This window comes from Condylura cristata, unplaced genomic scaffold, assembly GCF_000260355.1.
Source record: "Condylura cristata isolate star-nosed mole 26May11 unplaced genomic scaffold, ConCri1.0 scaffold00019, whole genome shotgun sequence".
Taxonomy (NCBI): domain Eukaryota; kingdom Metazoa; phylum Chordata; class Mammalia; order Eulipotyphla; family Talpidae; genus Condylura; species Condylura cristata.
This window is the reverse complement of record NW_004567120.1, coordinates 21981387-22269744: the sequence shown is the minus strand read 5'-3', so window position 1 is coordinate 22269744 and position 288358 is coordinate 21981387.

The window sequence follows — 288358 nt, the reverse complement described above, 5'->3', positions numbered from 1 at the left end:
TATGTAAATAATATATAGGATAAAGTTAACAAAACAATAGCCATGTCTACTTTAGAGCAAGGCAGGAATGGTATTTGGAAAGATGAATACTGCCTGAGCCTTTTTTTTTTTTTTTTAAGGATGTTTTAGCCCTCAGTGAAATTGGAAAGGGGCTTTTCTGATGTGTGAACCCACGTAGTGCTGTCAACTAGTGTTGCCGCAACAAGGACATGATACATTTTTAACAAAAGAGAATTCTTCAGGTGTTACCAAAGACTGCCATCAAAATTTATAAGCCTGGTCTTTTTGAAGATTTTCGTGATTTTGCTAACATTTATCCCATTTGGCTTGCTAATTTAGAGAATAAGTGTATTCAGGTTAACATGAATATTTTCACTTGGTGTTCTATAAAGTTAGTATGTATTACAAAGAGGAAATAGTTACCAAAGCCTCTCATTAATGCTGCAGAACTGTCCAGAAAGCACAATTTCTGGTATTTTCCTGAGGGGTAGTGAAAATTATAGATTAAGAGAGTTCACCTGGGTGTGTATATGATAAATTTAATTCATTAACTTAATCTGTGCAGAAACTGATCCACAAAACAGTGGCAAGTTTATCTTAAAGTTTATCTTCCAAGTGGAAGGTACTGGTGTTGTTTCACCTCAGATATGTTTTCTGTGTGATTTCCCTCCTGTCCACACACTTGGTGCTTCTTTCAGCATCTCCTCTGCTGGATTATAAGAGTCATGAGGGCAGGACTGGCTGTGATTTTCATTTATCCTGACTTTTATTAACCAGCTGTTGACTGAAGTTTGTTGCTTGGAGAGAGAAAAGGAAAGATTAATCAAATAGACTCATACTGAAGAGATAATAGATAAAAGAATCTGGAAGACTGAAAACTGATTAAGAGAAACCACAGGAATAGAAGCATTGAAGGGACACTTAACTGGGTTAAATAAAATGCTACTCTTGTAAACTGGATGGTAAATCCTGGTCTGAAAGTTGACTAAATATTACCAAGAAGTACCTAACTTTATACAAGACATATTCATCAGAATCACATGGCTGAAGCTCACTCCATATTCTCTAGGGAAGACTCCTTTCCTTTATGCATTGCACTTTTGGGTCAGGGAGCAATTTTTCATGTGCCCTGGATGTGTCACTGAATTCTGAGAGACAGCATTTGAGTCCCCATAGAAATTCCTTGTCAACTAGAAATGCTTGCATTTCAATTTTAACATGTCCAGACTTGCTCTTTCTCTTTACTCGGTGAGGCCCTTTCTATTAATACTCTATGAAGAGACACGTGTGTGGTGTTGATTCTATGTAGGTACTCCTTTGTTCCTTCATTCAGTTTTCATGCAGTGTCCATGAGTTGCCAGGCGCTGTGTCTCTGCCCCTATTGTGCTTATACAACTTGAAGCTGAAAGTGACTTCACGGAGCTGCTGATTCTCTGTCCATTCTGTAGTTTGGTAAATGATAGCAGGAAAGAGGATGGGACTTGTCTAGATCACGGAGCTACTTCGGCATAGGGCTCAGGTTGATGTAGGACTCAGCTTATCTGGTATATCCAGTGACCTTCCTGTTGATGCTGGAATTGGAGAACTGGTCCATTACTTCCCATTATACTGATTTGGTTTTTAGTCACTTATTTTGGGTACGAAGTGGTCTTTCAGATAGAAGGAAAAACTTGTCATTTGTTTCCCAGAGGGCACTGATGACTCAAGTCAGTGCTGACAAACTACTGGACAGGTCGGATTCAAGATGAGTCAGTGTGAAATTATAAGAGGATCTTAGGAAATAAATTTGGTTGGATTAGATGGCATTTCTGGAAGTTATTTTCCTAGTCAGAATTTAAACAAGAAGCTTGGACTGATGAAATTATGCAGATGAATGTACAATTTATATGAAAGTGTATGATAAGAGTATAATATAAACACAACGTCCTCATTATGTCACCAAGAATTCTGTTAGTAAAAGGTTTATTCTTTTACTCCTTTCTACTAAGTACTTATGGCCCACCTACCACGAATTGGACATAATGAGGAAATAATGGCGGATAAGATGAGCTACTGCTTATTAAGCAACTTAGAATAAAAAATTTCAGGATAGGATCTGAGGGAAGGCGCAGGCTTTGGTTCATAATACGTGAGGTGCCAAGGAAAGGTGGCAGGGAGCATACTGTGCATATGTAGGCCAAATTGACAGCCTTTCTTTATTCCTCTTGGAAACTCAAAGCTATTTCAGCTAGAGTTGCAAATGAGGAGGTCACCCTGTGCCTTTACTGGTTAAAGAATCATGGAAACTATTAGGGCAGAATGTTATTGTTAATAAAGGAAATAATATTTTATCCTATCCAGAAATCATTGTTCTCCCCCAAAATTTGAGGCTTAGCTAGAAACAGAGGGTCAGGCTTCTTACAGCTTTGGTGAGTTTTTTCCTGCCATATTGTGCTATATTATGACTTGGCTACTTGGGCCTCTGCCTACTGTTATGTTCACCTGAAAGTGATTTAGTTTTTTATTGGGAGTGCTTGCTTACCACGGGGTAGGCCCCTTATTGTAGGCCTTAACCTCTGCTGGTTAGCTGTTAACATATTTTACTCTGACATTGAATTCTACAATCACTACTGAGCTCATCCCCAATGGCCTCCCATAGCCCAGGATGTCTACATATAGTCTTAGGATCCTGGCTTTCCTGAAACGGGCCAGTCTCACTGCCGAGTTGCCCCTGTCCACCACCAGGGGACCTCCAGTTGTGATTCTGGCAGCAATCACATCAACTACCAAGTGATCCGCAAATATTTGGCATGTTTTGGTTAATTGTTGGGTTTTTGAATAATGTACCCTACCCTATCTCCAAATTAAACAACAATCCCATTAGCACTACCTTAAAATAATATCAAATTTAATTTATCCTTAACTGCCTTTGACATTGCCGCCCTGAGTAATCCATCATCTCATCCTGAAGCATAGCATGAGATCTATTCTTAGATCTATTCTCCAACCAATGTCCAGAATGATCCTTTATAAACGTTAATCAGACCATGACATTCCCTTACTCAAAAGTGTTCAATGACTTCCGTCACCTTTCAATAAATCTGTTCTCTACATGGCTGTGAAAGTTTGTCCCTGTCTCTCTCTATTGTCTTATCTGTTACTATTCTTCCTCTTGCTTACTCAATTTTAGCCACACTGGCCTCTCTGCCCTTCTTCAAACAACTCAAGCACAATTCATCCTCAGGGACAGCAGGTCATTGTTTCCTCTGCGAGGAATGTTCTGTAGCTAGATGTTCACTTGCATTACTCTTGTTCTGCTTCACGTATCTTTGTCACCCACGATTGTATCTGAAACAGCGCCCCGTCCTGATTTTGCTTGTTTCTTACTTTTGCTATGTTTTATTTCGTTCTCCTCCACCCTGACATCTTATATTTATCTCCTCCAATAAGCCACAGACTTCTTCATGATAGAGGCTTTGTCTTGTTTATTGTTTAAACAATAAACAGTGTTTTACGCATGGTAGGTGTTCAGTAAACATTAAATAAGAATGTTGAAAAATATGTACATTTATTTTATATTTAGTATATGAGTTTTTAAGCTTCAGGAGACTTTTCTATGTCTAAATAATACTGCTACATGTGATTAATTTTGTTTTCGTATTTGAATATTCTCTAATAGTGGCTGATCCTATCTTCTGCAAGCATTTGCTGAATTTGTCTGAGAAACACAAGAAAAGTTTAGAGGTGGCATCTTGCCTTCAAACTGATATCAGAAAATAAAGTGATTATAAAATAATTAGATGGTCTTTCTCGTACATCAGAAAGTAGTTTCTAAAAGAGATTCCAAGCAGGCCTTGAGCAATGAAGTAAGTATGTAGACCCTTAAAGCAAGTCATTTGAAGGAAAAACATTCATTATAAGGAAAACAGTATGTAGTATGTTAGTTTAAAATAGTCCTGTTACTTTCTAATCACACTTCTTGTAAACAAGAGATGATACTAAAGGTAAAAGAAAACTTGACAGCTACTCAAATGGTATATTGTCAGCATGTGACAGATGCCAACAGTAAAAGCCTGAGTAACTTGTTGATGTTCTTTCACTTAATAATTCAGTTTTCGATCATTTTTCTACTTTTGTTCTGAAATATTTTTATGACTTATGCCCTTCTAACTCCAGAAGGTGGGCTACATACATCATTTTATATATTATTTGCTTCTTGCTGTCAGATTTTAGAAGCCCAAGAGATTGTGAGCAACATGCATCTTTTATTCTCTGTTTGAGTCAGTGTGGAAACTTTGAAGAAAGTTTCTATGCTGTAACCAAAGAAGTCTTAAAAGGAAATCTTCCTGTTGAATAAAATCCAGTCAAGGAGTTAGTGTGTGCCCAGAGTCTTGCCTTAACAAAAGTTGCCCATCTTTTGGAGGCTGTGTTGTTTTTGATGTATTGTGCAATCTACTAACCTTACCATCAGGCTTTTCAGCAGACCCAAACACTTAGTGCATTTCAATGAAATTTCAAAGTCCGTTTTTATAAGGAATCTCATAATGTTAATATGCTGCAGCACTGTAGCTTAAGGAAGCCAATGTTTACATTATATTCCTAGTAGTAGTTTCTCATACTCTTTAAACACGAGCTATAAGCATCTGCTTTTCTTTATCTTTCACAGGAATAGATATATGCATAACCTCATCCTCCAACTTATGTTACTTTGGAATTGTTGTATGGTTTAGTTCAATTTCAAGTTCATGTCTGCATCATAGGAATGTTTCCAGTACAATTTTCTTACTCTTTTTATGGTTCTTGTTTTGTTATAAGAGCACGCTAAGTTCATTATAGGAACACTGGAAAGATCTATTATTAAGCCCAAAATGTACCTGAATCTAGATATTGTCCATGGAAGGGAATTTGTAATTTGTGGAACCAATTTATGCTTCAGAAAAAAGAAACTAGGTCTCTCAGATTTTGATTAGGTACTGGGCATATACTTTTCTATTTTTAAATTGGTTATGTTGCATACATTTGAAAATATAGACAATGTAACAATGTTTAGGGAAAAAGGATAATAACTTCATAATGCCACTCACCATATATGTAATTTGTTAACACTTTTTTCCAGTTAACATTACATTATAAGCATTTTCTATATTATCAAATATTCTTAAATATAATCTTTAGAGAAAGCATATTTTTATGGAAGTGCCATAATTAACCATGCTTCAATAACATTTAGGTTTAGAAAATTGATGACCATTGTAGCTGACTGTGCAATAAATCTTTTCACATAAAAAGTTTGAAAAAAACAGAAAAGTACAAAGAATAAAAATCACCTGTAATAAACACCATAAATTTAATGTTTCTTTATAGTATCATAGATTTCCTCTCCCATTTTATACAATTTGTAACCATCATTGTTTATATATGTGTGTGTGTATGTAAATATATATAAAGTTGTTTCTCAGTATTCATGAATTCCATATTCATCATTTTACCTACTGGTGAACATATATTTATAACCATAAATCAACACTCATAATGCTTTCACAGTCACTCATGGACATTCCAGAGCAGTAAAATATTTGATTTACCCCAACATACACATTGCCCGCTGAGACTGAACAAAGGGACATTTTTGCCTTGCTTCAGCTCTTACACTATAAACAATTGTCCATTATACAGCCTACCTAGTGCTGTGCTTTTTTTGAAATTTTGTAAATTTTTGAATATGTATGTGTACAATACACACATCATTGTATGTGGACACTCTATCCACTCTCATTTTTTATTTTAAGTTCTCATTTTCTTGTACTATTAAATATTTTCAGAACTTGGAGAGTTGGGGGTAACATAGACTGTGGCCAGAGTTGTGGGTCAGGCAGTGCAAACACCAGAACTCAAGACGCCTGTCCCAGGTGGGATGCCCTTGGAAACTCAGGCCACCCTGGCCTCCTGAATTTGAGTTTCCTTCTGTCTAAGCATGCAAGTCTAAACAGCCTAAACATTTAGTCCAGCCACCTCAAAGCCCTTGGAATTTCAGGGTGATGCTTCTGAATCTGTTGCAAACTTTAGTGAGATATTTGTCAGTAGGTACACAAAAGATGACCAAGAGTGCTATCCTGACTTTCACCCCCTGCCCCCAGTTGACAAGTAGAATAGCAAGCCTGGTGAGAACTGAAGAAAGAAGTAATTGGTGCAGGGTAAAAAGCAGATTAGACCTAGGGGATGGTAGACAGGAGTGGTCAAGTGACAATAGAGCCAATCAATAGCATAGATGACCATGGGGTAACCATGAACCTGGGCCACACAAGAACCTTACTACCCACACAGCAGTGTGGGTACAATGGTTACAACCAATGGCCTCCTTATGGTTACTACTAATAGAAACGTCCCAGCTTTTATTAAAACCACTAACTCTGTCAACATGACATAATTGCGTGTGTATTCTTTTGGTCATAGTTTATATCTGAATTTAGGTGGATAATTAATATCCTGGAGAGATGTTATGGTTGCTAGAATACTAATACGGCAAGTGCATTAAAAACAAAAATAATTGGTTTTACCTCAAATTGAAAAGTTCTATATAGCAAAAGAAAATAAAAGACGATTAAATAGACACCCTGTTGAGTGGAACATATTTAGACATTATGTAACAGGAGGAATTAATATCCAAGACATCTAAAAGCTCAATCCAACAACAAAAATCACTGTTAGAATAAAAAGAAAGGCACAGATTGAGGGGCAAGCTTTGCTCACCGTCAGTTTGACGGTGCCTAAACCTAATCCTTTGTGTAGGTAGAATATACAAAGAACTCTTAAAACTCAACAATAATAAAAAAAAAAAACCACTACTCAAAAAAATGGATAAAAGATCTGTGTAGACACATTGCCAAAGAAGACGGACAGAAGGCAAATAAGTACATGAAAAATGCCCAACATCCTATGTCACAATGGAACTTCAAGTGAAATGAGATTGTAGAATACACTTGCTGGAATAGCTAAAATGCAAACATCGACAATACCAGATGTTGGTAAGAATGGGAGGGACATGAAGAACTGCCATATATTGCTGGTATCAAGCAAAGGGGAACAGCAACTTTGGCAGCCTGTCAATTTCTTATAAAATGACTGGTGGAGGATTATGGGTGCTGTTGGTGTGGAATCAGGCACAGCTCAGCCAGCCAATGTTACCTCAGCAAAAACAAAAAACATACCCCCACCGTAAGATCCAGAAATGTAATCCATGATATTCACCCAAGGGGACTGAAAACTTCAATCCACACCAAAATCTACACATAGGTGTTTGTAGCAGCTTTTTTGATATTTGCCAAAACTTAAGCAACCAAGATGTCCTTCACTAAATGAATGAGTAAATTGTGGCACATTTATAAAATGGATTTAACATTGATAAAAAGCAATGAACTATTATGCTATCAAAAGACATGCAGCGACCTTAAATGCATATTGCTGTGTGAAAGCCAATTTGAGAAGGCTATGTACTCTTATTCCAAGAACGTGACATTCTGGAAAAAGCAAAACTATGGCGACAATAGAAGGATCAGTGGCTTAAGGAGAGGGTGTGATTACCAAGTGGAGTACAAGGGATAGCGCAGTAAAACCTTCTGTATATTGTAAGGTGACACCTGGCCTTATGAGGTAGCCAATACCCACAGTGACTTCTAATGTAAAGGATGATATATCAGTACTGGCATATCAGTTGCAATAAATGTCCCACACTAATGCAAGATTTTAATAATATGGAAAACAATGTGTGTTTGTGGGGAAAGTTAAGGTGAGGGCTTGAGAGTATAAAGAAACTCTCTGAATGTTCCATTCAATTTTTCTGTAAATCTAAACTCTAAAATAGAGACAATTATGAAAAATTGTTGCTGAAATATCAGACAACCCTGTCACTTTGAAGTTCTGCTTTTGTTATTCATACAGCAAATGGGGCATCACTTATATAAGGAATAGCCTTATGTATTTTAATATGTTTATAAATGTCTCAACCAAGCTGTATGTGCATTTTGCTAAAATATTCTGGGTATGCAAAGGTCACTTTTCAAGTTCTCCTGAAGTGTTTGAGGTGGTGTGTGAATACAAGTGGGGTCGAAATACCTCCTCCTGCTCTAGCCTTTGAAGAAGCAGAAGCAGCGATCTCAGGCTTTCTGGAAGCAGGTAATCAAAGGCACACATGGCCTCAGGGACTTTGAGCTTTCTAAAGGGCAAAAGCTTTCCAAGATGCAGCACTTGAGCTTTAATCAAACAGCCACAAGTGTGAGCGCAGTTTCTTATTCTCCAGGGCTGAGTGGGTTTTGGTGTTGAAATTACTTTGGCACCTTAAGCAGCGAGGGACTTGGTATGCAGAGCTTTGTCTGTTGGTTTAAATAGAGGAACACAAGGAATCATAAAGTCTTTGGTGGGTTAGTTTTGTTCTGGGTCACCTGACGTCCCAAAGGTATTCCAACTGCTTGCAGCTGTGAATGACAGTTTCTTTTCCCCACTTTCCTACCTCTCTCAGACAAGGGTGGTGAAATAAAGGTTCCCTGATTGGTGCCCCTTGGTGTTTTGAAATGGTGTTTATAGCAAATAATCTGGGAGAAGTAATTAAAAGTCCTCAGTCACTCAAAGATGTGAGAGAATGCAAGGTTTCTCTTCATCGCCCCTCAAAGGCAAAAAGTAGCTGTATGTTAAGGATAACATTTGGCTGGTACAGGTAAAACAAACCAAGAAGCAGGAGCCATTTCTGTATTTGTCTTTGGAGATTGCAAGGCTGTGGTTAACAGGTGATAACCCACCAACAAGAAGTAAACAGAAATCTAGCTCAGAGATGTGGGCTGGCTGAGACCAAGTTCCAGCTCATTTTAGCAAATGAGTCTTGGGCACCTAGTCAGTATTCTCTTCTGGAGATGGTGGATGACACGCTCCCTGACCTCGCCTGGCAATCATTCTGGAGTTCTGAGGGCTCTATTTTGTGTTCTTTAGTAAACACCCAGAATGTGACTTAGGCAAAATGTTCATGTAAGTAGTTTGTTTTCATTTTTCTCCTTCCACCGGGTTTCCATAATACCTTTCTGTAACTCTTTTGGCTTTCTCAGACTCCAAATCCCCTGGGCCTGAAGGTGTTCTTGTAGGATCTTCCCTGTAACTTGCTCATGAACTCAATTCACGCTTCCTGCCTCCCTTGACTCATACAAGCGTGGTTCTCATATTCTGAAGACCAGACTCTGTACCTTCTCAGAGTTGACACTTGCTAACTCAGGGGTGAAGGTGTGGCAATCTTGTCATGGTAGAATTTTGAAGAGAAATGAGGAAAGAGTCCCCTCTATACCCCTGGTAATACGAAAGAGGTCTTTCCCCTTTTTTCTCTTTCATTCCTTTTTTTCCTTTCTGAATAAGAGGGTTAACTCTGATGTTGAGAATGCATGGCAGTAGAGGGGGCAATGGTCAGCACTGTAACAGGTCTGTGAGGAGACTGAGTGTTGGGAGGCTCCTCTCATCCCACAAGTCTGTTGCCATGTGGAGTCTTGTCTCCAAGACAGAGTGACCAGGAGTAAGGTTAGAGAAATTCAGGTGGGAACGACAGCAAATAGTACCCACGGCTAATCCTGGTAAATGTGACATGTTTAGTCAAATGATTACAAGAAGACTATAGAGAAGTGCAATTTTGAAACCAGAAGGCATAATTGTCATTATTCTTTTATTGACTGAATTTTGTTCATATTCTCAATGCATATTTGGAAACCTGAATACCCAGTGTATTTGAATATGGGGAATTTTTTTTATCATTAGGGATATGTGAGGTTATAAGGAAGGAGCCCTAATCTGATGGAACTCCTCCTCATAAAAGGAGGAGGGATTCCTCGGTGTGGTGCAAGGGTTTGCTAAAGTGCAGCACTATGAAGCTATTCACAGCCACTACAGCAAGAGTTCGATCCCCAGTCAGGGAGCTGACCCATATGGTGCAGCAGGTCTCTTGTCTCACCTACTTCCTTCAGCACTGTATTTCAGTCAATCTGCCTGTTCTGTTCCCCACTCCTCTCTGGTGAATTCTCTCACCCCCATCCCCCACAGCTCTGGCCTACACCCCAGTTCTTTTATGCATTAATAAATCATTAGAAAAATAACAGAAAGAGGATATAGGAAGGAAAGGGGCTGTCTGTGAGCCAGATTCTCTTAACCTTGTCCAAAATCAAATTTGCTGGCACCTTGGTCCTGAATTAGTGACTTCCAGAGCAGTGAGAAAATACATGTCAGTGGTTTAAGCCACCAAATAGGTAGGTTGTGTCACAATAGCCCTAGCTGGCTAAAAGAATACATGCCCAACTGACATTTCATGTTGTGGAATTTGTATAGACGCCCCCAGGTTGGGTCAGGTATCTTCGATGTTCCCTTCCGTCCAACAAGTATTAACAAAAGCAAGATGCCACACATCGATAATTGTCTAGAGTTAAAAAGTCTCCCTTTGGATTAGCAGTTGTCAAAGCCCCACGCAGACCTGGCTGATACAAGCAAGCTAGACCTAGGCCAAAGGCCTTGCTTTGTCTACACTCTGGCAGGGGCTGAGTGTGGCAAAAATATTCACCCAGCACTCTCACAAGTCCTCCACAGTTCTGATGCCCACCACTGTCTGGACATTTAGGAGTTCATTTTTACAATCTAGAGAGTCTTTAAAAGCATATACCACTTCTCTGGGCGGTTGATGGGCCTGAGAAAAACATCCTGATGTAGAGGGAAACAGATACCTATTGAGTTCAACTGTGTCTGGACATGCTTTAGTACCTAGTAAGGCAACCATCCAAAAGGAAAATTCTGTCAAACATATACAGTAGTCACCAAATGTGAATAGGAAAATCTATAAATAAATACCAGTTTCGTTTTTAAATACCTGTTTTTTTTTTTTTTTTTTTTTTTTGAAGAACTTGGTTTTAGTTGTGAAACCTTTCGGTAACAATGTATTCCAAAGAGCTTTAATTTATAAAATGGATATAAATGAAACACATTAATTGGAAATAGAGGTGGGATACCTGAGCAACCATGACTTTGAGACACCCAGGGGGAGCATTAAGGGTCTGAAAAATCACGCTTATTTACAGTAAGTTGTTCTTTGTAAGAATCAATTCTTTGAGAAAAGATTAAAGAATGGTTACATAGAAAGATGATGTAAAAGGTACTCAACTGTTACCAAGGTGTTGCTAAGAGATATGTGGTATTATTTATAAAGTAGAAGTTGTAACTAGGAAAAGAGATGCTAAAGGTTTCTGGAATCCAAGGTTGTATATTTACCCACAGCACACAATGTTTCAAGGAAGAAGGATCAAACAGTTCATTATCTATTTATTTATTTGTGCATACAGAACTGGGTTACAGGCCAGGGGCTCAGGGGCGGTGAGAGGCTTCACCAGAGACAGAGTGGGGAGCAGAACAGGCAGATCGACGAAGTACACTGCTGAGGGGAGCAGCGGGTGGGTCAGGAGAGGTCTGCCGCGCCATGTGGTCACCTCCAGGGCAGGTGGGAATCGAACTCATGCGGAAGTGGCTTTAGCTTCTCAATGCCGTGCTTTAACCCGCTGTGCAACCAGGGAGGGCCACAGTTCATTATCTTTAATGACACATGATTTAAAATAGAATTTTTGTCCCTTTTCAAGGACAACATAAGGGAATATCCAAATCCAACAATTTTAGACTTTAGGGCTAGACTACCTGACCAGGAAAGTGTTGGAATCTCAGATGACAGTATCAGCAGATCCACAGTTTTATGCATAACATTAAAAGTAGTTTTATACACATGCTCGTGGTTGTCACATGAGTAGTGTTGCTTCCTTTCCCCTACTCATGTTTTAAGTAGGAACTAGGGAGTCTTTAGATACTCCAAATAGAAACTATATTTAGTCCTAATTGGAAGGGTAGCAGTTGAATTCATTCCTGTTCTGTTCACTTACCAAATCAGTTTCCCTGCTTGGGTTTGGAAAATTGTTGGTAAGTTGAGTCCAATGCAAATCATCACTACATCCTGCCCCTCACATGCAAAGGAAGAGCAAGGCCTGAATTTGGGCAGTGGAGCAGGAGGGAGGTTTGGTAGTAACCAGTGAATTTCAGAGTAGATTGTACGGGCCCTTCAAGTCTCTAACCCACCTAGGGTTGTGTCCCCAGTTCTGATAATGGAATGAAAATGAGAGAAATGATAGAAACCTTCCTGAAAATGATATTGCTTCTATTCTTTAACAAGGATGTATTTAGCTTTCAGATGGCTTCTCTGTTGTGCAAAGGTTAGATGCAAAAGCCTCCAGGAGGCTTTTCTCCAGGAGAGAAATAACATCATAACCAGTTGATATTTGGGGGAAAGAGAGCCAGCTGAGAATAAAGGTTAGCAAGGGGAAATTGTATTGGCACATGAGTAGAAAAGTGGAGCATTGATAGAATTGAGGGGATAGCTCTGTTTCTCTCTGTCTTGGAAAGCATGGAATTAGAAATGGAAGTGAATTCCTGAGGAATTTGTTAAAATACTATAGAGGGTATAAGTTTACCTTGTCCTGAATTGATTTACTAAATTATTAAGTCATTGTTTAGCAAATTATTCTTTGAAAACTCAAAGATTTAAGGACTGGTTGGAGCTATATTTGAAGACCAGGAAATTACCATTAATTTCCTATGATCAACTGATGATCTTACTCTGTTCTTTATTATTCTCATGACCACCCTGGTGTGTAATTATTATTTTCCCTAGTTTAAGCGTCTAAAATGCCATGCTTATTTATTCTATCAGCCTAGTTGCAAACTTGTCATTAGTATTTTGTGTGTAGAGTCATTTATGTAAATGATGTAATATGAATATAATTTACATTATGTAATGTAAATGTAAACATTTTTGGAAATTACTCCTTGTATTTGGGAATTTTGGGCAATAAGTCGCTGCTTTAAAGAGGTACACATTTTAGTGTATAGCCATCTAAGTCTTGGGTGCCATTTGGGTCTTTTATTCCTCTGTTGGTGCCAACCCTGGGCTTAATATTATTAAGGTGATTCACATTTAGAGTCCCTGTGGCAAGGTGAACCTCATTGTTTCAGCACACAATAGGAAAAACAAAAGATGGCTTTTCTTTCAAGTCAGTCACTAAAATCATACCTTCCTCCAAATGGGTGTGCCCATCTCCATAGATGGATTTTGTAAACCTTAGTATATACAGTCACCGCAGGAATAAATGATTAACTCACAGGGAATGATAACTTCTAAAAATCACTGTTGGTATGAATCCAGTTTCATATTCAATTGAGATGTTTTGCTTCTCCCCCTTGAATGACTTAAATGTAGTTCTACCAAGAGCCGTGGAAACTCAATGAAATCTTGAACAGAATTAGTGATTGTTCTGACCAGGAGCTGTAGTCAGCCTGTAACAAATTTCAAACATTAATCATTGTGAAATTAAATAATCAAATCATAGTTTTTAAAGAACTATTTATGCATACAGAACTGGGGTACAAGCCAGAGGCATGGGAGGGGGGCATGATATGATTCCCCAGAGACAGAGTGGGGAGCAGAACAGGCAGATGGACTGAAATACACTGCTGAGGGGAGTAGCGGCAAGACAGGAGAGGTTCGCCATGCCATGTGGGTCAGCATCCTGGCTGGGGAATCAAACTTGTGCTGCAGTGGCTGCAATAACTTCACGATGCTGTGCTTTATCCTGTTACGCCACCAGGGAGGGCCCTGTAAAGTTTTTTTTTTTTAACCCAGTTTGCAAATGAACCTCACAAAACTGCTGCAACCTGAAAAGTAGCCTATGATATTTTCAAGTCCATGTGGAGGAGCAAGGCAGAAGGAATAGTGGGAAGCATGTTGGTGTGGAGATGACCATGGCTCTCCAAGCCCTATGTCCGAGTGCCTGTGGTTTCCTTATTTCAAAACTGTATTGGATTCGAAGATCTCTGTGGGTAACTCTAAAATTCCAAGAGGTACATGGAGTGGGATTTTTCCCCAAGTATATGAACTTAGTCTTTCTTGGATGAAGGGGAGGCTGCTATAGGCATCTACTCATTCCGCTACCCGTGCTAAAAAATACCATGTCATGTTGATCATTGTTGAGGAGATGAGCAGAACAGTTGAGTATTATTTTCTCCCCCTCCTGTGCTCAGGGAACATACCTGGCTGTCTCAGAGTGCTTTATCATTAGCACCATTGGGAAACATTGCCTCACGAAAGCAGATGGGTAAACAGAAAGAAGAGGAGCAGATGACTTCCAGGAAGACAAGAGTATAGAGGCTTTCCCCTGTTAGAGAATGGAAGAAGCCTGCCGGTGGTGTCGCTTCCTCACAGTGCCCTTGTTAGGACTGGAAGGCTCTGTCATATACAGACTCCCAGCATTTTGCACCAGTCAGTGGGAGGAGTTAATATTTATAGAATGGGATTCCTACAAGTTTTTGAACTACCTTTAAAGACAAAGAAATTAATGATTGTTATCAGATTGTGATTCTACATACGTTTTGCATTTATTATTCTCTCTGACTCTTCCTGAGCACCCTGTTAGGTAGCTGTTTTTTTCTAGTTTGTAGGTGGGAGAATGGTCAAGTGACTGTGCTGAAATTCCCTCACATTTTCAAACATGTACTACTTTCAACCTTTTCTCTCTTCATTCTGAAATTTTGATTTCATTTCAAATCCAACCCCGTCTCTGACCTTTAGGACTCTGTTCAAATTCCCAGTGTTTAACTCTACTCCCTGAAGTATTGGATTGATCCCCCTCTGGCATTTCTAATTACAGATGTCCTGGGTAGTCTGCCAAGTCTCTGGGTCCAGTTCCTCATGCCTTGAGCATACACACAAAGCTAAAAGTCTACTTGGCTGCTGCCATCACCCGCAATCAGGCCCATTCTCTGCCTTTTCCCATGTGGATGAGGCAAACTTCAAATGAAATGCAGCAAGTGTCTCACGAAGACCCTGTAATGGACTTGTCAGCGATCTTGTAACCATAGACAGCAGTCAAAATTCAAATCCAGGTCTGACCCTCCCAAATTGTGTCGCTTCATTCTGTCATCATACCTTCCACTGAAAATCAAAAACACTAGCAAAACCTGCCTGCCCATTTTACTGTGCATTGCCCATTGGTCTGTTAATGCAGTTCCCTACTCCCATGTATATGATCCTGCAGACTCCCAGCCCATACAGAAATGTAGCCAGTTCCGGAGAGTAGGCAGACCTCTTGCTACTTAGGATTCTGGTTTAGAGAGTGTCTTACAACCTGCACTGTCACTATGATCTACTAGAGAGCAGGGAAACTCGGCTGGCCTCTGTATTGCATGTTCTCTGTAACTCCTTTACATTGACTCTTTGAGGTAGTTACTGTTACAAACTTCATCTTATATATAGGAAAGCCAAGGTATGACATATCAAGTGACTTGACCAAGGATAAGTTAGCAGCTTCATGTGCTCTCCTATGTTACCCAAGCCTTCTGCAATTACGCAGGATGATGCAGTTAGGTGTGGTCTCTGGGCTACAAGTAGAGGTGATATTGTCGTGTCTGTACTGAAGCAGTTAAGAGCTGGTGTGCAGTTTCCCAGCTCTTTCCCCTGCCTTGGTCTAGGGGATTCAGTCACAAAATGGTGGCGCTCCTTTAACCTACATCTATGAGTTTCTATGCAGAACAAGACTTAGTCACCTGCGTTGATTTTTGTAGCTTCAGTAAGAAATAAACTTATTTTATATTAAACCACTAAAGTTTGGGAATTAATTTGTTGCTATTGGCATTACCTAGACTATCTTGCCTAATAGAATGCAGGTCTGGGATTTTCACCTAGGGTTGTCTGCCTCCCAAATCTGCACCTGTATTTTCAGGATAAAGACTTAGCCCCTATGCGTATCTAAGTTAAAGTCTGATAACTTGCTTAGAAGGGACTAAGTGTTAGAAGAAACTGGGGACAAACTTATCCCTTCCTGAGAGGAACTATTCATCTAAAACAACTACTAAATTTGCAGATTCCCCACTGAATTATCCATCTCTTCCCACAATGATAGATAGTAGGGGGAAGGATCTGATTCCCTGTCAGCATATTTTCACATTTTAGATTGAAAACAATGTTTTCCAGTCTGAGGCATTTTCCTTTTGCATTGCAAATATGTTTGGACCTCTTTACATTTTCATGTATTTTTAAACGTTTGCTGCAGTATGGGAAAGATTATCCTTAACACCTTTATGAGCCTTCTACTTTATGGGTTTTGCTATTTCCTTTCCACTAGTCCTGACTTAACATATTAATTACTGGGGTGGGTGTTGCTTGTCAAAAAAGGAAAAACAGTATATAGTCTTTAGAAGGCACTTTGGTGTATTTCTAAGTTCTGTTGGGCCTTACTCTGGCTCTGCTGATTGCTTAGACCCTCTCTTAGTACTAATTCATTAGGAGAAAGCACTAGTCTGAGTGAAAGCAAGAGGCGTATTTACATAATAATTGCAGATCTGTGTTTGTTATTCATTCAATTATATGTTGCTTTAATCACAAAGTTGTTAAACTGTTTTCAGGAAGCATTTGAGAACTGTCTTTATGATGTGTAGCTTAATTTTATTTGGAAGAAATTTAGATATACTGACCATTAAGACATAATCCAAAATGGAAGTTTCCGTAGTTGATTGAGAAAACAATCTTGTTTTATTTCTCACTAGTGAGTTGATAATTTGCTGGTCAGCTAACTGAAGTTTCATTAATAGCCTAGTATGGGGATTGCAGTAAAATGTAAGATGCAGTTGTTTCTCCTGAAAAATATTCAACTTATGGAAAACTTTACAAGTTAATAATAATGTTTTAGGCCTGTGGTATTTGCTGTGCTACTCATAGAATTGAAAGACAGTGGACATTTTAAAGACAGGAATTTGATTTGATCATATAAACAGTGCTATTATTTTGCCTTCTATAGTGGAAAGATTTTTGGATCACATCCCCTACCTTTTATTCTTTTTACATATACATACCCTCCAATTGGAACCCCATCAAAATTTTGGTCCTCAAAAAAGTCCAACTGAAATGTGTATTCTCAAGGCAGTCTAGTATAAGAACATAAAATCTTTTAACATCTTTCATCCTCTCACTGTGCATCAACCTTAGGAAAATGTATTCTTGAAAATTAATGTGGTTAGCTTGCTTTACCACATAGCAAGGATTCTCACCTTTCTGATATCTTTAAGACATGTTGAAAGAGAAGGTAATTTAAAGCATAGATTTTTCTTTGTTTTTGGAGGTAACATTGGTCTACAGAACTACATATAATTTAGGTGAATAGGTTCACACCTCTGATATGTCACCACACCAAAGCACACGTTGTCCTTGACTCAGTCCTACTCTGTTCCTCCTGCTCTGGTAGCTTCAATTTTTCTGTTATATTGACAGGGTGTGCTTTGTTGTCATTTTGTCAGTTCCTTTGATTTTTCTATCTTCTAAAATCATATGAGTGAAACAAGCCAGTAATATTTTTCTCCGTAATTATTCCATTTGGTATAATCCCTCCAGTTCCAGCCATATTGTTACAGATGGCAAAATGGTACTTACTTTCCTACCTGAGTAGAAGTCCATGGTGTGCATCGATCTCACATCTTGATCCTTGCATCTGTCCTTGGGTACTTAGGTTGTTTCCAAAACTTGGTTATTGTTTTCACTGTTGCAGTGAACATAGTGTGTGTATCCCTTCACATTAGTAATTTGTGTTCTTCAGATAGATACCTAGGAGTGGAGTTGTCATAGATATACTTTTAATGTTGGAGAACTTCCATACTGCTTTCCACAGGGACTGGGCCATTCTGTATTCCAACCAACAGTCTCAAGGTTTCCTTTCTCTGAACACTCCTGTCAACATTTGTTTCCTTGTTTATTTTTCATAGATCTTTCTTATAGATGTGATGTAGTAGCTCACTGTGACTGTGGTTTGCATTCCCCTGGTAATAAGTGATGTTGCACACTTTTTCATGTGTAAATGTAGATGACCAACTCTATGTAAATTTGAATCAGTGTTAGAACTATTCTTCACTCTTGCTCAGCCACTAACCTGCTATATGACTTGGGCAAATCTTTCTTTTTTGAAAAGCACTATATTTTTCAGTGAAGTTTTGAGTTCATTGCAAAAACTGAGTGGAAAGTACATAGTTCCAATGTAACCATACCCCTGCCTGGGCACAGCCTCCCAGTAGCACTCTTTCACCAAAATGGGACATTTGTTACAATCAAGGAAGCTGCATTGACTCAACAGTTTACATTGGGGGTTGTTCTTTTACTTTGTAGGTCAATGGGTTTTAACAAATGTATAATGGAAATGCCATATAGAATAGGATCAGTGCCCAAATCCCATGTTCTGCCTGTTCACATGCACCCTTCGGACTCCTGTAAATCACTGCTTTTTTCACTTCTTTTCAGGACTCACTTTTTTTTTTTTTTTTTTCATTTGAAACACAAGAGTGTTGAAAGAGATGATCTCTGAGATTGTCGACAGCTCTAAAATGCTGTGATTCTTGGAAACATGAGCAGACTATTACAAATTATAATTTAACAGTCTGTGCACAAATGTGAGGGTTTGTTATATTCAGTTTTAAAAGCTCAACTTGTACATTGGAAACTGGTTATTGGTCATCACATAAATCCATTCTTCTGTTTTCCACAATATTTTATGTGTGTGGTTCTGGTTTTTGTTAGGACTTTCTTCCTAGAGACATGTATTTCTTTATCTTAAAATCATCTCACCAGCGATGTTATATACTTAGATTTATGGCACAAAATGCACAGGTTTTTGAAAAAGAAATGACAGGAAAGGGGAAAGTTTAATGTAACCACAGTTGAAACAGGCACTATTAATAGTTTTGAATTCTACTGGGTCTGCTCTAGGAGTTCATAGCCCAGTGTTTCTGTTAAACCACATCCTTGCAGTGTTCAATGCAAGAAGTAGAACAAAAAGAAAGGAAAAGATGAATGAAGGGTAGATACTTGTGTAAAAATAACAGACAGGATTTGGAAATAAACATAAAAAGAGCTAGAAGGCAATTTATGGCCTCTGGTGAGAAGCCTGTCCTCGCCTCGTCCTCCCTGCCACTTCCCACGTGTCAGGTTAACAATGTCACTATATTTCCACTCTGCCCAAGGACACAAGTGTTTTTTTTTTTGTTGTTTTTAATCTGACAGTAAAAAACTCAAATGAGATGTCTTTTTTCCCAATAGGCTTTAAAAGATAATGAGAAGTTGGCAGCATACACGAAAACTGCTGGGGATTCTCAAACTCTGGCACACGTAGAGGTGCTATCACATACAGGTTATAAAACAGGATCATGATTACCTGAGGAAAAGTTTCTCATGACTTGAGGTTTCCTCTGGGGAAATAGGACTTTATTTTCTAGCTAAATGGTGATCACCAATCTTTCAATCACCATCATTGCTCTTTCAAAATCTTGGATCCAGTTTTGATTTATTAATAAAGCCCAAGGCTGCCAGAGCATTCCCAAATCTCGTACCACATCAATCATTTTCCAAGGTGTTTTTATTGAAACAATTTGGGAGAAGAATGTGATTTTAAAAACATAATAATATTTCCCTTTTGAAATTCGAAGAATTACCTTAAAAACTCAGGAGATAATTAATTTCTTTATATAAATCATGTAATCAGCTACCCATTATATGTCAGACTATGCTAATTGCATCTGCCTCAAATGGACAAATAATTTAAGTCTATATGGAGTCATTTTTAGTCTTCTCAAAATAGACTTCATTTCTCCATATCACTCGAAGGTACATGAGTGGTCTTTTCCCAGCTTCCCCAGCCCATGTAATAAGCCAAAGAAGTATGTTGTCTCTGCAAAGATCTGAAGCGTGTATCTTTGGCAGCAAACCTAGCTTTTCTTACCTTGCCAGGATTGAGTGAATCTGCACTCTTGCCACATGGACCCTAGGGATGCGTGCCATATATCATTCCCCATAAGAATGCACTATACCCAGGAAGATTTTGTTAATAAATGCAACTGTATTCTAAAATAGTGTCAGATTGATGGTAGTTTTTTTTCTTGAAGATTTTATTTATTTATGCATACAGAAATGGGGTACAAGCCAGAGGTCCAGGGGGCAGTGAGAGGATTCACCAGAAACACAGTGGGGAGCAGAGCAGGCAGATAGACAAAGTACACTGCTGAGGGGAGCAGCAGGTGAGACAGGAGAGGGCTGCTGTGCCTTGGAGAGCAACTCTGGGGCAGAGATTGAAGTCGCACTCAAGCGGTCACAGCTTGGCTTAACTTCAAAGTGCAGCAATCCAACCCGTTCGCCACCAGGGAGTGCCCGGATGGTAGTCTTCTTCACCCACTGGGTTCAAATAGGGAGTTCAGCTCCCCTCAACAGAGACTATTAATACTGGAAGTAGGAAGAATGGTCGGAAGAAAACATCTGGAAACTTTACATAGAAATACAATCAGATACCATATGTTTTGTTGACTTAAATTGACTTTGATGAATAGTGTGAAAAATCCAGATGCCATATTCAGGAAGTATAAGTGTCTAAAGTCATAAAGAGGTGTAGAGAAACTAAAACTAAATAAACTTTAGTCCTAATGCTGAAATGACAGGGAGATTGAGTGAGACTAGCCAGAGACTTGATTAGGATAGATTTTGTTACTATATTTGTTGACAGACTGCACCTGATACAGTGAGCCAGCAACAAGGGTGTATAATCAATCAGCTTTGACCTTATTTAGATAATTGGCATTTTCAGATTATAAATTTACGTTATTGATAATGACTCTCTAGTTTGTCTATTGTATTTGGCTTTACAAAGCCCTTTAACATTGATTTCTTCAATTAGTGACTTACGATAGTCATATGATAGCCAGCCTAACTATTTTAGTTCTTGCATAAAGACATGGACAGGGAGGGTTAACTGACTTGATCTGGATAATACCTGTAGGAAGTGATGTAATTCCCATTTATGGAGTGCCAGGGACTTGGTACCCATCTGTTTTCTGAATTCTGATAATAGTCCTGTAAAGTAGATAGGTACTACTTTTTTTTTTTTAAGATTTATTTATCTGTGTATACAGAACTGGGGTACAGGCCAGAGGCTCAGGGGCGGTGACAGGCTTCACCAGAGACAGAGTGGGGAGAAGAACAGGCAGATCAACGAAGTACACTGCTGAGAGGAGCAGCGGGCGGGTCAGGAGAGTTCTGCCACGCCATGTGGTCACCTCCAGGGCAGGCGGGAATCGAACTCATGCGGAAGTGGCTTTAGTTTCTCAGTGCTGCGCTTTAACCCACTGTGCCACCAGGGAGGGCCGATAGGTACTACTTTTATTGGTGAAGAAATGCAAGTTCAGGGAATTGGGATAATTTACCACTGATCACATAAGCGACAGAATTAGCTATTGAACTGTTTGTCTGGTTGTAGAACCTGTATTGTTAACCTCTAGGCTGTTATGTTCTGTTTTCTTTACTACCATTTTCACATTAACACCTGCTTCCAAGACAATTTTGTGTTTCACCTCATTAAAATTACTATAGTATTGTGACCTCCTTTAACTTTGTAACTGCTGGGCTGCTCCTGGCCAGGCTAGTGAAATCAACTTACAGTCTCCATGCCAGGAAACAGGGGGTCCAACTTGCAATACCTACAAGGTTGTAGGCAATGCCGTTACACTGACAGTCCTCATATTTTGCCTCTGGAAAGTTTTTTAGGTGCGATATTTGGGACCTAGAATTTCTTAAAAGGAAGAGTAAAGGAGTATACTATGATTTGAGTATTTTCATCGCATTCCCAGGAAACTGAAACCCAGTTAATAGCCATTAATTCCTTTGGAATGGGAAGGTGCTATGAGGTACAAGAGGCCTTAGTGAAGAGGGGAAAAGAAAAGAGAAAATAAACTTTTCTCACTTCACAATTTTGTATGAGGATAACCCTTTATAGGAAACATTTGGTTTTCACTGTCTCTTATGGGATATATGAAGAGATGAAAGAAACAATAGTCAATGACACTGACGTGACTCAGAAAACATATGGCTCTGAATAATGAGACCCTTTATCTTGGAGAAGGATCTAAAAGGCCCGAGAGAAACACACATATAACTTGCTTAAAAAAAAATAAGGATGTATAATTTCCTTTCTGAGGCCATAATCATTTGGTCTTTTCAGATGTTGTGCCAAGAAATAAAACTGAGGAGTGGGTAGAAATAACATCAATTCATTAGTAACTTCTTGATGGCACAAGTGCTTGCCATTAGCTTTCTGTTTATTTTGCTACTATTGGGTCAAGAATATGAAAGACATTCAATTATTTTTAATTAAATAAGTAAAATCTACTCTGTTCAAAAGTCACTTCACTCAAATGATGTCTGTTAACTAGAATATTGAGAAAATTGATACATTATCATGTAGTGGAAGGTGGGCGAGCAACAGTGAGTGAAAGTTTTTTTTTTTAAAGCATTTATTTATGCATACAGAACTGGGGTATAGGCCAGAGGTATGGAAGGTGAGAGGATTTACCAGAGACAAAATGGGGAGCAGAACAGGCAGATCTACTGAAAAACACTGCTGAGGGGAGCAGAGGGTGGATCAGAGGAGGTCTGCTGTACAATGTGGGTCAGCTCCATGGCCAGGGATGGAACTCACGCTGCAGTGACTGCAGATAGCTTGATATTGCTGTGCTTTAACCCCTTGCATCACCAGGGAGGGCTTGAGGGTGGAAGGTTTCAAAAACTAAGAAACTTTCCAACATGAAGGCTATTGATTAAGCTGTACTGTAGTGGACTTTTAGGTCCTTCTATATAATCAAAGGCAGCTCAGTATTCATCTACTCAGGACTTCACTGTCTAGGCTGCTGGTGACTTTCTGTGGAATTGCATGTGTATGTGGGTCAAGGAAGTCACACTGAAAGACACAGACACAAACCTGGGCAAAGCTAGCATGACAGCGCCTTATTAGGTGGAGAGGGCTATGCTGAACTAACTCTTTGGGCAAGTGTGTGCCCTCATGTTAAGATAAAAGAATAAAAGTGATAGTAACCTTGGAAGCATAAATGGTGACAGGATAGTAAATAAAGGTCAATCGGCCTTGGGTCTCAGCCAGCCTACTTTCCTGAGGCTCCTAATTGCTGTCCTAGAAGAGTGCCTACATGTTGGTGGCCAGCTCCTGTTAACTAGAATATTGAGAAAATTGATACATTATCATGTAGTGGAGGGGAGGGGGGAGGTTAACCCTGCTGAGAACATGCTTCAGGTCCTGTTGTGCAGGCCAGTCTAAGTAACATGTGCTTGTAAGGGATGACCCTGGAGACAACCTCTCTGTGCTAGCCCGTCTCTTCTATATCTCAGAGTAGTCACTCTCTAACTCGTTCTTTAGTTATCCTTTAGGTTAGATGTTAATTTTACACTAAAAGTAGGCAAAAATATTTTGTATGCTATGATCTCTCCTTGGTTTCTACCTCAGCCTTTCTGGTATGGAGTGAATCACTCAGATCTGAAGTCCTCCAAGTTCCACATTATATATATCCTTATAAGCAGAAGGTCAACCTGCAATCTACCAGGTCCTCATTATAGAAGTGGTATTAAAATAAAAGAAACCACATATGTGTGGGCTTATTTTTAGGCTCTATTCTATTTCATTTTTCTACTTATCTGTTTTTGTTTTTTTTTTTTTTTTTTTTTTTTTTTTTGTTATAAATGAAACACTGTTTTGATGACTATAGCTTGGTAATAGAGTATGAAACCAGGAAATGTGATGTCTAACTTTGTTCTGTCTTTCAAGGTTCTTTCCTATTTGGTGCCTTTTGTGATTCCATATACATTTTAGGGTTACTCTACTTCTGTGAGAAATGCCTTTGGTATTTTGATAGGGACTTCATTCAATCTACGGATGACTTTGTGTAATGTGGAGATCTTACCTATTCTGATTCATGATATAGGACTTTCCATTTATGTGTATCTTCAATTTTTTTTTAAAGATTTATGTATATAAGAACTGGGGTCTGGCTAGAGGTACTGGGTGGGGGGTAAGAGTATTCATCATAGAGTGGGGAACAGGTGGATTGACTGAAATATACTGCTGAGAGAAGCAGTACATGAGACAGGCAGGAGAGGTCTGCTGCACCATGTGGGTCACCTCCCTGGCTGTGGATAGAACTTGTGCTGCAGTGCCTGCTGATTGCTTTATAGTGCTGAGCTTTAATCCCTTGCATCATTAGGGAGGGTCCTGTATTTTCAATTACCTTCACCAATATCTTCTAGATTTCAATGTAGAGATTTTTTTCACCTTCTTGGTTATCTTTATCCCCACTCTTGTCTTTACATTTTATGCCAGTGATGTTAGACTTTATATTTTGCCATATTGTGTATTCATTAACAAATCATTGTAGCTATAATTATTTTTAATATTGTCTTAGTATTAGATAGATGTGATTTACATATCACCACTGCAGTATAAGCATATTCTGAATTTGATTACATATTTACTTTTTACCAGTTAGCTTTATATTTTACGTGTTTTCGTTTTGTTACCTAATGTCATTTTGTTTGAACTTGAAGGGTGCCCTTTAGCATGTATTGCAGGCACAGTGGATTATGGTGGAGAACTGTTGGTGTGTTGATGGTGGATATGGTATGACTTACATCAGAGGAGACGTGATCCTTTGTCTCTGAATCACATAAAGTGCCGTAAATTAATGTTAACACAATAAAAAATTATGATCTCTAATTATTCACTTCTTGTGAGTAGAAATTCAGTTTTTTTTTTGTATGTTAACCTTGTATTATGCTGCTGACCTTGCTAAACTAATTTATTCTAGGAGCTATTTTTGTGGATGCTTTGGGAATTTCTAAGTAGAAAACCATGACACTGTTGAATAGGGGCAATTTGATTTCTTCCATTCCAGTCTGTATGTGTTTTGTTTCTTTTTATTGATTATTTGAAGTAATTAGGACTTCCAGCAAGATGCTGAATAGAAATGGTGAGGGAAGAGATACTCAAAGACATTTAGTCCATCATTATTATGTATGAAGCTATCTGTGAGAATTTTGTTTATGTTGACACCTTTTATACAATTGAGTATTCCTTTTTTATTTTGTTGAAAGATTTTATTATGAATGATTAATGAAATTTAGCAAAAAAGCTTACATCTGGTGATATGGTGAATCACACTGATAAAGTGACCATTAGTTTTTACAAAATGAAAAGATGAGTGAATGATAATGAAATAACAATAATTACTGCATTATTGTGTGCTTGCCACAGGCTCAGTATTTTGTAGTGTGGAATGCTTAAGTCCTTTCTCCTACCTGACTCTTTCCATGAAATGCAAATCTTCAAGGATACTAACTGAAGGAAAGAAGTTGGGAAGGGTTAATATAACATGCCTTGGTGAAATATGTAAATCTAATAGAAACTGGATATTAGAATTAGGTAAAACAACGTGCTAAAGTAGAGAGGAAGAGTAGAGCATCCTGGTTAAACACATGTAGATTTGGGGAAGTCCTAGTGGGTATAAAAGCTCCTAGCCTCTTTCCTCATACCTTCCCTCTCTTCTGTGTGACTGTTTGGAATTATATCCTCTTAATAATAAATTGGAGATCTAGTTCCCTAAGAAAGAGCACAGTAAGAAGACACGATGGTGATGACAGTGACAAGGTTGGTGAGTGCCAGACAGAAATTGAGGTATCCAGGAGTGGTGCTTTGTGATGTCGAAGCCCGCACCCCCCAAGGCTACCATTGGCTGGAGGAGGGCCTTGATGACAAAACAATGGGAGAGTCAGGACGTTTGTTGCCCTCAGAGGTATCTATGGGGAGAGCAGGATTCCTAAGGTAGACACTTTGGATATTTCAACAGGCTGAGATGACCACTAACCCACAGGAATTTTTTACAGATAAGAACCAAACTGCCACAAGTACAGAATTACCAGTCCTAAACTGGGAACAGTCAATCCCAAGGGAAGCAGGAAATCAATCCTTGGTGTGGATAAGCCAACCACAAGCACAAAACAGTGGAGAACAACCATCCACAAGTGCTTAAGAATGGAAAGAGAGGATCTCTTCCTCTCTTCTTAGAGACCTACAGTTACCTGCTGTGTCTGCAGAGACCAGAAGATTCGCCAACTATGTAGAGATCAAATGTTATACCAACGGGATATGCATGTGGTGATGATGAGAACAATCAGCAAGGTATGGAGAAGATAAAAGATAGCCAGGGAGGGCAACTCTTGTTTGCTTCTTCGGCACCTGTGTTTACATATTCACTCAGTGGAATTATTTTGAGAACCTCCCTATATACCAAGCTCTGTGCTAGATAATGGGTATAGAAAAATCTGGATATAGACAGGTAAGGCCCTTACTCTTATGAATATTATAATCTAGTGGGAACAGCAATCATGAAATTAAATATCAGAAATGCAACTGTGGTAAATAGGAAAATATCATGGTTCTATATTATGGAGGTCAAAAATAATCTTTGCCCTGAGGGAGAGGAAGAAATCAAGGATAACTTCTACTTTTCTATCTTGCAAAACTGTCTGGTTAGTGGTTCCACTCAAGAAGAAACATACTAGAAGTGGACCATGTTAAGGGTGGGCTTGGGGCTGTTATATATGACTATTCTAGACACATGGAATTTAAGACATGAGATGTCATGTAGGCTGTTGGTTACACAGATTTGGTTAAAAAAATGTTAATAGCATTGATGTTGCCAGGGAAACTGGAGAAAAGAGAATATGAATTGAAAAGCTACTTAGAAGGTAAAATCAATACAGTGTAGATATGGATTAAATATTGTTATGAGGGAGAGGGAAATGTCAAGGGTGACATCAGTTTCTGACTTCTGCAACGAATGCATAACCAAGATGCACTCTCTTCTTGAATGAAAAAGAGTATCTGTTTGGCTTCAGTTTCCTTTAAGCTGTAAGCCCCAAGGAAGCTGAATGGGAAAAGGGGGTGCATGAGGGAGAAGTGTTCCAAGATATGCATATGTGATAGAAATGTGTGCACACTTTTGCTGTTTTTCAGCATTAATTAGGCCCAAGAAGGATTCTCAATTGCTCATTACTTGTTCCCCCACCCTGTTGGTTGAATAAGTAATCATTTCTATGGCAAGCACTTAAAAACTGAAAGTCATCACTTTGCTAGGAGGTGTTTGTATATATCCTTTCAGCATAGAGACATATACTTCAGGGGCAATTATGTGATCTGAATTCATTTTAGTGGGTAATAATTTTTTCTTAGCACTTCCAGGGCTGTGATTCTGTTTTATCAAAAGCACAGGGAAGATAAGTCCTGAAGTCTTGAAAATGACTTTGACTAAACACCTGTTACTGCTTTTGCTTTCTATGCTAGTCTACCATAAGTCTTGAGTTATCCTCATTAATTTTTCATCACTGGCAATTATATAATGATTCTTCCTTCATAATGAAAATCCACTTGGGTTTGCCATGTAGACCATGGAGATAATTAAAGCGGATTAATCAAAGGCCCACATGATTAACAGTTTCTGACATACCCGCAGATCTTCTGTAGGCGTGAGGTGATGACTGCTGGCAGATATTCTGTCTCCAGGACTGTTACCTTTTGAATATTGATGAAACAGGTTAAAAATGATTCTTTGTGAAGGAGCATCTTAAGCAAGTTAGTATATTTAAGTGGAACCATTTCTATGGAATTGTGTAATCCCTTTAAGCCCTCATGTCTCCAACAAATTACAACGTGACTGGTTTCCTTCTGTGTCCTTTTTCAAATGTGGACAGAAGTGTCTGCCAAGATCCTTCAATATGTAACTTTTCAACAAGTTATATCTGGAATGTGAGGGGAGGAAGCGTGGCCATTTTCAAGGGCTTGTTTGAATAGCAGCAGATGGAGCAGCTGAGCAAGGTGACATTCTTTTGTCTCTCTGCCTTTTGCTTGGCAGCCTTCCATGCCTGCAAAAAGCTACTCAGGTCTCACGAATCCATTTTCTTCAGGTAGTGATCCTTTTCTAACACAGGCCTGAGAAATGAGCACTACCTCGGGAGACTTGCACACAGCGGGGTTCACTTACAGTCTCAAATATCATTGAATTTTTGAGATGTTCGCTTGGTGTTCAGTTCTGGTGACTTCCTGAAGAAGTGCGAGTAGAAATAGCATGGTATCCAAGATGTCTGATGTTAGGGCTGGGGCTGGATTGCTTTGATTAGCAACGTGACATTTTGTTTTCAGAAGAAACTGTTATATTTTCATCTTTTACAAAGCAAGAACACTGAGCACAGCATGCCAGAGAGAGCGTGCCTTAGCCTTCGTCTACCCTCCACCTCTTCCGTGCAACCCAGCCTGTCTCATTCTGTTCCATCCCTTTTACTTTGCACCCCTCCCCCATCCCTGATGCCTACCTCCAAATTATCCTTGTCAAAGTGTCCTGCATTATATGATTCTAGCTGTGGCTTATTTGCCTTGACAATTTTTTGGAAAAATGTACTGTCAGGCCTTATCCCCTTTTCTTCTCCTTCACCATCTGTGCTTGTCTGGTCCAGGGGGGAGTTTACCCTTCCCCAAAGCCTGGGGCCAGACAGGCACTTAAAAATGCCTCTATTGATAAGGTAAAATGATAAATTCACATTTATAATTGAAATAATATAAAAGAGTACATGGAAGAAATAAAAACCACCCACAATCCTACCACCCAGAAACAATCACTGTTAACACCTGGCAAGATTTTTCAGTCTAATATTAGATACGATGATGAGTGCAACTTTTTATGCATGGAATTATGCAAACATGCCGTTTTTATAACCTAACTTCACCTAAAAATATTGAGGACGTATTTCCATGTCAATGTATAGAGAACTGTGCAATCACTTAAAGGTTTTGTAGTGGTGCATTGTGTATATTAGCATCACTTATTTAACTGGGTTGGCAATTTGAACAGGGCACACATTTGAAGTTAGACAATGTATGTCTTTACTAGCTTACTGTTTTCTTACTTGCTTCCATTTCTCCTTCTTGTGCCTTCCTTTTATTCCTGCAGCGCCTAAGTCCCTCTAAGCTAATAAAAGCTTATGTGCTTACACCGCAGAAACTGCGTGGCTGTTAGCAGAGGTAGCTTGTAGTCTGAAAAAGCAACAAGACCAAATATGGGAATTTCTAATGATGCCCTTCAGATGGGCAAGACGTTAGTCAGCATTCACTTTTCCTTTCATTATCTTTCCAGAATGACTGATCTGTATTTGTTGTTAATCACTTCCGGTGTCCTCGCAGTCTAAAACTGTATTCTCAAAGGTTACTAGCGATTTTCTGATCACGAGATCCAAAGCTGTCTTTTATTCTTTACCGCTCTGCCATGTCACAAGGATTAGCCTCTCCTCAGAACTCTTTCCTTGTAGATTTGTCCTCCTACATTTCTGACTGCGCATCCTCTGTTCCCTTTGATGGCATTTCTGTTTTATTACCACAGGGAGCCTACAAACTCACTCTTTGGCCTTTTGTTCTTTTATCTTGACTCCCCTTTTTTTGTTTTCTCCTTAAATCATGCTCTCTTCAAACGTCTGTGTGTCTGTCAAAGGTGACACCATGCTTTAAGTCACTCAGACCTGGAAGTTTGATGTTACCTTTGACTGTGTTCCCCTCCTCACCCAGCCAGTCCCCACATCCTGGCAGTTATTTCTTCAAAATAACCCTTAGGCACTTTAATACACTGTAAATTGGAACAACCTCTTTGTAAAGCATTCAGGCACTCCCCCTTCAAATCTAAAATGTATATACTGTGACCTAAGATTAAAAAGAGCAATTTCTCTTGTATAATATGATCTTAATGTTATATATATCCTATACAGACACATACAACCACATGCATGTTGTGATGTTTTGATTTCTTTAAAAAAAAAAAAAGTAGGTACTCATGCTCCATCTTTGTCCGGGTCTTGTTTCTAGCAGAGGTTCTAAAACCCCTGGAATTTCCCATATATGGTGAGTGTTAAAGGTGTGTCTTTTGTTATATTAATGAGGTGACTTTTGTAAGGCCCCCTAAGTCACCTAAAGATGAGGGCTGGTTGCCAGGGAAACCAGCCTTGTGACTGGAGGACTGCAGTTCTGTTTTACCAGTGGTGTCTAGGGACTGGAGAGAGGGGCTGGAGGTTGAATCATCACCAATGGTTAATGATTTAGGTAAACCCCCTAAAGGATGGGTTTGGAGGGGCTTCCCTGATGGCACAAGGGGTTAAGTCTCGCACTGTCAAGCTATCTGCAGCCATGGCAGCATGAGTTTGATCCCTGGCCAGGGAGGTGACCCACATGGTGCAGCAGACCTCTCCTGTCTCACCTGCTGCTCCTATCAGCAGTGTATTTCAGTAGATGTGGCTATTGTGCTCCCCACTCTGTCTCTGATGAATCCTCTCACCCCATACCTCTGACCTGTACCCCAGTTCTTGTATGCATATATAAATAAAATTAAAAATACATAAAAAAATCTTACCGAAAAAAAAAATTTCAGGTGGAGAGCTTCCAGGGTGGCAAACATGGGAAGTGCCAAGGAGTTTCCTGTCTGGAGAGGGACCAGAAGCCACACACTCTCCTCTTTCCCTATACATCTTTCACATAGCTGTTCCTGAATTTGAACCTGTTAAAATAAACCAGTGATCTAGTAAGTAAAATGTTTTCTTGGGTGTTGTGGGGCAGCCTAGCAGATTAACTGACCCCAAGCCAGAGCAAGTCATGAGAGCCTCTGCTTATAAACGCTCTGCAGATGTAGGGAATGGCCAGGATTAGCAAGTGGCCTCTGAAATTCAAGGAGGTGTGGGGGTCACTGGAATGGCCAATCTGTAGCCAATGGTTGAGAAGCATAGGTGAGAACTGGACTTCTGAAATATGAAGTGGGAGTGATACATATTGATGAGATAGGTTCAGTGAGTGGGGTTCTTGGCTTATCTCTGAGAAAAGTTTCAGCCGAGTTCCCTTTTCACTACACACTGAGTTTGCCAGAGAGACAAAGACATAAGGTCATACCAAGAGGGTGAGGTTTATCAGAAGACAGAAAAGGAGAAGGCACTTACAGATTACAGCAGGCAGAAAGCTGTGTTTTATTTTGTCAGTGCATAAATTGTACTGAGACCGTGTTACAGTGTTCTTTTGGGGAGGGGTTTGTTCCTTTGGGAAGTGTTGTCTGTCGGTAGATTAATTACTTCTAGTTTCACGGTGTGATAGCCATAGGAAAGGGAGATTCCAGGTTCTGTGCCTCACCCAAGGAAGGTGGAGCAGAGCAGTAAGGGCAGGCTGGCAAAGGACAGGGACAAGGACTTGGGAAGGAAAAAAGAAAGGAGACTAGGAGGAGGCACATGGAGCAGGGAGATGCGAAGAAGCTGCACTTGCTTCTCGGCCTTGGACTTGTACCAGGGACTTGGGGGACATGGAAAGAGACACTTGAAAGAGACAGATGTGGGGAGAGACCCGTGGGGAAGCTGACCATGGCAGCCTTTATCTGGACTTGGATTTTGATTTTGCTCTTTTCCTTCCAGACTCGTTCGGCCCCTTCTACCTCTTTCCTATGGTTCCCCACCAGAAGGTGCCTTAGACTTGTGGCAGGCATTTGGGCCTCGGTGGCCCTGCTTTGGACCAACTCTGTTTGGTTGGGCATTTACCCACAAGAGGATGGTAACTCTGGGAGTTTCATTGGGAAGTTATTTTAACTATTCTTTTTTTCTCTTTTACATAGTAATTGTATTTAAAATTCTTTTCTCTTGAATACCTTATGCATTAGGAGTGTCTTTGGCTTTTTGTGGTGGATGGCTGAACCCATTTACAGTGTGTAGGTTTGGGAATCCTTGGGTGTCCCTTATCCTGCCCACTTACACTAAAGTGTGACAATGTAGATTTACTAGAACCAGGCAGTTGTTTACAAGGGCCCTCAATCTCCTTGTCCACACGTCTGGGCTGCACCTTGGATACTTTCTAAAGCAGTTAGTACCAAAGGAGTTTTCATTTCTGTGGCTGCTTAACAACTGTGTCCATCATTCCCACTCCCCTCCAGTTTCTGGCTTTGTGACGCTCCACCGTGGAGGTGGGAGTTGTGTAGTGCTGAACTGTTGGGGTCTGGTGGTAGATCTGGGTTGATACTGTTGGGATTAAGTTTGATTCTAAGACTCCCAGCTGATGTCAAAAGGCTTGCTTGCATATGTGGGAAGCAACCCCATCCCAAATCCTAATAGGCACAAACAGCATTGGGTTCAGGAATCCAAAAGATGGGTTAAAAAGAAAAAAGACAAGATATGTACCAAAGTGTTCAACACGACTAGCCATTGAAGAGGGATTTGGTGGAAGGCTGAGGTCTGCTTTTACTTTATAGTTTCTACACTTAAAAATTATTTGGATGGCCAAGAAATATGCATATATATTTTTCTAGTGATTCAAAATCTTCCCTGTCTCCATTTCTTCTGACCCAACCTCAATTGCAACAGTCTTTTAAAGGCCTCCCACTAACTCCAATTATTGTACTCACCCTCTGATCTGATCATGGATTTTGAGAATCTCTTTGAAACGAGACTACTTAGCCTGGCTACATTCCAGTCTTCATATTCAAAGGAAACAATGCATATGGATGAGCTTTGAAAAAACTGTTGAGTATGATGTTAACAAGAGGCTTCACCCATGACACTGACTGACAGCATATCCTGGGGCCTAAGGCCTGGGAGGGGCCTGGGAGAACACACAAATTGCACCACGGAAATAACAAAGCCATTCTTGAGGGTAAAGGGCTGGAACAGCTAAGTTTTCTGAGGAGTTTTTTTCTGCTTTAATGTGTGGGTGCTCCCCAAAAGATTTAATGTTCAAATCACCTTTAGCTAAGGTTTGAGTTTGATCCCAGTTCAGGAAGCTGACCCACACGTGGTGCAGCAGACTGCTCCTATCTCTCCCCCTGCTCCCCTGAGCAGTGTATTTCAGTCGATCTGCCTGTTTTACTCCCCATTCTGTCTCTGCTGAATCCTCTCACTTTTCCCCCCCCACCCCCCACCCCCCACTAATGGCCCACACCCTAGTTCTTCTATGTAAAACAAATCACCTTTAATTTGAAGTACACTGGCTGGAAAAGCACTTCCTAAAACAATCTTTGCAGTCATAGCCAATGCATATAGTTTGCATATACTCAGATATTAAACTCAAACTTATTTGTAAGCTTAATTGGAACCATTAACATTCCAAGGAAAGGAGAACCTCTATAGTAATGTAGGTACAGAGCTAGAAATGTATTCTAAATATTAAGAAGTGCATCAATTTCTCTTTAAATGAGCTACTTTAATAAAACCGTATGGTTGGTCTAATGAAAATTCTCATTACATGCATTGAACTATATCAAGGAAATTGCTTCTAGTATGTATGTGGTATAGGTGGAAAACATGTCTTCTGATTACCCCATCGCTTATCATGTCTATGAAGACATCAAAATATTTGTACTGGTGTTTTTTACTTGCTATGAAGACAAATTGCCTATTACTATTTGGGTCGTTGGGCAACATTGTCAAACTCCCTTGCTGTGAGAATCCATCCACTGGACTCTGCAGCAGGTGTGGTTATTACTGCTGGTGATTAAGACTGTGGACTGTAAATTTAAGGTCAAATAATGGCCTTCAAATTTCTGTCATCTAGTCCCACTCTGAGCTAAGAATTAGAGAAGCATATAAGACACTTTTTGCCTCCTACTGTAAACTTGTAAACGGTAATCATAGTGGCTACAGAAAATGTTCTGAATGTCCCCATACAAGAAACCTGCTAATGTTAGTTGTAGTTGGCTGAAGTCTCCTAAACCGAGGGACAGAAAGGCCCCTAGGGATTCCCATGCTGTTAAATTTTTGATAGTGACGATTAAGGAAGAGTGGGGCTTGTGAAATAGTTTATGGGAGAGGAACATTCTATTTGAAAATTGATAACCCTGGGACTATGACAAGCTCATGGGCATTTCATAATTTGTGCTGTTCTGCTATTGGTGACATAGGAGGGGTATATATAAATTGTAGTACTAGGGTGTCGGCCAGAGGTGTGGGGGAGGTGAGAGTATTCACCAGAGAAAGTGGGGAGCAGAGCAGGCAAATTTACTGAGATAAACTGCTAAGGGGAACAGTGGGTAAGACAGGAGAGATCTGCTACAATACATGTGGTTTGAACCCTGGCCAAGGATCAAACTCAGACAGTCGTGGTGATAGTGCTGAGATGTAACACCTAGGCTACCAGGGAGGCCTAAAGTATTAGTCTCTTAAGACTTCAGATTGCTTGAATTAAAATCTAGAAATGACCCTGTGTATTTAACATTCATAACAAAGCACATATTTTATATGATAGATGTCCTAGTTCTTTTGGACTGCTATAACAAAAACTCCATAGGCTGGGTGGCTTAGATGACAGAAACTTAATTCTCAAAGTTCTGGAAACTGGGAAATCGAAACTCAACATACCAGCAGATTGTGTCTGGAGGGGGGCTGCTGTGTGATGCTTCTGACTGTCTATGCATAGTGGAAGGCAAGTGGGGGTTCTGGGGGGGTCTCCTATAAGGGCACTAATTCTGTTCTCACTGCCTCATCGCCTACTGTGACCCTCCTTACAAAAGTAATCACATTTGGTTTCAACATAGGAATTTTGGAAAGGATACTCCACCTTAAGTTATCAAAGTAGCATAGTTTTTTTTTTCATAATATAATTTATTTTTACATTATTTTGTGCCTTTTTCCATCTCAGTTGTAATCCCCGTGGGCTTCCCATCACCAAATCATCTGTGTGCCATCACCACAGTCCAGTGCACTGCCCGCACCCCCCCATTTCTGATCCCATTCCACCCCCATAAAATGTCTCTGGTATATAGTTTTTATTTTTTCCCCCTAGAAAGTAGGATAGTATTTTAAATCACAGTGAAATCTCATTCATCCCTCTATGCACACACAATCATAATTCTTAGCACAACATTCATAGTGGTCTGTAACTGAATTTTAGTTGGGAATTCCTTTAGTGATTGATTGTAATTCAGTCCAAAAGGATCTTTATTGTTTTCTATGTGCCAAATGTACTACTCCAGGCACTGGTTGAGATTACAGGGGTGAATAAAGCACAGTTCTTTATCTCCCATGGATTATAGTCATGAGATAAATTGGTAGTATAAATGTATGGAGTGGCTGTGTACTCAGATTATTATGCCAGCAGGGGAGAAATATCAGTATTTTTGGAAAATGGGAAAATGGTAGGTCGAAAAGCAATTGGAATGTTGGAGAAACTGAGTGAAGAGGTTCATACAACAAAGGCCAGCTGATGACTACTGGCTTATTTAGCAATCTCTGCAAGTTCAAGCTGATCCATTCAAATAAGATCTCCAACTGTCTTGATTTCTTTGGGTTAAAAAGGCAAAGCTTGCTTGTTTAATTGAAGTGACTTATATGATCCAAGAATATGCATTATAGAAAATAGTAACAATGAAGTACAATGAAGCTGCACTGTAAAGACATCTTATTTATATTTATCACTTTATTATTTCACACAGAGACGTCAATAACCTTTTAAAATAGCAACTGGAAATTGACAGAGCCATTGAATTTGGATCCAACAAATGACGTATTTTAAGGTGGTAGATGAGTTCCATGGCAATAAATTGTCAAGGTGCCCATGGACATTGATGAGATAGTGGGTGATTATACCATAAGAACATATTTCAAAATGTCACCTTTCTTTGTATGTAGTTGAGAGGAATACAAAGTATGCTCAGTGTCGCAGGTGAGGCCGCCAGCTCATGGTACTTCCCAGGGCCACACAGTGCTAACTGCCAGCTTTTAACCTATTGCACCAATGGCACACAAAATCTCTTACACATATGTTTGTTTTATTCTGAGAGGATCTTCAGAGTAGAAAGAAATTGGTGGTGTATTTTAAGATTTATTTCTTTTTATGCGTATAGAACTGGGTACATGCCAGAGGAGCAGGATGGTGAGAGGCTTCACCAGAGACAGTGGGGAGCAGAACAGGCAGATCCACAAAGTGCACTGCTGAGGGGAGCAGCAGGCTGGTCAGGAGAGGTCTGCCGTGCCCTGTGGGTCAGCTCCAGGGCAGGGATCAAAGTGGCACTGAAGCAGCTGCGGCCAGCTTACAATGCTGTGTCCTTATCCTTTGTGCCACCAGGGCGGGCCCTGGTGGCATATTCAGAAATCCTCTGATTGGTTCATTCTGAAAGATAGTTAATAAGGTCATTTATTGTCATTTATTTGTCATTTATTCATGGAATGTTTAATTTTTAGAATGTGGCAAGAACAGAATTGACCTTCAGTGTATAGAATGTTTAGAAGTTGAGGTTTATATTGAATTGTGTAGGTAAACATAGCCAAGATTTTCGAGAAAAGAAGCTTAGTGTCAGAGTTACAAATTATACAACTAATACAACTAAAAGTGGCACTTCTAGAGATCATGCTTACAATAAGATTTTAAGATAGCTTGGTAAATGCAAGAGCAGAAGTATATTTTCCATGCCCTTTCAACCACCTGGAGACAGACAAAGGGTCCAAAAAATACAGTGAAATAAACTGAGTCAAAATGTTTACTATTGGTTTCCTTAGGAAAGTGGTAGAATTATGGGTGATTATTTAACTTTGCATATTTTGATGTCCTTTTCAGAATTCCATAATGAAAATGTGGTTTAACTATAATATGAATGCATGTTACTTGGTAGGACATAGGCAATACAGGAAAGCATAGTGAACAAAATGAAATCCATCCATTATCGTAATCTATAGTTTTGCATATTACTAAACTATATATTTGCATTTTCATCCAACCTCATTGCTTAAGGTTTGACTGTATCACTAAATCTAATTTGCTTCATTCATTTTACCTGCTGTGTTGTATTCTACTTTATGACTTTACCACACCTTACCTGTTCTTTTGATAGTAGACATTTTCTTAGATTATAATTTTTCATCATTGTAAGTGTTGTAGCAGTGTACATCCTCACGCTAGCTCCTTTCTTGTCCTTTGTCTATACATGTGATAGTTTCTCTTAGCCAAGATCAAGAAACTATGCACCATGGGCTAAATCTGACTTGTCCATTTCTAAAATGAAGTTTTATTGGAAATGCACCATGCCCATTTTTATGCATTATCTGTGATGGCTTTCATGTCATCTGGACAGAATTGAGTAGCTGTAATAGAGATTGGACTGCAAAACCAGATGACCTTTGATCCTGCCGTATTGTCTAGGTATAAAATTGCTATAAGACCACATCTCCAACTTCAGACATACAACCAATCACCCTTCAGTGTGTTCTGCAAAATTATGTTCTTTTAACAATGGTATTTCTTTTTATAATTTTTTTGGGAGGACCAGAGATGTGTAGGCCGGAGATGTGGGGAATAAGAGAACTCACCAGAGACAGAGTGGGGAGCAGAACAGGCAGATCTCCTTAAATATACTGCAGAGGGGAGCAGTGGGCAAGACAGGAGAGGTCTGATGCACAATGAGTGTCAGCTTCCTGGCCTGGATGAAATGCAGCCCTAGAGGTGATAAGCACTGAGGCCAGCAGGGAGGCCCTGGGTTTGATTTCTTATGACCCCAGTCTTGTGAACATTTGGCAATGTCAAATTTAAAATTTTACGCAATTCTGCTGACTGACACTGATATGACTGTGTAATTTCCATTTTCAGTTTGCCGACTATTGGTTAGGTCGCAACTTTTCAAGAATTTATTGGTAATTTTTAGGATTTGTGAAGTTCTGTTAATATCCTTTATTTTACTATTGGGCTGTTTTCTATTTTATCTCTTCACATAATAGTTTTAAAATATTGAAGCATAATTTGACAGTGTGCTTGTCATAAGTGTAACATGTAATTGTTTGGCATTTGAATACTGTGCAAAAGCATCACAATAAATCTAACATACACATTTGCTACTGACTTTTTGTGATCTGTGTGACTTATGTGATGTTTTTTTATTGTAGAGAAATGTCTACATTTTAAGGGAATCAGATTTGGTAGCAGTTTATGCTCATTTATGATCTCACTAGACTTTTTTTCCTATCCTGAGATGATTATTCTATTTTCAAAATCTTTAAGACTTTGCTTTTCATATCATGTCATTAATTCACTTGCAATTTATTTTTGTGATACAAGTTAGAGTTTAACTTGCTTTTCCACATAGATCATGAATGTCTTCCCATGTCGTCATCATTATGGTGCCTTCATAATTCATCTAATTTCCTCTTGCTTTATATACTGAGTATCCAAGATTTCCTCACTTCTGAATAATGTTAGAGTGACTATTTTTCTAAAATGAGTAACTTTTTGCACTAAGGAAAACTGAAAGCAAAAAAAAAAAAAAACAGGAACAGCTTTAAAAAAATACTTTCATATTTTTATATTTAATGCATGAATTCATAAACTGATCCTAGTGAGCCAAGAAGTATTTCCAGGTGCTATGGATACATGGAATTCACGGTCCATTCTTATTCAGCATCTACACCATCTTCCTTCAGGTGTGCTTTTTCTGTATTGCCGAGTTTTGACACTTAAAAGGCCGTGTCCGAGTCTTCTGTTAAGTGGGGCTGTGTGTGTCACCACATGGGATTTAGAAGTTGACTCAAGGCAGTGGCTGTTGCACTATCCCAGCTATTGTTGCTCTGAAGCACAGATTTGATGATAGTAGGTATTTCTGAAGCAACCTTATGAGGTTCTGCCACTCAGGGACTGTGGGGAGTAGGGAGTGTTCTTGAGGCAGCTGGTGCTGGCTGTGCATCGTGTCTGGATTGCATGTTGAGGAGTATGTTCTAATTTCAAAGGTGTTCTGAGTCTCCACTTTCCGATGGTGACAAGCGTTCCCTGAGGGAAGCATTCAGAACATTCATGGAGGCCCATCTCAGAACCTGTTTCTCCATCACCACGAGGGATTTTGCTCACTACCTTGCTTTCTGCTTCAAGATGCTGCAGTACTTTTTGTCTCTTATGACTGAATCCTGAATTCAAAATTATCTGTAGGGGGAGACAGAATATAAACAAATAATCCCACGTACATTGGTAGATACTCATCCAGTTATCTGCTAGCTATATGGGCTCACAGAAGAAAGACTATTTTGCCCACCATGTCAGGATAATTTCCATTTCAGAGATTTTTGGCTGAATAATTACAGGTCATACGAACTGAGGAACAGCCTGAGAAAGCCCAGAGACATGTGCTTCTGATATAATTTGGTGTGGCTGATTCATATGGTGTATGTAGACCAGAATTCACTCTGACAATCATGTATACCACAGCTTGGCAGGGAATCCAAATATGTAGGCATGAAGAATATTATGAAAAGACAGGGACAGACATAAAACAATTTTACATGATGTGTGAGAGCCAAGTGCAGGATTCCTAAGTTTTTGTATTGTAATCCTTCCTCCCCTTCCCTCTTTCCTTGCAATGAAAGCTCCCTATATTCAACTGTAAGCTCTTTCTGAGGTATTCTATTTACTCCAGTGTCCCTTGCAATATCTAACAGAGCCTTGCACATGATGTTGCTCAATAAATAATGGTTGAATGTTTGATCTGAGCTACTTGATTGTACCTTTAAGAGTACTTAACAGAGTTAAGAAAATCAATGTGCTATTCTAAGTTGTTGTTGTGAAAAGATTTAAAGCCCTGCAATGTACTACTGAACATTTTGCTTTTTTCTTTATCTTACTTGAACAAAATCTCTTTCCCTATTTATTCCCAAGTTGATCAGAAAAAGCTTACCTTACACCTTCCAATTACTCAAGTAAAATGATCTATGCTTTTCCCTAAATCCTTTGCTGAAACTCACTTTTGCAGCTGAAAAGCTAACTCTTTGTCTTTAATAAATCTCTAATGATAAAAGCATTAATTTTGCTGCTACTGATAATGGAAAAAAAAAAAAAAACACCAGGATACATCCAGCCCCTTTACCTTAGAGCACTTCCATTCTGTTTTGAAGTTTCTACAGTCAGGACAGGTTTCCTTTGATAGGATTGTACATTTAACATTTTGTAGAAGACAAGCCTTTCTGTTCCTGTTCCTGATAAATACAAAGAGACTTGCTAGTTAATTAGAATACTTGTTTTACTTCAGAAATGCCTTGGGTCACAATCAGAAAGACCTTTTTAAAATGTAAAAGCAAAACATAGAGCACATCTTGAACAGACAGTTAAACAAGAGAATTACCAGCTTTCTACAAGGTATTATTGGAGTTCAAAGGAAGAAAAAAGGATCACTAGTTGGAAAAAAATCAGTAAAAACTGGGTTTAGTAAGCATTTGGTTCTGCTATGAAGGAGGGATAAAGTTGGGTAGAATAGAAAGAACTCCCCAGACAGGGGCATCTTGCAAACACAGAGGCAGAAATGGGAATGAGTGAATTCAGAGGCCAGGGAATGGACTATTTTAATTATTTTTTTTAAATGAGGTAACACTGGTTTACAATGTTATTTGTGTTTTACAGGGATAGGATCTCTGTCAGGTGTTACTACCCCACACTCACCAGCAAAACAACCATAGTCCTGCACCGAAATCTTAGAGGAAGAAAGATTTGAATATATCACTGATTGGTGATTGTGTCATGCCAGGCTAAGGACAAGACTGTCCAGATCATAGCCATCACTGGAGCTATACTTTGGATCTATCTTCCCAGTGCTGAGCTATGACAGTGTCAGACCTGGCATTTGTCTATCTTTACAGATCTGGAAACTGGAGTCCAGCAAACACTTGTTCTGGCTCATGAAGGGGGTCAGGCATTTTCAATCCAGATATATAATTGAATCTTAATGGTGAAATGAACCTGCCAAATGCTAAAAAGAGGGACTGTCTGCTGGCTGAGTACCTTACTGTACTTGCAAAAATCCCTAGCATCTGGAAAGGTGCTGTCCTTTTAAAAAATTATCTATTTATGCATACAAGAACTGGGGTATAAGCCAGAAGATGTGTGTGTGTGTGGGGGGGTGAAAGGATTCACTAGAGACAGAATGGGGGGCAGAATAGGCAGATCGACTGAAATACACTGCTGAGGGGAGCAGTGGGTGAGACAGGAAAGGTTTGCCAGGCCATGTGGGTCATCTCTCTGGCTGGAGATCAAACTGAAGCCAAAGTGGTGATAGCACTGAGACTTAACCCCTAGGCCACTAGGGAGACCCTCAACAATTTTTCTGAGAGTGTGTGTTTGTGTATCTGAGGCACAGGGTACTTTCATAGTGCTGTGCTTAAACCTGTTGCACAACCAGGGAGGGCCCTCTTTATCCCTGTTTTTGGGTCAAAGCTGGCTGTTCTCTGATTGTGGATCCTCTTGTTGGCTGAGGAGGAGCCACGCACTCACATAAATTAGAGTTTGTTCTTAAGTGAGGTAAAGAAAAAGTCACTTAGTTTTAAAATGTCTTTATTTTGGAGTAGCAGCGGTTAGATTTTGAGGTGTACTTTATACAAGGCAAGGTGCCCATTGTGTTGGGTTAGTGTGCAAAGAGGAAAAAATGGTTTCAAAACTGAAGCAGTGAAAGATCTTAGAGTTTGGGGGTCTATGTTCCCAAGGACAAGATTTCCTAAGGCCTTTTGCCCAGAATATCTTCCTTTGCTCTTGAAACCTGAAGAATATAACTCATATTGACAGTTAAAACCAGGCAACTATTGGAGTTTCAAGAAAGGGCATGGAGGAAGATGAGTTATGACAGCTCAGTGTGACTCAGAGGGTGGATTATATCAGTGATATCACCAATGAAGTCACCAACCAAATGCCCTCAGGGAAGATGCTTAAAATAATTAAGAAACCCAAGACCCAACTTTAGTGACAGACAGCCAAAGAAAATAATCCTTGAGAGACACTGATGCATAGATGAATACGAGAAGCTAGGGCAGTTTTGCATTACCTGAGTCAGTTACAGTAGGACTCACCTGGTGCATATTAATACAGTATGCCAAGTACAGAGGACTCCAGCGTGATTTGATCTTGCTGATGAGACTGGAAGATGAGTTTTCTCTCAGTGAGGTAAGGGAATATGAATGTGTAAATGGAAAATGACAAGGGGCTGACAGCTAAAAGAAACAGCAGTATACACTTCTTAAAACAATAACAGCCTCAATTTAATAACTCTTATACATTGAGAATGAGATGCAACGTCTTCCTAAAGAGAGCATTCATTTCAACATATTGCCACTGCAAAGAGGCAAGCAGTCTGGAGCCTCATGATTAAAAGCAGGATAAGGCAGAGAGTAGTGAACTTTCTAGACTTTGGTTTTGTCTTTATCAGGCCTCTAGTCTTGTCCTTGTTTTCCTACTTAAGTGTTCTTAGGACAAGTTGTTTCACCTCTCTGGTCTTCACTTTGCTCAATAAAATAGAGGTAATTGGAGAAATCTTTGAGATTGTTCTGGAGATTCCATTAGGATTTTACCTATAATGTATATACCCTGGTACTTAATACATTAAAAAAAAAAAACTGCTATTGTGTTGTTTTACTGACTCCTTACCTTTTATTGCTGTTGATTTTTTAAAAAAAGATGTATTCATTTATGTATACATAAATGAATGTATAAGAAACGAGGTACAGCGGCGATGTGGGGTTTGAGAGGATTCACCAGAGACAGAGTGGGTAGCAGAACAGGCGGATGCACTGAAATACAGTGCTGAGGAGGGAGAGAGGGAGGGAAGGAGGGAGGGGGAGAGAGGGGAGAGAGTCAGTGTGCTGTGCCATGTTGGTCACCTCCTTGGTAGGGGATCTCTATACCCTCTCACAGCGCCCATGTAAGTACTATGTACATTGGTCAAAACTAAGACATTAAACCCTAGTGATGGCACATGGGTAATTCGGTGATGGGAAGCCTACAGGGATTACAATTGAGATAAAGACAAAAAAAAGTGTACAAAATGATGTAAAAATAAACTGTTATTAAAGAAAAAAAAAACTAAACCCTAGACTTTATTTGGTTTTCCATTTAATGTCCTCTTTCTATTCCAGAATCCAGTATAGGATGCCACTGTATTGAATTGCCATGTCTCCTTATTTTGATAAGACAGTTTCTTAGATTTTGTTTTTCATGACTTTGTCATTAAGTTTTTATTTTTTAATTGAAGTAATCTTGCATTGTTTAAGTTTCAAGGGTGCAACATAAATCAACATCTATATATGCTAGATGAAGTTCACCAATCAAAGTCCAAGTCTGTCCGTCACCATGCAGTTGGTAGTTTTACCTGATTGACCCATACCCCGTGCCCTACTGTAACCACTAAGTGATCTTATTGTGTGTAAGTTTATTTTTGTTTTACTTAGTTCATTTGTTTTCTCTTTATGCCACATACTGAGTGAAATCATACAGTGTTTCTCCATAGACTTCCTTCATTATTCTACCCTTTATGATCACTTATGTTATTGCAAATAGCAGGATTTCATCATTTTTGATAGCTGTATCTCACTGTAGTATCTCACTGTGTTATAACTACCACACCCTCTTTATCTAGTCATCTATCCACAGGCCCTTAGGTTGTTTCCAGTTCTTAGCTATTATAAAGAGTGCTGCAGTGAACATCGGTTACATACATCACTACAGATTATTTTTTTCCAGCTAAATAGCCTTTTGTGCTAGATTTTAGATTTCAGTTTTGGGGGAAGCTTTTGATTACTGTTTTAAGTCCCTGACTTGGGGTGGGTCTTCACATTTTCTATTTCTGACTCATTCTTGGAATGTATATTTGAGAATTTGCATAATTTGTTGCCATATAGGTGTTCATAATACACTTATCCTTTAGGTGTTTTTCCCAGTTTGTCTAGCTATAAGCTTAGATTTTTTTGTGATTCTTCTTGTTTTCTGGGGTAAGCCTGTATTGCTATAAACTTCCCACTTAGTACTGTTTTAACTGCGTTTTTTAAGTTCTGGTAAGTCATGTGTGATATTGATATTTTAGTATAGCAATCATCAGATATTTGTAGCCTGTTCTGTTTTATATGAAAATTACCACATAAACTTTGTATTTAGATATCTGCAGCAACAAGATATTACCTTTCTCTGGAAGGGCCTGTTGATTAAGTGAAAGCTACATTTATAATTTTTTTATTAGCCTAGGTCTTGCCTTTTTTCAGCAATTTTTAGCCCTATGTCTACCACATGGTACAGGCTGTCACATATTTGGTAAACTAATCAGTATGTTGATTACTCTGTGTTAATGCAGTATTTCAAAAATTAAGGGCTACCCAAATTAAGAGCTTTCTTAAACATTATAAGCAAGGAGCATATAGGTGAATTTGACTAACTTTCATTTCCGTCTTGTCTGGGTTTGCTACTGTGCATGTACGTACACACAGACACACACACACATACACACACATTATACACAAGCTGTTCCCCAACAGGTATAATGACTGATTTCTGTATTGATCACTGTGATTTATACCTGCCTGACAATTTATTTTTAAAACACTGTGAGAAACTGAATGGAAAATTGGATTACAAAACCAAGAATAAATAATCATAGAACATCAGAAAAATAGGACAAGCATGATCATGTAGATTATGCACATGCAAGTATGTGTGGCTCTCTGCATGTTGGTGTGTTCATGAACATTTCTGAAAGAATACCTGTTCAGCTGTTAGTGCTGATACCTTACTGGTAAGAGTGAGTTTGGGAGCAGCGTGGAACATATTGATGAACATCTTTCTATTTTCCTCCTATTATACTTCCTCCCCACCATAATAATGATAGAAAACATTTCAGAAGGATTTAGGAGAGGTCTTTATAAATAAAAACCCTGACAGAGAGGAAATCAATGATTTTGAAATCTTAGGAAATAATTTAGCATAAATGATGTGTTGGCTGCAATGCAGGAATACATGACTACAGTGTTGCTGAACTTAAATATGTAGGGGACTTAAATATGTCCAGTATATGCAGATGTACACTTGTTATGTTTAGATTATTTAGAGAACTATATAGATTCAAAAGGGAAATGCTAACTAACAGGCAGTCCAAAGTACTTCATCTTTCCTTGTCCTAAATTTGTAAACACTGTCAAAGAAAATGAGAGCAGATAGCTGAGCTGTTTTCCCCCACCCCCTAGAGGTAAGTCTCCTCCCACCCCCCTTACTAAGACCTTTTGGAACTGTTTCTGTGCAATCCCACATAGTGCAAATGGAGTGCACAGCTGGAACATGACTCTGAGGGCATTTGAACCCATTTATGGCTATCTGCATAGACTGTACATGGAAGGAAGCAAAGGAAATTTGGTTTTTATTGCACTCTCAGTGGTGCTGACATGCAGCGTCCAGTCAAAGAGAGCACAGAAAGAGTTATTGTGTGAACTGAAGCCGACAGCAATGGATTTGGAACAATTAGTTCTACTTCAGGGTAATTGCTGCTTTCCCCACTTGCATTTTCTTCCCATTGCTGCTTTCTGCTTTCCCTGCCATTGCTGGACATTTCCCACACAGAAGGCAATTAATAATAGAAGTCATGGCTAATACAAATAGCCTGGTAAATGATAGGCTAGTGGTTTATTTAATCTACTTCTATTTTTGGTTTTCAAGTGGTGATAGCTGGAAGAAATGAGGCAAATAATTTACAAATCTGAGTTTACAGATTCATTGATTCATCAAGCAGGCATCGAGTACCTGTTAGTTTCCCAGGCATTGTGTTAGATGTGGCAGGAAAAGCTAACAAGGTACTGGACATACAGTGTCTCATGCACACTCAGAAGTGAAGGAATTTTCAGCACTGGAACTGCAGGCGATGTCGAACAAATGGAAATAGAAGTCTTTAACTTTCTGTTACATTGAGTTAGATTTCTGAACAAATAATTTGATTTGGGGAAGTAAAAATTGACACATTACTTTCCAACTGTAAATTACAGCATTGTATGATCTGCTTTGCTTAAGTAAAATACTATACAACAGATCCAGAAATTCTGAATCTCAGGGAAGGCAGAGTTTTCATCTAGCCTGTCTTTCTACTCCAGAGTGTTATTTTGTCCATTATAGTTTGCTTATGAGCTGACCTATGTGAATACCTATACTCCTATTTCATTTGAGGTGCTTATTTTTTCAGAGAAACTGCTTATAGCTGCATGGCGCTTGAGGTTTTAGGGCCTCCAGCTGTTGATTTCTGTAATCATACTAAAGGTTTGGAGAGAACAGAAAGCTCTTTGCTTATACACTGGAGCGGGAACCCATTTAGCACTGAGATCCTTTCTGTCTGGCAATTTGAACCATATTGTGGTTATTAACCAAGATTATATTTTAAAAAACACTTTAAAGAGCTCTACTATAGAATAAAATGTAAGGTACATTAAACCCCCTGTGAGGTCATACTTTTATTCTGTAGCCTCCATTTTCTAGAATACTTAGCCTTGATCCCTAAGGTTAGCAAGAAAGAACTATGAAGGTCAGGGCTGCTATTATGAAGCTCATGCATAAAAAGCATGCACTTAACATGAGTGGGTCAAGGGGTCACACTGGTTCTTTTTGCTTCTTTTTAATATAACCTTCTTAATAAGCTTGGTGATCAGGTTGAGATGCAGCTGATATAGAAAGATGGGGAAGAGGACTGTTAGAGGAGGTTGGGTGACAGCAGAAGAATAGACAGTTGACAGTCTGACAGTAAGGAGAAAGGGAAACATGGAAAGAGACATAGCTCTATTAGAGCACAGCACAGTAACCATGGCGCCTGATGATGGGCTCAAGTCATTGAGGAAAGGTTAAATTATGTTCCACATCCTTTGACATGACAGGGAAGTGGATAATACGATCTCCCACCAATGTGGTTTAAATTTCCGAGTTTGAGGTGAAAACTTCAGTTATCTGGAAAGTGTACCAATATGAAGTATTTATTTTCCTGCCAGTGAGAAAAATGAAGTATTGCTATGGAAATGTAATTGTGATTTATACAACACATAAGGATGATGTATGATGTCATCAGTAGCTTACAAATAAATGAATTCCAATGGTTCATAGCCCTGATCTTGGGACACTGCATGTACTTAAGTTCTGTCAAGAGGTATAAGAGGTCCTATGTGTCTTTTGAGAGTTGCTGGTGTTTGACACAGTGCCTGATGCAAAGTAGGCACTCAACTATTTGTTTTGTGGTGTGTGTGTGTGTGTGTGTGTGTGTGTGTGTGTAAAAGCTGGGGCTTAGGCTAGAGGTGCAGAGGGTGAGAGGATTCACCAGGGACAGAGAGACAAAGCTGGGAGCAAAACAGGTGGATCTACTGAAATGTACTGCTGAGGGGAGCAGCTGGTGAGACAGGAGATCTCTGCTGTGCCATGTGGGTCAACTACCTGGCTGGGGATTGAACTTAGGCCAAAGTGGCGATAGGGCTGAGACTTAACCCCGAGGCCACTAGGGAGACTCTCAACAATATTTTTGAGAATGTGTTTGTGTATCTCATAGGACAAAATGGCATGTTGTAAAAATTAAAGCTTTTAGTACACTGTACCTTTTTAAAGATTGATATATAGTCAGGTATTGCTACATATCCAACAACAGCAGAATATAAATGGCATACACCAAACATCATTAATTTTGCTCAGGTGCCTGGAAATTGGGTAGAGGTCAGATGATCTAGGATAGTCTAAACTTGGTGGCCTTTGGCTGCAGATTTTGTCTGAGTCTTCTCTGTGAGTGCTTCTTGACTGTAGAGGTGCTAGATGGGGAGAAAAAATAAGAGAAACAGGAGCTCCCTCTTAAGACTGAGATCTGGAACTGGAATAATGTCTCATGCACCTACATTGCATTGGAAAAGCAAATCACGTGGTCAAGGTCAATGCCATCTGTAGGGGGAGAGAATCTAAATTCACTTGGCAAAGGTGCCAGTCTAGTGTAGAGAGAAGAATCAGGGTCAATACAATTAAACACATTTATCACTGAAAGAGGCTAGATTGAGATCGGGTACTTATGATTACTCCTGTGGGTAAATAATTGGGTCTTTTTCTTTGCTTTCAATAATAACATCACACTGAGATGCAGAGCAACTTGCAAAACCCAACTATTCATATACAATTGAAAAATTTCCTCCCTATTCTTGATTTCTAATTTTCCTGACAAAGGCTCTAGTAGAGCAGTAATAAAATGCCAAGAATGAGTCATCTGCAGCCATATTTTCTCTTTGCCTAATGAATAGCCATAGCAAAATGTTACTGTATCTATGAAAATTAACGGCATTCATATAGTTGCTGTTCATCCTGTGATTACGCCTAATTTAAGTTCAGTGTTCAACAGGAGGTCAATGTGTTCTTTTTAACTGGAAATTTGAATAGCAGAAAACACCTCTGATGGGTGGAAGTGTTGGATGGCATGATGGTATCTTATCTGCCTGACAGTTCCTCATGCTAGGAATGAATCATTATCCTGCTGTTTAACATGGATCATCTAAGATATTACCTGGCACTGGAAGGTGCATTAGTATGAATTGGCACTTGGAGGGTAGTCATAATGTTTCCTAACATGTCGCTTAATTCAATTTAGTTATATAGATAAGTAGTTTAAATCATTTCATAGTTGAATTCCCACCAATTCCTCATTAAAAATACCTAAAAAACATGTACAGTAGTAGTAGTAGTACGCCCACCTCAAACTTAAGATTCTTATCCCTTTGCTACCTTTAAGAGAAAAAGAACTGGCACTGATGTCCAAGTAGATTCTAATGTAAAGATTATTAGAAATGGAACCTTATAAGGTTCTAGACATATCTAGGGTAGGGTTCTTAACATGGGGTCCACTGATGAAATTCAGGGGGTTGTGAAACACCTAATCACTTGCAAATATGCTTACAAATAACTTTAAAGTCTCTTTAATTCTTATTAAAAATAAAATTGTAGACACACTGGTAACTTGTTAATGAGAACAAATCACATCTGATGATAATACATCTTTTTTTTAGCACGCCTTTGCTATTAGAGAATCTTAATCTCTATATTTCTGTGTCAGATTTCTTTCCTTGTCCATGCACATGAATTCCCTATTCCAGTGCAACTCTTGATTTAAAAAAAAAAAAAAGATTTATTTTGCATACAAGAATTGGGGGTGTAAACCAGAAGTGTAGGATAGAGAGGAGATAAGATGATTTACCAGAGACAGAGCCATCTAACTGATCTCGCTAATATGGCCACTTTATCTGCCTGCTGTTTTCAGCAGATACCACCTTCCTGGTATGATCCTCAGACCAGGACTTTTGCCTGGTGAGAGGCCCCCTCCCTGGTTCTCCATCTTTGCTTGACCAGAAGGAACTCTGGGCACCTCCAATTAGATAACAGTCCTGAGAACAAAAAGGGTTTGGAACTCACAGGAATGACAGTGACTCCCCTAGTTAAACAAGAGACAAACCTAATTCATGGTTTTTAATGGAGAGTTTGGGTTTAGGAAAGGGAAAAAAAAAAAAAAGGTTGGCCAATGGGTTTTATTGGCCCTATCAAACTAAGCCATGTAGTTGAAATCTGATGCCAAGAATCAGAGAATCATTTGTTTGTTATGAGGTGGGCTGGAGTACTGCAAAGAAAATCAAATCTTTATTTGACTAAATATGTTACATGAAGCATTAGGTTGTTCTATACATTGAAATGCAAAAGACCATCTAGAGATTTGGGGTGGTGTAGAGGGCAGAATCAGATTGGAGATTTTATGAGACAAATAGCCACTATATTGAACAGAGACTCTTCCTAACAAAAGCTGATCTAATTTTTGAGAAAATACATCTCCAATTTGTTCCATTATTGGATTTTAATCAAGAGAAACAATTGAGCCAAGTCCTTCTAATCTATCACTCTGTGGCAGGATGATTCATTTACAGTTAAGTTTGAAATGGGGAGTTTAGTGAGGAGTACTTCCGAAAGTGAGTTTATCAGAATCACCTGGAGGTTTGTTTAATCACAATTCTCTCTGGGTGCCATCCTCAGCTCTCCCCATGTGTCTAGTGTGGGTCCCAAAAGGTGACATTTCTAATGCAGTCCTAGAGTAATGTTGATGCTGCTGTTTCTTGACCACACTTTGAAAACCACTGTCCTAGGCTGATTTCTCAAAGGACATATTTCAGAATCAACTAGGTGAAGCAAACAACTAAATATTTAGCTGACTGAAATTAACAGTGTGTGGGTCTCCTGAAAGATGTGTCCTCTGCTTAATAAGTTGATAGTAAGTAGCAGAAGCAAGATCATATCATATCAAATATTTTATGAATGTGGTTGGCAAAATGGAAAGGGTACAGGATTCATGGCTCTGGAGTTAGACCATCCTCATTCCAATGCCAACTCTGACTTTTTACTAGACTTACAACTTTGTAAGCATCTCTGAAATCCATTGGCTCTAAAATAGATTTAATAATACAGTTATGTTAGGATCGCTAAAGGGATTAAATACAACCATCTAGGTTAACTCAGATGTCTGCTTTGATAGGTTTGTTATTTGACAAGTGTGTACTTTACTGAAGGATAAGTGCTTTGTTATCGAAATTGTACAGCTTCTTTTGTGCTTTAACTCCTTAAATGTGCATACTTGTTGGTTGCTCAAAATATTGCTCTTTGTATCACTCCCAGGTCTCTCTAATGTCCAAGCAGAATAAGATTGTTTTCCAGTGGGCATCTATGATCCAGGAAATGAGTATTTATGAAATTCTGTTTTTGTGTTGGACTGATTTTGAAGTGCAAGAAAAATTGATGTCATCCAATGCCAAAGGAAGTACCTCTATTCTATCTCTCATTTCTGTCCCTTCCTAGAATAAATTGTAGGAGAACTATCCCTATGAGTCCATGAAGGCCTAAACTCTTGAGGTGTAAAATTTGCTTTTGGTCAGGGGTAAGCAGCTAGGGAAAGAATGATTACAGTTGAATGGATTGGCAAGCTGTAGGCTACCACAGCTGTTGGTTTAGAGCCCGCCATTCCTGGAGTAGTCGTGGTGGAGGTCTTAATAGCTGAGTGTCTTGATAGCTTGGAAGCTGATCTTTTCATGTGCTTTTTGTTAATAGTTGTCACAGTTATTAGTGATGAAATTACAAGTCTGGGTTCATCCCTGAGCCCCTAAAATCTTGCTACTCAAAATATGGTCTGTGGACCAGCAGCAATGACATCACCCAGGAGCTTGTTGGAAATGCAGAGTCCCAGGCCACACTCCATACTGCTGAGTCAGAATGTGCATTTTAATAAAAGTTATTCTCCAGGTGATTACTAAGGCCACTGAATTTGGAAAATTATTGCTGTAGATGATCTCTAAGATCTTTTGTGTTCTAATCTTTAGAATTCTAAGGACATTTATATATAGTCTTATTGTTCTCTTTGAAATGACTTGCTCTTCAGGTCTCCATGTAGATTTTCAATCTCTCCTTACCTAACACCTATGTTTTTTTCAATAACTGGCTCAAATTTCACTTCCTATGTGAACTCCCTTTGTCCTTTTGAGTCTCATAACATTTTTTTTTGTTCTTCTAAAATGGTGCTCTCACACTGTGTTGTACTAGACCAGTGATTTACCAGCATGGCAGTGAATTGAAATCAATGGTACTTAAAACACCCACAGATGTTCAGTCCAGAGCCATGGATTAAGACCTTTGGCAGGAGGGGAGGGATAAAGTGTAGGCATAAACATTTGAAAAAAATCCCTAGGTAAATTTGATAAGCATTGCTGATGGACAACTACCACCAAGATAATGGACTTGGTGCACCAGGAGTCTTTGTTTTTTTTGCTTTTTGTTTTTTTTTTCCGATTCACTTGTCTGAATAAATTTTATAGAAGAATGGGTGATTTACTTGTTTGCCTTTTGTAATAGATTAAGATCAATGAGGACAGCTACTTGTGTATGTCTTTTTACATCCAGAGCCTTTCAGAAGGCCTGACAAATGATAGGTATTATACCCCTTCTGAATGCTTTGGAATCATAAAAACCTTAGTTTAATCCTATGTCCACCATTTTGTGGGTTTGCAACCTCAGCAATTTACATGGTCACTCATCCCCTCAAGTCATTTGATCCATGATTTTTGATATTTATTGATCATTACCTGTGTACCAAGTACTGTGCTGGGTGTTTGGGCTTCATATACATGTCCCATACAGGTAACTTGCTATATATTTTTGAAGTATATGCTCTAATGGAGGAGACAGGAAAAAGAAAACAAGTGCACAGGCCAATTAAAAAACTTAAAATTTGAGGCCCTCCTTGGTGGTGCAACAGGCTAAAGCACAGCACTATGAAGCTATTACAGCCACTGCAGCACGAGTTCCATCCCTGGCCAGGGAGGTGACCCACATGGTGTAGCAGACCTCTCCTGTCTTGCCTGCTGCTCCCACTCAGCAGTGTACTTAAGCCATCTGCTTGTTCTGCTCCTCACTCTCTCTGGTGAATCCTCTCACCTCCCACACCTCTGGCCTGTACCACAGTTCTGTATGTATAAATAAATAAATCTTAAAAAAACCCTTAAAAATTGGAAGAAATGTTTTAAGTGCAACAAGCTAGGGGCTGAGGAAGTGAATCCCAGATGGTGCAGTGAAGGAACTAACATGATGAGCTCAGTGGTAGTGGTGGGATTTAACCTGGATAAACAGAAATTCATAAAAGTTGCTTTTAGTCACCATCTCTGAAAAACAAAGTACACAATTATTTTTTGTTGGGCTACTGCCTGGTAATCTACAAGTTGAATGAAGGGAAGCTGGGATGAAGCTCACAGCATAGCCTCTCAAAAGGCTCTAACTTTCAATAAACTCAGCTCTAATTCTGGGGATCACCTGGCCTCTTGTAAGCCCTGAAAATGGACTTTGAGATGATTCATGTGAGGAAGACAAATAAGAGCAACATGACTGACTTCTGAGGGGATCTTGGTTATCTTTCCATGGCTTAGGAGTGTCACAATGTGTATGTGTGACCTGTTGAAAAATTACCTCACCTCTAAGAAATGTTTCTCACATAGTGTCATGAGTACTGACCAATCAAAATAGCAATGCTTTTGAGGGTTGGGGGGAACAAAGTTTCTGGAGGAGAGTTAGGAGAAACAGCCCCTTCCTACATTACTTTGAACTATTTGACTCTGTTTTCTTTAAGCTAAGGAGACTTTTAGGAGCTATATCAAGTAGTGTGAGCATAAAATAAGATCATGCACGGAGAGCTAGTCATAGTGCCTACCAGCAAGTTAACTATTCTTGTTCCTAGATGATTGTTTTGAATGTAAAGACTGAAAACACTTTAAAAAATCATCACACACAGATACTGTTGTTCCTCCATCCCTGCCAACTGGTTCCAGCACATGCTTGGTGACCACAAACTTTGAGAGCTAAGATATATTTGAAAATTCACTTAATTAGAGTGATAATAAGTGACTACAATTCACAGTCCCCAGTCTGTGAGAAATTTTTAGCTTAAGAAGGGGATAAGGGAGAAGAGCTGTTTTTCCACCCTTTTCTTTTCTACACCCTGTTTTCCCCATCCCTGCCTTAAAGCCTTCACGGTCAGCCTATAGTCTATACTTTTTGTTCCCAGAGACAGGGGTGAAGAGGGTCACCCCTCTTCAAAGTGATGTACTTTGCCTGTAAGTGCAAAAATTCTAAGATTCCAGAGATACAATGAGATCAGAGAGGATAAGTAGTTACAAAAAGTCACGCTGAATTGGTGGAAAACATGGAATATACTCTTGGGTATGTGCGAATGATATGTATGGTTGTGAGTGTGGGTTGCTTATGGTCTTTGTTAAGTGTGTGCTACTATGAGATTCTGTGGTGCTTGTGTGCACTTTAGTCTGTAGGTATGAGTCATGCAAATATTAAGTGGTGCTCTGTGGTATGTGTATGTGAGTCTCTGGAGAGTGTGTGAAGAGAAAGGGGGTGGGGGGGGAAGACAAAGACTCTAGCGTCTTTTTCACCCTTCTCATCCAGACTCTGTTCCTCATTTGCCTTCTAAACCAGGTTGTGGTGGGGTGTGGGCTGTTGTTGAATCAGCCTCTTTGTTGGGTGACATATATTTCTTTTGCCAAGGATAAGTCATTTTTGTTGAACTATAAATTGGGTCATTCATTAGTATGGAAATAAGGTTTTTGAGGACCAAGAACAGCTTATGTATAAATACTCTTTTCCTTCAGCTTTGAACAAAGAAATGATTGTGGCTTCAATCCAGTCATCAGAGTCACCACTAGTTATGCCAAAATGGTTGATGGGCTGTCCTCGTTAGCCTCTGTTGCTGGTGCACATTGGGTTTAAGAGAAGGACTTGACTAGTTGCTGCTTAGACAGGAAATGAAGACCCACATGATCTGTGTTGCTGGCACAGTCATAGGATCTTCTGCTCTCGCTTTTCTGTTGACATTAGATAAAATTTATTCTGCCACTGAACACACATAGATGATTTCAGATACAATTCTTGTTTTGTTTGTACACCTTTTTAAAAATCACTAGAATATCCTGGAATTCTTTCAAGTGGAACTTACTTTTACATCATTTGGATCCATCATAAGTCAATCCAGTGGCATTTGAAAAAAGCTTTTATTGTCACTAAGAGTCTGCCCATCTGGGCCTTCCTGGTGGCACGAGGGGTGGTAAGTTTCAGCATTTTGAAGCTATCTGCAGCCACTGCAGCATGAGTTCGATCCCCAGCCAGGGAGGTGACCCACATGATGCAGCAGACCTCTCCTGTCTTGTCTGCTGCTCCCCTCAATAGTGTATTTCAGTCAGTCCACCTGTTCTGCTTTTCTGCTTCCCACTGTCTCTGGTGAATCCTCTCGCATGCCTCTCCCCCAACCCTGACACTTCTGGCCTACACTCCAGCTCTTGTTTATAAAACTAAACCAAGTCACCTCTCTGAGCACTATATGTCACCACCTGGTTATCAAAAAAAAAAAAATTGCTGCTTGAGTAAAAGAAAATAGAAATATGTGTTCTGTTAACTAAAAATAAAATGGTGGCTTGTAGTAATGGGCTAAAGGTTTGGCATTCCATATATGCTTTTGCTCAGCATGTCCATAAATTGGTAGTTAGCAGTTTTATAGTTTAGAATTATCTGAGTAAAAATCAAGGAACATATCACCCAAAGTAGTTTTCTTTTGTGCTATTCCATAGGAACATGTAACTTTTGCCAGTGCACAAGTATACGAAGCATCAAGGCACTTTGGCAGTGATTTGTTCCGGTTTTCTAAATGACTTCAGGAGCTGAACGATATGGAGAAAGAATGGTCCAGAAGCTGGTGCTACCAGGAGCCAGTTTTAGGCCCTGTAATCTAAGTTTAGTGAACTCATAGGTGGAAAAGTGAAAGTCACTTTTGATTCAATTTTTTTTTCAATGTATTTGTAGAAGAGATATAAACTTTCAGGATTTGCTCCCTTGTAGAAGAGATGTAAACTTACTGAATCCAATTAAACTCTCTGCTAGGGTAGAATGGGAGAAATGCCAAATCGGTAAAAACAATAACAAAAACAAACCAAACTCAGTTCTTAGAGAGGAAGAAATGAGCTCTCCACACTTGAAACGTATCAATACAGTTTTCAGCGTTGTAATTAGCACCATAAAGGTACACATGTGTAGCTGAGAACCGAGGCATCTGGCCAGTCCCCACATTCAAACAATTCCTTTGAAACACTGACTGCTTGGAACTTGGCACCATGGAAGGCCAGTGTTGCTTCCCAATGTGTGTGTGGGCACTAGCGTGCATGTACAGGTGTAGTGTGTGGGGGAGAAAGTGTTTTCAGAGTTTGGGCCCCTAACATTGCATATAATTTGCACCACAGTGGCCTGCTCTGTACCAGAGCCAAGTATCTGAAGGCAGAAATTTGCACACCATCTGCCTTGTGCAAATGAGCGGCTCCTAATTGCCCACTAGGCATCTCCCAGTTTACTATAGCTCTAGAAGAGGCTCACACTTGGACAGGGCCATTTGGGTATTTCCCTTGGGGAGGAGCTAAAAGTGTGGAGAAACTGCCCTTCTGGGGATGGGCTCTGAGAATCAGGTGCAGAGGAAGGAGGAGGTTAGGAGACTGGAGAATGGTTGAGGCACCACACAGTGTGCTTTAGGGTCTGGATGATTGGAGCAGAGCATTTGGAAGCATTTGGTATACATTTTTTTCTGCTTAGAAGGAAGAGAAAGATCCAATTTTAAAGTCTAGCCTCACCAGTTGCTAGCTTGTGTGACCTTAATCAAATCATTTTACTTCTAATCTTCAGCTTTCCTATCTGTAAAATAAAGGTAATCAATAACTGCCATGTAATTATCATATAATGATGAGTTCTAAGAATTGCAAAGTTTGCCCAACTATGTTTTAATCATTCAACACATGGTAATTACGTTAGTATTGACTCATTTACCTTGGACTGGCTTTAACTTTATGTTCATTGTATCTGGAAATGACATAAAGAAGCTATGAATTTGTGGTAGTAGAAGTTGCTGTTATCCCACTCTTGTTAGAAGTTCGATTTCTTATTCTCTTGGTTTTCTGGAACTTCCTCAAAAGTTTCAGGATGTTCATTCCTTGCCCTGCATTTGAGTCTCATGCCATCTGAATATGCCATGGTTTAACCTTTCTTTGTTACTAATAATTGGCCACCTCATATAGTGCTGTGTATGTGAACTAGAAAAAAACTTCTTTCTCAAAGCCCTTTTATTTCCATCATCTGGTAAATTATGAAAAAACATGTGCTATCTTTTGTGCTAGTGTTAGTGTGAGGAATTGTCCTGCACATGGTGACCCACTCTTTCAGTAGTGTTTACCCCACCTTAATTCCACTAAGCTGGGAATACCATTCCGCTTCCACAATAATATACTCCTATGACTTACTCCTAGACTGCAAACTCCTATTTCCTTCATTCATGATATCAGTCACATACTCTTGCTTTTGTAACTTCTCCTCTCCTGAGTGCTTACGTCAGTGTCCTACCATGATGCAACAGATGCCACAATTTAACGGTTTAAATTAACACCCATTCACTATTGCATGGGTTTTTAAATTTTTTATTTATGCATACAAGAACTGGGGTACAGCCCGGGATGTGGGGGTTGAGGGCATTACCAGAGACAGGAGAGGTCTGCCGTGTGATGTGGGTCACCTGGCTGGTTATCTACGTTGTCTAACTCTGGCTGCAGAGGCTGTTGACAGCTTCACAGTGCTGCGCTTTAACGCCTTGTGCCACCAAGGAGGGCCCTATTCCAGTTTTGTAGGTCAGAAGACACAAGGCAACCATCAGACATGACATGGGCTTGGGTCTTATATTGATTCTGGGAAGAATCTGCTTTCAAGCTCATTGCAGGTTTGTGGTAGAATTCAGTCTCTTGAAGCTGTAAGACTATGCTCCCATTTCTTTCTTTGCTATTAACGAGGGACCACTCTCAATGCCTGAAGATTGCCTGTGTTCCTCAGCTTGTGACCTCCCTCTTCAAAACCAACAACCAATCCCCTGTGTGCTCCAATCTCACTGACCTCCTTTTCTGCCACCAGTCTGACAAAAAAATCTCTGCTTTAAAAGGAATTACATGCTTCGATTCATCCCACCAGATAAACTCTCTTTGCCAAGTAAGGTCCCGGGCCTAGCACATAACTGGAGCAACACCAGGGGGTGGAGATTGCATGAATCAAAATCCTTCGTAGGCCATCTCTGGTTCTTCATCCCTCATCTGCTTAGCTATTTTGTAGCCAGGCTGCATTCCATAGTTCCACACTTCAACCATATTTTGCTATCATTCTTTTTTTTGTTGTTGTTCTTCTACTGACCCAATTCTTGAATCTTAACTGTGGGTCAATACTACCCTGCTCATTCCTTCCCTGCAGGCTGCTGTGAGAAGTGGAAATTCATGATAATGTACGTTTGTGACTTTCAGTGCTGTCACTTTCCGTCTAGATTATTGCAGTATTTCTCTGACTGCAAACAATGCCCTCCAGCCCATCTCTCTCACTGATGCTTGAGCTATTTTTCTAAAATGCAACTCTGCTCATGTCAATCTGTTGGAAAGCATATAATGGCTTCCTGTACCTTTCAGGACAGAGTCTTTGAACCTTACTCATACACATGAGCACCTTTGGAGAGGACCTCTACCTATCGCTCTAGCCTCATCGTTTACATTGTCACATAAGAAACCTGTCTCAAACTACTCCAAATTAGTAAGCTCTAGTTTTTTGTTTGTTTGTTTGTTTTTGCCAGGCTTTCCCATGCTTCCATAGCGTATGCTTCCTGACGCTTTCTATACGTAATTTTTGTCATCTTAAGCTTCAGTTCTTAGTTCCAATAACTCCTTGTGAAGACTTCTCTATATCGTTCATTTCTTGTCCTCAAAGTTGATTTTTTTTCTTGTCATCAAATCACGTTGCATTTATGATGATAAGCACTATGAGGGACTAAGTCTATCCATTCTGTTATCTCTTTCCATGTTCCTGGCTTAGATAAGGAGGTTAGCGTGCAACAGATACCCAATGTGTACTTGAATAATTGGATTTTTTTTCTGAGTGAGAAAATACAAGCAAACTAGTTTGGGGCTATTAATCAACAGAACCTTCAAGACTTACTTCAGTTAAAGTTCCGATTGTAATTAAGAGCTAAGGCGACTGCAGTTTTTGCCCTATGAAATTTAAGCTTTTTCCTGAGATTGTTTTCATCCATTCACTATATCTAGAATAGATCAAATGTTTTTGAGAAATGGGAACACAGAAAAAAAAATAATTATGGTATAGTTCTGGCCTACTCTTTGGTCTTTAATCATAGTTAAAACTTTTAACTAGATAATCATTCTAACATCTGGTAATTAAAGTTGTATTGAAGAACAATGAGATAGAATATCTTTTGTGGGCAAATCAATAGAAATTTTTTTAATTCTCTTTGGCCTTTTTTGCTCATGCTATCCCTGTCTCCTGGTATATTTGTTTCACTAATTGAGTTTTTCCAATTTCCTTTATCGGGCCAAGATTGTATCTTTTCATTTGTTTCATATCTAAAAAATAATTGAAAAGTGTATATAGAATCTGAATTTTAATTATCTCTGTTCGCACTAGAAATAACAATAATTCTTTACCTTTCAAGTAGAATGTATAACTTTGATAGAAACCATGAAGCAAGTTGAAGATCGTGTATACGAAGTCCTGGGGATTTTTACCACCATCAATTCGGTGTATTAACTGTGGTTGTTTGGGTTCCTAGACTCATTGCAGTTTGATATGAAGTGTCATATCCCCAGATATAAGTAATACAAAATGCTTGTGTAGTCTAAACACGGGCTTCTAAAAATAAGCATATAGATGTGACTTCTTCTGTACTAGAAACAACTTTGTGTTAGAGAATGTGGTTTTATTATATAAAAATGAAATTAAATCTCAAGTATTGGGTTATGTAGCTAACTCAATTATTCAAATTGTAGAAAAGAACTATGGGTTTTCTCTTGCTCCATTAATTCCCAAAGACTTTCTTAATTTAGAAGGCTTTCTTCCTGTGGATTAATTTCTTTTTTGTATATATGCATAAGAAGCTTCTACTGTTAAATTCTCAGAGGTTTTTGGTGAGTACAGGTGCTCTTGTAACATCTTAACAGCTCATAGTCTGTCTTTATTGAATTCCTTATAAGCTACTATTTCTGGAAAATACACTGTTGACATTATGTCGGGGTTTTGGTTATAAGATGTTACAAATAGCTCTTTGAAAATCACACACTGCTCACCAGTACAGTGCAATTATGCATACTGGTTAGAAAATGGATTACGTAAGGCCACAGAAGCATATGAAGTATTGTACATGAAATTTAAATTTTTTTAAATCTAAAAATATCAAAAGAATACTATGAAATTAGAAAGTAGCCTCCTTTTACCATTGAGCTAGCTTATATTAAAATGAATGATGACATTGAGAGAGAACCTAGAAATTATTTGATCTATCCTCTCACTTTACTTGCACAATGACTTTGACCCAGGGAGGGGAAGAAATTGCCTACCATAGTACAGCTAGTTTTAGCAGACGCAGGACCTTCCTGTTCTTTTCCAGGCCTTGCGTACTTTCTACTACCCTATGCTGAATTTCTGTGTTTGTTTTGCAACTCAAAACATTTTAGCAACAGTAGAGTCCTTTTGAATAAAGGGAAAAGTTAAAAAAAAATCATTGATAAACGGTGGGGGGAGGGAAGTGCACTGCTCTATGGTGATGGCACATGTGTGATTTGGTGCTGGGAAGCCCACGGGGATTACATTACAACTGAGATGGAAAAAGGCACAAACTAATGTAAAAATAAACTATTATACTATTTTTAAAAATCATTGATATTTTTTTCCATCCTACTTGGGTGTACCCCATCTGTAACAGCTGAGGGGATTAGGTAGTAACATGCTTGGCTCTTAAGATAGTCTTGCTACTTTTCAAAAGGAATGATTTGAGAAATGCTTTTTACATGCTTAGTAGAGTGTGCAACTCTGGTATGTGAGAGAAACCTCTTTTGTGCTGTATGAGAGCGCCTTTGTTGGTTTACACTTGTAGACCTTTTTAATGGAAGGCAGGGGGGCAGGAGGCTATTATGCTGGTTTGCATTTACAATTCAGAATTATGTCCTTGGTGTTGCTGAAAGAAATTTCATGATGGGATATTAGGAAGTGTTAGGGCTACTTGGCAATTATTTATCAGTCTACTTCAAGCCTTTCCATGTTTAAAAAAATAATAAAGGGATCAAATAAAAAAATAGAGTACAATGAGTTTGAAATCTTGTAAGTACTGTTGGTTGCTAGGACAACGTCTCCTTTTGTCTCTGTTTAATGTGACTTCCTTCTCTGCAGCTTGACTTCTTGAAAGTAGATATTTATTTTTAAAAAGAAATACAATTCTGGATTTAGGGCACAGGAATATAAGCTACCCTTGCCCCACCCCCAACGTTCTTTTCTTGAGTAAAATTCAGATTCAGAAGAGACATTGTGTTCCTTTTCAGGGATTGCCTGAGACAAATGGTTAATTGTGAAACTTTGGCTTTTGAAGTCTTTGTCCTATTTGGTATCAGCCCTACCTTTCAGTGCCCTTCTGTTGGCTTCTGGATGACCTGTATGATAGCCCAGCACACACCAGGGCAAGGATGCACAAACCAGCCCCCACTTTCCAGTCCAGTCACAGCTCAGCCATTTTCTGCCTGTTCTTTCACACACTGCTCACTATTTTTGAAAGGGACAGAAGCTTACAAGGTTGGTTTTAACCCATGTTTTGTTCCTTAGTTTAGTCATTATAGTACTTAAACTTTATAAGTACTATAGCAACATTTTTATTCCTGAATTTTCAACCTGGGAACCACTGATACTTTAGAAGAGATGGTTCTTCATTTTGGGGGGCTGTCCTATGCATTTCAGGATGTTTAGCAGATGCTAGCAGCAATCCCCTGGTTGTGACCATGGGATAGGTCCCTGGAAATTTCGAAAGGTTACCTGGGGACCCAAATAGACCCCACTTTAGACCCATTGCTTTATCCTAAGGGAGCCACTCTATTTTGGCCATTTTGGTAGCTGTAGATTGGACACTGAGAAGATCCATGTGTGGACACATGAGAAAAAGTTACATATTTTAAAGATATATTTTTGGGGTCTTCTGTGTTCAACTTAGTTGGTTCCTTCCTTTTACATGTGTTGGGTTGGAGTGCTTATACTCATTGTCCAGTAGATTTTGTTCAAAGTTTTATTGAGGTGTAATTTTAAGTGAAGAGCTCAGTGAATTTAAATGTATATCTTTATGTAACCACCATCCAAATGAAGATGGCTAACAATGCCATGATCTCATGAAGTCCCTAACCCAGGTAATCTATTTCCTCCCAAACATTTACTTATTTATGATACAAGAGCTAGGGTGTAGGGCAGATTTGCGGGCTTTAAATGGATTCTACAATCTGTCTTTACCAGAGACAGAGTAGAGAACAGAAAAGGTGAATCTACTGAAGCATACTCCTGAGGGAAGCAGTGGGTGGGACAGGAGAGGTCTTCTGTGTCATGTGGGTCAGCTCCATGGCCAGGGATCGAACTTGTGCAGCAATGGCTGTGGCCAGCTTTGTAGTGCTGAGACTTAAAACCAGGGAGGCCCTACCCAGATAATCTTGCCTAAAGAGGTTACTATAGATTGACATTGTTTTTACTGATATTTATTTATATTCTAGACAAAAAAAAATACAGTACATAACTGTTTGTGTCCTTCTCTGTTTACTCAGCATCCATTTTGAGATGCATCTATATTACTGCATGTGTAACAGAGGGCCATCTCTGCATCAGGAGACATGGGTTTTTACTACTTGAAACTGAGGAAAAATGTTCTAGAAAAGAGCGATCTTAGTAACTTAAAGGACTGAAAGAAAGTATTCAGTACTGGTGTAAGGGCTGAAAGGTAGAGATGAATTAAAAAAGCAAGACAATGAGTAACTCTCAGATTAAGTTTTTGGATTAGCTAGCCTTTTCTGACCTTTCTGAATAATGAAAGAGTACAAAGACACAGATCATGCTATGTGTGTGTTTAAACAAGCTCACTGAGTAACATGAAGCTACTCTCAGAATTTACTAGATGAGGGTGTTATTAACAGGGATTACAATACTAAAGCTGGAAAGACCTTTAGAATTGATAAAAGTACACGCCTATTATTTTATACAAGAGAGCCAAATTAGGAGTTTGCCAGAAAGCATATGGGTACCTGGCAGTCACGAGAGAAAAGAATCTTACTCCTGTCCATCCAGCTATCCTGAAACACACAGTACTGCCTGAGTCCTTATCACTTCTGAGTAGTTTAGTGTACTTGACAAGGTACTGCAGACTTTGGAGCTTGAAGTCTTTGGGGATTTTTAATCAGAAGAACTGATTAGGCTTATAGTTTAGCAAGGTGGTTGATAGTTTAGCTTTTTTCTCTGTTAACATTCTTTGTGAAGCTAAAATTAGGGAATGTGACCAATGTCTCTTTTAACCTAACACCTTTAAGTATACATTTTATTGTCTGAATTTATTTTTGACTTCTTAATCTGTCTAAATATGTAGGCAGAAGCCATAGTGACCTGTCAATGAGGGAAACTGCTATCTTAGTAAATGAAAATCTCCAGATGTTTATCTCTGTTTGTACATAATTCTAAGAGCAAGAAGAAGGGTGTGGAAAGACTCACAGGCTATTAACATTGTTTACCTCACAGTTTTGGAACTGGCAGGCAAGAGAAGATAGATGAAATGATAGCTTTTGCTTTATGAACAAAGTATCAAAATAGAAAGCTAGGGGGTTTTGCCTACTTATGCATGTAAGAATTTTAGAGGTCAGCCTTTCATTATAACAATTATCTGAACAGAATGAAAAATCACCTATTCTTCTTGGATCAATAAGGAGCAGCAAGAAAGATACAAAACAAACCAATGCCCCCAAGATTGGAGAAAAACAAGCAAATACAGGGAGCTATCTAGGCATAACAATAAATAAAAACCATTTTGAAGAGAGTAAGCGTCAAAATCAGACATGGCAGGAATACCAGTATTTCCAGACTGGGAATTTAAAATAGCTATGATTAATGTTCTGGGTTTTAATGGGTAAAGTAGATGGCATGCAGAAGAAGCATGTATGAAAAACAAAAAAAGAAATGAAAGAAATGCTAGAGATCAAAACCACTGCAGTGGAAGCAAAGCATGTTTTACTACATTGGAAAGACACTGAGTTGGAAGATAAAGCATCACAATCCTTATAAAAAGTTTGACAGACAGGTAGTGGGCATACCAGAAGAGCAAGAAATAGGAAAGGAAATATTTGAAACGATGTCACTCAAAACAAAGTTCACTTTATACTTTGTACTACCCCTCTCTGAGGGACTGAATTTCTAGTGTGTGCTGGGGGCAACTGTTTTTTTCCCTCAGGGTTTTTGTACTTTTTCCTAGAATAGCTTAGTGGTGGGTATCTGAAGAAGGGAAGCCTGAGTCTTCACTCTGCTGCCATCTTGCTAGACCTCATTGCATATGTGCCATTAGAATTGGGTGTGTGTGGGGAGGGGGGGAGGGAGAATACTTTGTAAAAGCCTTGAGGATGGTTTATCTTTTGAAAAGCTGGATACTGAGAAATGAACAAGGTTAACTTTAAAAAAAAATGTGTAGGCATACAAGAACTCTAGGGTACAGGCCAGAGGTGCAGAGGGTGAGAGGATTCACCAGAGACAGAGCAGGGGTAGAACAAGCAGATTCACAGAGTACACTGCTGCGGGGAGCAGTGGGCAGGTCAGGAGAGGTCTGCTGTGCCATGTGGATCACCTCCCTGGCAGGGGATCGAACTCCTGCTGCAGTGATTTCAGAGAGCTTCACAGTGCTGTGCTTTATTTAACCTGTTAACGCCACCAGGAAGGATATCAAGGTTAACTTTTTAGTTATAAATTGAGGCATGTTAAAAATGAAAAGCAAAACCATGCATATTTAGCTAATATGCTATTTACCAAATGATTACTGTGAGCTGCTCTATGCAAGTCCCTGTGCTGGGAATGGGAGATACATGGACTCTGACTTAGGAAAGCCAGGCTGGTAGGGCAGATTGACAGATGTGTAAGCCAAATACTACATTGCCGTGTACCAGATGCTGTCATAGATACACAAGGTGCAGAAAGCCCTTGGAGGGCAGGAACACTTTGCCTGGGGGTCATACCAGAGATCAAAGGAGGAATAACAGAATGAGTCAGGTGTCCAAGACCAGGTTTTGGAGGGCTTCATATGTCCTGCCCAGGATTCTGGAACCTTTGGAGGCTTTCAATGAAAAGTAGCTAATGGTGCTCATTGTTGAGCAAAGTAACCATCCTTGAGTTTGGGCTTGAGTCCTCAGGCGATGAGACCAGTTACAAGGAAATGGCAAGAAGTGAGAAGGGTCTCATTTGGTGCAGGAGAAATTTGAATCCATTTGGGAAAGACTTAGGAAAATCAACTGTATATATGGTTCAGATAGTTGAGTATTTCAACTATTTTTTTTTCCAGAGGCAGTTTTGAATAGGTTTAACACTAGTGTCCACTGGGATTCCTAATGGCATGTATGTGTAAAACTGGTGGGACAGGAGTGGGAAGTGTTTGGTTGTTAATCTTGTGCTTAATTTAGTGGTTCTCTATTTTTTTTTCCTCTCCCATGCTGTGAAGTTGACAGCAATCAGTAACATCACTCATTACTCTGCAGTGAATTTAAACTTGGAGGCGGGGAGTTGGTATGAGGAACGTTATAGAATCTCCCAGGGTGCAGGTAGAGTTTGATAATGGCCCTGGGGATTCTGCTCTGTACCACTCCTACAGTCTTCCTGAAAACACATGCACACTTATATTTGAGAATCACTGGCATATTCCAAGGAGTTCTCCCCAAGAAATGAATTTGCATTCACCAGAGAGTATATATAACACTTTGATATAGCCCTTAGATACACATGTGTAGAAGTAACATCATTACACTCTAGTTTTCTTCTCTATGATTCTGTGGTGTTTTAATGCATTTCTGATAAACATATAAATCAACTTATCGTGAGAAAGTTAACCCATGGGGATAAAAGTAAGGAAAAACATGGAATAACCCTAATCTAGACTGAAGAGTCTATAGAATTTCTAATTACCTTCATGCAGATGTGATTTTTTTTCTGATTGCTCTTGTGATATTTCTAAATGGTGGCAAATGAGACAGTAACTGTTGTTATCTGTTGAAGGAGCAGGGAGAGCACTGTTTCTGGGAGACCATCTTCCTTCGTTGAGTAAGCAGATTATCTAGGGGTCAGTAGTAAGGCATTGAAGGGTGACATAGCAAACCACCTTTTCTTCCGGTCCTTATACCTCCCTCTGTGACATCATCTTTCTGATTAGTGTATGTTATATAGTTGTTTCATTTTGCCCCCACATAACCCTGCCTGTCAATCATACCTTGAGCAATCTATATGTAGGAGAGAACTGGCAGAACTCTAGGTTGTAACAGCTCTACCAGCCCTGATAGGAGTATTGGTTTGGACTACTTAGTTAAGCCAATGCAGTACAGAAATCATTAGCATTTTACACAAACTGCATGGACTTCACCCTTAGGAAGCTTCATAATCTGTCATAGAGGATGGACAATGAACAACCAAATCTCCATGCTTACAAAAAAGAGGTAGTAGAGCCATACCTCTTGAATTATGGGTTCTTAAGACAGGAACAAAAAGTGTGGGTACTTTGAATTAGGGTTCTTCAGTTTCTTTTCTGATACTCATTAATACACACCCTTAAAAAATGTCAGGGTGGGGTCCTCCCTCATTGTGCAATGGATTAAAGTACAGCACTAAGAAGCTAAAGCCACTTCAGCATGAATTTGATGCCCGCCCCAGCGGTGACCCACATGGCGTGGCAGACCTCTCCTGGCCCACCCGCTGCTCCCCTCAGCAGTGTACTTCGTCGATCTGCCTGTTCTGCTCCCCACTCTGTCTCTGGTGAATCCTCTCACTGCCCCTTTACCTCTGGCCTGCACCCCAGTTCTGTATGTATAAATAAATTTAACAAAAAAAGGGGTGCTTCTGATTAGCCTACTTACAGGCTGGGTCTCTTTGGGGATGCATTCTCCATCATACAGCCAAGATGAGCTTTCTTTTGCCTCTGGGTTTTCTCATTGAAATCTTGCCGTGCCCAGTCATTTGAGACGTTATCAACTTGGGGAAGAAAAACAATAGGTATAAAATATTGATCATATTCTGTGGTATTCAGTTATATTTTTATCATGAAGATTAATCACAGATTCTTTTTAAAGTTTTTCCATAAGGGGAGAAACTCACATCAAAACCACAGTCATAGCTCAAAGTGACATTTCTGTGAGAATCCTTACAGTCCCTCTGCAGGGAGTGGTTTCCTCCCCCTCTCTCCTGTCACTTTTTGGTGTTTTTTTTTCAAAGCCATTTTAATTCACACATGCCAGAGAGGCACGGCATGTGAAGACTTCCTGCTTCTTGCACCGGGGGCTCTATTACACACTTTCCTCTTTGCACATTTAAGTAACCATGCTTAGAGAACGCACATTCGCCAGAAAATGATTTGGCAGAAAGCCAAGAAGCTCAGGCGGTAATGTGCCTGAGATTGGAGGTCATTTAGGGTTCCATTTCCCAGTAATCTTGTGAAAAATTGTCAGGTGCAGACTTTTGAAAGGTTTATTTTTTTCCTCAGGTTGTGAATTCTGGCCTTGAATGCTTTTCTGCTCATAAACTGTCACAAGGTCATGGCACTTCCTGATACTACCCCCACTTATTATTCATAATAAAAAATCTCCTTAAAGAAACATGTAGGTTTATCTGTGTTTATATTTAGTGTTCCTTTGCATATCTGAGACTATATTATCCAAACGTTGAAATTTCTCTGGCATCATGGGTGAGGTTAACGTGTATTTTTATGGTAATTTTTTTTTTTTCCGATCTTGCTTTCTTACTGGCATGAAATGCATTATTGAGCATGGATACATGTAATTACATGTAGTTGGTGGGGATATGCAGTCATGTATGGTCCTTGCTCGTTTCTTTGATGCCATTGCTAGATTGGGCTGACATAATCAGAAACTGGAAGTAGTGATTCCAGTTGCTGCTACCACCTGGATCCTTGACAGTGAACAGAATAAATTATTTTTCAGTCCCATGATCCACTGACATTAAGTTGCCTAGGCACAGGATTTTAATAATTATCAGATTGGTAACCTCAAATAGGAATTTGATTCTGGATGGATCACTTCTTGGCCTTTTGGCAAATAACAAATGTTGATTCTGCACTGGCAGTCAGAAGTTTTCTCTCCTCAGGGATTGCCAGAATATGAAAGAAAACAAAGACTTGGGGGCCAAGAAACCAGCAAGGAGGTTGGCAAGGAGGAATCTAGAGTTATACATGGTCACATGCAAGCTAAAGGTTTGGAACCAGGGATATGGACAGGCCGCCAATGAGAAATCACATCTCTGAGGTTAAGGCAGCCAGAAATCCAGAATCTAGCTTCAGATCAAGAACCAGATATGGGAGAACAGAGGTAAGTCCCATCCTATGGCAGGGATTGTTTGACATCTGCGTTCTTTGTTGGTTTAGACTGAAGCTAGTACATTGTTGATCAGTGCCTGCAGTCAAGGAAGTAGCTGTAAAGGTATTCTCACCTAGTGAAGGCAGAACAAGGAGAGCTGAGACCCATACAGAATCGTAAGCCTGTGGTAAATCAGTAAGAGAGCGAGAATAGAATCATAAATGTAATGAAAACTAGATTGGAATGACGATCCTGATCATAGCAGTGATATCAACAAATATTAAGTGTTTCATAAGTGTTCACCTGCTTCATTTCATTTCATCCTTACAGCAGCTTCTATGTAGGTAATATGCCCATATTTACAAATGGGAAAATGTAGGCTCTGAAAATTACAGTAATTTTCCCAAGATCAATCATCAAATAAATTGCAAAGGTGAGTTACATTTACTGCCTATCTTTGATTTAACTGTATAGGCTGCTATGACCACATTGTACCACCTACTGATAGAAGAAATGAAAATCCTCATGAATACAAAGTCGTAAACATGGCAAAGTAGATGACTTCCCTAATGTTTCTGACTCTACTTCTGGTCTGTTCTCTTGATCCCTGCCTGATATTAAACATTCTTTTTAGTTGACTCTGTGGGGCAACTCAACAAACAATTTACAGCGCCTCTACCCTGATAGAATGATATTGGAGTGTCTGGGGTGCACTTTCTCATAAGTTCTCATTAAAAGGAAGATAGTTCAGGGCCCTCCCTGGTGGCGCAGCGGGTTAAAGCACAGCACTGAGAATCTAAGGCCGCTTCCGCATGAGTTTGATTCCCACCTGCCCCGGAGGTGACCACATGGCGTGGCAGACCTCTCCTGACCCGCCCGCTGCTCCCCTCAGCAGTGTACTTTATCGATCTGCCTGTTCTGTTCCCCACTCTGTCTCTGGTGAAGCCTCTCACCGCCCCTGAGCCTCTGGCCTGTACCCCAGTTCTGTATGCACAATAAATAAATCAAAAAAAAAAAAAAAAGGAAGATAGTTCAGAACAGTAACATTTAACTTCAGCAGATTATACCTAACTGTAGTGTAACTGCTTAGTGCATATAATTCTTCCATCATTGGAGCATTATTGTCTGATCTGGCCTTGGTTGATAACCAGGCATGACCAGAAACAATAATGATACTGCCTTCCAGGGCCTGTTTGTTCTCTATTCTAGACAGAATCTTTGTTACCCTTGGTTCAGACCAATCCCTCCTTGCCCAGCGGCTGCTGTTCAGATACCACCAGAGATTGCTGCCATATGTCTTAGTTCTTTGCAGCATGCTGTCCTATGAAGCTGGTCTTCACTGATAAAACTGCTTCAGTCAGTCAGTAGCATATTTCTGACTTGCTCCCCTGGCCTATGCAAATGTTCAGTTTTGAGAACATTTGTATTTTACGTAATAGACTGGAGAGTATATACAAGATTCTTGACAGATTTGACAAATTGCGTATCTAAATTAACTTGAGTTGCAAACCTGTCAGGGGTCATTAGTTTCCTGAACTTTTTCTCCTCTCCTGTTTTTGGTAAATCTCTCATCTGTGCCTCCAACCTTCTATGGAGCATATCACTTATGTCTTTGTTTCTCATTTTCTCAGGCTGTGAAATGGGGGCAGATAATCATTCTTGTGCCTTCCTTGCCCACAGGAGTAGCAAAAGGATGAATGTGTTTTGCTTATAGAGTTCTTTGGGATCTTGGGGGAAATGGGCCTCTTAATTCAAGGCAATAATATTGAGAAAGGATGAGTGTTAGGGACACATATAAATTATTTAGCATTGTATCATTTTGATTTCAGTTTATCCCAGGTCTTTTCTAGTATTTGTGCAGATTGCTGAGGCTGCAGCAGATCTTTCCAAAGAGGGTTTACAGGTTTATGTTGATATTAATTTTAGTAAAATATGGTAAGTAGGGTCTTTCAAATAACTGATTAATGGAGCATGTACTTTACAAAAATAGAGACACATTGATGCTATCTGGGTAACAAAATCATACAAATTATGATTGCAAGTCAAAAATGACTTCAAGGAGATGTTATGAGAGTCTGTTAGTTGTGAACATTCAACAAGAGGAATATTCCTTATTCATTTCTATTCTATATGAGAAACAATAGTCATTTATTTCATTTAGAAAAGTAAGGTACTAACTAGGCAACATATGTAAACAAAATTGTCAATGGAGGATGAAATGGAGTCTGAAGGAAACCACATAGACAAGGAGTTTTCTGCTGTCACCATGGACAGTAGGAGAGAACATCAGAGCAAAGGTTGGGGGAATCTGCATGGATGGGATAGCTCATTCTAGTCTCTATGATCATAAAAGTTGGTGCATTTTTCCCCTCTACTACCTCCTGTGCAGAGTGGGGACAGAGGAGGAGGCTAGCGTAGAGGGTATTGGGGATGAAAGGGACATGACCTTGAGTGTCTGTGCTCTATTACCAGGCTAGCTTGAGTGTGCCACTTGCCCCTGTCCTGCTGTCACCCTCACATGATGTACTTGGCTGATCTCTTAGGATCACGAAAAATCTACACAGTCCACGGGCAATCACTGCAGCTCAAATCTCTGTCTCATTTCCTCTCTTGACTTCCTCTTGAACTTTATGTGCCTTCCTCCATTCACTTTCACTTTGTGGATTCAAATTTCTAGTTCTTCTCATTTAGAGGTTTTTATTGAAATCAGTGTCCCTTCAAAATGATGAAAAGAGGAGATGCATTTTAACTATACAAGTAAATAGCCAATCACTGATACATCAGACAACATCACATCATCCACTCAGAAATCTCTGAAAGGGACGATTACTTCTGTTGCACATGATGACTGACTTGATTAAAATATTTAGTGTTTTTTTATTCAAATACAGTACCACCATCAAATTTTATCATGAATATTTACATACTCATCAAGATAAAAAGGGACTTTTTAGATTTTTCGGGTGGATTTTGCTTGAATACTTCCATAACTGGAAGGGACCTCTTTGACTGTTGTGTTCTTTCTTTCTAGCTTGTTCACAGAATAGGGAAAGCAGAGAAATAGTTAAATTCTTTTCAGAATGTGAGGTATGAAGATTCTAGAGCTTACAATGTTTGTTACCCTGAATAGTAAATCTTCTAACACTATTAGGGCTTTGCAGAACACATGATTGAGTTAGTCCCAGAATGGGCATTTGTATACTCATTTAAAGGTAGATATTGTGGCATTGTGGAATGGGTATAGAACATTAAGGCAGTCCTATCTCATACATATTAATCACTGAATCCAAAGTCATTTAATAATGTAGGGATAGAGGGATATTTCCCCCACCTTCTTGGACCTTCTTGACTTGCTGGACTTGCTGGAGCAATCAAAGTCAAACAATTAATATAATAAATAATATTAACTGGTTAGTAGACAAAAAGAACAAATTTAAATACATCTGCTTGGAGAATCTACAAATGTAGATTCCAGAGTAAATGGAGCAAACAAGGGTATATATTCTGAGTTAAAGAATGAGATAGGCAACTTGGCTACCAAGGAGAGAGGAAAGGGATTCACAGGGTAAGAGTTTGACTGAGATGGCAAAGACCTTATGCTCTATAATTAAATATTTGCTCTGAAATATAGGTAGATTTCTCCAAAGGAAATATTATTTCTGGCAAAAAAGAAAAACCTAATTCTGGATAATCCAATTTATTCTCCTAGGTAGATAAGAGCATGGCAGGAGTTTCTCGTGAACCTGCAGAGCCTCAATTGACCTGAGGTAGAAATAAGTCACATGTCACAATGACAATTCTTAGGGAGTTCTGTCCTGGACACCTTGGAGAGATCTACCTGAAATTTTAGGAGGTCTAGCCTTCAGCAGTAAAACTGAAATTCAAACCAAGTCTGTCTCCCAAGGTAATCTGTTTCTGAACTGCAGTTTACCGGCTATCAAAGACACAATGTTATCCTACACTCATAACTCAAGTTGTATTGAGCATGTATTGTAATGAGGGAGACACTGAGCTTTACATGCATTATCACATTTAGTTTGAGGAAATTGAGACATCATGATATCTCTGTAGGATTCTATACAATTGACTTCATTTCTCAGCACCTCAATTATTTCCTTTTTCCCCAGCATGTTTAATTTCTTCACTACTCACAGGAGAACATTTGGGGGGCACATGTGATGTTATGGAGTTATTGCCATCAACAACCTGGGCCCATGGTCCCCCCTCCCCTGCTCCCAATTTCATTTTAGCCATCCAATCTCTGTTAGTTGGCACTAGTGACTGTTGCTGGGTTTGTTTTACATACTTTCCAGCAGTTGCCTTTTTGAGTTCCTTCTCTCTGTTTTTTTGTCTGTCTCCTCTTTCATCAAGTATTAAAATGGACTTGTATAGACTCTCCCCTTCCCCCTAAAAAAACTAATATGAGGATCCTCCCTGCTATCCTAAGGGTTAAGTCTCAGCACTATCACATCTATGGCTTCAGTTCAATCCCTGACCAGGGAGGTGACCCACATAGAACGCAGACCTCTCTAGTCTTGCCCACTGCTCTGCTCAGCATTGTATTTCAATAGATCCATCTGTTCAGCTTGCACCCTGTATCAGGTGAATCCTCTCATCCTGATAAAAGCTATTCTAACTGCTATGAGGGGATGTGTCATTGGGGTTGGTTTGCATTTCCCTGATGACTAAAGTTACTATGCATATTTTTATGTATTTGCTAGCTTTTTTTTTTTTTTTGAGGAATGTCTATTGAGATCCCTTGACCATTTTTTTAAAACATTTTTTTTTTGCTATCAGTTGTTTGAGTTCTTTATATATTTTGCATATTAACACATTATCAGCTGAATGATTTGCAAATATTTTCTCCCATTCTATAGGCCACTTTTTCACTCTGTTGATTGTTTTTTACTGTAGAACCCTTTCAGTTGGATGGAATCCCACTTGTCTTTCTCCTTTTGCCTCTGCATTTGGTCTTGTAACAAAAAACAAAACAAAACAAAAAACCTTATTTCCATGACCAATGTTAAGAAGCTTTATTCCCCAATGTTTTCTTTTAGTAGTTTCACAGCCTCAGGCTGTACATTTAAGTCTTTAATCCATTTTGTGTTGGCTTTGTATTTGGCATGAGGTAAAAAGTCCAATTTATTCTTCCTCACATGGATATCTGGTTTACCCAACATTATTTGTTGAAGAGATTGTCCTTTATCCACTCTTCTGGGCATTCCTATCAAAGATTGGTTGACTGTAAATTAGTGACTGATAACCGATATATTTATCGGCTCTATTCTATTTCAATAGTTATGTCTTTTTTTAAAAATTTATCATTGTTTTGACCACTGTTATCTCAATAAAACAGAAAAAGCAAATAATGCTTAAAGACTTAATATATACAAATGACTATATACAGACATGTAGTCTGGACTCAAGAGGGGCTGTGGAATATGATCATCAGCCTTTATCACTTACATTCCAGTCATGAAATTGGAGAATAGAAGGAATTTCCACAAGTAGAAAATGGTGATGAAATTGAATTCTGGAGACCAGTAAACTTTAAAGAAAAAAGGCAGAGAAAGATAAATCATGGTAGGAGAAAGCAGAGCTTGTTGACACTGTTGTATGTAGACAAGATGGGACAATGAGACAAATAATGGATGTACATATCGGAGTTCTCAATACTGGATTTTTAAATATTTCAGTAAGAATAATGGGCCCTTCCTTGTGGCACAGTGGGTTGAAGTGCAGCACTATGAAGCTCTCTGCAGCCACTGCAGCACCAGTTTGATTCCCAGGTAGAGGGATGACCCACAGGGCACAGCAGACCTCTCCTGCTCCACCCATGTATTTCAGCACATATGCCTGTTCTGCTGCCCACTCTCTCTCTATTGAATCCTCTCACCTCCTGCACCTCTTGCCTACACTCCAGTTCTTGTATGTTCCACGTATTATTTCTTTAAATCAGTCACCCAGTGCATTTACTGAACATCTAGTTTGTGTCAGACAGTGCGGTAAATGCCGTTGACATAAGAGGGAGGATTACAGTGTCTGTACTCTCACGGGACTTCAGCTTAGCTATTTTACAGTAGTGACTTTTACAAGGGACATTGATGGTTAGACTATTCTACTGGGTCACAGGAAACAAGAATCTCTGAATTGATTTGCAGCCTGGCACAGACTTTTACTGTATGTCTTGCCTGTCTTACTTGATGAAAGGGCATTGATGAATCCTTCTCATGCAGAAATCTGCAAAGGGAAAAAAGTCATTCTCTTTGATATACAGAGATACAGATCGATTCCAACATTACTGAATTCTGTTCATCCCCACAAACCCATACTGTTTATTTTGTGTTTATGTTTCACTGTCCCTGATTTCTATGCTTTGAAACTTTCAGTGTTGTACAGAACAATAGTGTCTTCATCTGCTGTTACATGCTACCGTTTCTTGACTTTCCTTTCTTGTTCTTTGCTTTCAAACTTTTGTCCTTTTTTGTTGTTGTTGTTGTTGCCACACTGATTTTTTAATACTTAAATACAGTCCTACCTCCTCAAGCCTACTATGACCCTTGATCCTCTCATCTATCTCTGAAGCCACCTTATGAACAAATGCCAACAGGACTTTTCAGCATTACTCATATTATCTCTCCAGAAAAACTGTAAGCCATTTGGGGGAGTTGATTCTATGTCTTATCTTCCACACCAGGTGGAATGGGAGATCAACTGAGAAATTTACTTGGAGCCATATCATTTGAAATTTACTTAGGTGCCATTTGAGAACAGATGAATGGGTGGAAAATGGAAGCTGAACAGATTAGGTTAAGTGTGTGATTTGTAACATACATCATTCAATATTCAAGTAAATTTTTTAGATTACCTGTGCCAGGTGCTATATTCTGGTGATTTATAAGTGAATAAAAGCAGCCCCTTGCCCTACAGAATACCATGATCTAGCTAGAGAGCATACAGTTGAGCAAACATCTACAATACTGTGTGATGACTGCTGAAGCTGTGCCACGTAGGTGCCAGGAGAGTTCAGAAGGATTGGCCACCATCTACCTCAGTGTTGTCAGGAAGGTTGCCTGGAGGAAGGCAGATTTGAGTTGACATTTGAAGGCAAAACATGATAGGAGCCATCTTCAGCTCCCTGGAAATATATGAAATGACTTCTGAGATTTCTAGAAAATCAATATAGATAATTTATATCAACTCCAGTATTTCAGCACAAATTTCTATTCCCTTTGGAGACAGTATGTCTAGCTCTTACACCTTTTTAGCATTTTCGGTGCAGGAAGGCACTGAGAAATCTGGAAAAGTGTTTGCATTTCCAGAAATCTGAAAAACCTGGTCCTTTCAACAGAACAAGTCCCCTCGGGTAAACTGCCAGTTTAACCTACTGGATGTTTGAAGTCTTTAAAGTACACTTATAAAAAGAGAGTGCCAGGTTGACTATAATGTATTTGGCATTTAAGGTTCCTGTTGCTTGGCTAAACTTCATTACCCTTATCAAATCTCTAATGCTAACAAATCATAATCACACCTTTGTCTAAGAATAACTGCAATTACTGACTATACAAGGTAAGGGAAAGTAAATTGGGTTTGTAAGTTTCCACTTGCCACCTACAAACTGAAAGAACACAAAACTCTGTTAAATTCTTATTTCTTGGCTGTGCACTTCTCAATAGTCTGTGTATGTCAGTGTTGGAGAAACTCTTCAGTTTATAGCCTAGGAGAATTGCTAAGAAAGCAATGTTGTGGACTTCAGCTTCACGGGCAAGAGGCTTGAGCTCAAACTTGCAAACCTTTGGAGACCAACACCCTCTGGACCCTGGAGGATGTTCATCTTCTGTTGATGTCTGAAATTGGCTATTAGGTTCCCAGAAACAGCAGGACAATCACAAGAATCCAAGAAGAATCTCTAGTTTTGGCTGGACTTGTGGGAGAGCAGGTGGTTGGGAGTAATTAAGGTCTGACTCCTGGTGGCCTCTCACCTTCAGCCACAAATGAATCTCACACTCATGTTGGGCTATTTAAATCATCCTGCAAAGCCACGGCCCTAGAGCTGCCTCACATGACATTCAATAATGATTTGTGTGGTTTAGTGGCTGCAGAACTCTTCAGAACTCACAACTGAGGACATTTTTAACCACCTGCAAGTTCAACCTTGCTCTAGACTGTGGGTCCAGTCTTTTCTGAGATGGTGGGATTCTGAGACTGTCTGCCCTAGGACTAGGGCAGTAGTGTAGCATCCTAGACATTAGAGTTGATCTGGATTTGGCTTCATCTGTATGTTTAGTAAATCAGATTTTCTTTTCTTCTTGTGACAAAGAGCCTTCCTTAGACTGGATTTTTGTTGTAGATACAGTTCCTTGAATCCTTGGGGGCCTAGCTCCTGATCTTGTTCTCTCAACCCCCTTAGAGATAGGAGCCCTACCCTAGAATTTAACATATTGGGTTACTCTCTGCTAACTGCTACCAGACAAGATTTTCCTGGATGTCTAATGTGATGTTTAATTTATCTGCCATCCAGCCTATCATGGCTGTTCTCCTTCTCAGTGATTCTCACACTGGCCCTCTGTTGGCTCACTCAACCAGCTGGCCAGTTTTTCTAACTTTGGGTTGGAATAGTACTTCTAAAATATTGAGTCCTTATATTTTTCTCTCTTGAAAAAAGCAATTTATGCCTCAACATACAAGCACTTTGTCTGTTTTCATTGTCTCTTAGTTGTTATCATTGCCACAATTATCACATTTGATTCGTATCTCTCTAAGATTAGCTAGAGAATGACACAGGCTAACTTGCCCACATAACACTTGTTGACCGTAAGGAAAAGTCCATAGGCCAGTACTTCTGTAGGACTGTACTTCTAACCATGGGTGGGGATGGGGAGAGAGGGAAAGTTGCAAAGCAAAAAGTTATAGTATTGTGTGGACTTTCCAACAACTTGTTGGTATGGAGTATTGATTTATAATCCCCCTTTTTTGTTCCCACTTTTGCCACCATAAATGTAATTCCTTTTTCCATATTCTGTTTGAAAAAAATAAATTGCTTCGGTGAAGTTCCTTTATCCTAAAAATGTTGTATTTTCATTCATCCATTCAAAAAATTTTGAGTGTCTACTATGTGGCAGACACCATTATAGACATTAAGAATGTAGGTCTGAACAAGGACAGTCAGGATCCTGCTATCATGGAACTTGTTTGAGCTGGAGGGAAATTAGATCACATAGAAGAGAACATATATATGAAAATATCAGACAGTAGTAATATGTAGAAAATTAAAAGACTGTAATGGTAGAGTGACTGAAATGCTATTTTTGACTATGTGGTCAGAGTAAGTTTTTCTGACATGTTTTATGCTGAGACTCGATTGTCAAGAAGTAGATATGTGCAAGTCAGATTGAAAAACATTCCAGAAAGAGTGAAAAACTGATAAAGTTTCCAAGACAATGATGAGTTGACATGTTTGAAGACATAAAGTAGGACACTTGAATGACACATACTGGATAAATGGGAGGAGGGTGGAATGAATGAGGTCAGAGAAGTAGAATCAGCAGGACTTGTTCATGGTTTGAATGCTAGAGAGTGAGGAAGGAAAGAGTGGGTCAGACAGCTTTGGGGTTGAACATTGTGTATATTTGTTAACTCATTCTGAAATGGGGAACATGTGGGTAGAATTTAGAAGATGAAAGACAGACCCAAATACAGATTATTATTTTTAGAATTTTGTTTTAGATGCCTAGCATGTGCAGATACAAATATCAGGGGACGCTTTAGGACTAAATATACAACTCTGAAATGTCTTGATATATTGATTACATTCAGATACAAGGAATCCCATAAAATTACCTAGCAGGTATATTAGAGGATGATGCTTAGATTTGAGCACTGATGGTAACATAAGGAGGTCTCGTAGAGGAGGACTCAACAGCAGAAGCTGAGTTGGGGCAACCTGTAAAAAACCAAGTGCAAAGACTCAAGGAAGGCATGTGAAAAAGACCTTTAAAAGAAAAGGGAGTATGCCAAAAGATGCTGAGTAATCAAATAAGCACAAAAGCAGCCATTGGATTCCACAGCATCAACATCACTGATCAGTTTGGCCATAGTTTCAATGTACCTGAGTAGTAGTGAACTGAAGAGAAAGGGATATGAAAAAGCGAAGCTATAGGTGTACAACAATTTGAAGTAAATGATGCTGAGAAGTCAGGGAAATCTGCCACACATAGGAGGGGGTGAAAGGCAAAGGCATGTTTAATAAAAGATACATAATATGTCACGTTTGCATGCAGTAGAGAGGGAGAAAGGGACATTTCAGAAGAGGTCATAATGATAGGATTGAAATTCATTTTTAAAAAATATTTATTTATTTATGTGTACAGAAATTGAAGTACAGGCCAGAGGTGCAGGGGCAGTGAGAGGCATCACCAGAGACAGAGTGGGGAGCAGAACAGGCAGATCGATGAAGTACACTGCTGAGGGGAGCAGCGGGTGAGAACAGGAGAGGTCTGTTGCACCATGTGGGTCACCTCCCGGGCAGGGATCAAACTGATGCTGAAGCAGCTGCAGCCATCTTGCAGTGCTGCGTTGTAACCCATAGTGGCACCAGGGTGGTCCGAAATTCTTGTTTTAAAAATATTTATTTATTGGGCCCTCCCTGGTGGCGCAGCAGGTTAAAGCACTGCACTGAGAAGCTAAAGCCACTTCCGCATGAGTTCGATTCCCGCCTGCCCCAGAGGTGACCACATGGTGAGGCAGACCTCTCCTGACCCGCCCGCTGCTCCCCTCAGCAGTGTACTTTGATCATCTGCCTGTTCTGCTCCCCACTCTGTCTCTGGTGAATCCTATCACCCTCCACATCTCTGGCCTGTACCCCAGTTCTGATGAATAAATAAATAAATCTTAAAAAAAATTATTTATTGATGTATACAAGAACTGGGCCAGAGGTGAGGGGGGAGGGTGAGAGGATTCACCAGAGAGAGTGGGGGAATAGAACAGGTGATCTACTTAAATACACTGCTGAGGGGTAAGACAGGAGAAGCCTGCCTGAAGAGGCAAACAATGCAAAGCAAAAGGTTACCTCTTATCTCAAATAGATGTTTTCCGTTTATTTATGAGCCCACAAAGGTCATATACCCTTTGTAATGATCACTCTGTAGGCACTGCTCCTTCAAGCATCTCTAGTTGGTACCGTTGCAGATAATCTGCCTTCCTCCTGGCCATCTAAGACCCAGGTTCTTGTCCTGCTACCAATGGAAACCTGTTTCTCTGGACTTTGAGCACAGAAATCATAGCGGTTAGGATTCCCACAGGTTTGGTAAGGAGTTTGGGATTTGATATATTTGTTGTTTTTTTCAGCATTATTGACATATAATTGCCATGTATCTTTGTGCTGTTTTAAAGAGTATATGCGATTATTTCATACAACTATATTTGACTACCACAGTAGGGTTTGTTAACATCATCAACTCAAATTATCTCTTTGTGTGTGTCTTTGTGGTGAGAACATTTAAGATTTTCTCTCTTAGCAAAATTGCAATGGAAAGACACAGGATGGTTTGAAATCTAATAAGTGATACAATTTACATTTGAAGGTGATGACTCTTGTTGCTCTGCATGTAATAGGTTGGAGGTGGCAGGAGCAGAAGCTTAGAGAGCCCAAAGGAGACTGTTGCAGTATTTGAGGAGATGATGGTGACTTGTGGCTACTATTGTTGTGGCAATGGAAATAGAAGTAAGAAGGATCTGAGTTATTCCACCTCAGTGCTATGATTTCATAAAATGTCGCTACTGCTTAAATGGAAAGAAATATTGACTTAATGAAATAAGCACACAACTGAAAATGTAGTTGCTAATGCATAACTGTGATAATTGTATGCTACCGAAACCACCTATAGAAAAGCACTTGGCACATATGGGTGCTTGAGTTAGTCTTTCAACTGTCTTAATACCTACAGGGGATGAATGATTGAATTACTGTGGAGTGATTTGAATGGACACAAAGCCTAAAATCATTGCTTGGAATATTTCAAATTAGTGGACACATTATAAATCATGCAAAAAAATGCTAACTCACTTCCAGCCCAGGCATTCTTCTGAATGGTTGTCTTCCAGGGATAAACATGCATACAAAATCACTAATGTTGATGCTGATCATGTATGTATGCTGAAACAGGTACACCAAGGGCTTTGCCCATTTGTTCTTCTGTCCTTTGGTATTTAAGGAGTAACACAAGCTTTGTCTCTGGAGATGAGGCATTACCCATTCATCGGGGCTGGGCAAAGCAAGTCATTTATCTAAGAACGGTTCCAAATGTTGGCTCTGCCCTGAGTGCTAAACACTACAATATTAGATATAATTTTCAGAGTGTAATTTTAAAAAGACCAATGTGATAACAGGTTATCATAGAAAACCACACAACATTCTTGGGAGAAAAAATCAAGACTGTCCAGATGACAGAGCATATCTATGGTGAAAATATGGTTAACATTCATTTAGTGGGTGTTTAAGGAACTATATAGCTAGAGTAGAAGGCTTAAGAAATATTATGGAGAGCAGGCAGGAAAAGTAGGGTGAGGGTCAAATCATGGAAAGCTTTTTAGCCTTTAACTAATGAGTTTGGACTTAATCCTGATTGCAGCAGGGAGCCACTTGAGAATTTTAAGAAGGGGACTTTGAACATGAATTTCCCTTGCTTCTTGAGTGTAGTGTGTCACTTTACATCTGTTAAGCTCCAGTGGGCCTTTTACAGCTCAATCCTAGTGAGTACATTTTATTTCTTATTGGGCCTCGCCTCTCAGTCTGTTGAATTTGATGATCCTATACTGAACTCCTTCCTTGTGAATCATACTGTGCTAGGCACTTATTTAGTTAGTAGTGAGCTCATGTCTAAATCCTTAGTACAAATTCTTAGAAAATTATCTTGATAAAGGAGTCATTTTTATTGTATTTTTTTTAAGATTTATATATGCAAACAAAAGCTAGGGTGTAGGCGAGAGGTGTGTGTGGGGTGGGTGGGAGTATGTGAGAGGATTTACCAGAGACAGAGTGGGGAACAGAACAGGCAGATCTACTGTAATACACTGCTGAGGGGAGCAACGGGTGAGACAGGATTGCTCTGCAGAGCCATGTGGGTCAGCTTCTGGCCTGGGATCAAACTTGTTTTACAGTGGCTGTGGATAGCATCATAGTGTTGAGACCTAACCTCTTGCGCCAAAGGGATGCCCTAGGAGAGTCATTTTTAAGTGCTTTGATTTTAGTTTCTCTTTGTGGTATATTTATTTTGTGGTTCAAATGATTAACCTAGGACTGTTAGAACCTTCTGCAGTCACCCTGCCACTAGACAATGCCAGTAGTCCATTTCCTTTGTCAGTTCACTAGTGCCTTTAGACTCAAGTTCAAACGCCATGGCTTGGCAGACTAGACCCTTCACAGATCTGGCATCAACTAGCCATCTTTTCAGCCCTGTGTTTTCTACATGAGTTCCAAGTTGAGCTCCCACATCTACTGTCCAGACACAGCGCAGGGCTGACTTGGCAGTGTGGAATCTCCCTTTGTACACCCTCACATTGCACATCTTTGGATTTGTGTGCCACTGGGTGAGGGTCTGTCAGACCCACTGGTATGTTGGGGCTAAGAAAAAATTCAGTGTGGTACTAGATTGCAAATTCCTTCTATTTAAAAATTGTGAATTATTTCCAGGCAGGGAATAGGTATGGCTTGTCTCTCTGCTTTTTCTCCCATCCAAGGTAGGATGTTGCCAGTAAGTCAAGTAAAGAGTATATGCATGGAGAATTCACACACATTTTTGTATAACCTAAGCCACGCCGAGTCAGGAAAATGAGTGCTGGAGTCTGGGGAGGTATGTTACTGCAGTGGGCAATGAAAAGAGGAGAATGTGTGGTGTGCGTCTGTGAGCCAGTGGGCAGAGGTTTTGATTATCTACTGCTATAGATCATCTGCCTCACTGCTTCCCTCCATTGGTGTGTATAATTGAGAGCAAGGAATGAATCTTTTGGTTAATTGGCTTTTCTGATTAACCAGTAGTTGACTGGAAAGTTTTCTTCATTTGAAGAAAAAAAAAAAGCCCTTTAACATCTATTAGGGCAATAGAAGGCAAAGAAAGTAAATCTCTTTGACTCATGAACCATAAATGTTGTAAATACTATGCTACTATAAAATCACATTAATTTAGGGCCCTCCCTGGTGGTGCAGTGGGTTAAGAACCCACTGCACCACCTAAAGCCACTTCAGTATGGGTCATGGGGGTGACCCACATGGTGCAGCAGACCCCTTCTGACCTTCCCACTGCTCCCCTCAGCAGTTTACTTCGCTAGTCGGCCTGTTCTGCTCCCCACTCTGTCTCTGGTGAATCCTCCCACTACCCCTGCACCTCTGACCTGTAACCCCAGTTCTGTATGTATAAATAAATAAATCTTTTTAAAATCACATTAATTTAGTAAATATATACATATATATATTCATACTATTAATCTAACATATATTCATTCTATTAATCTATACTTAGAGTCCTATGGGGGATGCAGAATGGGTGGGCGCCTGCAGAGTGCTTTGGGAGAAATTCTTGGAGGAGATAGCTCTAACGCTGGAACTTGAAGAATGCTTAAGACATAGGGAATGGAGGATGGATATACAGAGATGCATTCCAAGGCATGAAAAACATGAGGGAAGCAGCAAGGTATAAAGAGCAGTTGTAATCAGGACTTGAAGAGAGTGTACCATGAAAGAGCTTTAGAATGAAAATCTAGCAGCGTCAGAGCACTAGAGTGCTAGTAAGGGAGAGAAAACTGGAAAGCTGTTGGGGGGTTAGTTTTGGACTTCAAATGTCAAGCGAAGAAAAATGGACTTTATTGTACTGGCAAGTAACAAATGGGAAAAGACTCAATTATGATTGACAGAGATGCTTGGCTTAAGAGGGGCCCTGTGAAGGATGTCTTTGAAGTAAGAGATGCTGGAGACAGGAATCAAATCATATATAAGGCTATTTCAATAGCCCATTTACCTGTTCACTCATGCGTACATTCATTCTCCAATAACAAGTGTTAAATGAGCATTATTTGGGCAAGGCAGTGCTCTGTCCAGACAAGAAACAGCAGGTTGAAGGAAGGCTAAGCTAAAGAATAAGAAAAGGATGAAGAAAAATTAAAGATAAGAGTGTAATTTCAATGTAATTAAAATAGAGTTAATTCTGGATTTCCATCATGAATCAAGCTGTGTCTGATTGGAATGCAGGAAGAACAATGGGGTTCTTACCCTGGATATGGACAGCTGCTCCCAGAGAAAAGCATGGGTAGCGGGGGGTCAGGTAATGGTTTGGGGGTTATGAGAGGGACTTCCTTCCATACTTCATATTCTCTGGAAAGCATAGAAATCCTATAGAATGCATCTTTAAGCATAGGGCAAATAGGATTCATTTGAACTCCCACTGGTACATTGGCTGTAGGTTGACTTAAGTGACCATTATATTCTAGTTGCTTTTAAGTAGCTGATAAAAAGGAGAGTATAGGGCCCTCCCTGGTGGCGCAGCGGGTTAAAGCACAGCACGGAGAATCTAAAGCCGCTTCCGCATGTGTTCGATTCCTGCCTGCCCCGGAGGTGACCACATGGCGTGGCAGACCTCTCCTGACCCGCCCGCTGCTCCCCTCAGCAGTGTACTTCGTCGATCTGCCTGTTCTGCTCCCCACTCTGTCTCTGGTGAAGCCTCTCACCGCCCCTGAACCTCTGGCCTGTACCCCAGTTCTGTATGCACAAATAAATAAATCTTAAAAAAAAAAAAAGAGAAATCTGTATTTAAAAAAAGAGTATAACATTGCACATCTACATAGACATGTGTCATACCAAATGGGACTCTAGAATGAGGCTGACAAGGTGGGCTTGAATTAAGGAGGACAGTGTTAGGTTTATAAATGCCAAACTGGCAGAAATTGGTTATTAGATTTCTTGGGTAACATAAACAGGTAATATTATTACCATGAACTTAATGGCTTTCCATTTGTTTCTATTGCCTCACTGGTCAAATGAAGTGATTGAAATAGATCAACTCTGTCTCAAAGTTGTTCATTTCCTAATCTCTAGAATCAGTGAATGTTCTTTCACATGGCCAGGGAGTATTGCATTTACAGATGGAATTAAAGCTGCTTATCAGATGATTTTAAAGACATGATCTTGGATTATCTCAGTGGAACCAATATAATCACGAGGGTCCTTAAGTGGGGATACAAGAAACAAAAGTGGCAGACTCAGAACATCGTGAAAAAGATTTCACCAACCATTGTTGGCCTTGATAGGGGTGGGGATCACAGACAAAGGAATGCAGAATTTTACAGAAAGTAAATTCTGTACTTCAAGAAAGAAATGTAGCCCTGTCCATACCTTGATATTAGCCCAGAGGGACCCATTTAGAACTTCCAGCCACCAAAGGCATAACACAATAAATACTTGTTTGAAGTTACTAAAATTTGTGGTAGTTTGTTACAGCAGAGTAAGAAACTGTACCAATTCTGTGATTTCATTTCTTCAATATCCCTTAATCTAAATGTTCTTAGTGGGGATGCACATTTTTTCAAAAGATTTATTTATTTATGCATACAGAACTGGTGTACAGGCCAGAAGTATGGGGGATGAGAGGATTCACCACAGAGTGGGGAGCAGAACAGGCTGACTGAGATCTACCTTGCTGAGGGGAGCAGTGGGCAGGTCAGGAGAGGTCTGCCACACCATGTGGATCAACTCTAGGGCAAGGATCGAACTCATGCTGAAGTGGCTTCAGCTTCTTAGTTCTATACTTTAACCCACTGTGCCACCAGGGAGGGCCTGAACATTTTAATCATGTACTGGTATATAAAAATTATTTGAGTCCTATTTCCAAAATGTTGGATGCTGTATAACCAATGTAGAATCCTGCTGTCTTACCTTTAAGTTTCCATATGTGCTTGTAATGTACATCTTTTTTGGGTAATCACTATACTCTGAATGTCTGTCCATATGAGACACACCAAACAATAGAGTCATGCAGTTTTATAGCTATGAAAATCAAGGGAAAGGAGTGTAAGAAGTAGACTGGGAATCTGAACTTGGAACCTAGTTCTAGGTGTTCAATGTTTAGAAACCTGCAAAATAATCCCTTGAGTAGAGCTGCCTATCTGGTGTTTATTAAGCAATACCATTATTGTTGATTTTTTTGATTGTGTAATTATATTAAAATATCTCATCCCCTTTTCTTTGCACAAAACAAACTACATTGCTTTGATTCAGTGTTTTTAGGTCAGTAGACAGTAGACATTAAACAAAAATCTATGGGTGAGTCACTTAATTTTAAACTTGGAGCTCCATTAAAATAATTAAAAGTTTATTCTTCAAAGAGCCATTAATAAGTGTAAAGTTTTGTGAAACCCCTTTCTCAAGCATCTTTTATTCCTTATACTCAATAATATTGGGTGATTGTTAAATTCTTCTGAGAACAATCCCCTACAATTTTTTTTTCTTCAGTGATGTCCCATTCTAGAACTTGTTTCTGTCTATCATTTCTTCTTCCTCGTAAGAAGTTTGTCCCCACTTTTAGATTTCCTCATAAATGTGGAAGAGGAATAGGGCAGTGAAGGATGATAAAATGCAGAAAGAGGTTCTCAGGCAATTCCTGTAAGACTTCCTTCTGGCTGAAGTCCAGGAAAATTAGACTCGAGTCCACCAGGTATGAGCAGTTTCTCATCCATGCAGAAGTCAGTCAAGCAACCTATGAGCATCTCCTGACTCAGAAACGACAGCTGGCAGAGCCTGAGGAACAGGACAATGAGGACTATTGGGTACATGCAGTTAAATAGGGTTCCTTGTGAAGATAAAAGACTGGGCTGAATACATAAGGGCTTTGCTGAAATGAGGGATAACTGCAGTGATTAAACACTCATTTTAGCTCATTACCACAGGGGAGTGACAGTCCCAGTGGCAGCATATAAAACAGGGGAAGTAGACCACATTAGAGTAATAAGAAAACAGGTCTTATGTATGCCAGCATGAAAGACGCTTCTGTCATCACAATCTGCCTGTGACACATAGGTGAGGTCACTTCACATGAATAATGCATGATGGCTAAGAGGGAGGAAAACAAGCTCTCGCATCCAGCTGGGGTCTGAAATTTTGCATTATATTAAAATACATAATGAGAGGATGGCTCCACTACACTTCTATGGGATTTCCACTATGGAGGCTCTCCTAGTGTCTGCTTTGTTCACCTTATTTAATAAAGCAAAGCCCTGTTATCTGACATAGTCCAGATACACCAGTCCTATATTCACAGGCTGTTAGCTACATATCAGCTATTAGGAAATGAGGACAGAATTCTGGCTAGGGATCTGGGTAGCTTGAATTTGACCACTGTTTTGACTCTAGCTAATGATATGACTAGGCATTTCACTTAACCTCTTTGTGAATGAATATGAAGATGCGACTGAAACACCTAATATCAGATATTATCTGATAATAGATGAATGATATTTTAAGGTATATAGAATTTTTTATAAACCACATATACATCTGTAAATCTAGACATATGTAGGGTATGATGGTTATTGATAAGGCCCCCTCTTCTGGACTATTTCTGTTTCAGTCACTTGGTGTGACGATCCAAGTAACTGAATGATGATGTGGATAAATGACCTACATACAGAAGCACAGAAACAAGGCAGTATTGTCAACTCCTATAAATTATAGCTTTGGCATACAGCAATGGCTTCTTTCTATGGTTTTCACAGGTTTATTCTGGTGCCTTATGGGGGTGCAAGACACTTGATATGAAGCAACACAGGGAGTGCTCCCCAACACATAGTGAGATTCCTACTCAGTTTCTCAGTTTTCCGGTCATACTTTAAGGACACATGCAACTCAGGAAGAGTCTGGTGGACTCTCTGTTGAGGAGATGGAACCCAGAGTCTGGGGAGACTGAAGCAATTAGTGCCCACAGGGCAGCGTAATGGAAAGAATGAAGTTGCATATACAGAAAACTATAGAAAGGGGCACAGGGCCTGGATTGCCTATTCATATGAAAATAGGTCAACACCTGTGTATGAAGAAATTACTCAAGTGCTGGGAAAGAAATAATGTTTGGCACTCACACATCTGGGAATAGTGTCTGTCCCAAACAGCTAGGCTGGAAAACATCATGATTTATAAGATATTGGTTAGTGGAGACAAGGATTTCAACTGTATCGTGCAAATAATTATCTCTAAGCGAAATACTTCTCTGCTCTCCCCTAACGAATCTTAACAGCAAAGGCCAAATGGTCAAACTGTTTCCAAGTGTCTTTATTGTGCCTCAGAACAAGGCTCAAAAGATTTACAGAAATGCAAAAATATCTAGCACTGAGCTAGGCATCTAATCAAAAAATTAATAATCTTGAAATAGGAAAAAAATGAATCCAAATGATGAAATCAATGAAAACTAAACCAGAATTAACAGATTTATAATTAGCAGACAAATGGATAAAAGTTACCATAGCTGCAACTTATATGTTCAGAAACTTAAGTAGAGACATGAAAAGTGAAAACAATGACTCACATTCAAGTTTGAGAAGAAAACTACTTTGTTTGATACTTGAAAATGCTACTGTATGGTATTGACAGAAGTTATTATAAAGCTATTAGTCGGAAACAGCAATACCAACAATCCAAAATGAAACACAGCCATAAAGGAGAAGAAAATATGGACCATAGTATCATTGAACTGTAAGAGCACTTTGGGTAGCCAAATATACACATTATTTGAGTCTATGAATGATAAAAGAGGATACTGGGAAAATATTTGAATAAGTAATAGGAAATGTTTTAAATTTGAAGAGATGTATAGGCCTTCACTTTCAAGAAACAATGAATTTCAAGCACAGGGAATATGAAGTACAACGCATATCAAAATCAAATTGATTAAATTCAGTGATTGGGGGCCCTCTCTCCTGGTACAATGAGTTAATGCACCGCACAAGTTCAATTCCAGCCCAGGGAGGTGACCCACATGGTGTGGCAGACCTCTCCTGTCTTATCCTTGCTCCCCTTAGCAGTGTTATTTCAGTAGATCTGCCTGTTCCCTTTCCTTCTGTCTTTGGTAAATTCTTTCAACCCCTGCACTTCTGGCCTGAACTCCAGTTCTTGTATGCATAAGTAAATCTTTTCTTTCTTTCTTTTTTTAATAATATAGTAGTTTATTTTTACATTTTGTACATTTTTTTTTCCATCTCAATTGTAATCCCCGGGGGTTTCCCATCACCAAGTCACCCATGTGCCATCACCATAGTCCAGTGCACTTCCCTCCCCCCCCCACCATTTTTGATCCCATTCCCACAAAATGTCTCTGGTATATGGCTGTTCATTATTCTTATTATTTTCTCACGTGGTCCATTATACTCTTGCTATGAGCGAAAACATCCGGTATTTTTCTTTTTCTTTCTGGCTTATCTCACTGAGCATGATCTTTTCCAGCTCCATGCAAGTTGCTGCAAAAGACATGTTTGTTTTGTTTTGGTTGCTGAGTAATATTCCATTGTATATATGTACCACATCTTTTTAATCCAGTGATCTACTTTTGGCATTTGAGCTGTTTCCATGTTTTTCCAATGGTAAATAAAGCAGCAATAAACATGGGGGTGCAGGTATCTTTTTCAACCAGTGTTTTTGTGTCTTTTGGGTAGATATCTAGGAGAGGGATTGTTGGGTCATAGGGAAGCTCCATGTTAAGCAGTTTGAGGAACCTCCAAACAGTTTTCCATAGTGGTTGCAATAGTTTGCATTCCCACCAGCAGTGCAGGAGAGTTCCTTTTTCTCCACATCCTCGCCAACATTTGTTGTTGCTAGTTATTTGAAGATGTGCCATTCTCACTGGGGTGAGGTGGTATCTCATTGTGGTTTTAATTTGCATCTCCCTTATTATGAGTGATGTTGAACATTTTTGGATATGCTTGTTGGCCATCTTCATTTGCTCTTTGGAGAAGTGTCTTTTTAGCTCTTCTGCCCATTTTTTGATGGGGTTGTTTACTTTATAAATAAATAAATCTTTTAAAAATTCCGGTGATTAAGAGAATCAGGCAGAAAAAAAAAATCACTCTATAGTAAAACAAAGGTAAGCAAGGCAGAAGATATTTCATCAGAACTACATAAGCAAGATATCAGAAAAAAATGTCTTGAAACACCAAAAGAAAAAAAATAAGCAACTTTATTCTAGACTCAGTGAAAATAACTTTCAAAAATGAAGGCAAACTAAAGACTTTTCTATATATACCAAAAACTCAAAGAATTCTTTCATGGCAGACGTATCTATAAGAAATGATATAGGAAGTACTTAAAGCAAAATAAAACACCAAGTGGGAATTTGTGCACACACAAAAAAATGTAGAATAACAGAAAAGGTAAATGTACTGTGCAGTTTACATCTGAAAAATTAAAATGTATGATAACAGTTTGTCAAAGTTCAGAAAACAAAAACTGAGGTAGACAACTATAGTATACACCCAAGGTAACCAAGCATCATATGACAGTAAGCTATGTGCGATGAGTCTATGAATTCTAGATCTATTACTGAAATTAAAGTGTGAAAGCTACTAAACCTAAAAAGTTAGGTAAAGCAGGATTACTAAGCAATACTCAACAAATCCAAATGAAGGCAGACAAAACAGGGGAATAATAACAAGCAATGGACATATAGAGAACACTAGTAAGGTAATAAACTCAAACTAAATGAAATTTACATTATTACATTAAATGGAGATGTTTTAAGCACTTCAGTTGATTGACAGATTAAAGAAAGCAAAGCCCAACTACATGCTATCAGAAATATGCTTTAAATATAAAAGCTAAAATAGTTTATGAAAAGACCCTGATAATAAAATACCTTGCTATATAATATGCTACTCACTAGCTCAATGACTATATTAATACTAGACAAAGTTCATTTTAAAGTAAAGACTATTATCAAGAAAATGGAAGGTCATTCAAAACAACCATGGGCTAAAGTCATGAAGGAAATAAAACTCTTAAATATTTGTCTACTTCAATATAGAGCTTCAAAATAGGTGAACAGAAACTGATAGGACTGCAAAGAGAAATGAACAAATCTGCAATTATGATTGGAGTTTGATATCCCTCATTAAATAATAAACAAGTAAACTAAATGTCAATATGGATATAAAAAACTTGACCTGCATTGTCAACAAACATGACCTGACATTTATAAAATAGTTTACCCGTCAAAGCAGACTTCCTCTTTTTAAGTGCATATTAACCAAGATTAAGTATAACATGTATTGTTAAACATTGATATTTAGGAAATTTCCCCCATATAAACAAATACATTAAGTAAGGACTGCGCTAGGTGCTTCTGGAAGATAATTTTAAATCTTCACTTTTTTTTTTTTTACTCTGACTTAATTTCAGTGTCACCACCTCTACCTATCTTTATGCAGGATGATATTATACCAGCATGCATAGTATAAGTTAATCTATTTATAATCCAAACTTCTTAATTTTCCTTTCTTCTACCCATCCCCATTTAAGAAATATTTAATTAACAATATGGCATTAATTTGGGAAGGGTTACTGAGTGATATAGATAACTAAGGTCGATTATCCAGCTAATGGGGTGACCAGTGACATTTGCCTTTGTTGTCAGGCCAATTTAATGCTTTCATTTTGTAAACAACCTTGCCATTTACACAGGGTGGCTCTGAATCACAGGATAAAATAGCCAAGGGGGTGGTTACTTCCACTTGAATTTTTAAAATGCAAATTTCAGGCTCTGCAAGACAGTATGAGGTATGAAAAACCTTCCAAGTGCAGGAAGTACAAAATTAAGATAACTTCTAATGGCACTAAGCACTTCTGTTTCAGTGAAGGAAAATAGGAGAGCTCCGAAGTGTTTTACTGCCTTTCATATAAATGGAAAATCTGGGTCTAATGACTTTTCACTCACCCTGCAGTCTAGGAGAAAAGAAACCTTATGTGAAAGGATTTTATTGTAAATAAAACGAATCACTGACAAATTTTTTAGGAGGAGGCAGGACAAAGAAACCTTACTATAAGCACACAGAAAAAATGGTTGTAAAGATGACCTAGTTTTATTGGAAAGTATTTATAAAAAAGTTATAGAAAACATGTAGTGTTCTCAATGCAGACATAAAGAGCAAGAACCATTAGTTTTCCATTAACCTGGTAGCTTTTTAGGTGTGTAATTAATGATCTATCATTATCTGTATCTCCCTGTACTTCAAAAACTAAGAAAAGGTCTTGGTAACTCCAGCCCTAAAGTGTTTAAATGAACTCTGAAAAACAGTGAACCAAAGAAAAAGGGTTTGATTAGAGTGATACTCATAATTGCTTCAGTTCTACATTTTACCATGTGTTTGTAGACAGTCTGACAGAGATTGTACAGGATGTATTTCTGGAATCACCAGTGGACTGACAATATGCCTTGTGCATTTTATAATAAAAGTCATCTGATTTTGCATTAAAATGTTTTCAGAAATTCCAAACTTCAGAATAATAACTTGCTCTCATTTTATTTGTGCCACGCAATTCAGGAAATTGAAAGATCTTTGCTCTCTAAGGTAGAGGCAGACAGTTGTTAGACTGCTTCATGAAACTGTTCCAGAATATAGTGAAAATGGACCTCAAATAAGATCTGTCCCTAGGAAGTGGGAAAATACTGCTATTTTAGCATATGCAACAAGGTGTCTTCACCTCTCTGAATTTAATATTTAATGTGTATACACGAGGATGGTATTAGGAGAATTTTGAAGGATAAAGCGAGTAATAGATGGGAACTCCTGTGTACATGAGAATATTTAATATTCTTAATCTGTACACATTGGAATGTATTCATAATATCCTTAGTTAGCATACATGTGGAAGGGCCTAATATTCCCAATCTGTGGACATGGGATGATGTTATGAGTGCAGGGAAAGATTAAATGAGGTAATATATGACCACCTATGTTGCATAGTGGTGTTCAGTAAATGACACTTTCTTCCCTATCACTGAAGGAGGCAGGAAGAAAGGAAATAGTAAGCTATTGAAAGCTGTAATGTTTGGTCCTAAATACTTTAGTTCCTTTGTCTGCTGAAATGATAAAGGGTAATTAGGTATAGATCAGAATTGACCAACAACGAAGCTTTCTCCCAAGAACTCTCATTTATTCTCTCTCCTCTCCCCCGAGCAGATCACCAGCTCCAAAGTTTATTGGTTTTCTGTATGGAATACAGATGCATTTCCTGTTCTTTCCATCCTGTTGATCCTTTGTTGGTATATCTAATTGGGTAGATTTTATTTGCTTTCTTCTCAAGTCTGTGCACTTTTTGGTTCTTTTGTCTTTAAAGACCTGATTTTGTATACGGGACCTGTCAGGTCATACAAAATGGAAATGCCTTTGTTCTGCTGAATGGACTTAGGAAAACCACTTATTCAGAGCAGCTCTCTTGTAACATTTTATTTTTACTTTGGTTACAACTCTGATGGCAGCATACCTTGTATCTTAATCATGTGTGTATGTGTCTGAATTCTCCACTAGACTGTAAATTCTTCGGGAGGCGATGTTGGTGAATTGTTCCATTGTATGACCTTCAGAGCTTCACAAAGTACCTGAGAAATTGTATACAATCAACAAATATTAGTTGATTCAATCAATTACAATTTTCCTATTTCCTATTTTTGCTTGTCAAATTAACAGATATGAAGAGTGATAATAACAAGTAATAGTAAAACAACAGAGGAACTGGGTGGCTGGAGTAGTATTGTCGTTGTCATTTTTAGTGACAGCTGAGTTTAACTCAGGCAGTGTCCCTGGAATTTATTTTGACATTATGTTTAAAAGTTGTAAGTATTTCCATGCCTTCTGACCCTTCATTTCTAGCATTTTTTCCTTGTTAAATAAATGACTGTTAGAATTTAGCTACACAGATGTTTATATAAGGTTGAGAATGGCAGGGAAAGAATCTAAGAACTTAAATACCAAACAACATGAAAGTAGTTAAATAAACTATGTAATATTCATAGCATGAAACACATTATTCAGTTATGAAAAAGCAATGATGTAGAACCACATTTATTAACATAGGACTTTCCTCATAGACTTAAGGAATGGTGTACAGTTTCATTTTTATGACACATCTACATAATTGTACATATCTATAGATGCACTAGCATCTATCTATTTATATATATATATATGTATATATATATATAAACACCAAAATGTTGATGGTACTAATTATTTTGGATAGTATAATTACTCATGTTTTCAATTTTCTTTTACTCTACTGATTAGTGTCCTCTAATTTTCTGAATTGAATGTGCAATACTTGTGTTAAATTCATTTCTAAATGAATATAAGGAAGGTAGGGGAAATACTTGAACAAATGGATAATTACAAAATACTTATTAACAATTTCATGCTGATTTCATCCCTGAGGGTTTAGCCTCAAGCCACTGAAGTGCAAATGAGGATATGAATTTTAAAAAGGGTGATAGAGGTCATCCCATTTCTTTTCATTTTAAAGAGAACTAAAATGGAAATAAGACCCTGTTTTTCACTTTGAATGTATTAAAATTAGCAAGAATGTAAGTAAATAGTGGCATAAATGTTATTAAACATATCCTTAAGTAATTAAAAAAATCAGTTCTGCTGTGGGAAAATAGTGATTTTAAACCAGATTGTCTTCCTTTTTCCCTGCAGTGAATGTCTTTTTTTCCTTAAGATATGAAAGTCTGGCTTTAATATCAGAATATTTATGTAGAAACAATCAACATAGCAATTTGACGTGTACTGATGTCTTTGTAAAGATTTGAGGACTGCAGCTAAGCCTATAATACCAGTGCCAAATTTCTTTATTAAGAGATAGAGCTACACTATTTCATTTTTCCAGAAATACCACAGAATAACAATGTTTTAGCACTTGGCATCTGCTTTAAAGCAGATCTGCATTAGTTCTTAAGAAGTAAGATTTTCAAAGAAACATAATTGCTACTGCCTGAGGGGAGATGATTTGTGATAAGGGAGGAAAGGGAAGACACCTGAGTAATGAGAAATAAATGGCAGTAGGGAAGAACGATGCAACTGGAATCTTGATTTAATATTTATCTCTTCTGTAGAAGCTAGTATAAGCTAGGCCCAACTGGATTTAGGGTGGCTTGAGAGTGCCCACTGGATTTTATTATAAGGGCAATTTGCATATATAGTATCCCCTTGACTGGTATTTCAAGGGCAAATTAGCATCAGAGGAAATGTAAATTAAGAGTACACTGCTCCCATTTTTAGCTATGCTTCCTTCCACTTTTTTTTGTGTATTTTTTGCAACCCAGAGTTTGATAATACTGGCATTAGCATCAATGGTGGTGTGAATGACATACATCGTTGAAAATGCTGTGGATGTTGACTTGTATTTTCAGAGGTATCAAACATCCTACAGAATCGAAAGGCTACAATGGAAGTCAAAAAAAAAATGAGGCTTGAAACTGTCACATAATAAAAACATAACATTTGCTTCTTGATATTGAAATTATCAGCTTAATTACTCTGCTTTACAGCTTCTCATAGCACTTACTACCTCATCAGCTTCTGTATTTTTAAATTTGTCACTATTATTTCTCTTCCCACTAAAATGTAATCTCCATGAGTACAAGGTATTTATTGATTTATTTTAGAACAAGGAATTTATTATTTCATCTGTTGTATCCCCAGTACTTAAGAAGTCCCTGGGCATGTATCAGGAACTGAATAAATACTTATAATTTGTAAATGTGCTTGTAGAATATAGAATACATAATAATAGGACTATATGGTTGTTATTGGACCATTGCTTTAAAGTTTGGTCAATATGTTGCCACTGCAATCATTTAAATATAATGCATGATTGATATTGCCCACTTGATGGTAGCTCATATGGTCAGAAAATGGTACATAGGAAACTAAGATCAGCGCTATGTTTCATTTGGACAAATATTTGCTTCTGTTAATATGCTAATTCCAGAAAATATCTGAACAAAATAATCATTGACCTGAAGGATCTCACAGTTGCAGACAGGCATGTACAGAAATGACTCTGATTCAGTGCACTATGTATAAAAATTGGATTGTGTTCACAGCGCATGGGGAAACAAAAGGGGTATGATTAGCTTTGATTCTAGGAGCTGGATATCAAGATGAGACTTGCTCCTTTATACTCAAGGATTTCCCAGTCAAGTGAGTTAGAGCTTACCATAATATAGTGAACTGTATGTTGTATTACAGATACATATTAACTACTAGGTAGCAGCAAGGAAATAGCAGTTTTGTCTGAACACTTAGGAGAAGACTTGTGAACAGTTGGTATTCGCACTGGACCTTGGATTCAATAGACAGAGTGGGAGTATAGGTTGGGATGGAGATGGGCATATGCTTGGAACTTAGAGTAACATAAGTGTAATGGAATGGAAGGAAAGTGGAAAAGTTAGCACTAAAAGAGTAGAAACCGGGTTATGAAGGATGTGGAATATCAAGTAAGAGTTTGTATATTATCCTAAATAATGGGTATATTGAAGATTTAGGTGTCTCTATTACTTTCTGGTTTTAGTTCTGTGGGTTGACCTTGGTGGTGGTCAATCAGAAGTTGATTTTGATCAACTGAATTTGAAATTGACACCATCAAGGCACAGAGAATTGTTTAACACAATTAACACTGATAAATGTCTTCTAAAAAGATTGCATTACTTATTTTCATTTGTCAACTCACAGTATGGGTGCAAGGTTGCTTGGAAGGATGACAAGGGTAAAGGGTGTTGTTATTCACTATGATAACCAAGTAAAGTAAATGTTCTTCATAGGATACACCTGCCCACAGACCCAGCTAGACCTAGTCACAATCCTGAGGAAGGTTTGACTCATTTAACTTTAGGCTAAGTTTTAAATGACTTACTGAAGCATATTCTCCTGATTTTCCTCTAGTGCTGAATTCAACTCTATACTGCATTGCTCTATAATTCAGAAATTCAAACATTAGAAACTCGTACTTCCTTGCATAGAAAATTCCCACTAGAATATGAGAGGATTCAGAGCATTCATCCATTAATCATTTTAGTTTACTTTCAATATGAAGTTATTCATCAGGTAATAAAAATGAATTATCAAGCAAACAATGGATAATTCACACCACAGCTAAAACACTTGGCTTTGAATTTGAGGCATAAAGCCCCAAATTTATCTGTGACTTCATGGAATGGAGTGCCTAACACGAATCAGTTTTGTTAAAAATTTTAAGTCATAAAATGTTGATTTAGTCATTTAAACTAAAGCCAAATTACAGGCTATACAAGGATGTTGGAAGAGAATAATTCTAGAGAGAATTAAGAGGAAGAGGAATGAGGAAGGGAAGAGATAGAAAAGCAAGTTGGATAGAGGAGGGCTAGTGGTCTTCCAAAAAGGAGGTAGAGACTTAGGCCAGAGGATGGAAATTAGCCCAAAAATGGCCATTTGTAGCAGTAACAGTGGTATTATTGATACCTTTTCATTCTCCTTTTATCCTTTCTGCCTCTTTGTAAAGGGGAAGGTGAAGTACATCATCTATCACTGAGAGGAGAAGGTATTTGTTGAAAAGTAAGAAAGGAACAAAGAGAGATGTGCTATCTTCCTCAGAAAATGTGGCATTGCCTCAGGCCTATAACGTTAGAAAGTCTCATTTATGTGGGGCATTTTGAACAGCCTTTCTTTGGCTGTGTAAGAAATGCTGTCCTCTTAACCAGGTATTTTTCAGCTCATCTGACATTTATTACTTTGTCTGACATTATTTCAAATACCCAGAAGGAAAGATGAATGTGGCATCCAATTCACAATGAGCTCTTGGACCTTTTCCTCTGACCTTTTTCTAGACCATTTTGGTGTTGATTTTCTCTTCTTTCATTTAACTCAGCCTCTAGTTATTGAACTCACTCTACTCCCAGTAGAATAATTTGAGTTTCAATAGTAAAGTGACTAACAATTAAAAACAAGATCATCGGTGTTAATAGGTTTACGCCAAATCTTTTGGAGAGGAAGGTTAGGTGTGGAGTTACCACATTGGAAAGTTTGATGTGGGACTATATGAAGCAAATTGTTTATAATTCAAATTCATGGCTTCCGAGTTGGATCATTCCCCTGGTGTTCTGCTATGCTCTTCTATACAGGGACTGGGTCATTTATTTTGCCAAGTGTGTATTAAAAAGAGCGTACTGTTTATTAAGAAAGTGGAGATACTGAAATGAGTAAGATAACAGTTCTCCCTCAAGGAGCTGATAGTATGAGAGGGAATACAGAAAAAAACAGTAATTAAAACATGGTAACATAAGAGCTTTGATAAGCATTTATTACAAGACTCCATGGATACACTTTGAAAAATAAAACTCATTATCATTGGAAATTTAAGGAAGAACATGACGTTTGAGCTGAGTTAGAAAGTTCCAAGTGTGGTATATACAAATCTTTATTTTTTAAAAAATTTGTGTTGAAGAACTGAGCTGTAGGCCAGAGGTTTGGGAGGCTTGGGGTGAAAGAATTTACCAGAGACAGAGTATGGAACAGAACAGGCAGACATAGTGAAATACACTGCTGAGGGGAGCAGAGGGCAAAACTGGAAAGATCTGCTATGCCATGTGGATCAGCTTCCTGGCTTGGGATCGAACTCAGGCCTTACTGGTGATAACACTCAGACTTAAACCTTCCGTAACCAGGGAGGCCTTGAGGTATATATTCTAGGTAGAAGAAAAACTTCTGCCAGTTGACTGAAACTAGGCATGGCCTAAAATAGAAAATAATGATGTTGATGAAGAAAATGATGTTCTTATCAGTGCTGGGTCTCAAGATACAGTCTGATATGTAGAAGTTTGTATTAAGGAATAGAATGAAACTAGTGACCATATTAGGCTAGGCCACATGTCTGAATGCCCTTTTGGGCGGTCATGCCACATCTCTAATTTGTGTCTTAGATTTTCAGAATAGAAACTCAATGTTACCAATTTGCCCAAGCTAATCAAAATCATACAACTCCTGTAGATGTCCACTTCCTGAGTTTATGATAAGAGTATTACCAGTGGTATAGCAGGTGACCATCATTTGTAGAGGGCTCACCCTTCGAGTTGCCTATTCACTTTGGAGATGAAATGTTCATATTAGAATATTACTTTGTGACACTTTAAAGCCAACCTTTGAAAGCTGACCATAGATCTGAGACATCCAGGAAGAGAGTAGAAGGAAGAGGGCTTAGAAGAGAGTGAGGCTGGGGTAAGGGAGAGCAGAATGGACTACGGTGGAAGACGATGGGTGCTTTGGTGGTGGGATAGCTGTGGGGGGGTCCTCCCCTGGAGGGAGGAATCCTATACTGGCAAAATAATAACAAGCATGTAAAAACAATGGTGCTTCATTAAAGTAAGTAAATAATAAAGACCATCACTTGGTGAGCACAGAGTTAGAGGGCATCTGATGGTCTCAGGAGACATTTCCATCAAGCGATGGTGGTATGACATTGACCTCCTCCACTACTTAACTAGTCCACCTTAGAAAACTGATACTGGTTTTTAGAAGCAGAGCGCTGATTCTCTTGGACAAAGCATATTCATATATTCTCATACTTTGGTTCCCCCTAGAATCCATGCAAACATGCTTCCACCCTCCTTTGTTATGACATTGCTTGTCACAGCCTAGCTTACATTAATCACAGTTTGGTCTGCATTGAATCTGCGTTGACATTCGAAATGTATCAACAACGGATTTGCAAGCCATCTCTTAGAGGAGAAAGAATTCTGTAGGTGGCCTGCATTATCCATTGCTGTGTTTCTCTTTCAGAAAGTAACAATTTCTAGTTTGATAGATAATTGTTGGGAATAGCTCCCTTGTTTAATCTGGTGCAATCCTAAATCCTTATGCACGAACTTGACTAAGACTCATAGGTTAAGCAGGTAAAACAATCCCAGAGTTTTCTCCACTTCAGTATTTTGTGAGCATGTTTAATCCACTATAATTCTTTTGACAAGTGAAACTGTACCCAGAACACATATAAAATTATAAAAGCAGAGCTCCAAGAAAACAGTGTATTTTTATCTGCTCATTGTACAGATGAAGAAACTGATACTCATAGATTTATCCATGATAGCAATAGCTAGCTTCAAATAAGATAGATCTCCAGTCTCTAGTACAGTACTATTTTAACACCATCACTTATCACTTGTAAAAATGTGCACAAAGACAGGGATGTGAAAGTAAACAGATACTTGTGTTACATGATCTCTGCAAAGTATTGACTGATTGCTTTTTATTTTCTAAAGGTTTCTTTTATTCATGCATATGAGAGCTGGGGTATAGGCCAGAGGTATGGGATGAAAGGATTCTCCACAGACAGAGCAGGGAGCAGAACAGGCAGATGTACTGAAATACACTGCTGCGGGGAGCAGTGGGCAGGACAGGAGAGGTCTGCTGTGCCATGTGGGTCAGCTCTCTGGCTGCAGTGGCTGTTGATAGCATTATAGTGCTGAGACTTAACCCTTTGTGCCACCAGGGAGGCTCTGATGATTCTGACTAGAAAATCCCCGTTGAAATCTTAAACAGTTTTTTTAATCTAAAAAAAAAAAATTGACCAATGGGAAGGATTGTTGTTCGGCTCTTGGACATCCACCAGTGCCCCTGTACAACACTATGTGTTCAGGTCATTTTGTTACTCAAACAGTCAGTGCCATTTATTGGCAACCATATCTGTATTTAAAAACAATGCATGTTAAATTGCATTAACATAAACATGAACTATTAATAGAATGTTATTAACACAAAGATGACTACCTCTGCCAGAAATCCTGGGAAATGTAGTAGAGCGTGAATTCAGTTGTTTGTGCTTGGGGTGACTGACATTGTTGGAGTAGTGTCAGATACAGTCACTATATTAATTGTTGTATGAACACAGTGAAGTGAGTGGTTCTCAGGGGTTTCTCTGCAGGTGAGAGAGTTTATTCTCCCATAGGTCCCCTAGCTTGAGCTGGCACTAATGTCCAGGTAGGAGTTTATGATGCACAGCTTGGCATCCTCTTTAGCTCTGTGGTTATCATGCTCTGGCCGACTTAAGTTGAAAAGAGAACTGTTAGATGAGGGAGTGTTCTTGGGTGAATGGTAAATTCTAGCTCCTATCCAGAGCTCAATGTCCACCTCTAGGAAGTGCCAGGAAGATGAAATGAAGTCATCTGTCACTGGTAGTTCTGACATGGGTGATCTGAGGCTTTATTTTAGCCTGCTATACAGAGCACTCAAGCAGTAGACATTTGGAATCTGTGACACATCTAGCATGATGCTGTGGCACCCCTGGTGCTTACTGGCCTACTATGTTCAGCTCTTGCTCTTCAGTCTGGTCAGGTGCCCTTCTCCATACACCACCCCTGTCCCCATCCCTCAGGTGCAAGAAGATGTCTACCTGTGTGTTGTCAGTTGCATTGCAAACTTCCTGGCACATCAATCATTTAGCAAATCCTCTTCGAGGGTCTACTGAGGGGGATGGGGAACAAAGATATAAGTTCTGGTCCTCCAATGGAAGAGGGAAACAAGCAAACAGGTCACTAAGCAATGGGAAAGCAGCGTGATTGCTGTTCTGAGAATGGTGTGCCTGAAACACCTCCAGGCACGGGGAAGAGCACCTCGTCCCACAGGGGATAGAGAGTTTCAGCCATGTAGCTTGGGTACACTAGGAGAGAAGAAAAAAAGTCAGGTGACCTTAAGGAGGCAGTATATTCCAGAAAGAAAGCCCAGCTCATCGACTTGCTGCAAGAGATTAGATTGTGTGTACAGTGATCTGCACTGACTATCTAGTTTCTAGAAGTAGGAAGCACTTTGAAGTAACTTGCTGTATGCTTCATCTTGGATAGACTAGATAAATAGTACCAAAAGTTAGTAACTCATGTGTGGCCTGTGTTCTAAAATTATGCTTCTGAGTCAGCTGCTTGGAATGTGGAGTGCATTTTTCCCACAGAAAACAATGGTCTCCATGGTAATTAGGTTCCCAGGCCAACCCAGAAAAGGCCTATGTGATTTATAATCTGAAGGATCATGTTGTATTAATAATACCATAGATGCTAATGACTGTGTAAAGCCATGCTTCTGTGGGAAAATCTATTCTATATTCAACTGGGGGGGTTCCAGAAACACTCTTTCCCACTGAAGCTTTAGTGGCATGTGAAAAAAACCCTTGCTTTCCCACCCCTCCAGGTGGTAAGCCAGTGGGCTCAGGAATTTTCTCAGTTCCATGTTATTGCTATTATCTCATGAAAAAGCAGAGAGGGATGGAAATAGAAAATATAGTAGAAAGCAAAAAGAAATGGGGAGGAGAATAAAAATAAAGTGTCCAGTGATATCAGAGCTCAATTAGTTCCCCCAGGTCAGTGAAAGTAGGAATGAAGTCATAGCTGGGAAATGTGTTTCAACAGAGTTCAAGCATGCCTGAGGCACTTTGCATACATTTAATCCTTACAAGATATATCTTCCTGTTTTTAGGGGAAGTAAGTGAAGAATAAATAAGAGGTTTGCCCAGGATCACATAGTAAGTGGCAGACCTGGAAATCTTAGATTCCATAAAGTTCTGTTAGTAAGTCAGTAAGCCAGTCATGTGTTTTCATCTTATTCTTGAGAAATTTGATGCAAAAACTGTAACAGAGATTCTATCAAAATACTACCATGATATAGACATGGCACCACTAGAATTAAAAGCAGAGTATTCTGACTCTTGGCCTGGTTGAAGTTCACTGCCTGGAGTGTCTACCGTGAGTTAGGCAATACCTTGACTCACAATGGGTAGTATATGTCCCTCAAAGCCACAAACATACTCTTTAATACTTTTGTAATTTTTCATGTATTTAGACTAAGAGAACCTATCATAAATGATGGAATAAAGACATAAACATAGAACATTAGAAGTTGGGAACCATAATTCTGACTCAAAGATTTTGGGGTCGCTTGTGTAGGATATGGTGGTAGTATCTGGAGTTGGGCATTAAAGGACTGCTAGTCAATGATAGATGAGTATACCCAGGCAGAAGATATTCTGGGAAGAAAAGCCAGATGAATGCATTGTAAGCATTGTGCTATGGGTAGGCATTGGCTATGTTTTGTATGTAAATGTTCACACTTATGCCTCATAGGAGTTTTTTGAGGTGAATGCCATTATCTGAAATTATAGGTGAGGAAAGGAAGACACAAAATAGTTTATTTGTTGAAGACTACACAGCTACTGAGTGATAGACTCCAGAACCAGACAGTCTGCACACTTACGCATTCACTTTAATGATTCTATGTACACAGTGAGTGGACTAATCCTATTGATGGAATTGTATCTCCTCGAAATTCTTATGTTGAGTTGCTAACCCCTAATGTGATGGCATTTGGACATGGAGCTTTGGGGAGATAATTAGGTTTACATGAGGTAATGAGGATGGAGCCTTCATGATGGGATTATTGTCCATATGATAACAGATACTAGAACTTTCCTTCTCCCTATTTTAGTGTGAGGACACAGCAAAAAGGCAGCCATCTACAAGGAAGAGAGTACTTCCCAGAAACATGAGTATATTGGTAGCTTTATCTTGGTATTATTCTAGCCTCCAGAGCTGGGAGGAAATCAATTTCTGCTGTTTAAACGTCCGAATTTATGATATATTGTTGTAACAGCCTGAGCTGACCAAGAGACTCTTGTCAGTCTTGCAAGAAGGTAACAAGTTTGTCTAGAGAACCTTGTGGAGGACATTGAATGTTACAGTAAGGATTTTTGGACTTCATTTACATGCTACCCAAAGCCAACTAAACTTTTTCTGGAGTGAAGAAGAATGATTTCATCAGATGCTACTGTTCTCTTCACTCTGAATGTAAGCACTGGGGACTATGGAAAGATAATCAGCTATAAATAAAATCAAGTAATGGTAGATATCAAAGTCAGTGGTAGACAGTGAACTTAATGGGTAGTGGAAAGAGAAGTGTTGGCTGGATTTACTAGGGAGGGCTTCACGGAGCAAATAGAATCTATTTTTAAGGGTCTAGAAAGGATTTGCATCAAGGAGTTGAAAGAATAAGAAATCCCCAGAAGGGAATCACTTGTAGAAAGGAACAAAAGTTTGAGGGGGTGGGATGTGGCTATGGGACACATGACTACTTGGCTGTAGTTGGATCAAAGTAAGAAGAGAGCAGGGCATAGATTTGTAAATGCTACAGATCAACTACCTCAAGAACAGGGGTGAGTTGCCCTCCCTGGTGGTGCAATGGGTTAGGATGTAGCACTGCAAGCTAGCCACAGCTGCTTCAATGCCAATTCAATCTCCAGCCCCAGAGGTGATCCACATGCTGCAGCAGACCTCTCTGGATCCGCCCGCTGCTCCCCTCAGCAGTGTACCTCGTCAGTCTGCTTGTTCTGCTCCCCACTTTGTATCTGGTGAATCCTCTAACTGCCCCTGCACCTCTGGCCTGTGCCCCAGTTCTGTACACATAAATAAATTTTAAAAAAAAGTCTGAGATGAGGTTTGGGTCCACATGGTTATGTCAACTTTCCAAAATGTATAGGATGTCAGTGTTTGAACTATGCGCATGTATGGAGGTGCTTAACACCAACTGTTGTGTTGTCAGTTGTCTGGATTATTTGAGGAGTCCCTGCCCTTAAAGAACTTGTCATCTGAATAAAGGTGCCATATAGTCATGTTTGAAATATCGTCAAAGTACTTGAAAATACTATTTATTTGATGGTGAGGGTGAACTAAAAAAAGGCACCATTTAATTTGAAACAGAGTTAGATAAAGCGATAGGAAGATTGATAACCATGAGAAAATTTGGGAGGTGTACCCTAGGGTGTAAGGAAGGACAGTTCTTCCTCTGAGCTGGGAGGGTCCAAGTTCAGGATGGGAGGTGGGACTGATCACAAGAGGAAGTGAGTTCTAAGTCTGGTTTTGAGGAAAAGAGGTTCCTTACTATAAATGTATATTTGCTTTGTAACATTTAGGGCTTTTCTGAGGGACAAGATTAGAGATAAGCTTCATGGAAAATGTATGTCAGGGACATGTTCTAGAAGTATGCCCTCTGAAAGCTAGTAGTTCTTGCTGAGTTTATATACTTTTATGGAGCTTTTATTGAAGCAAGTACTTTTACTTCCTGGCTGCTTTATGTCTCTTTAGCACCTGCAATACCTCAGAGACTCTATGAATCAACAATTTCTAGACTCAGAACTTTATTTATTATTAGAAGAAAGGCTGTTTTTCAAGTTTTCCAAGCATCAATCTGCACAATATCCTTGAAATCGATTGGAGTTATTGTGTGGGAATCACAGGACGGAGAATTTGGCACCTGAAATATTTTTGAGTTTTACAGCAAAGCTGTAGGTTGATACATTTTCTCTTACATTTTGCAGGACAAAAATTAGGGGGTATTGAAGAGAAAGAAAACAACACTGGAATGATAGTTACATGTAGGAATTTGTTCTGTTATTATCTACACTCTTTCATTGAGTCATTAAATTTCAAGTGATCTATTTAATCAGCACTGTGCTTCTTTGTTAAGAACTATAAGAGCCTGCAAAATGAACACACCATTTTCCCTGTCCTTAAGGAGTTTATAGTTGTATATATTAAATATATGTCCTATAGATTACATAAATGTTACTTCAAGAAGCCTATCATCAGATTGGTGTTATCTGGAAAAGGGAGATATCACTGAGGCTTGGAATGATTGGTGGAAGCTTTTAGAAAAAAATTTGTCTTGAGAGACTTGAGGAACTGTTAGAAGTTGACAAATGTGAGAAGTAAAATGAGAAGCCCAGGGTTTGTAAATACACAGAGGGTTGACTAATTGTGGCTTCTTAAGGGGGCAGTGCAGAGACAATTTCGGCTAGAGCAGAAGATTTATGTAAAGGAGTAGAGATTGAGAGGACTTGAAAAAAGCCGATTGGGGCCAACTGTGGAAGACCTTATATATCAGGCTAAGGAGATTGGACTTTATCCCTCAGGCAGTAGAGAGTCATAATACTGTGGTTCAACACCTTATTCCTCAGACAGATATTAGACTACCGATTAATTATATCTTTATATATGTATCATATCACAGAGCACCAAGGGCTGATCGCCAAGGCTACGGTATAAATGAAGTAAGATCTTGAATCAAACAGTACAGGAAAGGTACTATATGAGAACAGGGATTTAAAAAAAAAAGCATCATTAATATTCATACCCTGTCACAGTTGCACTTCATTTCTTTGTTCTATTCTTAATCTACTTTAAATATTTTTAGCATTAACTACACTATGCAAAGGATTCTAATGAAAAGTTAGGGCCGTTGTGCACTCAGTATCAAATTTTCTGACAAGATATGAATCCTTGAAATGGATCGGTTAAAAGGGAATGGTGCCTTTAAATCGTCATAGCAGGCTGACTAGTACCAAATTGAGGGCAAATTAGGTGAATCGCTATTATAAAAAATCCAATCTATCTATACTGGAGCGCACATTTCCTCTTCAAAATCAGTGAGGCATTAGAGACTCGAGCAGAAATGACTGGTGTTTTGATTGGGAGCCCGCTCAGTGATTTGGCATGCCAGTAAGTGGAATCAGGCTGGGTCTACACAATGTTGATTTCTCTGTTCTGTCCTGGGGAAAACAGAACTTTGGCCCTCTAGCCAGGATTTCTGGATATTTCTTAAAGCTTGATATCAAGAAGCCAACATTTTTTGCTGAATGTTTTTGATTACTTTAGTTCGATGTTGGCATTGTGTAGACCAAATTCTATTCACAATGAGAAAACTTTCTATTCATCAGTTTCCTGTGGGATTTTTTTGTGAGCTCTGAATTTTGGTAGAAATACACCATTGTTACAAAAAGTGCTGAAAATTCACTTTTGCTCCCTCTCATTCCATCCAATTCATATTAAAATGCAGAATGGCATATTACTGAAAAGAAAAGGTAAATGCATACCCAAGAAGGAACCTTTTTGTGGGTCTAGGGGATTTATATCACTCTAAAGTCATTCCTTCCCTGTCTTATTCGTAAGTCATAGGGCTGTACTTCAGAATTTGACAGATTGATAGATTGCCTTTTTTTTACCCTATACAAAAGTAAAGTCCTTGCTGGCATATCATATTCCCATCCTGTGCTGTTACCTTGCTCTTGCTACTTCGTATTGTCAAGTTCTTACTCTTTGCCTATGCAAATCACCCATCATCACTTAGGGTTCAGCCTCTTGCATGCCTCCTTTTGGGGAAGCTCTCACTGACTATACCAAAGACAAGCATTCTCATCTTCCTGTGCACTGGCATCTGGTGGACATTCATCCATTTGGCACCTGTCACACAGCCTTGCACCAGACATATTTGCTTATGATTTATCTGTTTTACTGGATAAACTCCCAAAGATAGAAACTGTCTTTAACATCTTTATAGTTCTCCACAGAACTATACATTGCCAAGCCACATAGCTGGCCTTCAGAAAATCTTAATGGGATCAAATCATGAGTCACATGTGTTCAATAATAGTCATGCAAGAAGGGAAATGACAACTTCGGGGGGTATTAGTCAAAGGTGGTGCTTGAAAAAAAAAGTTTAACTCATCAGTTTAGGACTTCTGAGCAATCAAGAATGAGTTTACAAAACATAGCTGAATTGAAAGGTCAAACTTTCTCTGGAAGAGCAAAGGAAACCTGGATTTAGGGTAGAAAAAATTGTTATAATTCAGTAAACCTTTGTTGAGTCCAACTTTCATGCCAGGTACTGGTTTTACATTGGAATCAAGATAGCAATAAGATAGATGCTCCCAGTCTGTTACTGAGGAGCTAGGGAAGGTGAGAAATGTCAAGTAATCAACAGAAAGAAAACCATTCTAGATTACTGATACCAATAGATATGGATGACAGCTAACATGAAAACAGATACTTTAAAGTCTGGCTTCCTCACCTCTTGTTCCATGTTTTGGCTGCTTCTGCTGATTCCAAAGGCACACTGAAGCAGAGCTGAAGTTGTCAACCAATGATTGTACAGTGATACAGATTGAACTTGTTAGCAAAGTCAGCTTTTTTTTTTTTTTTATCTCTATACTTTGGTACTACTCCATGCCATCAAGTATGTCAGTAATACAGCTCTGACTCTGAAAGGACCACCTCCTGACAGAGGAAGGCCAAGAGGATAGGATCTGGAGCCTGTTCCTGTTCCTGGCTTTGAAAGCTTCTCTTGACCTATACATCCACACAGAACCTGGGCCAGAGAGTGTCACATGCATATGCATATACACACATACACAACCCACATTCACATGTATCTTACACACACTGACAAACACTTTGTGCACATGCAGTATTTGATACATACATTTGCACACTAGAATGCCTTCAAATCAACCACTAGCACACTGGCTCCTCCTACTGTCTTCCTGGAGTCTGGTGACATGATTTTTTATGAAGTTGAGTTCAACGGTTCACTTCCCAGCCTCCCCTCCAACACCCCCTCCCATTGGCATCTTGTCTCTAAAAGATTTTGAAGTATCAGCTGTCCCTAGCAATCTCTTTCCATCTCTTTCCTGGGGTCTGAACACTCATTCTGAGGAGGGCCTGAGCAATCACATATTCCCTTCACTTCTTTAACATAGAGTGAGTTGCTTTTCATGAAGAGTATTTTTTTTCCCCTTATGATGGCAAAATGTGTAAAAGGAACCCAAGGACAAAGTAGATGTACTGCAGTGGTTTGTGAGTATGCAGATTTATACTGTTGAGGCTCGTCGAACCTCAGGTCTCTGTTTAGTTCAGATTTTGAATTTTTGCTTTAGAATTTTTGTTAGATGGCAATGACTGCATATAAACTGACTGACAGCCTGAAAGCTATGACTGTCAGGAGCTTTCTATATGACTGTCAGGGACAATTCATCTGGGATCCAATTCTCTGGCTAGGACAGCTTTAACTAACAATAAGAGTCAGAAAGCCCCTTTTATAAAACTAGGATTTACTGCATGTGAGTCTGGTAAACTTGACATGTTTTATGAGGATCAATAATGCAATATAGATGCTTGCTGTATTTCAAGCTAAATGGAACAATATTAATTCAAACCATACACAGCACTAAGGAAACTCAAATGTCAAAGTTTTGAAATGTGACATGAATTGAACAGAATCCCTCCCCTTCCTGTCTTACCAAGTAGCATTTTAGCTATTTTTAATTAGAATTAGCTAAATATAACTCTTATCTTTATAGAGTAGAGATGTGGTTGACATTTTGCTAAACCTTTTTTAAAATACAAGGCTTATTAATAAGTTATGTTAATTGTTGGAAAAGAAGAAATTAAATGCTTAGACTTTGAGCTGACCTACTTTAGAGGTCCAACGCGCAGTGAAAGTTAATGGAAAAGCCACCAGAATTGGAAAAACACGGGGCTTGTCGCAATCCTGGTAATAGCCTGAGATGAGAATGAGAATGGAGGCGTCACCATGACAGGAGATTTCTGAGAAGTAATTATAGAACTAAAATAGCAATAAAGAGTCTCAGTCAAGAAAATCAATCATAGTTATATGGAGATGGTCAAATATGTCATACTGGGAGCGCTACGGTGGGTGGCAGTGGGCAGTTATTGCTGGACATCCGCACCTGGCACTTGCCTCACCAGAGGCTCAGAGCAGCAATCAGTTGTGTTACCACATCGTTGACAGGCCCGTCTGCCTGGCCCCTGTGTTTGCTTGCTGTGAATCCAAATGCTGGCCATTACCTGCCAGCTCGGCCTGTTCATGGGAGAGATGAAGATTACGGTTGACCCCAGCAGTCACACCGCAGGATGTGTACAATTTGGGCAGTGAAGGAAATGGAAAGTCTGCTGAGATGTTGTTTGTAGTGGCAGGCACGTTTCCTGAGAAGGAAGAGGGGTGATTTTCTCAACCAATCTCCCCAACATTTTGTGAGGTAATAATCTCCATTCAAAAATTTCAGTCATGACTTATGATAAGCTTTTTTTCCTTTTTGTATTTTCTCTTCTTCCTCAGAACAGTGTATAGAAACAGTGCCTTTGGATGAAATTGAATGTTTCATTTTGATTCTCTGAAGGCTAGAGAGCATGCACAAGAATATAAAATCTCTCCATGCTATTAGGTAGTTTAAAAATGTATCAGAGCATTTATTAAAATCTTCACCCCCTCTCCTCCCTGTCATTCTTCATTCACCTGCTGAGGACTATTGAGAGAGCTGAAGGAAAAAAATTCACTTATAAATTTGATCTTATATGTGATACTTGCGTGCTCTATAAAATGTAACTAGATAATGTAAATAAGCAAAAAGCAGAGGGGAAACAAAACAACCACCTTCAGTAGGTAATCTAGGCACAATCATTGTATATAGTCTGCATTTTTACACAAATATATTTGTGTATGAAAATATCTTCATACATACCATATTTTCAAACCATCATAAGTAATAAATAGTAAATTAATACATAACCTATTTGACATAATACAGAACAAAATAAAACCAATGTCATGTACATGACATTTATATGTGTGCATATGTAAATGTTTTGCTACCTCTTGGGAGAATATGACACTTTTATAACCAACTCTTTAATAATAAATAATAATTAATTATAATTAATTAATAATTAATAATAAATACTGCTTTAACAATTAGGTTCATATAACCAAATAGAGTCATTAGGGCATTTCTTGAGGCTGCAGGTTCTGGTATCCTTCCTGCAGAGCCAGAGTATGAGTGTACCAGCTGCTTAAAGCCAAGGGCTCTTCTTTTGAGGCTGGGATGCATTCTGAATACCTACTGGGCCTGTTATACTGATTGCTGCATATTTGAATATTGTTCCTGAATGTCTCAGAAAATCTTAACGTACTCCCAAATACCACACAGTAGCCAAGCAAAAGCTGCCATGTGCTAGATGCTTGCAATGTAGTTAGTAGTTATGCCATAAGATGCCAAGAAAGAGAACTAATATTGCTGCTCCTCAACACTGCTTATATTAATTACCACATGAATCATGTGGTTTGCAAAGATTAGCTAGAGATCGGAAGCCTGGATAGCTAGTGAAGGATTCATAGAAGACATTAAGAGGGGACGGGTATAAGGAAATGATATGGGGTATTTGGGAAGCTGCACATTCCCATTTTACATTCATCCTCTCTTCTTCCCTTTCTCTATGAGGGATTCGACCCTTGCCAATTATATTTCCTAGGCTTTCTGCCAAATTGCTTCTGGCTAGATTTGACCAATAGGAGACACTACTTAGATATTGTAGGGCAGGAGAGAGGACAAAGCCCTCGTGTTCCACCCCTCTGGGTTAGTGGGGCTCTCTGGCAGTGAGAGCATCTCTTCTGTGGCTCTGGTTCTTACTGTGAAACTCCTGGTTCCCAACTTGTGCTAGGTGGGTCTTCCTTAAAGGGTCCAGCTGCTTCCTGGTAGTTGTGGCTCCTGTTTCTCAAGCTCTGGTGATGTTATCACTTGCCTTTGACCCTATGGGTGTTAGTAGATCATGGCAGCTGCTAAGCTCTGGGTTGCCTTATCTCTCCTCCTTGCGCTTTCTGTTCTGCTAACACTGTTGTAACTTGTTTCCCATACTAAGTACCCTCTGTTGAGCTAAATGGTGTGGTTTTCCTGTGTTCCTGGCTGAGACTTGACTGATGTATTCTGTATCACGATGTGGAAAAGGCGGGAAAAATAATTCCAGAATGGTGAATGATTGTTTTCTTACCCAAGTAGGCAAGCTTGCTACATCCTAAAACCTCTTCATAGGGAGAGAGAACATATTCGGCTCCTGAAAGATTGGTGCTTCCCTCCCATAGATTTTGTAAACATTAACACGCCTAATGCACTTGGCAGTGTGTGGCTTGGTAAATTTTCAGTGAACATGAAATGGCAGCTGTGATTATATTCATTTGGTCAACAAAAAAAAAAATTGAGTTTTTTCTGTAGCCCCAGTATTATTGTACTATTGTAGATAATAGAGACATAAACAATCACTAAGATCTGAATAAATCTGCACCGTAGAAAGTTCAGATGTGGAGCCAATCACTAGAGGGAAACAGCCTGATATAAGGTGACCAGGTAAGAACCCCGTGAGGGCCTTGAATGCGTATGATATTTGAAGTGTGTTATTGAAGTGACAAAGTGACTGGCTTGGCAGACCACACGACTGTCCATTTGTGCCAGTGATGCATTTGAAGCTGAGAATGGCAGATCACCAAAGAGATGGGAGGGTGCTCACGACTACTCAGCCAACTGCAGCATCATTTGGCAGGAAGCCTCATTGACAATTAACCGAGGTCAGCAGTGAGGCAAACAGATAATATCCTTTCTTTGTGAAAACTGGAGCCGGTATTAGGCTTCTTTCTTTCTTATTGCCTGTTCTGGAAAAATTGGTCCAAATATTTACATTTTGAAACCTCATAAAACTAGTTAATTTCCTTTATTAGCTTCTAGAATGGGGGCTAGTTTGCTGCCTCATGGTTTCATGAAATGTGTGCAACATTGTCTCCCAAGTACTAACCAGGCCTGACCCTGCTTAGCTTCCGAGATGAGATAAGATTGGGCGTGTTCAGGGTGGTATGGCCATAGACAATGTGTGAATCTCTGTAGGATCTCCTTTTATTCTAGGCAGAAAGCATGTAGATGATGTTTTTATAAATTTGTAATAGCAAACACCCATGCACACTAATGCTGTCTGGTGAGTGTTCGATTTGATGATACCTAGCCCCTACTTCTAACAATACTGTTATGTTCAAGCTTATAAAGCCGCTGTATCACTTACATCCTATTTGGGATTCCTATAGTCACTGATTTTTGCCTTCTAGTGGACGGGCTAAATACTTGTAGATTTGTCTAGTATTTCTAAGAAAAATCTACAGGTCCAGAAATAGTTAAAAAAAATGCAAAATTAAATTAGTCTTGCATTTGATAGCCTCTCTGGGATTTTACAAGAAGAAAGTGCTGACAATTAGGGGAGAGTGACAATAAGAATAAATAATTTTCTTGTTCTCATTCAGTAGAAACAGCTCAATTGAATCACTCTTTTATATCAAGTTTAACTACCGCTCACATAATGGACTTTGAGGACTAAGGTGTCACTAAAGTGCCATTCAAACTACTCATATCTCAGGTATTTAAAATTTTTTAGAAAATCTCAGCATTTGATAGAAGAAGAAAGAATGGTGACATTGAATTTGACATTTTACCAAGTTAAGTAACAGGGATGCGTTAACAGATGAATAGTGCAGCATGATACCATGCCATTGGTGGCGATATGAAGATATTCCTGTAGACAGCAAGACAATGAAATCTTGTAGATAATTGGACTTCGGTTATTAAGAGGGGTTAAGAAGTGGGCACCAGCTCTCAGGGGAGGACCTTGAAATAATTCCATTTTCAGTAACAAGTTGTACCATACCTAACTGAATGCTGGTGCTATGCCAGACATGGGACTAGACACTTGGGAGGTATATGTCCTGTCCTTTAAGAGGGAGAGGCAGGTAAATAATTTAACATACTTAGTCTTATAATAGAACAGAACAATGGGAATGCACAGGAGGGGAGCTAAGGAAAACTTGTGGGAGGAATGGGTGAGCTGCAATTAGCTAAGGAGAAAATATAAAAAGGAGGTCCAACTCCCTGGGAGATGTGTTTGCTATCTGACTGATTACAGAGTGATGCTTACAAGTGGAACTATACTGATCTGGTGCTCACTTGCATCTGTACTCTCAACTTTCCCTGTACTCACATGTTATGCCAACCATTTCTTTCTGTAAATGATCAAATCATGTTTCTACTGGAAGTTGATGCATTTCCTGTCCGTGGTTCCCCTCCTTTAAACATTTTATTTCTATTTGTGTAGGACTGGGGTGTGTAGGCCAGAGGTGTTGGGGATTAGTGAGCAGATTCATCAGAGACAGAGTGGGGAGCAGAACACGTGGGTCTACTGAAATCCACTGCAGAGGGGAGCAGCGGGCAGGTCAGGAGAAGTCTGCCGCACCATGTGGGTCAGCTCCCTAGCCAGGGATTGAACTTAGGCCATAGTGGTGATAGCGTTGAGACTTAACCCTGCCCATTGTTTGAATTTAAAAATAAAACATCTTTCTCCAAATATGTGTGTAAATGTAGTATTTTTTTTATCTTATGACAACTGAAGAGATCAGGAATATTGTCCTATAGAGTCAGTCAACTTTTGAATATCTATTTCTCTGTGTATACTCACTTAACTCCCCCCTTTTGCTCTGAAAACTGGAATTTAGAAATTGTTGTAATGTGGAAAATGGGTCATTTTGCCAGGACTTTGATACCTCATGAGAGGCTTCAAATCAAAATTACAATGTGAAAGAAAACAAAAATAGGAATGATGAATTCAAATGGTAAATTAAAATATATACAGACTATAACAAATCTGTTTCAGGGCTTCTTTTGACCTGCAGGCCATAATTACGCAAAACTGATTTCTGAATAACCTTAAATTTTCATTTACCTAGGTCAGAAGTAAGTGGGGAGGTTGGATGTTCAGGGGTATCTACTTTGTGTAGAGAAGGCCTGGAGAGAACAGGAATTAGATAATCCTAATAACCAGGGAGACTTACTAGCAAGGAATCCTGATAAAGGATTGTCCAAACAGATTTGTCCAAACAGCCCGTTAACTAATTTAATTTTAATGTCTGTAAGTATAAACATGTTGTCTTAATATTCACAGCTTCTACACTATGCCCTCAATAAAAGGATGAAAACGAAGATGATGATGGCTTCTACCCCATAAAAATCAAGGTAAGTTATTTCATATTTTAACTATCATGGTTAAGGATGATGTATTTTCCATGTAACATAAAACATTGCTTTTAATCTGTGAACTGATTTTGCTATTGAATGTTATTTTCAACAAAGCATTCATAAAATTCATGGCTGCAGCTGTTCCACATTTTTATGTTCGCTCTTGGAAATTTTCTTAACTAAAAGCCATCTTTCATTTTTTATGTTTGATGTTGGAGAAAGTACCAAATGATTAAGGTAATCAGAAATACATGAAGTTGGGAGAAGATACATACATGTATATATATTTATTGATATTTGAAGAGTAGTATCTAAATGATAATGCAGTAACTCTATCATAATATTAGGGAAATTTATAGTGTATGCCTGATCCAGCTGTATCTGGAAAAATAATCTCTTAGACATGTCACATCTGTCACCTGACTTTGGAAGTTACAAATCTAAAATAGAAATGAGAATTTTCTTTAGTTCCACTTCTCTCCTAAGAATTCACTGGTCTCTCTAGCCAAATACTAACCTACAAGCAGAAGGGCATAAAAAGAAGAGTGTAAATGTAGGCGTAAAGGCAACTTATGTTTTACAACATTGTCTAGGAATGACTCTGTTTGAGTAGCTCATTAAATCCAAAGGAGTGATATTTTTTTAATTTTTATTTAGGAGTGAACTTTTAATGGTGGCAATTCAGCTGAAAGAATTTTTATTAATTATTTCATTTACTAAATGTCTTCTACGTGGCAAACTTTGTAATAAGTGGTTTTGCTATCCAATATATAACTGTTGTCTGTAATTTTCACTACAGTCTGACAAGGAGAGTAGGTTTAGCCCTGCTTACAGATGGGGCAGCTGAGACTCAAGAGTGTTATGTAACTTAGCTAGTAAAAGCTGGAATTAGTATCTGGGTCTGTGGCAAAGCTTATGTTCTTAGCTTGTACCATAGCACCTGCCAACAGTGTTACACTTATTATCTCACACACTCATACACTCTTTACACACACACACACACACACACACACACACAAAGAAAATAGAGACCCTGTACCCTGTATCCATGTCACGTTATTTTTAACATCCAACCTGTATAAAAGCTTTGCCTTGGGAAGAGCATGTTGTGTAACCAAAGTGCCCTCAAATTCCAGTCTAAAAAAGGAAAAGAAATAAAACCTTTCTTTTCACTGATTTTGATTAATTCCCCTTCTGTTATGGCAAGGTGGGATTTGTGGGTAAGAGCAGTTAGTCAGTTTCCTGGCCTAACGGTGAACTGGCCTTCAGGTACATCTGTTGTAGCTTTCAAGTCAGTACTACTACAATGTCTCTTCTCTTCTTCTGGTGCTTAGCTGCCCCAGATACTGCTAAAGAAGGCCACAGTGGATAGGCATACAAATGTGACACTTGGTGAGGTTCTGGCTTTGTTGAAAAGTGTATTATAAATGATACTGAGGAGAAAGACAGCTTTGCCTCCACAGGTAGCTCACGCATCGTGCGTGCTAAGATGATATCTGGGAAAAGAAAGCTTCCAGGAAGCTCCGAGACAGCACAACAAAGTTGCTCAGAGCAGCCCTGCACAACACAGTCCTAATTTTTGTTCTGGTCTCCTCCAATACACCCCCCCCACCCCTACCCCCATACCTATTGACTTCCCCAATCATCTCATCAAAGCCTTGTCCCACCTTCCCTTAGCTTGGAGGGTTTTTGTTTGTTTGTTTGTTTGTTTGTTTGTTTGTTTGTTTTGGATCTGAGAGTGCAATCCCCATTTCTGAAACTACTGATGCTCCTCTGCAAGCTCCTATCTTAGCCTTGAATTTTCTATGTTCGCTAAGATCTAGAAACATCATATCTAGGTTTCTTTTCTAGTTTATGTCACATCTCTTACATGAAGCAATGGCTGGCAAAGTGCCTTGCTGTTTGAAGCATGGGGGATGATTTTGGTGATTTGGAACAACTGGAAGAAAGGAACTAAGGTTAACATTTTTAAAAATCCCTGCCATTTGTCTATATTCTTACCTATTACATCATAGAGGCTAGAAAGGGCTATATTTCTTTGATCACTTAGCCCTGAGTTCTCTGATACATTTCTCTTTTCAGGCTAATCAATTCTTAGCTACCTTCCCCAGACTGTGGGTAAGAATATAAAATGAAGTTGCTATGAAAGAAAACCAGCTCCTCAAAAAATTAAAAACTACCATATGATCAAACCATCTCATTTGTAGGTATTTCTCCAAAGGAAGTGAAGTCAGGATCTCATGCAGATTGTAGCATACTCATGATCACTGCAGCTATATTCACAATTGCCCAGATGTGGAAATAACATAGACACCCATGGACAAATAAAGAGATGAAGAAAATGGAGGCTATACATACATGGGATATTCTTTAGTATTAAAAATAAAAGCAGCTTCTGCAGTATGCAACATGAGTGAATCTTGAGGACATGATGTTAAGTGACATAACGTAGTCTGCAGAGCATATACGGCATGATTCCATGCAGAGGAAATAACTGAAGTACTTAAACTCACAGAAGCAGAGGAGAGAAAGGTGGTCAAAGGAGAGAACTGGGGTGAGCGGGAGACAGGAAGTTGCTTTTCAACAGGAATAATGTTCAGTTAATCAAGATGAAGGATATGCAATACACCATACTACCTATAGTTTACAGTACTGTATCATGCATTTCACAATCCATTGAGGGTAAATCTCATGTTAAGTGTACTTAACCACAATAAAATCAAAGGATTAACATTAAGCGGAGAGGCACAGGAAACAACAGATTGTGCAGTCTCATTTATATGAAGTTTTAAGCAAACAGAACTCATCTGTGATAATAATAGATTGTCTTATATAATAATATCGGGTGGTCTAGTGGGAGAACTGTGAATGGGATGTGGCACCAGGGATCTTTGAGGTAATGGAAATGTTTTATATTTTCATGGAAGTGTAAGCTATATAGGTTGATGCATTTGTCAATTATATACGATGTACATAAGATTAATACACTTCACCATATGTTAATTATACCAAAATAAGGGGGGAAGCAACCCAATTCGTTAGAAGACAACAAATAGCTTAGTGTGAATTACTTTAAACATATGGATCATTTGAGTTAAAGTAACTTTATTTCCAGAAAATTCTCTTTCACTAAAGATGTAACAGATAATTTCCATAGCAATCGTGTATATTTGTAAGAGTTTGGGCCGTCTTTGCCATAAGGTATATTTATACTACAGCTGCATGACATAGTGATTTTAATTTCATACATAAGTCAAATAAAATAATATTTATTATCAAGTACCAGACATTCTTCTTTAAAAAAAAATATTTATGCATACAAGAACTGGGGTGTAGACCAGAGTTGCGGAGAGTGTGAGAGGATTCACCAGAGATAATGAGGAACAGAACATGCAGATGCACTGAAATACACTGCTGTAGGGGTCAGCGGGAGAGACAGGAGAGGGCTGCTGTGCCATGTGGGTCAGCTCCTTGGCCCGGGGTTCCAACTCATGCTGAAATGGCTGGTGATAGCTTGATTATGCTGAGAGTTTAACCCCTGCACTGCCAGGGAGGCCTATCCAGACATTCTTTTAACAGCATGGATGAGTCTTATCTGTTTTTGTTTTCTTATAAAATCTGGAATCATGTTGGGAATTGCCTTTTAGAAAATCATAAAGGATCTAACAAAGTACTAGAACTAACATTTGAGTTTAAGGTCACAAAGTTAAGCATTTAAAAACTGTGCCAGATAAAACTGAGATGCCGAATAGTGGTAGTCAGAGTGAGCAACCTTGTATTCTGACTTTATTGGAAAGTAGTCAGATTTTCACATGTCAGTGTGATGCTAGCTGTAGGTTTTGTAAATACCCATTTTAATGATAATTTTTATTATGAATCAGTGTTGCATTTCCAACAAATATATTTTTCTGTATGTATTGAGATGATCGTGTGCATTTTCTTGATTCACATTACAGTTTATTTTGATTCATTTGAAAACACTGACCCCCGTCTTGCAAACTTGGAATGGTTCCCATTTGTTCAGGATGTACTATTCTTTTTGTATATTGCCAGATTCGAGTCAGTAGGATTCGGACATGAATTTTTATGTTGTGATGGATGCTAGTGAATGGATATCCTTTATATAACACCTTTGTCGAGTTTTGGTTGAACGCTGGACTCGTAGAATGAGATGTAATGTTCCCTCCTCTATTTTCTGGAACATTTATGTAAGATTAATATTACTTATATCTCAGTGTTTCAAAGCACTCACTGGTGAAGACACTTGGGTATGATGTCTTCTTTTTATGAACACTTTCAGTGATTGAATAATTTTTTTAGTAGTCACAAGTTTATTCACATTAATGTGTCAGCTTTCCTAATTGCTGTTCTTCATGGAATCTGTCCATTTCATGAGTGTTGGATTTATTGACAGAATTATTACTGTTCCCTTCTTATTTCATTATGTTATAGGATTTCAGTGGCATCTTACCTTTTATTTTTATGTGATTTTTTTTTTTTACTCTTAAGGATTGTGTTTAAACTTTGTTAGTGTTCATCAAAAGACACCTATGTCTACTTTTGTGCTACTACTAAGTTGCGATTGTTGGAAGTCTCAAATTAATAACCCTGGTGCTCACAGGGGCCTGTGCAATTTGGTTCAGTTCAACTAACTATAACCTATAGGTCAAATTATATTTGAGAACTCTTAAATTGCTTGAGAGCTACAAATTAAGTTTATATTTTAAAGGGATGGTTATGAACAAACAAATGACAGATACCATATGTAACTCACAAAGCCTGAAAGCTTTACTAGCCAGTCCTTCAGTTGAAATTGCATTTTGACCCTTGCTAGCTGATGAGAAGTAGAGTATTATCCAATCATTTCCGAGCTTGCGGCATTGTTAGTTTCCCTATTTGTCATTTGCCAGGACTGGCAGTATGTCACCCTTGCTGAAAAAACTTTCTGTTCAATCCAAAACATGACAGGACCTTTATGCAGATTTCTTGGGACTATTTTACTTTTTTTTTTTTTTTAATAAAGATTTGCAGCTTACACTGTTTATTGTAACATGCATGGAGAGAGATGTTGAACATTTTTTGGTTTAGATTTCTAGTTTGATATTTTTTAAAACAGCAGGAGGGCAAACTAATACCAGTTAGTCTGTCATAGAGAGAAGTGAAATACCTCACCACACTAAAGTTTTGATAGATTTTTTCAATTATTTTCCTACATTTGTAGTGTTAGGGGAATCCTTCGATTTGTCTTGGTTTGCAATACTGCTGGACATCTCAAGTTTTGGAAGATAGCTTGGATTGACAGCAAAAATAAAACTTTCTCTTTAGTCCCATAATACGTTAGCTACTCTTTTGGATGAACTTTTCACAGCAAAGCTCTGAGGTTCAGAGAAGTTTTCCAAAGACTCATAGTTTTTGAATGGTAATGTTGGAGTTTAAGTTTTCGCTCTCTCCAAAGACTGAGTTCTTATCCAGTACTGAGCCATTACACTCAAATGCTTTCATGTAGCACATTGTAAAACATCTATGAGAAGGGAAATGCATAAAGAAACAGCCAATCAAGTAGATGCCACCTTCACGCCATCTCACAATTTTATTTCAAACATGCCTTTCTGAAGAATATGGGCACTGCTGCTTTTCAGCTTTTATTCTAAAAGAAAATATCATCAGAAAAATCAAATCCTATAATCACAAAATTTAGTGGGGCCCATTAACCTTCAACTCCCAGTGATTTTGCCAAGCTTTATTGTCCATTAAAGTGTTATCCCAGAACAGGAGGCAATCAACATTCTTCTTTAGTAGTATAAGTGTACATTGGCTTTAGCACAGAGTATCCTTCTGGGACAAAATGTTTTTGTAAAACCGGCATTGATTTTCATTTTTAGGATGCAGCACAGTGCCCAAAATGATGTCTTTAATTTCCAGGATATCAATTCAAGTGTTTTATCAAAAAAGACATTCCAATAAGCAGGCAGCTTCCTTTTCAGACTATTTTAGGGATGCAGAAAAGCAACGCTATAACATATGTTTTTTTAGGTCCTGAAATTCTCATATCCATCATTGCATCAGTTTATTTATGAGTATAAATACCTTGATGAAACGTAACTCATTGGAGTTAATATTCAGCCCATAAAAGCTGATCACATTAACTAGTGTAATTTAGGATGCAGTAGAGGAGTAATGTTGGCCAGATAGCAGTTCTGTAGTTGATTAAGATAGCTGTGATTGGAGTATCCATCCTGGCAACAGTGTCTGGACATAATGAATGATCCCCTATTGATGGAAGATTCCAAAATTACTTTCTGAGTAAAAGACAACATACTTAAGTGATCAAAGAGGTGATCTTTGATATCAGGGACACTGGATTTTAGTTCTAGCTTTACCATTTGCTAGGTGTAGCTGCTGTGATTTTTGATAGTGCTCACACTCCGTGTTAATATTGTGCAATACATTATAATTTAGGTAGTGTTGATGTTGAAATTATTTGATTGTTTCATCTAGGGAAGAATAGTGGGATAAGGGCAACAAAGAATGCAAATTGGAAATAAAAGGGCTAAAGTAGAAGCAGAATGGTAACGGGACACTAATTCTGAATCTGTTAGAGGAAAATGGGCTTCCTGCAAGCTGGTTGTGGGTATATAATCAAAACAGGTTGTTGAGGGGCAGTTTATGCCCTGATCTTTGCTTCTGATCAAGATAAAGAAGTAGGGCAGAATTATACAAAGCAGACTTTTTTGGGTTGTTGTCACTCTGTGGTCCATGATGGCATTTTGTTTGGACATGGGTATTGCATCCATAAAAACTGAGTCCCAGGATTTCTCCTGTGTGTTTTCGTCTTCATGGTTCATGATGCAAACTAAGTTTATCTAATATTGTGAAACCAAACTAACAAGACAGGAGCATTCTAAACTTTTCTAGTTTACTTAATATAGTTAATATAGTGAGGCCAAACTAACAAGACAGGAGCATTCTGAACTTTTCTAGTTTATCTAATATAGTTAATATAGTGAGGCCAAACTAACAAGACAGGAGCATTCTGAACTTTTTTAGGTCTTTTACTTGCTCTTCCCATGTGTGGCTGGTCACTCCACACTGTTTAACCTGCCTGTGAGGTTCACAACAATTTCCCAGATCTCTCTGATAAACAGTGGTTTCAAATCCAATATGACTGTGCCTCATCATCAGTTAGAACCCCACAATAACTTTGGAGGACTCCCTAACAAGAACTTCCCATTTGTGTCTCTTTTGGGCCTTGTTGGTTCTCTCGAGTGTGACCCTCACACACACACCATTATGGTGGTGTGGAAAGATAGCAGAAATGGAAGCGGGCTTTAGTAAAAGTTGACCATTCCAGTCAGAGATCAAGGTGAAAGAAGACCTTTCTTTTGAAGGCTGGCCAACAAGGCCTCCCTCACAGACAGAAGCAGGTCTGTTCTGAAAATTCCGAGACCACACTCTCATCAACACAGGGTCCCTCCATGTTGTTATGCTAAGGGCAGTGCCACATTCTCTGGTGAAATTCAGCTTCCTTTTTTGGTCATGAGTTCTTCCAAGTGAAGTTGTTACTCAGGTCTTACATGTGTACCTTTGGATATAGCAGGGGAAATAACAATTACTGGATGATAAAATGAGTAAGTTGTGTTTCTTTTTCTTTAATTATTGTTTTATTAACTGAAGTTTTATTGAGAACCTGAATGAATAAAATGTATTGTTCATTGGAAAAACATCTAAATGTCACATTCTTGTATTTCCTGCCAGGCAAAAGTATCTGAATGTCACATCCTTCTATTTCTTTTCAGGGGCCAAAGTCAAAGCATAAGCAAGTCCTGGCTTGAGGAAATGAAACTATAACAGATGATAAATAATATCATATATTTTCTTATGTAACAAACTGCCTCTGGGGTAGTGGCTTAAAACAATACAAATTTATTACCTTATAGATCTGGAGGTCAGAAGACCAGTGCATCTCACTGGACTAAAATCAAGGTGGACTTGGGTTTGTTCTTCTGGAGGATCTAGTGTGGAACTGATATTGTGTTTTCTCCAGCTTCAGTTTAAAGAGGTTTCAGGCATTGTCTGGTTAATTTCCTGCTTCCAAGAATCACATATCAGACCTTTGCTTTTGTTATACATCCTGCTCTGATTCCTTCTGTCTCCTACTCTTTCATGAGGTCACAACAAACCCACCCAGGTAATTCAGGATTATCTTTCCAACTCTAGATCCTTAACTTAATTTCTTTCTCCATGTCCAATTTGCTGTATAAAGTAATATTTTAACAAGTTATGGTTATTAGGGACATGGATAGCTAGGGGGTGGACACTGTTCAACATACCATGAATAAATTTGGTAATTTTTTATTGTCCTAGTAAACAGGCAAACTCTAAACTTTCTGTCAAGCAGATATTTGAACAAGGCAATATATTGCTATTTACTTGCATTGTGAATGAAGAAACATGTCCTCATAGGCAGAACACACACACACACACATATATGATTACATACACATTACTTATAAAATATTTCACTAAAACTTGCTCTAAAATTTCAAATATCAGGATACTTGTCTCTAAGCCCTTGTTTTTCTAAGACAGTAAAGGTTATTTTTTCTCATTTAAGTCTACCTGATCAGTTTCTAATTCACATTGATGGAGCCTAGTGAATAATTGGGTCTAAAGGATCCATCATAGAAGAATAAATTAATCTTTAGTTAATAGGGGTGTGCAGCATTATTAGGCAAAAACTCACTTAGGAAGGGATTTAGAATATGCCATGACATAGGATTGCTTTGAGTTGAAGACATTTCAGAATCAACAGCTACTGGATGAGGGTTTTCTTTTCCTTAAAATATTATATCTTAAGTCAAAATCAAATCTCCAAAGAATTCAACTGTTTTAAAAAACCTCCCTAGTCGTTCCACTGCCATAAAAGATTGAGTTATATCATCAAAGTCAGCACATGGATTAAAAAAAAAATGCCTAAATAGACAATGTCATAAAACATCCATCCTGCCCATCTGTTCTCAAAAGACCCATTTATTTTCCCTAAAATGCATTGGTTTTCCCAGAAGTATCCCTTTGCTTCTCTCTTCAGCCCCTAGGAAGACAGGTATAAAAGCCTGAAATTCTGTCCACCTATTTGAGTCACACTTCTTTGTGAACTTAACGTGGATCACATGCTTAATTAGATCTATTTTCTCTCCTTTCTAACCTCTCAGTTTAATTTGCATCCTCCTAATCACAGAGCAAAAGAAAGCAGAGGAGCTTTTGCTCTCTGACAGTGCCTATCGCCAGAAATGCCTACAGGCATAGTCTTCATAGTGATATAACAGTCATAAGATTCAAATGCCCTTTGCAACCTATCCTGGCTCATTGCAAATGAGAGATACTCAATTTACCTTCATCATTAAGGGTCTGCACATAATACTTGAATGGGAGGGTGCAACAACACGCTTTGCCTGAGGGCACAGTGACTCTGAGTGTTTCTGTAGCTGGGTTGTGCCTTAGGGATACAAGGCTTGGGACACTACTTTTTGTGTACCTAACTGTATACTTACCCACAGCTAGACTCTTCTAATCATTAATCATCATGTAATCAGGCATACCCATAATAGGCAAAATTTCAAGCAAGCCACAGGTAGTAGAGGCCTTCCCTGTGTCCAAGCAAAATATACTTGCCTATGGTTTCTGGACCAGTCACAACTAGGGTGACAGGGCATTTTTTTAAGGTAAATTATGGCCACTTTATGTAGAAATAACTATCTCAGCCTAAATGCGTCACTCAGAAAGGGGCTATAATCCCAACAGGGAGTTAGAGTTGCATGGACTCCATTACATACGAGGTAAGTGCTGCTCACTGAAAATATGTGACAGCACTAAGTTGGGCCATTGGTTCTGGAGTGTTCTCATGGGCTCTAGGCTGTGTACACATCTGTGTTTTCACACATTCCCAAATACCAGATGAAAATTATATATTCTGGAATTTGCTAGCTGGGCGATCATTGGCATATCGGTTTACTTCTCTGAATCTTAATCCTTCTTCCCTAAAAAGCAGACCCAGTGTTTGAAAGGGCTTATGGATTGTAAGTAGCATGCAAATAGATGCTGTTAGATCTCTACTGGGCGATTGTTAGCACAGTTTCTAAATGATGCAAACCATTCAACCTTGGCATAGCTGATAAGGTATATTTGACCCTCCTTCTGCATGACTGTATTCATTTCATTTTATACTTGCTACTTTATTTTTTGTGAGGAGCTTTATCTATAGAGGGAATGTACAGAGTCAGTGCCCAAAGTATGTAGCAAAGTAAAAGCACAAGCTTGTGTAAAAGTCATGCAAATGAATAGTTCTCAGTTTGTTTCTAGGCACACTGTTGGAAATTCTTTGTGGCTTGTAACTTATTCAACCAGATAATGCCTAAAGAGAGTAGATTGTGAATGCATGAACTAGAAACACAATGAAAATTGGAGGTGGTAAAGATACATGAGGAAGAAACCTTGTCCACTTTCTTTAAAAGGTGGTTCAGACCCAGAGCTGCTCAAGAAATAAGTAGCAGGCAAGTCTTAGAAGTTTAGAGTCCCATCGAGAGCACAAAACTGTGTTAAACCTAGTGTCTTTAGGTCCTCTCTGCTCGATGACCGAAACTGATTTAAATAATAACTGTCCTACTTTAACTCATTTTAAGAAAAATGTGAGTATATAAATAAAAATGAAATTAATACTGACACTCAAAATTGCAGCTAAAAAGAGATGGTAACACTAATAAGCAAGTTTCTTTTTGAGTTTCCCATTTCTTTTTCAAATTTCCTTTAATGTAGATATTTATAAATAAGTCAGCTTCTCAAAATGAGTGCCATTGTATAAACAAGACCATCATTTTTACATAAGGACCGGGATCAGAGTCTGATCTCGTCTTGTCTCTATTGTCTATGTCTTAGTAACTTGAACTTCTTATTTGTGTTATGGAAGATTTCCCACTGTAGTAGAGTTCCAAGTTCCCATTAGACTCAGGACCACACTAAACACCAGCCCTACAACCCCTTATTATTTTGATGGTTAAAGTGTCCTCCTCATTTCCCTGGCTATTTCTTTAGGAAGAGAATAACTAGGCTTCAATTGTTGATTGTTGGAGAGTTTCTCTTACACTAATGGGGATGAGAGCATGAGTTGGTAAGAACATATGGCTCTTAGCCCTAATAAATTTCATTCTGAGAATTAGAATATTTAAATGCAATATAGTAGGGTAGGTTAAAGATCTGCAACGAAAAGATGGTGTCACCATAATGACATCCTTTTTTAAGGCCTTCAGGAGTACAGGACTATTAAGCTGGCCTATCCCCCAGGGAGTACATTAAGGCATTTAGGTCACAAGGTTGATTAGTAAAAGACTGCTATGATGCACTTACTCACCAAGCAGGGTCTCAAAGAGATACTGTACCTCTGAAAGCCCCTGAGCATAATTTATATACTGAAAGGATTTGACTGAATAAGTACAATCTGATGTGTTTTAATGGACTTTGATGAGCATTAAAGACCAACTTTTAGAAGAGCATTTTTGCATTGTAGAGGGGGGATTGAGGGCTATGCAATTTAGAATTTCCATCTCTTCTTTTAAAACAGAACAAAAATGTGTTACTTTGACCTTTTCAAGGAGTAATTTGTTTTGCAGGCTAGTGCTATTTTCCTATGTTAAATGGCTCCATAACAATTGAGGAAGAGACAGAATGGGCAATCAGTCAAGACTCAACGTGTTGAAAATGGCAAATGTTCAGACTGATTAAATTAGGAGACACTCTCATACTAAAATCTGCTAAATGGAGTTTTATAAACATACAACATTGCTCTAGTTATATCAGGATTCTATTATGCTACTCTGCTCCATAGACACAGCACTAATGGAAATAGTCACAATACAGCTCTGACTGTTTTACATTAGAAACTATCTTTTAGACCATTCTGTACCAGAATTTCACCCTGGTTTTACTACACATAATAGCCTCAGAATCATCATGTATTTCTAAAGTGATATTTTACCCTTCATTAAACCTGGCATTCCAAGAAAAAGTGTCTTTGTGACATTTAGCAAGGGAGATGTGATGATATTTAAAGTCTACAGACAAGTCTAGAGATAGACAGGAATCACAGTGAAATTATTTGGTTGCCTTTTATAATGAATAAAATTAAATCAGCACTAAGGGAAGTGTCCAGCAAAATTTTTCAGGGGGCTTAGAAATGTTGCAGAATTTCCTTCAGAAAATTAATAGAATGGGCACGATGTTAGTCTCATGAAAGTTAACTGACTGATCTTTGAGCAGTACTTCTAGGTCAGCTTCCAAAGTGATTTCTGGACCAAATTCATCATTATCAACAGAAGTCCTTAAAAAGTAGATTCTTGAGAATTAACCTCCAATCTACTGAATCAGAATTTGAGCGTATATGTAGTAGTCTTCCTTTTTCTCTCATTTTTGGGATGATTCTTTTACATAGTGCTGTTTGAGAGCTGTGCTGAAGGGCAGCAGAATACCTTGATAGTAAATATAGTGAAAGCTTTGGACTCCAAAAGGTAATGGACAATCATTCATGGGTAGTCAGCTTGTCAAGCCAGTACTAAAGCCTCCAAAATGGAACGTTTGATGAGTCAGAACATGGAATGGCAACCCTATAAACTTGTCCATCGAATAACATGGGTTTGAACTTCACAGGTCCATGTATTCGTGGATTGTTTTTCTATCTTCATTTCTACATTCATGAGTTCAATGTACCACGGATATCAGTTGGTTGAATCCAGGCATGTAGAACCATAGATGGCAGTTTGTGTGTGTGTTTATGGGGGGAGTGCCCTAGTCACCACATTGCTCAAAAGGTCATCAGTTGATAGCTACCATGCTTAGGAAAAGATAAAGCAGTTAAGAGTTTGGGAGGAAAATGACAAAATAGTGGCTTGTCATTGGTCAGTTATATATTCCCAATAAGTGTTGGAGAAGGGAGAGGTGGAGAGGATGAAATGAAGGAAGCAACATTCACTGAGATAGTTCTCCCAGCCATTGCCAAAGGACATATGTAACCGAGTGTGTCCTGGTTTATCCAACAGAGAATGGTAAAATGAGGATAGGACAGAGGCAGTGGGGATGAGGGATGAATGGCATTAGACGCAGAGAGGCAGCAGTGGTATATGAGAAGTGGGGCCATGCATACATTTATATACATGTAAATGGGTTGACCCAGGATCCCTTTAACTGCAAAACCCAGGCACATGAATAGATCAGTTTCTCAAAAGTGGAGTTTTCATCCACAAAAACACTGATTCAAAAAGACACCTGAACCCCCATGTTTATTGCTGCTTTATTTACAATAGTAAAGACATGGAATCAATTCAAATGCCCAAAAGTAGATGACTGGATTCAAAAGATGTGGTACATATATATAATGGACTATTATTCAGCAATCAAAATGGATAAACACATGCCTTTTGCAGCCAGCAACTTGAATGGAGCTGGAAGGAATCAGGCTTAGTAAAATAAGCCAGAAAGAAAAAAGAAAAATACTAGCTGGTTTCACTTATAGCAGGAGCATAAAGGATTGGGGGGGGGGATAATAATGAACAACAATATACCAGAGACAGTTTATGGGGTGGAGTTGGGAGGGGAATCAAAAATGGATGAGGGGAAGTGCACCGGACTATGATGATGATGGCACATGGGTGATTTGGTGATGGGAAGCCCACGGGGATTACAAATGATGGAAAAAGGCACGGAATGATGTAAAAATATATTATTAAAAAAAAAGTGGAGTCTTCACCCTACTTGCATTAAAATCACCTTTTAGTTCTTGCCAGAATTCATATTTGAGTCAACCCATGAGACCAATTCAATCACACTATCTGTGGGTAGGAGTACTGAAATATATATTTTGAGGGTATTTAAGTGATTCTCATAGACAGGAAAACATAGACCTGCAGTTAGAATAACTATCACAAGGTGAATAGTAGTGCTCCCTTGGGATAGCAAAAGTTAGAGTGCTGTATCAAATTTTTATGGTCTGTGACAAATTACCATAAACCTGTGGCATAAAACAACATAAATTTATAATCTTCCATTCCTGTCGATCATAATTCTGACGAAAACTTCACTAGGTTCAAAGCAAGGTACCGCAGGGCCCTGTTTCCTTCTGGAGGCTCAAAGTAAGCATCTGTCTTCTCCTTTTTCCAGATTCTTGGCTCAGAGCCCTCTTCCAAGCCAGTAAAATTGGGCTGATTCCTTGTACTGACATTGCGCCAGCTCCTCCTCTTTGTCACACTCCTGTTTGACTCTGACTCTCCATCTTCCCCCCTGTGATTACATTGGGCCCCCAAGATAACTACCTTCAGACCACCTGAGAGCAGCCTTATTCCATCTGTAAAATTAATCCCACTTGCCATGTATAGTAATACAAATTCTAGGGCTAGGAAGTGGCTATCTTGGGAGCATTACTTTGCCTACCAGAGGAAAAAATACTTGCCACTTGACTCTGTAGGCACCTTCGAGCATGTGAAGTATGCCAACAACTCTGCTAAATAAGGGAATCTAACGTTAGCAAAGTAGTTTTTGCCAGTGTTGAATAACAAAAATCCAAGTTATATTTAAAGGTCTAATTAATTTATTAAAAGATTGTGATTGGGCAAAGTAGAATGTGCTGTGCTGAGTTGTTTAGAGCAAAAGGTTATTTTAGGCAGAAGAAGGGCAAGACTAAGGAAGAAGCAATTATGTCTGGCTTGGGTGAATTATCTATGGAGAATAGAAAAGATTATCCATCTCATTGATGCTGACAAGAAAAATTCCACACTGAGAAGTTATGACTACATTCCTGGGGGAGTTTGAATTAGTCGGGGCCTTGAAACCACAGTTAGGTTAGGTATTAAATCTTGGTGAACTTGTTGCAAATATCTCTATTTTAAACATACCGTTTTCTCTTTAATACTAGTAATGAGTTTGTACTCTGGAGAAGATAGGTAGTTATGGTGCAGCAAAGTACTCTGAATGAGGTCTGGAGGAGGAAAAGTAAAACTTCTAATTTTTTGTATAAAAAACATTAACAGGAGAAAAAACAGAAATTAATAAAATAATTCATATGTACATGGAAGAGAGCCAGAAAAAATAATTCCCCCAAATGACGTAAGTTGCAACCTTAGGGCCCTCTCTGGTGGTGCAGTGGGTTAAAGCACAGCACTATGAGTTGATCAGCAGCCACTGCAGCACTAGTTTGATTCCCAGCCATGGAGGTGACCCACATGGAGTGGCAGACTGCTCCTGACCTGCCCGCTGCTCCCCTCAGCAGTATATTTCAGTCAATCCACCTGTTCTGCTCCCCAGTCTGTCTCTGGTGAATCCTCTCACCCCCACACCTCTGGCCTTTACCCTAGTTCTTGAATGCATAAATAATCTTAAAAAAAATCAAGTCACCACATTAAATGTTATCTTTAGCTGAAAGACAAAAGATGTTTAAAGGGGTAGTTATGGGAAGTTACTAGTGTGAAGTCACTCTATTTCAGTTACACGCTAGAAGTGAGTACCTATATATGCATAAGCATATATAGCAATTTTCAGTATCCAACATGCCTTGCATGGCCCACGGAGGGTGATGCTGTTATGTCCTGTGGCAGAAATGAGGGAGAGTTCCTGCAGAGTGTAAATGGGGGTTGGACTTTAGGAAATGCTTATGGTTATTGCAATGAACACTTTCTCCAGTCAGACATCCTTTTCATGTTCCTTGTTTCCAAATAAACCCTTTTCCTTGTTACAATACCTGATTGCTTTTGTTTGAGGTCAATACCAGAAAGGCTTACCAAACAAACCTATGGCTATTTCAGTTGGTGCTTTCTCCAATGGTTATTTTCTAGAGATTTATCCAGCTTTACTTGGTACAGAGACTGAGACACCCTCACAGATGGAGATTTTCCTTATAAATGTAAATCTCTTACAAAAAGGTAACTTCTTTTCTGTGTTTGCTGCTTCTAAAAAATGATCCCGATGCAAAAGAGGCATATTTAAGGGTGGTATACTTTGCATCCCTTCAGAGACAAGACAAACAAGCACATGGAAATAAAATAAGGGAAATAATTTTTCTTGGAATATTTACAGATTTCACCGTTATTAACTTTTGAGTTTTCAAGATGATTAGAATTTCCCAATGGGAAGAAGAAATCAGGGCGTCAGACTTACAGAGAACAACTTGTACAAATTTTTGCAGTTAAGAAAGCTCGTAACTTGCTCAGGGAACAACTAGTAGTTGGGTGTGGTTAGAGCTTAGACGAAGTGGCAGTACATGAAGTAGGTACTGACAGAAGATGGGCCCAGAGCTCTGCCTTGCCCAGTGACTATCCACAAGAGGGCAGGCATCTGACCCCTGTGCTAAACTCCAGGATTTGGGCATTCTGCCAATTTAAATACTCTTTTCTCCTATAACATTCAAAGCTATTAAGTGTCTTTTTTCTGTCACCCAACCCATTTTAAAATGTTGAAATAGAACAAACTAAAACTTGATTGAAAATGAAGAATGCTTGGCCATGTGTATGTTTTAATGGGAGAAGTATCTACTTAGCTCCTCTGCCCAGTTTTGTATTGGGTTATTTGTGGAGTTATATGAGTTGTTGGGAGATCTTGGATTTTAGCCCCTTGTCAGATGTTTGATGTGCAAATATTTTCTGCCACTCAGTATGTCTTTTTGTTTCATTGATGGTTTCTTTCACTGTGCCGAAGTTTAAGTTTGATGTAGTCCTAACAGTTTATATTCTCTTTTGTTTTCTTTACTATTAAAGATGAATAAACAAAGAAATCATAGCAGCTAGAGTTATAGAATGTTTTGCCAATGTTTTCTTCATGCATTTGATGGTGTCATGTCTTAAACCCATGTCTTTGATGCATTTTTAGTTAATATTAGTGTAGGGTGTGAGATAGTGGTCTAATTTCATTGTTTGTGGCTGTCCAGTTTACCAAACACCATTTATTAAAGAGACGTTCTTTTCTTCATTGTAACCTCTAGGCTTTTTGCCATACATTAATTGTCCATACAGGTTGGGTTTAATTTCAGGGTGTTCGACTCCATTCCTTTGGACTGCATGTTTGTTCTGGTTTTGATTATTACAGCATTGTAATATGGCTTAATGTCTGGGGGTATGGCACTCCTGTTCCTCCTCTTTTTTGTCAAGGTGGCTTTCACTATTCTGGGTCCTTTGTGGTTCCATGTGAATTTAAATAACATTTATTCTTTGAAGAACGCCACTGAAACTTTGATAGGGATTGCATTGAATCTATGTATTGTTTTTGGTAAGATGGCCATGTTAGCAATTTCAAGAATTCTGATCCAAGACAAATTACTGTATTTGTGTCTACTTCAATTACTTTTAACACTGACTTTCAATTTTTCACTATATAGTTCCTTCATCTTTGTTAAGTTTATATTTAGGTATTTCTTTTTGAAACAAAAATAGGTGGCATTATTTTCTTGATTCTTTACTTTTCTAGTTCATTGCTTGCATCTATAAAGTCATCTGATTTTTGTTTATTGGCTTTGAAACCTGCCATTTCACTGAACTGAGTTAATATTTCAATTAATTTTTGAGCAGCATCCTTAAGGATTTTTACATATGCCATCTGTAAATAATTATAGTCTTACTTTGGCTTAAACAATTTGGATTCTGTTTATATGCTTCTCTTGCATAATTAATCTAACTATAACTTTCTAACACTAATGAATAGTAGTCGTGAACATGGGTACACTTCCTTCACTTTTTAACCATGAAGAATTATATTAGTTATGTTTCTGTCATATGTCATTTATTATGTTGAGGTGTAGCACATGTATCCCCAGTTTTTTAATGGTTTTTATTATAAAGGAATGTTGAATGTTATGAAAAAACTTTTCAACATCTATTGATATGATCATAAGATTTTTTTTAAAAAGATTTATTTATTCAATACAGAACTGGGGTATAGGCCAGAGGTGCAGGGTTGGTGAGAGGTTTCACCCGAGGCAGAGTGGGGAGCAGAACAGACAGCTCAATGAAGTACACTGCTGAGGGTAACAGAAGGCGAGGCAGGAGTGGTCTGCTGCACCATATGGATCACCTCTGGGGTGGGGGATCAAACTCGCACTGAAGCGGCTGCAGCTCGCTTGCAGTACTGAGCTTTAACACGATGCACCACCAGGGAGGGCTGATCATAGGATTTTTAACTTTCCTTTATTGATGTGGTGAATTATGTTGATAGAATTTGGATCCTGAAGCATTCATGTGGCCCTGGAATAAATCCCACTTGCTCATAGTGTATACTTTTATTGCACATTGAATTGTATTGCTAAGGTTTTGTCTGGGATTTTGCATCCATGTTCATCACAGAAATTGTTTTACAGCTTTTTTTTTAATTTTTTTTTTAAAGATTTATTTGTGCATACAGAACTGGGGTACAGGCCAGAGGCTCAGGGGCGGTGAGAGGCTTCACCAGAGACAGAATGGGGAACAGAACAGGCAGATCAACGAAGTACACTGCTTAGGGGAGCAGCGCGTGGGTCAGGAGAGGTCTGCCACGCCATGTGGTTACCTCCGGGGCAGGCGGGAATCGAACTCATGAGGAAGCGGCTTTAGATTCTCAGTGCTGTGCTTTAACCCGCTGCGCCACCAGGGAGGGCCTGTTTTACAGCTTTTTAATGGTAGGGTTTTTGTGTGGCTTAGGTATCAGGATAATGTTGGTTGTGTGCAAATCCCCAAGACTCATGCTGATCTGATGAAGCGGAGCTGAAACATATTATCACAGTCTGTAGGCACAAGGGTCTTGAAACCAAGAGAGAGAAGAGCTGTTAGTGGTACCACAGGCATGAGTGCCCTGCTGTTATTCTGCACACTGTTACACCAGTGACAATACTCCCATGGCCTTCCCCTTTGCTCAGATGCAGCAGTGATAAATTAGTTTTCCCTGATATGGCAAGCTGGTAGTTCTGTACCCTTAAGACACTTGAAAGGAAAGAAACCTGAAAAGCAGCAAAATACAGAAAACCTTAAAAGTTATTAAACAAATGCAATGTAAAGAAAAAAAATGTATACTTTTTAAGACCCTCTCAGATTTGCAATGATAGAAAAATTAATAATATTCAGTACTGGAGATAATGTGTGGGAAGTGACTAATGTAGTGCTGATCCAATATAAATTGGTAGTACTTTTCTAGAAGAGAATTTATAAAATCAACCTCAACTGAAATGGATAGCCTTTCATGTAGCAATTTTATTTCTAGGAGCTGATGACAAAATAATGCAAAGATCCATGCACTAGGATGGTTATTTTAAAGTTTATATTCAGCAATCACTAACAACATGTCTTAATATTTACAGTAGACCAATATTCAGTCCTTAAAAATGATACAGCACTGTATTTATTGATAGTGAAAGTGATTTAGTTATAAAACCTCAGTAATAGTTATCATTTCATCTAAATTTGTCTATAAGGATATATTCATAAAATGTTAGCTAGCTATTTGTGGGCAGTGGATATTGTTTAATGATTTTTAACTCAATAGTTTACAATAAGTAGCATTTTTTTATAATCAGAAGTATGCAACACTTTTTTTTTTTTTGTAGTTACATATTGGGAGATGGTGGAGGGAAATAAAAAAAGGATAAAAAGAGGAAATAGAGTGGTTTTAATCAAAACTTCCCATCAATGTCAAATAGGAATTTGGCAGTAGAGTAGGTGGGGTTATGGGGCATTTTGAGGAGTGGGTAGGGCGTAAATATTTCGAACTTAGAACAACAGTTGTAGAAATGAAAAAAAAATATTTGCAGTAATGTGGACAGTTAGGCAGATTGGCACTCTATGTCAAAGTGACCATGAGAGATTTTGAATCATCATCAGAACACATAGAATGAATAAGCATTTGGGGGCTCCAGTGCTCCAATATTGTAATTATCTATATTATCTATAGTTCTTACAATTAATCCACATGGAATTCACTATTTTTTCATCTTTAGTCTTTATAATGACAGGGAAGAGTCAAGAGGAAGTCAACTTTGTGTCATAAGAGGAGGGATGAACTGGAATGATCTCTTACTAGCGTGACATTTTCCTTACACTTAAAAGTTGCTATTGCTCATTTTTAAAACAAGCTTGAGGTTTAAAATTCCACTTTAAACATAGAATTCATTAATGTTTTAATAAATTTAAGTTGTGCATCTATCCTCAAAATCCAGATTGAATTTCATCTCTCCCCAAAGAAACTGTATACCTGTTAGTAGTAATTCTTCATTCTCCCATCTCCTATAACCCAGCTCTAGGAAACTACATGAATCTATGTTCTGTGTCTATGGATTGCCCATTCTGAACATTTCATTCAAATGGAATTATGTAGTATGTGGTCCCTTGGTTCACTAAGCTATGGTTTCTGGGGTTCAACCATTTTTGCAGCATACATGACTGTTTCACTGTATACATTGTGTCCCTAGAATTGAATTAGGAAAGCATCAAGTGACTGATGAGAAGCCTTGTATCAGCTCAAAGAAAACATTTTTCAAAAGCCCAAGGGGTTGATGCAGACTGGACACCAAGGATTTAGGCCAATGAAGAATGAGGAGTTATCAGAAATCAAGAGCAACTGAGAAATAGAACTGAATAATTCAATGAGGAGTTATTAATTGAAGGTATTCTAAATACCTTCAAGAAATTACATGAATGAGAAGAAGCAAGACAAAACTATAATGCTTGACTCAAGAATAAAAACCTGGTTAACAGTAATACAAAATTTCAGATGATGCACCATATCTGTTCAGCTTAAAGATGTTTGGAAGTGTCCCACTGAAAATACTTTTGAGTTACCTGGACTATGGAGCACATTAGGAAAAAGCCATGGCAAGACTTCTGGAGTTCTGGAAAAATCCATAAGATTACTATTGAAGGAAAGCAAAAAAGAGGAGAGTTAGCCCATCCTGATTGGGAGATTAAAAGCTTGTCATGGCCACTAGGCAAAATAGGAATGGGGGGGGGGGGTCAAAGGTACACATCTCCAGTTCTAAATAAAAATAAATTCTGGGGATATAACTTTACAGCACAGAGATTATCCTTGAAAATATTGTACTGTATATTTAAGTCACTAAGAGTAGATCTTTAAATAAAATTCTCAACACTGGAAAAAAATGTTGGTATGTGTGGTATTTATTGTGATGATCACTTTCTAATATATACAAAGATCAAATCATTGTGTTCTCTATCTGAAGTCAATTTCAATTATATCTCTATAAAAAATGGAAGAAACCCACTGCAATATACAAAAGCTCCAGGAGTAATATTGACTCACAGAAGAAACCATGTTACATAAAAGAGGAGGCTAAATTATGTATAGATAGTTCAGGGAAAGGAAAATAGGGAAATTTTGAGAGAATTGAGCTAATAAGAAGTGAATCTGAAATATCTGTGGAAATGTTACTGCTTTATTTGGTAGTGGGAACAGATGATAAATATGTATAATATGTAAATAACTATGCTAATTAAATCCAACAAGGACCAAACAAGATAATGACTGGGAAAGCAGTTTTAAAAGTAGAAAGCGTTATGCAAATAGAGTTGGTTGTTGTCATTAAGTGTTGGACTTCAGACATCAGAATGTACTCTTTGCACCACACTATTGGGGAGGATTCCACAGTTACCTTCCTTGGCAATATCCCTCATGTCCTTTGTGACCTTTGGATTTTTCCTTCAGTCATTCTCTTCCCAGTTCTGTTATGTAATCTATATTGCTGATTTCAGTGGCTTATCCTACTTGTTCTATGTTTTACCAGTCTCTTAGTTCTTCTCTGGTAATCCTAATCTGATTCGCACTGGATTTGAGTTTTTGCTTAATCTTAAGCTTTGTGGACACTGCAGAGGTGAGGAAATTACAGTTCAAATGTTCTGACTCTGGCTGATTTTCTCTGCTCTTTTGTCTTTGTCGGTGACTGCCATGGTCTCGCTTATCCAGGCTTATGAACACTTGCAATGTTTATATCCTTTACTCAATGATTTCAGGACACTTATTTCTGTGCAGAGACCAGCTGTATTAAATACTAGAACGATACAGCTCTTGCCATCAAGGAATTCAGTCAAATGTAAAGTTAAGGTCTCTCTGCAAGTAATAATTATACAAAGGTTGATGAGTGTTATAATAAAGTGGTAAGCAAAGGACAACAATCATTCTAACATTGGAAATACACAGAGGATTAATTGCGAATGGCGTATTTGAATGGTAAGTTCCCTGATCTTAAAAAGTACATATTTCTTACAGTAATAGTCATCCATTGTAGTGTACAATTCAAACAGCCCCACAATCCCTTAGTCCATTGTATACAGATCTTATTATCCCAGCTTCTAATACCCACTTAGTTTTTTTTTTTTTTTAAAGATTTATTTATTTGTACATACAGAACTGGGGTACAGGCCAGAGGCTCAGGGGCGGTGAGAGGCTTCACCAGAGACAGAGTGGGGAACAGAACAGGCAGATCAACGAAGTACACTGCTGAGGGGAGCAGCAGGCGGGTCAGGAGAGGTCTGCGGGGCCATGTGGTCACCTCCGGGGCAGGCGGGAATTGAACTCATGCGGAAGCGGCTTTAGATTCTCAGTGCTGTGCTTTAACCTGCTGTGCCACCAGGGAGGGCCCCCCCTTAGTTTTTAACTCATCTTTTGATTCTTCCAGAGTGTCAGAAAAAAACCTAACTCTATACTATAAGCTATTTTTACTCCACTCTCTTTTATACAATATAATGCAATAGCAACTCATCCATGTTGAGTAAATTAGTTCATACCTTTGAATTGCCAAGGAATATTGTATTTTATGGATGTATCACAGTTAAGGATACATGGGATGTTTCCATTTTGGGGGTATACATTTTTTGTGTAATAATATTTTTTAAAAATTGAGGTGACAGTGGCTTCACAACTCTTATGTGATTCAGAGTATAGGATGAAAGTCTTCAGGTGTGGTCAGCAACCAAACCAAACACCAAAAACCCAAGACTGCCCACTAGTGTGTCTGGCACCTCTCCCCTCCTTCCCTTCCCTCTCCGGTAGTCTTAATTTTACACTAAAATTTCTAGGGTTTATTATTGGTTAGGTTTTCTCTGACACTGTTTTGTTTCTCTATATCCTACATATACATGACAACATCTGGTATTTCTCATTCCCCTGACTTATTTACTTAACATAATCCCCTCCAGTTCCATTCATGTCATGTAACTTAGCTACTTAAAACAGTGTTCCAATGAGTAGCAGAGAGCATACATCCCTTTGAGTTAATGTTTTAGCAGTCTTCTGGTAGATTCCTAGGAGTGGAAATGCTGAATTATGATACGGTAGGTCTGTTTTTAATATTTGGAGAAACCATCACACTGGTCCCCACAGGGACTGGACTAGCCTACCTTCCTGTGTTCAGTGTAAAAATATTCTGATTCCTACACACTGACATCAGCATTTGTTTTTGGACTTTGTGATATGGGCCAGTCATAGATGTGAGATGGTATCTCCCTGATAAGTGATGAACATTTTTTCAAGTGACTGTTGGCCAGCTGTATGTTGTCTTTGGAGAAGGGTCTATTTCATTCTTCTGCTCCTTGATTGGATTAGGTTACTTTTTTCTTTTTAAGATTTATTTATTTGTGCATACAGAACTGGGGTACAGGCCAGAGGCTCAGGGGCGGTGAGAGGCTTCACCAGAGACAGAGTGGGGAGCAGAACAGGCAGATCGACGAAGTACACTGCTGAGGGGAGCAGCGGGTGGGTCAGGAGAGGTCTGCCACGCCATGTGGTCACCTCCCGGGCAGGCGGGAATCAACTCATGTGGAAGCGGCTTTAGATTCTCAGTGCTGTGCTTTAACCCGCTGCGCCACCAGGGAGGGCCTACTTTTATTTTTTTTTAATTGAGTTGTGTAAGTTGTTCGTAGTTCTTGGATATTGTCAGATATATGATGTACCAATATTTTGTCCCATTCAGTAGGGGTGTCTTTATGTTTTAGTGATAGCTCCTTTTCCAGTGCCAAAGATTCTAGTTTAAACTAATCCAATTTGTTTATATATATATATTGCATTGGAAACAACTAAGATATGCTAAGATATGACTAAAGTCAATACTATGGAATACTTTACCTATACTTCATTCAATGCATTTTATGGTTTCACCTAGTACATCCACTTTTTGTTAAAAATGATTTTATTTATGTGTATAAGAACTAGGGTGTAAGCACAGGTGCAGGGAATGAGAGCATTCACCAGAGACAGTGTGGGGAGCAGAACAGGCTGATTGATTGAAATACACTGCTGAGGGGAACAGAGGGTGAGACTGGAAAGTTCTGCTGCACCTTGTGGGTCAGCTCCCTGGCCAGGATCGAACTCACACCACAGTGTAGTCACAGCTCTGAGACTTCATCCCTGTGCCACCAGGGAGGTCTTCATATGTCCAATTCCTTAATCCATTTTGAGTTAGTTTTGTACATGGTGTTAGATAGTGGTTTACCTTCATTCTTTTGCATGTTTCTGACAAATTTTCCCAATACCGTTTGTAGACTGACTGACTGGAATGTATGGGGTTGACTCTTTGTCATAGATGAACTATCTATATATATGTTATACCATCTGTAAAGAAACTGGGAATGGAATTGCTAGGTAGTGTGATATGTTTGAGTTTACAAGAAACCAATCAACTCTGAAAAACTGGGTAAAAGTGTTATCCAGCAATGTTTGAGTTTTCTGGTATCTTTATTCCATGACTTTTTTAAAATTACAGAATTCGAGATAGTTTATTGTGGTACCTAAATGTGGTTTTAATTAGAATTTCCCTATCATTAAGTATGAAAATTTTTGAATACTTTCATTTGCTATCTGTTTTCTTGGGTGAAGTTTCTGTTCAAATGTATTGCCCATTATAATTGAGTTATTAGTGAGGTCCCTTAGTTATTTTTGAGATTTAATTCATATTCTGTAAGTTTACCCTATAATGTATCAATATGATTTTTAGTGTGTGTGTATATATACACTCATAAATCTATGTGTGTATATGTGTATATATGTATGTGTGTATATGTATGCATGTGGATATAATTATGTATGTATGTATATATATATATATATGCAACCTAATTTGCTAATCAATTTAACCATCTTCAAAGGAAAGCCCCCACTCATTAACAGTTTCTTTTCATTCCTCCTTTGTGCCCAAATCCTTGCAGGTATTAATCTACTTTGTGTCTATGGATTAGCATGTTCTGAGCATTTCATAAATATTGAATCATATATGACCTTGCATTTGTGACTTTTTAAAAAGCATTATCCATGTTGTGTCATGGTTCAATATTTTATTCTATTTATGACAGAATTATATTCTATTGTATGGACATGGCAATTTATTTCTTCATTTATCCTTTGAAAAATATTTGTCTTATTTCCACCTTTTGTCATAAATATCACTGACATAAACATTCAGTGATATTTTTTGTTGACATAAGCTTTGAATTCCTTTCAATATATACTTCAGAATACAATTGCTAGAAGGTATAGCCACTTTGGAAAGCAGTTAGGTATTTATAAATTTAAACATTAATAAAACCAGGCATTTCTAATTTCAAATACTTATTAAAGTGGTGAAGTGACAGTTTCAAAGATGTTGTATAGGGTAGGGTTTTTTCCCCCCACAGAAAGATCTTGCACACATTTCCATATATATATATTCACACACACATGCACACACGTGTGTGTATATATACATGTATATGCATATACATACATGTATATGCATATATGTTTTATTTTATGATCTACAGTAGTGGTTCATATTATTCATTAATAGTATATAGGTATGCAAAAATTTTTACATGCTATCATGTATCCTGAGTACTTGCATTTATTAGTTCTATTGTTTGTGTTTTCCTGGAAGTTTCCTATATAATCATATTACCTGTGGATAGAGCCAACATCCATCCATAGATATGTTAATCTATGTGTCTTTTCATTTTTACTGAGTTTTGCTGTGGCTAGTACCTCCAGAAGAGGAAACACTGCTGTCCTCAGTCTTTGAAAACAAAACTAACTTTCAATCTCTTACCATTAAATATGAAAACTGTACCTTACTCAAAGGGAGGTCACTTACAAGTCCATGTTGCTAAGCTTTTTATCAGGAATGAATGTTAGACTTTGTCATAACCCTTTTCTGCATTTACATTTATTGTCACTTAAAATGCACGTGAAGCACCTAGGCTTTCAATTAAATTGCAGATTCTCATTTGTTTGGTGTGTGTGTGTTTGTGTGTGTGGAGGGTTGTGGTTCTGCTTTTCTAATAAGCTCTAAGACATAGATGTTGTTGGTCATGGTCTCCAGATGGGCTCAAAGTATACCTCTATACTTGAAAAGAGGCACTATTTGAGGATATAAGGTAAGGAAAAGAATTGCAAGAGGAAATGTAGAGAATAAATTTTGTCACAGAGGTCAGTGAAGGATAATAATGGATGATTGGGAGACCACATGTTAAAAGCCTCAGGAGTAGGCTTATCAAATATGAAATCAGTGTTTGTTTTCTAGCAGAAACAGTAGTACTTGCCTTTCCCATACATGCTTGTGCTATTCAAAGTATCCCCATGTGCAAGTATGTTTGGATCCAGATTTAGACTGTGATGTTTTAGATAAGACCACCATGTCAACTGAATTGAGTATATTTGAGTATTAACAGTCCTAATTAGTAAGAGTCAAATACTTGGGGTTATCTATCCTAACTAAAAATAAATGCTGAAATCTTTGGCTAGTGTGTTTCTATAGGAAGAGGTCAGGTAACTTGATTACAGTATCTGTATACTTTTCCCCTTAGTAGCTACATGTTACTTAAAAGTAAGGTTCCCACATTTACTTGCCCTTGTATGATACTTGGTGCATAATATGTACTGATTTAAGTGTTCATGGATTGTTGAAATAAGCTAAAGAGAGAGTGGCGAATTATAGACTACTTTGAGAAAGGGCTTAGTAGTAGAGGCAAGAAAAAAATGATAGTATGATAGATGGAAGACTTAGATTTGAGAACAGATATTTATTTTGTCTTTAAAAGAAAAGAATCCTATAGATTTGTGGTCAAAGATACTGTCAAATGGAGCATGTTTTTCTGTAGTAGATACAGCACACAAATGACTTAGGTTTAATTACAAGGGGGAAACCATCACAACATTTTAACCATTTTGCATCCTGTCATGTATAATCGTCTTCATCACAAAACCATTTAGGCATAGTTATATTCAGAATGAGCCCTATCCAGGAGTACATTGCATTTTACCAGAGAAATTTAAAATTTATTTCCCTGTTTCTAATTTATTCATTCAAAATCTTCTTTACACATGGTTGGTGGAACTCTCCCAAGTGCTCTTCCAGAAAATTCTCTCCTACTGGAGGAACCATTAAAACTGATGTCTGAATTCAGCATAGTGACTGGACATTTCGAAATGGAAGAGAATGCCAGCTTGTTGCTGTTTATTTCAGCTTAGATTTCTTTATGTTCCATTATCAAAGGTTAATTTAAGTCTTGATTCTGTTGCTATAATGGCATTGGACCATATTGAAAGTGGCTCCTGTAACTGATATTAAATGATAATACCATCTATTGTTTACTTGTGGGTGGGGAATGGCAAGGATTTCTACCAAGACTGCCTCGAGCAAAAAAATATTATTTCAAAGGAATTCCATCAAGGGTGTAGTGATGCATGCAGGTGTATGTGTGTTGGTGTTCTGTCTGTATGTTTTATGGCCCCAACATAATTTCAATTCCATGAGTTGTTTCTCATGTGTGGGCTAATTGATAGCTTACAGGGTACTTGTGTTTTGCAGTCTGTTGTTTTTGCTCTGAGCAAAAATTTACTCAGCTGATGAGACTATTTGGACAAGTCTGCCTGAGTGTCCAGGAACTTCAATTTGGTGTGAATTTTTTGGCTGAAACGACCCTATTTTAAAATAGAACACTCTAAATTTATGTGGAAATAACATACCTACTGTGACCCCCCCTCCAAGTCCCCAGAAAGGAGCAATGAACATTAAGGCCTTAGTGGTAGCCATATAAAATCATAAGATAGAAACAGGATTATAGTATCCTTCTCTCATTTGCAAATATTACAAAGTCTGTATTCTGAAACTCATTTCTAACAAAATTTACAAAGAATTATGGCTTGTAACTTGAAAAAAATCAATTATTAAAATGGTTTCAGTGAACATTTATGACTTAATGTACCTTTAAGAGTAGCTGTAGTTCCCCAAATGTCTTATTTCTGGATGTCTGCAAATATGCATATGATCAAGTAACTAATTGTGTTCAGTAGCTCAATAACTGCCTTTATAGAATCCGGCATGCTTCCACTTCTCAGCTACTTAATCTTTAAGATTCTGACCACATAAAGTTAATGCACAGTGGGTTTTATGGATAACAAAAGGAAATCAATCACGATATATACTTCTAAAATGACTTATCATTCACATAGGTGTTTTGTGAATTTTAGTATTTAAAAATCTGAAAGTCAGCCAACACAAGTTCTGAGCTATCATTATTTATGAATAATTTCTTTACCACAAAGGCAATAAAATATCTGCAGTCGGTGAGAGGGAAAGCAAAGCTGTCTGAATTCCCTGGAAGAAGTGAAGTGTTGCAGCAGCTTTCCATTGCAGGTTGGAGGCTACCTTGACAGGATTGATCATATTGACCATGTTATGGGTCATTGTTAAGAGACTGAACAGTTGATTTGATTTGGTCATCTTAGTGGCCAAAAGGATCAGAAGGCTTGATTGGGTTGATGACTGACACAAAAAATTTAATGCTGAAAACAGTTGAATCAATGGTGATATGTCAACATCACCCAATATTTCAAAGATGGATAATGTAGAAACAACAAAGCCCAATTCTCAGATACAGCTGGGACCCTTAGTCTTGATGTTTAATGCAGAATTAGCTTTCCAGTAAAAAATTTTAATTGTGGATATTTTCAAATTTTCCATGATGCAAATCAACATTCTAACGAGTAAGATATTAAAGAAGCCAGAAAGAAAAACAACAAATTGCTAGTGTTATTGAGAAACCTTGAAATCATGCCAAAAAAAAGTGATGATGGACCCAGATATGAGAATCTATAATGAATTTATAGCACAAACATCGTGACTCATAAGGCTGTCACAAAACAGCAATTTTAAAAAGCAGTCCTTGCAAATGAATACCAGTGTTCTTTACTCCCTTGGATCCTGAAGTGAGATTTTAATAAGTGTTAGAACACTTTGTGGAAATGAGTAGCATTAACCCCTAAAAAGAAAAGGCAGTATTCTGAAGAAAAGACATATGTATTAAGCTTTAAGTATCCATCTAGTGCAGTGTCTATCGCCTCCATTTATGATTGTGGTGATAATGTCTAGCATAACAAGGTGAAATGGAGGGTTGAAGCTATTATCAAGGTGACTGGTCTGTGACTATTAATAAGGAAAATAATAGGAAGCAACATAAAATACTAAAGCTTCGTGAGAATCAAATTTACTGTAACCTTGCTTTCCTTTTTACATTTCCTTATTTTGGTGATGGCACATACTTAGTTTCAGATCTCTAACACAGCTATTTCCTTGCTAACGTACTTCAGAAATGGTACAATACTGCTGAGAGTATACCCAAAGTTTCCTGGGTCTGAAACAGGGCTGCATCGAACCAGTTGTCAATAATGTCGACACATCTGTGTCTTCAGTATATAGGTCTAATAGTAGAGAAAGGGACAAGCAGTTTTTGGAGTCTGCTACCAAGACTAAGATACCTGTTCATGAAGTGTAAGTCCTAACGAGAGTGCGAATTTGAAGCAAGTTTTGTCAGAGGTCTTTTTTCTTGGGGATGGATTGATCCATTAATTCAACAATTAGTTATTGATGGTCAATTACATGCTGGGCAATGTGCTATAAGCAGGATGTAGATTTGTGTATGTACACATACAGAGTCACTGACAGATATTTTCTTAAACATAGAAAGAGGTGTTCTTTATTTTTTTGACATCATTCTTCATTTTGTGAATTTTTTCATCTCAGTTGTAATCCCCATGGATTTCCCACCACTACTTTACCCATGCACCATCACCATAGTCCTAGGTACTCTTCCCACTCCAATTTTGATCCCATTCTCCTTCCCACTCCTGTCAAATATCTACGGCTTACAGTTTTCATTGTTTTAGTTTTTACTTTATTGCAATTCTCTCCCCCCCCCCAATCCATGGTCCCTTACACTCCTGTTAAAAGAATAATCTACATTATATATTTGTAATCTATAATTTTCACATGAGCTACTACAGGAAAGGTCACAGTATTATAAATGAATAATGGGGACTGGTGGTATCCTTAGAATGTTGATATCAGTGACCATCTCTGACAGTGACATCGAAACTGATACCTGTAGGTGTGCAAGTAATAACCAGGTAAAAAAGTCAGAGAAGAAATGTACCACAGCATATATGAAGGCTTGGAATATACAAAATCATTTGGCTGGGGTAAAGAGTAACTAAAAATAAACATGGAAAAATAGGCAGAGGTCAGGTCATGTAGGGTGTATTACTTTGCGAGGGCTGCTGTAACAAAGTATGAGAAACTATCTTTCACAAGAGAAATGTATTCTCATATTTCTGGAGGCTAAGTCCAAAACAAAATTGTTGATGGAATCTTATCCATAGCTGTGAGGGAAGGATCTGTCCATCCTCTTTACTGGACTCGATCATAATCACTTTCTTCTTTGTCTTTGCACGTTTTCTTCCCTCTATGTCTGTTTAAATTTCCTCTTTTATTTTTTTAAAGATTTATTTATTTATGCATACATAACCGGGGTACAGGACAGAGGTGCAGGGGCAGTGAGAGGATTCCCCAGAGACAGAGTGGGGAGCAGAACAGGCCGACTGACAAGTACACTGCTGAGGGGAGCAGCGGGTGGGTCAGGAGAGGTCTGTTGTGCCATGTGGGTCACCTCCATGGTGGGGATCGAACTCATGCTGCTTTAGCTTCTCAGTGCTGTGCTTTAACCTGCTGTGCCACAAGGGAGGGCCCTAAATTTCCTCTTTTTATGAATACACTGACCCAATTGGATTAGTGGACATCCCTTCAAATTAGGACTCTAACATAGGAAGTTTTGGGAGGACAAAAACCCATTTAAAATGTCTTGGGGGGCATCTTATATACTTTGGACTCTTCTCTAAGTGCTTACAATTGACATTGAAATAAATCATTGAATTTTAATAATGAAAAAGATACTTCTGCTGTGTGGGGTGTCTATCAAAGGGGGTTATATATTATCTATTATAACAACAAAAATATAATAGATTAGAAAAAACTTACAAATTTGTTATCTTAAAGTATTGCTTCCTGGAAGTCAAAAATCCATTTACTGAGCTAAACTCGAGGCATAAGTCTTCCTTAACTTGGCACTAGAGAGAATCCATGTCTGTCCTAGTTCTTAGAATCCACCTGAATTCCTTACATCTTGGCTGTGTCCTCCATTCTAAGACCAGTGACTCGGGTTCTTCTCTGTGATGACAGTTGTAATCATTGCATATTATCTTTCAGAAATTCTTCTTTAGAGACCTCTATGATTACACTGGAGCAAATTATGGAATCGTGATAATTCCCCACCTCAAGATCTTTTCTTTAATCACATTGGCAAAACCCATTACCATGAAAAAGAAACACATATAATAGGTTCCAAGGAGTATGGTGTGGATAATGTGTGTGTCTGTGTGTGTGTGAGCGCAATCGCACGCACACATGAGCACGGGCACGCGCGTGGAAGTGTTTGAGGTCTGGGGGCAATAAGAGGAGCATGGGTGGTAACATTGTTCAATCTACCATTGGAGTGAAAGACAAAAGCTAAATGACACTTGGAAAGTTTTCATAGCAATGTAGACAGTAATTGGAATAGGTTACTAGTGGAGATGGAGAGAAATAATGAAAAAGAACTTACTAGTGAGTTGGATGGGAAGAGCAGAAGTAAAAGAGAGCAGGCCAGTTGTAGTTGGCTTCATGCCTAACTTTTCTCCTTGCTCTTCTGAAAGTCATCTTTATAGCATCAACGAGGGCGATTAAGACTTGCATTTTGAACACACACCAGTAGGTTTTTTAAAGTAGCCAATTTTGAACTACAAAGAAGTTTTATTTCTATAATTAGCTTGGCATAGGCGAAATTTTATTTTGAAATTTTTGGAAGAGTTGTATAAAAACTGTTAGCTCAGATTTGGTAAACCTTATAAATAAATGATTTGAAATAGAATTCTAAGTTGTTTATTTATCCTATTAAGTTGCAACTGAGAGAAAAATAAGCTAAAGAATTAGAAAATAAAGTCAATTAGCAAGCGATGACAGAGTAAGTGTTCAAAATACAGCAAGAGTGGGTAGAGATTGAAATAAGAATTTTCCTGAGCAGATAACTGACCCTTGCTTGTGTTTTGAATGACATTACAGAAAGGGAGGCTGCATTCAAAGTGGAGAATTCCAGAAAACCTACTAGAAAAGACTGACGGGCTTGTTGAAGTTTCCTTGTCTGAATTCTAAAGCCAGGGGCTCCAGGAAACATTTAGGTACAATGAAGGGAAGAATAAAAAAGTACATGGGAGCTCTCAGGCTAGATGGTTAGCAGATCGTACGGGCACTCCCAGGCAGAGTCAGCACATTAAATAATAACTGTTTATCTTACGCTGTTTGACATTATCTCTAGGAATAGGTACCCGAATCCCAGTCAATTAAAAATCCCATTAGAAAAAAAAATGATCAGCTGAAATGATTCTGCCCAGCAGCACTATCTAAAGAAAAGCTGTATTAGAAGTTGATGAATGGGTGATTTCATTCTTTTCTGCAATTTACCAGCTGAATGTGGAATTAAATACTTCCACTGAATCAGGTTCTCCATTTTGAACTATTTCTAGTGCATTATATAGTTGAATGTGGTCTTTTATGACAGGATGAAATTGTTCTGCAGTGTCACTATATGTCTGTTCTTATTAATACTTGTTTGTCCCCCAAATGAAAGATTATTGCTGTTTGTAACTTTTTATTTTCAGAATTAAAGTATCATGTGAATCTATTAATAAGTTAATTAGTAATAAATAAGCAAGGCCGATAATTATAGACTATAATAACAGACTCAGACTTCTGGAGGTCATACAATACAGTCATCATTGTACCTGATTTGATCTGTCACTCCACTCCCAGAGATGGACTTTTTTTTGTAGCTTTTAACGTTCTGATATAAACCCCTCTGTGGGCAAAGTAACTGCCCTCTCTCCCATCAGCTGCCTGTGACTTCTCTGCATGTTAAAGTGGAAATGAAAAAGTGAACCTTACAAGTGCTTGACTATGAGATGGATAATATCTGTGGTTAATTTTATGTATCACCCCAACTCATGAGGTGGTTGCAGAGAGAGCTGGCAAAACACTTCTGAGTGTCTGTGTGGATGTTTCAATAAGAGCATTGATGCTGTATTTTTTCAAGCCTAGTCTTGCAGCCAGGAATGGATCCCAGTCTGTAAAGTTAGAATCCCAGTCCTTTATTAGACCATAAAGGGTTGGTGCTCACAAAGCTGTAAGTAGGAATTCACAAACGTTTTAGATAAGTTAAGCAGGGAGGCAAAATTCTTTGAAGGAAGTAAAGTTTAGACAGAGCCCCTCCCCCAACTTGTGTTGATGTCATCAAATCTGTTGAGGGCCTGAATTGAAAAACAAAAGGGGGTGAAAGGGTGAATTACATTTCTTTACCTGGGACTTTCTGCCTTGATCTTGAACATCAGAACTTGTTGCAGATAGCTGGTCGTGGGAATTATTGCTTCTCATAACTACATCACATCCAGTTGCTCAGGCCTATCTCTTCTTAGATGACTGATACGATAGATATAAGATCTATCGATACTTCCAATTGGTTCTATTCATCTGGAGAACTCTGAAGAAATTTCCAAAATTTAATAATAGTAATTATAACAGCTGATAGTTAGGAGCATCTTCTATGCTTAAGGTTTTGTGCTTGTTACTTGACCTACATAATCACTTAAATCATCCCAACATTCTGATTAGACAGTTACCATTATTATTCTCACGTTAAGTCACACTAAGGCTCAGAGATTAGTACACTTACCAGAAGTCATGCCACAAGTAGCCATAGGCGTAGAGATTTGAGCCCAGATCTGTTTAACTCTACAGCTCCAGTCTGCCCCATCCAGCTATTTTAAATGATTGCCAGTGGCTGTGAGACTCAAATGAAACCTTAATTGTCATAGCGCTTTAAAAACCTAGCAGTACCATAAAATGCAAGGACTTATTATTACCCAAATGATTAACTGAGCCTATCTCTGTTTATCCAGATGCTTGGCAGCATGTACACAAAGCCTAAGGCTATAATGGACCTTTTCTACGTGGTGAAAGCTTAAATGTAATATTGGCTAATTGGTGGCATGACTACATTTTCAAAGCAATAGGCACAGCTTCATAACTAACTGCAACTGTGTTACAATTCAGAAAGATTAGATAACTTTAGAACTTTGACAATTATTCTCACTGCCTTTTCAGTGTTGTTTTAACATTTATTGAGCATCTTTGTGATGTACATGTTTATGGAGTTCTGTGTTCAGAGGATTCATTCTCTGGAGATAAATATGAGTTATATTTGGAAACATTATTTTGAAAAAAAAACCACAACAGCAAGGCTGAAGATCAAGTTGTTTCTTTAAGTGAGATTTATTGACCTGATGTTTAGAGGTTTAGATTAGTGGTTTTCATACCATACAAACTAAAATCACTCAAGGAGCTTGTCTGAGTTCTACGTATAAAGATTCTTAGCTGGTTTGGGGTAATAGTTTTTAACAGCTCCCCAGGTGATTCTCATTTTCCAATCATGCTTGTTTAGCCATTGGTCTATTGTAACTTATCACGTCCAAGCTTCTAGTTAATGAAGGAAGACTACCAGAAATTTAGCATCAGATTGAAACTATCTGCTTCCTTTTCCCAATATTTTCTATGCTTAGGGTATAAGGATAGAAGTATAAGTCCACCCCCAGTTATTTTAAGTGTCAGAGTGTGGACTTACGAAAAATATACCCATGATCAATTGAGAGAAATGAAATTTCACTATGAAATTTTTATCAGCTTCATTGTGAAAATCTGTAATGGTTATAGAGGACTGGTTGGTAATTGAACAAACAGAACTGGATGGAAAGTGGTGAGCTGGAGGAGGGCAGGTGAAGACAGTCAGGGTTGTAATAAAGCTAATTGTTCTCTTCCAATAAAGTGCTCAATGTGCTGTCCTGGGACTTGGTGGAGTAGCACCACCTGAACAGGTGCTAGAAATGCAAAATGACAAGCCCTGTACCCAGAACCCACTGGCTGAATCACACTCTGTTGGGATAGGGAGGAAGGCCACACTCTGTGTTCTAACAAGCACTTCAGGGGATTCTGATACAGCAGAAAGCTGCTAAAAATGAATAGACTTCAGTGACTGTTTGATTTTGTTGAACATATTGTACATTTATGGATAGCAGGAAAGGCATGTTACACCTGTGTTGTAAGGTTAGGGCAGTCATGATCTCTCAACACTTCTATATTTTGGTAATTGTTTCAGAGCTAACTACACTGTGCTCATCAAAAGGTGGATTTAAGAATCTACTTGTTACCTTAGAAACAATGGCACTTTAAATACATTTTTATGGGATCTCCCTGGTGGCATAAGGGGTTAAAGCACCGCACAATGAAGCTATTGACAGCTACTGAAGCATGAGTTCAACCCCAGTAGGGAGCTGACGGACTTGGTGCAGGAGACCTCTCCACCTGTTCTGCTCCCCACTTTGTCTCTGGTGAACCCTCTTTACCCTACACCTATGGCCTGCACACCAGCTCTTGCATGCAAAAATAAATAAAGTTTAATATATATATATATGAATGAATGAATGATCAAGAACCCCAGCTTTCCATGGCCTGAGGAAATTCATGACAAGGGGGACTTCCAGTACTGGAGAAAAACAGGACCAACTGGTGATTAGAGTCGCAAATGCTTGCATAAATTTGCTTTGTTTGTGGAACAATTTAGAGATGAGGATTGGGTACAGGACTGAATTTTATTGTTAAAAGCAATTCTTAATTGGTTAAAAATCAAAATGCCAATGTGGAGAAGGGGAAATTGGATCTAGAAATAAGACTGTCAACTAGAAGCACTACTCTAAAGTAAAAAAATCAGTCACAATGACTTGGAACTCAAACCATACATTATGAAAATACTTAAAACATTTCCCTAATCTTTCTTCATAGAATTTTTTTGCAAATTATAAATTATGCAATGAATTTTATAACCTAGTGACATGACCCATAGTATATTTACTAGCAAAGTACTGAAAATTGGTAGAAATATTTCAGTTCTCCATTTAGTTATATTTTGACATGGTTGAAATAGCAATAACATTCTCTTTCCTATAACTCTAAATTTCACCAAAGTTTGCATAAGTTTGCATTGCATGTCTAATTGCTATGCATGACATTCTCCCTTATACTCAGATTTATTAAAACAAATGTTGGTTTATTCTGGACATTACACTAAATCATATTAGTGAAATGAACCCAACTTATTTAACTCAAATCAGATGCTATACAACCACAAATCATGACATATGACCACTACTGGAATTTAATAGTTATAATAGATAATAAATCTGGAAATTTATTTACTGATTTAAAAGAATGTAATATTTCATAGGGAAGTAGAATGAATTGAAGGTGGTGAAATAGAATAGTTATTTAGTGTGTGTGTGTGTGTGTGTGTGTGTTTTTAAAAAAACAGGCAGACTGGATTAAATCTAGCTTCCAATTACATGGAAATGTTGGTCAAATTATATATTGTAAGTTAACTCAACATCAGTGGTTCTAAACTATACAGAGAAAATGACCTTTAACTTAGGGTTGCCAATGACACTTAAATGAAAATAATCCAAAAAAGTCTTTAGCACAGTAAAACCTCGTTGGTGATTGATTAATTTAAGTTCTTTGTGCCACCATTACTAACAGGTTAGATATGATAAAACAAACTTATACATCTTCATGTTGTTGAAAAGCCAGATATTCCCTTCAAATAATTGTATATGATTACTTATGCTTACACCTCTATTTTGTGTGCCAATCTTTACATTTTGTCTTTAGTAGTATCTTTGATCATTTAGGTAGGTGTGATAGCAAACATACTTGCACATAATAAGGCATTAATACCAAATATTCAGAACATACAGAGTGGGCGCTTGCCTTAACCGTCCATTGCCTTACCAGTACACAGTGGCCATCATTCTGCCATTGACATATGGTTGAAGGTATGGCAAGAATTTATGGGTATTTGGAAAGCTAAAGTTGGCACTGTGATCAGGCCAACTAATAATTTGACTGTGGGCAGGTCCACAAAGGGAAAAGTCTAATGTTCTTTGTGATATATATTTCTTTACTAAAATTCTTGGAAATGGCATAGGGTTTTTGTTCCAGTTTTCTAGCCCTTAACCTCATGATTACATTTCTTAGTGTAAAACTGCTGTGATGATCTTTCTTTCTTTACTTATTTAGGTGGTAATATAGGCAGCAGATTGGCTCAAGATTGAAGTAGAACATTGTGTGTCTCTACCACTAAATCATCAATTCAGTGGATTACATCCAAAACTCCTTGGGCCCTATCATATCTGGTTTGATACCCCCCAGTAATGTTGTATATTTAGGGATGTGGGCCTGATCTAATCAAAATTGTCAACTATAAAACTATACATAATAATTACCTAATGTGTTCATGGGTCTTATGAAAGTGCCTTGCACAACCACCTGGATGGTCTCAGCACTTATTGAACTAGTATTTATTGAACTAGTAATTAGTTGCTATTTGGGGAGAGCAATGATAAAATAATTCTTCCAATGGTCAGCAAGGCAAGAAAATGCTAAGGTTATGATGCTACAAAAAAAGACCCAATATACAAGGGATCTCAACTCATAAAAGGAAAATAATTGCTGAAGAGTACAGGTGGTAATGAATACTTCTAAGATATTAACAGCTGTTTGTCATAGGTCATTATCTGTACTTTTTACATTTCATTAAACTTTTATGTTTTCAACAATGAACCAGGTATTTGAAATTAATGAAAAACAAGTCCTAAGTATCTTTTTAAATTTGGCTCATACTTTATATCTCTAGGGTGCCTTACCGTCTTTCTTGCCCTAATCAGAAATAATTACTCTATATTCAGTGCTTTTTTAAAAAAAAAAGTTTTTATAACACGGAATTGTACATACTGTACCAGTTGTATTCTCTGGTGGGTAGTAATATACAAATTACCCCAGTTCTTTGTATTGTTCTTTATGTTGTAAAAAAAAAAAATCTGTGATTGCATTGAAATCCTAAGTATTAAAAACATTTTAAAAGATATTTAAATGTTATTTCCAATACATATCGACTCTAGAAAATTGAAGAAAATACAGGAAAGTTAATCTAAGACAGTGTAGCTTTTGTAATCCTATTCATTAAGCTTCAAATCCTGAATCTACTTTGTAATTTCTGCCATCTCCACATGTCCAGAGGTATGTCCCAGTAGCAATCTGATTCCATTTCCCCAACTCACAAATGAATGTGACCATCATACCTCTTTGTATGATGAGGGAATGATGAAATAATGTACATAAAACTCCTGGTATGTAGTGATATTTGATAACAGTAGCTAATTATATTCTACAGCCATTCATCTAGAAATTCACAAATTCACTGTAATGAATACATTCTCTAAAACATTCGGAGTCAATGGGTTCTTAGTATTCCTGTTACAACAAATCATCCTTGGAGGTATGCACCAATAATTAGTTTGAGGTGTTAAAGCAATGCCTATAAAAAGTTCTTATTAAACTTATGGACTATAATGTTACAGCCAGTCTGGTATGACAGCAAGAAATTCAGATAAACAAGTGAGGAGTCTAATTACCAGGAATGTTTCCATTAAAAGGCTGTAGGTCATGTTGTGATTTTTGTTGCATTTGTTAATGACAGTGCTAAATGAGACACTTTGTACCTTAGCTTGGGGAGCTTGTCCTGGGGCTGATGTAGCAGCTGTCTGAGTCAGTCAGCTGAATTCAGTGTCTGCAAACTAATAGTCAACAAACACATTTGGTTCCCTGCCTTTTTTATATTAAAATGAAATAAAATATTCTCAAAATGTAAAAATGATACCATTGACCTTTAAAGACCTGGGATTTTCCCACTGGTCATCATGGGCTGTTATAAAACACCATACGATCTCCATGGAATGCATTAGGAGCAGGTGGACTGCTCCTAATTATTGACTATTATCAATATTTCATGCTTTTTGGGTGCTTTCACCAATATTGATACTTCTAGACCTAGGCTAACATTAGAGCAAGAGAAGGGGAGATTTTAAACTGTCGTGTGGTGCTGTGTTTGCTTCTGTTCCATAGACTGCGCATCTGGCTATGATCCACTGAAGCTGTGTGCTCCTTGGGAGTACACTGGTCCTTGGATGTACTCACATATAGAGATCTAGTCCTTGGTTATTCTCCTGGTTCGGACCAATGCTATCTACTATGGCATTTTTGTCCCAAATCATCTCTCAAGTCTCCAAATACATTATGTCTTAAATCTACTAAATGAAGGATTTGTGTCCCAAGTGTGATTCTGAATTCTCTTACTACATGACTTGGAGTTCTTTATCCTAGCTTTAATTAATTTCATCCATTCTTCAGAGTGTTTACTGTGTGCAGACTTTTTTGATGGATGCGATCAGTCTCAGTGTTCAAGAAGGCTAAGATAGTCAGGATGAGGAAGACATTAAAAACAAAGTATTTATACAGTGTGGTAGTTACAATGGTAAAGATGTAGTATGTTATGGAGGAAGAGCACCTACCTACATTTTGAGGTGTTAAGGAAGGTGACTTTGAAGAAGAGGTATAGACTGTATAAGAAGCCAAGTGAAGCTGATGTTCATATGAAGATGACTGGGTAGCTTGAGGCAAGTAGACTATGAACACAGAAAACTATAAAAGTGACAAACGTCAAGCAAAGGTAGCAAAGTGAAACTCATGACAGAAAGACAAAAGCCAGTTCAAGGGAGACTTCGTTTGTGACATAGACTTCGAGCTTTGGTCTGAGGCTAAAGGAGTATTGAAAATGTGACAGGAGAAAAAATAGAAAAGGGGGAGGTATTGAAGATAAGGGAGAAAGCAGTCAATGAAACAGAGTGGTGGAGAAGACGTAAAGGGATAGGAATTTAGAGAACTGATGTCAGAACTGACAGAAGAAATATCACAGTCTGTATTTCTGCAAACATCTATTTTTAAATCCACCTGTCTCACTTTGTTTTACCTGCCTTCTCTAAGTCTTTTCTACCACAATCTCCAAAAGGTTCTCTTGCATGAAGTAGCCTTGATAAACCCTGTGAAAATGAACCAGGATCGCTCTGTATTAAAGGTATTTGACATGTACTGGTAGCAATTGAGTGACATTTGAGTTTCTAAAGCCACTTCACATCATTACATCACAACAGCTCAGTAAAGGAGACACAAAGTCACCTTTGCAAAGCTCAGAAAGTCGTCATTTTCCCCGTGTTGTCACTTAAAAAGAGTAACCATAGGAGCATCACTGGAATGCGGGTCATTTAATTTTAGATTCACATATTACATCAAATGTTCAAAGATCAGTGTATGAGTGGATGGAATGTTTGGGTAAGTAAGAAACCAAATCTCTGATCTAAACCTTTTCATCACAATTCTGTAGCCAACAATTCTACAGTACGGATCACCACAAAGTCATTATAAACTAGAACAGTGTGGTTTTCACTATAAAGTGGAAAACAGAACAGCATAGTATCCCTGGGCTTCTTCCTGAACAATGTATATGGAAGCTAATCTTTATTGTTTTCCTTAATGTCATAAATCAGTCTAAGGATGTAAATCCTTTATCTTCTTGTGTACTTGCCATTTTGTTACCTTTTCCTTGAGTACCTTTAAGCCATCTCTAACAAAGGTAAAGTGGAAAAAGACTTAAGGAAGTGACATAGATATCAGTTTTTGTACACTTAGTATTTGAAGTGAGCTTTGATTCAAAGCTCAAATTTACATTTAGTCTATTTAATGTCTCTATCTTATACTTTTTCAACATCAGGATGATTAAGGTATGACTGTAGATCTTAAGCTGTAGATCTAATCAAATTAATAAAGTACATGAATAGGGACAAAATGAACTTCTTTATTAAAGGTCTAGAATCTGGATTATATACTGCAAACTTCCTATCATTTATTTTACTCTGCAAGGAAGCACCTCAAATGAGATGTCATTGGAGATAAAATTAGGATCATTAAATTATTCATATCCCTCTTCAATATCTCATGCCCTCTTAGGCTCTTTCATCCTTGTACAGTTGTAGCTAATTGTTAGTTATGCTGGACATGCAGATGGTACATTTGAATTTTTCATGTTGTCACTAATGTGCAAGCCACTGAATGTGTACCTTGTGTCCACTTACTGTTGACACTGTGCATTTTACATTACCCCAAACGTTTTTCCACTTTATGCAATGAAGTAAAATTTCTTTTGCCCTTTGATTTTGAAAGGTAGGGCCACTGTCATTTTTCCTTAGGCTTACTGTAGAGTGCATTGCAGCCAGCTAGCTTACTCTGGCTGCTGAATGAAGGAGGGTAGGAGTAAAGGTGACAGGGAGATGATTTCAGATGGAGGATGTCATTGAATTTCCTTGAAGGTGGGGACTAGTAAATTATTTATGACATAGCTGAACCATTTGTAATACGACTAATAAAATGCCTTTAGAAAATATGTTAATTGTACTAATGTAATTAATAGTTACTCTCACAGGGACACAGAGAATGAGTAGAATCTCTCTCCTTATATATCTGTTTACAAAAGCCCATTCTGTTTTTTGAGAAAGTATATTGTATGAAAGTGTGATTAAATAGGATCCCGAGCCCAGCAAATATTTTACACATTTCTCTACCCACTAACATTATTGATTTTGCTCTCCAGAGATAATGCTCAGAGAGCATCCATTAAAAGGTATCCAGGTACCTAATAGGGAGCCATGTTTGTGAAGTGTACGACATTCTCCTGATAGCCCTTCATGTGTGCAAATGTGTGCCAGGACTCATGTATTCATAGTCATCTCTTCTGTCAACAATTATTGATGGAAGAGCTAGGCAGAGTGCCATGTGCTACTGGCCAGGCAGTCAACATTGTACTGTTCTTCCTTAGGCACAACTGTCAAGTAAGAGAGTACTGTACCAGAGAATGGGAGGAAAAATCTACTTGTGGTTGAATAAGATCTCACTGTAAGAGTGGCATTTATATTAAGACTTGAAGCATGCAAGCAAACCAGTTACTAAAAGGAACCATAGTGCAGAATGTTCTAGAGGGGAGAGTTCTAGAACTTATCAGTCTGAGTTAGAAGTGGGAATTTTATTATAAAAGTATACTACCCTAAACATCCTCTGTAAAAATCTGAAGAAGGTGGTATGAACCATATACTTAATGACTCATTCTGGCTGTACATGTGTGTCCTTTTATGAATTACAAATTCTTTTTCCACTGGGTACTTGAATCTGAATGTGGTTCATTTTTTTCCAATGTTTACTTCCAAGAGGACTCTAATTGTAAGCCTGAACACAGTTTTGACTTGTGTCCCTGAAAAGGGGAGTGGGATAAATGGTAATTGTGATCTGACACTACAGTAGTATTGGCTTATGGTGCTTCAGTGGATAACCAGTGGGACAATACTAGCTAGCAGAGCTCAGAAGCCCAACCTCCTACATTCTATGCTCAGAACCTCAGTTCCTGCTCAATCTTTAACTTTCTTCATGAATCTACCCTGACTGCCTCTGGCTCAAGTAACTTTGTCTTGGTCCTGCAAAAATGCTGATGTCCTTGTCCTTCATTTGGCTTTACTCTTTAATGCAGTGATGACAGATTGTCAGAAAATAAACCAGAGTTGGCAAGCAGATGTGTTTTGTTTGGCCTACTCAGCATTTTATACCACATGAACTTCACTTCCAACGCTTCACATAAAAATCCAAACTTCTCTTTCTGGAAATCTGAGGAACTGTCAGGTTTTCCATCTACTTTCCCACATTACAAGTAGCCAATGATGACTAGCTTCTGTTCTGCATGTATATACATTCTTTATCATTGTCCTGACCACCTCCACCAAGCCAGTTTCATTTTTGTATGACATGTTGATGACCTGCACACTGGCAAATATGTAATCTTGATTTTCATGCCTTGTGATATCTTTACTATTATTCCAGTGTATAGAACAATGGCCAACATTTTGTTAATGCTCAATAAGTATTTAAGTAAGTGAATATTTCTAAATTCATGGAAGGAAAAGACATTTGCTGTATTTCCCTGAATCACTGACAGTATTAATAAGTGCCATGTTCATATTAATCAATAAATATTTCTGTGGGCTAAACATATTGAAACAGCTGCTTCAATAGTGGCATAACTTTACTAACACCATGTGCTAAACGAGCAGGTACACTGAGGACCTTCGTAAATTGCCATTGAGAACTGGAAGTAAAACTACCTTACGTTAATCAGTCATTTTAACAGATGTGAAGTGATATCTCATTGTAGCTTTAATAATATTTCCCTTACAATGAGTGGTGTCACTTTAGTACTGATTCGGCCATTACTGGTTTGACAATTTTTTTTTGTTGCTAAGTTTTATAAATTACATGTCTTAGATATGAATCCCTTATCTGATATAAGACTTGTAAACATTCTCTCCCGTTCAAGAACTGGGTTTTAAAAGTTTTTATGTCTTTTGCTAGAGTTACATTTTTTAATAAAATTCATCTGCAAGATCAGTGACAGGGAGCTGCTTCTGGCAGTTCAGTTCCAGATATTTATGGTGTTTGCTCTTAGGTTTATGTCAGCTATCTACTTGTAGTTAATTTTTGTGAGTCATTTAAGAGATAGGGGTCCAGTTTCATGTTTCAGCATGTGCATATGCAGTTATGTGGGTGTGGTATGAAATTTAAACTTGAGCTGGCATTTGAATCACCAGACTGTTGTTTTTATTTTTCTGCTTTGGGGGTAACTTCATAGATGTGAGGGATTAGTAAAGCCTAATGCTAACTTAGCTATCCTCATACCTTTATCTTTCCAAGAATCAGAACAGTAATCCTCTATACTTTTTCATTTGCCTACATTTCATTTTCATGTACAATATCTAGTTTCCTTAATTTATAATGATCTTAAGATTTGGCCTCAAATTCAGATAAGTATTTGAACTGCAGTGTGTATAGCAGAGGAAAAGGTAGAAGAAGTAAGGTTATGTGCAGAATTTCACACATGATAACTACTTATGCATAGATTATAAACTGACTTTTGTTTGCAGATGTGAAAAAGAGAAAAAAAAAAAAACTAGGAAGCTTCGGCAACGTTAAGTAGTTGGCCAGTATCATACACGGTCGAAGTGCAAATCGATAGGTTTCTAAAGCCCCTGTTGCTTTGCCACACAATGTAGATTCCACACGTTAAGCACATTGTGGAAAAGAAAAAACAGATCAGATTTCACAAAATTACTTGAGACAAAAAGACCAGTCAGAAGGAAAAAAATGATTCAAATCATGGCTAATTTTTCATTGACTTTTTTAATGACGTGTGTGTGTGCATGTGTGTGTGTGTGCATTGCATGAAGGGGAGGCCTGGAAAAACTTTAGTCTGTTCATTAACTCATTAGCATCATTAACTCAATAGAAACCTGTTAACTATGACTCATACGTCTGTCTCCCACTTCTCTAAATGTTATGTTAAAAGCATCCTGATACTGGAAATAAGGGAAAAGCTAGGAGCTGAGCAGGAAATGTTCCATACAAAAGTGATAATCTTTAGTTTCTGTGATGCTAATATCAATATCTCCATAAAACTAAATTACAAACACACATTCACACATACTGTACTCTGTCATACAACTAGACTCGGGCTAGGCTGTGATCTGAAATATATTGATTTTTTCCATTCCTCAGCTCAGGCCATGTTTCAAGTGACTACATCATTTTTATCTAGATTAACAAATCAATAAATATCGTAAAATCATGCTAAAGAATCGAATTAACTGGAAATAGTTTGCAATTTTATTCCTCCCAACATTTTCAAGCTACCTCACTAATTTGAATCATTGAATAACAGAACTGTAAAAATTGAATCAGGTGGTTTCCCGAGTAATTCCTTTATCCAATCACTGTGTTGTGTAAGTCTTTATATTTTCCTAAATGAGCCATGCCTACTAGACATTTACTGTGCAAAAATGACTATATACACAGCTTTCTCAGATGTACTATTTTTCTAGTCTTTTCATACTTAACCCTTATCTGAAAACCAATGTCATTAAAATTTGAGCTTTGTAAATAGCGAAACTCATTAAAGAGTTTAAATAAATTATGCACTCATTCAGTTAAATATAACATTACAGTTGCTTTAAAGTAATAGAGTAGATTTATAAAGTTGAAAAATTTGTGCATTTTTTTTCCCCCAAGTAGATGATGGGAAAAGATAGCTTCTTGCTCCAAGGTTAATATCCAACCCTTCAACTGAAATAAAACAGATAGGTCCACCATGTGCTCTGTTGTGTATAAACAGGCAGTGATAGCAGGAGGCAATCCAGCTACCTGCCATCCTGGCCAGAAACTAGCCTATATTAATCTACCTGTCCAACAACTCCAAATCATATTAATGATTTTAAAGTCAAGGGAAGGTTCATTACATTTCTCAAGGTAGCGTCAGTCCTGTATATTTTTAGAAAATATTTTTCATCAGAATGAGTAATAGTTTATTTGCTGAATTTAATTATATATTAAAATATACAGTATTCTATCCTATTATGATTAATCAGGGCATGCAAATGTGCAGGTTCCATCTTTGCATTTAAACCTGGCTTATTGGAAGATAAGCAAAGAGTTTTTTGCTCACATCTCTATTTGTGGTGGGAAGCATTGAGTCTTTCACAATTAAGAATCCCAGGATTTAGCATTACATTAAAGACACTTTCTAAAAACTTATCCAGATCTAGTAAAATTTGATGTCATACAAGTTTACTTGATAACTCAATGTTAAATATACATGGCATCAGTCCCTGCAGGCTGACATAGACACACGCTGTCAGTGAACACTGATTTGCTAAGAAATAATCAATCCAAGACCTAAATTGACCTTTCTGAGTATTTTTTCACTCCAAACTAAATCTAATTCCTTTTATTTTTTTGCATTGTTCTTTAACATCCAAGGTAATATATAATAACTAACTCTAGCTTAGAATTTGTATATATATACTAACCATTATACATACAGTATCTAATTTAACACAAGTATTAACAGGAGTTTGTAATGTCTATTAACTCTCTTTCCATTCATTACTCTTGTGACCAACAAATGAATCTGTTCCTTTCAGGCTTTTCCTGAATTCATTCAGCTCATTTTTTTTTAAATTATGTTTGATTTTTAAGCACTGAAATTGAACTAGATGGGCCTGATTGTACATACTGTGTCTGAAAAGGTTGAATGCTGCCAGACAAATGGAACACTATCTGGAAGGAAAAAGGGCACACATGACTATCAGTCCTTCCTCCTGTAAAAAAGCCTTATTTTCTAATTGAAATAGAGACTGAATTTTCTTAGGCCATACAGAGTTGAAATGGTGATAAGTTAGCAGAATAGATAATGTGGTAGTGAAAAAGCATTAGAATAGTTAATTTCATGTATTATCTGAAGCTGTTAAGCCCAGAATCGATACCAGGAACTTGTGGAGTAAAGCTAGGTGCATAAGAATGAACACTGTCAATGACTGAGAAATAGAAAGTTGCTCAGTATGAAAACCCCGATGTGATTACTGCTCCTGACTCAACTTGTAAGCCATGAAAGTAATTTCAAAATGGCAATGACACTTTTCCCAGGAACAGAGTATGCGTGCAGGGGAAACATGATGGCTTTGGTGTCAGAGAGGATGGACAGGGAACCTTCATCATTAGTACCTTGAACACTTAAGGTGCTACCTTTAAGTTATTTACTACCTTAAGTCATTTCCATTTTCTCATTCTCTTTCTTCATTTGTGGAATAATGGATAACACTGACTGAAAATTGTGTGAGGAATGCAGTGAAGTGCTGCTTAATGTTTTTCAGTGATTAACGGGCCACATATCCAGTGGCGTCCCCCTTAGGCTGTACCATATAATTTAGTTGCGTAGTAGGCTATACAATCTATGACTGTGTAAACACAAAGTACGATGTTCATTTAATGGGATACACTTCTAATGAAGCATTTTTCAGAATGGATTCCTGTTCAGTGCTGTGTGATCATATACTACATAGAACTTATTAGCACCGTCTTTTGCACAAATAAGAGCTGCCAGTTCTGAGTTTATAAAATTTGCCCTATGATATCATTTTTCTATTGTCCTATTCTTTGTGGAAATGAAATATAAGACAGGCATAGGTACAAAAATACTGGGATAAGGAATCAGGAAATGTGTGTTTTACCACTCGCATTCCTATCAGCTTGTTACAGGACCTTAGACAACTAGGTCATTCAGAAAGATTCCTTTGGATTACATTATGTCTAAATAGGTTTCCAAAATCATACATTCTATGATTCCACACAACTGGAGGCTTTAGAATAGATGAGCCATTGATTAAACATAGTTCATTGATAATACCAAAAACAAAGCATGAAATTGAACAAGGTTAAACTATTAAATTACCCATAAAACTCCAGAAATTGGAACTGTATTTTATAGAAATACTTTTCTACAAAACCTCTTTGTCCCATTACTAAGAAACATTAAAGTGATCCTTACATGAATTCATTGTGTTGATTTTTTTTTGCAATAACTATTTTCAAATATCAAAGGTATAAGCATACTTAAATCTTACTTTACAGGCAAGTAAACAAGGATGGCAAAAGTTAGAAATTATCCAATGCCCACCCTTAAGGAACAAAACTGGAACAGAAGTGCATAGCTACTTTGATAACAAAAAAAGCCATTTATTCTGCTGCATTCTCCACCATCATTACCTGAACCCAGGGCTCTTGGAGGACTAATTTGTTTTTGATAAGCTGAGACATGCCATTTACTATCTCTATAGTGCTGCTTGAATCTTTTGAAGGGAAAGGATATCTCTGGACGAAATTGAGCCTCAATAACATGATCTCAACTGAGAAGATCACTTACACGCATCCAACATGTGCACTACATTACTTTTGGGTTGATAGTTTGGCCCTTTGAGAAGCAAACTGATCTTTTACAGCCACTTAGTAGCATTTCTCAAAGTCCTCCAGCAGTACTTTACTAAATGGCATCTAGTTCATCTGAATATGAGACTTTCCAGATCATAAACTCCTAAAGGGCAGAGTCTATGATTATTTGGCTAACTTTATATAGCTGTGACTGAGGATGCTTAATAAATACTATTTCATGGTAATGATGATGATGACAAGTTAATGCTCCTCAAAGTGTCAACCAATCAGTCAATTTAGTCAAAGTCAAAGTGGTCATTTGTTGTCATAAAAAATCCAGTTACTTGATTGAATGAATTATTCAAATTGCAGCTGGTTGCTGTTATGCTTGTAGAGATGAAATATTAAAGTCGCTTCCATACCGAGAAGAGTTAATACAGTGGTATAGCATAGATATTCATTAGTGGTCACTTTTATCTCATCAATCAGAAGCTATGAAGAAAGTAAGTGAAATTACTGTTGAAATTAATAAAATCGTATAGTGGCATGAAATCGTGGGAATTTCCATTAAGCAGCCCTTTCAAGTCAAGCTATGACTTTATGTCACAATATTCATGGCAGATAAATTCCCTGGCTCAACTTCATTAATGATGATCTACTACAATTACAATGGTGTAACTCAAGCAAGAGCCTTCTATATACGATTTCTTTTTCTCTCGCCTTTTTTTGCTTACATAACATTTGACTTCAAGGCAAAACGAGGATAAAAGGAAAAAATAAATGCATTGGAAAGAGTAAGAAATGAATATTGACAGCAATAACATTGTAAAGATTATCAGAATTATTTTGTAACTGCTATAGCATTCCCCTTTATTCACTTGTTAATATGTAAGCAATTTTGAAAAAAAAAAAAAAAAGGATTTACCACTGGACCTATGACTTACTGGTGTTCTCACCAACACCAAAATGATGTGAAGTGTCGGAGGTTTTGATCTAACTCTATGTTAATATTTTGCAATATGAGTATCTAGTCAACATGTTATATATTTTCACCTTGGAAAATTACCTGTGGAATATTATCTCCAAAGAGCTGGAAAACTAAACATAAATAATTACAGGGTGGTGTGCTCATGAAAGTATAGAAATGCAGGTCAATGTAATTTAACAGACTTCAGATTCATAAAGTCAGTTGATTTTTGGCATTTAATTAGAAAATTATTAAGTTTTGAACAAATGGCAATGAAAAAATTGGATAATCATGTTTACAAAAGAAAATGGAGACTCAAACTTGCCTAACAACACATATAAAAAATCACAGACCCAAATAAAATGAAAGCTATAAAACATTTGAAAATGCATTGTTAAACATACCCATTATTTTTTTATTATTTATTTATTCATACAGAACTGGGGTACAGGTCAGAGATGCAGAGGGTGAGAGGATTCACCAGAGACAGAGTGGGGTACAAGAACAGGCAGATTGACAAAGTATACTGCTGAGGGGAGCAGCAGGCGGGTCAGGAGAGGTCTGCCTCACCATGTGGATCTCCTCCGGGGCAGGTGGGAATCGAACTCATGAGAAAGTGGTTTAAGCTTCTTTGTGTTGTGCTTTAACCCGCTGCACCACCAGGGAGGGCCCAAACATAGCCATTATTTAAAATAAAATTTTATAAGATCAAAATTAAGTCAATTGTTTTAAACCCAAACAGAAAAAGTAAAAAAATCAAAACTTTGAATTACTTAACTACATTATACTATTACGTATATACTATACATACTAGTTAACATATATTTCTTTCAGTGACTCAAGGTATACTGTTAAACAATTTCAAGTATAAAATACAGCATTGTTGATGATACCTTTACTGTTAAATAAAGTCAATGAATTCTGTAGATAGTTATCTTGTATAATTGAAACTTTGTACTCCATGACCACTACCTACTATTTCCCTCATGGCCATCCCCTGACAACCAGGATTATTTTCTGTTTCTTATTGATTTAGTTTTGGTTGCTCGCATGTTTACAAGAATGTATGTGTGCTTCTGAGTTATCCATTTGTTAGAGTATAACACTAAATAATAGTGTATTATGATTTCTTTTACTTTGGAGGCAGATATTAAAATGTCACATTTATAAATAAATTTGAGGTACCTCATACTTCTCTTTAGCTAAAAAAAAAATGCCAATTTTGATTTTCTTTCCAGAAAACAACTTAGCCTTGTTAATTTTCCACTATTTTTTATTGAGGTAATTCTGGGTTACAGTACTTTCTGACTTAGGGTAGGTACACTTGCATTGGGCAACAACACACCGATAAAGAAACAGAGTCAGTAACAGACCACATGATGCAGGGTGTGCTGCTGAAGAACAAGATCCTGGTGTTGTTATTGATGATCATAGAGCATCAGTTGTAAGGGGAAGTTGGAAAAAGGGGGAAGGGTGGAATTGGCATCTATAGTGTTCGGGATGGTGAGTCTGCTCTCCAGGTGCTTCTCATCTGCTTGATGGCTGGATATTGCAATTGAGGTCCAGCCCTAGTTCCTTCAGTCAGGGTTTCAGTCTTACTAACGAAGTTTCTGCGGATCAGCTTCTACAGTCTGCTGCCATACATGGTTCCTCAGCCCCCTGGGTGCATCATACCTTGCGATGCACACCCTTCTCAGAGTGATCAAGTACTCTGCTCTCGATGGATTTGAAAGGCACCTTGTAGGGTTGGGTACCTATGACTGGGCTATTCTGATCTTGTTTTATGACTACACAACTGTAGGTAACAAAATGGTGGCAAAACAGACTGTTTAGGATAAGCAGACTGATAGTATACAAACTTTCAGATGTTCCCAAACCATTGTTTTCTTACCCTTTCATTTATTTATTCTCTAATATTATTTCTGTTGATTTAGGATTTAGCTCATTTTTAGTCTAGCTCATTGAGATATAAGCGTAGAATGCAGAATGCTAGTTTGAGACCTTTTCTTAATGTAGGTGTTAAACTATAAACCACTTAGGTACTACTTTTGCTATGTTTAATGTTAGTATATTATATTCTTTTCAAATACCTTTTAAAATTTGGTTCTCTCCATACCCCCTTGATGTACGAGAGTGCTATTACCTTTGAAATGTTCAATTTTGTTCCTGTTGTGTTACATTTCTAGTGTGATTTTTTTTTTCATTGTGCTTAAGATGATATTCGGAATTACTGGTCTTAAATATTTTAACACAACAAATCAACTCTGAAAATGTATGATCTTGAGAGGAATGTGAATGTGTATTACAGTATTTGGTAGAAAAAAAAAAGACAAAAAAACAAAAAAAACACTGAGGCCCTCCCTGGTGGTGCAGCAGGTTAAAGCGCTGCACTAGGAAGCTAAAGCCACTTCCGCATGAGTTCGATCCCCGCCTGCCCCGGAGGTGACCACATGGCGTGGCAGACCTCTCCTGATCTGCCTGCTGTTCCCCTCGGCAGCGTACTTAGTCTATCTGCCTGTACTGCTCTGTGTGTGGTGTATCCTCTCACCATCCCTGCACCTCTGGCCTGTACCCCAGTTCTGTATGGATACAGAACTGGGGTACAGGCCAGAGGTGCGGAGGGTGAGAGGATTCACCAGGGACAGAGTGGGGAGCAGAACAGGCAGATCGAAGAAGTACACTGCTGAGGGGAGCAGCGGGCGGGTCAGGAGAGGTCTGCCTTGCCATGTGGATCTCCTCCAGGGCAGGCGGGGATCAAACTCATGCAGAAGTGGCTTAAGCTTCTTAGTGCAGTGCTTTAACCCGCTGCGCCACCAGGGAGAGCCAAATAAATAAAATCTTTAAAAAAAAAAAAAGAAAATAAAAAACTGATTTCTTAGGTGTGCTTGGTTTATAGTATTCTCTAAGTCCACTGGTTCCACATTTTTACCTAGTTTATCAATTACTTAAATTTGGATATTGTAAGTTACTTGTGTTGCTGTTAATTTTCTCCCTATTTAAAAAAAGTGCTGATAATCGTCAATATGTTTTATATATTTAGCATATCTGATGGTTACATTTGTATTTGGAATTGTTACATTTTCATGTTGAATTGACTGCTTTATCTTTGTATAAGGACCATCTTTGTTGCTAGAGATGTTTGGCTTAAAATCTGTTGTCGAAATAAGTTAAACACCTTTCCCCCAAGTCTTCACTTTATTTCTGTGTGTACTAGTTCTATAGTAAGTCTTGATGCTAACATATTGTTGCATCTAGCTTTTTCCTTTCTTCAGTCACTTGTCTTTTCATTGGGAGTTTATTGCATTTGAGGTAATTATTAAAAGACTTTTACCATTTTGTTAATTGTTACTGTTTTTACAATTGTTTTCTTTTGCTAATTTCTTTTTATGTCTAAATTATGCTTTTTATTTCTGGTTAGCTTGAGGTATGCATACAATATCCTCAGCTACAAAAGATGCATTATAAGTGACAGTGATTTTACTTGTATTTAAAAATCTTCCCACACAGTTAGACAGATTTTAGTTTTTAGATAGTGTATTCACTGAAGATTGTTTTCTATTTTTATTTTAACATGGTTAAATGTAATTGACCAAGGCCATCATTGTAACATTTTTTCTGTCTTCATCTGTATATTTATCCTTGGTTGTATAATTTATGCTTACATATTACATACTTTTGTAGTTTTGTTCAATATGTTGCCTTGCAATCTGAAAATTTTCAAGAATTTCTTTAAAATGGGTGGTGACAAACTCCCTCAGGTTGTTTCTGTCAAGTCTGAATCTCTCCTTTACTTTTAAAGTATAATTTAACCATGTATAGTATTTTTTTGGGGGGTAGCAATATTATCCTTTCAGTATTGTAAGTGTATCACCCCTCCTTTGCTTAGCATTTAAGACTTCTGCTGAAATATTGATAACATATTTTTTCCTTTGATAGAATCTCATAATTACAATAAGATTTCTACCTTCTTTTCCTCAGACTGCAAAATTTCAAATGACTTGTGTTTAGTTTAATAATTTAGGATTTGTAAAATTATGTTGACAAATATTAATGTTATACTTGCATTTAGAACATCATAATGTAAAACATAACAGTGATCTCAGTGTGTGACATTTAAAATTTTAAATACATCGAAGGGAACGACTGTTTTCTCAATGCTTTAAATGTTATCCCTCATTCAATTTCTACACAAAAAAATGATTATGATTAGTACTAAAAGATGTTTCAAATTACTATGAAACAGATTTGTTTGAAAAAAACCTTCAAATATTCAAAAATTGTAAAAGATGTAGTGTTCTCAAGGAAACGTTTTAAAATATTTACATTGTTTGGTAATAGCTGCAACTGGACTACTGACTGTCACCATTCAGATACTCGGGGAAAACGTGACCTTGGTAAACAAATGTTTATGGGGTCAAGTTCTTGATATTTCATAGCTGAACTGACAGAACATGACATTTTGTTTTCCTTAAGGTAATTGTGCACTTACATATCTTTCTCCTCATTCAAGGACTATTTTAACTACCATCATTTCTATTCATTTTGCCTTTTCGCTCACTTTCATAACTGCAGACATCTTTTTATTAGCATCTGCCAGTTTTATAAATATTTTGAATTGTTAAACTGCCCAATATGTAAGTATATATAATTGGCTCTCATTCAGAATTACTTTACTACACATCATTCCCTTGAATTCCTGTCATTTTTGCTGTAAATAGGGATATTTAATCTCATGTTCAGACAGGATTCCATTGTGAGGATATACTACTTTTTGACCCAACGTTTATCAGTAGACACTATGCTTGTTTCCGTGATCTAGCTATTGTAAATAATGCTGAAATAAACATTTAGAGAGCACATAGTTTTTTTCAGTTGATGTTTTGATATTCTTTGGACAGATGCCTAACAGTAGGATTGCATGGTATTTCCATTTATAGTTTTCTAAGGAAAATCCAGATTGCATTCCAAAATAACTGCACTAATTTACATATGACCAATAGTGTAAGACGGTTCCACTTTCTGCACATTGTCTCCAACATGTTTAGGGGAACTACTTAATATATAGACCCTCACAGCTATGACATGGCATCTCAGTAGTTTTCACCTGCAAATACCTTATTAAAATAGATGACCACTTCTGAAGATCTGGCCTTCTGAATGTCATCTTTGATGAATTGGCTGTTCACATCTACCCAAATATTAACTGGGTCATTTATTTTGTTATTTTGATTACCTAAGTTTTTCCTATAGATTGGATGCAAACCACTTGTCAGTTGTATAACAAGTAAACCTTTGCTCCAAATAAGTAGGATGGCTTTTAATATATATATATATAATATTTATGCACACGGAAATGTGTTACAGGGCAGAGATGCAGAGGCAGTGAGAGGATTCACTAGAGACAGAGTGGGAAACAAAACAGGCAGCGAGGTGAGGTACACTGCTGAGGGGAGCAGCGGGCAGGCCAGAAGAGGTGTGCTGCACCATGTGATGTGGATCACCTCTGGGGCAACCGAAGTCAAACAGAGGCAGCCACGGCTTGGCTTCGTGGTGCAGGACTCCAACCCACTGCGCCACCAGGGAGGGCGCCAGTAGGATATGTTTTTAATACATTTTCTATCACTGTGTAAGAATTTATTAATTTGAAGTCATCCAAATTATTTTCCTTTATCATGTTGTTCAGTTCTCAAAAGAACATCTTTATTATTCATATCATGAAACATAAGTATTTCCTTGTGGGTCTTAAATATTAGTCATGAACACATTTTGAATTTATTCTTGTGCACAAAATGAGTGATTAAAATTAACCAAATTCGTTCTCATTCATGTGTTCAACAAGTCTTTGCAGCAATATTTGTCACTCCTTTCTCAATTATATCATTGTGGTGGTTTTATCATGAATTGAGTATTTAATTTAGTCTATATGTGGATTTGCTTCTGAGTTTTCCACTCTGACCTATTTTCCTATTTTTATTCCAATTCCATAATTTTAAAAAAGATTTATTTATTGATGCTTCCAGAACTGGGGTACAGGACAGAGGTGCAGGGGTGGTGAGAGGCTTCGCCAGAGACAGTGGGGGTGGGGAGGCAGAACAGGCACATCAACATAGTATACTGCTGAGCGGAGCAGTGGTAGAGACAGGAGAGGTCTGCCATACCATGTGAGTCACCTCACGGGCAGATCCAACTCTCACTGAAGCGGCTGTGGCTAGCCTGCCGTGCTGTGTCCTAACCCGGTGCGCCACCAGGGAGGGCCCTAATTCCATATTAACTACTGTTGCTTTATCTAGTCAGTCAGGAAACATGCTGCCTCCATTGCTGCCTCCATTTCTGTTTTCTCCCCCACAGGATTGCTTTTTCTCTTCTAATAATTTTCATAGTTTTGGCTCAGGTTTTCAAGAATATCGTTTGTAAGTAGATGATTGTGTTAACATTTTTATAGTGCTTTGCTGCTTTCTGTGCGTGAGCACTGGATGCCATTCCACCTCTTTCATGTCATGATCTGAATTGTTTAATGTCTTGTGGTTTTCACAGTGTAAGTTCTTCATTCCTTGTTGAACACTAAGAATTATTTTTTTTAGGAGATAGTGAATGGAATTACTGTTTAAATTTTTCTTTCCTATTGCCCAGCATTTCTATATAACACTCAGTATATTTTTGTATATTTTGCAACATGCCACTTTGCTGTATTTGTATCTAGTAATTTTTCAGTGTGCTTAGGGTCTTCTAAATACAGTATCATACATCATTGTTTAATGTATGATGGTTATCTGCATCTGGTAATTTCACTTTTTTCCCAGCCTCAGTTTCAAATACTAACTCCTTTTGTGTGATTGTTCTGTCAAAAACCTAAATTAATCAAAAGTGGCACCAATGTGCATCCTTGTCTTTTTCTTAAAGGAAAAGTTTCCAATAGCTCACCACTAAGGTGTGCATTTGTGATATGTGCTTCATTATCTTGAGTTCGGTTCCTTCTTTTTTCATCTTTAGCGCTTGTACCATGCATGAGTGGATGCTGAACCTTCTGAAATGCTATTCTACATCATATGATCTTATGTAAACTATTGTTGAAACAATGTATTACAGGGCTAGATTTATGTATGTAAGACAATCCATGCATGCATAGTGTAGTGATCTTGATCGATAATCCTTGAAGCACATTATTGAATTGGATAGCTAGTATTTTGTCTAATAATTTAGTATCATTTGTCAACAGGATTGGACTGAAGTTTTCCTTTTCTTGGCCACCTTGTCTAAGTACTAGGGTAATAATTGCCATCATAAAATGTCCAAGAGAGTATGCTTTCTTCAGTGAAGTTTTTTAGATCTCATTATGTCTTGCAGAATAAAGTATTCTTGACTGCAAATCTGTGTCTTTGATATGGCTTCCACTGACAAGTTTGCAGTCTAATTAGTGTTCCCTAATAGGCTGTTCTTTTTCTCTCTCTGCTTTCATTATTCTGCCCTTGGCTTTAAAGAGTTTTATTATAATGTGTCTTGGAGTGTGTTGATTTGGTATTTTGTTTGGAACTCTTTGGGCCTCTTGAAATACTACATCTGGTCCATCTCCCATATGGAGAGGGCTCTCAGCAATTATTTTCTTTAACAAATTTTTTGCATCTTTTTTTTTTCTCCTCTCCTGCTGACAGGAGAAGAGCTCTTACATGACTTACTTTTTAAAATATTTTCTTTGTTATGTTACTGTGTATTCAAGCTCAGTAATTGTCTCCATTATTTGCATTTATTGACTATAGAGATTCTATTGTGTTTTGTAATAGAGTTATAATATTTTTCATTAGTTGTAGTTATATTCTCTCAATCTTTTTTCAATGTTCCTATTTCACATCATCTATACTTTCGCTTAATTGAGCAAATAGGGTTTAATTGTTAACTTCAACTCCTCAGTGCTGCTGGACTGAGACTTTTCTCAGGGTCTTTGTATTCCAGCATTTGTGGTATATATTTCTGTTGCTTCATTTTCAGTTCTTACAGGTTTTTATGGGGATTTTCTTATCTTTGTAAACTGGCTTTCTATTCCCTCATACAAGAAGCTTCATATAGTACTAGGTTTTTATCCAGGATGTTTGGGTGTCTATAATTTCGCAGGCTACTTTCTGTGCACCTGTTTGGGCATCATTGCTGCAGACACCCTATGTATCAGGCCAGTAGTGCTAAAAAGTCACCTTTGGTGAGAAATCAAGGGACCAAGCCTCTTTCAGTTATGATTACTCAAATTACATGGTTACAGTAGTATGTTCTACAGCAATTCCCAGCCCCTAACTCAAAGGTCCTTGCAGTGTGTTCAACCTCTAGGCTTTGGTTAAGCAATAGCTATACCAGTGCTCAAAGACTAGCTCCTGTCAGTGAGAGCATTCAATTGTTTTCTTGGCTTGGGCCCTCAGTGGGGTTAAGGCAGCACATGACAAGATCAGGCTATGAGAAGACAGGAAATTCGATTGGGCTCTCTTTGAAGCTCTCCACCTGTTGTCACTTGAAAGCCTCAGTCTCAAGACTATGATTATTGTTGTGGACCCTTGGTTTTCTAGATGGCAACCTCAATTCCTACATGCTAACTCTGGTTATCACCTTCTGCAGTGCCAGATCTCTAATGTCTCTGAAGTAGGTGTGTGCACCTGGGTAAATAATTGGGCACCTCCCCCCTCCTGGGTTGAACTACAGCAATGTAGCTACAGTTTAATTACAGTTTTTACTACTCTTTTCCACTGCAGAATTGTTCCTGAAGTAGGTAATAGTGTTAGCTGCTCTGCCTTTCAGGGGTTGTTGAGTTTGCTTTGTTGGAGTTGGGGTGTAAGTACATGAAGGCAGCAAGCTAGTGTTCTGACTCTGCTCTATCTTGCTGGAGCCCGTATCAATCAATTCCCAAAGAAAATTCTTTAAGATTAGGCTTAAAGTTCTCAACAGTAACAAGACATGAAAACATCTAAAATTTTAGTTTATAGAAACATCCTTAAATGTAAAACAATTTCCCAAGCAATAATCTCAGTCACTCTTAGTGCTTGTTATATCACTTAGTCCATTTGAAATAAATCAATTACTTCTAAGGTGATACTTTAGATAGATGTGTTTCACACAATTTTCAGTTAATGCTGAAAAAAGCATTTGATAATTTTAATCATAATTAATGATTGATGATGCATAAATTAACAATTTATTAAGTAATTTAGATGGTATAAGGTTCAATAAAGGCAATAATCTGATAATAATTGTTCAATGTGCAATTCTACCTCTTAGTAATATTTAGCCAAGAATTTGGTATTCCCATGAATTGATTTACATATTTCCCTGTATGTGATTTGATCAACAAAAGTTCAAATCTTTCCTGTTTTAAATTTCTTTAAGATAGGAACTCAGTGATCTGTGGTTTAGTACAATATAGCAAATCAGTAAACGGTATTTAGCTCCACTATCTGTATGTCTTATAATGTTTATGATAGTGATTCTTTTGTTACTCTTTTCTTTACAACATTTAATTTCTTTCATTTATGTACACATTTACATACACAACCATAATTAAAATACTTTTCATAATGAACCTTACATTTTTTTTTATTTTGTGCATACAGAATTGGGGTAGAGGCCAGAGGCTCAGGGGCGGTGAGAGGCCTCACCAGAGACAGAGTGGAGAGCAGAACAGGCAGATGACGAAGTACACTGCTGAGGGGAGCAGCGGGCGGGTCAGGAGAGGTCTGCCGCGCCATGTGGTCACCTCCGGGGCAGGCGGGAATCGAACTCATGTGGAAGTGGCTTTAGATTCTCAGTGCTGTGCTTTAACCCGCTGCGCCACCAGGGAAGGCCTGAACCTTACATTTTAAAATAGTAAAATTAAGTATCTGTTGATTGGTCTTTGACTTCATGGAACGTGTAATAATTAGAATAACGTTAAGGTTAAAAAATGGCTTCCTTTTGTACCTGCCACAGGCTACACAGCGTCTTATGAAGATTCATTATGAGAAAAATGTCAGCCACAGCTTTAAGCCTTTGCCTTACAAGAACTAATGAAAAAGCTGATTGGAAGGTAAGATCTCATTTTCATTTTAAATTATTTCTTTGCTAAAATTACAATAAATTGATTTCAGGTAACGTTCAGTGCTTCATTGGTACAAACTATTCAAGAACAGGTCGGTAGAAATATTCCAGTCATGACACTATCTTCAACACAAGCCATGCCTAGTAGCAGCACAGGTGCTTGGGAAGGACACTGTTGATCTTTATTAGAAGTTTTAAAAACTGGGAGGTTTCATCCACTATTTGCCATCGTGTTCACTAGGAAAAATCTGCACTGCACCTTCTTTTAGCTCTCATGAATATTTTATAAGTTTCCTTGTGGATGCAAACATACTTCTCTGTATTGTCCAAAACAACTATTACTAACTAGGCACTAGTACAGTGAGATATTTAGGAAGAATAGATTTCTGTGCCTCAGTATCCTATTTTGGGAAATGTGTCTTTTCAGTCACTATTGCTTCTACATTGCTACAGGGGTACATAGCATATACCACTTCATTCATAGAAAATGGGTAAAGGATGGTAGCTTCCCTCCATTATCCAACCTGAAACACCTAGCTTTGTTAATAGTGCTCCTGTTGACTGAACAGGTAAGCAAATTCTTGGACAGTTAGTTTCACACCATGCTGCAGCAAATTGGGTAACTTGAACTAATTGTGTTCAGCATGAATGGGTCAAGAAAGATGTACTGATTACCAGCTGGCTTCCTAGGGATCCAGGTGGAGACCTGAAAATCGCTACCTCTGTGGTACTCATTGGTAGCCACACTTCCCAATTTTTAAAAAGATTTATTTATGCATATAGAACTGGGGTACAGGCAGGTGAGAGGATTCACCAGAGACAGAGTGGGGAGCAGAACAGGCAGATTGAAGAGTTCTACTGCTGAGGGGAGCGGTGGGCAAGATAGGAAAGGTCTGCTGCACCATGTGGGTCAACTCCCTGGCTGAGGATCAAATTTGTGCTTCAATGGCTGCAGATAGTTTCACAGTGCTGAGACTTAACCCCTTGCACAACCAGGGAGGCCCTTCTTCCCAATTTGCCTTCAAATTGACTGAGTCTGCTGCTGTACATTCTTGAATTGTTTTAATGTTGTGATTTCTATGTCATAGTTGAGATTCTTGATTCATGTTGTTTGCCTGATATTGTCTGTTTACTTATAGCTCACTGTTCTTTACAAGACAATTCATAGATCTTAATTTCTTTGATAATTGTTTCAGAAATGTGTTGTACTCCTTTACTGGTATCCTGTTACCAAATCACCCATGTGCCATCACCATCGTCCAGTGCATTTCCCTCCCCCCACTGTTTTTGATCCCATCCCCACTCCACCCCCACAAAATGTCTCTGGTATATAACTGCTCGTCCTTATCATTATTTTCTCGCCTATTCTGTTACATTCCTGCTATGAGAGAAACCATCTGGGTTCACTCTTTTTCTATGGAGACTGATTAAGACACAATGTCAAGCTAGGTACATACATTTATAATGTCCTTGACATTGCCAGCACTACTGACTAAAATTGTGTTTTAATACAAATAGAAATAGACCATATCTACTATATAATAAGGCCATTTACTCTTCCTGTTTCCATATTGGAATGTCAATTATTTGCAGAGGCTTGTGGAATGGTAGGGGGAGATCTTAAATAGCTTCCTAAACTCACAGAAGTGTGTATTAATGTTCAAACTGCCAGCTTCCAACTTTATTACTATTAGTGTGTGAAAATATGAGCAAATAGAATTTTTTTGACATTTTTTTCAAAGCATGTAAGCAGGAAGAAAACCAGCATTCTAGAAGAGTTTCAAGTATCATGTAGGCTAACATTTTTCTGGATGTGATTTCCCTAATTCTAATCTAGAGTTTCATGATGATGTTAAAACTTGACCCTATCTTCACACTGAATTAATTTTCTTTTAATTAAATCCAGTTTGAAGAACAGATTGTTCTCTAGCCCCATGTCACGGCAATGGAAATAATTATGTTCGTGCATTAATGTTGTCTGTTTCTGAATACTTCTCTTAGAAAACAGAGACGCAAAGCTAATAAGGAAGGAAAATATGGTTATTCAGGCCAAGTGATACTAAATATTCAAAGAATGATTTTTTAAAGGCAGCACAGTTACTAAAGTTACTTAAGCATGACGAGGGGGAAAAAAAAGCTAATAAGACTACTAGTAAGAGACTTCTAATCAAAAACAGGCCCTTAAATAATAATTTGAATTCGACAAAATGAATGATGAAGTATCTTTTGCTTTTCTCCAATTACAGTAGTCAATTTCTGAAATGGAGCCAGAGGTCCGTGCCTTTGGAGATTAATGGCCTTATGTCATCCCTCTTTTCAGCATAGCTTGCAACTAGTGACTTGCTTCTGTTTTAAAATGCCTCTGGCTTACTAGCTATCCCTCTTTCCTTCTTGGAGCCATGCTCCATGGGAAGCAGCTATTCCATTCTGAATACCTCAATGGCAAAGACCATCAGCAGAGAAGAACTTAGGCAGCTTGTGAACCTTCAGAAGTGGCCCTGATACCATGGATATAAGCTTGAACATAAACCCACACTTTTCCCTGCTAGGTTAGAGACCCTCTAACAAGAGTCCTCAGGTCTGGCAGATCTAGATTAATGACCAATAGAAACTGGGTGTTTTGGGAGCAGCACTGTTTATTTTCCAATGCTGTCTATAACTTGGGAGCATAGGCTCACACCTCTTCAGATGGCTGTTACCATAACACCAGAGCTCCCATAATCCTGCACCTTACTTCAATGGGATTCACACATTCCCGCCTCTGGCAGCCTCACTTTTGCCATCAGGTTTCTAGGAGATAATTTGCTATACAGGCTATAACATCATGGGTGGGTCATCAATGGGAAAATGCAGGTGACTGTAACTTTGCTGAGTTATTAATGTATGCCAGGCACTGTTCCAAGTGCTGGTTTTCATGCTATCACCATATTTGTTTCTTATCCAAAAATCTAATTAAGTAGACTTCCCCCTCTTTAGTACATGAAGAAACGCAAATGTGTGGGATAACAAGGGTTAAGCAAGTTGCCCAAAGACATAGCGGTAAGATTCAAACTCAGGCTCAGAAAGTCACCAACAGAATATGCTGGCCTTCTGTTCTGGGCCTACATTCTTTGTAGGTCATGTTGTTTCCCATTTTAGCATTTTCATCTGAAATGTCTCTGCTTTGTGGAAACAAGGATAACCATTAACTTGTAATGAACCCGAGATGCCCTAGGAGACAGTCCAATTGGAGGAGTGAGGAATGAGGACATTCAGAATGCCTGAATTTCAATTGGAATTTGTGTCATCTGGGTTATGTTACTTAAACTTTGTTTCATTTCATCAAATATAAACTGGTGACCACATCAGTCCCATGTTACACAGCTGTTGAATAAAGCAGCATGTGCTGATACTGCCCAATGTCAAATACGCCTTCAGGTGCCACACATAATCTTCCTTACCCATACAGCTGCCTAAATAGTATTCCACTTCACAAATGAGGAATCATTGCTTGCCAAAATAAATTTAAAGTTTAACAGGTGCCAAGTTAGAACCCATTGGCATCAAGGTACCTATCACTCAGGAAGGGAGAATTCTGGGTTTGAAGACCAGAGTGAATTACCCTACCTTGTGAGGCATAACCTGCAATTTAGTTAAGATCCATTTATCATTATCCCTATATCCATGGCCAGCCTTGTACATGATACACAGAACTTACAGCGACAGTTGTACATTGCACAAGGGGCTCAGGCAAACATAGCAAACAGGAGTTGAAATTCAGCCCAGGATTGGCTTGTCGAGCCTTCACCACAAAGGAAGAAGAGAGGCACAATTTCTGTTTCACATAATGAAACATGAGCTAACACAGGCCCTGAAATTATGGTAAGGAAATATGACCTAACTACTTCAACCTGCAAAAAAAATCAGTAAGAAAATCCGCAAGAGGTAAGCTGTCCCTTGATTGATGCCATTTGAACCACTGTGTTCCCAAAACCTTACCTAACTGTAGTCTGCTCACTCTATAACATTAGTTTCTTAAAAATTTCATTATTGCTGTTGACTAGGCAAAAATGGCAGGCAGTAAGAGCATGGGTTGTGCTTCCAAGGCTACTACTTTAAGAGGAGAACCATTTCAGCCCTGGGGTGGTGGAAGTGATGTAACATAGGGTCGCCTCTGATATTTCACCACAACTTTTTTCTTACTCTTTTCCGAGTATTTTAGACCATTGTTTACTTCATTTTTTAATTTTAAATTGAATTTCCTAAATTAAATTATAACAATATAAGGCTAACTCTGACTATAATTATCTACTTTTTCATCTCATGGAACATTGACACAAAACTCTAATGAGCGTTTCTCATAAAATAACCAAGGATTTCATTTTGTACTTTAGAGAAAGCATTTGATCAGAAGCAAGAACTTTGATTCTGGGTTTTGAATGATCAATAGCAATGCCATTTCAGTGCTGAAATATTCTTTTTTCTTTGAGTGTCTTTATCCTCCTGGAACCTATTAATATTTCGGGGAGAAAGATAGTTTTACTTTATTGGCTTTGATACATAATGTCACAGTTACAAAATGATTCCAATTTTTGTTGGGATTTAGTAGTTTCATTCCTTGCAAGATTATTCCTCAGCAGTTATGGGAGATTCACAAAAAACAGAAGTCATGGTACTGTGAAGGAGGTAGGGAATAGCAAGTCAGGTACAACAGCAAATTGACATGCTGGAGGGGGTGGGTGCCGATGAGCAATGGTAGCCCAGCAGCTGTAATCAAAGGGGGGTGCTACTGTGAGGTGCACCTTTCTGAGACCCCAGGACCATAGAAATACAGCCAAGGTTCATGAGGCAGTAGAAACGGGAATTGAAAAGCCACTTGATAGCTCCGCATTCTGTGTGTGTATTTGCCTTTTCTTGTGAACTCAGTCTTTCATGATTGCTTCCATCAAATGCCTTGTATTTTACTTTCTCTATACACGGATGTTCGTTTATCTCTACATGCAGTACTAAAAGGACTGATCCAAACTCTTTATATTCTTCAGGAAATTAAAAATCATATTGGACCCCATAGACTTGTTATTAAACCATAAAGATCAACAAAAGAACGGAAATTGTACAAAGAATGCTCCGTGGTATCTAGCCCCTGTGACCTTGCCCTTTCCAGAGGCAAAAATAAATCAAGTCCCTACCTAGGGGATGTTAACGATGGCTTTTATTCACTCCTAAATGGATGTTATCAAGAGGTAGGCAGTGAAATGTTTTCAGAATGAAATTAAGTGAGTGTCCTAGAATCAGAGAAAGGCCCTTTTCTGTGCTATGTCTTACTCTGCCACTGGTTCTGAAAACTAAACATAACCTGGAGGATTGTTAAATCACTGAGCTCTACTCCTAGTTTCTGATTTAGCAAGTAAAGGGTGGGACCAGTTTAAAACCACTGTCAGCACATTGTTATGTTTGGCCAAATGTCAGAGACTTCAATTTTTCTCCCATATAACTTAGGCATAAGATACTCTGCCACAGTGGAGCCAGGCAGGCCTGGAAAGGAAGAGACCTGAGCTTGATTGTATTTTACAAAGCCACTTGTTTACAAAAACCAATCTTTTAATCCATTAAATAGCTGCCCATATTTGGTTATCTCATGCTTCCTTTCCAAACCTACACTATGTATTTCTATGGCTGCAGAAAAAAAAAAAAGAGAAAGAACAAACAACCTGGCCTGATAAGATAGGATGTTGCCAGCAGACTGGAGTTCCACCTAGCAGTGCCCCACAGAGGGCTATTAAAATGGGAAGAACACACATTCAGGAGATTAAAAAAAAAAATGCTTATAGTCTCATAAGGCACCATTTTAGAAAAAGATTAAAAGATTAAGAAATATTTAATTCACCTTCCCTTCAGGAGAAAAATCATATGAGTGATAATAAAGGATTTGAAGTAACAACAGAAAAATAAATCCTTCCAAAGATGCTTTCAAGTCATGTGTTCACTGAAAGCATCAGTTTGGAAAAATCTTTTCTACATATGCATTGCCCTGCTCTCATGTGTTAATGTGACTATGTTCCAAAAAGCAATAGCCAGAGATGAGACATAAACAACACTATGCATTTGTCCAAACCCCTAGAAATTTATAGCAGGAGTGAGTTACTTATGTGTGTATTTCACATTTTGAACTTATAGGGTTAGGAAAGTCCACGATGGAATTCAGACTGATTAAAAAAACAAAATCCAACTGAATTACAAATATATCTACCTCACTAAAGAAAAAGGGGACAAAGATGCTGACGCATTTTGGAAAATCAGCTGAATATGTACATTTTATTTTTGCACAGAAGAACTAGGGTGTAGACCAAAGGTGCCGGTGGTGACAGGATTCTTGAGACAGAATGGAAAGCAGAACGGGCAGATCTCTTGAAATCCATTGTTGAGGGGAACGGCAGGCCAGACAGGAGAGGTCTGCTGTGTCATGTGGGGCAGGTCCCTACAGGGGTACGGTACCTTTACTTTAAAATTTATAAGCTCTGTACTATAGCTGATAGATATTTCCCATGGTGATAAAGGTATACAGAATTGAACAGTCAAGTTAATGGAAGGCCACTGGTGTGAGCCTGATTTCTTAGGTTAGAGTGCAAGGTTTCAGACAAGCAAAGAAAGAAGACCAGAATAAACATTTGGTAAAAGATTTGTGTGGGCCTCCCTGGTGGTGCAAATGGTTAAGTCTCAGCACTATGAAGCTGGCAGCAGCCACTTTGGCATGAATTTGATTCTCAGACAGGGAGCTGGCCCACATGGCATTAAAGACCTCTCCTTACCTGCCCACTGCTCCCCTCAGCAGTGTATTTCAGTACATCTGCTTATTCTGTTCCTCACTGTGCCTCTGGTAAATCTTCTCACCTGCATCCCCAACTCTTCTATGCACAAATAAATAAATCTTTATTAAAAGATCAACATGGGGAGGTAATCTGATCTAACTGATGCTTAGTAGAATACTGGTAGAAATAGGGCAAAGAAATGTAACTATTGACATCTCTGAACATATCTGTTTGCTGAGAGGACTTAGAAGCAACGGCACCCCATTAATAATGAACATAATCAGATCTTGGTTTCTAATGTATTCTCCAATGAAAACAGGGCTCCATGGAAAAATGGCTGGTGTTTATGAATGTGGAAGCTAATATATATACTATGAACATTGAGTTGTGGTACAAAATAAGGAAATGCTCAGAGACTCAGGAAACAACAGAAATAGCTCTCAGTAGCCAGTGCTGGAACAATTTAACCAAATATAACAATAAAGACCAACTTAATATAAAATAGATAACCATTGTCTGTATTGATATAAATAATCAAATGAGCAAATGGGGGAAAGAGATAAATATCCCATAATGAACTGTAAGTAATATAGGCACCCTACTCTTAAGGTAGCAGGATCTAATTCTCAGTCCTATGCATGGGCTTCCTAGAGAGCATGAAGAAAGGAAACATTACTGAGGTGAAAATGCTTCATGAGTTAACATGAGGAAAGCAGATGATGAAAAAAATGTCACTTTGTCTCTGGCCCTTGCTCCCCAAGCTCCACTTCCTTTGTCTAATCATGAGAAAACATCTAAAAATCTTCACGTGACAGACTTTCTAAAAAATACGAGTAATGCTCCTGTCACAGCCCCTTCCTTTTCTCCCTACAGAGATGAGGTACACAGCATGCGGGAACTGTAGGGCCACAGCTTCCAAACTGAGGAAATCAGGTTTTCAAACCTTGCCTCTTGTTCTATTTGACAGAGTTTGAATCAATCATGAGAGGTCAACATGCATGTGAGGAAGAGAATTTAACTTCTATTCCTCAGGCATCCACTACCAGGGACACTGAACAAAATTAACAATTAAATGAATGGTAGTAAAGTTTGAGAATTTGAATTGTGAATGGAATGATAGTTGGCCATGTGACCAAGGAAGGAACTGTTAGGGCAAAGAAAGGCTAAGGGTTAAAGGCCAGAAGTTAAAGAGTTTGGTGATGAAAGGAAGATGGTAACCCTGCAGACGCAGGCGTGGGAAGGAATGCTGGGTTAGGTTGAAGAAGGTGGCAGTTGGGTCAAGTTATACCGTGTAGAGATTTATTACTATTTTAAATGAATTGTAAAAAAAAAAAATCAAGGATTACATGAATCCTATTGGCACAGATTTTTGGCCCTGCCCTGAACTTCCTTTTGGTACATTAAAAAATTTAACAGCAGAGTGGAATGCAATATAAATCACATTTAATAACCTTTTTATCCTCTTCAGATCTTTTATCTCCATTTTATAACTAGGTTACTGAGTGCCACCAATGACAAAGAATACTAAAAAGGGAAATATTTATATGATGATAAAGTTTCTCTGACCTTTTCTTGTACATTGGCTCCTTGTTTCCAGCAATTTCTCACTAAAATAATTCACAAAAACTATCCCCATGGGCCTGTACAATGCGATGGATTTTAGTGTATTCAGTGTGCAACTACCATCACTAATTTCAGAGTATTTTCCTCATTCCCAGATAAAACTCTGTGCACCCTTTAGCCTTCATCCTCCACCACTTTCCCATCCAGCCCTAGGAAACTACTGTTTGTCACTTGTGTACATTTCAGAGAACTGTAATCAGAGTACACTGTCTGCTGTGCCTGGCTTCCTTTACTTGCTTAGCATAATGTATCTCTAGGTTTGTTATAGCATAGAGCAGTACCTTATTCTTTACATCACTAGATTAAACAATATTCCACCAAATTGATGGTCAATTGTTTATAGACTGACTTACCAATAATGCTGCTACAAATATTCTTTTACCATTTTTTTACTGCGTATAGGTCTTTTATATTATCTTGGGGATAATCTGGGGGTGAAATTACTGGGTTCTCCGCAAACTCTCTAACTTCTTTAAGGAACTTCCAACCTATTCCAAGTGAGTGTACTTTTTATATTTCCAGCATCAAAATCTGATGATTCCATTTACTATCTTTTTGTTTTCATTTATGTTGCCTTTTAGGGTATTATTCATGAGGATTTCAGTTATTATCTCTGTCCCTTCATTTCAATCTGAAAAACTCCCTATTTGTACGAGGGCAGGGAGTTTACAAAAGTCTTTTAATTTCAGTTTATTGTACCCTAACAGTTAATCACCCCCTTAGGCAACCACAATATTTAACAATCGCCTCTGCTTACTTTCAGTAAATGCTCCCAGAGGATATACTATTTGTAGAAACTGACAACTTCTTGGTTCATCCTACCCTTACTGTATCTGTGCCCTACCATAAGAAAGCAATAATGACCTTTACAATGAGTTATTTCAACAACTGAATTGAAACGGAGTAAGATGGCAGGTATGGGATATTAAAGTCCAACTTCAAATATTGATTATGTCTCACAAAAAGGAGCTAGCGATTGGATTTGTTCCCACACCCCAAAGTCGGTGTATAATTTGACAAGTATAATTTAAAATTAAAAGTTGTTATAGCTGAGTGTGTGTGTATATATAGTTTGGGATTCCAGAAGTAATTCAAACCAGAGACAACTGTTGGGTTGTTAAGTTCATTTTTTCTATTATTCAAGCAAAAATGCATCGTGACTTTTCCAACAACTCAATATATAATAGGCACAGTTGGCATGTGTTGGGAAATGAAGGTAACTTGCAACCTGTTGGGTTTATTTGCAGTTTAGCTTCTTTTTTAAAAAACCCTCAGATAATCAAAGTAGCATTTTTACATTCCTGGCTTACTGTCTATACAGTCAGAAAATTCAGCAAAAAACTTTTAACACATCAAAAAGTTAGATTTTTCCCTAGCGCTACAAATCAGGTGAAACTGTAGGAAGGAGTTAAGTGAAAGGAGTAAATCATAGAACTTCTGAGATTCAGAATGAAGTCCAGACATGCTGTCATTCACATTGATCTGCCTCTTACTTTCATTAAGTTCCAGGATGTTGCCTTTATCTCTGTTCAAGAGCTTCAGGTACATTTAACTTACGTCAAAACAGAGGAAATACCAATTTAGGTCAGTTTTTATGTAGTACTTTTTTTTTTTCCCACATGACTTCTATTACAGAACATACTTTATTATACCTGGATAGTGTGTTTTGGTGGGTTACATCTTCATGTCAGAAGCATGAACTACATGTTAGAAAACCTGTGTTCTAATTATGATCGCTCACATACTGATATTCTAGTCACTTACATTCAGATTTTGCACCTGTTCAAACAGGAATAAGGTTGTCCACATTTGTTTAATGAGGGCACAGTCATTATACAAATTAAAATATTTAAAACATCATTCCTGGTGCTTATAAAGCTCAGTGAATACTATCAGGGGTTTAATAGGTAGAGGAGGAAAAGATGGTGGAAGGATAGAGACAGATGGAGGAGGAGAAAAAGCACTCTGGTGCTATACTCACCAATAGGAGACTGTCAGATCACTACAAAAAGCAATCAGTGGTATGTGTTGCTTAGCATAATGTCTCTAAACCTTTGCAGCAGATTTTTTATAGACCTTAATTTAGCTGAGATGAGGGTAGGGTTGTTGTAACCAGTTCTTAGAAGGCTTTCCTATGGGTAAATAGAGCACTTTAAATACATGTTAGTGTTTCAAATAGGATTGGTCCTATTAAATGCACACTTTACGGTATGCTTAAATTCTTGGAAGGAGGTGTGTTTGAAACTAGATCAAATGCTCTGGGAACTCAATTAAAAATCACCTTGATCAAGAATTTTTTTTTTTTAAATTACGTCCTATAAGTGAATTCAATCAATTACCTTTACAATCCAATCTTAGGTGAGAATATTTTAAACAAACTGTCTAGTTAGTGTACTATCCTTAACATTTTAGAGGAGTAAGGTGCACAAGATCCTCTCCCAACCCCTGAACACATTTTTGGTTTTAAAGCATAAAGTTAAACTTTCCCTTCAATGCCTAAAACTCCTATATATACTCAGTCCTGTTTGCAGGCTGATCTCACTTTGTTCCTGCAACATCATAATTTTGGCATTTGGCAGAATTGAGGTCTCGGCATTCTATCCATCCTCTTTAGAAGACAGAACTTTCATTAAGCTCTAGCTAAGTAAAAAGAAGTCAACAAAACCACCTTAACTTTGTAGAACGGTTTCTATTTGTGTCTTGTGACAAAATAGCATTGAATGATTTTTTGAAAAAGTGATGATTTCTATTGTACCTATACAATATTATGCAGTTTAAAAGTTGATAATAGTTACCTATTTATTTATCAACAATAAAAGACTTTGGTAGAGCAGAAATGAAAGATTTAATCTCAAAGTTTAGAAACTGAAGTTTGAGAAATCCTAAGCACAGCAAACATTGTAGAATTTCATTCTAACTCTGGACCTCAATTTCCTCAACATAGACCGACAGATAAAATACAGGACGTCCAGTGAAATTAGAACTTTCATGATTTTTTTAATATCAGCATGTCTCCAAAATTGTACAGAACATATACTTTTAAGATTATAAACTATTTACCCAAAGTTCCAATTTAATTGGAAGCCCTGCATTTTTATTTCATGCATCTAGTATTTCTAGGGCAAAATGGTAAGTTCAGAAGATTAATTATAAGGGCACTTAGAGCTGGAAATAGCCATCTTTCTGTGTCAAGACTAAGCTGTCAAAGCATGAATGTGTGGAACAGATAAATGTATATACACATAGTTTGCAAACCTTACTCTCCTTGAGTATCATTAAACAAACCAGGTTAACAATGTTGAGTTCCATGCTATACCCTATGAAATGCTGATTTCACAGTTCTGAGGTTAAGCTGGAGAAAATTTACCTTTAACAAACACCACAGGATAATCCACTGGTAAACACTGACTTTTTCATAGATGCAGAAATTGCGACTACTTCAATGACAGAATGTCTCCACCCATCACTAATTTATAACCATTCTAAAAGGTGCACACCGCTGTTCTTGCCATACAAAAGACCCACTTTGGATGATGAAACACATTTAATACTAAATTGGAAATGAAATTGGCTTCCCTTAATTTTTGTGAATTAATACTGCTCAGATATGAATAAAATTATTCTAAAAAAGCACAGTTCCCCTTTAATAAAGGGATGTAACCTGTTAAATAAATAAAAACATTTTAATCCAAACCAAACTGCTATTTGGCTAACACTCTGAAGACTCAAAGAACACTAGATGAAACTCTGCATGTGCTCCCCCACCCCATGTACTATTTCATTATCTCCTCTTCAGAGTTTACCTGAAAGTCACATGTATTATCCTTGCCAAGAGATGTTGTTATGAGTAGTTAGTCTCAGTAGGCAAATAGCTGGTCTAATTTGGTTAACAGGACAGATACTGACATCCTTTGGTGGTCAGCGGTAGCTTTTCTTTGACCTCACACTGGACTCTAACACATAAAGACATCCACAGATAACAAAGGTGGAGGAGAAATATCTTATGGTTTGAGTAAAATCATGGCTTTAGGAATTATCCCCACATAATGTTATATTTATTCCATCAAGTTAATTCCAATAGATGCAGATTTCATCTTGTCAGAAGCACCTAAAAGAATGCTTGGGTTGAAATCTAAAACCTACGAGCTGATTGACTATGGAAATGTACAATACTTTCCTCTGCTTCCTAAATTTCTGCCTTTAAAAGGTGCAGATCCTTCCTCATAATTGTTCTGGGCACTAAATGAGGTTATGTTCTCGGAATAGCACATGGTGCATGGAATCTGTGTAAGGAGAACAGGAGGTAGCGGTCACTATGGTGCTGGTTTGTGGCCTTTACAGACATTGCCTGACTGGGGCGACCCTCAACTTACCATTTGGTTCAAAATTCATTCAAGGGGACTAATTAATCTCTGCTGTGGAATGTTCAGAATACAAACAATGTAAAATACACAAAACAGATTACTTCTACACTCATCATATAACCAACCTCCTGGCCTTTTCATTACCTTGCATCTGTGTTAAAGATAAGCAGCAATTGATGGCACCAAGCTAAAGTTGGCACAGCTCAGGAAGGCAGTGACATTGCTTTCCCAGTGTCAGTTATGTCTACAGGATCTTTTTGTAGCCACAACCTATGAGATAATTTCTTTAATCTGCTCCTCAAGGCCAATCTTATATATCAACTTTCTGTTGGCCAATGTCTTCATTTCTAAGATCCCCTGATGCCCATAAAGTCTGGGTTCTCCCAACTTTTCTAAATTGTAAGCCCTATTATAGGTTTCCCTTGCTAATTAAAAGTAGAATGTTCCTATTTGGTGTGATGTGGCAGGTTATATTTTGAGTATGCAAAACCTATTGCCATCCATTTATATGGAAAAAAATGGGACATCCAGATCCCCAAAGTAACTTACAAGTCAAAGAGGAACAGTGCATAGGACAGGAAACCTAACCCCATAGCTTGTCACACAGAGCCTTTCACTGTTTTCCTCCATCAGTTCACTGATTCAGTAACCTGTGTTGCTCCCAAAGGAACTGTCAGGTCTTTGGCAAAAGACACATCCACTCTTTTAGGCAGTTTCTCTAAGCAAGTACAGAAATTTCCTGAGGTAGCCTATTCATAACTGTGACCTGATGACTAATGACAATGTCTGGCACAGAATAGACCATAAATCACACGCTGAGTGAATAGAAATGGGTGGCTCACCTCTACCAACACACATTTCCTTTTGTTCATGTCCTTCCTTTTGTTGCCCAACTTTGTACTTAATTTTATTTCCTTCTATTATTTTAGTAAACTTGTTATATTTCAGTCTCTCTCCACTATTAGCAATTTGCCCAACATTTTCTTTAATCCCTTTGAGTGTTACTAGCAAAACTGTTCATGCCCAGAGGTCCTATTTCTATGCAAGCCTGAGCCCATATCCATCTCTCCACAGTTTGCTTGGCAATATAGGCCATTAACATCTGACAGAAATTCTCAAGCCATGTACTATGTTGTAATTCTAAGGTCTCTTTCTAGCCAGTGGTAAAACCATCATGACCTTTAGGAAATGGTTATATTTGTTATAGAAAGCAAATCCATGATAGACAAATCTTGTATTGAGTTCATATTTTCCTACTACAACATTAGATTAATACTGGATGATACCCAGGTATCACAGTGGAAAATGCCAATATGATTGTATTTATACACAAAGGAGATACTAGGGGGGAACATTTAATAAGAAATTAACTGGAACTTGTATTATTTTGGTGTGTTGCATGGCAGAATGGTGAAAAGACGCATTATGTGTCTTGAAGAAGGAGAACACTCTAAATGTAACATGAAGTCAAGAGTCATCCCATTAAATACCATATCTGTGAAATCTTGGGTGATAATGCTCTTCATTGGTGAGGCATGCTCCCACCTTTATTTATGTGCTGAAGGGCACTTTGCAAAGAGCACAGATGACAGACTTGGCAGGAAGGGAGAGATTTCCATTGATGGCTACTAAAACAGAGTTGACCAGATTTACTTATGCATTTAACATTTCCGTGTGGGTTACCTATAATGCCAACTCATTTATTTCATTCAAAAAGTTCTCACTCTTTTATAATTTAGATAGATTAAAACATCTTCTGTAACTTTGATGAAACATTATTTCCTTTTTTTAGAAAATGAAAATTGCTGTTCTCAAATGGAAACAAATTTTACATCAAAGAGCTTTAATTCAATGCAGAGGGGAAAAAAGCCAAATACGTAAAGCATTCTAGCAGCTGGCACTGATACTGGCAAAAGCTGCCTCGAAACATGCAAAATAGAGAGATATGAAGTAATTTTTAAGTAATTTCATGGATTTTATACCTTAATTGTAGCTATTTGAACATTTAAAGTTAAGCAAACCTGAGTGCCTAGAAGACCTAACTCAATCATCCCCTCAATATAAAGAAAGGCAGCACTATTCTATGAAATGATATATGTAGATGTTTAGAAAAGTCTAGGTAAGTCATTGTATTTTTCATCCAGATGCTTAGGAATATGGAGCCAAAAATAAGGTTAGTGACAATATTTGTAACCTTGTTAAAGGACAGAAAAATTTTCTTGAATTATTCTGTGATGGAGAGAGAAAGAATGAGGCAGTGTCAGTCGAATATAATTACAGTTATAGGTAACTAATTAACATAAAACTTCTTGGACCCCCAAATCGAGGTAAATGCTTGGAGATATAGCCAATATCCTCTTTCTATATCCTCTAATGACTGTTGACTTCCTATTTGTCAGAAAATATTATTATAGTTAGAAGGTCACATTTTAACAAAAAAATGATTAGGAAAATGAAAAAGTGTATTAATAATGTCTCTTGACAAGTTGACTAATTCCTCACAAACAAAGCAAAATGGGAAACTTAGCTGGTTACCAACAAAGTTGGACTTGGTAGTCGAAAGAGGAAGAAAAAAGTAAGTCCAAGTCCAGTGATTCAATGGGCAATGAGATTTTCAAACCATCCAATTCAACCTTCTGCTACTACTGTGTAGGCAGAGAGGGGATGGAAATGTTGAAGGGAGAGAGGGGAGAAAATAAGAAGGAAAAGAGAAAGGAACTGAACTCAATGTTTTTAAAAAAAAAACTAGCTTATTTTCCTATGGCTTCAGCTTCTGGTTGGGTCTAATTGACAAATATTTAGTCTCCAGGCCCACCTGACAGTTTACATGGGGAAGGGAGGCCTGTATCCACCCTTCTCCAAATATATGTTGGCAAGCAGCCCTTGTCTGCAAGTAGATGGCAGGCTCAGAATTCCAGTCCACTAAATCAACTACTCCCATTTTGCAGACAGGGACACACACCAAAGCACTTATTTCACCCCAAAAGTCCTTTCATTTTCGTTGCTAAGTAGCTGAATGCCACAAACGGATTAGTTCCTTCACAAGGACGAGATTCTCCTAGTTGAGCAAAAATCTATCTCTTCATTTTCCGTAGGGAATTAATGAGATCTTATTGGTAAGAATGGTACAGAACTCTGCCAGTGTTGTAACAGCCATTGTGGTGGAGGAAGGGTATCTGAGAATAGAAAAGAAATAAAGAATGAGGATACCAGCACTGGAGCTGCGTAAGAGTTCAAACTGAGGTTGGCACAATAAAAAAAATAGCAGAAACCTATATGACAAACCACATCTATAAGAGATTTCCTATAGTCTTTTATGTGAAAATATTTGGGTGCATAATTTTCCCATCAACCCAGCTATTCAGAATTCTAAACCAAGATTTTCCTGGTGTGAATATAGCTTTCTATTTCCTTTGTGACAAGATATATTTGACAGATGGATTAAGTCCCTAAGACATTTTATTTGGGCATTTCTTATTTGAAATTTTCTTTGCTCTCTTACTAACAGAATACAGATTAGGAAACAATGAATAATTATGATTCTGCCTCCATTATTTAACAATATGATCTATGTGATTTCTTTCTGGTTCTATAGGCTACTGGCAAGAAAACTAACTGGTTTCCATGTGGTTGTTAGTTTAAGAAAATGTTGTAAATGCAATCATATCTTTTAGAAACACAGTTAATATGTGAATTCTTGAGTCCAGTCACCCAAAATTAACATTGGCTTAGATTATTACTAAGCCAAGCACACAAGCTTAAACTTACTTCTTTTGCTCTTCCCATCTGAAAACCTATGTTATTTAAATCTACAAGTGAAGTTCTTGGCTCTCTTTGGAAACCTCTTGCAAACTGCCTTTTTCTAAGGTTTTCACTATAGAATTTTTTCCCCTGATAATAAAGAGCTGTTTTGGCCATGCTAAGCTACCTCCTGCCCAGGCACTCAACTGTACTTGATCAAACAAATAAACAAGTTGTGCTAACTGATGAATGCTAATGAGTTTGGCCTAATATCTCTCCCATATTGCACCTAGAAAATAATAAGCAATGAGTTTATAATGAGACATAGGATGATTGATTGCCTTGTGCACAGAATGATCAACCCTCAGCAGTAATTCACCACCACAAAGCATGCAGGTGCTTACAGTGTAGGTATTTTGAAAAGAGAAGATGAAATGTCTATCATGTATCTTTGAAAGAGAAACATGTTTTAAGCTATGGCTTGGGAGCATCAGTCCATTTAAAATTCAAGTGAGCCCACTCTTTTAAATAGAATTGTCTAATTATAAATTTCTAGAAATTTAAAGAATGCACACTGTCCATTGGAGAAAAGCCAACATTGCTTTGTTTGAAATTATAAATCTTACATCCATTTGGGAATGTCAAATAGCTTGGAAATTGATGTGTTCTGTCATTAAGAATGAATACTTGACAAAGTTTCTTAGATTTCATAGATTACAAATCTCTGCAACACTGCAAAAAGTCATTTATGATACTGAGCTATTGTCTGTTCTAATCTAACAGCGATTACTGGACAAAGCCAAAGTGGAGGTTGCCACTGCACCACGTGCCCAGAGAAGGCACAACACTGGGCTATGGTCAAAAAATTTGCTCCTTTGGGTCCAAGCATATGGGTCAGCCCCAGCTTCTTGTTAAAATGCCAATGTCCTCTCTTAGGGCCACACCTTAAAACATTTTGTATTCATTAAGCCATTCATTTTTAATAAATATGTTGAATTTCTACTAAACATAGTGTACTTTGACGGGGTGCAAGTTTGCATTTGACTGCTTTCAACAACCATGTTGCAGAAAAGACATGATATTCATATACCATGTATGAATTAAGCAGAATGTGGAAAGATGTGTTGGCAATAAAAAGTAGAATAGGAAGAAAGGATTAGAAAAAAAGCACATCTAAAAAGACTTAAAAGGAAACTAAACCCATCTTAGTTGTATTTGTCAATTTTTCCTCCTTTGAATTAGCTGAAATAAGATAAACGTACACACAAAGCAGCTAGGTTTGAAACCTGTCTACTCCACTTGCTTTTTTTATATATAAAATTTATATATTGAAAATAAAGTTCAGCAGGTAAGGGAGGTACCACCCTCCTAAGAAGTGACTTCTGACAGGAAAGCTTGCATGCACACATACATGTTAGTACATGTCATTCTCTGGGTATATTCGATTTAAGTCATGTCATTAGGTGATACCTAGCCCTTCCTTTCTCCACACGTACAGGCGTCAAGCAGCAGCCATTTCACTTCCTTCATACACTTCCATAAAATGTCAGATAAACCTCCTCTCAAAACATGAAAACTTTACTGGATTTCATCACTCCAATCATTGAGTGTTTATTAGTTGATCCAGGTTACGACCCTTAAAACCAGCACAGTTGGAACAAAGTCTACAGCCATAAGATATCCCCCTACAATAGCCAACACTCCTTTGAGTACATACAATCACCCCCTTCTTGTCATTTCACCTACTTACTCCCCTGGTCCTGCATTCTGCTCTATCACAGTGCCAGAGATCAAGCATTGTGTCTGGAAGGATAAGTGAGAATTTCAGGGCAGCTTCACAGAGAAGAGGCTGCATTTAAGCTGAGTGCTACAGAGTAGGCAACAATCGGAGCAAAAAGAATGTATCCACCTGTGCTGGTCAATATGGTGCTATGTATCTCACAAATAACACCTTAGTATTTCTCAAAAATGGTGTGGCTTTTTCTGTAACAAATTCTGAGACTAGAACAGCTAAATAATGAATACCAGATGGAAGGCTAAAGATGGCGGGCGTAGCTAGTATAAATGGATCGATTGTTATGGCGAAGGCGGGAAACTGTACTTGTGGGACAGAAGATGTAGCATGTACACAGATGTTAATTTGCAATGCGTACACTGGAAACCTATAAGTTATAAACCAATGTTACCTCAATTATATTTTTTTAAGATTTCTTTTTTATTTATTAGTGCATACAGAACTGGGGTACAGGCCAGAGGCTCAGGGGCGGCGACAGCCTTCACCAGAGACAGAGTGAGGAGCAGCAACAGGCAGATCGAGGAAGTACACTGCTGAGGGGAGCAGCGGGCGGGTCAGGAGAGGTCTGCCGCGCCATGTGGTCACCTCCAGGGCAGGCGGGGATGGAACTCATGCGGAAGTGGCTTTAGCTTCGTAGTGTTGTGCTTTAACCCGCTGAGCCACCAGGGAGGGCCCCTCAATTATTTTTTAAAGATTACATGTTTAATATCTAACAAAGTGATGGTCTTTAATTATGAAAATGTCTGGGTCAAGCCTAAGCCCCATTGAAAGACTGTAAGGACTGAATTTACAATTTTAAAGACCTCTTTCAGGTGATTCCGATATATACCACGGGGTTTAAATTATACATTCTACAAGGTTAGCCTTGCACAATCAGTCATGAAAGTGTTGCATGCTTTCACATAGAATGACTCATGAAAACTTATCAGTTGGCTCCCATCATTTCCAAGAAAAGGTGTCTGCTCATATCTTCACAGAATGTGTTTGAAAAGACAACTTTATATGCTGTTGGGAAGCAAAGGACTTTGAAAGACTACAGGAAGAAATGAAAATGAATAGTCTTTCAAAGTTGTGTAATGGGATGGTGACAAAATAAGAAAGACTAATTTGGATAGAGAATTTGGTATAATTTGAGGTTCAGTCTTTGATCTGAGGATGAACATTTACATTGCATATTCCCTATTTGCTTTAAAGGACCCCTGGCAAAATGACATTAAACAGAAATTCTCTTTATTTGCATAGAATTTTAGCTAAATGAAAATTAATTGACCTTTCACCTAATTAATAGTGAGCTCAGAAAAATGCCTTAAAAAAAATATGCAGCCCTCCCTGGTGGCGCAGCGGGTTAAAGCACAGCATTAAGAAGCTAACGCCACTTCCACATGAGTTCAATCCCCGCCTGCCCTGGAGGTGACCACATGGCGTGGCAGACCTCTCCTGGCCTGCCCGCTGCTCCCCTCAGCAATGTACTTCGTAGATCTGCTTGTTCCGCTCCCCACTCTGTCTCTGGTGAATCCTCTCACCTTCCACATCTCTGGCTTGTGCCCCAGTTCTGTATGAATAAATAAATCTTTAAAAAATACTATTAAAAAAAAGTTGAAAGGTTATAAAAAAAAAAATCTGCAAGGCCCTTCAATGTCCAGACTCCCCTAACACACCATATGTTCAGTCATTTGGTAAATCTGCAAGTTCCATCTCAGCAACAGAGAAGGGATTGCTTTAGAATATAGAATACTTTTAAAATATTGAAGTATTTGAAATGTATATTAATGAAAATGCTCTTGCATTCTCTCCTAAAATGTGGAGATGAATTCAGAAAGATAATGCTGTGACAGTTAAAATGAGCTTTGTTGATATTGTCTTCATTCAGAAATCACATGATTCTTTCCACTGGCCATTCTAGTTGAAATTATGGATAACTTTACAAACACTGAGAATCTAAAAGTTAGTAAACTACTAATTAAAAAAATCCCAACTGTGGATTGCGCTAATGCTTCTATTAAGGGAAGATCTATGTGCTGATTTTAGATACCAGTAAAATTTGAATGAATTCAATAATTACATATCAAGGAAGCTTTAAAAACTCGAGTTTAAAATGTTCATACCTGTATTTAGAATATCTTCTTTCTCTCAAAACAAAGTACATTTTTAAGAGGAGTTTGAAACTAAAACTCCTCAAAGTTTGTAAATCAAAGCAGGGGGAAATATAAATTCTTAGGAAAATCTATTGAGAAATGCTATTAAAAATTTTAGGTTGGGGCCCTCCCTGGTGGCACAGCGGGTTAAAGCTCTGCACTAAGAAGCTAAAGCCACTTCCACATGAGTTTGATCCCTGCCTACCCGGGAGGTGACCACATGGCATGGCAGGCCTCTCCTGACCCACCCGCTGCTCCCCTCAGCAGTGTACTTCATCGATCTGCCTGCTCTGCTCCCCACTCTGTCTCTGGTGAATCCTCTCACTGCCCCTGCACCTCTGGCCTGTACCCCAGTTCTGTATGAATAAATAAATCTTTACAACAAAAATTTTAGGTTGTTGGATTCCCTTGATACCTTTCCAGAGCAATGACAACTACAGAATAGTTCAATGGCTCCCGTGAAACATGCTTTATTGCTCAATATTGTTGAAATGATTCATCTATTCAGTTACTGACTCTTGAGACTAAATGATATGCTACTTCTCATTGGATATACTAAAGGCAGGCATGCAAATATATTCTGGGATTGAAAGGGTGACCTAGACACTATTTAATACAAGAGAGTGATCTTAGTAACTTCACTGCTGCTTCTAATTGTTGACCTAATTTATCAGTGCGATGAGTAGGTGTCAGTCTTCTTGATCAATGTAATGAATACAACCAATGTGTTTCAGAGAACACCTTACAAGAAGGTCAGCAAATTCTTAAGGGAACCTGTTTGATAGATGCTATTAAATGTACAAGACCTGGGTGTATTGCTTATTGACATGTTCCTAAGCTAAATGATTTTCACTCACGCTTGAAGGTCAAACCAGCCACACTTTCATAAAGCATGAGTGACACAGTTATTGTTGATGAAATGCTGAGTTTGGGGGCAGAAAATTAAGAGTTTTTCATAAGCCTAAAATAGATCTGAGAGCAAAAGAGGAAGGAAAAACAAAAAGGTTGTTAGAGAACTAGAAAGAAGTAGTCTCTATATGCAGTTGTGATTCTTCTGGAAAACAATGAAGGAAGCCCCTCTCCTGTCTACCTAGTGAAGGAAGGACAGGCTCTAGTTGTCTTAATTTGCATGTTCAGACATCATAGCACTAGTGCAGAGCATTGTGGTGTTCAAATATCTCCCTGGTAGCTGAATGGGGGTTTCAATGTGCCCTTGGATCCTGAACAGCTTAAAAGGCGCTTGTGAGCAGATGGCAACTGTGTGATGGGAAGTCTAATTGTTTTTGCCTTCTCTAATGGCAAGAGAGCCAGGATGGTCAGGCAGGTCAAGGCATGTGGGCAGCACTAGCATATTGTGTATGAAGGGAAAACTTGGAAAGCTTACTGGATAGCTAATGAGACAACTTGCAGCCCCCACCCCCAGGTGATTTGTATCTACAAGAAAAAGAAAAGACAGGACTTGAAGCACTAACCCAGAGAATGCAGCCCACCTGGCCACAAGTCTCCTCTAAACACCTCAGACTCCAGGGACAGTGAACCAAAATTGTGCTGCGTTCCAGATTGTATAGTGTTGTGCACAGCATTTCATGATAAAGTAATTGACCATTAGAAGCCTTAGTCTTCACATCAATAAATAACGTTCTCTATAATAGGAATACCAGAGGCTGCTGTGAGGATGATGTGAAATAATTCAAATACAAATGTGAGGGAAGGACTATGTTCTATGATCCCATTTACATGCAACTTACTTGTACTACTTATTGGTAACCAAGTGTGGAGCTGAGGGGGGAGGCGAAGCTTTATAACAGGGAAAGAGGGTGGACTTGGGGAAAAAAATGGAAAGAGCTCAAGCTTCTTTGGCCCAACTTGCACCCTGATACTGCTGGGAAGGTCATGAGGAATGAAAAGCTTGTAGAACAGACATGAGGGTGAGAAACAGGAGGGGAGGCTAACAGTAGCAGCTGTTATATTATTATACTATCTCCTTTTGTTCCAGCTCTCTGGAACCTCTAACTCCCCTCCAGAAGGAGCCTTAGATTTGGGGCAAGCTTTTGGGCCTCAGTGGCCCTGCTTTGTGCTAACCCTGTTTGGCTAAGTGTTTACCCACAGAGCATGGTTAATTCTGTGTGTTTCATGTGGAAAGCTGTCTTAGCTATATTCTTTCCCATAAGTAAAAAGACCTTCTAGGAAGGTCTTACACACAAAGTCTGCTTGTTTGCATGCAGCAGTGGTGAATGTGACTAATGGTATGTTAGGAAGGTTGAGCAGGCCAAGAACATAGAACTGAGTCATACAAACAATCTGAAGGCACTCAAGAGGCCTGATGGAATAATTTATAGCACAGTTGATTTCCCCCAAAGGATGTAATATCCTGAACCAGACAGACTGTTTGCAGTATTACTTCCCAAACCAGGTAATCAAATTCATTGGAAATATTTTCAAGTTATGCCTAGTTTCTTACAAACCAGACTATATCACCATCTTCTATACAGTAGCTCTATAGGAATAACTGCAAATGGGGTCAGACTAAGAAAGCATTAAAAAGCTATCAGCCCAAAGGACTCCTCTTTCAGTGCTAAGGTCCAATAGTTAAAAAAAAGTTTTCTGTCTCCCAAATCTCACTATAGAGGAAAACCAAAAGAAAAACATTGAGGCTTATTTTCCAAGTTTACATATGTCACCCTAGGGAGGAAAAAGACACTTAGAACAAAAGGGTTCATTATACACCTGAAGATATGGTCTTACCCCAGCTTCACACTAGGCTCTAAAAGAATAAGGAGCTGCTGAGCTTCATTAAGTAGCAAATGCCATTGATAGATTTAGACGTAGGTTACCTGGCAGTGCAATCTAACATTTTTTTTTGAAGATTTATTTATTCATACAGAACTGGGGTACAGGCCAGAGATGCGGAGGGTGAGAGGCTTCACCAGAGACAGAGTGGGGAGCAGGCCAGGCAGATGGCCGAAGTACACTGCTGAGGGGAGCAGCGGGCGGGTCAGGAGAGGTCTGCCTCGCCATGTGGAGCTCCTCCGGGGCAGGCGGGGATCGAACTCAGGCGGAAGTGGCTTAAGCTTCTTAGTGCTGTGATTTAACCCGCTGTGCCACCAGGGAGGGCCTACATCTAACATCTTTGTTAAAGTCCCCTTTATCTCTGGAGCCCTCAAGCAATCTGATATTTGGATGGGTCCGAAGATAATCTGTCACATTAGAAAATAGCATAATTACATCTTACAAAGCTACTGCTCTAACATAACAGGTATGGTGGGGCTATAGCTTTTAAATTATATAAGTATTATGGGCCCATGCTAAAATAAAATCTCACAAATTGATATGATGTTCTTGAATTCACATGGCTAGCCATTTCTTTTTTTCTTTATAATTTTAATGTATTCTTTATATCATCATTTTTATACCTCCTTATTAAGGAGGTTGCTTTAGTGGGACAGTCTCAGAATCCCCTTTTCTAAATCTGCCTTTCAAGACTGGTGATCATTCCCGTATTTCCTTCTTCTTGATCCTTACTACACATTACAACTTGCGATGATTTTACCTATCTATTAACATCTCATAAACTAAAATGATAGTGTTTTCATTTCATGCAACTATATATGTAGACCTCATGGGGTAGCAACCAGGTCTATACCTATCACTTGTCTTTTCAGAGTCCAGTACAATGCCAGGCTCTTGAAGTGTTTACTGAACGAAACACTGCTCTGAATCTTTCCACATCAGAACAGAAAGAGCTATTTTGTATTCTTAAGCAATTAAAGAAAGCTATGTATTTCTAACAGTTGTATATTATTCCATCATATTTAATAAGCCCCTTTTTATGTGTATTAATATTTCCAGTTATCTTGCCATTAATTGATGTTCAATGAGCATCTGGTACATGCAACTGTGGAAATTGTTTAAAAATATTGATATTTTTTAGACAAACATTTTTCACTTGGTTATATGTTATCAATTACAGTGTTGTTTTACTTCTGTGTTTGAATTCTGAACATAGAATAAATATTCTTGTAAGAGTTAGGGCTTTAAGTGGTCTATTTGGAAGAACACTTTTCCCATTTAAAAATTACTTTTAGTAATTAAAAGTCCCCAGTGGCAACTACAATATTTTAGGTTTCTTAGAATCATGATGCAAAGTACATTTAATCATCTTTGGAAAAGAGAAGACAAATCCCATCCCTTTTAACCCATCATACCCATGTCAACTGCTTAATTTGCTGAAAACATCATTTTAATTAGTTTCTTGTTGGAAAACCTGTATTGGTTTTCTAAATATACATGAATTTCTTGCTGATAATATTTTAATAGAATTAGCTGTTACCATCTCTTGAAAACCAATAACAAATCCACACACACACACAAATCAGAAAAGGGAAAAGCACTGAACAGTTTTATTTTAAATTTCAATGCCTGCCTATGCTGTAAAACTTTACAATATCTAAATGTATTCAAGGTGCTCCATGACTTGTCTTCAACCTAAATTTCCAAAAATTGACCACTAAAAGTGTAATCAATCATCTTTTAGAAGTGTTTGCTAAAGACATACTTCAAACGCTATACTTAAATGGATTTCTGCTATTGTGGCTTTCCTCACATCACTTGATCATGTAAAATCCCTACTCTTTTCCTCACTAAAAACCCTGTAAATCTCTGAAACAACTTAAATTCTGTTTCATTGGGAAAGACTTATCTTTCATGTGTTTACTTTAAAAATCATTTCTATCATCATGTAAGAACACTAAGGTGACTACTATTTTATAATGAAGAATTAGGTAGCATTTCATATATGTAAGTATTGTCCAATCACTTTTAACAACCTGAGCGGCATTGCTTAGTAATAAGTTCATGACTCTGCTAACCAAATAGACTATGGTGGCCACACATAAGAATTTAGACTTTACGTTATTTAGAAATACAACTTAGTAATAACAACAACAACAACAACAACAACAAACTTGTGGAGAAGGGGGAATCTGATTTCCAGAATTGCCACATTAAATGTTCAGCATTCAACAACGAAATTATAAGATTGACAGAACAACAAGTATTTGCCAGACACAGGAGATCTGTTGGCCAATAAATACTGTAATTTAGGGAGCCACACATTGGACTTACTAGACCAAGATGTAAAATCATTGCTTTTAAATGTGACCCAAGAAGTAAGAAAAATTATGTCTTAAGAGCTAAAAAGTTCTGTGGTTGAAAAATATAAACAAGTGAAAAATTCATAAGAAGCCCACAAAAGCAAATTGGAACAATCAGAAAAATCCAAAATTGAAAATCAGTTGATAGAGATTCTATAAGAAGCATAGAAAGATAAAAGAATGGAGATTAATTGAACATCAGAAATCTGGAGAACAACATCAGGCTTGGTAAGACACATACAGAGAAACTTCAGAGGTGAGAAATAAGCAGAAAGAATAGTTTAACAAAGAATGGCCCCTAGTATCCCAAATCTGATAAAAAAACAAACAAGTAGCTCAAACATCAAATAGGAAAAATACTAGTAAAAGCTCTTTAGCTACAACACTCAAATTTCACACATGACTCCCTATTGCCCAATTGCACATTGAAGATATTAAACATTCAATAATTGCTGAAAGTTTGAATAGACAACACTGGAAAAACTAGTGTCTGATATATGTTTGGTCTCTCCCAGTTCACAGCTCCTGAAACACTTCAATTTCTTATCTAAAACCACTCTTGTTACTCCCACTCCCAGCATCTATATACTCAGTCCTGCTTTTAGAACAAATCAACATCTCGAATATCAGGAGGGAGGTTGAGGTCTCTAACCAAGGGCACACAACCAAGTATTAACTTACTATGGCTCATTAGTCCATCTGTATCTTGTGCTTGAGTTCAGATGACTAGATTTCTCACTTGTTTTATTTACAAAATGGCCACCTTTAAGTTCTTGCTTTTGTGCCTGTGTCATAGTTCCTGGTCTGATAAGCAGTCTAGGACCATAGTTCTAAGACTGAAACCTTGCTTCCATCTTGCTTATTTCTTTCTCCAGAGAGCTCCAAACCAAGGTCAAAACTAGAGCTCCTCCTGATAGCTGTTCGCAAATTTAGGAAACATTAATAATAGGGCAACTATGAACCATGGATTATATATAATCTATCACAGAGATAAGGAAATCAAACTTCAAAGAGATTACATAATCATCTCAAGTTAATTAGCAAGGAAATGATAGACTGACAAATCAAATTTGAGTTGGCAGAGTAAACCCTTACATTAGGTTGGGGTGGCAGGGACTTCAATTAATGGTTAATGGGAATTATGAGCAAGAGAAGACAATAAAGGCATCCTCACTGCTAAGTTAGTAAATAGTGTGCTCTGACTCAAAGACAGATTACCTAAATCCAAACTAGAGCACCATTATTCTCCCAACTCAAGTCTACATTGCAAACAAGTCTAATACTCTTATGGGAGTTGAGCACTTGGATTTGATCAGGGACTTTATCTTAAACACATTAAACTCTAGTGGAATTTATTTGTAGTTTTTGTTTGTTTGCAACACATTTGAAAAGGTTCTTTAGATTTATGATCACGGCCGAGTGTGCGTCATCATATAACACAGTTTTCCTTGACTGCCCACCAGCAGTGAGCGATCTTTGAGGAAGTCTTTCTTGATTCATTCATCAGTGTGACTTCTTATTTCATGTCTCCTAAGAACATCCGGCTGACTGATCACCACCACATTGCACATGATTTCTTAATCTATCAAGAGAGCTCTGCATAGAGGAGAGTGAGACTACCAAGTGTGTCCCTTGGCCACTGGCCTGATCACCCCTCTAGGCAACCAAGCAAGAATTTTGAAAGTTTCCCAAAGTATCTAGACACTTGGAAGTATCCAGCTACAGTGATTGTCTCATCTTGAAGGATCTGGTGCCCTGTAAGATGTTCAAATGCCCTTAGTGAGCAAGTTATTGCGCAAGAGCTGTCCATTAGCTGATTGCTGAGCAAGTGACACAGTACATGCCTCCTGTGGGGTTCGCAATTGTGCTGGCTTCAGCCTGCATTTGTGCTGGAGCACTCAGTCTAAAAAAAGGCATGATGACTCAGGTCATCTACTCATTATTATTTTTACATTCACTGCTTATTCAAACACAGAAAAAGCAAATGTGCAGACTCCCATCCTCTGCTCATTGGTGTCTGCTGGCAAGTCCAATCAGCATCTACAACAAGGTGCTAATGCCTGAGCAAGCAGCACAGAGGTCTGAAAGTAAGTCGGATGCCAGCCAGTGGCCACCAGTGTTTGACACATACCTCTGATCCCCTACCTCAATGTCTGTGACCCTTAGGGATTCGCAGCCAGAGGAAGTAACTCTTCCCCTTCAGCAGCGGTTCCTATTTGGTGTGACTTAAATGGCCACGAAGCTACTCTAGAGGACCACTTTCACTCAGCTCGAGTGTGAGCTTCCCTGGGAGCTTCTGAGTGCATTGAGTTTCAGAGCAAATGTTTACTCCATCAGGTCATAATGTTTCCAATTGAAAAATTTTTCAGTTTTTGACTAAAGGCTAACACAATGAACTGGAAGGTATAGTCACATTCAAGCAGTCACATCTGTCTAGGTCCAAAGGAAAATTATATAAGCTGAAACACAGAATATCAGGACTTCCAGACATAAGAAAATCCACCCAACCTCCTTTCCATGCTTCATGCTACTTGAGGACTCTTCCCTGTATGAAAAGGACTGGCGCCAGACTGCAAGAAGCAGGACACATAGTGTTACTGCCTAGTGATACCTCTGTTTCCTGCTGCTCCTCAAAGCTGAGTTTTATGAATGCTTCCAGTAAACTGAGGTACAGACCACTTCCTAACTGAGACGGCTTCTGCGTAATATATGATCTTAGCTACAATAATCAGTGGGTCTAAGAAATAAGCTACATGTCCCTAGTGTTGTTTTTTTTTTCACTACAAGTTAGACCCCTAAGTTGTTTCCCAGTTCCCCATGGCAGCAAGTTTCAGCCACTTTGTTTTGAACCTGATGGAGTCTACATGACTGGCTTGCCCTGGAGCACAGCTTTTGTCTTGCTACTGCCATCTCACTTCTGACTCCATAGTTTTTAGTTTGGTCTTTAAGGTTTAAGGGTGTTGAGGTTCATGTACCCTAGCCTAACTTTATCACTGACTTACTTTGAAACACTGGAAAACGACCGCTTTGATCTTCAGTTTTCAAGACTGAAGAATTAGGATAGTAATCATAGATGCTTCATCAGGACATTGGGCATATGAGCTGAGACACGGAATGCCCTTATCAGTGCCCTAACAAGAACATGCTGTTACCTATCATTACTGTCATCCGAATCACTAAACTAACCTGTTCTGCTATAGAGTTGGTCTCCTGCAAAATGCTCAGTTTGGACTTGTGGTATATACCTTGGTTACATAAAACTAAGGTCAATCTATACCTTGTGGATATTGAAGAAAACTGTTTCACCATTATTCAAAGAATGAAGATGGCCTAGATTTATTAATATCTCAAGAAACAACTTTTGTATTTGCGAATACTATCTTAAGGTAGGGGAATGAACTAAAGGCAAGGTTTTACCATAGAGTATTGCCTCCCTGTCATGGGAGATCCCTCCTCTCCCTGAGACTCCAGGTCTTTTAGCACAGGATATAAATCCCAGGTTTGTTTCACTTTATAATTTACTCAGGTGAATTCACCCTTGAATCTGGCTTTTTGCTTCTATCAAGCTATCTGATGTCTATTCGCCCAGTATTTGTAGAACCTGGAGAGGTGGGGGACATTGTCACCACCCCATACCATTACAGGTGAGGAAGGCACTGTGCCGGAGCTACAAAACCAGCACAAGCCTCCTGGAGAGCTCATGCTGGACCTTTCTGTGTCAGCAATAGTGTCCTTGTACATAGAGCTTCAGATCATGGCTACCCCTCACCTACACCATAGACGTTCTATGTGTTTTAGAGGAATAGTCTGTCTGCTTGATTGAAGCACCAACACCATCGTCACCCTGCACTATGTACCAGCATGTCACCACTTAGCCCAATACTGGTACAAGTGCCCTTAACAACCCCTTCCCCTCACTACATAATGCTGCTACTACTAATTCTGGGTTGTCCCAATAAATGACAACTTCCCTTTAAGTTTTTGTTTACTTGAGTCAACAGATGAAAAGGTGAGGTTTGTAAGACTGACATTTCACAGAGGCACCAAATTTACAAGATCCGAAGCATTTACAAAAACATACGCTGCTCTTTCCTATCCTTAAACAGTAAGTGTCTATGCACAAGATGGGAATTTCCACAACTAGAACATTACTAATTTAAAGAACATGGTCATTGGTTCAGGCAAAAGCCCATGGAAGAACTAACCTCAAGTTGTCATCTAGCCCATGTTCTCACCTGTGCCTAGTCTCTGTCAACATTCACTTTCTCCTATGGGCTCACTCATAAACTTACGGTTGCCCCCCTTTTCTGAGTAATTATGACACTCTAGTGTTATTAGCATCTACACTTTACTACTTTAATCCCATTGAGCGTAAGACAGAAATCGTGCTCTTTTCCACAATGCATACTATTTTTCCAAATCACCAGCCTATCATCTCATGTACATCAGAAGTTTTAAACTGCTTGGGATCTGTTAAAGACTGTTGGCAGAGCTCTGGCATGACCTCGACTGGCATCTGGACTTGGAAACCGAAAGGCATGTGAAGCGCATACGCCTTAGGCGAAGGTGCTCGAGTGCCAGGTCTGAGCTCCAAGAATGTGAGAAAATAGGCCATGCGAGCAAGCAGCCACGTCTGAGGAAGATAGCAAAAGAGAATATCAGGAGAAGTGTCTGTGTGGGTGTGAGGTCTCGGCCAGCAGGGGCTGGACAGGGTGTTCCAGGAATTAGAACACCAGATATACTGTTAGGATAAGTCAATGTGCTATTGTTTCAGCTTGAGAATGTCTAGACAGATTAAGTCAATATGCCATTGTTACTGCGTGATAATGTGGGGTATATAAAGAGCACGCTGCAAAATAAAGATTCACTGCATGCTGGATATATCAGTCATTCCTCTGGTTTGTCCTTCACAGGTGCACCCCAGGTATGGACCCACGAGAGGTCCACAAAAGAGAAAATGGGAAGTTTGTGTAGACAGATCATTTTAACCAGGCTTCACAGAAATAGGCATGCAGGTATACATGCATACTCATCCTGAAAGGTACATACTGCTACAATAATAGAGATGAATGCTAATGAATCCCTCCCAAACTAGGTTCACATGCCATTTTATACACAGCTAAAACTGAATGACTGCAGAAGCATTAGGAATAGAGAAAGTTCATTTGAAAAGGTACCAAGAAAGGGGGGGGGGTGATTATTAGATACAACTTCCAGCAGAGTGGTATACTAGAGTTGTACATTATGTTGGATGAAAAGAAGGGGAGAAATGGGGGTGTGTGCACAAGTCCGCACAGTCAAATACATATTCCACAGAGAAAACATAAGTGGCATACTAGTACAACACTATTTTGGACATTAAGACATTTCAGATGAGAGGGTTTGCTCTTTTCAGTGTTGACAAATTCCACCAGCATAGAACACTCTAGTCCACTAAAACATCCCAGTTTCTAGATGGTAAAGTCTGCAGGCTTGTGGTAAGAAAATTTTATTTAAAAATGTACTATTAAACCAAAGATAATGACCACATAATTCTGCAACATTTTTTAAATGCCCAATCACATGGCATAGTAATTAAGTATCAAAGTGCATTGGAAATTGACCCCTTCACTTGTTTTTTTTTTTTTTTGTCTCTGCCCAATTTCCAACTGCTGTGTTTACTTTAGCAACACATATACCAATTTCCAAACTCACTTCCAAGTAGGTAAATGCCATTTTAGATTCCACTGTGGTTGTCTCTTGGTTTGTTATGAACAAACATCAATTAGTGTTCTTTCTGCTTTCCTTTTTATAAAAATGACAGTTTTCTGCATTTTTTCTCATATACCTATATATTTGGAAGATTATCAGTAGATATGCAATAATTTAGTCAGTTCTCTAATGGGAGACACATGGTAATGATACTATTAGTAAGCATATCTCAATATCAATACATATTTCACTTTGCAGTTGTAACTAATATCCTACAAGTGAGTACATTTGAATATTGAGAGTGATTATAATGGATTCCATACAGATTAGGACATCTGGACTTTTGGATTTATTGTAATCTGAAAAGTGACCATTTGCACTTTGAGAGAACTTTAATTAGAAGACTTGTTCTTTTGAATAAATAAGATTACATCAACTCAAAATAAGAGACATGTACTTTTTGGACAAACCATCTGTTCATATCCTTTGTCTTTACCATTAACTTTGGATCTGAGGATGCTCTTTATATATGTGTGTGTGTGTGTATAGGGGGTGGGGAACCCTTTGAACATGAATTATGTTACCTTCTGTCCATTGTGCTGTCTGTTACTTAACCCAAGACTTGTATTAACTATAAATGTTTAGTATTCACTTTGTTATCCAATTATTTCTAAGGTCAGCTTCAACTCTACATATGCTTAACAAGGCAACACTCATAGCTGCATGATTTTGTGGTAAGTTATGCTGTATTGTGCCACTGTGGAGATGGTATATTTTAAACCCCTTTTAATGAGAATTGGCCACTTCTTTTAGAAAATGAACTGAACATGGAAACTTTTTCCACTCAGAAACATCAATATTTGACACGTTTCTTGTGGAACATCCAGATTTCATATATATTTGAATGATATATATATATGAATGATTTACATACACTTTTGAAAACATTTTATCTTCAAGCATAAGTCAGGGCTAATATATCCTTTAGACAATGAAAAGCATGCATCCCACAACTCCTGGCTGCTCAAACTGTTCCTGAGTACAAGCCCTCTCTGATCATGAATGCTATGTGGCATCCTGTGAATATTTGGTTAATAAAGTACTGTTACTCACACCCACCGGTGGCCAGTGATGTGTTAGAGGATCACCACAATGCTAATTAAAATGAACAAAATATAATCCTATAATCAAAGAAATTATACTAGAACCAGTGTGATCCAAAATTTGCCTCCAAATTAAGACATTTTAAAATTTCTATCAAATTCCTACAGCGAACAGCAAATGAAAACCTTTACTCTTAGATTGGAAGTGCAAATTTTAAGTTTCATGGGGAAAAAAATGACAAGATGTATAACAAATATCCAAAATATAACTTTATTTATACTAAATAATTTTATTTCTGGGAATATATTTTAAGGAAATAGTAAACATGGAAATGTTTCATTGCAGCACTGTTTAAATAGTAAAAAGATGAGTTAAGTGGAAGTGTTCAATAACTGAGAAATAAAAACTAGTCATTAACTATATTTGTGAGTTTTTTTATATAACAGCATATTGCAATAGAAATGTAACAAGAAAATGTCTTTTAGATAATGTGAATGTAAATGTTTTATTATATACTCAACTCAGTGTATGTACACACTAAAGCGTACAGTATGAGAACATGAGTTGTAAAATTGACTTATCTTCATCTTTCTACTTGTTACTACTGCCATATATTATCATAAATCTATCTCCATATTAACTACACATACTCATTTGATGTATACAAACAAAGAGGATTGATAATAATATGCACGTTTAGCTACTGGCTCAGAGATATATGAGAGTTTTAACCATTGAGCTAAGAGGAGACAGAATAATGAAATGGTGGCTGTAAGATGAGTTCTGTATACACTATTCGATAAAACTCTTTGTATATAAGAGACATACAGCAAAAAATGTGTGCAGTTTGTGACAAATACTTTAGCAGTACTCTGTACTTATTTTCATGGAAGTTCGTTCTCTACGAGTACCTTGCGCATTCTTTGAAACTGATTTCTTGCTTCAGATTACTCCCATATCTGCGTTTATCTGGCATAAGGTTGATTCCCGACTTGTTCATAGTGGAAAATGATAGTCTGTTGCAGTGTTAACTAAATTCTAAACACTGCTAGCTCTCATCCATCACTTTAGCACTGACCCACTTTTAGCATTTTATCCGCCTGCTGTGAATTATATACTGTAAATAGGTGAATTGTATGATATGGGAATTCTCTCTAAAAAGATGGTATAAATAGTGATAAACCACGAAACACTGCTATAAACACTGAGATCATTTCTTTTTTTCTTAAATAATTTACTGGCTATCTTGCTCATGGAATTTCGAAGTTCCTTATCACATCATCATGACCTGGACTCAGGTTACTTCTCGGTCCCATTTACTCTCAGCCTCCAATCTTTTGTTCTACAATACATCAATATCAAACCTCCCATGTTTTTCCATATATACCTATCCTTTAATTTCATAAAGTTGCTCATACTCTATTATCTTCTAAGGAATTCCAGAATTGGAGAATTCCTTATCGTTTTGTATCTGTCTCTCATCTCCAAAAACATTCTCACCACAACTTTGTTTTATATAATTCTTCCCTTCTGCGTCTTTGTAAAACCATTTTTATACCAAACATGTTATAAAAACTTATATGTTTTTTTCCCTTCCAGAAAAGTAAATGAAAGTAAATGCAGGTTTTTAACTCCAGCACATAGCCTAATGTTCAAGATGTGTATTTATTATATGTACTAATACCGGTAAGTGCAAAATTCACAGAGGCAATGAGGGGAATTTTATGTTTTAGGAATTACATCTAATTTGACTGAGACTCTGAAATTCAGGCATTGATTAGAAGAGATGAAGAAAATGGAGAGATTAAAGAGGTATAATGGTGATTACCATTGGCTATAACAGAGTAAGTTAAAAGGAATGAAGCCTGATGTTTTGGTTAAAGCAAACCAAATGTGAGAATATGATAATGTCAGTCCCATTACAGATTTAAAATACTCGTGGCAGAACAAGTTTTATGTGAGCACTGATGTGGCAGTAAATGAGGACATAAAGGATTAGAACCATGACTTTCAGATGTCAAGAGCACATCCAAGGGGAAACACGATAAGCAGTTGAAAAGAGAGAATTTTAGATGTGAAGACCAGAAAAAGGTCTGACTGGAGGTATTGATTCTGGAATCATTGCTTTCCAGATGGAATATGAACAGTTACCTTCAAGTGTAGAGTGACAAAGATTAAATTCAAGGGTAGAACGTGGACTTCAACACAATACTCAAGATGCAGTTTGTTAAGCACAACAGACTGTGATGTGGGCCATTCACCTACCTGTCATGCATACTGCTTTCTATTGATATTCCCCTATCATTCCATCACTTTCCCTGATACTGATCAGGGATAACATTAAGTCTCCTGTTCGTAGAAGCCGTTATTTCCCCAAATGAATACATATACAGTCATTTTTCTGGATGTAGCTTCGTAACCTTAAGTTAGTCATCTTCTGGATGATTGTTAGATCTGACAATCACTCTAGTACATATTGTGATCATAGCATTTCTCGAGTCTGTTATTTAATGTATTTACTGTCCTTAACAATTACTTCACGTATAGATTGATATCTATCATACACAAGCAAGCTTTTAAAAAAAGCTTTGGCAGGATTTGACTAAAGCCAGATCCCTCTTGGGATATCTCTATTAATCAGTCCCTTTGGGTGTGGTTATTCAAGCAGTTAATAACCCCCCTGATTACTTTAAAAATTAGACATTGCTCCAATTTTTGCCCTACATGTATCCAATTCCATATCTAAGCAATTATCAACTCAAATCTCACCAGTAAGCTTCAGATTCACCTGTTAAGTGACATTTCCTTGGTATTAAAAGGTACTAGATTATAGACATGATTAATTTTTAGTGAGCCCAAATTGGACCCTACTTACCACTATTATTTATTCACAAACCAAGCTTCCAATTAATTATCATTGACTTTTGCTGTGGCTCAATAGCAGACTCACAGTTGTCTCTAAGTTTGAATTTTCTATCACCTAATTTGTCATGAACAGATACTAAAACATTTAATCCCATAAAAAATGTGAATAAAATCCTGACTGCATACATGAGATTAAGGTTCTACTATGACAATTATAAAAACAACGTAGATCACTATTAGCTTTCAGGGCTGGTAGGTGATGCAATATATGCCAGTGTGGTGGAGAGGTCATTCCTCTGAGCCTGGAGACAGAATACTAGTCATATGAGGGTTTCCTAGGATCCTCCCTCCCTGTGTAACACAGTAGTCACAGGGCAACAGATTCTCATTAGAAAATATTTGCTGTGAAAATGAGCTAGTCCCTAGCAACATAGCACAAAGGAGAACACTGTGCACCTCCCCCTACTGCACTCTAGTAGACAGCATATGTCCTATTTATTTGCTTGTGCAGGAAGTAATTAAGGACCTGTATGAGGTAAAACATAAATGAACAGAGGGCTTCCCTAGTGGTACAGGGGTTAAAGTCAGTGCTACCAAACTATCACCACCCACTGCAGCACGAGTTCTGTACCTGGCCAGGGAGCTGACTCACAAGGCACAGCAGACCTCCCCTGACCTACCTGCCCCTCCCCTCAGCAGTGTATTTTAGTGGATCTGCCTGTTCTGCTCCCACTCTGTCTCTGGTGACTCCTGACTTCTCTCTCCCCCTCTCCCCACTCCCTTTTCTCACACACGGCTCTGGCCTATACCTCAGTTCTATTCATAAATAAAAATATTACAAAAATTAAAAAGTGAGCAGAGAAACCTACCTCTTGGCAAGCCACACCTTGATTCCTTCCTCTCTGGTAAATCTATGTATTGAGTAAAGTATCCAAAAATTCAGGAACATCAAATAGGTGACTAGAGTATAGGCAGCTTGATCAAGAAAAACTTGAGAGGAATTTGGATTTTCAACAAAAACTATGTTTAAATCTGTACAACCTGAGGCTCTAATTATACATAATGGGATTATTATATTCAGGCTAATTAACATTCATCTCTTTTTACAAGCATACAACCTTGGGATGGTGAGTGTGGGGGTGGGTAGGTGTTGGGTAGCAGATTTCAGAGGAAGAGAAGGATTCAATTTCAAGTATCCCATCGCAGGTGAGACCTTTAATCACAGGGGAAACTCCAGAAAGGAACTGGTTGTATTGAGAAGGGTGAAGACAGAAACTTAGTTGGACTATTCTACAGTTGGAATCCCTGAAGCAGAGAGCACTTCAGGGAAGGAGAGCTGCAGACAAACAGATGAGACCAATGACTGTACACTGTTGTTAGAGGTGTCGGGTACACAGTGAAAGTCTTTATTCACAGTGGATACCCCAGACATCAAATTGGTATGTGGAGCAGTGAAGGCTGACTGAATGAAATCTGAACTGATATGTTACAGTTATGTGCTGTCTATCTTTTTTTTTTTTTTTAAGATTTATTTATTTGTGCATACAGAACTGGGGTACAGGCCAGAGGCTCAGGGGTGGCGAGAGGCTTCACCAGAGACAGAGTGGGGAGCAGAACAGGCAGATGGACGAAGTACACTGCTGAGGGGAGCAGCAGGCGGGTCAGGAGAGGTCTGACACGCCATGTGGTCACCTCCGGGGCAGGCGGGAATCGAACTCATGCGGAAGCGGCTTTAGATTCTCAGCGCTATGCTTTAACCCGCTGCGCCACCAGGGAGGGCCCGCTGTCTATCTTTTTACCACCTTCAAATTCCTCATCAGCTTTTCAATTTAATTTTTGTTGACAGGGAACACAGGTGCCAAGTATTTCTATTTAATTGTGATTTCTATAGTCATTACTTAATACCTCCCAACCAGCAAAAATTCTTTCTTGACCACGTTATGGTAGAATGGTTCACATCTCTGCCTCCATCATCACATGCTATACGTGTCTGCACAAATTCCCCTTATCCTGTTTGGGCACCTGTCATTGGATTGTGGTCCATACTCCCCCAGAATTAGCTTCTTTTAACTTGATTGTATGTGCAAAGTTCCTCCTTCCAAATAAGATCATGTTCATAAGATGCAAGTGAATATAAGTTTGTGGGAGGGCACTGTTCAACTTTTATTAATTCATACAATAATTCTCACATTATCAATAGGATGTTAAATCCTTTCTCCATGTCTTCCATTTAATAGTTCTGTATTCATTGTTAATTATACCACTTTATCATAATCACAACTGCATTTCTCAGCTATCTCTCTTATCATGGCAGATTCAGACTCTGGTTTCCAGAAATTTTAGTTCTGTGATTATCAGTTGAGTGGTGTACACTTTCTGATGATTTTGTATAAATTCAACTGTTCTACTTTAGTACTCAGTATTCTTAATATGTATGTCTTGAGGTACCTAGATAACACAGGCTTTTAAACAACTTCACTAGCCTCTGAAAAATAAACATCTTTAGTCATGCATATTACAAAAGAGAAATAAAATGAATAAAAACTGGGCCCTCCCTGGTGGTGCAGTGGGTTAAAGTGCCACACTAAGAAGCTAAAAGCCACTTCTGCATGGGTTCGATTCCCGCCTGCCCCAGAGGTGACCACATGGCGTGGTGGACCTCTCCTGACCCACCCGCTGCTCCCTGTTCCCCACTCTGTCTCTTATGCACACAAAAATAAATATTTTAAAAAATGAATAAAAACTTTGGCTTTCTTGGATCTTTGACTTTCTCCTCTACCAATCTGCATTCAAAATAACATCCCTCTTCCATATATATTAGTATGTTGTAAAAAACATTAGATCACTTACTTTCCCAAAGTCAAGGAGGTCAAGTATGGCCTCCCTAGCTATGTTATCATATTCAGAATGTAAGACCATCTGTGATCTAACTTTTCAAATCATGTGTTTTTTGTATAATTCTAGAATTACATTCAAATAATCATCTAAGGTAAATCATACTGATTTGAAACATGCATCTTCATACCAAGAAGTTACTTCCCACTAGATAACCAATTTTGTCTTCTACAAAATATAATTTGCAGAACACATCTGTAAGTTTCTCGACCTGACATTTTCTGTCATTTTCATTTTATTTTGAAAATCTGTATGGATTGGCATTTTCAGCTGAGGTTCTCACTTTATGTCCTTTGTTTCCATTAATTTTTATCCTGATAAGCTGATGTGACCACAATAAATCATAATTTGGCTACCTAAACTAATACTCAGTACGGGTGGGAGTGCAAGCTAGTACAACCACTATGGAAAACTGCTTGGAGGTTCCTCAAACTGCTAAACAGGAAACTTCCATATGCCCAGCAATCCCACCCCTATGTATCTACCCAAAGGACACAAAAACACTGATTCAAAAAGATACCTGCACCCCCATGTTTATTGCTGTTCTATTTACAATTGGAAGACATGGAGACAGCCCAAATGCCCAAAAGTGGATGGCTTGATTAAAAAGATGTACATATACATGATGGAATATTACTCAGCAACCAAAAAAAAAACATATGCCTTTTGCAGCAACATGGATGGAACTGGAAAAGATCATGCTTAGTGAAATAAGCCAGAAGACAAGGGAAAATACTGAATGGTTTCACTCATAATAGGAGTATAATGGACCAGGTGAGAAAATAATTAAAATAACAAACAGCCACAAACCAGAGACATTTTATGTGGGTAGAGTAGGGAATGTGATCAAAAACAGTGGGGGGAGGGAGATGACACAGGGTGAACTGTTGATGGGAAGCCCACAGAGATTACAACTGAGATGAAAAATAAGCTATTTTCAAAAATAGTAATAGTAGGAAGCAATGTGTTGGGGCTACTAAGCACATGTTATCTTTTTTTTTAAGATTAATTTACTTATGCATACAGAACTGGGGTGCAGGGGCAGTGAGAGGATTCACCAGAGACAGAGTGGGGAGCAGAACAGGCAGATCAACAAAGTACATTACTGAGAGGGCAGCAGGTGAGACAGGAGTGGTCTGCTGTGCCATGTGGGTCACCTCTGGGGCCAGGAATCAAACTTGCACGGAAGCGGCTGTGGCTGTCTTGCAGTGCTGTGCTTTAACCCTTTACACCACTAGGGAGGGCCCGACATATGATATCTTCTAAATTGCATCATTAAAAGTCATGGAATTTTTTATCTCTACTTTATAAATAGAATATGCCAAGACAGATGACAGCAACATAATTTTGTATCATAACTTTGCACAGTGATGTATTTGTATCTGCTGACTAGATGACAATAAGCCTCATGATCAGCAGCTAACAATCCCTAAGGTGAGACACGCCGCATCTTCCATTCACTGCTAATCTCTTGTCTAAGGATGGAATACTGAAGTCTCAACAAAGTCTGGCTTTAGTTTTAGCTTATGACTAATCTTAGTTTAACCTCACCAAGTTTCAGGTTCCCAAATACATAAATGTTAAAAAAAAAAAATCCCAAAAACCTAAGTTGTTTTCTTTAGTGAGAGAGAGAGAGAGAGGATAGGCAAAAATTTAATAAACCAACAATACAATCAATGATAGAAAACTGCTCACCAGATGGGGAATGGGCATGCGTGGCTTAGTGGAGGGTGAAAAAAACAATTTCCAAGAGTCTGTAGTAAGTACTTCTACAGAAGATCATACAAAAAAGTAAGGGTTGGGCCCTCCCTGGTGGCACAATGAATTAAAGCACAGCACTAAGAATCTACAGCCACTGCAGAGTGTGAATCTTTACTCTTGATTAGACTGATCTTCCAGCAAGTAGAAAACTGTTCTCTCCCTCTGCCTTTAGAAATTGCCCTGGTTTGGACATACAGGTGTTTAGGACATACTCACGAATTCGATCTCTGGCCAGGGAGATGACTCACATGGCACAGCAGACCTCTCCTGTCTTGTCCGCTGCTCCCCTCAGCAGTGTATTTCAGTAGATCTGCCAGCTCTTGTCCACTCTGTCTTTGGTGGATCCTCTCAAACTACCCCTCACTCAGCACCTCTGTCCTGTACCCCAGTTCTTATATACATAAATCTTAAAAAAATGAAAAATGATTGTTGCCATTGACTCAAAGAATGCACTTTCAGATCTGCCGCCTTTCTCTTGTTTCTGAATAAATTTATGTTGTTGGAATAACTGCTTCTTTGAGGTCAGCAATACAAAAGCCAATGGATTTCCTCTAAGTCGGTAAAATAAACTGCTCACCACTTAGGGGAAGTTATGGGCAAAATAACAGGCACTGTGAGTATGCCCTGAAAACCTGTTATGTCCAAACCAGGACAATTTCTAAGCGGGGAGGGAGAGAACAGTTTCTTACTTGCTGGAAGATTAGTCTAATGGAGAGTAAACATTCAGACAAACTGTGTAAATTCTCAACAAAATTTTACTATATACTAGCTAGATGAATTGTTACAATTTAATTCCCTATACTGTAGTTTTCTCATCTTAAAACAATGATGATAATCATAAACTCTAACTTCCATTACCTTTTTAAGGATTAAATGCTGTACTATAGGGCCCTCCCTGGTGACACAGCGGATTAAAGCACAGCACTGAGAAGCTGGAGCCACTTCAGCGTGATTTCCATCCCCGCCCACCCCGGAGGTGACCCACATGGCGAAGCAGACCTCTTCTGACCCGCCCGCTGCTGCCTTAGCCTTGTACTTTGTCAGTCGGCCTGTTCTGCTCCCTACTCTGTCTCTGGCGAATCCTCTCACCGCCCCTGCACCCCAGCTCTGTATGCAAAAATAAATAAATCTAAAAAAAAAAATGCCGTACTATAGTTAAAATGTTTGAACAACTGCTAACACAATGTAAGATGTAACCAACCCTGCCACTGTTGGTGCTATTATTAATACTAGAAGAATGTCAGGTCCTTGAGTAATATCAGGTTGTCATATCAATAAGGGGGACCTGCTTTCATTATACTTCATTGTCCTTAAAGTCAGTTTTTAAGAACCTATCGATGACATGAAGGACTTTCTGTAGCCAGAATTGTAGCTTAAATCATAGGCAGTCACAGGAGTCATAGGAACATTCAAATTATGGGCTTTAAGTTTGCTTTGACCAAGAATCAGAACACAAAGGGGTACTATTTGTCTTAGCCCAAACACCTTTGCATATTCAAAAGCCACAGTGAAAAACAGAAAAGCAGTAACTCCAGAGATTGCCACGTGAGAGTTTCACATCCCTATTATAGTGTTTGTTATCATTCCTGTGGTTGCCTTTATGTGAAAAACCAAAATCTTATTTCTTGGAAGGAGATCAAGAGTGGGAGCAGTCAAGAAGGCTGTCTATTGTGATAATACAAATAAGGTGGAGGGCAAAGAAATAAAGCCTCAGGGGAATTTTCCAGATAGCATCTATTCTGCCTAAACTGTGGGTCAAACAGGGAGAGTCAAAATACTTTCAAGAGGAGGCACTACATAACTAAATAAACCAAACAGGAGATGGTAAGCAAAGGCTGGATTGTCTGTACATTCTGTGAGGATTTTTGGAGGTCAGGTGCAGTGTTCAATAGAAGGGCCAGATTGAGTTTGTAGCCGAGAAGGAATTATGCAAATGAGCTTGGGGCACCCCCAGATACACAGTGAACATAATAGTCTATTGTGACTTCACGTGAGGTTCTCACTCCATCCCCAGCTGTATTCCAAAAAAGAACTCTACAAAAAAATATTGTTGCTATGGATGGGGCTGGAAGGGATCTTGCTTAGTGAAATAGGCCAGAAAGAAAAGAAAAATACTGGATGGTTTCACTCATAGCAGGAACATAAGGGATTGGGGGGGGGGGCAGGGGAACAATAATAATGAATAGCTATATACCAGGGACATTTTCTGTGAGTGGAGTGGGGAATGGGATCAAAAATGGGAGGGAAGGCATGGGACCATGGGGATGGCACACGGGTGAATTAGTGATGGGAAGCCCATGGGATTACAACTCAGATGGGAAAAGGCACAAAATGATATAAAAATAAAAAATAATGTTGCTTCACTAAATTATCAGTGGAGACAATGAATCAATTCCCCTAGTTCCAGACAAGCCTTTGTTATAGGTAAAGCATACAGGTGAACTTCTCGTTGGTTCACAAACCTTAGGGCAGCACAGCAAAATCAGTGGACCTGAAGAGCTTTTTGAAAGTCTAAATTCTGGGTCTTAACCTGTGAAGATTCTGTCTCAGTAATAAGTTTATAATGCTACTAGTAGAATGGGTCTTAGGAATCTGTTTTTTTTTTTTTTTAAAGATTTATTTATTTATTCATATAGAACTGGGGTACAGGCCAGAGATGTGGAGTGTGAGAGGAGTCACCAGAGTGGGGAGCAGAACAGGCAGATCGACAAAGTACACTGCTGAGGGGAGTAGTGGGCGGGTCAGGAGAGGTCTGCCGCACCATGTGGACTCCTCCGGGGCAGGCAGGAATCGAACTCATGTGGAAGTGGCTTAAGCTTCTCAGTGCAGTGCTTTAACCCGCTGCGCCACCAGGGAGGGCCAGGAATCTGTTTCTTTTTAACCACTTCCTTAGGCAACTCTGATGACAGTGACATCCAATATGTTTAAACAATCTCAGTGCCACTATGTGAATTTCTACCACTGGAGTAATGAATTACACTCCGTGCTTGACAACATGCTTCCTCTGGGGAACATTTCAGAACTTCTTAGAACTTTCAAACTGCCTCTCTGAGATGTTTTGTTCCTCTTTATAGAGAATCAGTGCCACTAATTAAGGCATGGTTACAAATGAGTGTATGACTGTCCTGTAGTTGTGTTAAAGGCAGTAAAGGGCTGAGGTACTAATATCTAATTATTTTTGACCACTTACTGTTATGGCAATCATCTGATACACATGAACTATAAGCTATCAAGATCCCTATTTAACTGGAGAATGAGGATGTAAGTATCAGGATTTGTGCAAGGTTCACACATGTTATATATGCAGAGATGGAAAAATCCCCACACAGCTCAGTGTTCTCAAGTATATGGCAAGAATGCTTTGGGATGCATTCCAATGGAATACGCAGTCCCTGTCCGGTCTCAGACAAAGGGCAATGACCCTGAGATTAGCACAATGCATCACTGGCACCTCACTGCTGAGGGGAGTGAGGTACACTACAGAGACCAGAGCTAGCAAAGGGGTGGCCCTGCCGGTTATTATCTTTTGTAAATAGTGAGTCTTTGCTTTTTGTCTGCACAAGGTGAACAGCGAAGGACAAAATGTGATAGGAAGGAAACAAATGTGCTAATTCCACTTGTCTAAAGTTTACATCAAAATTAAAGTCTTAATGTCTAAGCAGTGGATGTGGGTGCCTGACAATCTGTCAGGCACATGCTAATGTCTTGAATAGCTGTGAAAGAGTAAAGTGTGAACTTGGGCAAAAGTCTTTTTCTGACCCTGTTGGAGAGTGGAGATGAGCAGAGACTGCATGGGCTTGCATAGGAAGGATAGGCCTCCCCAAGATGTTCAGAAGAGACATGTCAAGATGTTCCCAAAGACATGTCACTTTCGCACATGTATTATTTCTGCCTGAGATCAAGCAAAACCCTTCATGTTCAATAGAACAATTTGCCACCCTCTTAAAACTAGCTAGAAGAAGGAAAATACTTTTGCACATTTTTAATCTCCAGAAATAACCTTTTAATCAGAGAAACTAATGTGTATGGCAGGTCAAACCTAATTACAGAGCACCTGGTTCCTTTTGGCAGGTGTGTCCCCCAATTCTGTCTTCTCATCATTCCTTGAGCCCCACATCCCTAACCCATTCCTTAGCTCAAAATATTCACCTGTGTTGCTCCCATTTATTTTAGAATCTATTTCTAAGTATAGTCTATTCATAAGGAACTACGTTTGCTCTGTTCTCCTACTAAGCTTAATTGCTCAAATGAGCTGAGAAGCCAGAGAGGTAGCAGGAGATATCCTCACCAACACTATACATGGCAGGTAACAAAGAAATCTTTGGTACAACCACTGAAAAACAGGTTTTCAGAGCTTTACTATATTCAAGAGGTATTCAAAGAAAGCTTCATACAATCTAAAGAACTTGTTCTTATCAATGGAGTCTTCTCTTGTAACTGAAGGCCAAACAGAAAATCTGTTTGGCACCAGTTTTCCCGACAGCTCTGAGGCTGTGGTGTGCATGATGTTTCCTTCCTAAGGCTGATACAGTGAGTGTAATGGTCTTTGTCTTCTGTGTAAGGCCATTATCGGACAGCCACATGATCACCCTAAACTCTGATCATCACTTTGATGGAAGTTGTCCTAAAATTGTGCCTACAATCAATAAAGTGATTGAAGTAGTGCCAGAGAATGGCATCAAGTTTTGCAGACAGACGCTCCCAAGAGGCATTACTCCAAGCTCATTACAGTTCAACACATATTTTCACACTCCCAGACTTGAAATTCTGATTTTATTAAATTGCAAATGTAAGTACAGCTCTCACGGTTAGAATAAGCCAATATTACAAATATTGATTTATATAACCAGAATATCAAATTACTGTTCTGAAGGGGGCATAGAATACACACCCTCAAATATGCCTTTGATATAAGGATTATTTTGAGCTGATTCATCTGATATTCTGACATTGGCTTAGCTCTTCATGAAGATGCAATAAAACAAAAAAACCAACAGTCAGAAACCACTCGAAACTAAAATCAACATCCCTTTTAATGTTATAACCTTGGAGGTATTTTCACTAATTACGAAACCTATTATTTTAAAATGAAATGTGTAACCATCACAAGATGCTTGCTTAAACACTTATTTGAGAGCAAAGTAAATGTCCTGGTCCATTATAAGGAGACATAGTACTTTTGTTATTGCTTTCACTGTAACTAGAGGTCCACGTTCTAACAAGAAAACTGTGAGAAGTTGTTCTAATCCATGCATAAATATTCGGTATGCTACTTTTTTGAATGCTTCATTTTAGTGACAAAGTACATGGCAGTCGAGTCAGTAACTAGTGACCTAGACCCAAGGCTAAGGACAAAACCTGCAGATGACTGAGTAAAGATGCAAGGAAGGGCCTGTACACTCTAATCCTACCTATATTGACTACAACAAAAGAAGAGTGGCTACAGCTACCATGTCCTGAAAATCCCTGATCTGCCAAAGAAAAGGAGTAGGTGACTAAGATGTTGCCGAGGAGGCTGTAGGGAGGTTTTCTAGTCTGTAGTCCTATTTTTCCAAGGCGAAGTTGGCTGACAATACAATTCCTGATAGGAACATGAGAAATTCTCGTGCTAGCCTTTCAGAGGCATTAGGTAGGTAAGCTGCATATGATAAGCACGCTCTTGGAGATGGGGGAGGACAAGGGTGCTTTTTGGTTTTACCACCACCAAAACCCCTCCTCTCTAGGGTCCCAGATCAGACTCAGCTGTGCATCTTATTTAGCTGAACTCATGCTGTCAGTACCAGCCCAAAGAAGTGGGGGATGAAGGAAGTCGTTTAGAACACCTTCTGTTATCCTGCTTCCCTGAGACCTGGAACACTGAGGTCCTCCATATGAGCTTCACCAAGACTGAGCACCTGTGACCAAACCCCTCAATTGCACGATCTCTCCAGGCCCCCCTGTTGGGCCACCAGCCTACCATCTTTGCCTCCTTCCATAGAATGCAACCTCTAAGTATTTCTGTTGAACCACCTTCTATTTAGCACCCACATATGGTCCCACATATGCACAGGTTACTTCATCTTCCCTCAAGATGTGGGACACTGTTAGTGTTGTCTGACGCTGCTTGATGGTTGGCTGTTCTACTTGTAAGCAAAGCAAGGAAACTTTGTCGTCTTGCACTTTCAGGTTATGAACATAGATTATTTCCTTAAACCTAACAGACCAAACTCTGCAAACTTCACAGTTTTCTTCTGCAGCTTTCTCAATTCTCTCAGACTTCATGGAATTAGAGTTACAACATTGCTCTGGATAAAGCTTTGGCTTTAGGGGACTGTGGTGGCTCATTTGAAATTCAATCCAGACCACTAGAAGTTTCTCCCTATCAGCAGTAGAGCGATTTTTCTCATCATTGGTGTACTTAGGAGACTAGCACATTTCCTTTAAGAACTTTGTCTTCGCATTCACAACACAGATAAACACTCTGGCACAACAACCTCACTTTCGAACAGCCATGGCTTTTAGACATGCCTTCCTTACTAATGTCAACTTAGAACTTAGAGGCCATGGTTAGGGCTCACTGGGCTAATGTATCAGGAGACCTACAGAAAAGGACAAGAGATGGCGAATATCAAGTCAGCAGAAGAAACCAGAGCCCTGATTTTAGTGTCCCCTCGTCTAGGTTTACAATGAGTCACTATAAATCCCTCACCAGAGAAGGTGGTAGGACTCTACCACCCATGCTTCTGGTATCTCAATTCTCTACAACTAAACATACAATGTAGAACAATCACAAAACATACATTTATTGTTTAAGGTCACTGCCCAAGATGCCTGAAGTCAATGATGCCCCCAAAGTAACAGTCATCATAATAGATATGAAGAAGTTTGAAAATTGCAAAAATGTGACACAGCTGTACAGTGAGCACATCTCTGAAAAAAAAAATGTTCACACTAGATTTTCTTGAAGCAAGGTACAAACCTACTATATGTAAAAACTGCACTGTGTGAGGTACAATAGACAAAGTGTAATGAATAAGGTATGCCTGTTTAGGTCCCCTATAAAAGACTCAACTTCAGCACTTTGCACACGCAAATAAGCTTAGTAAAGGGGTGGGGAAGAGATTTGTGAGCCAGAAGAAAGGACTAGCTACACTTGTATCAGGCAAAATAGACTTCAATAAGAAGATATGTATATACAACTTTGGACAATCCACATAGAACAACTACAGAGCGAGAAATAAAAAAACAATGTACTAGTAGTAAAGGACACCAGCATTGCACTTTAAACAATGGATAGATCATCCACAGAGAAAAATCAATTCGGGAAAGATATTGAAATTTGAAAGTATTTAAGAACCAATGACCCTGACAGACATATGAAAGACATTCTGCCAGAATGCAGGAGATGGTGGTTGAATGTACCTTTTTTTTCTAAAGCAAAAATAATAGATCCGATTTTAGGTCACAAGAAATTCTTGGAAAACTTAAAAATGAAATCATACAAAATGTTTTACTGACCACAATGGTGTAAAACTAGAAGTTACAAATAAGAGAAATTGGGAAATTAAAAACAAAACAAAACAAAAAAGTACACTGAAAACGGACACACAGCATACCAATCTCAGGGGATGAAACAGTGGAAGCAGCCCAAGGAGTGATAATTATAGTGATAAATGCCTACAGGAAGAAGTAAGACACATCAAGGAAAAAGTACATCAAGGATTTTTTTTTTTAAATCAACCAAGAATTTGGCAGAAGGAAGGGATAACATTCAAGAAAAGGCAGTCAAAGCAAGTTAAAAGAAAAAAAAATTAAACGAGGTGTTTTTTTTCCCCAAAATGAAAATTGCTACACCTTTATGTAGACTAAGAAAAAAACATAAAATTATAAATGACAGTATTTTGCCTTCTACCACAAAAATACTACAGAAATACAAATGATAGAGACTATTATGACCATATGCCAAAAAACTAAGTAGAAAAATTCCTAGAAATATTAACCAAGATGATTTATAAGTAGAAAAAGCTGAACAAATAACAAATTGCATTTGTAATCTAAATCTAATAAAAATATCTTGTAAAAAGAAAAAAAATTTTTAATTTACACACACACACACAAACAACACTGTTTGTTCTTTTTATAATGTTTCCTTTCTCAGGTGCAGTCCCCATAGAATTTCTACCACCAATTCACCCAAGTACCGTCATCATAGTCCCTTGTGTTCTTCCCACCCTCCTTTTGCTCTCTCCCTATACACCTGCCCTGCAGAATGTCTGATTTATAGTTTATTTTTGTATTGTACAACCATAAAGTTTTATTGGCAAATTCTACACAATCCTTGAAAGAATTGGTGCTGTCACAGGGAAATTAAAATCGAAACCTACAATGAGATGCCACCTTACACCAGTGAGGAAGGCACATATTAAAAAAAAAAAAAAAAGTACTGGCAAGGATGTGGAGATAAAGAGCTCTGCCAGTGGGAATGCAAACTGGTCCAACAGCTATGGAAAGCTGTGTGGAGGTTCCTCAGTCTACTAAAAAAGGAGCTATCGGATGGCCCAGCAATTCCACTCCTGGGAATCTACCCAAAGGACACAAACACATTACTTCCAAAGGATACATGCACCCCTACGTTTATTGCAGCACTCGTTATATTAGTTGAGATATGGAAACAACTCCAATGCCCAAAAATAGATGGCTAGATCAAGAAGAGATGGTATATATACAGAACAGAATACTAACTATTCAACAATCAAAAAATAAACTCATAACAACTTGGATGGAGCTGGAAGAGATTATGCTCAGTGAATTAAGTCAGAAGGAAAAAGAAAAATATTGGATAGTTTCACTTAAGGAGGAATGTAGGGGAACCTACTAAGGGGTCAGGTAAATGATACTAGTAAGTGAAAAAAACTAGCAAGCAGCTATGTATCAGACACATTTTGCAGGGGAGGGGAGTGGCAAGGGGTCAAAACGGGAGGGAATAGCACAAGAGAATATGGTGATGGTGCACGGGTGTATTGGTAGAAATTTTATGGGGACTACACCTGAGAAGAGAAAGCAAACACTGCACAAAAATGAACACCGATGTAATATATATATAACTAAATTTTAAAAAGGAAAAGAACCGGTGCTGTTAACTACACAAACTGTTCCCAAGAATTGAAGAGAAGGTGAAACTTCAAAACTCATTTTATGAGAACAGCATTAATCTGATATCAAAGCAAGATAAGGACATGCCAAGAAAATAAAACTAAAAAGCAATATCCTTGATAAATATGGATGCAATAAATCTCGACAAAACATTAGCAAGTCATGTTCAAAAGCACAGCGAAAAGATTTTACAATATTATCAAGTGGGATTTATTACTAGGAGTATCAGGGTGCAAAGGAAATCATCCCAGACCTCATTGGATTCTTCTAGACCCAACAATCAAACAAGCATCAGACATTCCTAAGACAAAAAGGGAAATTTAGTATCATGTATAGCGCCCTGTAAGCATATGAGGGACTTAGTACCACTGATTTACTTATCCCACATGACTTTAGATGCCATCTTAAATACCTCAGCCAGGAAAAGAAAGCTTGGAGAAGGAAGGGAATGTTGGTGCAGGTGTTTACTAGGGAAAACTGGTACCTCTACACTCTCCCTTTTGAGGGGATTAAGTCTTCATTGAAGAGAACCTTGATTTACAAAGAGAAGGTTGTATGAAGAGTACTTCAGTGAAATAAAATGTTTACTAAGAAAAAAACTTTTTACTAAAAAAGACATTTAGAGGTGGCAAATTTGTGCTCCATACTCTGATGATTCAGCATATGGAAATCAGCAAATGTGATATGACAAATAAAACAAAAAGATAAGGATCATGGTGACCACATTAACTGATACATAAACATGTCAGAACTCAATATCCATTCATAAATATAAAGACTGAACAAATTAGTTACAGAAGGAAAATAACTTAGCATAATAAAGGCCACATATGACAAGCTCACAGCTAACATCTTATTTAGAGGTAAAAGGTTGAAAGCTTTCATTGTCAGATCAGAAACAAACAAGTGTGCCAAAGCTACCCATTCACATTCAGCAAAATACTGCAAACTGTAGACAGGGTAAATAGGTAGAAAAAGCTGAAGTCACCAAATCTGAAAGTAAGACCAGAAAATATTTCTTCTTCTTCTTTTTAATATATTCATTATATCAGCCTTCACTTTTGTGCAATGCATGGTTTCCCCGTGAGGTTCCCACCACCAGTCCTCCGGGCACCATCACCATGTTCCCTTGTGTTCTCCCCACCCCTGTCCTGGTCCTTCTCCATCCTCCTCCCCTACAGAGTTACTTTTTTTTTTCCCCCTCATTTCTTTTTTGGTTTCTCTACATTCTTCCTATAAGTGAGACCATTTGATATTTCTTTTTCTTTCTGGCTTAAACAATCAAATTGGTTTTGCAGGTAAGATTTTACAAGTAGGGGCATCCCTGGTGGCACAAGGGCTAAAGCACAGCATGATTTGGATTCCTGGCCAGGGAGCTGGCCCACATGGGGCAGCAGACCTCTCCTGCCTCACAGGCAGCTCCTCTCAGCACTGTATTTTGGTCAGGCTGCCTGTTCTGCTCCCCACTCTGCCTCTGGTGAATCCTCTTCCCCCCACCCACACCTCCCGCAAGTAATACATATTAAGCAATCTACCAAAAATATTACAATTATCGAGGAATTTGACAAAGTTTTAGATAGGGAGATCAATATAATAGTAATACTATTGCTATATACAAAAAGAAAACCAAAAGAAAACTATTCCACTGGCTGATCTCATTATCTGTGCAATATAAAAACACTGAATTTATGGATACAAAGAGTATTGGTGGTTGTTAGAGAAGGAGTGTGTGGTACACTAAATTTAGCTGACGGTGGTCAAAAGATACAGACTTGTACTTATCAATTCCTGGGCATAAAGTACAGCATATTACCAATAGTTAACATAGGTTTGCAAGTTGAGCTAACAGTCAATTTTTTAAATTCTCATAAGGGAAAAAAAATGTGATTATGGATGCTAACTATGTTATGCTCTACAAATATAACTAATGCAGTACTACATGTGAATTATATTTCAATGAAAGCAACCAGTGTACCAAGAACAAAATTGTTAGAAATAAATTTAACCAAAATGAAACCTCTACACACAAAGATGTTAATGAAAGAAATGAAAACTAAAAAGCAAAAATATCCCATGTTCATGAATTGAAATACTGTTAATTTTTGTACTACCCAAAGTCATCTAAACATTCCATGCAACCACTTTGAAAACACCCAATTCTGTTTTTCACAGAAAGACATAATCCTACTGTTTGTTTGGAAGCACAACAGGCCAGTTATCTCAAGGAAATGGACAGATGGATATGCAACTAACTGCAGGCATCACATTCCATAAAATCCCTTGCATCATCTTTGACTAGAAATAGTAAAGCATAAAGGATTTTACTGCCTAAAAACCTTAGCTGCAGTCCACTGTGAACCCAAATGTTAATAACCTAATTTTATCTTCCAGCATCAGAGTATAAAAACTCAGATGATTTACACGATAACTTATGCTTTGCGTTTACTGTGTTCTAGTTAAAAAAGGTTCCCCACACCCAGTTTTGCCATGTTCTCTATGTCTTTCCTACTAATTGCTTTATTTTATATTGTATCCCAGGCTTTGGTTCTGCTCTAATTTTACTTAGATTTAATGACCCAGGCCTATTCCCACCCTTCAATTTACTGAGCTTAGTTTTATCTATTCTTGCTCTCTGTCTAAGGTCTAGATGTCATCTTCTTTGCTTGAGTCTGGAAGCACTCAAAATCCCCGCATGTTTCTTTGATAAAAGTAGAAGATAAAGCCCAACCATCTATGCCCTGCATTTGTTTATGTGAAAATCATAATTGTGTTTTTCCCACCGCAAATGTTTCTATTCACCTAACAACCTTGATGTTTCTCTTTTCTTCTTGAATGAAATGGTTGGAAGCACTTACCTTCCTGCCTGATCAATAGCTTAGCTGGGTATTAAATAGTTTGCATTTGACAGTTTCCATAGCAACCATCACGCATAGGGTTAGATATAAAACTCCTTTCTGATATGACTGCTTTCTGATAACAGGCTTAGAGTTGCCAAATTGAGCTTTTCTAGAACTAAACTTTTAAAAACACATTTAAACAGAATTTCGTAAAGTTGTGACATAAGTACAGGGAAAGTTCACCACACACTGTTAAAATGCAAATAACCGTAAGGGTATTTGTATTTTAATACCTTAAGCCTTTTAATCTAAGAGTCCATAGCTTAGCAGATGGACTTGCCCCCTACTTTACAGAGAAGATTGAGGCCACCCACTATAAACTCCTGAAAATTGCCTTGTTTCCATTTTTTATTTTCCATTTCTACCTATCCTTTTCTCTGCCGCCCCATCTCAAAAAAAGTATCCTTTCTATATCCCAAACTTCACAAACTAACCTTTTTGCTGTATTCTTACTCCCATCTCTTCCTGTCTTTCTGGCACTTCCTCTCATCCATCAATCTCCTTCTTCATTATCTCTGTTGATTGTAGTCACTATGTAACTATTCTGTGTAAGTCTATGTAACTATTCTTTATGCCTGCTTCTTTGTGAAGTCAAAGTCCTACTTTTCCAATGTTCAACTTTTCATTTGTAATCTGCATTGGCTCTCTCCAATTTCTCACCTCACATTCACTCCTAATAATTTGCAATTTAGTTCTTAATCTCACTGTTTTATTGGATTGACTCTACAGAAATCACTTTCTAACTAGAATAAGCCAGTGTCATCTCTCCTCCTCTGCTTTAATTTCTTGGTAAGTGTCAGCATAAATGCCTGCCTGTTTCTCCTGCTTTATGAGGCTTGATGTCCAACATAACTTGTTAGTGTCCCCTTATTTTAATATTTATTCTTTTCATATAGGCAATTTAAGGTACTACTGTTTGCTGTTTCTTCAATCTATATATTCTCCGTATCTTCACTCCTCCCCATTTCAAAATGTCCATAATCTCCTGATCCCTCTGCTGAATATCAGATCAATTTATTCAAATACCACAGGCTCCTAAAATTCAACATGTGCCATCTTGCTCATCTACTTCATGCATGCAACAAACTTGCTCTATGTTCATGTTTTCCTTCTCTAAGTGCTATTATCATCCTCCCCAGCATTTTAAACTCAAATTTCCCCCAATTCTAATCACCTCCCTCTAATCTAATCAATTTAAAAAACATTAATTCTGCCATGGAAGCATATTTTGCCTCTATCATTTTGGTTTTACTTCCAATCAGGTAGTCACCTATACTGCTTACAAATTGAGCAAATTATTTTGTATACATAGTACAAATCAATTGTATACACAGCATACACTATAGGTGGGAATATAGACTGGTACAGTCACTATGGAAAGCATTGTGGACGTTTCTTGAAAGATTACTAATGGGTTTTCCATATGACCCAGAAATTCCACTCATAGGTATTTACCCAAATATAAAAACATGAATTCATAAGGCAATGTATACTATGCTTATTGCGGCACTATTGAAAATAGCGACCAGCAGATGTGTTCAGTACACACAACAGAGTACCACCAGACAAAAAGATAAGTTCACGCATATGTGGCAGCAGCAATGGTGCTGAAAGATTCTTGCTAAGTGTAAACAAGACAGGAGCATAAAGACAAATGCTGAATGATATCACTTACATATGGGATAGAAGGAAACAAAAGAGTCAAAAACAAACTTTAACATCAGCCCTGGAAAGTGGACCACAGAACTGAGGGGTGTGTCCACAGAGGGAAGGGAAAGGGAAGCAATGATGGACTGTGGTGGGTACACTCCTGTGACTACACCGAAGGAGGATCTTGTACTTCCCCAATGCTAACAAGGTAAACCCAGGGTACTTCGACCAAAAATTTAAAGAAATTAAAGATTGTCCCAATATTCTCTATTCCTAGCGTGTCTCCTTCCTTCCATATGGCCTTGAATCCCACCCATGCTCATTGTCCTATAGCAAATTCATTTCACCAACTTACTCAGTACAAATTTGTCCATCCGATGTTCAGAAAGCCATAGTATTCCCAGGGACAGGATGTGTATTGTAGTATAAGTGGATGTCACCCAATGAACTTACGTAAGGTTTAAAACTCATGACTTTACACCACAGCCCGAGTTATGTCTTATGCACTACTTTCAACACTATAGGCACACAAGTGATTTAAAAAAAAAAAAAATCCCCTGCTCTTTTGGAATTCAAAATCTACTGGTAAGAGAGACAAAAAGAAAGCAGAAGCATAGCCTTTGTCATGTCAATTCTAAGCAACGTCCATGTCCTTCTTTATTTCCTCACTAAAAACTGATTAAAAAATCTATACTGGTAAATAAGAAAGTTGATCAATCTTCCATACTATGAAAGTCTCTAAGTAGGGGCTAATCTAACACTCGTACACACACTCCCACTCAACTCTTTATGGTACTATAATTACCCTGGTACTGGCTAAAACCTGCCTTTCACTACACCGTAAGTATCCTTCTAGTCCAATTTAATCTGTTGAAGTTCTAAGCATCTTAACAACCTGTCTCAAATGATGCTCTTTCTTTAAGATCTTTGCCATTAATCTCTTCTATCCCTCCAGTGAATAATTACATTGTAAAACACATAAGACTTTAAATCAGATAGATTCAAACTTGAATCCTAACTGTTCCTGTGGTAGCAGATTCCTTGGAAAGTGATTAAATTTCTCTCAGACTCAGTTTGCTAATTATTGGTTTAAATTGCTTCATTTATTACTTGCTATGTAGTCCTCAGCTACATCCTAACCTTGTTTAATCTGGTGCCTCCTATGCAAAATTGAAAAAAATAAGCAAGCCCCAAAGTTGTGTAAAGAACCAGGAAAGCGTAAAGTGCCTCATCAGCAAGAACCACCTGAACAGATGGAATTTTCTAGTGACCGCTCTCTGACTTCAGTCATGGAGTGTATGTGCTTATACATATGTGCATGTCACACTTGAGTCTATTTTGTCCACTAGATTGTGCATTCCTAAATTCACCACTTTTTTCTCATAACTTCCATTGCCAAATCTCTACTTTTCACAGTACCTCAAGTTTAGTGGGCACTAAACTGCTATTTGGTACACTTCCCTTCATGGGCAACCCTTCCTTTCCTTTCTCTTGAAATTATAAAAGTTCATATATATTTTCATAAGCACAATCCCCATTACTGCATTCTTATCATAACTGCTCTCTTTACCTATTTATCCACGTTATTGCCAGTATGTTATAAGATGCATGAATAAGAACAAGATACCTGAATGACACATTTGAGAGGGGTCATAAACTAGATCTTTTTTTGTTGTTGTTGTAGGAGCTAAATATATTGGTTAAATAGAATTGCATTCCCATTACCAGGACTATAAAAGCTTCTAACTAGAGCTTTAAATTATCAGCTATTACCCCCAATTGTATTGGGATAGAAATGGTCAATTGATTGGGCCCAAATATCCTGAGCTGCTGTGCGATGAGTGATGTCTCTAGTAATTCAACAACAAAAATGAATGCTTATGACAATTTTCCCAAGCAAGACCCTACTGATTATTTTGCCTGTGTCCAAGTGTCTGCATTTTGATAAAGTGATATATTATGCATTGCAGCTTCATAAAGGCGAGAACAAATTCACCTTACCAAGGTGTCAATTTTAAGATACGGAATCTCAGTCAAAATCTGACTGTGCTCCACTTTTCCTCTTTCTCTTCTATGATCTTTGATCATAGTTTTATATTAAACCCACATCACAAAGTCACAATGGTGACAACTTTTCACTTGGGCTTTAAACCTAATATATAGTCATAAACTGCTTTGCTAAGTCACTCTGCACAGATCCATTGTGAGGACTAGATCTGCTCTGACAGATGTGCTGACTAGTGGTAAAAACTGCCCGATACATTTTGCTTCACGTGACTTGGTTTCATCTTGGCTGATGAAAGTACACCATTAATGATTCTGCTTTTCTCAGCAATCAAGTTTTTCTCCATAGCCACTTTATCCTCTCATAATAAAACTCCAGGAATCACTGTGATGGAAACAAAAATGGTCACGTTAGGGATTCACAATAAAATAACGAGTATTAGAAGGTAGAACGTGGCCCGGGAGTTCCACATCATCAAATTGTTTCCACTTGTTTCTCTTTTATTGGCTCTGTGCAGAGGGACTTAGCGAAGCAGTCTCTGACTGTCTATTAGTGCAAAGCCCAACCTCCAAACAAATGGAGAAGTTACATAAATTATAATGGGTGTAAAATAGTATTAAAACATTAAAAATGGCATATTCACATGAAAAAATGTCCCAAACACATTAAATTTAAAAGCAAGAAGTAAAACTGCACTTACGAAAACACCTCCTACATTTCTATTTTTATCATTTTGTTGACTGGGAAAGGTGAACATTAAAGGGACCTAAGTAGCAGAACTTCAGGCAGAAAAGAAGACACAGAGCTGTATTTTTATTTTTAAGCATAATAATGTATTGGAGAAAAAATTAGGAGACTTCTCTTTCCCAATATAAAAGGCCTTACTTTGTTTATTTTTCAAGATTTCACCTGAAGCACGGACCTCAATGAAGGCTTATTTTTTTAACCTTCATCCTTCCTCAAACATCATAAGCCTCCAGTTCTCCATCCTGTAGTGCAATTGAATAAAACAAACTTCCTGACAATTTCTGCTGTATGACTAGATACAAAAGTGCAATTCTGGCTTAAAATGATCAAGAAACTATGATGAATGAGTGAATATAGGTTTATAGATGAAGTGGTGGTTTCAAGATATACCGCAGTACTTAGAGTTAAGGCTCTCCCATCCATGGGGCTTGGGGGCCACATGAATCAAATGAGAAAGCTGGAGCTGAATCGCCACCACCTTAGACACTGAGCTCCATCATGTCACATCTCAGCCTAAGATTAAAAGAATGTTTTAGGCACTCTTCAGTACCTTCCTTTGCTATTGTGGCACTAATGCACTGTCCCCTCCCCTCCCTGATAAAGGCCACCAGCAGAGTAATTCATGCCTGTGGCTGTGCCTTCCTAGCGCCAGGCTGCATGGAGCATCTCCTCAACACACCTCAGGTTAGACGATACATGGCCGGTTGTATGTTAATGGGCAGCAAGGATATTAAACATACTGGGATCTAGAATGACAGGAACAAGACCTAAGAGGCTGTATACCACCTCTATAAGGCTGTGTTGTAAAACTATGAAATTTAATATTCAGAAGGTGCTATGTATACACCAGGGGAAATTCATGCCCATTCTGCATGCTCTCTGGCTCCTCTTAAGGAATGAAACATGTTTAGAGAGGTTAAAAAATGTTGTCCAAGTAGGAATATATATGACAGCGCCACAAGTCAATCACAGCTCAAATTCTAACACCTGTCAAAAGTTGCTCCAACGAAAGTGCAGAGCTGCCTCATGGGAATAATAGAGATATTTATTGGTGGACAGGACTTAGAGAAGTGTTTTGCTATCTTGAAGAAACATGTGAAGTTGGAGAACAAGAATAGATAAGACCTTGAAGGAGAAGCTACATATCCTCTCCCTTGTTAGCTGTCAACTAAGTTTTTATTATTTAAACATTTATTTATGCATACAAGAACTGGGGTACAGGCCAGAGGTGTGGGGGGCGGTGAGACAATTCACCAGAGATAGAGTAGGAGCAGAACAAGCAGATTTACTGAAATACACTGCTGAGGGGAGCAGCGGGTGAGACAGGAGAGGTCTGATGTGCCATGTGGGTCACCTCCCTGGCTGGGAATTGAACTTGAGCTGCAGTGGCTGTGGATAGCTTCATGGTGCTGCACTGTAACCTGTTGTGCCATCAGGGAGGGCCTCAATTAGGTTTTAACTAACAAACCTATACTGATTCTTTGGATCAAAACAGAACCTGCTATTTCAACGTCAGAAAATTCTTCTGAACTTTGGAAAATGAGCTTATCCAACACTAGTTTACATGGCAGTGTTGTCAGCTTTGCCGAAGCAATTAATTCCACTCCCTTAGGGATATGGTCAAAGTGATGTTTCTTGATAAACAAGATTGTATTCATTTTTTTTTCTTTTTCATGAAAAGGAATTGAGGAGAAAATTTACAAAATTTTCCATTTGACCATTGTGCTATAGAATTAAATTAAACCTTAGGCTGCTAATTTGGTTTGTAGTTGACAACAGTATTCTGATCTTAATTTGTTCTTGTTCACTCAAACTTGGTAAAAAGCAATTTCAAAGCACCACTCAATCAATTCAGGCTCAACCAGGATAATCTCCATTTTGTTAACTCATAATTAACTAAACTGGGATGTTAATAATATGAGCCAAATACCTTCTGCTTTATTATACAACATAACCTAATCATGGAGTGACAGCTATCATTCATTGAGATAACTCACATACCAATAAATTCATCCATTTAAATACAGTATTTAATAGTTTTCAGTATATTCACAAATTTGTGAATCCATCACCAAGATCAATTTTAGAACAAATTAAATTACCCCCAAAGAAATCCCACGCCCCTTAGCAATCACTCTGCAGTTCCCTAAAATCCCAGCTTTAAGAAATCTAATCTACCTTGTCTCTACAGAGCAACTTTCCATTGGTTAAAACCTTAAATGTGTTTTTATTTTAAAGAGCTCAGTCCTAACTGAATGCTGTCTGAATACCTAAAGTAGCAACTTTTCCAAGAAGAAAAAAACAAAGACATAGAGCCATACCACATATTCTAATATAAATTCCATTGCTAATATTTGTCAACCATTCTATCTTTACTTGAACTTTCAAGAATTTAAATGTTCTTACTAGTATTTCTCCATCACCAGAAAGGGTCCCCTAATTTGCTTTCTCAGAAACCTGTACTCAGTGTTACTGAAACCATTACTCACATAGCAGTTTTCTTCTAGGAAATCCCAATGAGTAAAGCAGGGACTCATGGGAGATAGTGGTCCTCTCTACTGGTTATGTGTCTACTTGTTTCTTGAAAGCAACTGGGAATTCCAGAATTCCCAGTTTATGATCCAACCACTATGGAAAGCTGTGTGGAGGTTCCTCAAACTACTAAAAGTGCAGTTTTCATATGACCCAGCAATTTCACTCATAGGAACCTACCTGAAGACCACAAAAACTTTAATTCAAAAGGATACCTGCATCCCACATTTATTGCAGCACTATTTACAATAGGCAAAATATGGAAACAACCCAAATGCCCATTATTAGATGACTGGATCAAAATGAAGTGATGTGTGTGTGTGTGTGTGTGTGTGTGTGTGACAATGGAATACTACTTAGCAATCAAAAAAGAAACTCATGCCAGTTGCAGGAAGATGGATGGAGCTGGAAGGATTATGCTGAGTAAAATAAGTCAGATAGAAAAAGAAATGTATCTGAGGATTTCACTTCTGGAGGAATATAGGGGAACCAAGTAAATCATCACCAAATTACAAAACATTAAACAGGCAACTATAAATCAGACATTCTGCAGGAGAGGGGGAGGATGAGGTATCAAAATTACGGGAGAAGAACATTAAGGGACTATGATGATGGTGCTTGGTGAAACTGGTGGTAGCAATTTTATGAAGGCTACACCTGAGAGGAGAAAGCATCTTATTATTCAAAAATGAAGAATGATATAAATACACACACACACAATAATTTAAAATCAAATTTAGGAGAAATTACACTGTTTATTTTAAGGTCCAACATGCTTGCTTTCAATCCTAGAGCTTCTAAGTTTATTATCTTAATCCCATTAGTCCTCCAAAAAAATAATGTATTTAGTAAAATAACAATGCTAACATCTACTGATAGTTATAATGAGAATTAAATATAATGGCATGTGGGAGTGCCAAACAGTGTATCGGTTGTAGCAATCCTATTAGCTTCTTCACTTTTATAGCATTTTTCCACAAGAATTCCAGATCCCCAGACTTTATTCTCTTAATTGTCCCAACATAAACCATACATGTGTTCATCAATAACTGAAGACTTAGGTTGAAGGTGTTCCAATACTAACAAACTGTCATTAATATAAGTTAGCTGTTTTGGTTTCTCATCTCTGAGGTGATAAATCGCATTGCTTCAGATTTATATGTATATAGATCACCTGGGTATCTTGTTAAACTGGAGGCTCTGCAAGCAGTTTTAAGATGGCTTCCAAGATTCCTGCCCACTACTGTGCATGTGCTCCATAAATCCCACTTCAGTGCGGGAAGCTCCTTATACATATGATAGGATGTACCTCCCATGGTTAAGTTATATACTAGATACTAAAGGTGAAGGTATTTGACCATATTATTAGCATCCCAAATTTGGTGATTGTTAGTTAATAAAAGGAGATCCCTTGTTGAGCCTAACCCAATCAAATGAGCTCTTTAAAAGATTCTACAGGCTAGAGATTGAAGGTCAGATATTTTATGGCTGGCCTTGAAGAAATTCATTTCTGAGTTCTTCAGCTACAAGGAAATACAGGGATACATATATGAACCTGGTTGAGGACTTCTCGTCTCAAATCAGACCCCAACCCTGGCTGACATCTTGATTCCTTGTGGAATCCTTAGCAGAGACTCTTAATAAGCTGTGAAATAATGTGTTGTTTTTATGCTGCTAAATTTAAGGCACTTTTGTTACAGACCAATATGGAGCTATTACAGTAGGTCTGCGTGAAGCATTTCTAACAAGCTCCCAGATAATTATTGATGATGTTGATAAGAAAAACTAATCACACAATCTTTCCAAGACTCAGAGTGATAGCGCATATTAGGGATGAGCAACTGGGTGTGATTTTATGATTTCTTCAGCCTTAGATTTTAATGATTCCTAATCCCTCAGTATAGTCATTATTTTCTAAAATGGACTCATGATGTTTATAGGAAATTCCCACTTAAACTTGCAAACATTCATGTCCCATTAGAATCTCATCCCTTTAATTTCCTAATCTAGCAAGGAAATTAAATATATTCCTAATCAAATGCAAATAGAGTAACACATAAAGGTAATTATCATTTGATCAATTCAGTCCAATCTCTTTAGTAACAAGATGTTAATGATTACTTACACTTGAATATATTAAAATAAGATCCAGCAAAAACACAATCGTACTTTGGTTATGCCAAATACAAATTAATGTGCACAAAAGCTGTTTTTCAGCTTACTCTTATGAAAAACGTTTTCTAGCTTTCTTGCTTTGACTGTGTGGATACTACTTGTGTAAAAAACATTTGCTCTATATAGTGTCCCTGTCTTAATTGCCCGTGAGCCTTAGGACAAAAAGATTGACCTACAGGGAATTACAGGTTTTAGAATTCTATTTTCTGACATTTCATTTGTCACAGCATTTGTTTTGTGTTGATTATAAAGAGTGTCTAACCTGGAGATCACCAAAGGCAGAACCAGAATTCAATTGTTCTTGTACTCTACGGACTTGTTGCATGGAAAGAGAAAATTCATTTCACTTAAACTTTATGTCTATGTTTAGTTAAATGGAACTCACTAAACTTTTCGTTTACTCTAATTCATTACAAAAAGCATTTGTTTAATATGTTTCTGTCCTAGGAATTAGGAAAATAGAAACTAGGGTAAGAAAACAAGATCACTGTTATAAAACACAACAGAGTGATAACTAAAAACAGAGTATCTACATTTGAATGTGAAGTGTGAGCAAGTTTAGTGGAGTACAAGGAGGAGGGAATTGCTAGCAGAAATAACAGTGTGTCCCATGGGAGAAGCTCATGAAGTAGAAAATTCATTGTAGAAAAAAGGTAAAAGGCAGAGAGATAAAAAGCTGGAAAACAATATGGACACCAGAAGATGACTGATGAAATATATGCTATGATGTATGATGTGACCTAACATAAAATAGAATTTGCACTTGAACTGGAGGCAGCAGTTTACAACTAATGAGTTCTCAGGACTTTTTCTTAAAAGTTGTGCAGGTCCCTAAATAACTTCAGCTATGTGTTGCATCTATCAATATCAACTAGAAATTAAAACCGGGAAATTTTAAAATATTATGCATTTAAAATAACAGTGAAAAACCCATTACAGGGCCCTCTCTGGTGGCACAGTGGGTTAAAGCACAGCACCAAGAAGCTAAAGCCACTTCAGCATGAGTTTGACCAGAGGTGACCCACATGGTGCAGCTGACCTCTCCTGACCCAACCGCTGCTCCCCTCAGCGGTGTACTTCGTGTATCTGCCTGTTCTGCTCCCTACTCTGTCTCTGGTGAATCCTCTCACTGCCCTTGCACTTCTGGTCTGTACTCCAGTTCTGGATGCATAAGTAAATAAATCTTGAAAAAAAAATTACATGTTAACCTAAAGCTGTTTTTTTTTTTTTTTTTAACAAATGTCTTCAATGTCACATCAGAGTACAGCCAAATTCGTATGATATCACATAACCTCTGGGAAACTATACTGCATGTTCATAAAAGAATGGAAGCAAAAATGATAAATTTCTCATTAATTTGAACCTGCTTTGAGTTTGCAAAGAAAAATTTCTCATAGCTCTCTTGAAGTTTCCAGATCAGTACTTGACAGCCACTGTTTTACTATGATGAGGAAACCTTGACATGTTCAAAGGAGGGAACTCGATATTATCAGTTTTATTTTTTGTAAACTTGCTCTATAGAGAAGAGAATACATTGAAGAGGAATAAGAGTAGATATATGTAATTGAGTACAGATTCCAAAAGCTATGTGTCAGATCATATAAATTATCAAAAAGGGTTTTTAATGATTATCGTGCACAATAAATACTTATTGTAGAATTTGTTTCCAGTGCTATTACCATAGTAAGCATCAGCTTCCTAGCATTTATCAGGGCAAAACTGAGCTCAGAACTGGAGTCAGAAACAAAGCAGTTTGGCAAGAAGAGTTGCAAACTTCACAGAGTATCAAGAACTGCAACACAAGCATCACTACCCTCCAACTAGATAATCTTGACCAAAGGAATTGGGGAAATGAAAATATATTTAGTTAAGGGTCTGGGTAAAAAAGCCCTGGATAAAGAATGTCAGGACATAGCTTACCATATTACCAACAAGTAAAAACTAACACATTTGAGTATTTACTATATGCTGGGCACTGGGCTAACAGTTTTAACACAATAATTTGATTCTCACAATAGCCCTATGAAGTAGCCAATGCTAATATCACCAAAGGTTATTATTCTCCACATATTCTGGATGTGAGGCAAGAGAACAATGAAGTAACTATGGCCAAGCACACATTTTACCTACCCTAGAAATAAGAGACATGAAGAATGTAGTTCATTGCTGAGGGTGGTCGGTAATATTCTGGAGACCAGAAACACAAGGGTTTACATTTTGATTGATGTTTACAAATCCAGGAATTTAGCCATTGTTAATAATTAGGAAACTGTGTAAGAGAGCGGTTAAATTCCATTAGACTGACTCAACTTGACTATCACCTCTGACTCTTACTAACATTGGGTAAGTCAATTCTCTCCTGTGTGCATCGATTTTTGTTGTATGAAATAATAGCTTGCATGCTAAGTATTGATCAGTGTATGTCACAGATTGAAGTCCAAAATGTTAAATCACAGATTAACTGTACAACAATTATAAATAATCAGGGAGAAGCTCTTTGGCATTGATTTGACAAGTAATTTTTGGCTGTGATGCCAAAGGCACAAGGGAACAACAGAAAAACAAACAGTTGGGACAATATCAGACAGAAAAAAAAAATACCTGGGCAGCAAATAATCAGGAAAATTAAGAAATAACCAAAGTAACAGAAATTATTTGAAGCCATATACCTGATTAGAGGGTTAATATTGAAAATATAGAAGGCATTTGTACTGTTCGGTATCAAAATCCAGTCTTATTAAATAATGTCAAAGGACCTGAATAGACATTTTCACAAAGAAGCTTTACACACAGGCAACAGGTACAGGAAAAGATGCTGGGTAACACTAATCATCAGGGAAGTGCAAGTCAGGAATCACAAGACATCACTTCACACCTGATAAACAGACCATTACTTCCCTCCGCCTCAACAAAAGCCACCAAAACAATGAGAAGACAAGTGTGTGTCAAGGAGGTGGTGAAAAGTGAATCCTTGTACACTGTTGTTGAAAATGTAATTTAGTAGTCTTCAAAAAATTCAAAACTAGCACCACTATATAAAATGGCAATTCCCCTGCATTCTTATTTATACTACTCAAGTCATCAAAACAACCTAAATGTCCACTAACAGATAAATGGATTAATATATATAGTGTGACATATGGACACACACTCACACACACACAGGAATCCTATTCAGTCATAATAAGTATGGATAGAACCTGAGAGCATTATAGTAACTTAAATAACTAAGACAGAGAATGAATGATTGTATGTCCTCACTCATGTATCAAATTTACAAGAAATGAATTGAAACAAGTCAAGTAGCATGGTTGTCAGGGACTGGAAGGATGAGGGAAATGTTACACTGATGGTCGACCTGTGCTAACAGCCAGCTCTCAGATAAATTCTGAAGATCTAATGTACAGCACGGTGACCTAAATTTACAAAACTTGAAAGTTTGTTGTGACAATAAATTCTAAATGCTATCACTACACACACACACACACACACACACACACACAGAGGCTACAGAGGGATTAAGAAGCCTTATTATGGTAATCATTTTGCAATATATCGTGCATCAAGTCATAATGTGAGTTTACTGTGTACAATGATATTTCAATGAAGCTAGAAAATAAAAAGATGTTTCACAACATTACTTGTGAGGAAATAAAAATTAAAACTACAATCTGATTGCACTTCACACATTAGAAAGCCTCCTATGTATGTTAGGTCTTCAATACCAAATGCTGGCAAGGTGGTAGAACAACTAGAACCATCATACGTTACAACAGAGAACGTGAACTGGTGAGACTTCACGGAAAATAGCTTTGACTATTTCTTATAAATTTGATAGCTTCCCAAATTTTATTTATCCAACAGAAATGCAAGTATATGTCCACCAAAATGAAGAAGTCCAGAGCAACTTAACTCCTCAAAAAAAAAAAAAATATCAAAATTGGAAAGAAGCCAAATGTCCAGCAACAGAAAATTGGGGGGAAAGGTTGTGGTATATCCCTCCAAGTGGAATACTGCCTAGCAAAGAACAATCTGACTATGCAGAAACATGGACGATCCACACAAAGTTATCACAAGTGACCAAAGTAATATGAAACTGCAAAGCCTGTATATCTGCCTTTGTATGAAGTTTTAAAACAATCAAAACAAATTTATGATAAGAAAAATGGCAGGAGCATGGTCACACAGATATTAAACTGGCCAAATTTATTAAGTCATACACATTTTCTATAGAAATAATCAAAGAAAACCTCAAATCTACAATTTTGTCAAGTATTCTGCAACTCTATTTGCACATGAGAAGTAAATGGGACTGAAGAAGAAGTATACACCCCTATGACTCATTAACAAATATTAACAAATAATGATGAACCCCTGACTGCTATGAAAAACATTCCTGTATCAGCTGGGAAGTTGCTACTATAATAGAAGTTTGCCATATCATCCTTTGATGCACAAATCCATCCCCATACCCACATGAACTAGCCCATGCCAGATTGATGTCTAAAATGTTGATATACAGACATGGCCACAATATTAACAGCCATGTCACACATTCCAGCAATAGATTTCACCTGCCATGAAACTGTCAAGCAGGTTTCCATTTGTTATTTTCTTCTCAGAGCGTACAGCGGGTTGGGGGGAACAACAGAAACCAAAACCAGGCAGTTACATGTTATCGAACTATAGAGATGGCTCTGTAAATCTAGCATCCTTCACAGGTCCTGTACACCATTTTGTAAAACAGCCATCATTAGCAGGCCTGTTTCTCTGCAGTGACAATGGAAGGAGCTCTCAAGGATATATTTATTCTAGTGGTAGACATAAGCAGAATATTAAATAGAACTTTTTATTTTTTAAATAGAGAGCAGAGAAAATGAGACAATCACTAGAAGAGGAAATCGAAGCAATAGTAAACTGGCATGGAAGGCAACAAGAAGTCAGCAACGTCCACTTTCCAATTCAGAAGGACAGCCTTTGGGAGGAGATTCAGAACTCGTCTTTCACACAAACCAAACTACACTGCAAAAACCAATACCATGTAAATAAACAATGCAGAGGAAAGAACCACTAATCCTCTGGTAATCTAAATTTGAGACTGTTTCAACTTTTGGGAATTTCCTTCCCCTGTCCACATGGTTTCTCCTTTCATGAAGTGAGTCCTGGTCTTACTTTGGCTATTGTGATTCACATTCAACATCAGTATGTACTATGCTATCTTCCGGATGTAAATGTCCTTAAAGGGCAGGGGTTCAGTGCTTGGGTACAGTAGCAGAGGGGAAAATAGCTTCGATTTAGTGTCAAATATGGAGCAACTAAGCAAATCAAAGATCAGCTCCTTTGCAATTGGATTGTTTCCCATCTTTCTCTGGCTCACACACCTTTAAATCTCTCCACAGGAAAAAAAGAAATTAGTCTTGACATCTGATCTGTGTTAAAACAGTACCCAATTTATAACTTCTGCTGCTCCTCCTCTTACAGAATGATTGCTGTTTGAGAAGAGTGACGCTGCATTTTCATTAGAGATAAGATTTCAAGCTATGCATTTGGGTGGAGGTTTAGAGTTGTGGCCTCATTTTGTGAATTGAATTCTCAGGCGGGCACTGATCGGGGAAAATCAAGCGTATGGTGATGAATGTTTAACGTTAGGAATTGCAGACAGGCAACTAAAACACTGTTGTTTTGAAATCATGAGGTGGTATGCTTACATTTGTAGGCTCCAGTCAGAAGCGTCACATTAAAAGAGCACATTTATTTGTGGTCAAATTATTAACAACTGTGCCTTTTAAATCACTGAACATCAGTTCTCGCCTAGAGATAGCAGCAGGCTAATTAACTACCCCCACGGGTTACCTTAGCTCAAAAGAGAAGACAAGCTTGTCCAGGAATAAATCTTTCTCATAAATATGAAATCTCATATGTAAATGCCAACCAAATCAATAATATCACATACAAAGTCCAAAAGTCGCATGTGGGTCAAGAACACAAAGAAGGGCCCTCCCTGGTGGTGCAATGGGTTAAAGCACAGCACTATGAAGCTGTCCACAGCTCTGCAGCATGAGTTCCACCCCTGGCCAGAGAGGTGACCCACATGGCACTGCAAACGTTTCTCGTGTCTCCACTGCTCCCCTCAGAAGTGTACTTCATTGATCTGCCTTCCTGCTTCCTACTCTGTCTCTGGTGAATCCTCTCACCTCCCAGTTCTTGTATGCATAAATAAATATATCTTAAACACACACACAAAGAATATTCCTTAAAACAGGGCAAAGAGCCCCTCCCTGGTGGTGCAGCGGGTTAAAGCACAGCACAAAGAAGCTTAAACCACTTCCGCATGAGTTCGATTACCGCCTGCCCCGGAGGTGACCACATGGTGTGGCAGACCTCTCCTGGCCCGCATGCCTGCCCGCTGCTCCCCTCAGCAGTGTACTTTGTCGATCTGCCTGTTCTGTTCCCCACTCCGTCTCTGGTGAAGCCTCTCACCACCCCTGAGCCTCTGGCCTGTACCCCAGTTCTGTATGCACAAATAAATAAATCTTTAAAAAAAAAAAAAGAAAACAGAATCATTCAATGAGATTATGTATAAAGAGTCAGTGAGCCCAGATAAAAACATGTAAAACTTTATCATCATTGTGTCTCTTACACATGCAGAGCAAAGAAAACTCAGTGATTACCATCTTCGAAGGATAGGTTAGAGGAGCAACTCTGGAAGGCCAGGCTATGACTGTCCACACAGATGCTGGTGGACAGATGCTCCTGGACACAGTACACTGGTTGCCCGGGCTCTTGCTCACCTGGCAAACAGGCTAGGGCAGAAATCTTATTTTGTACCAATCATCATGAAGTGGTAGACCCAGTGCAGCTGGAGCAAACTCTTGCTGGCTTTCTGCCATGGCTGGAGTGCACACTCTTCTCTGGCGCACTCCAGGAGTGCCACTGGGTCAGGAAAACTTGCAGTAAATTGAACCCAGGAAATAGTGGGCAGGCCAGCCTCCACGCCCGAGAACACTTCACCATATACTAGTCTGTATGATTCCTCAGCACTGGGACAAGTGGGGACCCCCTAGCCAAGAGGACAGTGTGGTGTACTACTCAGACCTCATTTCACTGAGGGACTTTATTGCCCCCACAGCTGTTTAAATTAGCTGCCACCGGCCTCATCTGTACGCTTCACACTGAGGCCCCGCCTCTCCCCTGGTGGCCCACATTTCACATTATGATTCATGAGCAATATCAAGTTTCTGTTATCCTGATCAAATTTATGCCAATAATGAAGGACCATTCTGTTGCAAACTTATTTTATTGAGTGTACATTAGCTTCATGTTCCCCATTATCCCAGCCCTCCTTCCTTTCTGTCTCCCTCAAGTATTGCTATGAATTAATACCCCTTAGTAAACATCCTACCTACTAAGTTCAACTGGGTCTCAAAGACTGCGTCCAGAGGAAGCTCCCTCATGAAAGGAATTGAGTGGAAGTTGATGACAGAAGAAACTCAAGATATATTAGATGTAAGATACCAGTTAACACAGGAAAATGAACCTATTCAGTAAATAATGAATTTACAAGTGTGGAATTCCGGTAAGTGAGCCATGATGGAGATAGAAATCTGGAAATATGTAGATGTGTAGATTCCATCCCACCACTCAGAGGATGGTTAGTGTCAGTGTGGGCTTGGTAAAGGTGATCTAGCTATAACAAGTAGCCTGACTTTGTCTCCCTTACTCAGAGATTCCTGATCAGCACCAGTAGAACTGATTCCTGCCAAAATCATGAAGCAATCTGGGACCCCGTCTTCACTTTCCACAGACTGGGAGTATCTCACTACTTCAATCACCAGTGTAGGAGGCCTTCCTCATCACCACGGGTCTAGAATACCCCCCCCCCATAACTTGAGGCACTGTGGCTCAGCCTAGAGAAGCTCATTCCATTACCTCAAAGCACCAGGAGCAGAAAATGATGAGAACTTTCAAAAGGAACTGGATGTTTCATGAGAACAAAATTTTGTCAGATACAAATAGAAAAGGAGGGAGATGTATTGGGACACAGTTCTGGTACCCAGGCACACCATGAGTGGTTGGAAGTTGGTAGTTGTGGAGAACAAAAGCATATATATTTGTTGTGGTTTTGGGAGATATTATTAACAGGACTTGTTAATGGAGAAGGGGAAAGAGAGAGATCTGGACGACACCTATGTTTCTGACTTCAACCACTGGAAGGAGGATGCTTTACTTTAGCTAAGGAAAACTACGAGAAAAATATATTTAAGGGAGAAGTCAGGACACATCAGGTTTGAGATATCCATTAGAACATTAAAATTGACATATTACGTAAACAGAAGACATAAACCTCTGGTCAGAAGTTTAGGCTATAGCTAAGAGATGGTGTATAAATGGCAGTTAAGAACAGGAAGTTGATGAGACCGACCAGAAAAGGAGGATTTACACAGGAAAAAAAAAATGGAACAGAACATGAACCCAGACAATTATTCACATACAGGTTAGAGAGAGGTATATTTGAAGTTGCTTGTTGCAATCATAGAAGTAGAGAACGTGCTTACAGTAATGTGGCCAATGACAGGACTTCTGCTGAGAGTCCAGTGAGGTGAAAATACAAAAGCATCCAAGGATGCAATGTCAGGGGATTATGAAAGTTAACTGCAGTGAAGGGAAGAGAGTGGGTTAAGGAAATAATAAGGAAAGAAGAGAAATCCACTTCTCCTTTGGTCTTCACGCACTTAAGATGATTGCTGGAGGGACTGGAGGCTTGGGTTTGGTTTGGTTTTTAGGATCTGAGATATTGCACCATTATTTATATGCTAATAGAAGAGTAAAGCAGAAGGGAGTGATGAGTCAGAGAAGAAAGAATTGTGGCAGAAATGTCTTTGAAAAAGTGAGAAGACTGTGCTCTGGAACCCATATAGGAAGTTTGCCTGCTATATTGAAACAAGGCCATTTCATGATAAGAAATATGATGTGGATTGGACAGATTCGGCAAAAATGGCATTCCATTAGTAGCATTCCATTTAGTAGCTTCTATTTTTGAAGTACAGCAGCATAGTGCTGGTTTTAGTCAGATATTCATTAAATCCCAATTCTCCCACTCCCTGACTGTGTCACTTTTGTGACCCCTCACTACCTCTGTGCGAACTTCTGTCCTCCTACTCTTAACATTCCTGTTCCACTCCAACCCAAGCACAATGGCCCAGGAAATAATAACCAACATGCTCCAGCCTAAGATGGCCACCCTTCTGTTCCCCAGGGACATATTGAACACATATGTGTATGGCTTGTGTCATGGAAATAAAGGCTAAAAACTCACCCAAATTAAGGCTTAATGTTTAGTGCTGTTATTTTATATGAAAACATAGGGGATACCAGGCATAGAGTCTATAGGTCAGCAGCTACGCACATCAGATTTTGAGTATCTGGAAGTTGCAAGTAAGTCCAAAATGTGGAGCAAATATACAGAACTAGTCTAATAAAGTGAGCAAACTCTCAACAAGTTTTTTTTTGAAAAATAATCTTCCCTTGTGGTTAAGTGCCCTTTATGCCAGCAACTCTGTCTCTTTCCTGTGTTATGGGAACCCTGTAACAAAGGGAGCACTGGCCAGCGTGTGTCATGTCTCTGAGAGTGACATGAAGCTGGAGATACTGGTGGTAGTGCAATGGCAAGTGGAATGGTCACTGCTCACTTCCTTCAGAACCGCCACATGACAGGCCTGCCATGACTTCCCTTTCTAGAAGGCTTCTGGCCTTCTATCACGCCCCGCTTCTTTTATAGTACTTATTCCCCTTAGCACTGCAGATATTTGGTTTTGACTTGTACTGCTCCAGTAGTATATGCTTCATAAAGGGAAGCTACCTTGTTTGTTTATAGCTTTTTTCCCCAAGCCTCTCAACACTGCCAAGTACATACTGCTCAGTACGTATTTGTTGAATGAAGAAACTTGAATTCTCTCAAGTTCAGCTGTAAATGTTTATAAAATGGGGTAAAACACTAATGTGCTCAATGAGTTAAGAACTAAGTGTATCTATGTACATACACATATATTCACATATATTCACACACTTACACACGCCTGTCACTGTTTTAGGCACACCTATGTATCCAAAAATGATAGGAGTGGTTATGTGTTTTGTTCACTGCAGAATGATTTACTTTATACAACAGATATGAACATCATGGGAGAATCTCAACTTCAATATATTTGTAAAGCAGTAAAGGTCTGTCCTCAATTCCCACAATAGACACTATTTCAGTCCACTAATTGCATTATCCACAATAACCTACTGAACCCTAAACATCATGTCAGCTTCCAGACTTCAAAGATGACATTTAAATTCTCACTATCATATATATATATAAGTGCCACCAGGGCACTGGACTCATCTCCATGGATAGAAATTGGATCACTTTCTCTGAGTCACCAGGCATGTGACACCTAAAACATCTGTCACACTGAAGGAGCCCAATTCATGAGAGGAGCCCTCGTAAGTACATCACAATTGCTGAATAATGCATAGTCATTAGCAGGCACTCGGCTTATTGTGATGGTCAAAGTAATGACAGGCGATGTGCAATCTATTATTGTTTAAGTAAATGTGGGTCAGCACCTCATTTCCACATTTCCCTCTGCTTAGCACATTTGCTCTTGGGCGCAGAGCAGTAAACCATGTTTTTGTACTCGCTTAAACCATGTCTGACTTCATAACAGCAAGGCACTAGAAATCTATATTAGTCATTTCCTGATTATTTCTAAACCCTACTCACCCCCCCCCAAAAAAAATCAAGTCTAAGTGGAGCTCTTTGCTTTTCTTCCAGGTGCCCATACTTTTTAGCACAAGTTGTTCTTAAAACCTAATTTACTTCATAATTGAGGAGTTCGCTATAAAGGCAGAATCTAGGGCTCGTTCCAGAATTACTCAAGCCTGAGACTGATTTTTGATACTTTACACCCAAATAAGTTCTTCACTCTCCAGATGATTCTAATGATAATTCATGTTTCAGAAACAAACTGTTTTGATGGTGTCAATTTCTAGGATATTTTCTGCCTATTTCTATATGTTGAGATCTAGCTCATACTTAAATGAACAGCTGAAATTCAACCACCAATGTACTTACTGCCTCTCTTGTTGGGACTGTCTTCCATGGTCACAGAAAAAGGACACATCATGCATAGAGGGCAGTGGATATGACCTTCCAGACAGAGGTGGAGGAGGAACAATATGTACTATATACTGAGATGTCCCTGTAGCTTGTGCACCTGCTTAGCTATGTGGCTTGGGCCTAAGCAAAGAGACCCATGATAAGACTGCTCATTTATAAACACATATGGACAGCAACAACCTAGCACCTTGTGGGAGAAGACTGAAAGCCACTTCAGTATTTTGATTTTGTGTTAAAAAGGAGAAAGCACACGGGTGATTTGGTGATGGGAAGCTCATGGGGATTACAACTGAGATGGAAAAAGGCACACAATGATGTAAAATAATTTTTTTTAAAGGGGAAAGCAGTAGCTATTAGATTTCTGCAGGGTGCAGTAAAGAGTGTTGGTAGAATACTAAAGGGGGCTTAGCTCTTACTAAGAGGAAAAGAGAAAGAGGTTGGGATATGCAGGGACATAGAGGCCATCCACACTTCCTAGGCCAGGGTTTTCCAATTTGTAAAACTTCTGTAGCAACTACATGGGCACCATTAGGGCTCTGGGTCAAATCCTAAGTAGGATCATATGACAGTGATACTTAAGAACCTGTAGTTCAAGGACACTTGGGAGGGGGGAGGGGCAACCATCATGCTGAATATTAAACACTGGGTCAGAGTTCCCAGGTACTTCCTCTTCTCTAATACTAATTCTCTAGAACTCTTAACACTTATGCTGGATTGCACATTGTTTTCCTAAGTAAGTGACTCTGGAAGAGTCACCATCACTCACTTGGGCTCAGTTTCCCCTTCTGTGAAATGCATCAGATTTCTCAGCACTCTGTTGTGACACTCTAGCATCACATTGAAAGGTATCCATGTTCCATGTTCCCTGGATATGTTTAATAGCAGATCTTCAAATGGGGATGTAGAAAACTGTCTTTACAAGGTATGTGGCTATTTGTTCATTTGGTCAGCAATCAATATTGTGACAGTCAGAAACCAGCCTACATAGCACCAATCACCATTAAAAGTACAATGGAGAGGCCCTCCCTGGTGGCGCAGCGGGTTAAAGCACAGCACTGAGAATCTGAAGCCACTTCCGCATGAGTTCGATTCCCGCCTGCCGCCTGCCCCGGAGGAGACCACATGGCGAGCCAGACCTCTCCTGACCGCCCGCTGCTCCCCTCAGCAGTGTACTTCGTCGATCTTTCTGTTCTGCTCCCCACTCTGTCTCTGGTGAAGCCTCTCACCGCCCCTGAGCCTCTGGCCTGTACCCCAGTTCTGTATGAATAAATAAATAAATCTTAAAAAAAAAAAAAGTACAATGGAGAATAGGCTTATCATTCATTAAGACCAGAAAGAGCAAAAAATAAAGGACTGTACCCTCCACTTCGACAGTCCCGACTTCTTTTAATCATTTGCCTTGAGCTAAATTGTCAAGATTGTGCCCCAGAACAGGTTTCAACCTAATACTCCCTAATCATCTGGGCATAAAAATTACATATTTGCCCCCATCCTCATAGGAAGTTAATTTAATGAGGAAAGAAGAGTGTCACTTTACCAGCTTTGGTTTTACAACATCCCTCCAGAGAATATTAGTGTTATCATCCTTGATGGAGAATTCGTTTGTGTTTCCTGCACCAAAAACAATTTCATTATCTAATAAGCCACATGATTTTCAATTCTAGTCTGTGCTAATTGATTTTTCCCTATTTATATCTTCAGCGGCTGGGAGAGCTTTTCTCCAGATAAGGTAGATTTCATTTTCAAGTATTCATTATATTCAGAACTCCATTCTGTCGCCAAGTTTCTGTTACAGCTGAAGATCACTGTTCCCTAACTTCTTCCTATTAATTAATCACTATCTTTATACATGTAATAAATAATACGACTGCCAACGAGAAATAAAGAAGTTTAGTCATAAAAGACAGAGCTTTTTTTCCTCTGGAAACAACCCCAGAAGGCATAAATATTGGCTTCAGTATGATGTTTTGCCATACAAATAACAGAAATTGTCTTAACTTGTTATTTTCAAGCCCTAGATGAAAGAAGACAGGACTAACAATGACAAACTGAAACCTTTCGCAGCAAGCTAAAGCTGGGTTCAGCTTAAAATGGCAGTTGTAAGCACCTTAGTTAATTAGAATCTTATCTACACTTGTCATGAACTGCAATTTTTTGTTTCAACAGGAATGACTTTTATATCTAAGAGGGGGTAATATTTAATGATAACCTAAAATTTGACAAGGTGCTGAATTGAATATCCTGCGTTTCCTAAGAATCCCCTGTGCTTTCTACACATGCACCATCATAGCATGGCCTCTGGTTCTCAAAGACCCAGGTCTTCAGTAGATAAATAATCGTGAACCACAGAACAACAGGACCCTCATTCATATATGTTCCATTCGCCATTACTGAATTTTTGAAATCCCTTAAACACAAGTTGGACTGCAAATGGAAAAACAGCTCATATACTAATGGGAGGGTTTATATGTATGTGTAAGGTCCTAATATTTCAGCATCTTCAAACTTTGATGGAAAGGGAGGAGTAGCAGGGAAAAACGTCGAACTGAAAATCTTGTATTTCCTCCCTTATACTAGAGCTTCCAACTTATATTCTTCAAATAGATTTCTTAAGTGCCCAGATAGTTCTCCTTATCTTCGGGAGTGGCTTGGTGAGATCGGAGGTGCTCTTCTCATCATCCCAGCATACCATAGGTTCACTATGTTTTTTTTAATGTATATTTTAATGTGGATAACATTGGGAAAGCCTTTTTCTGTGCCACAGGGGTCCGATCAGAATTACATTGATGATCAGATACTATGATCATCATTGCCCTAGTGAGTGAGCAATCAGAACTCATGGAGATGTATCACATCCTTCAAATGTGTGCATTAGGCTAGGCTAGATGAGAGTTTGAGAACATTACCATATTCCACTTGTGTCATTGTGTTCATGAATGTAAGGGACATATAAGAGCAATACAACGGTCTATGACCTATAAAATATATTATGGAGAAGAAAGCGTAGAAGGGACGGTATGTCCTATGGTGGAGAAATAGGGGTACGGTAGTGTGACATGGTAGCACATAACTGATAGATCCTGAATCATACCCATTGGTGCAAAACAATGTTACCTTGATAAAAATAAATAAGTGGGGGCCCTCCCTGGTAGTGCAACAGGTTACTGTACAAGCCCATGAAGCTGTCCACAGCCACTGAAGCATGAATTTGATCCCCAATCCGGGAGCTGACCCACATGGCACAGCAGACCTCTCCTGTCTCACCCACTGCTCCCATCAGCCGTGCGTTTCGGTTATTGCTCCCCACTCTGTCTCTAGTGAATCCACTCAGGCCCCACGCCTCTGGCCTATAGCAATTCCATATGTATAAATAAATCTTTAAAAAATTGTAATTGTTTAAAAAATACAGATATACTATGGTGATGGCACATGGGTGATTTGGTGATGGGAAGCCCACAGGGACTACAACTGAGATGGAAAAGACAAAATGATAGTTTATTTTTACATTATTTAAATATAGATAGATAGATATTATAAAGGTATCTGCTTTTTAAGGCTATCCTCACCCTTCCCATATCTCATTTCTATCCCATATCTGATTATATACCATGTATCCAAAGAGACCTGTTGTTGACTAGATTTAAAAAGAACACTATGAAAGTGTGTTGTTGACACAGAGAAGTTCACAAACGTGTAGCTAATGTGGCTTAGAATACAGAATATAAGCTGCTGCCAGAAGATATTGGTCTGGACAGAATGAGGTTTACATTTAATTCCATTCCTCCCCTGTGTCTCCCTTCCTCTTTTAACTCTTTCATTCCCCTTACTCAATTCTACATCGTACCTCCCTACTTTTTGTCCCATGCTGTTTTTCTTTTTCTTTTTTAAAGATTTTATTTATTTGTGCATACAGAATTGGGGTATAGGCCAGAGGCTCAGGGGCCGTGAGAGGCTTCACCAGAGACAGAGTGGAGAACAGAACAGGAAGATCGACGAAGTACCCTGCTGAGGGGAGCAGCGGGTGGGTCAGGAGAGGTCTGCCACGCCATGTGGTCACCTCCGGGGCAGGCGGGAATCAAACTCATGCAGAAGTGGCTTTAGATTCTCAGTGCTGTGCTTTAACCCGCTGCGCCACCAGGGAGAGGCATCCATGCTGTTTTTCAAACACTCCTTCCATAGAAGGTGTGACTTGGTATTGAAAAGGTATAACAGTCACTAACTGCTTTCCATTATCAAATAAAAGTCTTTTGCTACCTTGTGAATAGGGAAAAAAAGAATCTCTCAATTCGGGTTCTCTCCACTGTCCAAAAGGAACATGTTCCAGTTTGGTATGACTTGGTAGGTTATTTTCAGTTATAGGAGTACTATTGCCATTAATTTGTACAAAAAAAAAAAAAAACTTCTGTGCATTCCCAGCTCCAAATATGATCTAATAAATGGTTATCAAATAAGAGCATCTGCTTTGAGATCGCATGGCAAACGTATATTAAAGCTATGCACTTGAAGAACACAGAATGCTCTCCTCCAAAATAGTTTGTAGTTCACCCCTTCACTTTCTTCAGGTTTCAGTTTGAGAACCCATCACTCAACACCACAAACTAAGACAGTACTTCACCCAACCATCCCTCCAAAGTCCCTCACTGTTCCTACACACCATTTAATACAATCTGAAATTGTAAGTAGCTACTAGGTGATTTGTTTATTGTGTGTCTCCCTTGCCTAGATTATATTGTAGCATGAATGCAGGCAATTTGTTTCACTCTTGGGCAAGGTTTCACTCTTGCCCACAGTAGGCATTCCATATACATTGGAGGAATGAAGAGTGAACATCTGCATTATATGCATCGCAAAACGTGCATCATGGCTGTTTTTAGAAAACTCCCCTAGTCCTTAGAATTTGAACCTGTAATTTGAATTTCTATTTGTGTAAGCACTATCATTAAGTAAATTAATATACAATCACAAGAGGATCAAAAATCAGAGGGGGGCCCTCCCTGGTGGCGCAACATGTTAAACTAGGAAACTAGCTGCGGCTTCAGCTAGACCTACATGGCGTGGCAGACCTCTCCTGCCCATTGCTCCCCTCAGCAGTGTACTTCGTCAATCTGCCTGTTCTGCTCCCCACTCTGTTTTCGGTGAATCCACTCACCTCCCCTGCAACTCTGGCCTGTATGCCAGTTCCTTATGCATAAATAAACAAAATCTTAAAAAAAATCAGAAGGTTGATTAAAACATTTCACCCTGCCCATGTTTCCGTCAATATACGATACCTCGAAGGCATCTTTCCAACTTCTTAAATCATGTAGCCTTTTGAACCAACTATAATAAGCTACCTCATTGTAGGTCTGACCCTGTGGCTGAGAGCAATAACCTTTGTAAGATCAGAGAGCATGTCTTACCCATTCCTTATTTTTCCGCCTATACCACAGTGCCTTGCATATATTACAGTCCCTAATATGTGATATGCTCATTGTTTATGAACTGCTTATCACTCTAATATGGGTATCAGGGAATGATTCTATTACCCCATCTGTGCAAGAAGTGGTTGAACTACTTCGTTTCTAGAGTCTTTCCTCTAATTCTCTATGGTTTTATACACAATATACCTTCAAAACATCACTTTTTAGCTTGTTTTTATATATCTATTCTTTAAAAGATTTCTTTTACTTCAACTATAATAAGCTGGAAGCATCACTATTTAAATCTTAACAAAGGACGTTTTGTTAAATTGGTTAAAAATTAGCAACTGTCTGAGATGTCAAGCTGAGTTTAATAATGAGCTGAGTTAAAAATAATTTAATGAACTCATGTATCCTTTTAACACATATAATTTAGAATGGGCTAAAAATGTCTTCCACTAAAATGGACCATGCTAAAATATCTCTACTACATAACTGTTAACAGTTCTACCTTGTTAGGTGAGACCTATACTCCACTTCCACTACAATGCGATTTGAAAAGAAACAATTTTGATTTTCCAAGTTAGAACTTTCTGAGCTCAGTGTTCACCGTTTTATAATCTTGATCTCAGGTGATAAAGCATGATTTTATTGAACCATATCTGTGTTCTCTTCAGTCATTTCATGTTGCTGTGCTTGTATATTTACACACTACTCTCAGTCCCTGCTGATCCTAATGCCTCCTGGGCAACCTGCAGAATCAAAATGAGATATTCTTACAATTTTGTTGTAAGCCACTGTGACCATATAAGTCTTCCATGAGCCTCTCTTCTTGAAGATAGACACCAAACCATTTCTAAAGCCAACTTAATTCCTTCACCACCTCCCTGTTCCTATGCCAGTTACACTAATGGACAAGATGTCATCACAAAAGAGCTAGTGCCCTGGCATGGATTAACCTAGTATGCTTTTGTTGGTAATCATAATAAAAGCTAGATATTCTACTTACCTAATATACCTCATTTCACCTTTGAAGTAAGGCCCAACAGTTACTTCTAAAATACTAGCACCAAGGAACTGATGTGGAAATTAAGACTCAGAAATATTAAGTGATTTGAAACTGGTAGGTAATAAAGATAGAATTCAAATCTTGGTTCAGCTTAACATTAAAGCTTATTTTCTTCAGCCTCCCTGGTGGCAGAAGGGTTTAGTACTATGAAGCTACTGGCAGTCACTGTAACACAAGATTAATCCCCAGGCAGGGAGCTGACCCACATGGCACAACAGACCTCAGCTTCTTCCCTCAGCAGGGTATTTTAGGAGATCCACCTGTTTACTCCCCACTCTGTCTATGGTGGATCCTCTCACTCCCCTGCATCTCTGGCCTGCACCCCAGTTCTTGTATGCATAAATAGTCTTAAAAAATTCACTTTCTTAATCACTGAACTCTATTTTCTATTGAGAAGGAGGACAGCAATGGAATGCATACTGAGCTCCCCCAGGACAGGTGGTTCAAAGGCTCAGAGAAGCACTTTATCAGTCACCATAACTGATCATAAGCTAAGCCATAAGCAAACATCTCCATAACTAGAGACACTTCAATTTGTATGAGTTTTCCTATATGATCATGGACTTTAGCACATTGGGAAACATTTTATGATTCTGGGAAACAGCTATTTTTATATACTAAAATTTATATTTTTATGTTTGGTATGAGCATATATGGATATATACCAAATATATATATCATATACATGCATACATTATTTTATAAGCTTATTGTGCATGCCAAAAATCATAGGTTTGCAAATATTCCACTATAGTACATAAAATGTTTTGTCTCATTTTCCATGTTTCCACCAGACATTTTGATTAAGGGAAAAGAAAAACCAGAGAGCTAATATTTCAGTAAGGAGACTAGTGTTGTTAGAAGATTGCATAATGTTTTTCTGAACTTTTATCAAGCTGACTTCCTGTGGAGTTTACGACTAGACAGTATAATGTAGTGTCCCATGAATCCCTTTGTAAGTATGCCTATCCCCTTTCCAGGCTCAGTACTTTCCTCATGCCCAGGTCTGTCATGTGGTAAAACTTTTGAAACATCTCATTATCAAAGTATTTCCAGAATGTTCAACATATAAGCACTGAGAGAAATATTCACCTCAGTTTCACAAGTTACAACACTCTACAGGGTGAATGATCTTCTTACTGCCACCTAAACCCCACATGCTACTACAGCTAAACTAGTCCTTGATGACATATATATGGCCACTTCTGGTCTCCAATGCCATGTATAAATGTTGAAAGCTTGAAACATGTTTTTTTTTTTTTTTTCAGATTTGACTGAGCTTCAGAATCATCATGGAGACTTATAAAATATGTGTGTATAAAATATGTACCATACCCACATATACATGCATGATAGTCTCTAGACTATCTCCAAGAGATTCTGATTCAGGTCATCTGGATGGGTCTAGGATTCTATTTGTAGCAAGGAGGCTAAGTAAATCTGATGTTCAACCTCCTTTCGGAATACAGACTTTAAAATATCCAGTGAGTGACACTGGTTATTATAAATTATGCACTTTTTGCCTCTCCATCTAGGCTAAATGCATTATTAAGGTAAATGAAATATTTAAACTTTCAGAGCAATTTTAATTCCTTTCCTACCAAAGTTGAGAATGAGTCATGCTTCCAATCTGAATTTAGCTCATCTTTGTTAGATTACTATATTATCAAATTGTTCCACTTGTATTTTCTGGTGAGAAAGCAGTTCAATATTCCCGTGTCAATAAAAAGCTGGCTTTCCTATTACCACAGTCACTTGGTATAATAAGAAATTTCCAATCATTTGTTTTTAATGAAGTTTAACACAATAAGGAATATTTAATGGCAAGCCAGATACTGTAGTATTTTATAGCAATATGCTGATTTATCTAAATTTAGTCTAAACTTTAGAGTCAGAGGAAAACATTTACTTTTTGCAGTAGGCATCACTAATGAATGAGGTCATCATGTAAAAGCATGCTATTAAATCAAAATAGATTTTTTATGCTTTTAAAACAATGTTATAAACGAATGTAATCTCAAAAAAATCAAGGTGTCTCAAAAATAACGATTAAGACAAGGTTATTAATCACCACCTTAGTTATTAATCATAAGCCACAGTCATTAATCATAAACTCAAGCTACTGTGGCAGAGACAGAGTTCATTTAGCCAACCTAGTGTCCTCCTCTATTCAACCTGCATAAAACACACAGAAAAGAAATTGTTTTTTATCCAGTAGCCAATAATTACATTATTTAAGTGGAACCCAGTAAATAAAGTAGCTCCTATCGTCTCTGAATTGTTTCAGACAGGTCAATAAACATTACATAACTTTTCTAGAGAAGTTACTGGACTAGACACTGTGGGAGGTGGGGTATAAGATGTACTATGCAGGGTTCTCCAAAGAAAACAAAACTACCCAGGGGTGTGTGTTAGAGAGAGGTAAGCTTTGAGCAAGTGGTTTGTATATTATGGGACTTTCCAAGTTCAGAGATTTTGAGCAAGTGGTTTGTATGTTAAGGGACTTTCCAAGCTCAGAAATTGCAGATCAAGCCAGCAGACTGGAGCTTCAAGAAAAATTAGGTGCTGCAGAGGTCAAGTTGAAAGGCCACTAGAGCAAAATTCCTTCTTCCTTGTGAAAATTTTTTTTTTCTTGCTTTTGAACCCTCAACTGATTATATGAGGCCCATCCACATAAAGGACGGTAAATTTTCTTTACTGAAGTCTACTATTTAAGTATTAATCTCATCTTAAAAAAATTCTGTCAGCGACATCTACATGAATGTGTAAGCATCTCTGGTTACCAAGACCTAACAAAGATGAACCATCATAGAAGATGACAAAATAAACATATTAATGGCCTATATTGTTCATATTTTGAACCAGTAATTTTATTTCTTAGTGACCATTTCTAATAAGCAATCATATATGTGCACAAAAATTTCAAAGCAGTTATTCTGAAAGCTTCATATTTTATGTCAACAAATTAGAAACAGCCTAACTGACCACCAAGTGGAATAACCAAATAAAACATGGCTGCTATTCTATAAAACAGTGTAGATGTACCTTAAAATGCAAGTTTTTCAATGAAACTTAGCCTTGGGAAATGTTAAAATTATAATCCTAAACTATCTACACATGATCTCAATTTTTGTTTTATACATGTACAGAGAAAAAGCCAGAAGGATAATGATTGAATGATATTTTCTGTATATGTTTTCATAAAAAAAAGACTTTTCTCAAGTTTATAACTTTTTTTATTAAAGATAAGTTTTTCTGACTTCATAGACAGACTGAATAAAGACATTTATTTATCTCAACTATCTCCAAAGCCTCTACCAAAATGACAATGAAAGTGGTATATAAACTCAAAACATTTAATAGAATACAAAATGAATGGATGGCATTAACAAATTAGTACTGCCATTAAGTTCCAGGAAGCAGAGTAGTAATTAATAAACCAGGGTGAAATGAATCACTGCCTGGAGACAAGGTATTCAACCTTAGCGGCACATTGGAAACACCTGGTGAAAATCAGCAACTACTAATGCCCAGTTGTACCCTCTGAAATTGGGCATCCACATTTTTTAATGCTACCTGATTTTTTTGAGAACCAGTGGTCTGGACAAAGCAGTGCTTTTCATATGTATTAGCAAGTATGTTAATATGCATATGAACTATTTGGGGATCGTGTTGAAAAGTTCATTCTGATGCAGTCGATTTGGGGTGGGGCCTGTGAATTTGCATTTCTAATGAGCTCTCAGGTGATGTTGTGTTTTGCTGATTGGTCCACAGAATGTGCATTTTGATGCCATACTTGTGGAAATCTCCTAGATCCCTGCAGTGGAAGTGTTAAACTACAGGGTAGGTATCACTTCCAAAGCTTTTGAATATGTAGATCTGGGATGGGGCCAAAAAATTACATTTCCAACTAATTTCCAGGTGATGCCAATATAGCTGGTTCCAGGACACTATGAGAACGATTGTCATCTTTGGCTTCGGAGACATTACTATGTCCTCCCAAAACTCTACAAAGGATATGATCAAGAGTTTCAAGTCTGTATATCTTGCTGATTTATCACTCAAAATTCCCGACAGCCACAGTTCTCCCTCACATAAAACTCAGATCTTCCCTACAGAGCTTACATAGCCCAGAATAGACTTCTGAATTTAGTGACCTCCCAGTTTACAAAAACGAAACAGAATAAAACAAAATTCAATGCAGTGAACAGCAGTTTAGAATTTTTGCTAGGCTTCAGAATCCCATGGTGAACCTAAGAAATTAGTGACGAAACGCCAGAGGTAAGGACTGAATCCATCTGAATATAGGTCTGACACTAAGCAAGCATGGATTTTATGGTTTCCTAAACATAATGTAAATTCTAAAAAGGAAGTAATAAAAATGTTGAGGTGGGCAGGTTGCCAAAAAAAGAAGTGTGAAGGTGTTCACTGCCTCATTCTTCAGAGCCAAAAGTTACAACAGTTTAGAATGAAAAGGTGAATAATGGACAAGATTTTTCAACTTTCTTTTTTTAAAAGACTTATTTATACACAGAGACTGGGGTACAGGCCAGAGGTGCAGGGGAGTGAGAGGATTTACTAGAGACAGAGTGGGGAGCTAAACAGGCAGATCAAGTAAGTACACTGCTGGGAGGAGAGTGGGCAGGTCAGGAGAGGTCTGCTGTGCCATGTGGGTCACCTCCGGAGCAGGGATCAAACTCGTGCTGAAGTGCATTTAGCTTTGTAGTGTTGCACTTTAACCTGCTGAACCACCAGGGAGGACCTCAACTTCCTTTTTAAAAGTAGTATCACCTGTGCTAAAGAAGTATTTATCTGAAACTTAGCAATTGCATTAATTTCATTTGTGATCCTTATTTTTGTTCAAATTATGCACTTGGGAGTCTGGCTATATTTACTCTTGTGTACAAATGCTTGGTGCAAAAATGCCTTTGATTCAATAGGCAGACATTAGATCACATGAAAGATTAGAGGGTGGAGCGTCTGGGTGGAACTTTGGGAGCTACCTATAGCAATTGTTCTTTGCTGTGGGGGATGGATCTTTGGGGGGAAACTATAGCAATGGTTCGGTGGGTGGAGCTTTGCACTCAAGCACAGGGAGCTTTGGAAATTGACGCCATGTCTGATGCTTCCAACTTTCGGCGTAGTCAGGGTCAAGAATGGCCCAGGGGTGACAAATGGCAAGAAACTTCTTTGAAGCATAAGAGAGAGGTGTCAGAGACCATGACAGCATTGGAATCCAAAGGCAGTCACAAAAGTCACCATCACATAGGGACGATGAAAGCCAGAGCCCCTGGAAAATCCCATGGCACCACATAGTCCCTGATTCAGCATTGCAGGGAAGCCTTGCAGGGAATTTGAAAAAGACAAGGGCCTCAAGACTTGGAGCAGTGTAGGAGTTTCTGTGTTAAGAAAATAACCACCTTCAATTGAGGGAAATCACCCAGAATCAAAGAGCCAAGGCTGTCTCTAGGTAGAGTAGCCAGAGTTCGACGGTGTGGTAATGATTAGCCTACATCATAATAATGGCTGTGTCCTATCTACATCATAATAATTGGCATGGATGGACTGCTTGCAGGAACCAGAGGCACCGAATCTGGGTTGAAATGGGCACCCTTGCCACCAGAAGCAAAGGAAAATGCTTCCTGGGCTCAGTGATTGTACTGTCGTCATATACATTTTGTATAAACCAAACCACTATGCTCATAGTTTCCTCTTCCTATTCCCCCAATATACATATTTCCCTTCCATGTGACCAACACCTAATAAATATCTGATGTGGCTTAAGGAAAAAACAAATGAAAGCAATCTGTCCTCATTACCAGCCTACACATTGGTACTGTGAAATCCTTGAAAGGAGGCAAGTTTGGGTCTTCCTGGATGAGTTAAATCCCACTGAACTCCAAATACTTGCATCTACACTGACAGGCTGTCCTCAGACTCCCTTTTTGATAAGTTCCCTGCCAATAAGGTCCCCCTTTTGACTCCACCCAAGAAGTCCCAGAATGCGTTTGGATTTTTATTTCTTTGATGCAAATGCTACCAGAAGTTTTAAGCTTTACAGTTTATGCTCTTAGTAACTTCAACAGAGTCATAATTTAGATGCAATGACATAGTCACACCACTAAGTCAGTTTGCCGCTTTATACCTTGGTTTAAGCTTTAAGGTAAAGGAAATGCAAAATGTCAGAAATACCATAGCCACCTTCAAGTAGAATAGTGATGCTAACTGAATTCCTAAGGTAATCAACAATCTAGTGGTAGCTGTAGTCACTGCTTAGACATGGGTGCCAGATTTGTCTTTTAGGGTCTGTTTTTTTTCTGACCTCAATACTGGAAATTTACAGACGATGTCAGCAGATACAAGGAGATATCCATATTATGTTCATATAGTCAAAATTGAGGTTCTCTACAGGCGAGGAACAAGGAATAAAAAAAGTTCATAACTGATTACTTCCTCCACAAGTTTTATAGATCAAGCACTATTTTAATCATACCATCTACTCTAAGCATCGTAAAATTTAGAGGAAGATTTTCAGAAATAGGCCCTGAGGTAAAATCAGCCTCCTTAACAACTTAAATTGTTAGCTGTTTCATCTAACCTCACTGACTTAGTCAGCTGAGGCAACTGTCAAAGTATCATATGCCCTGTACCAGGTGGCTTAAAGTACAGAAATTTACTCCTCACAGTTGGAGAGGCTGAGAAGCCCAAGGCCAGGGGGCTGGTCAATTATTTTCCTGCTGAGAACCATCTTTTTGGTTGGCAGGAAAAAAAAAATCCTAGTTGTACCTTCACATGAATTGGAGAGGGGGAGGGAGGGGGTGTGAGTAGGGAGGGAACATGAGAAGGGAAGAGAGACACAATTCTGTGGTATCTTCACCTGAACCTAGTCGCCTTCCATAGACTGTCTCCACAATGCCATCACATTGGAGATTAGGGTTCGACATTGAAATTCTGAAAGGTGGCACAATTACTCCACAGCATTCACTTAGTTGCACTGCTCTCTTATGATGAGAAACCCTGAACCCTTCACTGATACTGCTTCAGACAGTAAGGGATCGGGAACCAAAACATACACAGGTGTCCAAGTCTCCCTCTCTAGCCCTTCAGGTTCAAGTGCTTCCCTAAGCCCAAGAGATCAGTTCCTCTCATGGCCTCAGAATGAGATCAGCTTCCGATGATTTTTCCTTTATAATTTAAATCAACACCAAGAGCAAATGAAATATGGATGCAAATTTACACCATGATTGTGTATTCCAATCATAATTTCTGCTACAAGTCTCACTATTTTTACACTTAAGGCTTACTTTTATTTCAATTTGTGATTTCCTTAAAACACTTTAAGATTATTGATTTTACTACTTGAAAAAGTTCTCCCAGTTTCTTTCTAGCAAGCATCATTTTTGTTATTTCTTTGAATAGGTCAAGATAATTCATCCTTCTGCTAAAATTTAAGGATCTGTTAAATAATGCAGAAAGGATTGCTGGTCTCAGAATAATCTGTCACCACACATAATTATAGCAACCACATTATCTTTCAATTTGCTTACCACATTAAAATGCACAATCATTATGTGTTTAATCTCTGTGAGTATTATTTAGGTGTCTATTAACAGCAAATAAAATATCACATTTGAACCAAAGGAATAATATTCTAATTTTGGAAATCACTTTTCTCTGTGCATTATTACATTTTTTTTAAAGATTTATTTATTTATTCATACAGAACTGGGGTACAGGCCAGAGATGCAGAGGGTAAGAGGATTCACCAGAGACAGAGTGGGGAGCAGAACAGGCAGATGGACGAAGTACACTGCTGAGGGGAGCAGCGGGCGGGTCAGGAGAGGTCTGCCACACCATGTGGTCACCTCCGGGGCAGGCGGGGATCAAACTCATGCAGAAGTGGCTTAAGCTTCTTTGTGCTGTGCTTGAACCTGATGCGCCACCAGGGAGGGCCGCATTATTGCATTTTATCATGAAATTTATCTTATGAATTATCATCAGGAATTCTTAGCTACTTTGAACTACCATAAATTGAGAGAAATTTAACAGTCACCTGATTTTTGCTTCATGGTATACATCCAAACTGCTATAATCTCTCAGAAATGACTATTTTGAAGTATTATACATAATAGGGTTGTAGTTAAGTAACAAGGAAAAGTGGGTACATTTACTGGAGATTTGGGAAAAAAAGTCTAGAATAAGTCTAGAATAATTCTTTCCCTTAAAAACATATAATTGCACACCACCACTTGTTTGGAGAAAAGACATCTCTTGTCACTGAGACTTGTGATGATGCAGACCATAAGAAGATTCTGAGGCTTGAATGAGAAGGCAGGGTGGAGGTGGCAATCTTGCCATGCACAGCAAAGGGGGTTATTAAAATTCAGCGGTCAGTCTTAATGCACAAGCACCTCATTATGTGAATTGTTTCTATTGAGTTCCCAGCTCATTTTATTGCAAAATTAAAAGACTATTCATTTCTTGAAAATAACTTTCCCTCTCCAGTGTCCCCTAGAAAATAATCACAAAACAGCAGATATGTCCTGTTTGCCTGAAAGTCATGTGCTTCTTAGGAAACAATCACCTGAAAGACACCTGTGTGCAATGAATGCAAGGAACAAATTCTAATTGGAGGCAACATAGTTTCACTGCCACTTCTGTCCAGTGTCATCCCAAAAGCATGGCTGGTCTGCGCATCAAGTAAGGCGGTATTCATTTATCCATCAGACACATCTATACAGTTAAAAACTCAGTCTGAAAGCAGTTTTGGTATCATGACAACCAAAACAACCATTCAGTCCTATACCAATCCCCTTCCCCTTGGCAGAAAAGGCTGGTCTTAGAGTATACAGAACAGGAGAAAGGGTAGGTAATAAGTGAGGTGAAGAGAGACAGGGAAATGAAAAGAGAGAAAGGGAGTGTGGGACAGAGAGAGCACTCTATGCATTAAAATTGTGGGAATCTAGTTATACCTCTGAGTTAGTGCAAAATTAGTTGGCATTCCACTGGCACAGTTCAAACTTCTGGAATAGACTCAGTTATCCATTCTAGACATATGCTAATCATCTTGGAATGGTGCTTGGTAAGAGAACATGCCAAGCAGATCTGGAAACAATCACAGTCTGCCTTACATCAGAGAACTCCCAGATGTTTGCCTGATGTGGGCTTCCCTGGCAGGTGTCACCCTAAGAAAGGGGTCCCAGCCAAAGTGCTGTCAGCACTGAAAAGGCTTATCATACACCTTTACATAGTGGTGCAGAAATCAGCCGCTTCCTTCAGATTGGAGACATGGTCCATATGGCATTTATTTTTTTAAGGGATGCCACTAAAGTATCTTTCGAGGTTACCAAATAACATACCCTCTGTTTTCAAAATAAACAGTTGCTAATTCGGTCATCTAGGAAGTTTAAAACTCACATTAACTGGATTCGACTTTTAAAACAAAGTCCAGTGCTTGTGGATATTACAAGATTTAAGAATTTAATGGAAATACAGTTAATAAGTGACCTTTTCAGGCAAAGGAAACAAATACTACACAGGTGAGGAGGCAAGGAAAGACTACTGCCATTAGGCTTTTCATTTCTCTACTTCCACTTCAACTATACTTCTCAGAGGTAGCATCCTCATGATTATAAGATAGGCTGGGGTAGGTGTGCACCTCAGAGTCATGACAGACCTCCTAAGGTTTGCTTATCATACCCAATGGCAGTGCACAATGAGTATGAACACACAAACATAGACAGATGAAAACCCTGTGCCTGCAAAAAATTAAACAGACCAAGCCTAGGGATAACATGAAGATAACCTATGAAGACACTAACAGTGTTTCTCAGTGAAATCCTTTGGGCCACTTGGTTATAATACCCTAGGGTGCTCACCAAAAGGATATCACATACTGAGATCAGTACTACTGATGTCATGGATCAGTGGGATCCAGAACCCTCTGGGGTGAGGTCCATGGAACCCAGGTGATTGAAGATTCACTTGTACGAAAACCACTGCCTTAGCAAAAGCTAAATGTTGTTTCACTCAAGTGATCCACTTTGATTTTGAAAGTCACCTATTATTTTCTTTATTTTACTGGAAGAACCCAAGATTTTCTCACAATTTCACTCACTTAGGGTAATCTCCAAGGATTCAAAGGTGGCTACAGCTCAGAAATAAGTCTTCCAGAATATACAGAACCTGAAAATTTTTAAAAGCAACCTAGGAACTGGAACACTTCTGCTTTTTAATTAATTGGCTCATAAAACACGAAGTTCTTGTGTTTTTAAAGGGACTTAGCAATATTTTAAGTGGCATGGAAAAAACCTCAATACAGTCAAACTGAAAAACTCAGACAACTTATATTTTCTCTGTATTAGCTCCCATATTCCAAGGGCCAAAAAGAAACTGCATATTCAATTTTTTTTCTAGCATTTCTTTCCCATGTCATTCTTTTCAACTGTGCTTGTAAAGACCATAGTTTTGATATCCATCATTTTTTTAAAGATTAATTTATTTGTGCATACAGAACTGGGGTATAGGCCAGAGGTGCGGGGGGCGGCAAGAGGCTTCACCAGAGACAGAGTGGAGCGAAGAACAGGCAGATCGGTGAAGTACACTGCTGAGGGGAGCAGCGGGCTGGTCAGGAGAGGTCTGCCACGCCATGTGGTCACCCCGGGGCAGGCGGGAATTGAACTCGTGCTGCAGTGGCTTTAGCTTCTTACTGCTGTGCTTTAATGCACTGTGCCACCAGGGAGGGCCGATATCCATCATTTTATAGCTTAATTATTGCAATGACCTCCTAACTTCCCTCCTTCATTCTTAATTTACTCTTCCCTGCCATTCATAGACACTGCCAGTAGACAAGACTTGTTAAAACTCAAATCTGCTCAAGGAACTCTGAGAATCTATTTCCTAAAGGAATAGTCTAGACACACTGGGATCTCAGTTATAAAGTATGTCACAAGTTTTCCCCATTCCTCTGCCAATGGAAACCATCCCCAATCTTCCATTTGAGTCTAGTTGACCCATGTGAAAAGGCAAATAATCATACTAAGCAATAATATCCGTTCTCCTTTGATTCTCAACTCCCTGAGGACTGAGAGCAAGTCATGGCAAGTCTCTCAAAATGAAACTTATTGCTCAAGTACTTGTTAAATAAATCAAAGATTGACTGATACTGGATTAAGGTACCAACATCAATCTATACTCACCTCCTGACTTCAGGTGCCACATGGCATTTTGTGAATTTTATGTATAGAGCAAGTGTCGGAGTTTAGCCTGTTAATTGTTTCAGCACTTACACATGAAGTGGAGGAAATTGGTGCCAGAAATGTGGGACACAGTTCCCAAAACCATGCAGAACCCAAACAGTTCTGCAACTAGGATTTATGTTGGGAAAATGATACAAATTCAGTGTCTAGCTAGCTCCTCTTAATGGTTCCAAATTCCAGTGTGTGAAAAAGATTCCGATCTTTACCACAGTGGAAAAAGTCTGTGATGTGAGAACTACTTGAAATTTTCCGTCCCAGGTCAATGACAAAGTAGACCATGCAAAGTTTTTAGTGGCTACAGATGCTACTGATTTAAAGCAATGTAATAATTCCATCAAAGGCAGTAAGACCAACAGTGTCCACCAGGGTTTTAAAGCTAGTGTGAGTGAAATCAACGTCTAATGCCAAGTGTATCTGAGTAGCAGAACCGCACATGCTTAAAAATAATGCCATGCTACTTAGGAGAAAACACTGTGTCCAAAATTATTTTATTGTCAAACGTGTCATTGTACCCTTATTATTGCTATCATTCTACATTATGGTCAAGAGATCTGGAGAAAAGATGTACATGAAATGTCTGAATATTTATCATTAAACATCAGAATTTATGTATTCATAATCTCTAATGCACACACAGAATTTTGTCACTTACATTTTAAAAAATAAATAGGAATTAGTTAAAAATTAATTTTCTCATTTCAAAATTACAATTCAAGTAGAAATGAGGATAGCCTTGCTTACAGATCATGTATTATAAATCCAGGAAAGCATATTGGGTTTTAAAGTGATGTTTAGGGTGGTAAACTTTAAATATTTTGTATCTTTTTAAAATATTCACTAATTCTTCAATTAAGCCTTAATTTCCTGTAAATCCATTTGAATAACAGTGGCTGGATTTAACAACTACATTAACAAGCATTCAAATACTGTCATGCTCTAGGTTTAATGTCACATAACATTTCTGTTACCAAACACATATTCAGTGTCGTGTTACCTTAACTGTAATTAAGTATAATTAATTAAGCCTATACTGAAGTTCAGCATAAGCTGAAGGGGCGGTGGGGGTGGAGAGTGTTTTTGGATAGATTGTCCTCATTGGATACTTAAGAAGCATGAGAAAGGTAGTTGTGATTAGGGAAGGAAAATCTTTCAAAACACTAGGTAATACGGCCCTCCCTGGTGGCACAGTGAGTTAAAGCACAGCACTAAGAAGCTAAAGGCACTACAGTACGAGCTTGATCCCCAGCCAGGGAGGTGACCCACATGGCGAGGCAGACCTCTGCTGACCTGCCCGCTGCTCCCCTCAGCAGTGTACTTCATCAGTCAGCCTCTTCTGCTCCCCACTCTGTCTCTGGTGAATCCTCTCACTGCCCCTGCACCTCTGGCCTATAAACCAGTTCTGTATGCATATTTTTTTTTAAATTGATCCTTTTAAAATGTATAGTGGCACTTATTACAATCAGTCATCAGTTAGTATAAGGTATGAGATATAGGTCAACCTTACTCTTAGAGTCTGGGTAGCAAAGTAGCCCAGCACTATTTGTTAAAAATGTAACATTTTTCTCACTGAATAATCTTCATACTCTTATTAAAAATTGATTGACAGGCCCTCCCTGGTGGCGCAGCGGGTTAAAGCACAGCACTGAGAATCTGAAGCCACTTCCGCATGAGTTCGATTCCCGCCTGCCGCCTGCCCCGGAGGAGACCACATGGCGAGCCAGACCTCTCCTGACCCGCCCGCTGCTCCCCTCAGCAGTGTACTTCGTCGATCTGCCTGTTCTGCTCCCCACTCTGTCTCTGGTGAAGCCTCTCACCGCCCCTGAGCCTCTGGCCTGTACCCCAGTTCTGTATGAATAAATAAATAAATCTTTAAAAAAAAAAATTGATTGACAGATAGATGGGCTTATCTCTAGACTCTCAATTCAATTTCATCATATTTCTCTACATATTGTTATATTAGCACCATACTATAGCTTTGGAGTCACTTTTGAAACCCGAAGTGTGCGTCTTTTTTTTTTTTTTTTTTTAAGCAAGATTGTTTTGTCTATTTTGGTTCTCTTGCAATTTCATATGAATTTTATAATCAGCTTCTCCATTTCTCCAAAAGTTATCATTTAGGGTTTTTCTATGGCTTGCTCCAAATCATTACATAAAACGTGGGTAGTACTGCCGTCGTGACAGTATTAAATCTTTGAGCAAATGAATACAAGTAAGTAATGTTTAGGTCTTCTTTAATATCTTTCAGCAATATTTTGTAGTTTTTAGTAAACAAATTATCTTTCCTGATAGATTTTTTTTTCTTCTATTTATTCTCATCGAGTCTATGAAATTCCCTTTAAATTTTCTTTTGGAAATGTTGATTACTAACATTAAACTAATCTTTGTGTCAGTTATCCTTATATCCTGAAAAGGTTATCAACTCTTTAGTTGATGTGGGTTTGTGAGCATGTGTGAATTTTGTAAATTTTATATATAAGATTACTTCATCTGCAAATGTAGGGCATTTTCATTTTTCCTTTTCTATTTCAATGTTTTTCATTTCTTTTTATTACCTAATTGCTCTAGCTAGCACTTCCTGCACAATGTTGAATAGCAGTGCCTATAGGGGGTAGATGTTGTTTTCTTGCACCTGCTCTTGAAGTTGTACTTCTCAGAGTATGCCACGCATGGGTTTTTCATGAATATTCTGTAAACTACTATTTGTAACTTGTTTAGTCTATTATAAAAGTGTTGGATTTTTCCAAATGCTTTTTCTACATAAGCTATAGATGATCATGTGATGTTCCCTTCATTTTGTTAATCTGAGATACTTAGATTTGTTGTGTTGAACCACCTTGGTATTCTTGGACTAAATCTCACTTTTTTTTTTATGTTGCTGAATTCATTTAACATTCAGCTGAATTCAGTTTGCTCATACTTTACTAAGGTTTTTGCATAGAACATTGAGCTATTTGTTTTTCTGGAGACTTGGTAGGATGGCTACTATCAAAAAGACAAAAGAAACAAGTATTGAGAGTGTGGTCCCCTAGTGAACTTATTTCAGTTATTGCACTTATCAAATCTAGAATGTTTTGTTCCTTTACTTGATAATATGTCTCTTTATTAATATTATCCCCTTGTTGAAACATCACTGTCATACTTTTCTTAATTATTTAGACATGACTCATTTTAACTCCTTGAATATTAATAATAGAGGATTTCAAGGCTTTGTATAGAAAGGCCAATACTTGGGCCTCCTCGGATTGTTTCTATTAACCACCCGGTTCCCTGTGTATGGAACCTACATTATTATTTCTATGTGTCTCAGGTTTTGTTGTTGAAAAAATGCATGTTTCACATAAAATATTGCTGCATCTCTTGAGACCAGACCTCACTTCTCAGGGATTGTTAATTACACTTTCTGCTGCTTTTGCATTTGCTGTTCTTTGTTTAGTGACTTTCCTGGGCTAATTCTGTAAAAATCTGTATTCCTTATTGTGCGTAAATGTGCGTAAATGTGATTAATATAAGTTCAGCTTTGTTAGGTTACTAATCAGTTAATGATTGGACAAACTTTTTTTTCTTGAATGCTTGAAACCATTTTCCCTCCCAATCTCTGCCAAAGAGGCCTGTGTGTGTTTGTTTCTTACACACTCAGCCAGCAGTTCGCAAGTCTGCACATCCTTCAGGGACAAGGCATCCAGGTCAGAGATGAAAGATTGGCTTCCTCTCAGGAATTTCCTGAGCATACACACAAGTCTGATTATACACGAGACCGTCTAGATTGCCTGGGAATATATCAGAGCTTTTCAAATTGCCCCATTAACATTTTTTTCCACACATCATTCTTTCAGGATTTTCGGTTAGCCTCTTACAGGCTGCCTCTTGTTGCCTCAAGCAATTGTGATGTTAAACAACAGCCACTGTTTCTTTCTTTTTCTTTCTTTCTTTCCTTTCTTTTTTTTTTTTTTTTTTTTTTGATAAATGTTCTGAGGACAGAGCTGTTCTGCAAAGTAAGCGGCCAGTAAGGTCTAATAATGACGACACACTTGGAGTGTTGTTTTTCCAGGGAGCTGTGAGACAGGTCAACTAGTGGAAAAGCTCAGAAGTGGGATATTCTAGCAATGGGAACTTTTGAGGAGCTTTATATCCAGTCTGCACCCTACTGTAAACTATGACCCTGCTAATTTTCATACCAATGAATATTTGTGAGGTTTTTGATTTTCAAGACAACTATAGAACTAGAGAGAGGGAGATGGGGCTAAGATAGGCCACAAAAACAAACTCTGCTACCTACATTTGATAGCTTTGGTTAAGTGAGTTTTAGAGTTGTTACAAGCCTTGGGTTTATTTCCAAAGATCTGAAAAGTCAATTTTCACAATTTTGCCAGTATTTTTGTGGCTTTCATCAATGGCACGTTCCTAGGAATCTTTACTCCACCACACAGAAGTTCTTCAATGGTTCACATTTTTGAAAGTTGTTATTCAGTGTTCCTGTGTGACTGAACTTTGTCAAATTCTGCTAATACACCTTAGCCTTCTGTCTTTCACACCATGTCAAAAAACAGAAGACATGGATGTGATTGGAATATTAACTATAGCCCAAGAACAGTTGCATAGTTACTGATGGGACAGTCCTCTTAAATACCGTCAGCCTCCGAAAACTGAAGTGATAATGCTAGTGTGGTCCCAACAAGCTGTAATATAGTAATGGTGAAGCATCTAGACCTACTCATCCACAACCCCATACCCAGGCTCTTCATGATAAGGAGAACAAAACTGTCAGGAAAAAGGATTAAACTTGGTTGACCTGATAAGAACAGAGCTGCAAATTTTTGGCCTCTACCTCATGGTCGTCCGAGTTTATTAATCCAACACTCACAAAATGGTACTAAACTATGCTATTAGGTTAAGAATGGAACATGAATTAAAGAAAAAATAATAATTTGAACAAGTGTTTCAACCTCCCCTAGCAAATACTTGACAAACTTCCTAATTTGGTTTCCACAGAGTTACCTTCTGCCGAAAAGCTAACACAGAAAAACAAAACCACTACACAAAAATTGGCTACTGGAAAACTGAGAACTGGCCTTAAGAAACTGCATATATTTTGGCGGGGGTGGGGGGGCAGGGAGGAAGGGGTCACTTACTTGACAGGCACCACACTTATGGAATAACTAGCATATTATGCCAGTTTCTTGAAGGCAAGAGAGAAAATAGCTTTTGTAATTAGATATTTACAAGTATAGAGTCCCGTTTACTAAACTGCCTTTTAGTTTTGTAATTTTGGGGGGAAATGGCATCTTCTTTGACTTAGTAAAGAGGCAGAAATAAAAATGGGTCAATAAACCTCATTTGCACTTCGCTATAGTTGTTGCCGGAGTTTTATTCTTTCTACTTGAGAACTGCGAAAGCCGTTAAGGTATGTGCTGCACAAAATGATCTCTTACCTATGCTCTTGTGTTACATCTAAGAGTAGCCTACATGATTAGAAAGGTAGAAATATATAATGACACATGTTAAGTGACCAAGTATGGCATACTACATAAAGCAGTGCATTTCAAACGTTCACTTCAGCGAAATTGTCAAGACAGATTCTGATATAGGGAATGTAGGGTTGGGCCTGAGATTCTGCATTTCTGAAAAGCAGTCATGTTAGACTGAACTGATATTCCTTGGACATTTTTGTGTAGTTACAAAGTGAACAAACCTGGGCTCTGGTTTTTACTATAATCCAACAGGCTTATTTGTATTTTTCTATACTATTCCTACAAAAGTTATCATCAAATTCTTTTGGGGGCTATGATAGACATAAAAAATGGAAAATATACAGTTACTGAACACATAAACAAAATAATTTATCTATAAATGTGAGATATGATCACAGAATTGAAAAGCTAAGGAAGTACGACCAAGTATAAAAGCGAGTAATGTAGCTGACTTATTTTGTTGTTGATTTTTGCTTAGAACTTGGGGTGTAGGGCCTTCCCTGGTGGCACAGTGGGATAAAGCACTGCACTGTGAAGCAATCCAGAACCGCTGCTGGGACAGGGAGGTGACCTACATGGCACAGCAGACCTCTCCTGTCTCGCCCACTGCTCACCTCAGCAGTGTACTTTGTCAGTCTGTCTGTTCTGCTCCCCACTATGTTTCTGGTGAATCCTCTCACCATCCCTGTATCCCTGGCCTGTATCCCAGTTCTGTATGCATAAATAAATAAATCTTTAAAGAAAAAACAAGAAGTTGAGGTATAGGCCGGAGGTTCAGGAGTGGTGGTGAGAGGATTCACCAGAGACAGATCTACTGAAATATACTGCTGAGGAGAGCAGCAACTGAGGCCAGGAGAGGTCTGCTGCACCAGTTGGGTCAGCTCCTTGGCTGGGATCAAAGATGTTGCTGTGACCTAACTATGCCACCAGGAGGCTCTGATCAATTGATTTAAAAGGTAATAAAGATGTGATCCTAATTTTGCATCCAACTCTACAAAAGCACTCTGGAGAGGTCTGCTGACCATGTGGGTCAGCTCCATGGCCAGGGATCGAACTCATGCTGCAGTGGCTTCACATTCCTGTCTCACCTGCTGCTCCACTCAGCAGTGTGTTTCAGAAGATCTGCCTGTTCTGCTCCCCACTCTGTCTCTGGTGAATCCTCTCACCCCTGCACCTCTGGCCTCTACTCCAGTACATACATACATACATTTTTTTTTTTTAAGAAAAGAACACTGGGTTTGTTATGAAGATTCCTCAGTTATATAGCCAGGAGCCTGCCTGGACTAGGTAGCTGTGTGTGATAACTTGCGTGGTCTCGGAGCCTTTCCTTGGATCCTTTTCCTTTGATTTGGAATAGTTGATCTCCAAATTCCCTAGCACTAACCCTTTTTTCTCAGATTTTCTTATGAAATACTTGGCTAATAGACATGATTTTTCTCCCTTTTTCAAATCTGTTTTAGCAATTTTTTTTTCCAAAATCTGAGAGATGCCGTAATTTCTTTAGGTTGAAGGAAAATCTAAAGTTACTTTAAGGTGGATATATAAACTATGCCAGGTTTCCATACAGACTGCAATTATTTGCTGCCCTTTTAAATTTCTGAAGATCCCAATGGGTTTTACTCTGCCTGACAGAGAATCAGCTCAGCTGGACGTTGCCCAAGGACACATTTCCAAATGGAGGTTCTGCCAAAGGCCAATACCCAAGTTTGGAGGAAAAATCCACCTCCACCATTTCCCTGAATTCGCAGTCTGGATGGTTAATTAATCACAGATGACGTTTTCTGCCCATTTATCCCATGAAGGACCAACACAAAGACCCACCAAATCCTTCAGTCTTTCATGCGCCCACACTCTAGAGTTTACATGGTGGGTTCATGGACAATGCAACTATAGAGCTAACCCTCAAAATATAAAGGCATCCCCCCCTTCTAGGTATTTTTGAGAAGCAGTAGTGTTCTGGTTATGAGTATGAGATCATTTTGGAATCTTCAATTTGACACTGTAAGAAAAATGGAGTAAATTGATCTTTCCCTAGTTCAATTTCCTCCTCTATACAATATGCTTGTTTTGTAGGTTAAATGAGGGATTTATGCCCCTATTATTCTAAATGTAGTCCATGGGCCAGCAACATCGGCATTAACTGGGTGTACATTGGAAATGTAGACAGGCAACAACTCTTAGCATACCAAAGTTGAATCTTAAATTTAAGCACGATGCCTATAAGCTGAGCATTCAATACATCACTTCCTTCACAGTAAGTCCTCATTTATCAAAAGTAATTATTAGGATTTCCTGATCTATATTTTACATTATCCTCATCACCATCTTGTCATGTAAGACATGACAGTCATTGCCTCCCTACATTCAACATCAGAGCCCACCACAGCCTCTTCATCACCACAAGTACCAGTGGATTCTGTTATGCCACCTTCCTTCCATTACTCCTAGTTTGGGTGATATCAAGGCCTGTTTCATGGAACATCCCATTGTGTGAATCCTTCCATCCAAATTATATACACATCACAGTTTTAGTCTGTGTACTCAACCATGATTTCTTCTAGTTCATATTTTAGTTATTATACAGTTGTTAACATGGGAACTGAGGTTAAAATTCTGTCTACTGATTTCTAGCTTTGTAATCTAGGGTACTGTCCTTTGAGCTTCTTATGGAAAATGTGATTCAAATGTGGTAATAATGTAGGCAAAGCATGCCACAGTAGGAACACAGTAAGTCTAACTCTTAATATTATGATTATCATTAGTTTTGGTCTTTTCATGACCAAAATGTCTTCAACACTTTGTCCTCACAAAGACTCTAGTATCCCATCTACTTTCAGATAAAGAAATGTGGTTAGCTCACCTAAAGCTACACACTGAATTCATGTAGAACTGATTTTCTAAGTGTAAAATTCGCTGACTTCACACTGTATCACACTACTTCACAGGATAAGCCAACATAAAATACTAGAATGGACTCTGGATCTGGACACAAAGACAGGGTAGAGAACGCCAAATGAGTGTAATAACACATTGTCAGTCTGGGGAAATAGCCACTGGTTTAATTCAAGTCTCTGAAGTCAACAAAGCTACATTCCAAGTTATGAGTCTAAAATTATGTGTCAGAGCAGGATTCTAAAACAGCCCACAAGATCAACTGCAGATCTTATTCCAGAGCATATTAAGCCAACAAAGCTTTCTTTGCTTCCTTAGAGGAACACAAGGACATGATGGGCCCTTTGAGTAATGTCCACCCTAGGAAGCGGAGGCAAGGTGAGCTAATGAAGAAAGAATTAGTAACAAGTCCCGAGTGTCTGACTCCTCTGCTAGAATGTCTGGTGAATCCTCTCACTGCCCCTGTACCTCTGGCCTGTAACCCAATTCTGTATGCATAAATAAGTCCTTAAAAAAAAATAAACCGTTTACTGTAGACTGAAAGGGAAGGTCGTCCAGGAACATAGGTGGAGCCAGGTTAAGCTCTGAAGACAAGAATGATCAGAAGGTTTCTCATGGAAACTGGAAAGACAAAATGAGATATGTTTGGCAGTGTTGACAGTTGGGAGAATGCTTCCCTCAGGGTCTCATTATTGCTAAGGGCAGTGGAAATTGCTATAGAGCTTGGGAGAACAAACTTGGAATATGGAAAAAACTTCAAACATCTTTGACCCTATGTTTCTACCTCAGGGAATCTATCTACAGAGATAATATAATACTAAATACAAGAGGACTTTTATTCCTTTTTTTTTAAAGATTAATTTATGCATATAGAACTGGGGTGTAGGCCAGAGGTGCAGGGGCAGTGAGAGGATTCACCAGAGACAGAGTGGGGAGCAGAACAGGCTGACTGATGAAGTACACTGCTGAGGAGAGCAGCGGGCAGGTCACGAGAGGTCTGCCGCACCATGTGTAACACCTCCGGGGCGGGGATCGAATTCGCACTGAAGAGGCTTCTGCCAGCTTAAAGTTCTGTGCTTTAACCCGCTGCACCACCAGAGAGGGTCCATAAGAGGACTTTTATTCTTAACTAAAGGCCTATGACATACCTAGCAATCTTGATAGCATGACTGATGAGTGTGGAGATTGAGAAGTTTTGCCTCTTCAGACCCCAGTGGTCTTGTTGGAAAAGGGCTCTAATCTAGCAAGAATTATGCAGAAACATGAACCTCTGATTTTAAACTTTTACACATGTCCTAAAACTAAGCAAAGGTTGACATCACTGAGAGATTGATCACTTGATGAAAACCTTGGTTTCAGATTTTCTGGGATATCAAATCCTGACTGGCTTATGTATCTACCTTTTTTCAGAGAAATTGTAAGGAGGAAATTGACTGCTCCCCCCTCTGCAAGTCCCCCCCCCCAACCATGGGCTAGAGCACAGTCAGCCATTTAAAAATCAGCCAGTGGGGTCCCTGTTGGTGCAATGGGTTAAACACAGCACTATGAAGCTGTCCACAGTCAGTGAAGCACGAGTTTGATCCCTGGCCAGGGAGGGGACCCACATGACATAGCAGACCTCTCCTGTCTCACCCACTGCTCCCCTCAGCAATGTAAATCAATCTGCCTGTTTTGCTCCCTACTCTGCCCTGGTGAATCATCTCCAAACCCCATGTTCTGGTCTGTACCCAGTTCTTATACATATAAGTTTAAAATAATAATTAAAAAATTAAAAATTAAAATCAGCCAGCAAGGGCTCTTTCTGGTGGTACAACAGGTTAAAGTGTAGCATTGTGAAGCTTGAAAAGCCACTTCAGCATGAGTTCAATCCCTGCCCAGGGAGGTGACCCACATGGCATGCCAGACCTCTCCTGTCTCGCCAGCTGCTCCCCTTAGCAATGTACTTTGTCCTCCTGCCTGTTCTGTTCTCTACTCTGCCTCTGGTGAAACCTCTCACTGCCCCTACACCTCTGGCCTGTACCCCAGTTTTGTATGCATAAATATTTTTTTAAAAAAATAAGCCAGCAAGATATGGTAAAGCCATTTTGTCCTTAAGGAAAATAATTTTTTAAAAAGATTTACCTATGCATACAAGAACTGGGGTATACAGGTCAGAGGCACAGGGGGTGAGAGGATTCACCAGAGACAAAATGAGGAACAGAACAGGCAGATGGACTCAAATACACTGCCAAGAGGAGCAGTGGGTAAGACAGGAGAAGTCTGCTGTGCCATGTGGGTCAGCTCCCTGGCTGGGGATCAAACTTGTGCTGCAGTGGCTGTGATAGCTTCATGGTGCTGTGGTTTAACATATTGCACCACTGGGGAGGGCCCAAGGAAAATACATTTCAATGTAACTTTTCAGAAAGTTATTTTGTGATGCTGAATATATGTGGAATTCTTTTCCTGACTTAAATCTGTGTTCCACAGCAAGCTTTAATGCAAATTCTGTTCATGTTACTTTGAACACATATCTAAACACAGAGCCTCTTCTTGGCTGTTATTAAAGCCTGGAATTTCTGAAGTTAGACTAGGATGAATATACTTTGAAAAGCCAGAAAAATTTACACACTAAGGTCTGATCATGCTAATGGTCAGATGATGTTTGAAAATATTCTGAATTGGTAGTTTCACAATAGTCTCTTACCTTTATGATCTCAGAATATCTGTGGGTTCTAGGATAAACTGAATTTTAGTTGGTCATGTTTATATGATTAGTACAATTATGTTTTGTTACACAATTAGTATATGTAGTCAGCTATAACATAATTACATAATTGTGACATTGTAAAAAAATCTTTGAAATGGAATATAATGCTTTGTACATCTGCAAAAGATACTTTATTTTTTATTTGGATTGGGTAGTTGTATGCTTTTGGGGTAGTTATATTCTTCAAACAGTAGGAGATTCCATATAGAGTTTCATAGAAAATACTATGTACTTTGATTTCCCCATTTCCCAAATATCATGATGAAAATCAGATTGCCTCCAAGCCCACTGTTTATCTGGTACACTTGATCTTTCTAAAGTTGCTGTCTATACAAAGTGGGGCTCTGAAGATGCTCAGGATGTAACAACATGCGATAAGGAGAAATGATGCATTTTACATCCCTTTATAATTAATAGTGTGCCCACACCTGTGTCAGCACTGAAACTAAGCACAGCAGATTTTAGCTCTGATTTTCAAACAATTGAATAGAGAATTAATTTACTATGCCCTTTGCCTACAAGAAGTGTTTGTGAATTTTTCAACACTACCCTGTCCATCTATTGTTTTAATTCTTGCTTCCAGGTAATATAGTTATGAACTGCACTGGCACTGATAGGTAATGCAGTTTTTTGTTTTTGTTTTTTTTTTTTTTTGTTAAAAGAAATTTGCTATTTTAGAAATAAAGGTTTGTTTTTTTTTTTAAATTTGTGGGGTATTTTGTTGTTGTTCAGCCAGTGAGATTCTTATTAAAACCATTCAACTAAAGGGGCTTTTGGAGACTATCTTAAATGGAATCCTGCATGGAATTATATACATTTTCCTATGTGACCCCTGAAATTCATTCCAAATCTTGGATTCTGCAATGTGTTTTTATAAAGACAAATGACAAAATCAGTTCTGTTATGAAAGGGGAAATTATTACGTTGCTGCAAATATGTCTACAAGTCAGAACAGATGACTATTCGACAATTCTCAACTCACTTAGAATGCTAGCCAAACAAACTTAAATGAGGTAAAGATTATCATTGGTGATTAATACTTTAGATAAAAATAACTGAAATTGTATTGACATCTTACCTACATAGGTGCCTTACTAGATAGATACTATTGCCTGCTTTATTTTTTTTTTTTTAAATTAAGGTCTTCCTACCAAACTTTAGAGAAGTTTTTTTTTTTTTCATTAAAGTAACACTGCACTATAACATTGTAAGTTTCAGATGTGTACCATCTGAAAATCAGCATGTGCATACATACTAACAAACTACATTTTTAATGTGTAAAAATGGATGCAAAAATATTGCTTATCTAATATGAAACAGGTAGGTACAGTGGGACAGGATTCAGCTTCTGTGTATGTATCTAGTTCCTGGACTCAGCCATGAAGTCATCTGGCTCTCCTCACTGGACATCTGCACCCCTTCTTCAAGCATCTAAAACTCCAGGGTCCAGGACACTGCTTCAACTCTCTGCTGTCAGGAGATTGTTGATTTACACACTTCTCTTTAAATGGATGCTTTGATTTTTCATTGATCTTCCCAGAAGTTTTTAATAATGGCTCATTTAAGGTCACTAGCAGAAATTTTCAAAAAATATGTCAGTGCAGAATTCCCACCCCATAGTATGTATGTTAGAATTTTTATGGTAGGGCTCAGGCATCAGTTTAAAACAAAACAAACAAATGGCTCCAGGAATAAATTCCAAATACTTAAAGCCCTTAACATTTGAACACTGCCTGTATTTCTAGTGTCATGACCCCAGCGCTCAGAACTAAATGTCATCCCCTGACAATTACAGAACTACACACATGAGTCCCTTGAAATTGCTTATGGTGTTCCTTTGCCTGGGGTGTTCTGGCCCTCTTTATGATCTGTCTCACTAATTTTCAAGTGCCTGCTTAAAAGTCATTTCCCTTGAGTGTCCTCCCTGGTGGCGCAGTGGGTTAAAGTGCAGCACTGCAGGCTAGCAGAGGCTACTTCAGTGTGAGTTCAACCCCCGCCCCGGAGGTGATCCGCATGGCCCAGCAGAAATCCTCCTGTCCCACCCGCTGCTCCCCTCAGCAGTGTACTTCATCAGTCGGCCTGTTCTGTAACCCACACTGCCTCTGGTGAGAACTCTCATTGCCCCTGCACCTCTGGCTTGTACCCCAGAGTACTGTATACATAAATAAATCTATAAAAAAAGAAAATATAGGTAACATTTAAAAAAAAAAACATTTTTTTAAAAGTCACTTCCCTTGATGGTAAAATGTGACCATATATACTGAGTTAGCCACTCTCTGCCTGCCTTGCTCTGTCTCCTAAAGGTGATTTATGCACCCATTTCAATACTCCTTGTTGTTCTGTTTGCTTTCTAGAGTGCTGTATACCTTCAGGTCACAGAGTGGGTAATCATCATACCCCAGATCACTAACACAATGCCTAACATATAGCAAGCCTTTATTTTGTCCCCATTAGGGAGTAAATGTATGGATATGCTTACTAGTGAATTCAAAAAAAGTATTTAAGATTGTGTTCCACCTCCCAGGGCCAATTTTATTTCAAATGAAGTGTGCATGGAAATGATTGTGTTGAAAGAAATTAATCATTAATGTTGGAATTTCAGGTATCGTAAGACTTTTATCTTCAATCTTTAAAAAAGGATACATTAACATACATAGTTATTCTTATTAGGTGTAAATGTAAGACCTCAGCAGAAAATAGGATCTTATGTCAGACTACACATTCCTTCTCAGTTCTAACAGGTAGGATACAACAGGTGTGTGTAGCTTTTTTCAAATGACTCAGTACCCAGGTGTCTCTAATGCTTTGTTCTGTGCTTCTGACAAAGTCCGGGCGATCTTGTAAGCTGTACCACACTGATGCAATCCTATCTCTCTTTCTGAAGGTCCATTAACAGCTAATAGAAGATGGGAGATCACCAAACAACAGTGCTAACTGATCACAGTTATTGCCTCACTGCTGTGCACAATTCCTTTTAGCATGGATTGCTGATCCTTATATCACCATTTCATATAAAGAAAGTAAATACTGTTGAAGTCATTAGTTTTTATAGTTGTAAGGAATATTCCAACCATATTTTCCATGAGGCCTTTTCTCCAGTGATATTAACAGCCCTTCCAAAGCAGCCAGTCTTTCTGGATTGGTTTTCTTATATATTTTCACAGAGCAAAGCATGAGAAGGACCCACAAAAAGCAAATAAAAATCCCAGATTGGGCCCTCCCTGGTGGGGCACCAGGTTAAAGTGAGGTACTGCAAGCCAGCCACAGACACTTCAGAGAGAGTTCTATCCCCAGCCAGGGGGGTGAACCACAGAGCGCAGCAGACCTTTCCTGACCCGCCCGCATCCCCCTCAGCAGTGTACTTCTCCAATCTTCCTGTTCTGCTCCCCACTCTGTCTCTGGTGAATCCTCTCACTGCTCCTGCACCTCTGGCCTGAACCCCAGTTCTGTATGCATAAAAAAAATAAATTTTAAAAAATCCCAGATATTTCATTGACATGCATTTTTGAGGGTATCAAAGATAAGCTCAGTAAGAAGAGGGACAATGTAGGAAAAGTTAAAACGAGGTACCATAGAAGACCAAATTTCACTGTGTATTTTGTGGCAAATCCATTAGTATCAAGGGAATAGTACATTCCTTCAGCACCACTTCAAAGCTACCCTTATCATTCTCTTTCAGGAATTTATCAGGTATAAACCATGAAGGGAAAATAGTATCTCCCCCCATGACATCTTTGAGCCAACAGAAATCCAGGATAAACCAAGAAACAACTGAATCAAAGGGGTAGTTGATACACAGAATTCACTTGAAGCTCATTCAGTAGTAGACATAATCTACCCTCAGGATCCTGAGGCAATGGACTCTCAAACATACCAGTTATCTGAGAAGAATCTAAAACCATGCTATAGTTTCAAGTATCACCAACCTTTAGAGATTATTTTATATATTTGACAGGTATTCAAGGTCATGTTACACTTCCAACTAAAAAACTTCTGCTCAGTGAAAGAAACCGTCATAAAAATCAATAGGCAGTCTACTGAAAGAGAAACTACATTCTTCAGTCATATATCAAGGTAAATGGTTAACATCCCACATATATAAACTTGTACAACTCAATACAACACAATAAAAAAGGTTCTAAATAGACTTTTCACCAAAGAAGATATACAGATGGCCAACAGATACATGAGATGATGTTCTAAATCACTTATGTTATGGAATTGTAAATAAAAACCACAATGAAATTTCACCTCACTTTGGCTACAATGGTTATTACCAAAAAGTCAAGAAATAGAGTTAGTGAGGATATAGTAAATTGATGAGAAAAAATGGAGAACAGAAAAGATCTGGAGGCAGAATTGAGGTATCTGATATAACTAGAGGCTGTAAGTTTTGAACCAAGGAAAATAAAATGCATGATTCCTGGTAGGTATTAATATTTTTCTTCAAAGTAAAAATGTTCACCTAGATTTTTCTAAATATATTATGATTAAAAACAAGTTTATATGTTTTAAATGTAACTGCTCTATCCAAGAAGCAAAATCACCCAAACTTTATTGCCTAGAGATGGTCTATGCCAATTTTAGTGGAAAAAATGTTTCAATATCTATACAAGCAAAGATGCAAAGTAATGCAAAAAGAAAAATTATAACTACAAAGCCAAAACCTATAGTAAAAGACACAAAAGTTGCAAGAAAAAAAAAAAAAAGAACCAAACCCCAAAGCAAAAGAAAAGCAGGAGCAAAAACAGAAAAGAACTATGAATACAATCAGAAATAAACCAGCAAAATGGCAATATATACATATCAAATAAAGATGACACTTAGAATAATACCTAGTATAAGTACTATATAAATATTAGCCATCACATATACACTCCAGTATAAATTATCTTTCATAATCTTTTCCTCTTTCCTTGCATAGTTTGTTGCCTACCAAATTAAGGAAAGATTTGCACAACAGCAATTTTATTTCTTATCTATGTCATTATAATTTTCTGATTGCTAGTGATAGTTCAACACTGACGGTTATCTTCAAATTTCTCAAGAATACTTTCAATTACCTACATCAACTCCAGTTGTAACTTTAAAAAGTATGAGTGAACAAAGGGGGTCAAAATAAAATCATCAAGTCCATCTACCATTCTTAAGCTTAATTACCTCCTACAATACGCAGAAGTAGTTGAGAATTCACTACATCTTCACATACTAGGGCTGGCCACTATTTGCATGTATAATTCTTTAGTCAGAAAGGACAGATTGAAACCCCTTCTTTGTGTAAGGAAAAATAGCTATATTCTTGCCTTCCCTTACCTATATACATTACCACCCACAAGTCCATTCCATATCTTTGGTTTCTATACTAAACCTCCAAGTGACTTTCTTGGATGGATTCACTGATTACATTTACCATAATAGTTTTTTTTTTCCTCTTAAGACAACCACACTTGTCATTGTGTCTCTTGCTTTGTATCTTACTGCGCAATGTGAACACGTCAGGTCTAACAGTCTTGCAGTTAACTTCTGGAACTCTGTGACAGTTAATACCCTACCTGGACTTGGAGTTGAAGCCTCTCCAATCAAAACCATTCCTATTTTACACTGCTCCTGGGCATTATCCATAGATCACCATAGAACACATCATGTAAAATGGAACTCGGAGACTTTGATGGCACATTAAATAAATGCTTGTGGAGCCTTTGAACTCATGGCATTTGGCACTATGGTGAAAAGGCCACTTACTGCTGTATGTGGTTATTTGGGGTGCTGGCACTCCTGATGGCCAACACAATGCTTTGGACTCTGAGGCGCACATCACTCAAAATTTACACCTGTGTTGAGCCACCCTAGAAAGCTGACCATAGAATTGAGGTTATAGAGCAGAGAGCAAGTGGGGGAGGATGAGAACAAAGTGGGGAGAGAGGATCACAAGGACTATGGGGGTGCACTATGGGAACTCATCTGGAGTGTGTAACACTTGAAGGGTGAGATCCTACACTTTTAAAATACTGGCAACCATATAAGCCATGTGACATCAATAAAATAAATCTGATGTGTCTATACTGGTAGAATATCAGTCACTTGTGTTAATTTTTCTATAGAAAATGATCTGTATCATTATATATGTTAAATATAAATATATGTCATTCTAGAAGGTGAAATTTCTGCATATAGATAGTAAATATATTAAATTACACACAGATATCTGTGGTCTACATATCAATATATAAATCATATATTTCATATGTATATTTAAAGATATAAATTATAATATTTAAGATGTATAACCTCTATGTAGTATATGTAATGTAAAATCTATTACAAACTATCAATAATACACACACACAGGCGATCTGGGTGTATTTTCTTCCAGAATCATAAAGGAGGTTAACATGCATTTCACAGATTAAAGAGTTATTTATCTTGATCAATCATAAATAAAACTTGCCCCTATTAGTAGTTTTCCCTTGCTATCAAACAGCATACAGAATCACATTTGTGATTTCACAAAGCTACTATTTAAGGTGAAGCAGGTGTAACAGTAAACAGCTTTGTGAAAAATAATGTGACAGAATAAGTTATTTTCCCCAATTGCAATGCAATAAACATTGAGCTCCCAAGAAGTAATTAGATATGTCACCTAAAGCAAGGTCACCTACACAATAAGTCTAAAACCCAAGGAAAATAACACTTGCTTTCCAATTATGTAAAATTATTAAACTTTAGGATTTCACACCCTTCCTAAATATACATTATTGCAAATGCTATATGAATACAAAATAGTGTTTGGGAAAAAATAAACACAGCAACTGAGTCAGTCCTATGGTCTTATCTATGGTCAATGCATACGCCCCATTTTCTGTAGATTTGCCCCTCAGTAGTCATACTGATACCTCTGGTGAAGTGCAACACCAGCTTGGGTGGCAGCATCAGAAGAGCTTTGTGTATGTGAAGTTGTACATCATTTATCTAGCTCAGTAAGTTTAGGGGTGAGTACATACTTGTGAAAACTATCACCACCATCAAGGGCATAAACAAATCCACTGCCTCCAACACTTCCTCCCACCCCATTTATTATTTTTTAGTAGAGCATGTCATTGGTATATTTCCTGTCTTGCATGAAGGCATAGTAGTCTGCTGCTTAAGTCCAAATCCCATATTTAGAAAAAGGCTTAGCTCAGAAAACTTCATGCCTATTTTAAAATTGCATGGCCTGCTTCAGGTAAGCACCTTCCTATCACCACAGCAGGAAGAGGGATAGCAAGGTGTGATGACCTTCCATTATGACCTTCAATCTGGCTAGGTAGTGGGGGGTGGGGAGTACTTATCTCCCTGAGCACTCGAAGCACCTTGTTAACAATCTGCTGAACATCCTTCCATTTGCATTCTGCTCATTTGTCAACAACCAATAGATCAGACAAATACTTCCAGATTAAATAGATCCTACTTATAAACTGAGGAAAAAGTGAGAAGCACTTTCAATGCGATGAGACAGTTCAGTCTATTGAGAGCTCTGCTGGACGCAAAGGCAGAGTCAAGATGAGCTATAACTGAGCTGGATCTAAGGGAACAATGGTGCAGCTTTGCTAAACTGTGGTCAATTTGCATGTTGACTCCTGTGATGAGGGGTGAAACAAGCATACCACCCTCCATTCCAACTGAAGCAGTTCTCTTATGGTCATGGGAATGGGAGTTACAAGGCAAGGATGGGTTTTACATAAACTAAGTTCAACATTTTTTCTTGCATTTCTGAGCTTTAAGTTGAAAACTGACATGTGTATCTGTCTATGCACAAAGCCCTGACGTATGCATGCTTAATCAACTGCCCATGCAGCCATCCTAGGTCTCAAAAGTACAACCTTGAAATACTTCCCAAATGAATGAAATGACTGTTATAATAGTGGGCAGGCAGAAGATAATCTTAAAAAATATTTTGTACAAAGATGATTTGTAGAAAAGTCAATGCTTCCCAAACCATTATAGTATCTTAAAAATTTTAATTAGAAAATAACTTCTACTTTGTTTTATCGTTTATAAATACGTGCCCAAAACAACTGCAGTAAAAGCTTACACGCATTCAAAGAGAACACACCTAGTCATTATTATGGTCTATCCTCCATCCATCCATTTCCTCAAGAGGAGTCAGGATACATACCTAATATTCTGGAGAGAGGGCAATACCATGCCAATGGAAGCGTTAGAGTGTACACATCCTCTTTTCTTTCAGATAGGGATGTAAACGTGAGTAGGTGAGTTATGAGCAACACTCAATTTCAAGATTTCCCAGACCTCAATGCCCCTTGGTCATTTAGGGAACTTGTATTTTTTCTCCAAGTAAGCATTAATGAACCCCACCCCTACTTTCTAGATCAGAATATTCCATCACTAAGGTACTTGTTTATTTGTAATAGGAAGCCCATAAATTGGATTCTAAATTCAGAAGGTACAATTACCCATATCCAACAAAAAGTAACCTCCTGGTTCACTCCTTTTCTCTAGTCCCTTTATCCTAAAGAGACCACTGTTATTGGTTCAGTGGGTATACTGTTAGCAGTTTGAGTACTTAGGAAAATGTATGTATAATGCAAACAAATACATGCCTATACTTTTTTTTTTTTTTACAGAGTAATTCAGTGATTCATACCGTTTTAACCTTGCTTTGTCCATTTCCCATAATATTTTGAAAGTGTTCCATGTTATTACACAAATTAATGTCCTTTTAGTCTCACAACATTCCATTATTTGCATAACCATATATATGCTAAATTTTCATTGTTTCAATTGTATTTTTGTTTAATCAAGGTTGACATTGGTTTACGACATTTTGATGATTTAGGAGTATAGGTTCACATTTCAGACATGTTACCACACCATACTTACAATTTCAGTCTCAATTACTGTCAGATTTCTAGGATTTGTTTTGCTTGATTTTGTCTGACCCTTTGTTTAGCTTCTCTATATTCCACATATGAGTGAAACCATTCAGTATTTGTCTTTCTCCTTTCCTTATGCCACTCAGCAGAATCCCCTCCATTTTCATCCATGGAGAATAACAATATAAACTGCCTCTTACTGCTGTTGATTTAATTTTCTTCCCATTTTTGCTATCATAAACAATACAGTGAATAGTCTAATATTTATGTACATGCAACTTTCTATGCAATGTTATTCTACATAATAGAGCATTTTAGTTACTGTGTGACCCTTGGATATGTAGATTGAATCCTATAGCTATTTTTTGCAAAACCATTTCTGGGAAGCTTGCCCTGTTTTATCTAGTCCAATACTCCTCAGATAGTTAATGTGCATATGAATCACCGGAGTATAACGAATCTTATTGAATGACAATTAACCTAAAATATTCTAATTCTAATAGGCATCTAGATGAGGTCAATACCTAACTTTGAGTAATAACATCCTAAGAAACTCCCCCAATTGGCACCACATAGATTATAACTTAATTTGTATTGTTTAGTACAGTGGTGCTCAAAGACTTTAATCTCAAGAACCCTCAAAACACCTAGTTTTTGAGGCTACCTAAAATCATTATGTGGATTAAACCTCTTGGTATTCACACCATGGCAGGAATTAAAACTCAAATTTATTTCAAATAATAAACCCCTTATATGCTAACATAAATTATATATTATGAAACAAATTTCCAAAATAAAGAAAGCCAGTGAGACTATTTGCATTGTTTTACATTTTAAGAGCCTCTTTGAGGGCCCACCCTGGTGGCGCAGTAGGTTAAAGCACAGCAGTAAGAAGCTAAAGTCACTTCAGCATGAGTTCGATCCCCACTTGTCCCTGGAGGTGATCCACATGGTGCAGCAGACCTCTCCTGACCTGTCCAGTGCTCCCCTCAGCAGTGTACCTCATCAGTCGACCTGTTCTGCTCCCCACTCTGTCTCTGGTGAATCCTCTCACTGCCCCTGCACCTCTAGCCTGTACCCCAGTCCTGTATGCAAAAATAAATAAATCTTTTAAAAAAAGAGCCTCTTTGATATTAGACTTACTAGAACACAAGATTCTGATATATTTCTGCATTCAATCTGCTAAGCATTGTAAATAGTGTAGACTGAAAAACTCCACTGTACACTCATGAAAGATCAAGAGTGGAAAAAAGTAGGCAGTGTCTTCGTATTATAATAAAAACAGTACTAACTTATTAGATACCAAAAGAGGTCTTGGGAGCCCTAGGCCACACTTTGAGTACCACAACTTTAGTGTTTGTTCTTACTGCCTCATCATAGGGACTTTGCCTTATTGTTCTAGCTCAGATTAAGTAATGAGTCAATGTTGTTTGACTTGCTGATGAGAATCAAATCTCAATGTATTTCATTCTGTACTGTTGCCAAGTGCAACTGTACACTGGAACATGGTGTATGAGGAACGAACGGGGAATGAGCTTTCTTTCACTAACTGCCTCAATCAAGTAAGGCTTACAGTATGAGCTATGAACCTCTCTTGTAAAGAAAGTAATTCCATCATGGTACGACCAAGCACTTTTATATCAATGCTTTCATTTGATAATAAAAATAATCCTGCAGGTAGGTAAAACAGCTCATAATGAAACTGAGACAGGACTAATTTATCTAGGCTTTTTTATAGCTTGTAAGTGAGTCAGAGTTGAGAAAACACAACTCAAACTTAGATCATGAATGGTTTGCAGGGAAGGTTTCGTGCCTTTTACGGCATATTCCTCCTTTTATCATGGAATATGTGTCTCACTAGGATTAAGAATATTTACAATAAGGTACCTTTAGGGTGATCAAATGTTTCCAGTATTTTGGGGGCATTCAATCACCTCCTAATGCTGTTTATTGACTGATGCTTGACAATGAACATTACCCTTGAAATTGCTTTCTGCCATAGTGCTGTTGCATAATTAGATTTTCCAGGAAGTCTTTGTGTCATCATAATTTTCATTAGCATAGTGAGTAATGACAGCTTCTTCTGCTACGGGACTGATGTGATTATTTCTCAGTAAGCCTGATATGTTAACTTCCAAAGGAGGCAGCCAGAGCTGCCACTCAGGAGCTCAAAGTTCTTGTGGAGCAAGGTCAGTTCTGCTTGCTGGTAGTAGGAAAGGCTATCGTCACTGAAGAAACTCTAGAAATAAGCTCTAGAAGGCTGGTCCTCTCAATCTCAGCTGCAAGTCACAAAAATCAGAAAGGAAAATTAGAAAGGAGAGTCATATTCAATTATTCCAGCTGCTTTGGCTGTGTTGAATATGTTAGGCCCTTGAAAGCTATTCAAAAACTGAAGAAAAGCTGAAGTGGAGTGTAGACAGGGGTTCTCCTTTAAATATGCTGCAATTTCATTCAAGGGGTCTGTCACAAAATAACTAATTCGCAGTTAAGTGGCAAATACCGATTTCTAAGTAATTGATATTTTTGTAATTACCTGAAAAATTCAAAATGTGATAGTCTTAGATGAAATATGCCATTAAATGTTGTGTTTGTGATTGTGTGTGTGTTTATGAGTGTGCATGGTGGAGGAGGAACAGAATTCAACCTAGCCATGTGGCATTACCCAGAAGTTGTTCTTATTCAAAAAAATCAATTAATGAAAGCGTCCCAGTTTTAAATGTATCATGCTTATTCCTTTCAACCATAATATATCTCTAGCTGAAAAGAAATATGTGAGAAAAAACAAAATATTTTATTATAGCTCATCCATAAAACATGGAGAGGCACAAATGATAGTCCAGATTAAGAACTGATGCCAAAAAATAGTTGAGTTCCTTTACTGAGAATAAACCCCCTGGCTTATTAAATAGCTCACTTTGCACTGAAATTGGTTCAGATGCTGTTCTATATAGCACAGTAATTGTCCTACTTTTTGAGAGATGGGATTTTTTTATTACTGACCTTTCTCTTAAGCTTCCTATACTCAATGATCATAGTGTCCAATGATAAAATAGGATTTGTACTTTGCCCAGTGAGCTTTTTATTGGGTGGTGGGGATAATGTATTTTGCTGAGTGGCAAAACAGCAAATCCTTGCAAAAAAAAAAAATGTAGCCAAAGTATATAAATAACTACCATTGGGGGATAATCTGCTTTGTCACTTAGAATAAAACTAAGGTCCTTTTTTAGAGTTATTATGTGTGATAAAAAAAATCCCTAATTGTGCGCTAATCCATACAGCAGTAATCAATGCAGGATTTATGTCATCCACAGGCAGCAGGGCAACAGGAATGGAGATGGTTCTACTTAACCCTCATTAACAAACACAAAAGACTGAGAAATGGGTTTCTGATAGAATCTAATGAGAGTAAAAGAAAATTGCCAGTTTATCCATAACACAGGTTATTGGCTTCAAAATCAAACCTCTGATATTATCTCTTTATTCACTTTAAAAAAAAATCACACAGGCTGTATTGCCTAACAATTCTCACCAAACATTTCTGTTACTTTCCACCCTCTGAGGCCACTGTCTTTTAGAGTAAGTCAGTATTTACTGAGTGCTGATGATAAAAGAGCAAATACTTGAGTTTTTTTTTTTGTCTTGGTGGCTTTATCATCAGTGATAGAAAGAGCATCAGAAATATATAAATGTATCTATTCCTACCCATAAAGCTTGCTTGTAAACAAAATATACTATATTCAAATTTCCAATCAGCACCTACTTAAGTACAAGGAAAGGTTGATTCAGAGCTTGATACAAATTCCGATTTTCTGAGCACAAAGTTTTAACTGACATCACAGTAGGAATCAATTACATAAGAATTTCTGTCTGCATGCACAAGTCCTGTTTGGTAGCAATTAGGAAACAGACCACTGAGGAATCATGGGTTCCTCATTTTAATATTCAAGCACCTTTCTAGACCTAGCAATGGGCTACATTTCCTCTAAACCGAGTAAACCGGGGAAGAAGGGTAGAATACTGCCGATACATGGATAAACTACAAGCCCTCCAGTTCTAACATTCTGATGAACTATTCCAATTTGGAATGTTCTTAGAGAACAAGATCCACATTCTTCAGTTCACTATAAAAACTGAGTGCCACTTAACCAAAGCTCACTCTGCTCATTGTTCCAGGGTGAATCAATGCCAATATTTGCCCTCCAGAAACTTAACAATTATACCAAGAACTCTAATTTGAAGCCACTGTTTTGCCGTACACATCATCTCAACTTAAGTTAAAACTCTAAATATAAATATTTTAATTAGAACATAACAAGGCTTGTATTAAGAGCTAGTAATTGGTTTCTCCATGTGTATAAAACAGAACTATGTCACACCCAGTCACCTCTTAGCTATGAGGTTAAGGCAGCTATCTGGGAGACATGCTTCATAGAAACAGAAGTGGGGATAAAGCTCTGAGCATGATGGCGCTCATGATGAACATGTCCATTCAGAGTAAAGTAATTAGTTTCCCGTGGATACTGTAACAAATCACCACCAAATTAGCAATTTAAGCAAATTTATCCCTTCACAATTCAAGGTGACAAGTTCAAGATCAGTTTCACTGAGCCTAAGTCAAGGTGAGGGACACCCACATGCCCTCCCAAGGCCCTTTAGTTATACAACCACTCCTCCTCCATCCAACTGGTCTCCACTCTAACCAGCGTGATATGCTTATCTTCCTGAAATACTTGTTTCCATGGCTGTCTACTATTGAAAAGAAAATAACATGCAAACCTGTTATTATGCCACATGGGTACAAACTCCTTCATGCAACCCCCATTCTTTTCTTTTCTTTGGTTAATCCGTCATTGCATCGCTTGTGTCCTATACCTCAGATGCACCAAAATGGTCTTCGCAGCTGAAGAAAGTCATGTTCTTTCAGGGTTGGGTCTCCCTCACCTTAGTCTTACTTTACTCACTTACTGAACTCCTCAGAATGCTGATGAACATCTCCTGAATAAAGCACTTCCTTAGAGCAGACTGATGTCTGTCTGTATTCCCAGGCACTATCTTTACATTTACCACATCCAGTTATAAAAATCTGCTTAGGGCCCTCCCTGGTGGCGCAGCAGGTTAAAGCACAGCACTAAAAAGCTAAAGCTACTTCAAGCATGAGTTCAATCCCCAGCCCTGGAGGTGACCCACTTGGTGAGCAGACCTCTCCTGACCCGCCCACTGCTCCCCTCAGCAGTGTACTTTGTCAGTCGGCCTGTTCTACCCCCTACTCTGTCTCTGGTGAATCCTCTCACCACCCCTGCACCTCTGGCCTGTACCCCAGTTCTGTATGCACAAATCTTTTTTTTTTAAAGATTTATTTATTTATGCATATAGAACTGGGGTACAGGCCAGAGATACGGAGGGTGAGAGGATTCACCAGAGACAGAGTGGGGAGCAGAACAGGCAGATCAAGGAAGTACACTGCTGAGGGGAGCAGCGGGAGGGTCAGAAGAGGTTTGTCATGCTATGTGGATCTCCTCCGGGGCAGTCGGGAATCGAACACATGAGGAAGTGGCTTAAGCTTCTTAGTGCTGTGCTTTAACCTGCTGCGCCACCAGGGAGGACCACAAATAAATCTTAAAGAAAAAATTAAGCTCTTATAGATGCGTAGTCATCTCCAGAAACAATCTCA